The sequence below is a fragment of the Anastrepha obliqua genome, chromosome 1 (assembly GCF_027943255.1).
Source record: "Anastrepha obliqua isolate idAnaObli1 chromosome 1, idAnaObli1_1.0, whole genome shotgun sequence".
NCBI lineage: Eukaryota > Metazoa > Arthropoda > Insecta > Diptera > Tephritidae > Anastrepha > Anastrepha obliqua.
Window position 1 is genome coordinate 7,798,334 of NC_072892.1, and position 288,358 is coordinate 8,086,691.

The following is a 288,358-nucleotide window of genomic DNA, read 5'->3' on the forward strand; positions in this document are numbered from 1 at the left end:
CTGGCAACATTTCATAGGAAGCCAGATGCATGTTGCTGGCGAAATTTAACAGCTAAGAAGTTAGTACTGGCCTTGGTCATTAAGAAACTGAACTTTCAGAACTCTCTGTGCATCTAGTCTACCAGATTTTTGTAATCGCAGACTTAATAAAGAAATGAAATGAAAGGAAAAAATCTGTCCTTAGAGCTGAAACACTTAAATTGAGGCATACACTTCCCTATCATTTTATTTTTATGTTACGAGGGCGGGTCAATAAGTCCGTGACTTTTTGTATTTCTGACCTCTTTACTGAAAAAGAAATACTGCTCCTGTCAGTTGACTCCTGTCAAAATTTGAACGTGCTGCGTCAGTTAGTTTGTGTTTTACAGTTACCTTTATCAGACTGCCCAGTAATTTGAGGAGAAAATGGAAAAAACTGAATTTCGTGTGCATATTAAGCCGATTCACCCTTAGAAACCCACTGTTTCGACTGTTGTTTGGTCTCTGGTGTGTGGTGATGGATCCATGCTTCGTCCACGGTTACAAAACGGCGCAAAAACTCCTCCATATTGCGATTAAACAACGCCAAACCTTCCTGTGAAGTTGTTACACGATTGCGTTTGTGGTCGACTGTGAATTACTGGGTAGTCTGATAAAGGTAGCTGTAAAACACAAACTAACTGACGCAGCGCGTTCAAATTTTGACAGGAGTCAACTGACAAATGCCTGTTGACCGGAGCAGTATTTCTTTTTCAGTAAAGAGGTCAGAAATACAAAACGGCACGGACTTATTGACCCGTCCTCGTATTTATTCATGAAAAACTTCACCAATTTCCAGTATTTTCCATTTTTTTCTATTTTTCCAGAATTTTATGAGAATTTATGAGAATTTTTTCTATGTTGAAATATAGTATAGTTTATTGAAAGCTAAACAGAAAGTATGATAGTTCATTTTCATATAATTTTAAATATTCACTGGTAGACAAAATAGTAGTTTAAAAAATTACAAAAATTACAAACATTTAAATTGTTCTTATTTTTATCTTCTTGCTCTGGCATACCTTAAGATATTATATTATATTAATACTTTCCGTCCATTGAGAGCAGCTCAATTTTTTGTTTCGCATAACAAAACTACTTTGCATACTAAACTTTTTTTCGCATAAGTAAATATTTTGCGGATAAGTAAAAGGACTTTCAAACGACGCACGCAGATGTTGTTTTAAAATAAACCATATAAATATTTTAGGTTCCACTACTTTAATCAAAATGCGGATCTTAACAGTTATATTTGTAAAATACAAGGTAAAGTCCAAAATAAACGAGACTAGCGTCATTAAAATGTTTTTGATGACGTCATCTCTTTAATGAGTTAGTGCTTTGGAAGTTACATCCCCAGCTGACTTGGTGACATTCAGTTCAGTGGAAGCGAAGTTATTGCGTGTAAAGTGTCAGTATGTTTGTGTCATCGGTACAAAAATGAGTTTCGAACAAGACGCTAATAACAAATTCAGTTTTAAAATCGGTAAAATGTTTAGCAATACACTTGAATTGATGAAAGAAGTTTATGGGGATGATTGTCTATCTCGTGTCAGAATTCATGAGTGGTTTACACGTTTCAGAGATGGTTCGGAGGACATAAATGACAATGAACATATGGGCCGCCCAAAATCAGTTACCATCGAAAACTCCATCCAAATTGCTTGTAAATTTATCAAAAATGAACCAAAATCATTATTGAAATCATGGAATCGGAGTTGAATATCTCTAAAACATCGATTTGTCACATTTAACCTGATCATTTGGGCTTAAGTTAACTAAGGACCAAAAATTGCTCAGAATTCAATATTCGAAAGACCTCATTAAAGAGGCGAGAAAAGACTGGAACCTCCTTTACAACATTGTAGCTGGTGATGAAGCGTGGTGTTTCCTACATGAACCTGAGCGTCTGAGTGTCGAACCAAAGCGTCTGAGTGCCGAATGGAAGACCCCAGACTAGCCACCACCCAAAAAATCGCGATTCCAAGGGAATTGTCCACAAGGAGTCGTGCCAATGGGCCAAACCGTCAATGCAATTTTCTACCTTGGCGTTTGAGAAAGCTGGCGCTAATTGCATGGTAATGCGCCATCTCATCGATCCACTCTTGTGATTTATTTTTTGACTATAAATTACATTTTACCCTTCAATCACCCACCGTATTCGCCTGATATGGCTCCCTGTGGCTTCTAACTATTCGGAAAGGCTTTTACGGACACCCTGAAGGACATTCCGGTCAATGACCTGAAACACTCTTTTGAAAAACTTTTAGATCGCGCAAAACAGTGTATCGCGGCCAAAGGGGACTATTGTGAATAAATAAACTCGAAAAAAAAAATTACCCATAAAAAGGACAGTCCAGCAATTATTCACTACTGACATCAAGGCGCCACTTTTAAAAGAGCCTAATAGGCTTCAACTTATGAAAAATGGCTTTTGGATCATAAGGCCAGATTTGAGATTCAGTGCAAAATTCAGAGTATGCAGCTTTTTTTTTATTACGCAGCGTTATGTTCTGTTTCGAAAATATGAGAAAAAAGAGCTTCGAGAAAAAAATTGACTAGTAAAGCTAAAGCAGAGTTCGCTAAATCTGCCCATTTTGAAGGCATGGACTAAATTTCCTGTTTAGCAACCTTTAGCGAAGATTTGAAAAGTGTCCTAAGCTTGAATGAGAACCTGTCGAAGGCATGAAAGAAAATTTTAGTCAATTTCACAGCTCTTCTCTTCAGTACGCTAACTTTTTGATCTCCCCTCGTAAATACATTCATATGAGCCCATTGTAAGTTTACATCCATATGTATAGGGTGTTTTTTAAAGCTGCATGAGAACTATCGATGTCCATAACAATGCTTTGACAGCTAAGAACGGCAAATTGTGTTGACATTTTTGTTCAGTAAGGTTTGGCAAGTCATCATGAATCGTTTAACGTCTTCCAAATTGTGGAAATTTAATTAAAACAAAATAAATCTGTGTCCGAAGTTCATAGAGCACTGGCGGCATCATCGGTCCTTATTTCTTTCGATATGAAGAAGGGGCTGCCGTTGCGGTGAATAGCGAGCGCTATCGAGCTACGCGGAGTAATTTGTTTTTCCAAAAACTAATCAGCTAAACATTTGTTTCCAACGAAGGTTTCAAGATGGTGCAGCTTGCCCTGCAGCGCACTTAATAATCGATTTATTGCAATATTCAAACCATCATTGACACCATGTGGCTAATTTTATTGGAAAGGTAGTCAAAGACTGGACTCATCGAGTGGACCATGCACCGGATACCTTATTCAAAAAATAAATTTCATGAAATTATCTACCAGTTTATAATAAAAGAAATCATGCCAAAAATAAAGGGTTTTCCAATAGAGGTGCTATTCCCGTAAAAGAACAATGGTTAATCGTTAATCAGCAAAGAGTTGAGGTGCTTCACGATGACTCAAAAATGTTCGACTTTTACGAACCGTGTTTTCACCATTCGTTCCATTTTTATTGATGGCGTATTTTCTACTTATCAAATATCAAAAAATGCCAGCTTCAAAAGTGACATCTACCGAAACAGTGGGTTACTCAAAATAACACCTGTTCTTGGAAAACCCTTTATTTCTGTTTTACATTATCACTTTAAATACCCAAGTTCTTAAAAATACACCCGATATTTCTGAATGATATGGCACACATATAGCCTTAATATCTGTTGAACTTTCTGCATGTCCGGTAATGTTTCTTGTTTGTTTGTGTGTGTGTGTCTGCTGCAACGCTGTCATATTCAAATTGCTAATATGATTGGTGTTTACAGATTAGAAAACAAATATTTCACAAATATTGCCACTAATAATTTTATTGCATGCAACAAGCAACAAGCAACGGATCTACTTATACTACGCTGCACACGAGCACACTTGTACATACACTTGCACCAACGCAAGATGACGTGCCGCGATGTGCCTCACTACGACTGCGCGGCCTGTTGGCTAAACACAGCAGTGCAACAACTGTTCCAACAAGCGATAACCTTTTGACTTTGGCGCACATCACTTCAGCTAAAGACACCAAAGCTGCGAGCGAATTTCTGTTGCGCCAACTGACAAATTGAATGAATAAAAGAGCTGCAAGTGGTCGGACGGACGGTTGGACGTATGGACGGACGAACGCCGCACTAACGGCCAAATCTAACAAGCAAATAAACTTTAGGATTTTAGCTGGCGCAGGCGAAGGCGCAGCGCAGTTCAGCCAACTCTTGTCGGATGGCAGCGTACACTCGCCCCTTTTGCTAATAAGCAACGATGCAACACCCAACTTGTGGCAGCACACAGCGCGAAAATGTTTACGCGGGAAGCGTAGAAGAATTAGAAATCTTTTGAATTTTTCAATGTAGAAATAATAAAAAAAAAACGAACGAGTATACCAAAAGTTTTTGCGGCAACAGGTTGTTGCTTGGCTTGAGTACCCAGCTGAGCTCTCACTTCAAATGGTGCTGGTTAGCTTTAGAATGATTTTTGTTGTCTGCTGATTTTTTTTGGTACCTGAAAAATTTCAGTTTCCTCAACAAGCCTGAAATGCTGTTTGCGGCTTTTTCGCTATTTAAAGAGGTGTTGCCGCTGTGCAGGCATAACGCATGGAAAGTTATAAAAAAATACAATATTTTACACTGTAAACAGCAATAAATCCAATAGAGAATTTATTTTTTGTACGAAAATCTATATTAAAAGTGCCGCAACGAAGCTGAGCAATTCTGCATTTAAAGTGATATTGCCTATGCCATTGGCAACTATTTCGAAGGAGGAGTATTTGCCCATACCTTCATATATAAGCATACATGTCTACATATACTATACATACATACACATGTGAGCAATACAATTTAAGCAATTTCTCTTTGGCACAGCGAATTACTTTACCTTATTGTGAATTCATTCAGACTGCGACACAACCAACAGAGATCGAAACTAAGCGCGGGTGTTGGTAACAACACTAAGAAAAATGAAAAAAAAAAAAACAAATCCAATATGTTAGGCACACGTGTGTGTCCACAAAGAAATCGGAAAATGCGCAAAAAACCTGCTGTGCAAAAACAACAATGTTACTGTCCTACACTGCGATTTTAAAGCTCGACCAGCGTATAAATTTGCCTCAGGCGCCCTTCTCCCAAGTGCTATAAGCAGCTCCGCCTCGGCACGACAATTGACCATATGGCGCATCATATGCGCCAAGTAAGCCGAAATGGGCCGTGTGTGAATCTTCTCACGCACATCCGTGATGAACATGTAACATTTGTTAAGGCAACAATGCGAAATTACGGGGCAGTGGATGGAGGTTGCATGCGGATAATCGCTATGCTTATGACTACATATGGAATACAAAGTTAGCGAAATTGTTTCTGTAGCCAAAATCTACTTTGCGTACCTTAACTAATTTACACCAAAAAAGTAAATGTTTTTTTTCATTTATTTTATTTATTTACTTATATCCAAATAAGACAAAGTTTTCATAGTTTAATAAAGAAAATTGCAAAATATTATTTAAATAAAATTCAGTTTCAAAAAACTTAAAATTAAGGAAATTTTAATATTAGAGTTGAGAGAGTAGGACAGAAGTAAAGGTAATTGCACAAGTGGCAACGCTTAGGAAAAATGTATTTTTTATGCATAATTATTCTTATCTACAATCAACTGAGAGATATCGTTTGAAAGATGTGTCATGCGGACAATTCAGAAGTGAGTCAGACCCTTAATGTGGGTGTGTGTTTCGAGCTATCTTTTTGGGGTAAAAAATGGTTGGTATATCTGATAATGCCACGATAATGTAGAGCATAAAAAACAAATCCGCTCAGGTGTGCAAAAACGTGTGTGGGTCTCTCCCCCATATACACATTTTCTAATATTCTATACATCCTCCCAACGAGTGAGTCCCCCAACGACTTTTCTGTTTGACTTTTTTCTATAAATAACTTCGTTTAAAAGCTTTTTATGTTAAGGGACAGTCAGAGGCCCGAAAAAATTATGATTTTCAATAATTTTTTTTGCTATTCAATTGCTTTATTTTACAAAAATAAAAACATAGTATTAATACGTCATGTTTCGACTTGGCTCTGGCAAAATTAAAAAAAAAAATTAATAATTGTAAAAATTATCGCTGTTTGTGTGGAGCCCGTTTATCCCGAAGTCCCTTACGGTGATCATCACAATAAAGATTCATCTAAAATCAACCACGACAGTCAGTTCTAAGTAACCGGATCGACCCGGACTTACATTCGACCAAGTTGCTGCTACAACAACCACACTGAAGATTCATCTAACATGAATCGGACAAGAGAAATTAGTTTTATTAATAGATAATCTTGTGCCTGATAGAAGCTTTTTTTTAAATTAACGATATGGTGGCCTCAGGAAATATTTTCCAGATTTTCGAGAAAAAAACAGGCAATTAACTCTTTAAAAAAATCGAAATTTCCTTCGATCAGGCACGAGTTTTTTATGTTTTTCAAAAGCAGTATAAATTTTATTGAATCTACCAAGGGGTTTTTAAGTTGCAGTGATCGCCAATTCAAAAAATATAATTTTGAGAAAAATGCATTTAAAGTTTTGCCATCTACTTCAGAGCGCCCGAGTGCCCTTTGTCAATTGTTGAATAACTCGAAAAGTATTTGTCGAATTCACTTCAAATTTTCACACAACTTTTCTAAGATATTATACTTTAAGAAAATGCAAACAAAAAGTTCCTACTTTTTGAAGACTACGCCTAACCCCTTAAACTTGTGTGTAAATCAAATGAATGCAAGAAATAGCTTCAATTTTTTCGTCAAGTTTGCGTTCCGAAATTGCCGGACCTTTATAAATGATCTATTGTACTAGGTTGTTCAATAAGTTTAAGAGAGGACGTTCAATAAGTTTTGCGATTCGATAAGAGAGAACGTTACAATAACCCAAATTTAATTTGTGTTATTTTTTGTTAAGGAGTTATATACCTTGTGAGCTCGAAAAAATGGTCGATTGTCATAATTTTTTTTAAATATGATTTAGAACTTTTATTCAAATGAGGGGTAACTCTCGAAGAATACATTTTGGTGTTTTTACTTTAAAAATTGTTATTATTTATTGTTGATATCGCCCCTCCCCCGAAAAGCCGTTCTGTAGAAGAGGCCTGTGGTGATCACGGTAGCGCATGAGCAGCTCGACTGAAATCAAAAAAATTAAATGATTATTGTAGAAAAATGTTTTTTAGTGAATCTGAATGGTTTATTTACCCAAACAAATTTTTTCTAGATATGAAAACCGCTTTACACCAAAAAACGATTTTTGAGGGGTTGGAAAATTAAAAAAAAAATTAATTCCAGCGAACTATGCAAATATTTATAAAAAGTGAACCGTTCAGATTCACGAGGTTGTAATTTCAAATAATTAAAAAACAAGTTCATGCAAATCGGTCAAATAGTTTTTGATATATAATGATCCCCGCGACGGTAATTTTCAAAAAACACGACTTCGGGATAATCACGTCTAAAGTTTTGCGTTCATTTATGGATAAGGTCGCGCGCTTTCACGGTCTGTAACTTTCGTTCTAGTGCTCCGATCTTTATGATTAGTTGAATTTATATTTTTAAGATAATGTACTTTTAGAATATGCCACACAAAATTTTTCGATTTTTTAGTCCAACACAAGGTATATAACCCCTTAAGGGGTCCCGGTAGACTAGAAATTTGAAAAATCGATTTTTTATTTTTTTTTTTCGATATTTCAAAATTATAGTATCTTATGAAAATACTGTGAAATTTTCATGCGGAAATTCCCACGGCGAGGATGACGAAAAAAAAATTTAACCGAATCACTTGAAATTTTATTATGCTGTTCATAACATGCTTGGCTATCGTCGGAACTAGAATCATAATTTTATTTAAATAATTTCCTATTTCTTACACTAAAAAACTAGTGAAAAAAGATCCGGTTTTATGAACTTTTTTTCAAAAGCACGCCATTTTGTCAATTTTTAATTTTTTCGATTTGTTCTAGTTCCGACCATAATTGCACTCTTTCTGATTAAAAATCTTCTTGACTTTTGTGCTTGTGAAATCACCTATGCCGTCCGGGCCAATTTTTTTAGAGGGTCATATTCAGCGGCATTTTTATAATGATAAATATTGCTTTTAAAATAAAATAAAAAAATTTTTGTATGCTCAAAAGATGTAGTAATAAACACGAAAAGATGAAATATGGTTTTTAAATGTTTAATGGCAAAAAAATCTTGAATATAGGTGAAATTTTTGAGCTCCAGACCACCGGGCCCCCTTAAGTTGGTATACTCTTTATGTGAACGTATGTGAAGTTTCATTTTAATCTGTCAATTCATCCTTTGCTTACAGTACCTGGCCATTGAATTATGACCGATGGCATTTTTTCTGAAAACTTCAAATATCAGGTAAAATTTTAAATCTAATTTGGGATTTTCCAAATGAAAAAGGGTATTAAGGGGTGTTTAACCTGTTCTTAGATGTTTTTAAGAATTTCCGGTTAATTGGCCTGCGACGATTAGAAAAGGATCAGTTTTTTTGCTTATAAGTGAAAAGTAATGTGTGCAAATGCCAATGCGAATTAATTCGATCTTGTGTGAGGAGCATAAAAAACTAATTGAGATCGTCTGAAAAGTGAAAGAATTGAATAGTGAATATTCATATATCTAAAATATAACAACAGTTAGTACAAAATATACCTATCTTTTGAATTTATCACGTGGATTATCCTTTTTCATTTTAACCAGTTTTTTTTAGAAAATGGGCCGAAAGTCGGATTTGACATCGGGACAAAAGCAACAAATTGCAGTTCTTTTGAAAGCTATGCAAACATAGCAAGAACCCTTGGAATATCCAAGGCCTCTGTGCTAAATGTTGCCAAAAAGTGGAAAAATACCAACAACGTTTTAGCGGTAACTTCAAACAATCGCCAAAATTGTCACCAAGAACGTATCTGGAGTAAATATTTTGGAAAGAACGTTACGACGAGGCTTATACGAAAATGGACTTTTTAGCAGACGACCAGCAAAAAAGCCAAAACTGACATCGGCGTGTATGCGAAATCGGCGGAAACTTTGGGCACAACTTCACAGAGACTTCGACGCGGAATAATCCCAGAATACAACAGCTGAAGGAAAACATCGAAGATGTGTGGTATAATGAAAAAATCTTAAGACGAAGATAACACAGTGCGTAGCCAGTATCCCTCAACGAATTGCGGCCGTCTTAACAGCAAGGGGAGGAGCCACGAGATATTAGTTTAAAATACATATTTTTAATGCAAAAATGTCAAGATTCGGTCATAATTCAATGGTCAGGTACTATACAAGTCGTTTAGTATCGTCACAATGATTGAATTTTTACTTTTGGAAGGTTTAAAAGCAAAAGAATTTAAATGTGGTCCTATAAGATTTGAAGACGATCCACGTTGGGGACGTTAAAAAACAGCAACAACACCAGATCGTAGAAAAAATACAAAATTCGTATTTGGAAATTGTGGAGTTACTGAAAGAGATTTAGTAAAATCCCCAGACATCTCTTAGGGCAGTGTAAGAAAAATGTTGACTGAAGTATTGGGTTTCAGAAAGCTGTGTGCACAATGGGTGCCGCATTAGCTAGCAATGGAATAAAAAAACCTTCAAACTCGACTTTCTTAGCAACATTCAGAGCGTTTTCGAAAGGATAAAGTGGATTTTGAGCATCAATTCCACACTATGGAAAAGATTTGGGTCTATCACCATGACCCCAAATCAAAACAAGAGGCCAAAGACTGGTGTGAACCTGGTCCTCCGGCTCCGAGTTCGTGTCAGAAAGCCGCCAAGAAGGTGTTAGCATCAGTGTTTGGGAGGCGAAAGGAATTTCTTTTGGGGATTACTTGCAAAGTGGTAAAGCAATAAAGTCTGAATATTATTCTTACCCCTTTTGACCAGCTAAAGGCAAAACATCGTGAAAAAAGACCCATATTGCAAAAGAAAGAACTCTTTTTATCAGGGCAATGCACCGTGTCGCTAGAGCTTTTTGACGATTATTAAAATCTATGAATTAAAGTTCGAATTGATGGAGCATTCACCGAATTCATCAGATTTTGCTCCTACCGACATCCATATGTTTCCAGACCGCATGCGTGAAAAACGTATTTCATTGAATAATGAGGCCATAACAGCTCTGGAAGCATATTTTGCAGCCCTTCCAGATTCCCACTTCAGCGATGGAATTCACAAATTGGAATCTCGGTTACTGATGTTCAGGGAGACAATACTGAATAATTTTAATAATTTTTCAAATGTATAATATTTCTAACCAAAAAATTATGTTTTTCTTATCGAACTGCAAAACTTCTTGATCAACCTAGTAGCTCCAGCTGATGTGAATACGTGTAAAATTACAATCGAATCCAACTTCTTTGCCAGGCCAAATCGTCCAATCGGTAGAAGTATTCAACACTTTCTTCCAAAAAGTGCGTAATGAACTTAGCACTTAACGTTTTCCTCTATATTGTATGTCTTTCTGGTTAATACCTCCTAGATATAGATAAGGTCCATATTGGCTGACCATTACAGGACTCACCTTTTCTAGAAACTCAGTTCGTCCATCATAATAGCATTGCATTGGGCAAAGAGAAACTGGAAAAGGGGAAGAGGAAAGGAGTGTGCAGGCCTGAACGATTATTAGTAACTTTTGCGAGTCTATACAATGGAGTGTCATTTTTTTTTTCAATGAAATTGGCATTGGTAAGAACATTGCGCATCATTAATGTGTGTGGCAATATTATCATAGCTGGCGGTCCTTGCACGTAAACGCCGAAATTTCCTTTAGCTCATTAACACTTAAGTTAAACAAAAAATACTCAGCTCTCTGAGTTGTTTAAAGGCACTAGAACACACGCATCGGTTCTCACGATCCTGCTCGGCGATATTGCAAAATCCGATACAAAAAAGACAAAGGCTGGCGTAAATAATTTCAAGTGAGAGGCAGTGCCGCAAAACCAACAAAACAAAAACAAAAACCAACACAATCAATGCAATACAATCTGATGTGGCATTGTTTGGAGGAAAAGAGCCAGGCAGAGTAAATAGTCGATACGCATAAGGCACGCAAGTTGAAAGATCAGCATCCGCGAAGATAATCTGCTTGCGCGCAACAGTGCAGCTCAATGACTTGAAGTATCAACAGTATCGAAAAGAGGATAATCGATAAGCGCGCATTAAGGCTACGGTGTAGGAATCTATCACGATTACCCGACCAATGAAAAGACCTTGCCGCAAGTCAGCTACAAACGGTGAAGGTAGGTGCTGCAAAACCTGGCGCGCTCTGTGGCCAGATGTGTCGCTGAGCGGCGGGTCGTTTGCGGGCGCGATGTACTTTTTCAGCGCTTGATGCCAGTGTGAGTGGCCGAAATCAAAGGGTACCACTCTTTTAATTATGGGTTATTACGAGGGGCAGGATATGCGCTTGAATTGCTCGGTATCATCATTGCGTGGCGAACATGCGTGTGGAGGAATGTTTGCTGTGGGTTTGTTGGTTTTTGTGCGCCTATAAATACTTAATTTTAGCGTTACTGAGTCGTTGTTTATTTTTTTTTTTGTCATGCATTCGCTTGTGACCCCGCCACACATACGGTTGCGAGACCGGTAATTGCTAGGGCACGCACCCTGCAAATAATGTTGTATTGGCATTTTGTCTGTCTGTTGTTCTTATTGCCATTGATGTTTGTTTAACTTGCAACCATGCGAACAACGTTCTGTCTTCGATATTACTGTGATGCGGCGTTGACCTGGCGTCGCACGTCAAGTTGAGCCATTATACGCATTTGCAATCGAGTGTGATCCATCATCGATCATTTAGACTACGTGACGGTCTGTCGCCACAGACGTCGCTGCGAACTCCGTCTTGGCGAACATTGATGAAGTTATTTTTCACGCAATTACGGCAATTATGTCATCAATATTTTGGTAGGAAGATTTTGAATAAGAGCGTGACCACAGATGGAAAGACGTTTCTCCGTTTATTTTTTTTTATTTTGCTTTACTTCATTTATGTTATTTTAACGATAAGTTAAGTTATGTTACACTGCCGTATGTTTTCTTATGCTATGGTGTTTTATGTTATGTAATGTTAAGTCGTGATATGTTGTGAATCTTTCGTCATTTCTTTTTATACTATGTTATGTTTGTTACGAAATGTTATGCTAGGTCGTGCTATGTTGTGTTCAGTAACGTTATGTTCTGTTCTCTTAAGTTATGTTATGTTCTGTTAAGTAACATTATGTTGTGTTAAGTAATGTTATGTTTTGTTAAGCTAAGTTACGTTTTGTTATGTTGTGTTGTAGTATGTGCTTTTATTTTTTGCTTTTTATTTATAAAATTTATCAAACATAAATGTATTATGGTATACCAATGTACTTATATAAAAATACTGCATTAGCGATGAGGTCTGCGCCCGTATTGTCATATGTTGTGCCAGCCTATATAAGATTACTTTATGTTACTACGTTAAGTTGTTTTTTTCTATAAATATGTGATGTTGTGCTCGGTTGTGCTATTTTTTGTTGCTATTGTTTGTTATGTTACGTTTATGTTAAGTTTTATGTTCTGTTTACTCGTATTAAGTAATACTAAGTTTTATTATGTGTTATTCCAGACAATGTCATGCCATGCTATTTAATATTATGTTGTTATGCTACGTTATATTATTTTATGTTGCCATATGTTTTCTTGTGTTAAGTAATGTTATGTTTTATTATGTTATTCAAGGTAATGCCATGTCATGCTGCATTATATTATGTCGTTATGCTGCGCTATATTATGTTATGTTGCCATATGCTTACTTGCATTAAGAAATGTTAGGTTTCACTATGTTATTCCAGGTCATGTCATGCCATGTTATTTAATATTATGTTATTATGCTATGCTATATTATGTTATGCTACCATGTATTTACTTATGTTAAGTACCGTCATGTTTTATTATTTTGTTCCAGGCCATGTCACGCCATGCTATTGTTGTTATGCTACATTATATTATGTTATGTTTTGCATATGTTTTCCTGTGTCAAGTATTGTTATGTCTTATTATGTTATTCCAAGTAATGCCATGCCATGCTATATTAAATTATATTTGAATTTTGCTATAACATCGCATGTTTTGTTATATTTTTTTATGCTGTGTTATGTTATGGTATGCTTTGATATGTCTACCTATTTCATGTAACGCTCTACTATGTTGTATTAAGTTATGTTGTGTTATGCTATGCTATATTATGCCCCTTTATGTCATATAATGTTCTGTTATGTTTTTTTACGTTTCGTAATGTTTACTATCTTCTGTTCTGCCATGTTATGTCATGCTATGTTAGTCTTTTTATGGTATATTACATCCCATTATGTTGTAGTAAATCGGGTTATAAATATTATGTTATGCTATGTTCACTATGTTATATTATGCCAGTTTAAGTCATATAATGTTCTGTTATGTTATGCCTTGCTATGTTAGTATATATATTTCATATTACGTTCCACTGTGTTGGATGAAGCCGTATATGTTATGCTATGTTGCACTATGTTATATTATGCCATATAATGTTTTCTTATGTTTTACTTAAGTTTCGTTGTTATGTTGTTATGGTTTCCTCTTCTATGTTATTTTTTTTTATGTGTTGCTTTGCTTTGGTTTCTTTCATTTGTTTTTTGATTAATTTAAAATATTTAGCTGATACCTGGCATAAAGTTATACGCATCAGTAAATCCACCTATTGTGTCCATAAGTCCACCTGCATCTGCAATAGCCCTCTTCGAATTCACTTCCACTGAATTCTTTTAGAGCCATAGAGCGATACAAATAAAAGCAATCGGCCACTCCTTCATTCTATGGTCGAAGTTAGCACCCAATTGCCAATGCAATGAAAACGCCCCCTCGTTTATTATGCACCAAACTGCTTATGCGTGTATGTATAACTAAGCGGCAGTAAAAACAATAACAACAACCAGCACAACTGATCACCAGCGGTCATTTCTCACGCTCGATTTACTCCGCTTAACGACCAGTGGCTCAGAAGTCTTCAAAATGTTCAAGAAGAATGGGGTACATCAGCGTTTTCTGATTTTACCACCATTAACTTATTAATCCATTGAGTTTTTGCTTCACTTACTAAAATTTCATCACTCACCACTTGTTGACACCAACTACTATGCTGCGCATGCGCTGACATATTGCCCTGCGGTCATGCGTATGCTCAAGCCTCTACTGTATTTTATGCATATTTACGTATTTACTAATTTTTAGAAAAACAAAAACTTTGAATAGATGATTGTGAGCTTCGATTTGGTATGAATTCAATACTTTTTACATGCTTTGGAGAAGATAAAAAATAAATTTTTACTGCTAACTGTCTTAAGATAAATGAAAATTATAATACTCCTGTGCACAAATTCTCGCAGGTATAATAGTAAGATTACACAGGACACATTTCCGCGTTCGAGAATCAGGTACTGACTAGGTTAGGTAAAGGTGGTTGCCCCTCTCATAAGGGTTTAAAGGGATCTCACTTAGGCCTGGAGGGTCAACTGATACCACTCATTTGGACTCAAGCTCCCCCTCTAATTCCGAATATGGTGAAACCACTTCGTCTCTCAGACAAACGATCAAATACTACAAGTTTGGTAGTCACTCAAAGAACTAAGAGTTCAGACCGCGATATCTTGTTCTCGTAAGAGCGTTTCACTGGCAAAGGAAGTTTTCAAGGCTCCTAACCTCCTCCTCGTTAATGCAGCAGCGACAGCAGTCATTTGGAGCAAACTCCACCGGTTTCCCATGTGCTCCCTTTAGGCAGTACCGGTGATAATACCAACAACCATACTAATGGAAGGTCGCTCCAGATTGAGGAGGAGTCCAGTTCTGTGTTTATTCTTTTTTAAGTCAAACTTATCCAAGTGTCTCACAGGAGGGTTTCGTAGTCCGTCTACCTTTGTCTTGCGTCATGTACACCAACCTGATGCACAGCTTGCTTGGCGATAAAGGGATTCACACATATTGGAAGCGGAAGCTTATAAGGCGGTCCTTGGGTTGCTCAAGAGAAAGATTTTATAGAAAATTTGTGAACATTTGTATGTTAACACCCTTGTCTTTGCTCCTGTTTTTTCTCCCTGCGGCTAAGGTTGTTTTGCATTGCGGAAGGATTTTTACGTGACTGGTGCCAAGCCTAGCGCACAGCCAGATATCCTGGGTAGTTTCGCCTTCTCGCTCCTTTGGCTCGCTCTCAAACGGATGTTCGGAAGTTATCCAGAGGATACTTGGGCCAGGCGCGGAAGTTGTAAGCTGCTTGGACCATATGCAGAAGAATCGTCACTTTTCTAAAATGTTTTTGCCTCGTATAAAAGTTTTTGAATCAAAAGTTCCTAAATATGGTGATAAGAGTAATACATTTTTGAGTTTACAAAAATTAAATATATTCGGTTTCCATCTTCTCATAGTTTACGTAAAACAAAAACAATAATTTCTTTTTTTTTTTGCTTTTTTGATTGCATTAAAACGAAAACTCATTCGTCATACGCACGCGTTGCTGAACTGCGCGCCGAGGACTCTACTTCATAGTAGTCAGCAACAAGCTGACACACGTTTTGCGATGCCTCCGATAGGCTGCCTTCCTCCATACCCTCGCCCACAAAGTGATACACGAAAGCGCGTCTATTGTACAGCTTGTCGAATTTACTGACCAGCCGACACCAAGCGCTTCGTATGATCGTGTTGTTGGAAATGGCGCAGACTGCGCGCGATGTCGGCGCCAAATCACCGCCCGGCACAAAGACAGGCGGCATGGCATTCACGCCAATTTTGAAACCGGTCGGTGTCCAGTCCACAAAACGCGTAGTTCGAGACGATTTAATTTGCTGTATCGAGACATTAATGTCATTCGGCGAAACGTCACCTCGGTAGAGCAGCACACAGGCCATATACTTGCCCAGCGTTGGATTACAACGCACCATTTGATTGCCTGGATGGAAGCACGACTGCGTCAGCTGACCCACATCGCTGTTCACGTAAGGATACTTACTGACCGGCACCAGCGGCGCATATGTGAGTAGGGGATAGTGTATACGTGGATACGGCACTAGATTCGTTTGGAATTCCTCGAAGGAAACGTTGTTGGTGCCATAAAAGCGCTGCGACGCCGTAAATGCTGAAACCACCTGAAAAGAGAAAAAAATATGGCAGTGAGTTGAGCTGAAGAGGTAGGATTCCATTCACCTGTCCTATGATGCGGTTTAAATTCGTGTAGGTCGGCGCTGAAACGCCAAGTTTTGTGTCACAAATCTCATACAGGGCTTCATTATCTACAATAAACGATACATCTACATAATCCATGGAGTAGTGTGTTGCCAAGAGGGCGTTGTAGGGCTCCACAATAATGGGCGATAGCCTGGAACGTAACAAATGCTAGCTAAGATCAACTCCATATTAAAATCGTGCGCTAAATTATCTCACGAGGGTGAAGGGAATACTAAAAACTCCGCTTTCGTCGTCTTTTTGCCATACGCTTCGGCCAGATTCTCCAGTAACAGCGTGCCGAATCCGGAGCCTGTACCACCGCCTATGGCGCGAAATATTAGAAAACCACGTAGATTGTGGCACTGTTCTGCCACTCGCCGTATAGCGTCCATTGTGCGATCGATGAGATCATGACCCAAGAGGTTATAGCCGCGCGCAAAGTTGCTGCCCGCATCTTCTTTGCCGCTTATAAGAGTGTCCGGATGAAAGAGGTAACGATAGGCGCCCGTTCGTATTTCGTCTAAAAGGTTCACGTGTAGAAAGCAATTGGAGGACACGAAAGCTCGCACTATGGGGCGGATACATACCAATAACTGTTGGCTCCGTATCGACGATGATTATGCGTGGCACAACTTTCAGTGCCATGCCCGATATGCCGAAAAACGTGAGAAACGAGTCGTCGTTGGGCATCTGGCACAACGCGCCATTCGCCATGATTCCATGCTCCAGACAATACAATTCCCAACAGGCATTCGCTATTTGCACCCCGGCTTGTCCAATATGAATTTGTATAATTTCACCCTGGAGCAAAGCAAGAGCGGGTAGATGAGACTCACGATGGAGCGATCATTCTTGGATGAGACTAGAAAGCGAGTTACAGAATATTTGTCGACTTACGCGGCTTGACATTTATTGCTGTAGCCTTCATAAACTGGAATTTTGCACCGATTGACCAAATAGAAATGTGCGAAACATTCGAAAATATTTGTGTTTCAACTTAAAATTTTGCAATATTAAATATTTTAGAAAATAATTTTGTGAAGTTTATCAGTTTTTGTAGTTCCAAATATTAAAATGAAACTTTTCTGAAGTCTCTACATTTCGTATTCCTTTTTGTACACGAAAATGTTGTGTTGGAAAAGTAAAAAAAAATTACAGTCCTGTCAAGAAAAATATATGAAAATTTTATAAAACAAATTTTATCCGAAAAAAGTCAAAAAAGATTTCTGAACGTTTTAAAGACATAAAAGAAACTTTCAAATTGGAAAATTGCAGAAAAAAATGTTCAGTTATATCATAAAAAATATATGAAAATTATAAAAAAAATGTAAATCAAAAAAGTCTAAAAAGTTCTGTGAACGTTTTAAAGGCATACAAAAATGTTCAAATTGGAAAACAAAAAAATTGGGATCCAAGAACGCCCCAAACAGTTGGCACCAAGGATTATAACGCCAAAAAGTAGGCACCAAAAATATATTTCCTAAAAGCTTGTAAGATATATATAAGGAATAGCTCTCTCTCTCCTTTTCCTCTACGTCATATCTTTTTTCTCTCTCGCGGAACGAAAATGCCCAAAACGTTGCATGGCCTTGAAATTTTACTCTCCATTCTCGCTCGTCCATCGACACCTAAGAAGTTTCACTTCAAAATGTAATTCGAAAAAAGTCAAACAAATTCTTTGCCTACCGATTTATAATAGTCAAACTTAGTGAAATAGTAGAAACTTAAAGAAAAAGTGGAGTCCTTAGTTATTAGCGGGCCGCTCTTGGGTCGGTAGATCTTGTATCACCGCACTAATCGCCGAGCTACAGTACGTGCATACAAATTCGCAAGATATTTGTGACTAAGAGTCCCTTGTCAGCAGCTGTACCTAGGTTGTTAAAGCGCCAATTCTCGATATTAACGACTTTTCTGGCCAGATTTTTCGACTTTGGACGTGGTTGGTAGGTAGGTAAAATGGTTGAAGTGCACCTGGCACTCCTCAAGTAGCACTAAAGCGTCGTTTTGATACCATTATGAGACCTCCAACTGGTAGATATCTACAGCCAACCAGAACTGTTGATTTAATGGAGAAGATTGGTTGCATTTAGGTTGGCGCACTGCCCCAGGCTGTCGAAGAAAGGAGCTCCCAGTGACTTTAGTCGTCTGGCTGCCAAACTCGGACATTTGCAGAGAAAGTGTTCTACAGTATTCTTCTCCGAATGGTCCCCAAAGCTTCTGCAATGGGGGTTAAATGGTAACCCTAGCTTGTCCGCGTGTGTGCCGATCGTATAGTGACCGGTAAACAGAGCTATGTGGCCGTTCAAGTATTACTTAAGCACTATGGGGGGTGGTGGGTCTTTGTTTTGCTTATTTTGGATGACATGGGCGTAGGGGAGTCTAGATGATGATTACGTCATCGGTAGTTCTATACTTTTTTACACGAATGGCAACCCTCACATTGTCTATGCTTGAAAATTAAAACGCATTTTCGGGGATTCCCGCAAATATACACGCATACGTTTAGGCACTCGCTTCAGGGTACGTTTATAGTGAGCCAGGTTGCCGACACTGCAGTATTCTGCAGTACACGTACTGGTAGCCGTACATAATGAGCCAGGTGAATCTGGCTGTTGTGACAACAATTTTAGTTTTTATTTGGACTTTTCGTTTTTTATAATCGGGTGATATAGCCAACAATTTTAACAGGGTCCGATAATAATACAGTCTCCGAGAAACCGGTAATACGTTCAATCGATAAATCAAGCTGGCACCCAGCGAGGCTATCGAATACGGGCGATTAAATGATTTCGTTATCTGGAACAGACAGGCACCCTACACCAAACACAACAGGTCGGCCAAGGTAACCCGGTGCGCTATAAACGCGTAAATAAGATTACGTTGAAAATGACACCAGTACGTGTACTGCAGTAGATACAAGTCAGTGTCGGCAACCTGGCGCGTTATAAACGTACCCTTAGAATCTATTCGGAGAATTACCGCGCGCTGTTCACTAAATTTCTTCTGTCAGTGTATTGTTTTATTCGGATACAATGCAACTCAACATTTGTGTCACCATTGATTCCATTAGCCAAACTTTAATGTTTAAATAAGATGTCGTTTCAAATAGACAAATCCAAGTTATACCAAAAATTGTTTGAAAGTTTTAAAAAATCTCATACTATATAGTACGAAAGTACAAAATGTACAAAAGTTAGTTAACGAAGTGTGGCGAAATTATAAATTACAAGCTAAGTCCGACAAGGAACTAGATATCATTGTATCTAAGAGAATTGAAGAAGAATTGCAAGCGGCGACTAAGAATAAATCCAATCTACTACATTTTTTTCCAAGGTGAGTGACGAAATCATTTTAGGTACCTATGAGTACTAGAAATATGAGAAGTTTATGCGAATTTTGCAATTTCCCTCTGGGGGAAGTTCCCAAATAACGGGCTATGGCTTTCAATAATCTTTCAATGTAATTTTTATTGCATACTTTGTATTTATGTACCTTAATAAGAGAATCTTTAGCAGAACCAATAGAAAGTTTTTATTTTTAGGCAACGACTACCTGTAAACCTGCAGAAAAACACAAATTATACAGCCAGCTTCAAATATTAAAAAACACGAAGAAGATAAAATAAAACCCGGTAATGAATCACAACAGTAATGCGAAAATAATGAAAATGCAGATAAACAGAGAGCAAAACCTTCTCAGGAAGCTATGAAAAAAAAGATTGCTCTACTCGAAAAAAATCTGAACGCTTTGTATTTTGCCAGGGATACTATGCCAAGCCATGCTGAAATTGAGATCATTAAGTTGCGTGAGGAAATAAAAACAGCAAAACAGTCTTTAAACAGGAGGATTCAAAACGCAGTTGCCCAGAAGAAACACAGGGATGGTATGAAAAGAAAGTTAGAAGATATTTGTCATGAAAATCCAGAAATAAAAAAAGACTATCTCTGAGGCATTCAGTGGGACGTCCTAATCTTGAAAGCAATCATCCATCACTATTGAAAACAATTGCGGATGTAGCTTTATTTGGGAGTGCAGCAGATCATAGAAGACGAACGGAATCTATTCGCAGCGTAAAAACACTTGAATAACTCACACAAGAATTACGTAAAATAGGATTTGACATTAGTCGCAGTGGGACATATCTTCGTTTGATTCCGAGAAAATCTAATTCCGCGAGGGACGAAGACATGCATCGACAGTCCCTGTTAAGCTCATTCGGGCTCAAACTGATCACCACAAGAGCCACTTAGATAGCAAGTTCGCTGAAACATCAATCTATTATTTAGAGAACATAGCATCCATACTTGGACCAGATCAAGTATTTTTCATATCTCAAGATGATAAAGCTTGAGTCCCTATTGGCGTAACTGCGGCAAATAAGCAAGCACCTCTTCTAATGCACATGGAATATAGAATCAAATTACCTGACCACGATTGGGTAATCGCTGAGCGTCATAAATTAATACCATCTGTTTACGCTGGTATCAAAATCACTTCCAGTATGCTAGGACAACCGCAAGCCGTTGGATATACTGGACCAACATATATCGCTATTCGAAGTGGAAAGCATAGTTCATCTACTGCTAATATTCATGCTCAGGATTTCGAGACGCTTCTCGAACTTGAAGAGTTTCGACCATTAGCTAAAACTGACCACGGACTAGTAAAACCAGTGGTAATCATGACGGTTGATGGAGGGCCAGATGAAAATCCGCGTTATGAAAAAGTCATAGGGTTTGCTATACAACACTTTAAGCGACATGATCTCGATGCATTGTTTTTAGCTACCAATGCTCCTGGAAGAAGTGCGTACAACAGAGTAGACCGCAGAATGGCTCCTCTTAATCGGGAACTGGCTGGTTTAATATTGCCTCATGACCATTTGGGTCTCATTTGGATGAACGTGCCGTTACAATTGATGAACATTTAGAAAGATCTAATTTCCAATTTGCAGGAAATGTATTTGCTGAAGTATGGAGTTCAATGGAAATTAATGGCTATAATGTTACTGCAAAATATGTTGGGGCAGGTCAACAAGATGTTCCTGATTTTCCAGACATTAAATGGTATTCAGAACATGTGCGTGTAATTGTAATAAATCTGCTTACGTAATACTTGAACGGCCCCTATGAGTTTGGAAATTGAATGGCGAGGAGTCCAAAGAACTTTCTGAGTCCTTCGTATATCGTATTGAGGCCAAAGGGATTTCGAAATAGCATACGAAGAAATGGAGCTCCATCTTTTCTGCACTTTCCTAAGAAATAATTTGTGCATTTCCCCTTTAACAAGTGTCAAGGGGATGCCGTTGACCGGGTAGGAGGTCTCTGAGGCCAATTCAGTCCCCTTCCTGGCAAGCTCATCAGCAATTTCATTTCCCTTTGGACATGAATTTAACATATTTATATTTTAGCTAACGGCTTCAGCTACCAGGTAGCTGCCTAAAATTTAATTTCCTATCGATTTAAGGATATACACCCCTATTGCGACTGTCGACTAGCAGTAGAAACGACCTTTGCCGATCGAGTCGATAATATTTTAATTTGGTATTACCTAACCTGATCGACCAAGAATTGCACTACTGTGAATTATTCGCTGAACTGCGATTAGATGTTTAATATTTGCTTAAATTTTCGTTTTGTGTGATAAAACTAAAATATTTAAATTATTCCCTTGATGCTAATAAATAAAAATGGATAGTATGGAGCTGTGGTTTAGTGATAGTGAGGAAGAGGGAGATGCGCGTTCACGTTTACTACTTCTGTCTAGAGAAAGAAGAAAAGTACGGGATTCTTCCGATCCTCTAGAGCTGGAAGAGCAAATGTATGTATTCAGATTTTATGTTCATTAACGTTAAAAAAGAATTAAATAAAACTTGCATTTATGCAGATTTTTTTTATTTTATTTTTTTTTTTAATTGGAAGAGTAATGAATTACAATCACAATGAATTAAAAAGCATTAGCGGCTAGGCCATCAGCTTTACGTAACATAAGTATTTATATAATAATATTCGTGTATAAAACTTTTAATGTTTTCTGCGTTTACTTCGGACAGAAGTTCTTCTATTGTGTGGCTGGATATTGATTGTCTTATTGAATGTAATGCTTCACAATTTGTAAAGATGTGTTGGATAGAATATGTCCCTTCGTTGCAGAATTGACAAACGTGGTTTTGTGGGTTGTTGTTTTAAAAGAGGTTGCTGTGGGTCAGGCGTGTATGTCCAAGCCGAAAACGGGTATTAATAATGGTGTTTCGCCTTGTGGTTGTTGCTGGGAAGATTGGAGGGTTGAAGTTTGGATTAATGCATTTATAATAATGGTTTATGTTTTGCCATCGTTGTAACATTTGTTGTCGAGTTGCTTTGTTAGTTGCGTTTTTTAGGTCGCCCTTGTTAAAACTGTATATTGTGTGTAACGGCGACTTAGTGGCAAGTTTTGCTGCTGCGTCTGCTAAGGTGTTTCCACGAATTCCAATATGGCTAGGGATCCAAAACAACTTTATTTTTTCAGGGTTTGCTATTAGCGTATCTCTGATTTGACATATCAATATATCGTTGTTGTTTATATTTTTTATTGAAGTCAAAGTTTATAGTGAGTCACTGCAGATAAGCCATTTTCCTCCGTTTTTTTCTGCTATTTTACAGGCGTTATAGAAGGCAGTTGCTTCGGCTGTGAAAACGGATGCATAATATGGTAACAAGGCGGAAGATATGTGCCATTTTTATTTACGACGCTGTGCTCCCAGTGATGTAAACTGAATACTTTTGAACAATGCTAGATGAGCATACATTGCATTTTGCTTCAGAGGTACAATGTTTAGCTGGGTGACCGATCATGAAGCAGTTTTTACATTGCATAGGAGATGGGGTATATGGTTCAGCTTTTATTTTAAGCCATTCTAAGTTCACTTCTTTTGGTGAGGTATAGGTGCTGAAGGAAACGATGTGCAGAGGGGTATTGGTGAGTTTTCCTTCTATGTATTTTTTGATTTTTTTGCATTCTACTGCACCTTGCTGTTTCAAACCTTCTACGATTTCATCTTCGCTTAAATCTTTTAATACTCCGGAGTATATTACACCTTTTGAGATATTGAGCGTTAGGTGAAGAGAGTCAGATATATTGCAAATATTTTATAATTGTGTTGCTTTAACACGTTCACGCCGGCGCGTACCACCGGTGGCTCGCACAAGATTGCTTCATGAGGCGGCGTGTACCAGCGGTGGCCCGCACAAGATTGCGTCTTTAGGCAGCGCGTACCACCAATGGTACTTTATTAAACGGTACCTATGAGATGAGATGCCATAAACGACTACCCTTATGAAAAAATTTCGTTTTATGACCTGCAATCGCTTCCGATAGAGCGAAAAGACTTAAACATTGCCGTCTGTGGGCGAAGACCATGAATAACAGCGCCGGCGGGAAGGTGTTAAGGAATTTACTCGCCTGTTGTTGAGTTTTAACCAGAATAAGTAAGTCTCCTCCTTTAGTTAATGATATTTCTAAAGGTTTTTCAGTTGTTATCGATTCTAGTGCTTTACTGACTGCGAAAATTTTGTAGGCTTTAATTGATTTCTCTGTTTTGCTTTTTATTAATAAAAATTTTGGGCATGATAAGTTTTGTTGGGTTCTTGCGGGTTTGATAGATTTTAACGCTGGAAAGTCATAGTGGTTGCTTACATTGCAGGCTTTTCGTTTAGTTTTTGGTTCTTCGCCTAAGATGGCGAAGTAGTTACTTCTGTCCCTTTCGGGGTCTTCTTCCATAGTGGTTTGTCACAAATAAGTAAATTAGTTTTTAACCGGTGTTATAAAGAGAGTTTGAATTAATAATTGGTGGCACCTTCGCACGTAAAAATTACACTTGATCGAGTGTTATTTCAGATTGACACAAAATACTACACAAGCGACTGTTCTAACGTGACCGCACTGTTTTTTTGTTTTTTTTATTTAATTTTATTCAATTTCCAATATTTGAAAAAAACAAATTAGATTAATAAATCGAGAATGCTCTCTCTACGCCTACTACGAATCGAATGTATGCAGATTTTTTAAAAATTTTCGTTTACCGAAAGCTGCGTTTACGAATTTACTTACTTTGCTAGATAGCAAACTGCAGCCTGGAGTAAGAAAAACGTCGATACCAACAATTTTAAAGCTGGCAGCTACTTTAAGGTTCTGTGCTCAGGGATCATACCAACTTGGTGTGTCTACGGTATCCCTAGTTTTAACTGAAGTTTTCCAAGCGTTGGAAGAACACGTTTGTAGAGATTGCGTGACAATTCATTACACTGAAGAAGAAATACGGCAAGCAAAACCTTATTTTTTTTTTAAAAGTGGAATACCAGGCGTGATAGGTTGTATACATGGAACACATGTAAGAATTGTTGCCCCAAAAAAAGAGCTGCAACATTTGTACTACAATCGTAAGGGAATATTTTTCACTCATATTTTTGCGACAACGCCCGGAGAATCCGATATGTCAACGCGAAGTATCCAGGATTCAAATGTTTTCAACATGTCTCAGTTGAAGCAACATCCAGAAGATGAGCACCGTAGGGGCGAAGGAAAAATGTTGTTAGGTATATTATGCTTTATTACTATTAACATTTACATTTTCGTTAAATAAATATGTAAACATTTAGGTGATGCAGGATATGCTTTGAAGAATTTTTTCCGAAAATTCCTTTTGCAATGGTCCCTATTATGAGCAACATTCGATCTACGACTGTAGTCGAAAGTGCTGATCGAACGAATTTTCATTTGGTATTATGGTGCTCATTCGTTGAAGAATAGGACTATTGTGAATTTCGATCGCTCGACGCATTTACAATAGATACTTTTTTCTCAGCTGATACAGCATATCAAAATAAAAGAAAAACCGATTGTGTTGAAATTCTTTGCTAACATTATTTTTAAAAGTTAAAAAAAGTATTTTTTGTGAAAATGAGTACAACGGAGCTGTGGTGCGACGATTCATCGGACGATGAAAGATTAGTGGAACTAGCTAGAAGTAGAAAACAGTTGAGGGGCGCATCCAACCCCCTAGAAATGGCTTCCACTGAGTAAGTTTAGAATTTTCAAAATGTGTTGACGTACTTAATATTACAGAAATTTTCTTACAGATTTTTAAAGAACTTTAGATTATCTAAAGAGGCGTTTATGAACCCACTGTCCAGTACAGAAAACCAGTTGCAGCAGTGCGCCCGAGAAAAATCCAAGCGAGAAGTATCATTGAGAGAACAATTGGAGTCCTGAAAAATCGATTTAGATGTTTGTTGCAGGCAAGAGCTCTTTACTACTGTGCAGCTTTGCACAACATTTGCTTGTTTTATAATGTTCAACTTCCGGATGAAGAGTTATCCGATGAGACCCTCAACGATGATGCTGAAGATATTGAAGTGGAGTCAAATACGGGAGAAGCAGAAAACATAAGAAATGAAATTCTTAGAATATTGTAGAAAAATCTAAAAAGTATTAAATAGAAACCTTTACGCCACAGTTTCTGTTTTATTTTTGTTTTAAATTTTCTTTATTCAATTATTCGTCATTCGAAAAAAATATGTATTTCAGTTCCTCTACGTATGTCAGCCCATACCTACCAAGGAAAAATAAAAATGTATTTCTATAAACATCCCAAAAAAGAAAAACATTATTAACCTTAATCCATTTTGCTGCCGTTCTAACTGGTGGTCCCAAGAAATTCAGCTCCGTTGAAAATTCCTCCCATTTTTTTGCTGCTTGTACTTTGGTGGAAATCCCTTTTGCGAATTGTGGATTCTCTTCCATTAATGCAACTAGACTTTCTAATTGCTGTTTGGTACTCACGACTTTCGACCTACATAAAATTAACAAAATTAGTATATATTTATTATTTGGTTACTATAAAACAATAAATAATCGCAAACAACTTACATTTTAGCAAGTTTTCCCGCAATACGCTACACAATCGCAAGCAAAATTGCATTCGACTCCAAATTCGGTATACAACGAAAATTTCGACAGCGTTGCACCGCTCATAATACCAAATTGACATTCGATTTTCGATCTTCGACAACCAACGAATATCGAAGATCGAATGCAATTCATAATAGGGACCAATTCTTCGTTTTCCTGCATTAACTGCACCAGTATTCCAAGTTGCCTTTTGTTGCTTATAACTTTCGGTCTGAAATTCAGATGTAAGGAATATACAAATAAAACCATTTTCCAACAAAATTACTTACTTTTTATCCATTTTCGTTTAATCTTTCTTCGATGCTCAACGATCAAAAAATTGCAATAGAATGGATAGCGATCAAAAATCATTCACAGTCGATGGCTGAGCGAGTAATCGACATTTATAATACCATAGGCAGTCGATAATCGAACAATAATCGTTTATCTACTACTAGTCGACACTCGCAATAGGGGTTATAACCTTTTAAAAAGGATCCTCTAGCAGGACAAAAAGGGCCAGTCCCGGGTGCCAAAAAAAGGGTTAAATGCGGCGCACATTGCAATCAATGCAATTTATTCAAAAACTTGTTTTTTTATACTCGTAGGCCCAAGTGTAATTAGTTGTATTATTATTTATTTTAAGAATATTTATATGTACATACATACATTTACAATTATCGGTTATTTACGGAATGCGTTTGTATATTTTACAGTTTTCTTCCTAATTATGCGCATAAACTTCAATACATTACAATTCTCATAATGGAAAAATGTGAAATATAATTTTTTATTATTATTTATATAAATAATATAATAAGAAGTTCAATAGAGTAAGCGAAAAAATGCCACAAAAATACTTGTATATTTATATGTAAGTTTATAAGCTTAAAAATAGTTAGTTACAAGATTTGTTATGTATAAATATTTTTTCCAAGTTTTCTTACTTAGCATTAAGCGCATGCGAATTATTGGAACGCACATTTCTTTGCTATACACAGCTTATACGAAATACAGTAGATACATAATAGTACATCATAGGGATAAGTCTTTTACCGTTAGAATCTAATAAAAAATAAATTGTTTAACATTTTAAGTGACTTTAGTGCAATGAACAAATGTGTGGAGCAGTCAGTTTAATACTTGAAAATGTTACATGGACTAGTTTACATTAAGTAGTAAATAAATAATTTATTTTTTGTTCGCTTAAATTATTTTAGTGTTTCGTATTTACATATTCATAATTTTAACTTCTGTAAACAGTGCCAAATATATGAAGCACTTTATAAACGCATTAGTGGAAAGCAACAGCCGCTCTGACTATGCTAATTTTGATTGAGACAAAGCAGACTGTTGCTTTGCATTGATGCCTTCATGAAGCCACACCGTATTGCAAAATTGTTGCACTTTGCTGATTGCGCTGCATTTCAAATCGTAATACAGAGGTTAATAACACAAGTCGTTAGAGGAGTTACGCAGCTTACTTTAAAGCAGTGATTGTTCGAGCATAATTTTGTCGAAGCCCGGCGGCGGCCCGTAATGAAAGTTGTCCAAGATAATGTCTACAATGGCACCATTGCCCACTATGAGTAAAAATAAAATGATTAAGAATCTTAAATTATTAAATTAAAGAGCCATGGCTTACCAAATACAACTGGGTAGACGGTACCTTTAACATTGCGGAATGGCACTTCCAAATTTTTGCCATTAAAGTAGAAATTTAACTCTATATGATCGAATGCTATACCCACAATGTCTCCTTCATCCGGAAAATCATGATGCGGCTGCGCAATCAAGTTGCTATCTCCGTTTTCGCTACTGACATTTACATCAGTGCCCAGCAGATTGTCTTCAGGTACATCCTCTATGCCAATCAGTCCGGCAGCAGCTGCAGTGCCATTTACTAGGTTTTTGCTAACGCTAGTTGGTTCTTGGGTCGTCACGGTTACCGGCAGAAAGGTTTCGTCGTTGTGCCGCGTTGCATTATCTGAGCAGAGGCACCACGTTTCCTTGTCACAGCCGCCAAACTGTTTTGTTAAATCCGCTTGGCGCGTTGCCAAGCCGACCGACCAACTGCCTCCTTGTTGTATTTTTATTTCAAAGTATGATTTGGATTGCACAAGCGGCGCAGTGGCCAAGGCACCGCCGGAGCCGGTGATGCGCAGCTGCTTCGAGAGCAGTATGGCGTCAGGTCCTGCACACAGCAGCGCATGAAAATGGGAAGGAAGGCAAACACATTTTTAAAACTAAATATAACACAAGTTAATTTGTTAACTATTTATAAAATGCATATAAAAGTTTCCTGCTGCTGAGACGTTTACCCGCAAACGAAGAATCGAGGAATATTTCTGGTTCGCGTTGTCGATTTGCTGCCGAAGAAGCTGTTTTTCTCATATTTCCATTGAGGCAAGCGCGCAAACAACAAAACATTTTACTTCGCTATTTAATACGACGTTATTTTATTTCTAAAAACAATTAATAAACTAAACGTTTCCTTTGTTGCATATGGTGTAAAAGTGAACTGTAAAAACAAAACGTCAGAAACAGCTGTATTTGATTCCACAGATTGGTGAATGTGAAAATAAAAAAATATGGATGAAATAGACGAAAATGTAAACGAAAATGCGAAAAGGTGCCAAACTTGGCTGGAACATGCCAAAGTGTGGGACACCTGTAGCAGAGAATGTTAATGGATTCCATTAACATTTTCTGCTTTTAGACCACTTTGTCTTTCGGCAATGCAGATAACTGGGCAAAGTTTAGCTCCATTTTCTGAACATCTTTAGCGAAGTCAAGAACCTAACACAGTAGTGGCACAAAGAAATCCACAATGATGACGGCGATTTCTCTAATACACAGCATAGACAATTAGTGAAATTAGTAATTCTCTGATCATACCACGCATCTCTCCATTTGCACTCGAGGCCGTTTTCGCGCGGACTAATAATGCTGAAAACAGTGAACGACGTAAACGCAGTCCCCTGGCAGCTGTTACGATCAAGCTAATGAGAACCGCAAGTAAATGAAAAATTCCTTCCTTCCGTATAGTAGTACCGTAGATTTTATTTCACGATTGTTAAAAAAATCCCGTAATACCGACTCAGCTGATTGCTCTATCACCACACAGTGTTGCCAAGCAGTACATTTCGAAATCTTTTAAAAAATAAGCTTAGAAAAATTATAAATTTTGTTAAAATAGCTTAAAAATACTGTTGAGTAATGTTAATTATAGATAAATGAACTATTTGCATTTGTTGGTTTTTGGCTTTGGTTTATTAAACAATGAAAAATTGTAACTGATAACGCGGATGTGCGAAAAAGTGTGTAATGCCATACAGGGGAAAGGAGATAGGAGAAGAAAGAAGGAGCCTTGGGATTAGAGGATGATGACCATGCACTTACGACGACGCCGACGATGACTGATTTACATTCGTAATTAGCTGTAACAAGCTACTGATGAACTTCACCAGATACATGATATTTAAACCAGCTATATCCGCTGGCCTAGCGAGAAAATCAGAGCCCAGATGTTTAAATCTTTGCCAGAAGAGAGCAGGGCAGCTGAGAAGAAGGTGTTGACATGATTCCTCCTCGTCCTCTAGACAGCTTCTGCAGAACTGACTTGAGGCAAATCCCAAGTCTTACCACATGAACACCTAACGGACAATATCCGATAAGGATACCCACCAAACTCGAAAGCTGGGGCTTTGTTAGCCTAAGGAGTTCCCTCGAGCGTCCCGATCTACCCGTGCCCAGAAGGATCTCGCGATCTTGCACGTTTGAACACTAGTCCAGCGCTCGCTGAGTTGACTCAAGGTCCATCTTTCCAGGAGCAGACCACAGGTTCTTAAGAGAACGCCAATCCTCTCATTTCGCGACGAAACCGTTTTTAAAAATCCTTGTCTAGCCAGCTTATCAGCCCACCAACTTTCCTATATGCCGCTGTGACCGGGAACCCAAATGAGCCTGATATCGAAGCATTCGGATGCAATCGAGAGAGAAGCCAAACATTCCCCGACCAATCTAGAACGTACACTCAACGTGCCTAAGGCCCTAATTGCCGCTGTGCTAACGGAGTAAATATTTACTTCCTTAACGGTAATTACCGAAGTAAGCAACCAATCCACTGCTTCCTTAATTGCGGCTACCTCCACTTGGAAAACACTACAGTGGTCCGGAAGTCTGAATTTGAACTTGATGGGGAACTCCTTACAGAATACTCCCCCACCTTCCTTTCCGTCTAACTTCGAGCCATCCGGGAACATGTTTGCCATGCCTTGCCGCCAAATGTTACACCCCGCTCACTCAATCCTTGAGGGAATATGAGTGGAAAATGTCTGATCGGATTTAGCATGGGTTTACAATGATTCAGCACCATGGAGATGAACTCAAAATTTGTAAGAATGCTAGAACGTCCGTAGCTTAAGTCGTTTCTCGTTATTCTCTTCTTCCAATTTTCCTCTTGTCACCTCGTGGTCTCCATTCCAGGCTTTGACCATCTGTTATCCGTACGGAGCGCTAGGTGACCAGACCATCTCCATTTTGCTTTGTCAACTGTTGCGATTACATTAGTAACTTTTATTTTCTATCTCAGAGTTGCATTTGAAATTCTGTGCCTTCTATTTACGCGCAATATCGATTTTTCCAATGCTTCTTGGCCATGCGAAATTTCTGAACAGTACTCTTCGTAAGTGTAGAAGTTTCGCTGCGGAGGGTTATAATGGCTGATCGCACTGATCGTAAACCTTTTTCCATAAAGGCATAAAGGCAAATTGATTTTAAAAAAATATCCGCCATCTAAATAGTTTAAGATCTTCAGACTAACTCACTTTTAGACAACTCTTTATTTGGTGAATTAAAATTTTATTTGCTTTTCAACATCACAGCAAACTGGACAAGCAGCGACTTGCAGCGATCCTATCATATCCTGTCTTTTAGAAAGAAAGACTTTCCTCCCTGCTGTAGCAAGACGCTGACCGACTTGAAAAAGAAGGTTAGAAGGGTTTTTAACGAATGCGATCAAACTATAATAAAAACTCTAAAAATTACCGTGTAATTTTAGAGGAATTTAAAAAAATTATTAAATATGCGAAACGCAACTCCTGGAAGGGGTACTGTGAGTCCATTGAATCCGTGAAGGATTCTGCCAAGCTAAGCAAGATCTTTTCGAGAGAACACTCCTGTAGAACTCTTGTAAAAAAGGAGGATGGGGACTGGGCTGAATCTGCAGAAGAATCTTTGGCTATCTTGGGGAATAATCACTTACCGGAAAACTCTTTTACCCCACTTGACATTGTCGACACGAGTCGACAGGTTGGGCTACTCGATGTTTCACTGGAATCTATCCTCTCAGTTGACAGAAACACGTGGGCGAATCTACCCGAAGCTTGCACCTCTGTCTTCACTGTCGGCTCCAAGATGGAATCGGGAGTCGGAGCAGGGGCTTTCTTTAAATCAGCCAATTTATTTAACTCCTTTAAACTGCCGAACACTGCTAGTGTTTTTCAAGCAGAAGTCTTTGCGATCTTGCAGGCATGCAAAATGCTTAGGGAACGCGGCAACGAAGGAGATATTAATATTTTCTCCGATAGTCAAGCCGCGATTAAGGCTCTGATGACGTCATGGTGCAGAACGAAATTAGTAAACTCCTGTAAGGAGAAAATCAAATCTCTTGGGTGTGCATGTAACTTTTTTCTCATCTAGAGTCCAGGACATAGGAACATAGAGGGAAATGAAATTGCTGTGGAGCTTGCCAGGAAGGGGACTGAATTGGCTTAGAGACCTCCTACCCGGTCATCGCCATCCCCCAGACAGTTGTTAAAGGGGAAATGCACAAATTATTTCTCAGGAAAGCGCAGAAAAGATGGAGCTCCATTTCTTCGTATGCTATTACGAAAACCCTTTGGCCCCAGTACAATATATGAAAAACCCAGAAAGTCCTTTGGACTCCACGCCATTCAATTTCCAAACTCGTAGCTGTGTTTACCGGTCACGATATCGTCGGCACACACGCAGAAAAGCTTGGGTTACCATTTAACCGCCATTGCAGAAGCTGTGGGGACCTTTCACAGAAGGAGACTGTTGAGCGCCTTCTCTGTAAATGTCTTGGTTAGCTGGACGACTAAGCTAGATGACTAAGGTCACTGGACGTTCCTTTCTTCGACAGCCGGGGGCAGTGCGCCAACCTAAATCCCATCAATCTTCTCCATTATATCAACAGCTCTAGCTGGCTGTAGATATCTGCTGTTAGAGATATCATAGTGGTATCAAAACGCCGCTTTAATGCTACTTGAGGAGTGCCAGACTGGCACTTCAACCAATTCACCTACACCATAGTACATCACAGCTAAAATATATACCACCTGGTGGTTAAAAGAAAAACGAACGAAATTTACCACCAAATCCATTACAAAGAAAACACAGCATTTTTTTATTTTTTACAATTACACAAAACAATTTTAAAATTTTATTTTTATATTTTTATTCATTTACTGTTTTTTTCACTTACATTTCATGCGGCTATGTATGTATGTAATTCGTTTCACCTCATTGCCTTCCAACTCTAAACCCAACTGATTGGGACAACTGCGATCGGCTATTGAAATAACGGGAGTAAAATATCATTGAAAACACAAAAAGGCTTAGGGAGATGACTTGAATTGAATTTCATATAATTTTTAATATTTAATCGCAAATTGAAAAATTTGTGTACATTTAACCATAACTGAGCGCAATTTGGAAATTAATTTTTAGAAAAGTAGAGAAAAAGTGAAAAATCAAAAAAAAAAAAATAATACTAATAATAAAAATTAGTTTAGACGCGCGTCTGTTGGAGAATTTTGTTGGTTTTAAGCCACTTTCGCATTTCACCGCTGAACCACCGATTACTCGGCATAGCTCGCATTTTATTTTATTTTGCTTCCTACACTCTGTATGTTTAATTAAGTAAACAATTATTTTTTCATAGTTGTAATAATTTTTTTGTATTTTTTTTTGAATGCAACAATACGTTTAAACTCACAATATTACAATATTTCCGCTAAATATTTTTTTTATTTTAAATATTATTATTTCTTGCTTTTTGCTTTGCATTTTTTGTGTTTTTTTGGTTTTTTTTGTTTTGTTTCATACAGTTATATGGATTTTCAGTTTTTGTTTAGTTTTATTTAAAAGTTTTGTATGTTTTATATGTATGTATAAAGAACAAGGCTTGTCTTTTATGTATTCATCTTCAATATTTGTATGTATTTATGTATGTGTGAATGGTATTTCGATTGCAATTAAAAGTTTAATGTTCCTTTTGAGTTCTTTTTGAGTTTTTTTTTGAATACGTAAGCATTTCTCAATATGCACGTTGTTTTTGTTTTTGGTCGAAAATTCAATAGCAAGCGCAAGTAATAATTTATAAGACTTCTACATTTTTTGTATGTATGTAAATGAAAAAAAAAAATACTTATACTTCTTTGTCGATTTCACTGCACTCTTGAGCATTTTTGCTGATTGGGATCGAGTTGGAAAATGAGTTAAAATTTTTGCTTTGTTTGAATTACAGCTACAAAAATCAAATGACAAATTCTCTTATGAAAGCTTTAGAATTGTTTGTAAACTTGTTTTTTGTTTTTGTTTGTTCATATTTTTCTTTTTTGTTGTTAATAAACCTATTATTAAGATTCCTTTGAGTATTTTAATATAAATGTAGTAATGGTAATAATAATGCGTAAATTTATAAAATTCTTGGAAATAACTTTAATTGTAATGCACTGAATTTTTCATTCATTTACTAAGTATTTATGTATGTATATACATATACATATATATATATGTATGTATGTGTGTATGTATCTATGTATGTATAACATGTATTTGTCTTTGCATTTGAAAACAAATTCAAAAATGTGTGTACAATAAACGAGTTGTTGTTTTTACTTTTGTATGCTTTTTTAACTTTTTTGCTTTCTGCATTTCCTGCATTTCTTGTCTTTGCGTCTGTATTGTAATGTATGTGTGTACGTATGTACGTATGTATGCGTGTAAGTATGTCACAATGATAAATAGACATTTTCACCATTGCACAATATTTAATTAAATATCAATATATCATAGGTATGTATGTAGAATGCATAGATGCTATATTAAAACTTGTTTCCATTTTTTCCTTTTTTCCATTTTTTCCATTTACTTATATGTATGTATGTATGTATATTATATTATTTATATATGTATACTCTTCTATTTTGTTATCGGGCACGAGTTTGATATGTTTTCAAGTATATTATTACATTCCTTCACTTAAGTGTGTATGTATGTATGTATTTATGTATTGTATAACTTTACTTAGTTCATGCTGCTTGCTACGTAGTTGATCTGTATTCATTCACTTTGCAGCAGTGCCTTGAACACTTCCTCATTTCCACTTATCCTTTTCAATGGCGGCGCGTTCGCATAAATGCCTAAAAGCTAAGAATATTTCTTGTTTTTGTAATAATATTTCATTACATACTTTAATGTCGTATATTGTAATAGTTGTAATTAGTTGTAATTAATAATTCGCCTTTCATATTCAACACTTATTCGCATTGCGCTTTGTGTGTATAAGTGTGTGTGTGTGTGTGTTTGTCTCTGTCGAATTTGTCTACTTAAATTTTACATTAAAGCAAATTTACACACTTCAATGCCTATTCATTATTTACTTCAGCTTTCTTTCTATACCAAAATCGTTTAAAGCAAATATTTCTTCATCCTCTGCTTCTGGTCGTCGTTTCAATTCGCCACAAATTGAAATTGATTTTCTTTTGTTTTGTTTTTTTTCTGACGCTCATTTTGGTCCACACCTCATGAAAATTACATACATCACTATTTGTTGATATTTTTTGTATACATTTACATTTTTAAATTTTTAATTTAATAGATTTTCTGGTTACCGTTAATTTCTGTATTAATTTTATTGTATTATTGTATATATGTATGTATATTTTTCAAATAGTTTATGCAAAAATTTCACTAATTCAAAATTCGTTTCATTAAGGGTTTCTCTAGTTAGTTACATAATTATTTTTATATATATTTTTTCTTTTTGTTATAATAAAGTTTTATGCTTATTTCTTATGCTGTCAAATGAAGTGATGGGAAATGTAGAATTTGGGATTTAAGGAAAAGACAAGACAATATTCGAAAGTGCTCTTTACCTATTTAGAGGAAAGCCATGCCAAAATTTGAAGCTAAACATATGTGCTAATAAACAAATCTGCATAAATGCATGTAAATGGGACGAAACACGTGAAGAATAGCCGGCTAAAAATTTAACTGCTTCGATTTTGATTAAATTTTCAGTCATGAAATTTTTTGTTCAAAAAAAGTAAGCTATCGTTTTAAAGGTAAAACTCCAAGAAGAAAAATCAAAAATGTTGAAATATTAATTATTTGTTAAAAAATGAAAAAAAATCTTATCAGAAAGTATGAAAAAATGCCCGATTTTAATGAAACCTTAGTCATGAAATTTTTTTGTCCATAAACATTGATGTAATTTTAAAGAGAAGATCCAAGCTTTCATTGAAGTAAAATTCAAAAAAATCAAAAATATTGAAGTATGAAAAAAAAAAAAAATTTTAATCAAGTACTAAAAAATACTATTGTATAAAATCGATTTAAATGAGGTCATTTATCATTTTAAATGAAAAACTATAAGCTTTGATTTTAGCTTAATTAAGAAAATACTAAAAATGTTAAAAGATGAAAATATTTCAACAAAAGAATATATAAAAAAATTATTCACCAAAAAACTTTTGCAATAAAAAAATTTTTTACGAAAAGTGCTGAAAACTGCTATAAAATATTGCATCATTTTAATGAAAAAACTACAAGCTTTCATTTGAGCAATTAAAGAAATATTAAAAACGTTGAAATATGAATTATTGGTAAAAAATTAAAAAAAAAAAAATTTCATCAGAAAGTATGAAAAAATGCCCGATTTTAATGAAACTTTAGTCAAGAAATTCTTTTCTCTATTAAAAATTTGGTATAATTATACAGAGAAGATCCAAGCTTTCATTGAAGTAAAATAAAACAAAAATCAAAAATGTTGAAACATGAAAAAATTAAAAAAAAAAAATTTTTTTAATCAATTTTTTTTTCAAATTAATTTAATTTTTCTAATTATTCACCAAAATACTTTTGTAATAAAAAAATGTTAATGGAAAGTGCGAAAAACTTATATAAAATCTTGCATCATTTTAATGGAAAAACTACAAGCTTAAAGAAATATTAAAATCGTTGAAATTAAAAAATTTTAAAAAAATTTTAGTATGAAAAAATGTCCGATTTTAGTGAAATTTTTTGTCATGAAATTTTTTTGTCAATAAAAAATTCGATGTAATCTTAAAGAGAAGATCTAAGCTTTCATTGAAGTAGAATTACAGAAAAATCACTATTGTGGAAGTATGAAAACTAAATTTTTTTCTTTTATCGGAAAGTACGAAAAAATACCATGAAATTGATTTTTTTGAAGTAAGTATCATTTTACATGAAAAACTGCAAGCTTTAATTTTAGCTTTATTCAGAAAAAATCAAAAATTTTGAAAGTCAATACATAAAAATAAAATGTTAGAAACATTTTTACCAAAATTTTTTTTAAATTATAAATTTTTGAAAATTAAAGCGTGTTTTAATGTAAAAAAATCCTAAGCTCGATTTTAATAAAATTCTCAGTCATGAAAATTTTTTATCTTTAAAAAGTAGACATCATTTTAAAGGAAAAACTGCAAGCTTTCATTGAGATATATTAAAAGAAAAAACAAAAATTCTGAAATTTAAAAAAATTAAAAAAAAAATTCCTGAAATTAAAAATGTAGTTTTTACCGAAAAGTAGAAAGAAAAATTTTAATAAAGCAAAACAACAAAAAAAAAATTAAAAAAAATGTTAGTAAACATTTTTTTTTTAATTTAATAAAAAAATTGTTATCGGAAAGTACGAAAAAAGAATCCTACGAAAACATTTATATATTTTTTCTTTGACTAAAATTTTTTTGAAATTAAAAAACCAAAAATTGCTATCAGAAAGTACGAAAAAATAATCTTCCAAAAACATTTATATTTTGTCGCTTTGACAAAATTTTCTTCACTTACAACTCAAAGAAAAAAGCCTTGAATGCAAACCATTAAAATTTCCAACCCCTTATAACGCGGCAATCATTAAACATTTTGCTCAATTTATGCCACTGTCCAGTAAAGGACTTACGCCAAATTTCAAAAAAATCTAAGTGATGAAGTTTTTAGGCGCGTACACTTGACGTATACTGATGTGGGCATACATCAAATTGGAAATTCAAATATAATAGTATAACTCAAAATTAAGAGCAAATGACCTAACATTAAGACATTTGCAAATCACCCTGACAACACAACAACAAAATGTGTTAATTTTACTAGCATATTATGGAAATGTCATTTTCTCAGGCCATTTTCTCTTGACAGTTAGAGGAAAATCACAACACATTTTGAATGTAAAGATATTTTTATAAATAAAATAGAGAATAACAAAATACGAATGCTGTTTAGAAATTCAATATTTCAAGTTAAGGGTACTTGAAAGATTACACCATTCGTTTTGGACTAGAAGGGGGTTCGGCTAAAGTTACCACACCGGAGTTACCGGCGTTAAAACTCGGCTACTGGCCACACTGCGTCGTTCAGAGCTCAGTGCAGAAAATCCATGTATAAATGATATTTTTTAATATCGTTCAAGCCAAGACGAATATTAGAGAATGCTATTAGGAGTACTAGAATAAGATAAGAAATAAAATTGAAAAGTAATAGACAGAGCTTAATGCAGTAGAACAAAATCCTCCTCGCTAAGCAGTAAGAACAAAATCCTCAAGTTGCTTTGCAGTTGTTGTTGAGAAAGAGCAACATCGGCCGCGTCCACTAACTAAGCATGTACTAAATGATTTTTAATGAGCCGCTTCTCCTGATTGTGAACCAGTGGTTTCAGTAGCAGTACTTCTAAATGTGTAACACCGACGCACTCTGCATTCCTGCTAGAAAATTACCTCCAGTAGACGCAGATCGTGCCATTGAGGGCTCCTTAAATCCTCCTACATATTATTACCTCAGTCAATTGGAGGATGAGATTGAACATCAACTTATAAATCCGCTACTTCAAAAACATGCATCACAAAACTCTGTTCAGCTTTTTCAACAGTCGTCCTTATAATTTTTTTATGGGAGTTCGTCTGCTTTCCATTTACGCTGAAAATCTTAATCTGCAAGCAGAGTAGACCCAACCAAACTCAACTCCTTTGTGGATGCTTTTAAAGAGCAGAAATTAAGTAGGCTTAAGATTAGAAGAAATTGAGTAAACTAAACGCAAGCTTTTCAAATCGCCGGTTTCCCCTTAGAAATAAGAAAATAATCCTGCTATCTCGGCAGCATTATCACAAAAAATGGCGGATCAACAGCAGATATTCGCAATCGCATATCAAAAGGTCGTTCGGCCTTTGGTATGCTGCATAAAATCTGGAGTTTGGCGCACATATCCAGAGGTACGAAATTGCGGATTTTCGACGTCAACGTAAAATCGGTGGCTCTATGTGGATGTGGAACCTGTGCACGTGCGACTTGCAAACCTTGCAAACTTTTCTTAATCGTTGCCTACACAAAATCATGTGGATATTCTGGCCTAAAACCATAAGCAACACTGATCTATGGCCTATTACTAAACAAATACCCATCCTCTTCGAAGCACGACGTCGCAAATAGAAGTGAATCGGCGTGGAGAGGGCATCGCCCTTGCTATCTTTAACTAATTAGTTGCACCAAGTTTCTGTCGCCTCTATAAGGTTTTGTATTTTAGAAACTATGCAAAGTGAGTGTAAGGTCAATAAAATATTTCCATGTTACCGTTAAAAACTTAATTGTGCACCATTCGTAATTTGCGAGTGAATTATAAATCGAATTTGTTTATTCGCCATAGAAATTTTGATAGCATCTCATCCGTAGATAAAACTGCAATTCTTCATTGCTTCATTGCTGTCTTCTCCAATTTTTATTCAAAATTTGTGATATCTAACGATATAACGGCACTATTAGAAATACTACTCAAAAAGGGAAAGAGGGAAAAACGCAACTAAAATCAGAAAAAAAGCAAAAGAATAGCTTGACAATTGCAAATCAGTTCAATGCCGCTGAGTGCGTCAGCAATAGGTAAAAAAAAAATCCTTGTTGAATAAAAAACGGTCGTTTGAAAAGACCGTGCAAAGTCACAGATATGACACTACTGGCGCGTATCGGGGTTATGTTTAGTTAGTAGCAGGTCTTGGAAGAATGCACACCAAGTTTTAGTCAGATCGGTGCAATTCTCAATGCTCGGCATTCGTTCGAAACGGAGAAGTCGAGTAAATTGCAAAAAATGGACGTAAACGAATTTCGTGTGGTAATTAAACGCACCAACTCAAGCCTTCCAACTCGTTTCACATCCCCCCTATTCTTCAGACTTGTCTCACTCGTACTCCTCGGACTCCCATTTTTCCCACAATTTGAAGAAATGGTTAGCGGGAAAAATATTTTAATCAAACATGGAGGTGATTGCAGACACCAATTGTTATTTTTCAGACTTGGACAAATCCTACTATATGGAAGAGTTCAACCTACTAGAACAACCTTGGACGAAATGTAAAAGCCTAAAAGGAGGCTACTGTCTGTTACATAAGAGCGTGGTCACTGTTACACGTAGATAAAAAATCAGAGCGTCCTGTTTCTTTTTCTATGACATAAAAGGCACCTCAGTCCTTCATGCTTTTTGTAAAAAGTCAGCTGTCTGTCGAATTTAGTCTTCAATTGAGTGGTTTTTCGAAATGAGTGCTGTTTACACCTCTCGCTTTGAGGCAATTTTTCTATGTTCGCATGAAAAAGGACCCAAATTAACGCAAACTGCTGCTGCGAAATATATGGGAAAGTCGAAGCAGTTCGTTAGCAAGTGGATAAGTCGCTACAAAAAGGTCGGTAATGTTGATGATTTTCCTGATCGCGGAAGTGCAAGCAAAGTCTCAAAAAAAGACGAAAAAAAAGATTCTCTCATTCTACTTGAAAGATCCAACTTTGATTTTACTTGGAGCTGCTGTGAAATTGAAAGCAAAAGGTGTTGACATATCTTACTTGAAAGATCCAACTTTGATTTTACTTGGAGCTGCTGTGAAATTGAAAGCAAAAGGTGTTGACATATCTTACGGAACGATTCGCACTTGCTTGCCGATAAACTGAGATATCGCAGTACTTTGGAAAAACCAATGTTGAGTGCAAAACACGTTGAAAACGAGTGGAGCGCAAAACGGAGTTGTGACTTTAGATTGGCCATCTTAGTCATCGGATGCAAATCCCATCGAAAATGTATGGGCTCTGATGAAAATACAGCTTCGCAGACGCAAGCCATGTAATTTAGATCAACTTTCTCGACAACTTCGGAAAATTTCGAGGCCTTTCCCGGTAGAATATGCAGAAAAACTAGTGGAAAGTATGCCCCGACGGTGCCAGGCCATAATTGACAATTCAAGAGATTGGGCTTGCTACTGAAGTATTTGCATTGAGCGTTGACGACCAAATTATCAATAAATTTGCGAATTTTCGAAAAATCAATTGTTGTTATTATTTAACAGTGACCCGTTCTTATGGAACAGACTGTATGTCGTAAAATAAAAAAAAGATTGACCGCAAACAATTAAGTAGTTTGTAGTTTTGCACGCTCTTTTCAAACGACCCTCGTATGCATTTATGTAAATAATATGAATCAAAATAAAACAACCAAATAGTTTTTTTGAACGAACAAAAAATATTTATTAATACACAAAATTATTTACTTTCAGTTATTTAAGGAGCTTCATAAGTAAAAGAAATACACACACATAAATAATTAGGACTTTGACCGCCGCAATTAAAGGGAAAAACTAACCGTAAATATGTATATTGACAGCGGCGCAAGTACGTAAAAATAGCGGCTTATTAACATTGGTGTGGTAGTTTTTTCTTTTAATTTTTTGTAAGTGTAAACATAAATATTTGTAATCATAAATTTACGGCATGATAAGGCAATCAATGAGGTTCGAATTGGAAATGAAAGTATTTGGATAATTTTATGTAAATTCTTTATGCAATTTTATGTAAGTTTTACAAGCAGTTTCCAATTACTTATGTGTTTTTTTTTAATTTTAATTAATTTTAGTTAATTTTGTTTCTTTTGGTTTTTCTTTTTTTTTGAAATTTGCTTAAATTTACGATTATTACATATCTCATATTTATATTATGCATTGTATATATGTATGTATTATACTTTTAACATATTCCCTAATAATTTATTATGTTAATTATGCAGTAATGCATAAAAATACCTGCTATTTTGTTTTACATTTCTCCACCACAACGCCTCCGTTCATTATTTTATATTTTTATTTTTATTTATTTTTAATTTTTAATTTTGTTTTAGTTTTAATAATTACGCAATTGCTTCTTTGTTACTGTTTATCGCTATTTCACTGCTCGGACACACTGTGTCTGTACTCACTGCTTGCAGTTTCATGCTTTCGCTTAGGTTATGTTTTTTTTATTTATAACTAAAATTTTATTAATTTTTTTTGGTAACTGCTTTTTCACTATATACTTGTAGATTCATTTTGTTTATTCACCTTTGCGCTATATTGTTTGAATTTTCTTACATTTAAAATTTATTCGGTAAATATTGCATTTTACTCATTTCATGTATAAATAAATTAAAATAAAACATTTAAAATTCTCCTCATCGGCTATTTGTATTGATATTTTTTCATATTCATTTCCATTTCATTTTCGTTTTTCGCTATATTCTGCTACGTTTTGTTGTTGTTGTTTCAGTTTTTTGTTTTTTTTGTTTTTTTGTTTTTGCTTATTTCTTAGAGACGCATTTGCTGCTATGTAAAAGTTGTTAATTTTCGCTGATATGTATTTGTTGTTTTTGTTGTGATTTTTTAATAGTTGAATTGATTTGACTGCATAAATCGTTTGCGGATTCTGCGCCACATTTCCCATTTCCATCTAGAATTTGTTTGTTTTAGTTGTTGTTGTTGTTTTAGTATTTAATATTCCCATAATTCATATGTATATATGTATGTATGTATTTAGCAGTATTTAATTAGTAATTCACTTCTTAAATCTACAGTTTAAAACTTAATGTTTCTAAGCGTCTTAACGGCGGCGTTTTTTATGACCTGCTGACCTTTACAAAATGTAAAGTTGCAGGCTCAAAGATATGTTTGTTGTTTGTATTTTTGTAATTGCCGCACTTCGACTTTTTGTTTGGTATTTTCTTGTTTTTTTTCTTCTTCTTATATTTTTCATGCACTCCATTTTTTACCATTCTTACATCTGTCTTTTTTCGCTTCTACAGTTTTGGTTTGTCTTTTCTTTGTAATTTCGCTCAATGCTAATCATAGTCGAATGTTGGTAATATTTATTTCATATTGTATATGGTATATATGTTTATACATATACACATTATGTATATAATGCTAAATTAATAAAAGATTTGTTTAAAAATAAATATTAGCTTCTTTACTTTACTTTGCATTTGTTAATATTAAATGTTTATAAACAATAACTACAAGTTTCGAAACTACAAGACGCGCATGGAATAGTTGGTGATTCGTAGATGAAACATTCACACTGACAGAAAGTCCACAGTATAGAGCGATAACTCAACCGAACTTGAAACCAAGTAAAAATATGTAATTCTTTTAAATAATTATTGACTTAGTGGAATTTAATAAGAAATAAAGATTAGAAAAAGGTATATGAGGAGTTTATCTGTTATAAAAATTCCAAAAATTCTTAAAATTTTCGCCTAGTACTTCTTCACGCACCAGTAAAGCCAAGACAGGCGCTTACTTAGATTCCGCACTCACTCTGCCACTGCCAGCAGACGAGCAGAAATATTTCAAATTGTTTGCTTGACTTGATCGACTTCATTGAGTCTTAAGCATAGTACTAATTTCTATAAAACCCATACAAATTGCATTGCCTTGAAATATGCGTGGAATTTCGTATGCATCTCACGGCAAAGTAGTACTCAATTCACGCCGTGACAACACCGCGCAACATGCCAGCAACATGATGCCCGCAACATTTTTTCACAACTGAGTGAAGTGAATTGAAGTAGCCTAGTCTTTATTCATAAAAAGTAAGGCGTAGCACAGATTCAGCTTTCGGCGTGAAAGTTCACTCTCAAACATTTGTTTTGTGAGTTCAAGCTCTGGTTTACATTCTAAGAAAGAGCAACGAAAGAAATGTTACTCCAAAAACAAGAACAGCACGATTAAAATTTCATGTTATAATATAAACTGATTAAATATTTTCTCTAAATTATTTACTTTATAAAAAGACGATTAATAATAAACTAGTTTATAAAAAAAAATAATAATTGAATTACAACATTTTTTTTAAATATTGAAACAATTTTTGATAAAATTCTGAAATAGGTATACTAATTTTTGCTGGTAATTTTTCAAAATAGTTTTAATTGCACAGATAATTTTATTTATTTAAAGGAACGACAGGAGAAAAAATAAAATAAAATTAAAAAAAGGGAATACATTTTTTTTAAATAATTTATAAAAGAACAAGACTATCAAGAACAAAAAATTTTTTTTTTAATATTAGAACAATTTTTGAAAAAATTGGGAAATGAATTAATTTTTGCTGCGCGGTTTTTTAAAATAGTTTTAAAGCTTCTAACAACTAATTTTAATATTTAAATTAATTTAATTTTACTTTGTTTGCATATTTCTGATGTTTCGGTCTTTTATAAAAACTGTATAATTTTATATATAGGTATTTCTAAATTTTACCGACCCTTGTTGTAATATAAAAATAAGTAATAATTTTTTTCTTTACTATGTAAAAGAGTGAGATTATCAAGAAAAACAAATACAAAATAAAATAAAATTAAACAAATAATATTAAAAATTAATTTTTGTACAATACAAAAACAAGTTATCTTTTTCTTCTTATTTTCTTAAACTAATTTATAAAAGAACAAGACTATCAAGAACAAAAAATTTTTTTTTTATATAAGAACAATGTTTGATAAAACTCAGATATATATATAAATTTGTTTTTTTTTTTATAAAAGAACGAGATCAAAAAAAATTTTTAATTTTTTTTTATATTAAAAAAATATTCGATAAAATTCAGAAATATATATAAAATTACAAATTTTTTATAAAAGAACGAAATATCAGAAATATATAAATAAAGCAAAATTAAAAAAATTTAAATTAAAATAGATTTTTAGAAATATGTTGTCAGGTTTTGTTTCGTTTATTGTTTGTTATAAAATATGTTGGCTTCTTCTACTAACTTTTTTAAAAAAGTCTTTTTTACGCAAACAATATTTAATTTATGAAAGAACGGGACTGTTAGAAAAGATATTTATTTTATTAAAACAATTCTTGATAAAATTTAGAAATATATTTTTAATTTTGCTGTTAATTTTTTAGAATAGTTTTATTTACACAAATATTTTTTTTTACAAAAGAATGAGAATATCAGGAGACAAAACAAAAGTTTTTCTTTTTAATTAAAAAAACAAAATTTAGAAAATTTTAAGAAAAATAGTAATTTTAATCTTTTCAGTTTTATCTTCTTTAATTAAAACAAGGAAGTCGAAAAAATGAAATATTTTTTTATTAAAACAATTTTGGATGGAATTCAGGAATTATAAATTTTTGCTGCTAATTTTTTTAATATAGTTTTATTTACAAAAAATAAAATAAAATCAAATAAAATAAAATAAAATAAAATAAAATGAAATAAAACAAAAAATAAAATAAAATAAAATAAAATAAAATAAAATAAAATAAAATAAAATAAAATAAAATAAAATAAAATAAAATAAAATAAAATAAAATAAAATAAAATAAAATAAAGTATTTGCTTTTTTTTAATTAAAAAAAGTTTTTTTTAATTAAGAAAAAAAAAATAGATAATCAATTATTCGGTCGCTTTATCGCTCTATTACTGTTGAACAGAAATTTCGTTCATTTGATGTTCGAATGTTGAAATTATGCACTACTGCGCCGCAAACAAGAATTGCCACTGAATTGCGAATTTCCTGTCCACATCGGCTATCAAACTCGTTAATGCTTAGTAGCGAGTATTCTAGATTCAGTTACATATTTTTGACTGTCTTTTCACACCTACTAATTTACATACATTTGATATTTGCTAAAAATTTACGAACGTTAATATTATTTTTAATTGATTTTATTTAATTTACTTTTTTGTTTTTCTTCTTTAAACTGCCATTGATTTTGTTTTTGCTTTTGCTAAAATGACACACTTAACGTTAAAAAGTGTACATTTATAAATAACCATTGAATTTAAGTTTTGTTTCTTTAGCCTTTAGCATTTTAGTATGTTGTTGTTGTTTTTTGTTTTCATATTAAATTTTCTTATGTGCTATAGAAAAAATCTCGAAAATAATAATTTTTTACTTTTAAAGTTTCTCCTTTAAACTACAGCATAAATATCTAAATATATACTTGTATGTGTGTATGTGTTTATTTAAGTTTGAAAAAAAGGCGCGATTTATGATATGCATTTAGTTAATCAGTTGTCCGCTCCAGCGACTTGTAGCGCCGCCGAAAAAGAGAGACACACATAAGTTTGTTCGTAAATACCTAGTAAATTTAATTTTTGTTTTTTGTTTTTCGCTTTTGGTTTTTGTTTGACTTCATTTTTATATTTTTCACTACTCCTAAAATTAAAAGGTAAGCCTTGAAGGCTTAGTTGCTACTCTACATGCACATTTTACTCTAATCCCATTTTCGCATTTTCGCACTTCCACATGACAATCGCCGTTTGGCAGCCAGTGGCGCAGGCCACTGAAATCACCAACATCTCCAGCGCGAATTGAAAACTAAAATAGAAATATTTACTACAATTAAGCATTTGAAATACGTATTAACAAAATATTATTGGACGGAATATGCATATGCCGACTAAAATACAATCTATTCACTTGCATGTATCTATGATGCATGCGTGTATGTGTGTATGCATGTACGAGTAGGTAATTTATGTATTTATGTACTTGTATATATGTAAGTATACGCGCATTGTAATCGCAATTTGCATTTCTCGGTAATATTTATAAATTGTATTTGTATATTTCTTGCAACAAAATGCTTCTAAAAAAATTTTATTTATACACAAAATTTCAAAAAAATAAAAAAAATATTTCATTTGGTTCTTGCCAGGACCCGTGTCCGAGGAGGAGTGGTTCTTAACATTTTTCACGATTATTTATTGGTATTTGGTAGTATGTATGTGTGGATGTATGCGTACTCGTAGCTTTTTGCATTAACGTTTTTGAAATGCGAACAGATTTGGGTAGCATTTGCATACGTTAACATACTCATAGGTATGTGTGTGTGTGTATGTTCATATATAGGTAGGTAAGTTTGCAATATAACACTATACATATATATTTTATCATTTTAACCATTTGAATTTCCTTTGGTATGTCTAGTACTAAACTAAGAAATTAGTAAATTATTTAAATTATGCACTTAATTAATACACAAACACAAAGAGAAAACATTGCAAAAAATGTTAAATGTTATTTAGTTTTTGTTTTCTTTTGCTTTGTTTTGTTTTAGTAAGGACAACTTTGGTAATGAAAAACACATAAAAATTCTACATTTAAAATACTAATTGTTTTGTTTTTGTTTTTTAGTTTTAGTTTTTAACTTAAGAATGTTTCGAAAATATGCATTTACTACAATTTTGTATGCATGTACGTATATATCTGTATATTTATATATATGCAGTATGCTTGTATAACAACATTGCCTAAAATAGAGAATTTTAAAAAATTCTCATCATCCTCCATAATTTAACGCAGCGCACGCACGCACGCACCAACATTTTGCATTTGATTAACTAACAACGCGCTCACACAAAAGGCCATGTTCACAGTGGAGAGGTTTTGTGAGAAATGCGTGAGGTGTATGAAGAGAAAATATTTCAAATAAATATTAAAAAAAAAATTTGATATGGAAGAAGAAGCAGAATGAGATATGCTAAAGAAGATGATAAATTTAGAATACCGTTAAAGTACGAAAAATGTACATTTGGGCGACACCTTGCGAATTAGTCATTCAGCATGCGGCTGCACTTCGACTTCTCGAAATGCTGTGCTACAAATTTTGCGCGTCATTTAATGACAACTATTCTTCCCTGTGCCACTAACTTTAAACGCCAAATTAATTTCCGAACTCACCACAGTTACGGTAAGTAAAATACAAAATCATTTTTGACAACTCTGCCTCGCTGTGCAACCAAATTTAAACACCAAATTAACTTAGAAACTCACCACAGTTAAGGTAAGTAAAATACAAACCATTTTTGTCAACTATACTTCACTAAGCCACTAAGTTTGAACGTCCAATTAATTTAGAAATCTACCACAGTTAAGCTTCCCTTTGCCTCTAAGTCAAAACGTTCAATTTCGTTACAAACTCACCACAGTTAAGGTAAAAAATACAAACTCCAAAATAGGCCATCCCTTAATGCTACCTAAACCCACTTGGTTCATTTCAAGTCGTAAAAAACCAATAATTACCAGTACAAAAACAAAAAGCTGCGGCCTATTTGGTTAAAAAAAAAATCGCACCGAAAATTTCACCACATTTCACCATCACTTTTCTTCATCTTAACTGGCGCGATAACCGCATATGCACTGGAAAGCATTAGAATCAATTGAAAAGGCATTAGTTCTTAATTGATGAAATTACTCAGCCGATTTCTGTTAACGAAATGGGGAGAGAACAGCAACTTCCTGCACTTATAACTTCACTGAAACCTCGCGTTTCCGATTTGTGTCTTATGTGAACCAACTGGTAGTCATTTATGGTAAACCTCAAACTAAGCAGTTAATTAAACAAGCTGAGCTTAGTTAGCGGAACTGGTTGACACTACTTTAAGCCTTCAAACGCGCTTTGGCGCTAAACTTAGTTTAGAAATTCAGCACAGTTACGTTTAAGATAGTATATCATAGTCCTTTGCTTGTTTTCTTATTTCACAGCATTAAAAATCAAATTGCAAAAACCACAATTTGTTTATTATTAGAGCCAATTAGTTTGACTGCACAGCAGAATAAAGCAGCGCTAGCCGCAAGCTTGCACAGAAAATGCACCTTAGTGTGGGCAATTCACCATTGTGGACCATTGCAGACCTAAACTTTATTTTCCCCGCTTTGTTAACAAATGTTGTTGTTGTTTTAACAGCAATAGAAGCCCCGTCAGTGTAGGGTATATTACCAGTCGTCTTCGTCTGGCTCATCCAAGGGTAGGCCCAGGAAACAAGCTGTTTCGACGGGTTGGGTCCAAAGGGACCCAATGTAGGGGTCAATTCTGGATAAGTAGGAGTTTAACCTGCTACAGTATCCAGAACGTAGTTGTGCCAGTGGTACAGGTGTCTCACGGGGAAGCTGGAGCTCTTCATTTTATTTCGTATTTCATAGTTTCTCTCAAAATTTCTCAACTGTGCACGTAGCCTTATGCAACACCGATTTTCCCTTCTAGGCATATTCTCAAATTCATTTTTTTGTTCGCTACATACATTTTTAGCATGTACAGTTATATAATTTTTTGCGCTATTTATCATTTATATTTATTTATTTGTTGTAACTTACTTGTGTATGTTTCTTTACGCTACGCAAGATGATATGTTATGATATATTTTAACATTACATTTTACTCAATATCTGTTTTTTCGCTTCTATTGATTATATTTGCTATTTCTGCAATTTTTTGCGTTTTTTATAACCCAATTTTGTATGTTGATTTGCTTTGTTTTCAGTCCCGGTTACATTGTCAGCAGCACGCTAAGTTTTTCGCGCTTACACGCTCTCCCGTTTTGTTTCGTCAACTTTCTCACTTTCATTATATTTAGCCTTTCAATTTATTTTCGGCTACTCTCGATTAATTTGCAATTTCTTTTCTCGCCAACTGCCGCAATTTTATCTTATCGACATCTCATCTTCTAAACTCTCAGTGAATTGCTCTTGCCTTTCATTTTGTGTTTTGTGTTTTATTTTCTGTTGTTTTTTTCTTTTTAAACTGGGCGGAAGTTAGTTTTAATAAATCTCTAATATTTATGTTTTATAGGCCTAAGAGGAAAATCGCTTCATTTTAGTTTGGTCTGCAGACTGCTAGTTTCCAAAAAGTTATATATTTGTGTGTATGTATGTAACTCGTTACGCATGCCGGGTATAGTGGTAGAAAAGCGGTTGTTGTAAAGTATATGAATGAGTTGTTAGTTAGTTAATTTGTTAGCTCAGAGTTCAATCTTAGTTTGTATGTATGTTGAGTTTCATTGAGTTCTCTCATTTCTCTCGGTCGATCTATGCTGCCCGCTCTACCTGCACTCTACTCCAGCTCTTCTGCTGAGTTGAGTACTTTTGCAAAACATCGTACTTTTCACCTTGCATTTCATTGCATTACCGCTGCTGTTATTTTCGGCTAAGTGCACAGGCATTGCAATATTTGACTGTATCTGACCTACTGCCGGTTGGTTTTCACATCAGCCTTTTTGGGACCGCATTTAGTTATGGCTAAGGAAAAATATCTCCATATTTTTGAATTTCAATATTTTTGTGTTGTATGTTTTGCGTAAACAATTTGGAAACCTTATAATTTGTTGGTAGTTTCATTTGTTTTATGATTTATGTTTTATTTTTGTTTTTGGGATTCCTACTTTTTACTATTTTGTAATCATTTTGAAATCTGTATATCTATTTCGCATTATCAAAATTTCTACGCGTTACTGTTTAATTATGCGCACTACTCAGCTTACTCCGGATTTTTATAATTTTTTTTTTGGACAATAATAAAAATTATAACTGTACTATTTAGTTATTAGCATTTACAGTGTTTGGTTTTCGGGACTCTTCAATTAGTTTTATTTCTTTTTATTTTTATATTATTTTTTAATAATTATATATATTTGTTTTTGCTTTTTTGGTTTTTATAATTCTAGAAAGAGAGCTATGTAAAGGGCACATTCGGTTAAGCTATAAATAGTTTTTTTTCCGTTTTTGTTTATCATTCATATAATTTATATTAAAGTTTGCTTATGACAATAATTTATTAATTCGTATTATATGCTTGTTTCATGAATAAGATCATTTTTGTTTAGTATTTGTTATTATTCAGAATGAAATTAATTTATTTTTTTATTTAAAAAAATGAGTAATCGAAATGCCATCAAATAATGGGAACAGAGCAGTTTTGAGATTTTTAATGTCTAATATTATCAATTCCTTCTTATGAAATTTTATTTTTTTTCTGGAATAATGCAAGCTAAAATTTTGAAAAAAAAAGATTTTGAAAAATTTTGAAAAAATTTTTTTCTGAACTAATTTTCTGCTTAAAGCATGCAACGCTATCTGTAGGCTTCTTAAAGTGTAGCAGTAAAACTTTTCTAAACATACTAACAAAGCGCATTAAAAGTCAACGAATAATTTTACATTTCTTTTGTGTGTATGTGTGTGTGTATGCTCAATAATAGCCACTGCCTTTTTAACAATACTTTTTGTCATTTAAAGTAGAAAGATCAAGTAAAAGAAGTAAAAAATGCTGATTATTAAAGTCATGAATTTGAGTTTTTTTTTTCACGCAAATTTGAAATTGCTTTTACTGCTGCTTCTTTTATTACCAAATTGTACTAAACTGTCTGCAAACATACAGTAAAATTTTCATTATATACATTTATATACATATATGTATATAAGTATGTCTGTATGTGTGTTATTTTTATGTAAAATTTCAATTGCCTCGCGACCTATTTCCATTTAGAAATTTCATATGTATATTCACGCTCATACATACATATCTATGACTTATTTTTTGGTAAATTTTTTGTTAAAATTTTTGTTAAATTTTTTTTAGCATTTTGTATTTTTACAACTAACTTTTTCTTCCTCATTTTGCATGCCAGCTGCATGCTGCGTATGCCTATTCGCCTCACCTACTGCTCAGCCCCTGTTTGCATTTTTCGGTTTTTGCTTTTACAAACCCAAAGTTCTACATGCTTTGACGCAATTCCATGTAAATTTGTATTTATGTATGAGTGTGTGTGTATGCATAAGTGCGTATTCGAGAGTTGTCAGTTGTTATTATTGTTTTCACTGCAGCACTATTTGCGCTAACGCTCTTCATCCTTCTTCAATCATCAGCTACAGCTACAGCTCCACTCAGCTCTACACTGTCAAGTATTGCCGTTCGGGTGCACCATAAGCATGCAACTGCCTCACTAATATGCCGCACTAATATCCATAATTGCCGTACTATGCCGCAATGTGCGTGGTGGCTGGCAATACGTAGGAGTAGACGCCAGCGGCAGCTGCCGCTGCCGGTGTTGCACCCGCAATCAGTGTTGTTGGTATGTGATGTGTGGCGGCTAATGTGGCGGCAGCTGCTGCACTTGCCGCATAATGTTGCTGTTGCTGGTGGTGTTGGTGTTGTTGTTGCTGCTGTTGCTGTTGATGATGGTGGTTATGATGCGTTGGAATGGTGGCTGCCGTTGTTGTTTGCTGCTGCTGTTGTTGTTGTTGCTGATAGTGCGTTGTATAGTGTTGATGCTGCTGCGTTTGCTGCTGCTGCTGTTGTTGTTGTTGCTGTTGCTGATGTGCTGCCACTGCTGCCGCTGTTGTAACGGGTCAAGTCGGTGTTGTCATTAGAAATTGATGATGTTGCAAGTCGCGTTCGGCCTTTTTATTGAGTAAATCATGCCTTGATTCCATACCCGCTCCTCTGCAAAGTGAAATGTGTGAAGTTTTAAAGAATGCCAGCAGAATATTTAGAAATTTCTTATTTGATTTGAAATTATGGCTTAGTAAATATAATATTTTAGGCATCAAAACTTGAATTAATTACGAATAGTATGGCATAGTCAGTCGTATGTGTGTATGCAAGGTAGTGCAAAAATAATCATCCAAGTTAGTTTTTGAATAATTTTTTATGATTTTTTATTAATTATGATTTTGAGCGAGGGAAATCTTTATTTTGCCTTTATGTGCTCTGCTTCTATACTAAAGCTGCCCAGTTGAAAAGTGTCAAATATGATTGATGTACGTCACCATTTTCAAAAATTATACAATAAATCTTTCGATAGGGTGATTAATTTTACGCCACCTTGTACGTATGATGTGTAAAAAAATATACTCTAAATAAGCCTTGCTTGCATTGTGTGCTGATATTGTGAGATTTTAGGAACTATAGAGCGCTGCATATATAATACTTTGCATATAGGCATATTTTCATTAAGTATATGCGATATAATAATTAAAAAAAAAAATTTGTAATAACGGCTGAAAATAACCATTAAGCCATACTAACAATTAATATCTACATATGTGGCACACGCTATTAAAAATAAACATTGATGCTTAAAACATGCGCTTCGTAAAAAATATATAAAAATAAAATCAAAGAAACAAATTAATTATTTATCGTCTCATTGACTTTTCTTCTAATCAGACATCTCGGCCAATTGCAGTCTGCAGAAGAACGCATACGCTCAGTCCAACCCAACTCTTTCTCAAGTGTAATAAGGAAACTGGGCTTGGATGAGATGCTGTGATGAGTAGAGGACACAACAAACTATGAGGTGGAAGTGCAAACGTCAAAAAAATCTAATCTAATCAATCTTCTTATCTCTACCTTTTAACTGATATACATAGACATTTTTAAATTTTTTTAAATAATATATTATAATTTTTTAATATTGTTCATTATTTTATTTTTGCTTTAAGGGGGAACACCACTGTGAACGCGTGAAAATTAAGTAAGGATAGTTATTTGAGGATCGGACAAATTATAATTTATTTAATATATATTGAACTATACTGACACAAATTTTTATTGAAAAATATTAAAAATTATATTTGTTATTAATATTAATGCAATGACGTCATAAAAAACTGATGCACCCTAGTGGCCACGATACAGCGGTGAAAAATCATCTGAAAGCAAAAAACCAAACAAATTCGTAATCTATACATTAATGGCTATCGTCTGTGATGTTCCCTCTTAAATTGATAACTCACTTTTTGCGAAGAGATAAAATTTCATGATTGAATTTTGATTTTGAACGCAGCCTTCCTTCACGCCACAATGCAATCGATCAAACTGCAGTTGTGCGGAAAAATAAATAAATTTACAAAGCATAATTTGGTTTTAAAAACACAGAACGGAGGTGCATGGGGGTCGTAGTACATCAGTGGTACAAATAGCTCACGAATAACTCAAAACAATCTTAGGAAATATTGAAGTATAAGAAGATTCTTATAAGGGTGATTCACAAAAATTGCTGCCTAGTCTAGAATTTTCAGTACTATACTTGCATATCTGCAGTGTTTCCTACATTAAGTGGAGGTTCCAGTCAAAATCGACTAAAAAAACTTATTGTTTTGTGTTGCTTTAATTTCATCCTTAAGGTCTTAGAAATGTGTAGGCAAAAGAATATTTCCCTATCTTATTAATTTTACGAGTTATAGCGTATAGATGAGAGAGCGCATCGGCCGAAAAAAAGGTAGATTTTTTCTTTGTCAAACTTTAAACGCGTTTTTCTCGATTCCGCATCAACGACTACACCGATTTCGACGTTTGGCGGCTCAAATTAAAGATTATTCAATTTAGGGGGCCTTCAGGAAGCGTTTTTTATTGGAAGCGTATTAATTTTTTAACATTAAAATAAATAAAAAGAGACCCTTTTCAAAGGGTCCTCATTTTTTTTAAAAAGGGTTTTTAAAAACCAGAAATTCATAAGGCCCTCCAAATTTCATCTACTTTAAGATTTTTTTGGTTTTTTCGTTTTAGATCACTTGGCAGGGCAGTAGAGTAGAGTGCTAAAAAGTCGATTCATGAATTTCGAATTATTAAGAACCTCGAGATATCGATGTTGAATGTTGATCATCAACTCTTTGCGCTACAGCAGAAATATTACCAACAGAACGTCTAGTTTTTGTTCTCCCAGTCCTTTTTCTATCCTCGACAGAACCAGTTTCTTGAAACTAGTTTTCCAACCTTTGAATTGTCGACTCATTCGGACCAAAAAAAATCATAAATTTTGCGACGTGTTGTTCTTAAAGATCGGCAATTTTCATAATAAATTTCAATAATTTTAACGCGTTGTTCTATCGTGTAAAATTGTAGCTCTACTTGACAAATGTCCAAGAATTATTGACCATCGAGGAATTATTCACTACTGATATCTAGGCGTCATTTCTGAAAGACCCATAATTTTTTCCAGTTACAGATGTTTTTGGGCGAGAGTTTGTTGGACTGCAGCTACATGATCTGATTCTTCTCTTCATGTCTCTTGCAAGACAGGTGAGCCAAAATGAGAGAAACTGAAATCTAGATGAGATGGAACTTTCGCCAATTTCAGTCGAAGTCGAACCAAAACCAAAGATTTTAAAGGGTACACGTAATAAACAAGCAATGATTAAAAAAATACAGTAAATTTATTAATAAAACTCTGAAAAAGTTACATGAGTCTCAATCACACTAATTTCAAATCATATTGTAACATATTTTTAAGTTTATAAAAAAAAAAATATTGCAATTAGTTAATAATTAATAGATGGTTAATTCTATATTAATGTAAAAAATAGTTTCTCGGCTATTTCACTTTACTAGCGGCATCGTTTATAGGTATAGTACTGCCTTGCAGCACTAAACAATGGCCATTCGATGCGGAGCAAATGATATTTCAAGGTAATTAAAACACAAAAAATGTGGGTTTTAATTTTAATATTCAAAAATTTTTACAAGAACTAAAAGTGGACACAAATTTGTATCAAAAAAAGTTTATAGAACTGAAATTTATAGGTATAGAACTGCCTTGCAGCACTAAACAATGGCCATTCGATGCGGAGCAAATAATATTTCAAGGTAATTAAAACACAAAAAATGTGGGTTTTAATTTTAATATTCAAAAATTTTTACAAGAACTAAAAGTGGACACAAATTTGTATCAAAAAAAGTTTATAGAACTGAAATTTTGTGGCCTTACATGGCCGAACCGAAGTTGAAGCCGTCGTTGGGGCGCCGTCGAAGTTGGGCGTCGTTTACGGATTTCCCCCAACTTTCTATTACTAGCAGCAAATAAAGGGCGATTTTTTAGCTATTATTTTTTAAACAGTTGGTTTAAACAGCTGACGCAAGTTTCGTGTTTTGTTTCACTGCCAAACATCTTCAGTTTGGTCTATAATTTAACCATGAATCGTCTTACAAACGAACAACGCTTGCAAATCATTGAATTTTATTATAAAAATGTGTGTTCTGCTAAGAGAGTTTAAGATCGACTTTTTTATCGAAAAATTGTGTTCAGCGACGAAGCTCATTTTTGGATCAATGGGTACGTAAATAAGCAGAATTGTGGATTGTGGAGTGAAGATCAGCCAGAAAAATTGCAAGAGCTACCAATGTATCCAGAAAAGGTCACAGTTTGGTGCGGTTTATGGGCTGAAGGTATCATTGGACCGTACTTCTTCAAAGATGCTGCGAATCGTAATGTAACTGTGAATGGTGAGCGCTACTGTGAAATGATATCCAACTTTTTTTTGCCCAAAATGCAAGAGCTTGACTTGCATGACATGTGGTTTCAGCAAGACGGTGCCACATGCCACACAGCACGCGTAATAATGGACTTTTTGAGAGGCGAGTTCGGTGAACATTTTATTTCACGTTCGGGACCTGTTAATTAGCCACCCAGATCGTGCGATATAACGCTTTTAGATTATTTTTTGTGGGGCTATGTTAAAGCTCATGTCTATTCAGATAAACCTGCTTCAATTAACGCATTGGAAGACAACATTAAAGCATTTATATGTGAGATACCGGCCGAAACATTGGAAGGAGTATGCCAGAATTGGACTAAGCGGATGGACCATTTGAAGCGCAGTCGCGGTCAGCATTTCATGAAATAATCTTTAAACATTAAATTATATGGATTGAACTATCGATTTAAATAAAAATTTCATGCATTTTTCTGAATTTACGTGTGTTTTTTTGAAAAACTTTCCTATGGCTCTTAAAAAATCCCCCTTTAGTTCAATTAACGATTGCTTCTCATTGCCCTTTCTTCATGTCGTTAATAGAAATTAAGCGAAAACTCTTAAATATTCCACCAAACCAATTGCCATGAAGAAACAGCCTTCAACACAGTCTTGACAGCTGATTGCCAATTTTGCAGCTAATCTGCTAAAATCTATGCTAATATGTGGACAGGTAGAATAATTTTCTGGATGTATTGCTAATCACTGCATATATGAATTTATTTTTGTCTCGTATTTATTTCGCTTATATCGGTGCCCTCAAGTACTGCAAGCAGCTAAGGAAAACGTGGAAAAGCTAGTAAAGTGGCAAAATTCAGGCTCATGATTTCATAGTATAATCTCTGAGGGTGTGGGAGTGTAATGAGAATTCCGTATCGATATGTTGAAAAGGTATTAATATATATATTTGTGCAATATTGCTCAAGAAAGAGCGAGCTCAAGAAATTTTAGCTTGCTATAATATTTTTTATATCATCTCCATACTTTGAAACTCAAAAACACATTTTTTAAAGCATTTAACAGCAAGCAAAAATATGATGTAGCAGAGTGTATAGGCCTCTACAAACTATTCGAGCTATTCACCATTTAGTGCAAGCAACTTTTCGTTATGGTATTTGCTATGCAATATTTTATGTATATTTTTTTAAACTTTGTAATTGCATATCACTTCTTTATGTTACAACTTATCGAGTAACCTGATAGGTTTTTTGAATAATTATAATATTATATTAATCTTAAAAAATCGGTTAGCCGATTTTTCCAACGAAAATTGGTTTTTTGAGTTCCAAGTTCCATGAAGAAGTAAAAAATTGAAGAAAAAATCTTCACAGATATACTTCGAGAACCATCTGCTGTAACAATTAAAGTTTTTTATTTATGCTGATCAAAGTACTAAAAAATATACAATAATAGATTTATTGCTGTATTTAAGGAATGCCAGCACTTTGCCTTATTAGAGAAATTTAAGTTAAAAGCTTATAAAGCGCCACGTTTTATTTTTCATATGAATAGCGGAAATTTCGGAAAACGAGTCATCACTACAATGTGTAAGCACGTAATCAAAAAGGAGGGCCCCGAGCACCATCCAACGGCTCGTATTACTCAGATGTTACTATGATTGCACATATAAAAATAAGTACATACCCAGTAAGAATAATTTCAAGGGTGGCGTTAATTTTTGGTAGGCGAATGCTTTAATAATCGAAAATCTAGGTACGAAAAAAAGGGTGATCCAATAAAAAAAAAAGATTGAACTCAAGAAACTAATTGGAACAAAACAAACGCTTCACAAATTGGTTTTGGTGTTTTTGGCGGGAAAAAACGTATGAAATACTTGAATATTTTTTTTTTATGAAAATGAATTTTTTTGTATGGCTGCTTGATAAAGTTTGAAATTTACGATTTTTCGCTACTTGACATCATTCAAAAAAAATGTTTCCATAAAAAAATGGAAAATTTAAAAAAAAAATTTCAAAATGAAAGAAAAAAGTTGTTTTTTTATGGAAATTACTTTTTTTATGGGAAAATGAAAAATTTTATGCAAAACTTTGAAAATGAAAAAGAAAAATTGTTTTTATGGAAATGGATTTTTTGGTATGGAAAAATTATTTTATGACTACTTAATAAAGTTAAAAAAAATGCATCATTGAAACAAAAAAGAAAAAAAAATTATGGATAAATTAAAAATTTGATGGAAAAATTTTAAATTGAAAAAAAAAGATGTTATGAAAATGTTTTTTTAAGGAAATTAATTCTTTGATGGGCAAATGGAAAATTGTATGGAAAAATTTAAAAATGAAAAAAAAGGTTTTTATGGAAATTAATTTTTTGGTATGGAAACATTTTTTATGACTACTTAATTAATTTTCAAAAAAAAAAAATTCATCTTGCAAACAAAAAAAGAAATAACAAATTATGGATAAATAAAAAATTTTATGGAAAAATTTTTAATTGAAAAAAAAAAGATTTTATGGAAATGTTTTTTTAAGGAAATAAATTTTTTGATGGGAAAATGAAAAATTGTATGGAAAAATTTCAAAATGAAAAAAAAAAATTGTTTTTATGGAAATACATTTTTTGGTATGGAAACATTTTTTTATGACTACTTAATAAAGTTAAAAAAAAGTTCAACATTAAAAAAAAGAAAAAAACAAAACAAAATTTTGGATAAATAAAAAGTTTTATGGAAAAATTTTAAATTGAAAAAAAAAAAGATTTTATGGAAATTTTTTTTAAGGAAATTAATTTTTTTATGGGAAAATGGAAAATTTTATGGAAAAATTTGAAAACGAAAAAAAATTGTTTTTATGGAAATGATTTTTTTGGGTATGGAAACATTTTTTATGACTACTTAATAAAGTTCAAAAATATTTCAACATTCAACAAAAAAAAAAAAAATATGGATAAATAAAAAATGTTATGGAAAAATTTAAAATTGAAAAAAAAAAAAAAAAAATTTATGGAAATTAAATTATATTATGGAAACATTTTTATGGAAAATTTCTTTTTAAATATTTTTTGGTAGTACAAAAAGTTATAATATTCTAAGAATAATGCAGCTGAATAGACTCCGCAAGTAGTTCAACATAACGAAATATCGATCCCAAAGTTTGGCTGCTTAGTACCTGGCATAATTTAAACAATTGAGAAGATCGGGTAAACTTAATATGTTGATATACGTTGATACGTTGGAATGCTGAATGAAGAACTATTTCTAGTTCCTCGGGGAACTTACAGGTATTTCTGTTTTGAGACAGTTACGTATTATAAATTTTGAAATCTTCTCATTAAAATGATCAAAAAAGTTAATTATTGGCTTGAGACCTAGAACTATAATAGATTTTGTTAATCACCTATTAGTTCAAAATCGCTCAACAGATCCAGCAAAGCAACCACGTTAACTCATTGGCGCGCCAAAACTCATCGTTTGAAATGAAAATTTACGATAACCAGTCGCACCCACTCGATACCAACTGATTTCCCTATAGGGTTTGTGTACTACTTACAAATAATCACATTGCAAATACGAATGTGAGTGCATATGTACGTAGACTGTGTGTCATTTAAACTATTAAACTTGTTTATCACAAGCCGCGTTATTGCTTAGCACCCACCCGTTGCGACCCTCTTCGCAAAAAGTTTCACCTTTCGCAAATTGATTCCAACACTCAAGGGACGAGGTGACGGCCGCCAAGCCAATATGCACCAGTTTGTGCAATTTTTATGTATAATGTACAGCATTTCACTGTCTAGCGGTTTTCTACACTTTGCGCTCTTTGCTATCCACACATATACATATGCGCATTGAGTGCACACACACACACTAAAGCAAAACTATATGGCCTGCATGTTTGAGTATTTGTTTGTTTGTGGCGGTAACAACGTAATCATAACAATCGGGCGCCCCTGCTACTAAAGGGTTAACGGTAAACGTGTTGGAGGACGCGTCGCGTCGATGCAATATCAGCCAAAGAAACTGGTTGTGCTGTTGATGGGTGTTAAGCGAGGGGTGGGGCACGCGGTGCTTTTGCATTTTTCACAAACTTTTGGTACAAATTGAAAAACAAATTTATAAGGTTCGCTCATTTCTCTAGTTTGGTATTATAAAAATGTATCAAACGTAAAAAAGTGGTAAAGTGGTCGTATGGCAGCAAAATGCTCGGAAGCGGATGCGCGCTGCTTCAGCCACGTTTATCGGCGTTGGCCATTAGTGCTGCTTTTGCGTGCTTTCGTGCAAACGTACCGTTATAGATGGGGTTCTCAGTATTAAGTGCATACTTTCTGGAGTGGCGGGGAGGCACTCTGTTTTATTTTAACTCTATTTATTTAATGCCATAAAGAAATTGCGCACATTTGCGTTGTGGGTTGGTGCTGGTGGCTGCTGACGCTGTTACTACGTGCGCCTCTCTATTGCTTCTGCACAGCGAATACGAATCAGATGCAGCAGGGCACGGTTCAGTTGGAAGGCGAGCAACACATTAGCATTCCAATTACACGCGCAACACATAACCTCTGTTGTATTTGCAAAGTCATGCGCTGTAAAATTATGAGTATAATGCAATACTCATATTTGTTTTTTTTATTTTTGTTTTTTTTTGTAAATAAGCGCTATAACTATACAAATGGATTTAGAAGATTACATAATTTTTCAATTTGGGTTTCTGTACTTAAATTTGCAAACATAGATGGAGATAAAACGGAGAAAAGTTATTGGGATTACAGTTTAAGGACTTTGGTGAAAGAATTCCGAATGAATGGCCAAGATCAGGCCGTTAGCCGGCTCTTAGCGAATTTGAAAGAATCAGCTGATTGGCTGACGTCACCAAGGTCTTGGCAGCGGTTTGTTCACGAGAAACTGAGATTGTGCTGATGATATACGAAAAAAATCAACACAGCCCTTCTTCATGTTGCTTCGTTGCCGTCTGAGCAATGACTGATCGGACGAGTGTGTGGATACGTGTGAAATGAGCGGTCAGAATTCGACTGCTGAGTACTCGGGTGACATGGCAGCCGAAGTTGCTCGCACAATTTTGTTTTTCTTCATAGCAGATTGGCCAAACTATGTAATCTATCATCCTTGCTTAAAAACTACTATTTCCTGCACATGTGCTAATCAGTGCCGTTTAGTCGTCTGTCACAGATCACGGAAAAGTGTTATTATGAGCTAACTAGGCAGTGGTATATATATATATATATACAGGGTGCATACGGTATTTGTGGCATGCATATATGTGGCTATAACTTCCTAAAAACATAATTTTTCTTTTTGGTCTCTTTTAGATGAGACATGGAGGACTACAACTTAACTCAACAAATGCAGCGACATGCAGTCATCGCCGCTGTATGTGAAAATTATACCGATTATTTTCTTAAGTACGTTTGTTCATAAAGTTCGCCGTGAATTAGAAGCAGTAGGCAGCACGAGAAAGGTTTTTAATACCTTCATGCCTGCTATGGATTCTCCAGAGCTACCTGAGTGAACGTGAGCTGTTGTAAGACACTCCAGATGAGCAAGAAACAAAAACAATAACATCTGGCGTGGCTCAAGAATCTGTTTTCGGCTCCGATCTCTGGAATCTGAGCTACGACGAGATTTTGAGCATGCAAATAGGCGGCGCGTCCTTAGTGACCCAAAGAGTAGTGAAATACCGAGGTATTCAACTTGATACAGCATGCGGCAGCCCAAAGCAGCGAAGGTCATGGGAATGTTAACCAGATTATTGGCAAACATCGCAACACAGAGCAAAAGAAGGCTACTCATGGTGGCCACAAACTAAATTATTCTGTACGGCAGCGAAGTATGGGGAATTGTGTAAAACTAAGCGCAAAGCACTGTAGGCTGTGCAACGAACAGCGGCGCTCAGAGATGCCTCTGCGTACCGCACTGTCTCTGGCGCTGCAGTCCTTGTGATCAACGGGAATATACTCGTTGACCTCATGGCCGGGGAACGAAGAAACACGTCATCACTAGCGTCGTGGAACGGGGATGCCAAACCATGTTGCGATGGCAAAGTCGATGGGACACTGACCCAACTGGCAGATGGACGGCGAAACTTATTCCATCAATAGGTAAATGAGTAGAATGGAACTTAGGGAAAGTGAATTACTTCTTAACTCAGTTCCTCCTGGGGCACGGGTACTTCCGGAGATACCTAAACCGCATAGGCAAGGCAATCGATCGCAAGTTCATATACAGCGACGCGCCGAATGAAGTCGCTGAACATACGTTTTTAGCTGTGACAGATGGCTCGCGCAAAGAATTGCTCTGAGAAAGCAGATTGGCGGCATCGTGCCGAGCAACATAATCAGCAACATGCTTGAATGCGAGGTAAAAAGATACATCTAGAACGTACTACGGAATAAAAAGTAGGCCTCGACATAGTGAAAAAAGCGGTGCCGCACAGATAGAGACACAAGAAGACGAGCCTACGCATGAAAGCTGACTGCAAATACGGTGAACCCAGACGTGGGTGAATGGAATTAGTCCTTTATGGATGCTGGTCTGGGCCCTCCAGAAGTAATGCAGAAAGTAATTCTGGGAAGGGTGTCTCCCAGAAGGAGAGGACAAAGCAGTAGACGGCGGCCACTGTTAGTGCGAGGGTATTTTGAACCCTACCTCACCCACCAAACAAAAGAAAAAAAAAGGGTTTGCCGTTAATTAGAAACTTCAGACGGCGATACAGAATCTGTTGCAAAACACAAAAAACGCGAGAAGCGTTCTGACACCGCAAGCGATCATTGACGAGGAGCTTTCACCACGAAGTCCAGCGGTATTCGACGTTATGTCGGAGCAAACATGAGGAAATATAAATTTGTAAAAAATTACATGAAAATGATTGTTTCTATTATAAAGGGTTTTCCAATAACAGGTGTTACAGGTGAATGGATTGCACTATCGAGAGATGATTAACAATTCTTTATGGCCGGAATGGGGTGGTCTTGATCTGGACAACGTTTATTTTGAACAATACGGCGCTACGTGCCACACAAGCAACGAAACCATTGTTCTTTTACGGGAAAAGTTTCCGGACCGTGTTATCTCTCGAAGAGGTGGCCACCGAGATCTTGACTTTTTTCTTTGGGGCCAAGTGGAAGAGAAGGTCTACGCCAGCAGCCCAGGGTCGATTCAAGACCTCAAAGATGGAATTCGTGAAGCTATCGAGGACATAGGGCAGCCATTTCCCAATTCGGAACATGGAAAATTTCATGGAAAGGATATTGTCCAGTAAGCGTAGACGTGATGGTCATTTGCCTGATATTATTCTCCACTATTATTTATATTAAAAAATAGCATTTTTCTTTGAATATCAAAATAACACCTCTTATTAAAAAACCCTATATTTTCCAGAAATGTGTATATGTAAATGTATGTCTATTCCTCAGAAATTTATGATATGTAAATAAGTGGAGCAAGCAAATTAAGTTGGTTTTACTTATTTCAAGCGAATATTGCATTAAAATATGAAATAGTTGTTTTCTATAATCCAAGATGCTAATGAATTTCGCAAGACACATACGAGTATATATAAATATGTATATATGTATGTACGTGTATATATCAATATTAAATAAAACAAAAAATATGAGTAGATTATTTACAAACCTATATAGAGACGAGTACACAATAGGAAGTTTTTGCATGCCATAAATAAATTAAACATAAAAATAAATAAATCGATAAGAAAAATAAATATAAAAATAAATTAAAAATGTTATGTAAATGTCGAAGTGTTATCGACGACCAATACGTACGTCTCTAAAGAGATGATTTTGGTGCTGAGTTGGATGAAGTTGGTGCTGTAGTGAGTTTACAACAACAGTAGGCGGTAGTGCGGTAGAACGATTGTGCACAAGATTATTACTGTTATTGTTATTATTATTTATATTCATATTGTTATTATTTAGATTAGTGGTGCTGGTGGTGCTGGTGTTGTTCGTGCTGTTGGTGCTAGTAAAAATGGTCGCCAGCGAAGAGCCCATCGTTGACATTGCCGGCAGAGCTGTAGCTGCTGCTGCTGGATAGGCAACCGTTGCTGTAGTTGCACCATTGGCAGCCAGAAAATGTTGCGGCAACATGGCATGCTGCTGAATTACAGTGGCTGATTGCAACATTGCTTGTTGCTGTTGCTGTTGTTGTGACTGGTGTACTGTCTGTTGTTGCTGTTGCTGTTGATGTTGGTGCTGCTGCGGCTGCTGGTGCTGATGTGGATAGCCATTTAATATGATTAGCTGCGATTGCGGCTGCATTTGTTGCTGATTACTGCTGATAAGCGTCATTGCTGTGCCTGCTGGTGCAACAGCGCCTAAATTGCTTGCAGTTAACAACTGTGTGGCATTCATGACATTGGCTGCCTTCTGCATGGCCAATGCATCATTGTTGATTATATTTTTGTTGCTGAGGTTGTTGCTGTTTTTGTGCTTGCCGATGCCACTGCCAGCTGAAGTGTCGTTGATCATTTTGGTTTTAGCGAATTCGATGCGCATCGAACCACGCTCGGAGGAGAGCAAATATTTGCCCTGTAATTGTTGCATTGCTGTAGCAGCGCTAACGGTGTCTTTGAACTCAATAAACGCAACCGGGTGGCTGGCATTGCTGCTGATGTTACTGTTGTTGCTGTTGTTGTTGTTGGTGTTGTTAATATTGCCGGCTCCAGGATAGTTTGCTATTGCTGTTGCATTAGAAGTGGTAGAAGTTGTGCTTGTATTGGTGGCGTTGGTGATGGTGGAAGTAGTAGTAGTAGTAGAAGTAGTAGAAGTGAGATTGTGCGAACCTTTTGTGTGCATTCGGAGGCGACAAAAGCCAGGCATACTGTGTGTGTGCAATTTTAATTTTTTTTTCAATATTTAAGTAACAAATCAAATTCGTAAATATGTATGCATTGGTATACAGATATAACGGTAAACAATAAAATCATTGCAATTAACGCAATTACATAAATTTTTAGTATATTTTTTTGTGTTTTTTTGAAATGGGGATGTTCATATAATAAAATGGGTTATATTGTTGTTATGACTGCTATGTGGTTGCAAGTAAGTGTTAGGAAATTTTTTTGGAAACATTTTTTTTGGTCTTTTATTTACTTATACACTTACACATATACAAAATTAGTGCCTCAAATACTTCTGTTACCTTCTCTTATTGTTTTTATTTTATTGAGGTGGTAAAGTGAATTGATGCAAAAAAGCGAAAAATCGGCCACCTACCTAATCACCCACCTGGTGCTATGGGCGAAATATTGAAAAATTATTTTTCTGGCAGATGTATGCCGCAGGTATTTTCTTCACATATACACCTCTGTGCACAGTAATAGCAGCGTTACATAAGGCAAAATAGCCGTAGCCGAATGGGTTGGTGCGAATCTCGGTGAAACACCAAAATGTAGGAAATGTTTTTTCTAATAGCGGTCGTCCCTCGGCAGGCAATGGCAAACCTCCGAGTGTATTTCTGCCATGAAAAAGATCCTCATAAAAATATCTGCCGTTCGGAATCGGCTTGAAACTGTAGGTCCCTCCATTTGTGGAGCAACATCAAGACGCACACCACAAATAGGAGCAGGAGCTTTGGCCAAACACTCAAAAAGGGTGTACACGCCAATTATAAATGTATACATAAGGCAAAGTTTTGATTATTTGGTTATTTTTATAAATTTATTTTTCTTTTACTAAAAAACAAAAAAAATTTAGTATGTACGACAACAAAAACTATGCAATTAAAAGTTTTAAAAATAAAAAAGAAATTCATTAAAATTTAAAAAAATTTCATTAAAATTAAAAAAAATTTCATCAAAGTTTTCATCATCAAAATTTCACTCTTATTTAGAATCTTTAAACAAATTTCGCGTTTTCAGTTTTACAGCCCATTGAATTTTAGTATAACAGAGTATACGTCTGAAATGGCTCAAAAATAACGCTGATTTTTCAGAATTCCTTTTTACTGGCGTTCTTCTGTGCATTTTCTCCAAATAAAAAAAAAATTGAGCATTCATTATATGGAATAAAACGGTATAACTTCGTCAACAAGAAATTCTATTAAAACTCAACACGAAATTTGGGCCACTTTAAACTTTATCAATATTTGCCGGGTTGGTGCATGACTACCATTCGGGAGTACGTAAGTTCAAATCAGCGTGCATGAAACTGCAAAACGATGGAAAAAGTTTTTTCCTAGTAGTGACCGCTAGGCAGGCAATGGCAAACCTCCGAGTGTATTTCTGCCATGGAAAGATCTTCATAAAACATCTAGAAACTTTCGAAAAATGTTACCTAAAAATTTTTGAAATTTTACCGAAAATTAGTAATTTTTTTTTAACTTTTTATAATACAAAACTTTGGCCTACCTGTTTATAGTATTTTCACGGCGGCATGAGCCATTTTCTAAAAATGTTGCCTACAAATTTTGAAATTTTTACAAAAATTTGTAATTTTTTTTAATTTTTTACAATACAAAACTTTGGCCTATATGGTATTTTTATGGCGGAATGAACTATACTTTTATAAAAAAATGAAAATAATTGAATACAAAATAAGTCAAATAAATAATCAAGACTTTGCAGTATGTCGCACAGCTGTTATTGTGAACACAGTGAACTATTTTCTCAAAATATCCTCCACCAGGTGGCGCTGGGGTTGGAAAAATGTCTGGGTGATCAGAACTCATGCGGAGAAGCTTGAACTTCCATACAACCAAGATTGAAGAAGCTGGAAGCACGATCCTCTGCAGAGAAGGAGACGGGTGAGCACTTTGGGGTTGGGCTAGGTTTGAAGAAATTCTCCAGCTTAGATCCCTTTTCTCTCCACTGCTATATCAACAGCACATAATGGCTGTAGATGGTTTCTTTTTCCTAAATGTTTTGAAAGTTTGGCATCAAAACGGTACGTAAGTGCTACTTGTAGTGTACCTGTGGTACTCTTGCCATCTTACCTACCTACCTAATGGCTCTAGTTTGCTCATTTCTACTTACAGGGACTATCGTGCAGGCTCTGCATTTCACTTCTGAGTGAATTGCACTGAAAGTTTCTGATAATTCTGTTGAAATTCACCTGCAAGTGAATCACTGATCAAGTCCGTACATACTGAACCTGAAATACTTTCGCAAACCATGCACCGGTTGAGGCTTCAGTCTACATTTGATGCTAATTGCATTCCCAGTATCACATCACCACTGAATCACCGACATTTGGGTTATGCGATTTCTGTCTATTTCATAAGGGAAAATCCGTATTAAAAATAATAGGATTTGCGTCCGGTGAAGTTACAGCGTTAGACTGGTTACTTAATAGCCACACCTCGTATAAATATAATGCGTATGGATGCATGATTGGTGTGTACACACTTTGATAGGTCAAGAGCTGAACCTTGAAGGAAACCTTTGGGATGTGTGCCTTTGATGTTTTCGTACAAATGTAGGACTCTATAAATTTTCCTCGCCCCCGTAAGAGAGATAATTTTGTCAGAACCTTTTTGGTGGCAAAAATGTACTCAAGTGTTAGAGAACACCACCATTTATATATTCACTGTATAAAAAACTAAATTAGTTAGCACACAAAGTTAGGCATTTTTCAACTATGTAATGCCAACTGAAGAGCCTCCTGTCCTGTCAGTATTTTTTGGAGCCCGGAAATAAAATATCTCGAGCCGGGTATTCTCTAAATGGCATCTAAAGAATGTAGCTCTAAAGTATTTTGAATCTCATGGAGGGAGTGATTTACAATTTTTTTTCACACTTACAGTACGTAGTAAAAGTATAAATATAGAAATAAATAATCTTGTGGCTTATAAGTGGTGCATTTGAGTGAGCAATTTTGCGCAATAAATAACTAAAATTTATTTGAATGATATTTGCATCATATGAGAAATAAAATCACGTTTATAGAAAATCTGTGTCTGTGTATGTTGTTGTGGTAATTGCAAATACTTCTTGTTTTTTAATGTGCGACTTCAAGTGTTCTTAATGAGTACTGGTAAATATTATTTTCTAGTTGAATTTAGTGCGCAAGTGATGAAAAAATTTCAATAAGGAAGGCAAATTAAAATCCTCGCCTGCCCACATACACGTAAGTATGTATGTAAATATAAATGTCGCAACGTAAATAAGCATAAAAATCGTATAAAAACATTAAAAACATTTCAGAAAAAAAACATAAATATTTCCCATATCAACATTACACTCACCTGGAGAACACCTCTTTGAGTTCGTGCTCCGACACGAATTGCCCCAAATTGGCAACAAACAGTGTCGAGCATGAAGCGTTCGCAGCTAATGGTGTATTTGATGGATGCGTTGGATTATTCGAGGAACCAACTGGACTTGCCAGAGCGGGGCTCGATAAGAAATGATGGTGTGCTGTATGACCGGTTGGTGGCGGTCCCGGTGGGCCAGTGGCGGCTGCGCCCGGCGGTAGGCCAGCAGCTGCAGCAGCAGCAGCAGCAGCGGACATATGCATAGCTGTTGGATGTAGTGTAGCGGCTTGTTGATGATGTTGCGTCATTGCGGTCATTTGAGTCTGAGTGTAGGCGAGTGGAATGCAAAGGAAAAAATTGCGATTACTTAAGAAAATCGGTGATAATTATGATGAACGCCGTACGGTGGCCAGTTGGTTATACTCACTTGATGCATAGGCTGCTCGATAACTTTATCTGTATTTAGTCAGAGGTAAGAGCGTACCGGCACCTGCGGATGGAGAGCTGGGTGCACTAGTGTTGCATGCTGCAATGCAGCAGCACCGGGTAATTCAGCGGCAGCTGCCGAGTAGGCTAACGGATGATGCCATAATTCCGGTCCGCCTGGAAAGAACGGGCCACCCAAATCTAAGTGTTGTGCAGAAAGAGAGAAATTGTTTTTTGTTAGAGAACAAATTCGCTTCGGTGCAAACGAATGGAAAGCAACTAAACGAAGAATATGCAAAATAGTGGAAGAAATCAAAAAGAGAATTTATATTTTTATATTTGCAATGGATATTACAAATGTATGTATTTAGGTAATTTTTATTTATATATATTTTCATTTGAATTAATATTAAATTAATTTTTTTTTAATATTTTTTTAGAATTCATTCTATGAGGTTATTGACAACTGCGTGTACTTTCAGGAAATAAATGTTGTAAAATTAGAATACATGACAAGAGCGCATTTAGTAAAAAACACCACAATTTTTGGAGATTCCGTTCAGTGAGCCCAACCAGTTTTTTCTCGCTCAACTTTGGCATAAAAAATGATTGCTTAGTTCTGCTTAATTTTCGCAGAAAGTTTATTATTTCGTAATGTATTCATTCCTATCGAATGAAGTTGCTCCTATCTAACTTTGGTGACTTTTTAAGTACAGTGCCTTCGAAAACTTTTCTTCTTGGTTATAATGCCACAATTTTATGTTGTTTTTGTTCTTGACACCAGGAATATCAAGAAATACATAATTTGTTGTCAAAAAACAAACAACAATTTTTTTTTTATTTAATAATTTTTTTAATATTTTCCAACTTCTGCGTGATAGCTTTGACTTTTCAGATTCTCTATAAAATATAAACATATTTTTTTATCTTTCTTTAGAAATACCGATTTTATTAAATTTAGAAAAGAAAGATCTACAGCAATAATTTCTCAATGCTTTCCCTGCAAAAAGTAACCGAAATTAGGGGATCCCTTATATAAAAAATTGTTTTAAAAAATTAAAAAAAAATGTTTTTTAAATTATTGGGAGATATTTTATAGAAAATAGAAACAAAATTCAAAAAATAATTATATCTAAATTATTGGGATCTCTTATTTAAAAAATATTAACAAAAAAATTTAAAATTTATTATTTAATTTAATTTTAATTAAAAGAATAATTAAAAAGTAATTAAAACCAATTTTCAAATTATTAGGATATCAATTGTTTAAAAAGTGGTTAAAAAATTACTTTTTATTTATTAGGTGACTCGTTATTTAAAGAAAAGTTCAAAAAATTTAAAAAGTATTTTAAAATTATTTTTTAAATTATTAAGAGATATTTTATAGAACAGGTATAGTTAAAAATTTCTAAAACATTTCTAAATCCGAATATCTCAAATTTAAACAATATTTTAGAAATATTAAAAAATAGAAAATTATTATTTTACTTAATTTTAATTGAAAGAATAATTAAAAAAATAATTAAAAACTAATTAAAAAATTAAAACAATATTTTTATTAGGATATCAATTGTTTAAAAAATGGTTAAAAAAATAATTTTTGAATTATTAGGAGACCCGTTATCTAAAAAATAGTTCAAAAAATATAAAAAATGTTTTAAAATTAAAAGGAGGTCCGTTATTTTAAGAAAAGTTAAAAAAAATAAAAAAGTATATAGTTTTTAATTATTAGGATACTCCGTATTTTTTAATTATAAAGAGATCCTTCATTTAAAAAATGATTACAAAAATTCAAACAAAAAGACAAAAAACAATAATTAGGAGATTTTTTATTTAAAAACAGTTGACAAATTTAATGTTTTTGAATTTTAATATTTAAATAGTAGTTAAAAATATTTTTTAATTATTAGGAGTCCTTTGTTTAAATAGGTAAAACATATTTTTAATTAATAGGAGACACTTATTTAAAAAACCGTAAAAAAAAATTAAAAAAAGTATTTTTTATTTATTAGAAGATCTCTTATTTAAAAAATAGTTAAAAAAATTAAAAAAAAAATATTTTTATGTTTTTAGGAAATTCCTTATTTAAAAAATTGTTAAACCACTTTATTATTTTTAAATTTTTCAAAAGTGGTAATGGAAAAGCCTAATAATTAAATTAAAAAAAAAATGTAATATATTTATAATTGTCAACTATAGCTACCATTTTAGTTAGACATGACAAACAGAGAAGTTTTCAAAAAATTTTGTATAATAATATAATATTTTTTTTTTTAATTTTATTACTTTCTCGAATTTCATTGGCCGTTTAAGGATGGACAGACTTCAGATTTCAGAATGCTTTACAATCTTTTTAATGCGAAATAATCTTTTGAAAAAGTGTTTACAATTTTGAAAACTATTGAATGCACAGCTTATGAGTTCAGTGGCAATTAGTGACAGACTCTCAGATGTCTGCTGGCCAAGACGAGAGCTTTGACCGCGTTTTTTTTTTAACGTTTTCAAAATCGGCGACCACTGCAATTGAGGAGCACGCAATAAATTGAATTTTGATGAAATTTATTCAGCCTAAGCCATGAATCTTAGTTATTAAAACGAAAAATATTTTTATTAAAAAAATGCTAAATTTAATTAAAAAAAAATGTTAAAAAAATATATTAAATTAAATTTAAAAAAAGTGTTAAAATGCTAAAAAAATTATGTTAAATTTAATTTTTTAAACACATTTTTACATGTAATAAATAAAAGTTTTTTTCTTCCAGCTTTCAGAAGCCGCCATTTCTTTAATATTCAAAGTCTAAAAACCTTCCAATTAAAAAAATTAATTTGAACAAAATCGGCTTAACTTTGCCCAGATCATTTTCTTTTAATTCAGTCAACGTCAAGTTTTAGCAATTTACAAAATTATTTAAATTAGGTTTAATTTTTTAAAATGAGTTTGCTTACTTAGTTTTTACTTTTTTTTGAGTTTACTTTTTTAAAATGACTTACTTTAGAAAAGAATAATAAAAGGTGTCTATTTTTGTGACTCTGCCTACCCATTACTCCTTAAAAAAATATGTAACTAAATAAATGTACTTGGGAATCATTTCTGAAACACATTTTATGGAGTTTATTAATTTTTCGTTATTTATTAGAGAGTAATTTTTTTGATTCAAATTTATCTTTTTTGGATCACTTCAACTATTTCATGTGAGGTTTTAGGTGTTTACAGTTTTGTGATCTGAAAAAAATATATCAGCAATTAATTAATTAATAAAAAGTGGCGCAAAATTAATCATCAAGTTTTGTTTCTAAAAAACTTTTTCCTAAATTAAAGGAACGATTTTCTTCTCTTCTTCTTAATTGGCGCGATAACCGCTTACGCGATTTCACCCTAGTATAACTAAGCGCGCCAGTCGTTTCTTTCTCCTGCTAACCGGCGCCAGTTGACACCAAGGGAAGTCAAGTCCTTCTCCACTTGATCTTTCCAACGCAAAGGAGGCCTTCCTCTTCCCCTGCTACCACCAGCTGGTACCGCATCGAATACTTTCAAAGCCGGAGCGTTTGTGTCCATTCGGACAACATGACCCAGCCAACGAAGCCGCTGGATCTTTATTCGCTGCGCTATGTCTATGTCGTCGTGAAGAATGATTTTGAGTGATAAAAAAAAAATAATAATTGGCGTGTACACTTGTGTGAAGTGATTGGCCGAGCTTTTCTTTTTATTCGTGGTGTGCATTTTCATGTTGTTCCACAAATGGAGTGACCTGCAATTTTCTGCCAACTTCGGAAGGAAAATGGTTTTTGTGAGAAGCTTATTCATGGAATAAATACACTCGGATGTTGTCATTGCCTGCTGTTGCGCGGCTGTTATTAGAAAAAACATTTTCTTTCATTTTGCTGATTCATTTTGAACGATGGAAGACTTTGGTTTAACATTTACATTTAACATTTCGGACGATTATTTCGACCAAACTGTCAAACTGTCAAAGTTGAGTTGAAAAAAGGTACCATCTAGGAATTCCTTCACTGCTGATATCTTGGCGCCACTTCTGAAACACACTTTATAATTGACGTAGGCAAAAATTATAAGACCTCCGATTGGGTGATTAATTTTGCGCCACCTTGTAGATATTGAAATCAAACTGTCCCGCCATTAGGTCACTGCATTTTCAGTTCTTGTATATTATAATTTGTGTATAGATAAAAATGAGTAGCAGCGCATTATGCTGCTGGTTTCCATTGTTTCTTGTTGGGATACGTAATTATGAAAGCTCATTAAAATGCAGGTTTGTGTCTTAAGTCTTTCATTTGGTCGCACGATCTTCATGCAATGTAGAACGCATAACTCAAATGCCTGAATGTTTAAATAAGTTTTGTGTATTGTACTATTTGAATTTTTCTTTTATAAATATTGCTCAAAACGACATATAGGAAAAGTAATAACAGCAGTTAAACCAAAAATAAAAAAAAACACAACTTAAACCTTTATTTCTCAGTTAACCAGCGCTAACTACATCCTCGTGAAAATTTAAATAGAGTTGAAATGCTAATAGCGGAAAAACAGAAAAAACACTGCTACATAACAGATATTAATACAATGCACCACGAGTGCATAAATTGACGCTGTATATATTATTGCTGATGTAAATTGAAATCGCGTGTTTTGTACGATTTTTGTTTGTGTACGTGTAGATATATTTTCAGTGTACCAGCTGTGACTGTGTTGTCTTTTTTTCTGATGGTGGCAGTAGTAGTGATGGGTGTTATAGTGGTTGTGGCTGTGGTATTGTTGGTAGTGGTAGTGGTGGTGGTGGTGGTGATTTGGTAGCTTTGGTGGCGTTGGTGGCGAGCCACGACGTGAAATCAGTGCAAAAACATTTTGCTTGGGGCTTGAATATATTCATTTCAAAATAACGGGGGAACTTGTTTTCATTGTTATTAATTTTTCATTTATCATACTTAAATTTAGGTGCTCTAAAGCAGTTTTGTTGTTGGGAAAGTGTGTTAATTCCATTTGATTTTGAACGCTTTTAAAAATTAAGGGAAATTAATTAAGTGCGCTTTTGTCATAGAATTCAGTAATTAAATATGTAAATATTTATAGCTTTTCTTCTTTATACATCAACAACATACTTCGATAATATACATATATATATATATGCTCGTAACAAATATATAGAAAGAGCAAAGAATGAAAGAAAACGAAAGTAAAGCAAAATTTAAATAGCAAAATAAATTACAAAAATAAAATTGATAGCTCTACTACACGTATACATACAAAACTAAAAGCGAAAATAAAAAAGAGTTGCATGTAACATTTTATTGCTTAACATTTCTTTGCTTTTTGATTTTTTTATAATTTTCTTTTTTCATTTTTTTCATTTTTTTTTTGTTTAACATTCTTTACTTACGTCCAGTGAGTGGGTGCATCAATGCAGGATGTGAGGCTGTTGTCGCTGTATTGGGCTGTGGTTTGGGTTTGCTCACTTTCGTGTTACTCTTGGCGAATTCCAAGCGAATTGTTTGGGGCATATCGGGATCGAAGCGTACACCCTGCTGCAAATGAGCGTTACGACGGATAGTAATCGACTTTGCAATTATTTTGTATTTATATATAATTTTTTTTTTGTTTTTGAAATATATTTAAATGTTTTCAAGTTCATTGTTTAGCAAAAAGACCAATAAATTAATTACATAAAATTTTTTCCAAGTAAACTGTTTTGTTTTCATGTCTGTTTTCATGTCTGCATATACATACATGCACACACTATGTGCATGTGTGTAGATAGTTCCAAATTTTTATTTCATCACTGCATTTAATATTAAGGCAACCTCTCTCATTTGCCTGCTTGAAATTGGAATTTTTATTAACCAAATTTTTCCTTTTTCATTTACTTTAAAACGCGTCAATTCGCCAAAAATATTTCTTTATAACACTTTTCTAGCTCAAAAACTTTGGTGTGATTTAAAAAGAGTAAGTAAGTATAAAAACAATACTGCAAATTGGGTAAAAGTACTAAGAAGGCACAATCAGGGTGAAACGGGCATAAACTTACTTAGTTAGTTGTATGTAGTTGTATGTATGTATGTAGCGCTAAGATTTTGGCTGCTGTGTTTTTACGTAGACCGTTACAATTGGTTTGAAAGTATTTATGTGTGCGCAGTCGCTTGTATTTGCATTGGTTTGGTTTTTTTTTTATTTATTTCTTATTACGAAGAAGAACAGCTTAAGGCTCAAATACGTAGGTATGCAGAACTTTTTTGTATGTGGGTGTGTGTGCGTAATGTTAGACTTTTAAGACTATGACAAAATATACATAAATCATCTACAAAAAAGAATACGAATATTTTGCCACTTCTTTATTTTTGATTGTAGTTGTAGTTCCTATGGCAAGATCGTAGTTTCTAATACCGAAATAGTTCATGTTCTAAATGGTGTAAATTATTTTCAATCGAAAACTTAATCAATTTCATTACCGGTGCTTTAAAGTACAGACAATTCATTATAGATTAATAGTTTTGCAAATAAATTTCTACCTAATTTTTCCGGCAGACGACATTTAAACTCATTGCCGTATGTTCATTTAGATTAAGTAAAAAATATTGTAAATAGTTTTGTAAGATTTTTTGTGAAAAATAAAATAAAATATTTATCTATGAACTTTTTTTACTTAGGCCTTTTCATTATACAAAAAAAAACTTAATTATTACCGCAGAGTCTAGCACTGGTCAATAGTGGTAAAGTATTTAGTTCAACAAAAAAATTTCTTCGCTGCAAAAAAAAAAAAACCAAAACTATTGGATTCAGAGCCCACAACAACATTAACGTTTTGAAGTAGATAATTTCTACAAATTTCCTTCTTCGATGATTGCAAAAACTGCTGCCAACTTTTAGCTGCGGTTATGGGATGTCACCGATCACAGTGAACTTATGTCGAAGTAGACTGAAAATGCTATGCGTGTTAATTTGCATATTACTTTTAGATTCATTACAAAAGATATAATATACAAGATATATACCTATAATATGAGACTCTCAGTTATTAGACCATAGATGTCGCTAAGAGTATTTTTAAACCCTTCCAAATGTCTTGATTTTGTCGTCTGTCATCTGTCAACAATAATCAGTTCATTGTTTGTTACGTTTCATACAACAATGCATTTTAGTCGCTCTTAAAAATGTCGAATTTCGCGCCTTCAAACTACGATTTGCCGACATCGTGAAACCACTTGCGAAAAGCTACTCTCCCGGTTCAAAAGGTAGTCTTTTTTGCATCGAATCGTTACAGGTGATGAAAAATGGGTGTATTTCTCCAATCCCAAGTGTAAACGATCGTATGGTCCGCTCGACCACAAGCCAAAAACAACGGCCAAACCAAATCGCTTCGGCCGCAAGGCAATGCTGTGTGTATTCTGGGATCAGCGTGATATGATTTGGTACGAGCTATTAAAACCAGGTGAAACAGTTGACGCTACCAACGACAATTGGCCGATTTGAACAGCGCTATACACCGAAAACGCCCAGAATATGCCCATCGGCGTCACAAAGTAATTTTTTTTGAAGACAATGCACCGCCACATCGAACGAGAGCGACCCGGGAATTGGTGGAGACGTACGACGAGACGTACTTTCCGAGCAGCGCTTCAATTCTCACGAAGAAGCCAAAAATGGCTCGATGATTGGTTTGCGGCCAAAGACGGCCAATTTTTTTTGGCGCGCCATCTACAAATTGCCTGAGAGATGGAAAAAATGTATCGCTAGCGATGGCTATTATTTTTAAGATTAAATTTGTAACCATTTTTTGTTAATAAACGTTTGAAATTGAAAAAAGTCTCATTTCATAGGTATCTACCTTAATATTTTCATTTAAGACCTATTGACCGTTTGCATAGTTTTTGTTTATCAATTTTACTAGGAAATGCTGTAACAGCTGATTTAGGAGTCGTAACCTAGGGTAGTTGAATTTTTAAAGAATTTGAGTTTTTGTTGTGTGTCTTGTTGGGGTACTGAAATACCCAATTTTTGAGTACTTTATTCGATAATCTTTGTTTTTTAGATATTCACAATGCCTAATAGATCGTCAAAGCTGCAATGGTGTGTCCGGAGACTAAAAAGACTCCCCCTCATTTGGAACCGCTTTCGGATTACTTGTATTCGATAAAATGCAGAGAGACTTAAAAATGTTGGAAATCGCGAACTAATTGGGGACTTCCTAACTTTCAAAGATGGTGCTTGTTTTATTATTGTAGAAACATAAGATTGCTTGAGCGCAACCTCCCTCAGTTGGAGGTAATTTACTAGTGCTTTTTGATAGGGTGAAGGACCTGAGTCCAATTCAGAGACCATTTTTGAGACGATAGACGAACATAACAGCAATCGCATTATACTGTGGCGGCCAGCGCAATCTTTGCTTAAATAAAGTATTCTTATTGTTGTAACATCTTAAAAAATCCCCATAAATGCTTGGGGAATGCTCCCGGTAGCATAACCAATTGAACCAATTAGAACCAATTGTCGTGGGAGCGGTTAAACACAGCGTCTGCCAACAAAGTTAATTTATTGAGTTACTGAAACTCGTTTAAAACCCATTCTGTTGTGAGGTTTTCTTCAGCGTATTCAACGAGCTGCCCTCATTGTAATCTGTGGTAAACTACTCATTCGGTGGACAACACTTTTTTTCTTAAATATGAATAATAAAAGGCATGGTAAATGTATATAAGACTTTGATGCTTTAGAAACCAGTGATTTGAGACTAACTCAGCGGCAGTGAGAAGAATTTATGAAAAATGAAATTTACTGAAGGAAAATGCAAGAATCAACACAGAGCATATGCTAAAAATCATTGGCACTATTTCGGATAATAAAGTTTGTCTGGATATATGTAATACACATAAATGATTTTTTCTCTTCTACAACTGTTTTGTAACGATTTTCATATGCCCTAGTTTATAAAAGTGAAGCCGACAAAAGGCTATTTGGGTAGTACTAGCTTGAAGAAGTACTGCAACCTGAAGGATCTTTGCTATATCATTAGAATTCCCCTAATGACCAATACACACTATGTCTGCAGACTCTTTAACGACGGCTAAAAAATCACTGAAATGAAAGTATCTTCCAAATCTATATCTATGCTAACCGAATATGCGATATTCTAAAGTAAGTGTGTCAAGTGGCAGCTACAGTTAAAATAGAAAAATCGTGACCTTAACAGAAGTGTTTCAAAAAATTATTACTATTATAATATACAGTTTAATAAGTATAAGCACATCATTGGTGAGCTGGTCACATTATGAAAGCAGATGTAGCACACCCATCAAAAAAAGTCCTACTGGGTATGTGCAGAAGAAATAGAAGGAAAGGTTGATTAAAACTCCGATGACTGGATGGGGAAGATCGGGTCACTGAGCTATTTGGTATACGTTGGGAGAGAACTTAAGCGAGGGATAAATCAAACTGCAGACAAATGTTGGAGGGAGACAAGACCCGGACTGGGTTCTAACCTAACAATGATGATGATGGCCACAGTTTCTTTATAAACATTCACCAAATCTTACCATTAGCTTACTAAAATGGGCACTAACAGCTCAGGTTTTCGGCCTAAACATTCGTCGAAAACCACAAAAAAAAAAATATTTCTCTGATTCTAGAGAACTGAAGTTGTTTTGATAAGCAAGCCGATAGATAGTTCTTTTTGTTTTACTAAATGCTTCCTTAAGTTAAAAATTTAGTTTCGAGTGTCCTGAAGTTATTTGATTAAGATACTTTATAAAGCTGGCGGCTAGCGGAATGATTTGAATTACTTAGTAATGGTTTAAGTGTAGTTCCTAGACTAAGCGAAGCATCTCAAAAGGCACAAAAAAAGGTTGGCTAGTCATACATACATACATACGTACATATATACATACATACACATATACAGGGCTATCGGGAATAATAGAATACTTTAATTAAAGAAGTAAACTGTACGCGGATTGCCGACTCAACTAGAGGAGGGTAAAACTTTAGAAGGAAAAATTAAAAAAAACCGTGACTGAAACAGAAAAACTTAGCAATTATATATTTTATTATATAAAAAATTAAAAAATTAATATAGTAATTCCTTATATTATTCATTAAAATTCCGCACTTGATCGTCTTTATTCCTGATACAAATTCCCATTCTTTTCCTTACATTGTTCTCGATTATTTTCCGACCGTTAAGTTATGCCAGGTGCTAAAATTACGTTTGGAATCGATGTTTTGTTACGTTGAACTATCGCTGAGTATATTTAACTACATTAAAAGTAAAATAAACAAATAATTGGCAAGCACAATTCTGCCAGGTGTTTGGCCGAGCTCCGCTTCCTATTTGTGGTGTACATTTTGATGTTGTCCCACAAATAGAGGGACCTATAGAGTTAAGGCGACTCCGAACAGCAAATGGGTTTTGATGAGGATCTTTTTTATGGCAGAAATACACTCAGAGGGAGGATTAAAAACTTTTTATTCTATTAGAAAGAACGCAGATTCGGTCAGTCCATTCATCTACGGTGGCCAATTCAGATACCATTATTCAATTTAATTACATTATGCTTGGCGTATTTACCTTTTTGAATAACTAGAAAGGCACACAAGTTTTTAAAATAATTTTCATACTTTTTTTTTAATGATGGGAAGTAGGAAACATTGAGTAAAAAATTTCGATACTCAAAACTTCATTAAATAGCCATTTTTAATTCACTTTTTAATTTCACTTTAACTAAAAATGGAAGAAAATTGAGCCTTTGAACTAATACTTGAAGGAAGTTGGACCTATAGCAAAAATACATTTTTTTGAATAAGCCATTTTTAACCGTCAGGGTTAGGTTCAAATCTTTTTAATGATTTCTACTATATTAATTGACATTCACTTTTACTAAAAATGGAAAACAAATCGATCACTTGAACTAATATTTAGAAATGAGTTGGCCCTATACAAAAAAAAAATTAATAATCTTTTAAAATGAATATCTAAAAAATGTAATTAATCAGCCATTATCTTTGCCGAATATTGCTGAATATACTCAAATAAATTCACATTCCTTAACTCAAATCAATCCCTACCTCTACTACTACTACTATTTTTTTTTATCTTCTCTTTAATACCTTCTACAACTAGAACTTTTTTACTACCGCTGATTTTTTATCACTACTGTAGTTTAATAACAATTTTAGTTTTGCTAATTTTTGTAATCCAATCAATATAAAAATAACCTATAGTTGAATATTTAACTTAAATAATATCGAAAATAAAATGTTAGCATTTTAAGTATCTACATAGGACAGCCCTGTCCCGATAACCCTGTATATAATACGAGTATAAGTGTGTTGGAAGCTTTCTGTACATTTTTATTTGTTTTTGTTTTTCTTGCTGTTCATGCCCGCTCTTGCAACCTTCTAACTATTTGTATATCCTTGAAAAACAAGTATTGCTGCTTAGTGTTTTTGTTGATTGGTGTTGCGTGGCAGTGGCGGTGTTGGTTTCCCATTCATGCACCAGAGCTAAAAATTACTACGAGGAGGTACTAAGATTCAGATGCTTAACCAAAAGTGACGAAATGTTTGTACGTTGGTATGATAGTTAGAAAGATAAAAATGATATTAGAATAGAAGGCGTGTTGATTGCGTTTTGAAAAAAGACGAAAAAAAAACAAGTAAAAAATCACTTATGAAAACCGAAAATGTAAGGAATCAAAGCAGTACAGGTGTGAGAGTACAATTGATTTGATCTGAAATGTTTTTGTTTTTTTGTTTTAGTTTTTGTGGCATTTGCTATTGTTCTCACGCTTATTTGTTGTTGTGTTGTGTTGGTTGTTTGCGAGAAATAGTCATTTTCAATGACAGCTGAGTGTGAATTACTAAAAGATTCATATTTTCCATTTTTTGTTTGTATTTTTTATTGTTTTTGTTTTTTGGTTGTTCGATATATTCATGTGAGGCAAGCCACGGTGGTGCGTTTATACACAAGTTGCAAGGCGTGATTTTATTTGTTTATTATTTTAATGGAAAATAGGAAATTTTATGTGATGCCATTGAGAGATTTATAGGATTATAAAAAATGCGAAGCTTTATTTTACTTTAATCAACAAATGATGCAAATGAAATATTTTTTAAAATTCATGTGTGCATATTTATAATACATATGCATGTACAGGAATTTACTCACACATACATTTGCATGCATATGTATATGTTACTGTGAGCATCAAAAGTCAGTGTACGCCGCACATTGATTGGTTTTGAAAATTTATTTAGTTATTTTATTATTAAATTATTATTTTTTTGTAAAAATATCGCTCATATTACAATAAAAGCCAAGTTTTAAAGTTTGTATTCGATTTGTACGAATTCGGCAAATTTTAATCAAAATTTCAAACTTTTTACTCAGATTTTTTAGAAAAATTTCAGGTATGCAGTTTTATAGACCCTTGAATTTAGGTACATTAAAGTGCAATTTTCAAGTGGTTCAGACAATTTGATTTGTAAAATTTGTTTCGGCTACGATGCTGAGGGTTTTCTTCCAAATAAAAACCAAAAATTGGAGTAGGCATTAAAGGTAGGTTAAGAAGGGCTACCCACAAGGCGGTGTACTCTCTCCCCTACTTTGGTGCTTCGTGGTGGACTCTCTTCTTAATAATCTGCAGGAAATTGGACAGATCCAAGCCTACTCAGATGATGTGTGCGTATTAATCTCAGGACGATCACTTAGCAATAAGATATGCAATAAAACGCAGGTAGCTCCAAATAAGATTGAGTCTTCTGTCAGTGTAAGAGAACCTTTGGCAAGACATGGGGTCTAAGATCGGCGATAGTACACTGGCTGTAGTCTGGTGGAAAGCCACAATGGTTAATTCCAGAGTAAAACCCCTAAACAGGCTACAGAGAAGTGTGTGCTTGTGTATCACAGGTGCCATGAGTATGACATCTGGTGACGCTCTTAATTCCATTCTGAACTTGCTACCTCTAGATCTTCAAATTCGAAGGGAAGCAAATGAAGGCGGCGTATCTTTCTTATCTCTATTCTCTCTACTGATATCTATCCGGTTGTAGTACAAGGGTATACTGACTGAGTGCTTGGACTTGTCCAACCCCCCAAAAATCTAATCTAATCTAATCTAAGGCGTTAAATGGAGAAAATGCATAAGACCGCAACCGAAAAAAAATTCTCAAAAATTAGTGTGATCAGTGATCTACTTACATTTTATGATACGAAAATTTAATGAGTTATACAAAAACATATTTGAAATTTTCCGGAAATTCTAAGTAAAAACAAGTTTGAAATTTTGTTGAAAATTGGCTGGATTTTTACAAATTTTGTACCAAGCTCGAGACTTAGCTTTTTATGGTTTATATTGTAAAATGAACTGTATTTTTATAAATGAAAAATAGTCACAACTTGTCGATTCTGGTGTACACTTTGTTTTGACGTTGATTGTAAATAAATACACCGATACTGACAAGTTTTATTATCTACTTATTTATTTTTAATTGAAAAAAATATAGTTTATTCCATAACAGAGACCATAATAATTCAAGGCTGAAACTTAATGCAAGATTTCTAAAAATTCAAAAAAAAATCTTAATAAAAGTGCTTTTATAATAATTCCGGGAGGTGAATATTAAAAGTTCTAATTAAACTAAGTTTTCCGGCTTAAATCTTGCAGCGTTAATTTTAGGCAAACTCACTTTATATGAAAATGGCTATTTCTCAGATTTTTGTAACATATTTTTGTTTTTGTTTTGGTTTATTTAACAATATTGTGTTCATTCCAAGCCTGACAAATGCGTTTTGAACATCGATCATTCTAAAAATAACATTTAGTCTGTGCGTGTCAAATATGCAGCTCTGCCGTTTATTTATTTTTATTTTTTTTTTTCAATAAAAACTTTTGCGCTTAATATTTGCAAACAAATATTTTTGAACTTAATTTCATTGCATTGAAAATAGTGCCTTTATAGCGATAGGAGTTGCATACAAAATAGTTTACATTCGCATATTAAATCTGCTTTCTTCCTTATTATTATTTTGTTGTTGTTGGTTTGTTTCGTGTGATTTTGAATTTGGTTTTGTAATTTCAAAATTAATATTACCTGTAAATCTTGTTTAGCTGCCTCCGCGCCGGCTCTGGTATGAAATGTCACAAATCCGACGGGCTGTAAATTGGCATCGAATTAAAATCGTTAGTGTGGGATGGAGTGCTGGGTTGAGGGGTGTGTGTGTGCAATACTCATATATACGAATTACTTACCGATGCGGTTTTACCATTCTTGCTGGTCACCTTCAAAAGAGATCCTTCGTAGCCCTGTAAAGCAAAGTAAAAACAAAAACAAAAATGAATAAAAGTGACCTGAAAACTGTTTTTGGAGATATTTTGAATACTCTGACAACTACAGCTGAACAATTGATTGGTATTAAGTGATTTAGTGGTTTACTGATACGTGATTGTCGGAAGGCTTGTTCAAATAAAACACATCATTTTCCTTAAATCAAATGAAATTGCTGATTTGATTTGAGTGGCCTATCGGCGAATCTTTTAAAGACAGAGCTCGTCCTATTCACGAGGAAATACCAAATAGCCAGAGCTCAACTCCCCTAAATAGTGAGTGCTCCGATGGTGTTTTCGGACAAGGTGAAGTATTTAAGTCTATTCCTTGATAGTAAGCTTACAGGGAAGCCCAACATTGAGGAAAGAATATGGGAGGCAACAGTGGCCTCTTATGGATGCAAAGGTACTATTGGAAAAAGATGGGGTCTCTTGCCGGAAGTTGTATTTTGGCTCTATCATACAATATGTAATTGTCTGGAGCAACTCACTGGAAAGGATGGCATCGGTGAAGAATCTGGAGAGAATCCATTGGTCTGCCTTCATTGGAATCATCCTACTCTAGCGCTCAATGCAATGCTAAATGTGGTACCCCTAAACATTACCGTGCCGCAATCAGACTAAGGGGCTCACACTACAAGCTTGACCACTAATACGGACACTCAATTATCTTTAGAAACTTTGGGTTTGCGAGTATCCCTTTGACGACTGATCAATGCGGAACATTCTCCCCTCACATTCCTTTAAGGATAGAGTGGGCGAGCTGCAGTATTTGAAGACAGAGATGGCTCGAAATTGGATGGAAGGATAGGTGGAGGAGTATTCTGCAATCAGCTTCCCACCAGACACAAGTTTAGGTTACCGGACCACTGCAGCGCCTTCCAAGCAGAGGTAGCGGCAATTAAATAAGCAGCTGATTGGTTGCTCACTTGTGTAACAACTGCCATAGAGGTTAATATCTACTCCGACAGACAAGCGGCATCCAGGGCCCTGTGCGCGATTATGATGCACTCGAAACTGGTTAGGGAATGTCTGACTTGCCATTCAATTGCGTCTGAATTCTTTCATATAGGGCGCATCTGGGTACCTGGTCATAGTGACATTGCAGGAAACTGCGACGCAGATAACTTGGCTTGACAGGGGATCTGTGAGGTAGTTATCTGGCGAAACGGGAGGATTGGTAACCTCTTGACTACCTGTGGCCTGTTCCTGGAGAGGTGGGCTTAGCGTCAACTCAGCGAGCATTGGGCAAGTACACAAACTTGTACGATCCCGGAATCTTTCTGACCACGAATGGATCAGAGGCGCTTGAGGCATCTCCTGAGGTTAATAAAATCTTAGCTCTCAAATGTCGTGTATGTCATAACAGGACATTGGCCGCGAAGTATACATGCTGTGACACTTGGGATTACTTCGAGTTCTTTTTGCGTCAGTTGTGCGGAGGCTGACGTGAAATTATCTCTGCACTTTTTTCTCAACTGCACTGCTAGGGCTAACATTTAAGTACCTTGGCTCTCATGTGACGTTGTGTGTTGCTAATATAGCAAGCATTGATATTAAGAACCTAATGAATTTCATTAGTAGGAGGAAGCGGCTAGCACCATCGTAAATCAGTCATCCTTCAGCTGTCTTCACCAAATACGCAATTGTTTCACCAGCTATTCAATTTCGACTCATTCGGATTATTACTTCCACCAAAAATTCATAAATTTTGCGATGTGTTTTTCTTAAAGATCGACCATTTTCATAATAAATTTCAATAAATTTAACGCGCTGCTTTATCTTATAAAATTGTACATCTGTCTACTTGACAAATACTAAAGATGACTTAAAGAAAAATATCATTTAGGAGTGATTTACTACTGATAGCTAGGCGTCACTTCTGGGATACCGTTTATATACCTTTAACTTATATTTTATCCCCAAAATAATTAATTAGAAAATTACAACTACATTTAAAGATGCATTATTTCATTATGATATAAAGGGCGATTTTTTAAGAGCTATAGGAAAGTTTTTCAAAAAAAACACACGTAACGACGAAAAGTAAACAGAAATTTTTTTAATAGACGGATATATCCTCTTATGTTTGATACCCCTATTCATGTGATATAGTGAGCATAAATATTTAAAACTAGTTTTTGAAAGTTTCAAAAAAATACATCTACATAAAATATCAAAAAAATTCACCGATCATTATGAATGTGCGAGTTAGCGGTGAAGTTTTGAACGATGTGATATGCCATTATGTATGGCATAATGGCCTCCATGGGTAGGTAGGTAGGAAGGTAAGATGGCAAGAGTACCCCAGGTACTCTTCAAGTAGCACTTACGTGCCGTTTTGCTACCATAATATGGACCAGTACCTGTGAAAAGATTTATGGTAGAGAAAAACTGTCTACAGCCATCCAGTGCTGTTTATGTAGTGGAGGAGAGAAAAGGGATGTAAGCTGGATAATTCCTTCAAGTCATACCCAAAGGGCACGCTAAGAAATATCAAGCATCTAGCCGCCAGAGCCGGACATTTGCAGAGAAAGTGTTCCACAGTCTATTTTTCTGCAGGATTCCCACAGCTTCTGCAATACGGGTTGTACGGAATTTCGAGCTTCTCCGCATAAGTACCGATCATCCAGTGTCCAGTGAACACCGCAATGATTTTGAGAATTGAATGGCGGGGGATTCCCATCATCTTAAGTGTTTCTATCATATTGAGGCCATAGTGTTTTCGAAATAGCACACGATGAGACATACCTCCATCTGTCTTGCGCTTTTTTCAGAAAGAAATTGTGTAGTTTCCCTTTAACGACGGGCAAGGGGACACCGATGTCTGAGAAGGGGACAGCTGGGTTTTGGATTTTTTAAATAAAAAAATTTCTTCACACACGACTTGTTTTAGTAAATTAGCGGCAGCTACAGCTTCGTAGCGAAAAATTCTTGTTCATCAAAAAATAACGCAATAATTCCCCCACTTTGTACCCTATTAGATAAGCTAACATAAAAGTAGCGACTTTAGATGTTGATATACTCACCTCATAAGCTCTGAATAATAGGTAAAGTTCGCGTGGTTTAGCGTCCATTGGCAAACCGCTGACGAAGAGGGTGCGAACCTGAAAACAGACAATAAAAGTATTCAAATATTAAACATTTAAAAAATTTATTCAAATCAGTGAGCGCAAAAACTTTTGCATATGGAAATATTTATGTTGTGAAAATGTGGATACGAGACATTAACTCAAATAGCTTCGAAAGCGCAAAGCTTTGCTGAAAAATTTGGAGAGTTCACAAAAAATTCAACAAAAACAAAAACAATTAAAATGGCAGCAATTTTCTATGATAGCGTAATTAGCTCACACCTTCACGTTGGTGACACAAACACCCCGAAGCAGAGCAGGCAGATATGTTTGTATGTATGTACGTACCCTGATGAATAATGCAAACTCATAGCACTAATGCACGAAGCGTAATGCGGAGTGTGTGCTTAGAAATGCAAATGAATAAGTGCTCCTGCCCCCTCTTCAAAGTTCATGTGTGGTGTTAACAACAAAATCAACTAATACAATTTGGGGTATGGCGAAGCAACTGTAAGGTAGTAGAAATACAGAGCAGTGAAACAATTACGTATTCGTATGAGTGGAAGTGCAGGTACATATGTGCGCTAGCGAATTAACAGAAAAATCACTTGGGTCACATCAACACCGAATGAGCGCCTTCACACCCAACCGAACACACACCAACACACACTCACGCGGGCACAGGTGTAAAGACGCTGAATACACGCGCCATTACGCTCCTTTTAACGCGCATACTAAAAATTGTTGCATCAATGAAGGCGCATATGTGTGTGTGCGATATTATGAAAGCGAGTATGTGCGACATAGTAGTGTCATACATATGTATGTATGTATGCGCTGACAAGCCAAGTAAAAACCTCCAAGCATCATAAAAGCTGAATTCATTAAGCAAATTATGGGCGAATGAGATACCCAGTGGTAGTGAGGGGGGTGCGAGCAGTAAGATACGCGAGGGTAGATAGCGTTGAGTCATGTCCTTTTAAACCCGCAAGCAAACGGAGTCATACATAGTCATTTACGAAAATGAGCTCAGACATACATTTGTGTATGTATATATGCTTGTATATATAATATGTGTGTGTGTACATGTCAAGTGTGTGTGTGTGCATGTGAAACTACAACGTGCCGAAACAAAAGCTAGTAATTTTTTTTGGTAACACCTTTGTTGATAGCGATCGAGTTGACAATGGCATTGCTTTGGCTTCTGACAATAGCTGACAGACAACCACATGGCTAGAAGACAAGTGAATAAATGTTAATATATTCTTTAATGGTAATTGAGGAGAACACTCAGCGATCGGCAGCGGTTGTGCAAGGATGAGAAGAATATAAATATAATACATGTGTAATTTTTTTTTGTTGTAGCTTTTTTTGCTTAACTCAACATATTTCCTCTAGACGAATACCACAACTTAAGCTGAACATATGCGCTTACTTTCGAGCTGCCACACTAGTATATGTGCGCATATGTGTTGCATCAGGGCAGCTTTTCAACAGGCGACTGGGTGTATGTTTATGTGTTGGTATTTTGTGTGTCAGTGCGCTGGCAAATTAAAACGTGTTCTATCGGAAAATCAGCTTAGCAATTTAGCAGATGACTTGTCACAGCACTGATATGTTCATACCTATAAATACGAGTATTTCTATGTGTACACTCGGATATATATGAAGGCATACGTTTCTGCTTGTATGTATCACGATAAATATAGAATAATGCAGATGAATTGACTGCTTTAATCTGGAGACTACGCAACGAATTCACTTTAATGCCTTTATAGTCATTAAGAATTTCTATATGACCCATTTTTTACAAATCGAACACTTACCGACCGACACATTTTTTATGTCTGGCTGATATTTTTTTTATGAATTCTATATTGAAAGGTGGCCAACATAGCCGAATGAGTTGGTGCTTGACTACCATTGGGTACTGCGAAGCCGACGAGCTGTCCAGACAAGGGACCTGTCGGGTGTGTTCCCGCGAAAGGAGAGGTTCCGAATCCCCTTGGCAGTCTGCGGTCTACTCCTGGAAGGATGGGCTTTGCACCAACTCAACGAGAGCTGGGCAAGTACACGAACGTGTTAGGTCGCGAAGTCCTTCAAGCCACTATATGGAGGATGAGGTGGAATCATTTCAGCTGCCAAGCTCTCGTGGGACTAAGATTCAAGCATTTTGGTTCTCACTTCTTTTCTGCGCCTGCTGATATAGCAGGTCTTGATAACAAAAATCTGATGAACTTCATCAGCAGCATAAAGAGGTTAACACAACCGCAGACCAGTCACCTTTCATAGTCCACAAACACTCAACCCTCCCCATCCCTTTCCCTTTCGTCCTTTTTTCCTTCACCTCTTTTCCCCTCTTTCAATGGTATCATAAAGGATGAACGAAACTTCTTTCGTCCAAGTTGGTCCACTCTCTGGGTAACCATCACTATCTAACCTAACCTAACCATTGGGTAGTGCCCGGGTTCTAAACCCGTGAGCGAATGACACACTAAAATGATAAAACTTTCAGAAAGTTCTTAGAAAACCATCGGCCGTTCGGACGTGTCATAAAACTTTAGGTCACTCCATTTGTGGAACCATATCAAAACGTACGCCACAAATAGGAGAAACAGCTCGGTCAAGGTAAGGTTGTAGCTGTTGTCCACTATGGGACGCACTCAAGCTGATAGCTCATTATGATGCCGCATGGAGAACTTGTACTCAGGGTTTATGCGTGAATTATATATACTTACATAAGTATAATATCTATACTAATATTATAAAGAGGAAAACTTTGTTTGTTTGTTTGTTTGTAACGAATAGGCTCAAAAACTACTGGACCGATTTTAAAAATTCTTTCACCATTCGAAAGCTACATTATCCACGAGTAACATGGATTACATTTTATTTTGGAAAAAATAGGGTTCCGTAAGATATTTGGATTTTTCGGACACAAACTGAAAAAAATCTTATATATAAAATAAAGTCAACTTTTTGTGTGTGTTCGCTAACCGGCCGTGTCTGCACCGAATTAAACCAAACTTACACACATTGTTAAAAAGGTACTGAAGATGGTTTCCGTATAGTTTAGATACCTATTGGTGGATAGGGCTCGAGATATAGGTCAAAACGTGGACCCGGGTAACCTTCGGATGTGTATGTACAATATGGATATCAAATGAAAGCTGTTGATAAGTGCTTTAATACGGGGTAATTTTCATACCTATTGATGACTAGGGTCTGGAAATATATGCCAAAACGTGGACCCGCCGTGTCTTTGCACCGAATTAAACCAAACTTACACACATTGTTAAGGAGGTATTGAAGATGGTTTCCGTATAGTTTGGATACCTATTGGTAAATAGGGTCTCGAGATATAGGTCAAAACGTGGACCCGGGTAACCTTCGGATGTATATGTACAATATGGGTATTAAATGGAAGCTGTTGGTGAATGCTTTAGTTCAGAGTATTTCCATCCGCTCCGGGACTAGGGTCTCGAGATAGAGACCAAAACGTGTACCCGGGTAACCTTTGGTTGTGTATGTACAATATGGGTATCGAATGAAAGCTGTTGATAAGTGCTTTAATACGGGGTAATTTTCATACCTATTGATGACTAGGATCTCGAAATATATGCCAAAACGTGGACCCGCCGTGTCTTTGCACCGAATTAAACCAAACTTATGCACATTGTTAAGTAAGTATTGAAAATGGGTTTCGTAAAGTTTGGTTGTAATTCGGAGCAGTGGCAACGGGTACAGCGTTCTTTTGAGCCAGCCATAATGTCGCTTACTTTTTTAACGCTTGGGGCGGAACTGAACTGTCAAATTGACAGTGTGAGTTACAATGTGTCAATATTTCTTTCTGATCTCGATGCCATAAGGAAAAAACGTAAGTGCAACATGTAAAAATTGTTTGTGAATTTTTTTGGAGTGGATTTTGGAACAGTGAATAATTTCTTACGAAATTTGAGAATTTAATGTGAAATCCGAATGAAATTATGTGTTCGTGGAAAAAACAATTTTTTTCGTTTTTTTTTTGAAAAATATAAATGGATAATGGTTAAAAAAGCTCCAATGCTTAATAAAACATATAAATTGAAACGAAAAATTCATGGATGATCAGGAAAAAAGACGATTGTTTATTCATATGCGTTGATTTGAAATTTAAAAACAATCTTCTTTTTTCCTGATTTTCAATTTATATTTTATATTTACTCAAAAACAAATAAAAAACAAAAAATATTGTTTATGCCAAAGCGCTTGAATAAATAATAAAGAAATAAATAATATGAAAACCATATATTTTCTGTTCTAAACCATATCTATTCTATTTTAGTGTGCCCAGCGAAGGGGGCCGGGTTTGCTAGTATATAATATATACAGTCGCTTTACTGCAATGATGCCATAATTCAAGTATGCAGAAACGACTACAAGGTTTTCTTTTACGCTGCAAAAAATGTCGAAGTTTATTAAGAGTTTATCAAAATATATTAATGCTTTTACTTAGTTTGGCATAGTAAATGAAAAAATTTGAAGCTCCTTTTCTCAACATTATGGGTTTCTGAGTTATCACACTCTTGCAGTAAATGAGCAATACTCGTATATCCTGTGTTTTTGGTTGCATGAGAATTATTCATACCGGAAACTATGGTTTGACAGCTGAGAATGGCAAAATGTGTTGACATTTCTGCTGCAGTGAGTTTTGACAAGTCATCACGAATCATTTAATGCCAGAAAAATGCTTTCAAATTATAATAAAAAAAAAATATAAAAAAAAATCTTTTCCGGAAGTGACACTTGTGGCATCATCGGTCCTTATTGCTTTCGAAATGAGGAAGGAGCTGCCGTTACGACGAATAGCTAAACACCCACGACATTTGGTTCCAACAAGGCGGCGTGATTTGCCATACAGCGCGCTTGTAATGGACATATATAGCGGATATCATGAAATTATCTACCAGATTGTAATACAAAAAATTCATTGCAACAATATTTCTGTTCTGTATTATCGTTTAAAGTTCTGAAGCTCTTAAGAAACAATCCGATATATATCGAAAGGAGCACCGCTTCTGCTGGTGCTACATAAACGATGTTTTCTTTTCGGATAATAATATTAATTTATCCATTAATTAATATAAAAAATTATGTTCTTAGTAAAAAATCAGACTCGTTACGAGGTGAGAAAATCTTAACTCCTAAATATACTGTTTATTTATAAAAATAGCAGTTTGATAATAACCCAGTGTCGTAGTCGAAAAAAGACAGTAATATAATATTAAAATCATGCATGGTTCATCTGCCGTTTTGTTATTAAATGCCCAAATTTTGTACAGTGTATTAAACTATTCCTAATTTGGACTCCAGTTGAACTAAGTTAATTAAAAAAACTCCTATAAATCCACATTTCCCAATACTGCCTGTACGAGTCCATAATAAAATTGAATGGCGCATACTTTTTTAGAACTTTTTATCTCAATATTTCTTACCTGTGTATTTCAATTTGACCCTAATTGTGAAAATTCTGAAACATTTTGATTTTATAGGATCAATAGAGGGTTAAAGACTTTCACATAATTACTCTCCGTTAAATTTCAGTAGGGGTCTTCTCAGACGAAAATAGTGTACGATAGCGGACAAAAGTACACCATCAATAACAGTTGAACAAGAGTTCTACTTTCAGCTCCTTTGAGTGCATGCGGATTGTCTTGCAGTGTGTTTTTTTGAAAATTTTCAAATTAAAAATTATTAATCATGTCAAGCAGTCGGAACGTGTAAGTGTGTCTATGTACGACGTGTGACTGCCGTTTTGATTTCTTAGCAACATAAAATGTGAAATATCGCTAATTTTACACTATTTCACACCTGTTCGCATTCCTTCCTTACGTGCAACACCGCTTTAATTGATGGCATAGAAAGCAGAGTTGTGTTGCAAGAGTTGTGGCAGATCTAATTGAATTGCTTATGAATTACGAGACTTGTGCAAGGCAGCTAAAGAACATTACTACGCATAAGCCACACAATTTATGGTGTAAATGAGTGTGTGCATAAATATATGGAAGACATTTAAACTAACCTGTATGTGTTTGTATTGTATACTTATACTATAATGCATTAAAGTGCGCCAGAGGAAAAGTTGAAAAAGTCATATTAGTTTAGCAGCTAGGATTTAAATTGGAAAAATGTGTATTGCGCAAGCAACTAATATGTTTCCCATAGACGCAGAATAGGCTGATTACTTGGGATGCCATAAAAACAGAATGGAGCAAGTTTTATTAAATAAAAAAAATTCAAATACAGCCCACGGAATTATTAGAAAGGCACCACGTATTGAATAGTTCTGACTACGTAGGTAGGTAGATGAAATAGTTGAAGTGCCAGTCTGGCAATCAACATTTTGAGACCTTCAGTGGACATATATCTACAACGAACCAGAGCTGTTGATGTAATGGATAGGGTTGACGGAATTGAGTTGAAACACTGCCCCAGGAGCGAAAAAGGAGCTCTGAATCTACTTATTTACTTTTTAATATCAATTATTATTAATTTTTGTTCTTTTTGTTCTAAATATCTTAATAATCTAAGTTTTAAACTTTGCACAAAATATATAAAAATTCGAAAAACTTGCATCAAAAAGTAAAACTTGTGTTTTATAGCCCATTTAATTTTAGTAAATTTTACATTTATTCGAGATTTACATTTCGTCCTCATGGTCTTTTATGCCCTATAGGGTATACAAGTTTGAAGTAGTGAAAAGTTCTCGTTGAGTTTTGAAAATTTTTTCCCCAGATAACGAATACACGAAATTTGTTGTATGTGATATGGAGGGGCGCGTATTATTTTCTTGAGTTTTTCGCGCTCTGTTTAACAAGAAGTAACGACAATTAATTTGGCAAGGCATGCCATTTTTAAATGCAGTCCTGCTTGATATATATATCATAAACCAAAGGTTTCTATATGCAAGTAACGTTTGTGAAAATTAAAATGTAAAATGAAAATATGCACCAAAGTAAAATAAATTAAAAGCAGTCATCAGTTTGAAATTGTTCAACTTTTATTTATATAAATTAAGCCTTGTATAAATTTAGATAAATTGTACGTCAAAAGAACCATGGCACACGTACAAAGAATGGCCAGTCTTTGCATCTGCGGGGCCCTCAGAACCACACCCACAGATGCACTAAATATTATTCTTAACATTTTACCAATAGAGCAGTACGGTAAGCAAACAGCTGCCAAAGCAACTCTCAGACTAAGAGAAATCGGCCTACTCAGAACGTACCAAAGAGGGCACTCCTCAATTTTAGAACAATTCCCCAGCATTCCCAGCACAACGGATTTCTGTAGGACCAAGGACATCAATTTCGATAAATCCTTTGTCACAGTATTTCCTTCCCAAGAGGAATGGGATAACGGGCTCATTGTCAAGATAAATGACTTAAACATCTACACAGATGGCTCAAAACTAGACAACCAAGTAGGCGGAGGGGTCTACTCCGACAAACTCGGAGTATGCCAATCATTTCGCTTGCCTGATCATTGCAGTGTTTTTCAGGCGGAAGTCACTGCCATAAAAGAGGGACTTAAAGAGATAAAAACGAGAGTATTATCCGCAAATGAAGTCTTCATTTACTCGGACAGTCAAGCAGCAATAAAAGCGCTGGAATCAAAAACACACTCGTCAAAAACAGTTCTAGAGTGTTTTAAACTACTAGATGACTTATCTAAGTGCTACAAGGTGCACCTTATCTGGGTACCGGGCCACAGAAACATTGCAGGAAATTGTAAGGCGGATGAACTTGCAAGAACCGGTACAACGCTCGGTCTCGAACCGGATAAGGCGCTGATACCCATGCCCATCGCCACTTGTAAATTACTTATAGACAGGGAAACTATCAAAAAGGTAAATACAATCTGGCAAAACCTCACAACATGCGAACTAAGCAGACAGACATGGCCGAACTGGAACAGCGGTCGATCGAAGATCTTGCTACGATTCAACAGAGAATCTATAAGAAAAATGATAGGTGTTTTAACTGGTCATTGCTTAATAGGCAGCCACGCTAGAAGGTTAGGACTCCCTTACTTCGATTTCTGTAGAAGCTGTCTTAATACAGAAGAAGAGGAAACAGTCAGACACCTTTTATGTGAGTGTGAAAGCCTAGCTATGAGAAGGCTGCGCACTCTCGATACAGCATTTCTAACCGATGTAGCGGACATAGCCCATCTAAAACTAACGAAGCTCTGCTCGTTTATTAAAGCAACCGGATGGTTTGAAAAGGAACACGTAGAGTAAGGATAAGCTCCAGTGGTATCACAATGGACCTGCTGAAGGTCTAAGTGTGTCTTGCGACAACCACCCTACCTACCTATCTACCTAAGCCTTGTATTTGCTTATGTAACTCACTTTTATGTACCTTAGTGGCTTTGTGTATAAGAAAATGTGTGGCCTTCGAAGCAGCACTAAGCCACATACCAGGCCGATAGCTCTTATCGCGAGGGCCTTTTTATTTTATTATTACAATTTATACTGAATTATTAGTAAATAAATAAATAAATCAAACCAAGAGTTAACTTATCAATCTCTAACAAACTAATGGACGCTTACAGCTTTTGTTTGGTTTTTGCTCGGATGTCCTCCTCCAATTTGTCGTGTGGTTCTCCACGTTGTTGTGTGTGTATTAATCTCAGCACGATCACTTGAAGCTATATGCAATAAAACGCAGGTAGCTCTAAATAAGATTGAGTATTGGTGCGAATTGCATAGTCTTTCGGTGAATCCTACAAAAAACACCTTAGTGCTTTTCACTACGCAATATGGAAGGCGTTGAAAGGGGTAACACTGCAACTGTCTTCTGAGGTTAACTATTTAGGAGTAATCCTAGATAGTAAACTTACCTGGAAGAAGCACGCCTAGCAGAAGATCTCTCGAACACTAAAAGTCTTCTGGCAGTGTAAGAGAACTTTTGGCAAGACATGGAGTCTAAGATCGGCGATAGTACATCACCCTGATTAGACCCATTATTACATACGTCTCTGTAGTATGGTGGAAAGCTACAATGGTTAATTCCAGAGTAAAACCCCTAAACAGGCTACAGAGAAGTGTGTGCTTCGGTATCACAGGTGCCATGAGTACGACATCTGGTGATGCCCTTAATTCCATTCTGAACTTACAACCTCTAGATCTTCAAATTCGAAAGGAAGCAATAAAGGCGGCGTACAGGCTCAAGTTAAACGGAGTCTGGGGAAATGAAGTAAGCACTGGCCACTGTCAGATATACCAGCAGTTGTCGGAACAGTGCACACTGTTCTCGATGCCACTGGACAATCGGGTGCCTGTCGTTAGCTTCGGTAGAAAGTATGATATTTTGATCCCAGATAGAGATCAATGGTTAAGTTTAGATAACCTATTAACGGGATATTAGCACACTTTCTACACCGGCGGATCCAAGATCAGCGATGGAAGCGGATCTGGATGGTACTTAGACGAAGACACTAAGTACTTCCATGCCACAGGACAGATAGCCACGGTATTCCTTATGGAAGTTTATGCCATCTTGAATGTGGCGTACTGGATAATTGAGAAAAAGTGGCGGGGCAACAGTATTGGAATTTGTAGTGACAGACAAGCTGCACTGAAAGCCCTTGCTAACCCACGCTGCTCTTCGAAGTTAGTCGGTGAATGTAAGACAAAACTGAACAGTGTTGCAAAACACAACAAAGTTAGACTTATTTGGGTGCCTGGACATTGTCGTATTGCAGAGAACGAGTTAGCTGATAATAATGGCAAATGAAGGCTCTTCAAGTATGCCACTAGGCCCTGAACCCTTTCTAAGTGTCAATTTCGCATCGTTTCAACTATGGATTGAGGACTTCATGAGGTCTACCCATAGAGGACGTTGATGTGGGTTGAACTCGTGCAGAGTAGCCAAGTGCTTTCTGAAAGAACCAAACAGGAAAACAGCGACCTTTCTCCGAAAACTCAGCAGAACAAGGTGCCTTAATATTGAATGAAAAATTACCAATTACTTTCTCACTTATTTGGAGAATTTGAAATACAGACAGCGATTGAAATATAATAAAACAAACAGCTGAATAACAAATGACAAGTTTTGAATGCCGATAATTTACAACAGTGGAAAAATGGTAGTAAATAAGAATCTCGTCGGATTGGCATGTGAGCACATACTTCATTGGTTTTGAGCTGAAAATTAGCCGAAAAAAAACTTTTTTGATCTCAAACGAGTAAATCTGTATAAAGAAAAATTCGAAAAAAAAACAATTTTCAGAGCTGGGAAGTCATTATTAATTTTAGATGTTATTATTGCAACAAGGCATTATGAGCCTACGCCTACGTCATTAATAGACACGAAAATCAGCATCGAGTGCAAAATTTAGGTGAATGTGTACTTTGTGAATGAAAAACGGTAATTTATGTATTATCCAGCTCTAAATTAATTCCTTTTTCTTTTGATTCCTTGTTCATTCCTCTCGGGAGGATAGGGCCTCGACAAGACTTGTCTTGCGTTGGTTTCGTTAATCTATTTGATTCCAGAAAGGGTAGGGGATTAGTCTTCCGCTTCCTTTTACTTTCATAAAATGATCTAGCGTTTACTAAAATAGGTTTCATCACCTTAATACTTTTTTATTTATTTATTTTCTTATTTTTTTTTTTATTTCAGCACTTAATCACACACCTTTTAAAAACACCCTTTACCTGTCATTGGCATCGCTGAGCACGAGCGTTGCTCTGCTATAAAAGCACCCATAAACCGTACTTGTATGTGAGTTGAATTTTAGCAAAATAATTGTGCAAATTGCCACATCGCGTGCGAAACTGCTGCAGCCTGCCAGCGTCGCTGTATGGCATAATAAATGTAGAACATTTTAAGCAATTGAATTCTTCAGGGGAATGTAACTGCTCAGAACGAAAGCTGAACATTAATTAGGCACCTCGGTCGTAAAAATTAAATCCAATTAAAAAACCCAGGTGGCATGCAGCTGTAATAATGCAATTAAACAAAAATGCAAAATTTCGTTAAAACATTTTCTAAATATTGGAGTGAAAATTCGAATGAAGACTGCAAATATAAATGTAGTAATATTTCTTCACTCCAAATATATATTTAGTTATTTATTTATTTCCCTTTGCTTTTTGGTTACCTTTTTATCTCTAAGCGCCAAATTCGTCTCAACAGTCGCCAGTTGGCAAAATACTTTGCAATTAATCTTAAAAGTGCTTAGCCAAGGGCAGTTGTGTCGCCATATTCCAAAGAAATCGCTGGAGTTGCTTTCGCGTCAATGCTTTGGCAGTGGTTTTATTTACCAATTAGTTCTAATGCACGTTGAAAGTGGCTGAGATCTGGCAAAAGGGAAATAATTCACAAAAGGCCTGTGAGCTTTAATTTGGCGCTTAATTACTTTACCAAAAGAATTTATTTGTGCAATGGAATGTAGCGAAGAATGTAAATAAAAGGCTAGTTTTAAAATCTGAAGGCCTCAATTAGTACAAAAGTACGGGAAAATTATGGCAGAAACATTAGTAAAAATGAGCCGCGTTATTGGATGTTTCATTTATGCGCGTAACTAAGTTAATTTATTTTAAGGATCTTTAAGTAAAGAATTAATGTTTGCAACAGGCATAAAAATGTCTTTTATATGTTGTTGTAGTTATTTGAGTAGTAAAATAACTGCGTCAGCTTTTCAAAGCGGTAACGCGACGAGTGATGAAATTTGTAGGAAATGAGGCATTGAAAACAAAAACAAAAATGATTTATAACTAAAAGTAATATTATTTTAATTTTTTTTTACTTTTTTTATTGTATTAAAAAGAGCACTGATTTTCATCAAATTTATATACATTTATGTTTCTTTAGTTTTTGACGGCTTGGGGGCAACACTCATATATGCCGAAAACATAATTGTCAACGTATAAACCTTAGCGTAAACAATTCGCCAATAGAGAACGTGGCCAATCTTAAAATACTTGGTGTCATTTTTGATGATAAGTACACTTTTAAACCAGACTGTTCAACACTAAGAACTAACCATTTCACCAGGCTGAACATTATTAAATATTTGGCATCAAAGAGCCTTCGTATACATCAAAACACACTTATCACCATTGTTCGATCCCTCGTATTATCTAAAATCGATTTCTGTCTACCCATTTACGGCTGGTGTGCCAAGCAGCATATAAACCTACCTAATGCTCCTTATCATTCAGCGGTCAGGCGTAGCCTTAACGCCTTCCCAACGTCTCCTATCAAATGTGTTTTAGCTGAACCTGGTCTTCCATCTGTCACTGAAAGGTGTCAAATAACTACTCTTAAACTTATAACCAAATTTTCAAGCACTACAAATAAACTTGTTTTCAGCAAATTTCCGCCTCTCGGCATAATCGCTCTTACAAAATTTGGTCGGTCATCCGACGTTGCATCCACAACTGCAACAAACTAGGTATATCTTTACCGGCATCTTGCTCGAAAATGAGTAGCCACTGTCCCTGGAAACTCCTTCCTGCATCAATAAATGTCGACCTACAAGATCTCAGTAAAATTAACACAAATGCGGTGGTTCTTATACAACGTTTTATGGAAATAATTCATTCGCAGTCCTTAAAGGGTTGGGTAACGATTTTCACAGATGGTTCACATACTGACCATATTACAACTTTTACTGTGGTAGATAATGACGGAAGCTTAATATCCAATGATTGGCTGACTCCGAATAGCTCAATTTTTTCTGCCGAGGCATTGGCTATACTTCAAGCGTCAGAGTATGCAACAAAGAATAAGGGAAAATTCTTAATAAGTACAGACAGCTTATCAGTCTGTCTAGCGATAAAAAATATTTTTAATGATAATCAGCTCATTTGTCGAGTCAGGGATAAATTAAGGGGGGACCCTCATTTATCGGGTCAAAAAAATCGATTTTTTGGAAATAATTTTAATCTATTCTACAACTATTTAAGAATATACTTTCAAAATTTCAAGTCGATATCTGTATTTTTGAAGGAGTGACAAAATTTTTAACAGGACGCGACGGGTGGCCTGATCGCCTGTATCCAAAACTTTAAACGCGTTTTTCTCGAAACATCATTTTTCGATTTTGTGTACACAATTGAGAACGCTGTATTGAACCAATCAGGCTTTACAATAGCTCATTTTAAAGATAATTAAATTGTTTTCAATGTGACATTAAGTGTTTTTTTAAAAAAAAAGATTTTCATATTTTTTTGTAATTTTAAAGTCAATTTTTATGCATGAAAAATCACTTTTAACATAAAACTGGGTAAAAAATATCAATTTCGACATTTTTTTTTAAATCAAAATGTCACATCGAAGGTATTATCCTAAAGTTTTAAAAAAAATTTGGTTTTTTTATTTCAGAAAAAAATTCAGAGCGCTAGAATGTACACAGATAGAATGAGGTGCCATGGACGAGGTGTATATTTCCATACTTAAAATGTTTTTTTTCTTCTCCGAAAATTTTTGTAGACAGTCAAGACATTTATTAAAGTACTTTATGAATTACAAAACGTTTGAAGTTATTTTACCTGAGAAAAAAATTCCCAAAAATGATGCATTTTTCGACCGTCTAAATGAGGGTCCCTCCTTAATAAAGTATCCTAACAAAATACAGATTCTATGGATACCTAGCCACATAGGCATCCTTGGAAATGTAAAAGCTGATATAGCAGCCAAAAATACATATTCCAACCTCTCCATCACTCTCTTTCGACCCATTCTCCTCGAATGACATCCTTAAAACTATCAACCTCCATTCTTCCCACTTGAAGAAGGTTGAATGGTCTCCCTTATAGGTCCTGATTGTAAAAAATCCCTATTCCCAACTTCCCTTTCCAAACACCAGATCACAACTGTCATACGTCTGAGACTCGTTCATACTAAACTAACACACGAACATCTTCTCATCGGCTCTCCTTCCCGCACTTGTCAGTTTTGTGGAGGGCATCTCTCAATCGAACTCATCCTAGACCTCTGTCCAACACTAACCACCAAACGAACTACTGCACTTGGAACTATGGTACCATCCACTCTATCAAATAATATTACTTTTGACAATGTGATTAAAATATACAATTATATGAAATGTATTAATATATCAGACAATATTTAAATTGTACAGTTAGAAATAATTCATTTTGTAATCGTCATTAAGCACTGAAGGCCCTAGTCGCCAGTGAGCTAATTAAGTTAGGGTTATATTGTATATATCTCCTATAAATAATAATAATAATAATGGTATTTTACGGCTGCTGTTGCTGGAAACGATATATTTCTTTCATATGAAAATAAGTACTTTTTCAGAGAATGGTGCAAGTGGCGCTTGGGTAGATATATGCATGTATGAAGCATATATTCTAACTTTGCATGCAAATAATATTTTTGCTGGCTGGGTCCATTGGGCATTAGCCAAATATTTTGAGCACTTAGTCCCAGAGAGGTATATTTGCAATAAATTTATTTTATATAAATGTATGTACTGACAAACACCTAACAAACGCTAATCGCTCATTAAGGCAAATTACACAGTGTAACAAAATGAGCAATATTTTAGTCCCTGTGGTCTCATAGCATAACATTTTTCTATCTAGTTTGTTAGGTTTTTGTAATCCTAGACTTAAATTAGTAAATAAATAAAACGAAATATATATATAATTGACACTTATATCCACTTTGCGTGTTTGGCCAAGCTGCTATTCCTATTTGTGATGTGCATCTTAATGCTGTCCGCAAATGGAGGACCTACGGTTTTACGCCGCGCCTGAACGGTAGATGGTTTTCTATGCGGAGCTTTTTCATGTCAGAAATCCATTTGGAGGTTTGCCATTGCGTGTTAGAGAGCAACCATTATTAGAAAAAACGATTTCTATGAATTGGTGATTCGTGCCCGGGGTTTCATACCTGTGCACTTTCAAATGGTAGTCGCGCAGCAATCCATTCGGCTATATCGGACGCTGTAGTTTTCTGATAGTTTATGAAAAATTAGAAAAGAGGTATTTTACCAAATATTTGTATGAGCAATTTTTTCCATTTTATGTCACCTCAAAGTTGACAATTTTCATTTTTTATGGAGTTCTGATATATTATGAGAAAAATCGTGTCGGAAATCATCCAAAGGTATTTTGAATATTTAGAAGTCGTATATAAGTAAGACCATTAATTTGAGCTATGGAACTTGAATATCCGCTTGAAAGTTTTCACTTTATAAGCAAAAGTGTAAAAGTGTTGCTATTTGTATTTTTAATATTATTTTATATTAAAATTATTATTATTACTACTATGGGAAACCCAATAAAAAATCGGCAGATACAGAAATCTCATATTTTCCATCTATACTTATCCTCGTTTATACCACTTAGTGGCACATAGCAAACATTTAAACGAATAAAATTAATATTATTAAATAAAAAAAAATAAAGTCAAAAAGTGTTCTATTAGGTGGGCAACTAAGTAATTGCGGATTTTTTTAGAAAATCAAAGACAGTTTTCTCAAGGAACTAAATAACTTTATTCTGTAATGTATTGCCCATGTTGATCAATGACCTTTTGCCATCTTTCAGGCAGCATCTTAATCCCACGTTCATAAAACTTTTAGTTTTTATTAGCAAACAACTGAATCAAAAACAATTTGACATCATCATCATTACTGAAATTTTTGCCATTCAAGGAGTTTTGTAAAAATCGAAACTAAAAATAATCAGATGGTGCAAGGTTAGGACTATATGGTGGATGTGGCAAATCATCCCAACTAAGCTCCAATAATTTTTGCGAGGGGCCAAAGATGTGCGTGGCCTTGCATTGGCATGATGGAATACAAAATCTTCTTTTGATAAATATCAGCTTTTGATGTTGTTTGAGTTGGTTCACCTGGCCTGCTCCACGATCTGGTCCGCCTGATATTGTTGTAAACAATCCATTTTTCATCGCTAGTTATCAGCCGAATGGATCATTTTCTTTAGCAAATCGCAGCTGTTAATGCGTTGCATTAAATGCGCTTCTTTCATTTCGTAAGGAACCCAGGCATCGCGCTTTTGAACATAGTCAAGTTGGTTTAAGTGATTTTCAATGCATGCATGTGATACATAAAGCTTCTCTGCAATCTCACGTGTTGTACTGTGACGATCAGAATCGATTATTGCTTTGATTAGGGCGTCATCAACTTCGACTGGACGACCAGAGCGTTTTTCATCTTTGAGCAAAAACTCACCAGAACGAAATTTGGCAAACCAATTTTGACACTGCCATTCTTTTAAGGCTTCGCCCCTATAAAGAGCACATAACTTGTTATGAGCTTGCGATGCGGTTTTCCCTTTACGGAAATAAAGAAGCAAAATATGACGAAAATGTTCCTTTTGATTTTCCATTTTTCAACGAACGCCAAACGAAAACAACGCAACCGATCAAACAACTTTTTTTATTAATTGACAGCTGAATTGCCAACTATCAAATAATAAAATGTGTTTTACATTTTACTACGTCTGCAAACCTAAAAATTCAACTGAAGCCATCTATGAGTGAAATTCGCAATTACTTGGTTGCCAACCCAATATTTGTTTTCAAAATTTTGTTAGGAATAGGTACTGAATGATAAATTTTATTAATGTAGAGTGATAGTAAAAAATTCTAAGCTTCATATTTTAGTACACTATAGTCTAAAGACACGCCCTGTTTGTAAGTTTATGAAATTCATGTTAAAAATAAGTCTCAAGAACTCAAGCTGGCCGATCATCAACAACGTCGTATCTTTGCTGATTGGGTGGTTCAAATGCATGAAAATGATGCGGAATTCCATCGAAAAATCATCTTGAGTGATGAGGCCCATTTCCACCTCGGTGGCTTCGTCAACAAGCAAAATTGTCGGATCTAGGATCAGAAAATCCAAGAGTTATCGTTGAAAAGCCTCTCTATCCTCAACATGTGACTGGTCGGTGTGGTTTATGGCCCGGCGGAGTCATTGGACCTTACTTTTTCGAAAATGAAGCTGAACGGTGAATGCACTGCGCTATCGAGAGATGATTAACGATTTTTTATGGTCGGAATTGGATGGTATTGATCGGGATAACGTTTATTTTCAACAAGACGGCACTACGTGCCACACAGGCAACGAAACCATTGATCTTTTACGGGAATAATACCTATTATTGGAAAACCCTTTAGAAGAGACTAGCTGCAAAATGCAGAAGACCCTGGGTGATTCGGAGCAATCTGTGCAAAGTTATTAGTTTACATAATATCTTGAGAAGTAAATCACTCTTTTCTATGCTTGGGATGTTCACTCAAATAAAGTGGCACCTGTTGGGCACTATGCTTTTAAAGTAGGGTTGTTGTAGCGGGCCAAGTTGTCCCTGTTCTCGGCCAGATGTCTTAGATTTTATCAGCTTATATTATACTAATCCATCAACTTATACAGTCTAGTATTTCAACAACAGATAATGATTTTCTAGATTTCTGTTGAACATTTCTGTTTTTGAATGGACGCTTTTTTAGGTCTGAAATACACTCGTAAATTTTGCTATTGCCTACCTCGGGGCGACGGCTAATGCGTACAGTTGAGAAAGTTTTTCCATCAGAATATTCCTTCACGTTCACAATGGGTATCCAACCACTGACCGGCTGCCAATATAGTCAAAAATAAGCAACCTTATTTTGTAATCCAACAAAAACAAAAAAAAAATGGTTTTCTCCAAATACAGTTGTTTCCACATTCTTCCATACATAAGTATTAAGTGAATGAATATTGGTTTACATTCAGTATAGTTGCAACAATTGCAAGTAATACAATTCAATTTTCTTTACTGCAGTGTAAAACATAAAAAATACGAGCAATTTATTGCTCCTGCAACAAAAACTGTAAACATTGTTTTTTGGTTCCGCAACAAGCAAATCGAACAACAACTTCAATACGCACAAATAAGCGCAGCATTACATGTGGCATAGTGCTGCGCTTGCTTGCCTATGTATGTAGAAGCGAGAGTGCATGTGTATGCGAGTGCGATAATAATCATTTTCCTGTTCCGCTCAGAGCGTGTTTATCTGTGAAAATCTGCACTCTGTTACAAGGCAGCGTATACACACAATGCCAATGTAAACGTGGTGAAGCTGTGTGCACGCATGTTGCCTAGTGCGTTGCTCACGCTCATACTCAAGTATGCATATGTACTTATGCCCATACATATATACACAGGCGAGTCTACTAGTTTTGTCGGAAAATATCACCGAAAAGTGCTGCAAAATTAATTGCAAATCACGATGGGCGTTCATAAATAGCACTTTGGTGCTTAAGGATAGCCGAGCGCATAAATTGGCAGGCTTTGTATGCTTGGGCCACACTTGGCGTATGATGAACATTGCGGTGGGGATCAATGCATTCGAATTTCAGCGCACTTTTAGTGTCTGCTTGCAGATAATGAAACCTTTATGAAGCTGTAAATACACTCTATTATAGATGTATAACTATTGATGATACATTTTTATGTTTTGTATTTCTTAATATTTAAAATTTTAATTTCACGTGTGTCACGCTCTCAATTATGGCTTATTACTTTTTCAATAAAAAAGTGATTTAAAAACGAAAGTGAAGGCTTAATTTTCCGCCAACCTGTACAATACTTGTTATCCAGCTACATGTGACCTAAAGATTACGTTGAGGTATTAATGCACAGTTGGACTTGGCTTGGTTTTCTTATGACGAATTACGCGTTCATTCAGTTTAAAAAAATTATACAGGAATTCACTTTATCACACAGGGCCTTGCATTGGGTTATTGCCACAGGTTTTCGAGGCACAATCATATTGCTAGTAACTTTTTGCAAAGAAACTTTATAAGGAGGTCAAAAGTTGTCAAGCAGTGATTAGCCAGCTATTGGATATTATCTAACATTAGACACATAGAATTTACTTTTCACATTTCATTTTTTTTTTTAGTTAAAATTTTAGCTCATCTTCGTTTTAATGTAGAAGCCACTATAGGGCATTTAGAAGCCACAGAAGGGTCACAGTGAAGTGGCTAAAAGTTGTTACTGATTTTACACTGATTATTTTTACTGACGCAATTTTCCTTGATTACAATGTTGCGCATTTCTTTCTATATAAGAAAATTTCTAGTATTCGTTATATGGAAGAAAGTATATAAAAACGTCGACAGAGAGACATTATCAAAAATCCCCGCGAAGTTTGAGCCACCAGAATTGAATTCTAACCAAATTTTTATAAATATTTGCTGATTTTTGTTCAATTTTGTTCAAGGCTTGAGTTATATGGTTTCTATTGCAGTGTGAATTGGGTTTTTTTTTTGTTATTTTATTTATTGCATCCCAAAAAAGTAGTAATTTACATTCATTGGCGGCAGCTTAGCTGCAATTATTAATTCATACCCTTGCGATTTCTCTCATTTACAGCCCGTTGGAAAATTGGAAGTACAACAGAACTGTACAGTGTGCACTAGCATTGTTCTCTTGCCTATCGAACACTTCTCTTAAGCAGACACCACCCATAAACGGTTACTTACATATCATAAATCGTGAACAATGTTTTTAAATTTTTTTCTCTTGAGCGGGCAACCCTACCACATCAGGGAAACCCTACCACACCATAACAAATTATTAACTTTTTTTACACTTTTCTCATAAGCGGCACCTCCCAAAATTTCAAACTTGGTTTTTTTGTTATTTTCTTTTAAATTTGGTTTTGTTTTTGTCAAATTCAAAAGTTTTTAAAAATTTCATCAAATTTCTAACCAGCGTTTTTTAAAATTTTGTGAGTATGCAATTTTATAGCCTACGGAATTATGGTATAGAAAGTGCAAGTTTCAAGTTTGGGGAATTTGTTTGTCAGCCGTGCTATGCTTTAAAAAAAAAAAATCGAGCAAGAACTTTGCGCAATTTGATATGACATATAGGGGAGAACCATTGGAAAATAATCACACACAAATAATAAATTAAAAAAAAATCCCACAAATTTTTAAAATACTTTCACGAAGGCTTTTGCATTTTGCATTGCCCAGCAATACGAGTACTGAATAAAAGTATTGCAGAACTAATCAAGTCATAGAAATATCAGAGCTACTGGCAAAGCTACTGTATTCAAAAAAGTATTATATATATCTCTAAAGCACTTTGTTGCGCCTGAGATTATGACAGGCAACAATTTTACAAGTTTATTATTCTTATATTTTTTCTTTAGCCAGTTTTTTGGAGGAAACTGGAAAAAAATCTAAAGGGTTTGAAATCCTTTATTTCACGGTTTTCCTAAGACTATCATTCACATTCTCGTAAAATGCTTCAGAGTTCTGTGAAATGTTTAAATTTTTTCACCTTTAAGCCTCATCTCTTCTGTTTGATTACCTAACAAATTGAATTGGCTTTGAACATTCTCGAAAGACACACTTTTAAATTTCGTAAAAAAACAGACATAAACTCAGAGGAAAAAAGGAGGAAAAAAACCACTGCAACATAACCATAAAGCGCCTGAAAAACTGCTGCATTGTTAACAGTCAGCACAACAACAAAAGCAAATGCTAGAAAAACAGACATAAGAAATAGTTGCTGTGGCGATGCCACTTTGATGGCCAACAACCCGACAGAGACCGGATATAAGCCGTCGCAGTGTAAAATGGAAAAATAAGCTCAACAAAAGCAGAGCAATGCTCGAATAGCCGTGACGCTATACAAAGGCCATAAAGCCAGACAAAGTGACGACCAGCTAGTGGGCTAGACAAACTGATTGGCAGACCAAAGGCGCAAGAGGCGGCCAAGTGTGCCAGGGGTTTACACCAGGCCGGCCGGATGCCAAGCGTGGCTGTGGCTTTGAGAGCGGTTGTTTGAGTGCGTATGTATGTGTGATCTATGTGGTTTCCACTACGTCTACGTCTGCAACGGTGACGGCAGATGCATTAGCAGCAACAACAGATACTACCAGTGCAGAAGAAGAGGTAAAGGTAGGGGTAGAGCCAGCAGCAGAGACCGAGGCAGAGGCGGTGACTGTAGCACTGCATTTTGGTCGCTGGCAGCAAGCTGGCGATCATTCGACCGGTTGACCGGTTGATGGCTTCTGAGCTGTCCATTTAAATGGGATTTTCAGCTCACATATATGCACAGTTCTATATGTATGTATTTGTATGCACATTTATATCAGCCTAGAGACTGTTCATGCACTTAAATATGTCGAGTTTAATGGCTGTACGCAGGATATGACCATGAGCGAGCATGACTCTGTTACCACATACTTAGTTGCTGTTGTTGTTGCTGGTTTTGCTAAAGTTATTGTTGCTTTATGTTGTTGACGTTGGCAACTTCATCAACGGCTCTTTCGTTGCCAGCTATTGCGGTGGGAATAACTGGAATAGTTGTTGGAATTATTGGCCTTCTGCAACCAGTGTCAAGGATTGCCAAGCATGCGGCGGCTGGTGTTGTTTTCCTAGTGGCTGTGGTTTCTGCAATAGAAGGAATTGTTGCAAGATTGACTGCGGAAGCAGATATACGCTTATACAGTTGGAAATATATGTGCAATAGAGCAACAACAATGTAACCAAAGCATAAATATCTCATTTGCATATGCTTGTCCGCATATCTGTAATGCCGCTGATGGGCTGATGGGCTAATGCTTGCTTGTCTACCTCTCTTCATATCTTCTCTATTTCTCTATCTCTCTCTTACCGCTGTTGCTGCTATTCCATTGAGTAGTTTATTTATTTACGAGTTGTCTCATTGTCAATTGCTGGCATTGCAATTGCCCGAGCATATGTGGCAAATACTTCCGCTGTATTATTTTCTATGCAAATGACTTTTGACACACATACACATGCGCAAATGGAAACGATAACACAAATACAAATTCTGCCCATATTTCAAGCTTATAACTTTTCAACTTTCTGTTGGTATTAACTTAGCTGTAAGTGAAAAGTAGATGCAAAGCTGAAACCTCAACAGCTGCCGCAGAAAAATATGTCAAAAAACGTTTATACCCTACACAAAACTGCGGTGTTAGTGTCCTTGCGGCGAATTAGTGTTTTTGAAACCATTCGCATCTTGGGTTTATACAAACTTTGATGATTTTTAAATGGAGTAAAGTATCGGCTATCCTCCCGCTGCTCCTCTTTCGGAACTTGGCATAATATATCTACAACTCAGGTTAGGTCCGGTTAGGATAAATAGCTGCCCAAAGGAGGGCCAACTTAGACAAATAATCAAATTGGTCCATTGTGATGCCATAGCGAGGAAAACAGAGGGGGATCTACCACTTACTTATGGATAAATACTAGTTTTTTAGTCAAAATATTTAGTGAAGGCTTAAAGTAAATGCCACACATCTCTTGGAGACTCTTCTCATTTCTTAAGGAATGCTCTCCACTGATAATGAACTCTTCATGAATCCAGTTAAAAGAGGTAGTGAAGGAAACTACAGATGAAATGAGCTTGCAAGGCCGAACAAATGCACCATAATTAGGACTAGGAGTACAGCCAAGGTAGAAAAATAGGAGTAATCTTAAGAGTTACATGTCGGGAGATGGATGAGAGCTATATTGAGTTCAGGTGGTAGGGGCATATACATATACTTATAAATCTGAGAGCGGACAGCAGATGAAGAGAGCCTTGATCAACTTCACAGTCACTGGCCGGTGTATTGTATAATTAGGCGAAAATATGAAAGAAAAATTTTTTTATTAAAAAAAAATATATAAATTTAAAAAAAAATAGAAATTTAAAAAATTTATAGAAATTTGAAAAATGGCATTTTGAAAACATTTACAGAATTTTTTTTATACAATTAATTTATAAAAATAGAAAATTTCATGGCACTTGTGTTTTTTTTTTTAATATGATATCCGAGATTTATCTGCGTGGCTACGAGTTACATGGATCATTCGATTAGTCCAATTTTTGACCACTTTTTTCAATAAACCCCTGTAATAAATCTAAGTGAGCCCAATCAAGTTGAGAACGGCAATTAATCGACATTTCGCCATCTTCTTCAACACTTTGCTCTATGAACTTCGCGAAACGATTTATTTTTTTTAAAGTTCTTCCAAAAATATACCTCCCCAAAGCAAGATTAAAAGATCATTGATTTGTTTGTGACAAAGCCAAACTTATCGTTGGAAAGACACGATTCGGGAATGTTTGCGTGCAGAAGACCTCGAATTCCGGAGCGCATTGAAAACGGACTTGCATGGGCTAAGGCAAATTCAGAACGGAATTGGATAAACGTAATATTCACGGATGGATTTTCCTTTTGAGCGTTTAGTCGCATACTTCGGTCCTGGTGAACTGCTGATAATCGACAAATTCAATGAAGTGTTAAGCATCCAGTTAAGGTTCCTATTTGGGGCTGCTTCTCCGAAAAAGGATTTGGCCGTTTATTTGTTCTTATTGTTCTTACCGTTTGAATGTAGTTTGGATGGGCAAAATGTACCTAAACGCATCCTAAACGCATGTGTGGAGTAGAAACCATAAAATGAAATTGAAATGTTGGATTGGCCTTCACAGTCGCTTGATACCAACCCTATTGAAAATGTTTGTGCAATAGTTAAGCAAAACTCAAAGTAAACCAAATATGGATGGTCAAATAGTTAACAAGTAAAATTCGGTAAATTAATACAAAATATGACTTGAAGATGTAAAGCATTTATAGCTAACTAGCACACCCGGCCCGCTTCGCTGGGCACACTAAAATAGAATAGATATGGTTTAGAACAGAAAAGATATGGTTTTCATATTATTTATTTCTTTATTCTTTATTCAAGCGCTTTGGCATAAACAATATTTTTTGTTTTTCTATTTGTTTTTGAGTAAATATAAAATATAAATTGAAAATCAGGAAAAAAGAAGATTGTTTTTGAATTTCAAATCAACGCAAATGAATAACTAAGAAACAATTGTCTTTTTTCCTGATCATCCATGAATTTTTCGTTTCAATTTATATGTTTTATTAAGCATTGGAGCTTTTTTAACCATTATCCATTTATATTTTTCAAAAAAAAAACAAAAACGAAAAAAATTTTTTTTCCACGAACACATAATTTCATTTGAACATTCGAACTTCACATTAAATTCTCAAACTTCGTAAGAAATTTTCACTGTTCCAAAATCCAATCCAAAAAAATTCACAAACAATTTTTACACTTTGCACTTACGTCTTCTTATGGCATCCAAATCAAAAAGAAATATTGATACATTGTAACTCACACTGTCAATTTGACAGTTTAGTTCCGCCCCAAGCGTTACAAACGTAAACGACATTATGGCTGGTTCAAAAGAACGCTGTACCCGTTGCCAGTGTTCCGAATTACAACCAAACTTTACGAAACCCATTTTCAATACTTACTTAACAATGTGTGTAACTTAGGTTTAAGTCGGTGCAAAGACACAGCGGGTCCACGTTTTGGCATATATTTCGAGACCCTAGTCATCAATAGGTATGAAAATTACCCCGTATTAAAGCACTTATCAACAGCTTTCATTTGATAACCATATTGTACATACACAACCAAAGGTTGCCCGGGTCCACGTTTTGACCTATATCTCGAGACCCCAGTCACGGAGCGGCATGAAAAATACTCTGTACCAAAGCATTCATCAACAGCTTCAATTTGATATCCATATTGTACAAACACACTCTAGGGTCCACGTTTTGGTCTCTATCTCGAGACCCTAGTCACGGAGCGGCATGAAAAATACTCTGAACTAAAGCATTAACTAACAGCTTTCATTTGATATCCATATTGTACATACACATCCGAAAGGTACCCGGGTCCACGTTTTGACCTATATCTCGATACCCTATCTACCAATTGGTATCCAAACTATATGGAAACCATCTTCAATACCTACTTAACAATGTGTGTAAGTTTGGTTTAATTCGGTTCGAAGGCACGGTGGGTCCACGTTGTGGCATATATTTCGAGACCCCAGTCATCAATAGGTATGAAAATTACCCCGTATTAAAGCACTTATCAACAGCTTTCATTTGATAACCATATTGTACATACACAACCAAAGGTTACCGGGGTCCACGTTTTGACCTATATCTCGAGACCCCAGTCACGGAGCGGCATGAAAAGTATTTTGTACTAAAGCATTCACCAACAGCTTCAATTTGATATCCATATTGTACAAACACATTCTAGGGTCCACGTTTTGGTCTCTATCTCGAGACCCTAGTCACGGAGCGGCATGAAGAATACTCTGAACTAAAGGATTCTCCAACAGCTTCAATTTGATACCCATATTGTATATACACATCCGAAGGTTACCTGGGTCCACGTTTTGACCTACATATATCTCAAACCCTATCCACCAATAGGTACCCTATATTACTTCTATCACCTCCAAAAACATGTGTACAAAGTTTCGTAATAATCGGTTAAGTAGTTTTGGCGTGAAAGCGTAACAAACAAACTTACATTCACATTTATAATATTAGTAGGGATGGTGGTGAGTATAGATTTTATTGCATGTATTGCGTGCTATAAATATTAATATGGATTTATGCAGTTTCTTAGACTCGAATCTTTCAAATAGTTTCCAAGTTATAATGGACACGCATTTGTTAGGCAAACTGTATGCATATCAGAGAAAGGTTAAGGAGTTAGGGTCAGAATTTTCAAAGGATTGAATTTTTTTTTAAATAGGGTTGCCCATATTCGACGGACCCATCTGGCAAACAGAGACGTCAGATCGCTTAATGACATACCGCATTGGAAGCGTCAGTCCAAGCAGATTTTTACAATGGAACTGTACACGCCACGCGAGCGCTCCCAAATTGTTGAAATTTTTTAACAAAAGAAGTCAAAAGAAAAAGAAGAACAAAATCATCATGTCCGATAAGACTCATTTCTTATTGAATGGGACGGTAAACAAGCAAAATTGCCGTATTTACGCCACTGAAAATCCTCACGAAATTCAAGAGGTACTTATTTACGACGAAAAAGTCACTGTTTGGTGCGGCGTTAGTGCGAAAACGACTATTGGGCCGTTTTTTCTTCGAAAATAAAGATGTTCAAGCTGTTACCGTCAATCAGGAGCGTTATCGCGATATGATAACCACTTTTGTGATGCCAATTATTCGTCGAAAGCGTATGAGGCAGTTCTGGTTTCAACAAGACGGCGCTCCACCACACACAGCTCGCACCACAATCGATTTTTTGAAGAAATTGTTTGCTCGTCGTTTGATGTCGAAAAATGGCGATTTTGACTGGCCACCGCGTTCGCCCGATTAAACGCCACCTGACTTTTTCTTGTGGGGATATTTAAAATCAAAGGTTTATATTAATAAGCCAAAGACCATAGAAGAGCTCAAGAATAACATCCGTGAGGAAATAGCCGCTATTCCAGCCGAAATGTTAGCTAAAACTATGGAAACTGGCGGCCATTTGAGAGATATCATATTTAAAAGTGATGTCAACAAATCTACTTGAACCAAATAAAATGATTATTATCGTCAACATCAAAAAAATTGTGTTTTTCTGTGATTTAAAAAAAAACACATGAGTCCGTCGAATATGGGTAACCCAGTATTTGCTTCAAGTAAATATAATATCTTGATATATTGAAATATTGTGTGAAAATTTGAAGCGAATCTGACAAATACTTTTCGAGCTTTTCCGTAATCAATAGCAAAACTTTAAATGCGTTTTTCTCAAAACTATATTTAATTTTATATTTATTTATATTTATTATAACTTAAAAACCGCTTGGTAGATTTCAAGAAAATTTATGCTGCTTTTGAAAAACTTAAAAAGCTTGTGCCTGATCAAATGATTTTTTTCAGAAACTCGATTTTTTTATACAATTAATTGTCGGTTTTTTTCTCGAAAATCTTAAAAATATTTCCTGAGGCCGCCATATTGTTAATTTAAAAAAAACCTTCGATCAGGCACAAGATTATCAATTAATAGAACTAATTTCTCTTGTCCGATTGATTTTAAATGAATCTCCAAGCAGTTGTGATGATCACCGCAAGGGACTTCTGGAGAAACGGGTTCCACACAAACAGCGATAATTTTTACAATTATTTATTTTTTTGGCATTTTGGTAAAGTCAAGTCGAAACGTGCTATGGTTTCATTTTTGTAAAATAAAGCAAAAAAAAAAAAAATTATTGACAATCATCATTCTTTCGGGCCACTGACTACCCTTAACCCATTGAACAAAACTGGTCTCTAGTGCTGCAAAACAGGAGGCTCTGTCTTTGCACCCTGCATATAATATAGTATTTCGCAATCCATAACAGATTCCTGATACTCTAATCAGCGATATTCATAAAGGCCGAACCAAGCCTGATGCGATCTGCAAAATGTTGGGACAAGACATATTCCAGGCCTTTAAAAACACAGCATAAAAAACTTGTGTGTGGTAATCATCCTCAGTAGGCAACTTGGGTCCGCAATTGCTTGCAGCAGATTAGTTAAACTTTTTGCCTACATGGTGGTCACTCAAGCTCATTAATTTACTTGCATACGCAACTTCATTTGGCATTCAATTGCTTTATGATTGCGTACATTCTTATTTATACGAACTGAGCGCTCACATTTATTCCACGACAAATCCACACGTACATGCATAAATATGTACGCCACATTATTTACTCGTCTACAAGACCAAATGGCTTTCATATTTGACTATCTGCTTATAAATACTAGTCGGCAAGGATAGGATTGCTTTCATTTCGCATATGATGCCACATTTGTGTTTGTTTTTCTTTGCAGTGGTTTACACTAAAATTAACTTCTTCCTCATTTTTGTAACTATTTTGCATGGCTTACCACTTTACACAATTGTAGTTGTTGCACTTTGAGCTGCTGAGTTTGTTTTTGCAAAAATAAACTCTGATAACTTTGTTTCCACAAGTAAACATTTGTATTTACGCAATGGAACAGACGCATCTATTAACTTTATAACAAAAACATAAAGAGTAGCAACACAGCGCCTGCAGTTATGTTATTTTAAAATATTTATTTAACAAAATTTAAATGAAAATAATACGCAATGAGTGGCTTGTTTGTGCAGTTGATAATATTTGGGTATGTCTGCATAACGAATCACATGCGAAACTTGTCGCACATGTGGCACATGGGGTTGGCACAGAGATTTGTGTGTGCTTCATAAGACCTTCTGAAATTTGTGAGTAAAAAACTCCACAAATCTAAATAAAATTGTAATAAATTCTAGTACAATAGTTTATCAAGATGAAGCAGAAGATCTTAGGTTCGGTGAGGTTGAAGCGGTTGTCCTGTGGGACACACTCAGGCTCATAGCGCATTGTGATGCCGCTTGGGGAGCTTTTCCTATTTCTCCTAAAACCGGTGTGTGCTTTTCAAAAATTTTAGAATACCTCTTATTTCTGCGAAGCTGAGATCTTCCAATTCGTTGAAAAATTGTCTGCTTAGAATAGCAAATCTCCGTCTGGATAGAGCAGGACAGTGACACAGAAGGTGCAAGATTGTCTCTTCCTCTTCCTCATCAAGACAACTTCTACAGAAGTCATGTGCTTGCACACCCATCCTTTAGGCGTGCCTACCTATTAGACAATGTCCCGTTATGACTGAAATCTGTGTGCTAAGACTGTGCTTATTTTGGCTTAGCAAAGATTCTGTGAGTTCAGCATTGAGAGTCGGCCACAGTTGATGGGCGCTTTTGTAGGTGGCTTCATTACGCCATCTTTCGTTTGCTTTCCTTACGATTTCTTCAAGGATAAGTAGTTTACATGTTTGTAGGGGTATGCCTATGCCATTGTCTATGTACTAATCGGTCAACTTAGCGTCCAGTCTCGCTAGTTCATCGGCTTTGCATTTCCCTCAATGTCCCGATGGCCAGGAATCCATATTATCCTTAAGCGAAATGACTCAGCTATTTCATTAAGAGATGTGTAGCATTTCATTTTATTAGAAGATCTTATTTTCAAACATTTGCCAGAATTTTTTGTTGTCTTTAGTGGAAAAAAAGTGTACTTGGTACTTAAGGGTACTTCCTCAGGTGCAATGAGAAAGTGATAATGTGGTTCTGCGTATAAAATATGTTAAATAGGCAAACTGTTCGTTATGCAAAATATACGGTCTGTGGCAGAAGAAAAGAACCGGTAAAAAACCGTGAAACTTGTAACTTCAAGATATATTTCGTTCTGCTTTTTGCTGCGTAATAGTCCCACTCAAGAGCTACGAAGCCAGTGCTAACTGAGGTTAGTGTCCTTCCAAACTTTCCCGTAAACGCAACCAAACAGAAATGAGTGAGAAGTACGTGAAGCGTTTTGAGGAGGTATAGTTATTGAAACGGGCCGATATTAGCTTACACTGCGGCTGCAAAAAAGATTAAAAAATCAAAAATGGTTTTTGTTATTTGGAACCAGCGGTATAAAGTATAAAAAAATGTTGATGACTTTTCCGAGCGCCGTTTGAAGCGAGTGATGACAAAGAAGCAGGATAAAGTGATCGTCCAACTTTTTGGCACGATCAGTTCTTTCTAAAAAGGGAATAGATGTGAGTATGAACACCATCGAACGACGACTGAAGGAGGCGAACATATCCTACCGTCCCACATCATCAAAACCACTGCTCTCAGAAAAACACATTGAGAAACAACAAAACAAGAAAATGGCGTCACAGTATTGGACTGGCTTTCCAAGTACCCAGACGCCAACCCGATTGAAAATGTGTAGGGAACTATGAAAATGCATCTTGCCGCCGGAAGGCCAGTCCATGATTTAAAGCAACTCGTGCGCCATGTTCGCAAAATCTAGTCCTGTTTGTCAACTAGCTACGCAGAAAAGCTGTGGCAAATATGCGATACTGAGTCCAAATATGGTATCAAAAAAATAGTTTTAAAGCTGAGAGTATGATTTGCAAAATGTCACTAAAAATAAGAAAAATGTGAAGCTTCTACTGATTAGGTCATATGGCTCTAATTAGGTGTTTTATGTCAAGTTAGAACTTTAGCAATTGACACCTATCAAAAGAACTTTCGTTTCCTCTAAAAACTAGAAAACAATGTTAAAAAAATTTTAAGATAAAACAAGATAAATAATACGTCTTTTTTCTCTCAAATTCAGTATCCCCAATACAGATTTATTTAATGTTTGAAAAAAAAAGTATTTGTTTTAAATTTTTTTTCGTCAGACATTTATTTTTGGGTTATTTTTATATCAGTGCAGCAGTACATTTTTTAAGGATAAAAATCTATGTTTATAAAATTTTTCAACATAACTATTTTTACATACCAGGCGTGGGAGTGAAATGGTGTGTACAAATTATTTTTGATTGGAAGGGATGTATAAGGCTTAAGGTCTATTTTATCGCAAAATGGTGTAGAAAGTTTTCTTTTAGCTCTCAAAGACTTCAAATACCAAAAGTCCAAGATGCAAGACTTTCGATTTTTGCAGTATTGTTCGCGCTTGGAGTGGACGTCCGTGGCCATCGACCATGCATTCAACACTTGTTTGGTTTTAGAGAGTATTAGGAAAAAACATTTAATTATTAATCAGTATCAAAAATCTGGGCGCACATAAATCATGCTGCCACAAAACTTGCCAAAGTAAACGGCATGCCTTGGAGGTACAACTCAGAGCAAGCGAAACCTTCAATGGACACGACGAACTCGATTCTTTTAATGGATACGAAATGGGTTTGGTAAGGGTGAAATGCCGGCGAAAAACTTTACAATCTGTGCAGCGCACCTGCCGTCTCAGAGTGCTTCTTCATAGAGAATAGTATCAGAAGCAGTAGTTTTAGTTATGAGCGGCATCATCCCTATAAATCTTCTAGCACACGAGCTCAAACGGAGATGTGACGCAAAAATCTCAGAAGTTCCAGGACTGTGCTTCCCTGACACTAGAAATCAAGCGCTCACACTTTGGCGAACGAAATGGAACTCTGAACGGTACGGTAGATGGACAGCGATAATAATACCCGAGTGGGTTGAAAGAAAGCACGGTGAAGTTAACTACTACCTCACACAGTTTTTGTCGGGAGATAGAAATAATCGAGAAAATGATGATGGGCGAAGAAAAATGGAATGCCTTTCAAACTTCTTGGACGGTTACTCAATGGTGCGAAGCCATTTTTATTCGAACCTCACCGTCAAAAAAAGAAAAAAAGTATCAAGAATCGCTATGAACACCTTTCTATGTCTATATTTTGAGATGGTATAATTTTTTAGTAGAATGGGACTTGTAGCTGATGTAGCTTGCACGCCTATGGGCAACTGGGCTTGATATTTATATTTTTTGTCGTAATAAATAATAATAATAATAATATAATATTTTGAAAACGCCACTTATTAGGTTTTTAGATACGCTGATCAAGGATTTTTTGTCAACTTATTTTTAATAACTTTGTATAAGTCCTACGGTCTTACTTTTGCTACATAAATAACACTGTCCAACAATGGTTGCTAACCACGCTAATGTCATAAAAAGAAAAAGAATATCACCAGAATCAACTTTGGCAATTTCAGCACTAGACCAGAGCGACAGACTTCCTTTACGGAGTGTGAAAGTCTTACAATTTCAGGCGAAGATGCGTATAGTTTATCAAAAATATTATGCAGAAAATACTATCAAATGTAAATCTTGCTCTCACTTTTCTGTAGTACATTTTAATTAGTTTTTCCGTAGTACTTTTTTAGTCTCTACCACCTACCTAAATGCGCATTTCTCACACTCTCTTAAAATATATACAACGAAAGTTTATTAAAAAAGGCAACTAGAGGGTTAAGTTGATCCACAGAAGCTGTAAGCAGGTCATTTTACTGTGGACTATCCCTAGATGAAAAACTCGTACGGATTAAGTTGAGTCCGCATATAACTATGAGCATGACCTCCTTCATCGCATGGCATATTGGCACGTGTAGGCACATTATGTTGGCATTAAGTAAGAAAATAACTGACTCGACTAATATCTTCAATGTCTATATAGTCAAATGTCAGTCTCCATAGCCAAATGCTTAGCGCGTGACTGCCATGCAGAATTGCTCGGGCTCGAACCTCATGAAACAAATGATAGAAAATGTTTTTTTCTTAAAGCATTCGCCCCTCGGCAGGCAGTGAAAAGCTTCTTTTCTTCTGCCATAAAAAAGCTTGGTTCATCCATTTGTGGAAAAATTTCAAGACTCACACCGCAAATAAAAGGAAAAGCTCAGCTAAAATCCTCAACAAAGGTAATAATTGAGCAATATTTTATATGTTTTACTCATTAAAGTTGCTCCATTGTAAGTTTTTAATGTTTTGAAATTTTTTTATAGCCGGCCAATTCACCTCCCGCTAGAAGCTTACACTAAACTAAGTTTATGCATACCCTTCGTGGGTATTGCCTACAAAAAACGAATACGAAGAAGCACTAAAAGCCGCTCCCTCGTTGCACAAAAACTTTACGGCAATTCGGACTACAAATTTCTGTTGCAAAATAATATTTCACAGAAGAGTTCTTCATGAATTTCATTGCGCAATGCTATATTAGATATGGAAATACAAAAATACAAAAACACCAAATATTCCACTTGCAGCAGTGAACTAGCCGAATATCGAGAAACTTTCTATTTAAATTATTTGAAACAGCGCAAAATAAATTCGATGGGTACAAAAAACAAAAAAAAAAAATAATAAAATAAACAAAAGAAAAAAACTCATAGCAGTAGTACGCAAGTAAAGGAATAAATATCATAAACTTAAACTACTTAGCAGCAGCTGCAAATACAGTCACCGTGTCATAAGATCTGCCACTGCAAATACCGAATGGCAGTTGCGCGCGCGATAAGCTCTCATTGCAAAAGTTGTTGCTGCCGCTGCTTTCCTGTTGCCGGTGATAACTGCGAAAAATTGCTTGTAACAAGCAATCAGTGTTAACTATTTTACGCAGCTAAAAACTTGTTAAGCACTTGGCCAAGTCCAGTAACTTCCACTCTCACCACTTAGCACCAAGCAAAAATGGAATACTTATACCCCGAGCGGCATCAGGCATTCCTGAAACACTTCTATGTAGCACGCAAAGAGGTAGAATGTAGTTAGAGCAAGAGCACTAAGAGTAGCAACAATGCAACCCACTACTCCGCTTAATAATTAAAACTCATTAACACTTTCGCTGTGTCGAAGTTGTGTTGCAAAGATGAGAAGCGAAGAAATTCCATCCATTCTCTAAGGATCAACTTTTTGGCTTGCAAGTTTCTGGTTTGATTTTTTTTGTTTGTTTTATAAAATTAAGATGCTACATGCATAAATTTAAAGTAGACAAACAACAACAAAAAAAAAATGAATGCCAGTTAGATGAGCAAACAAATTTAAGGTGACAACCAGCAGCTGGCGATAGCAACTCTCGCATTTCTTATTCAGCGCGGCGTCATTCAGCCAAACTTATGCTTGACTTCCTACTGCTGTTGCTTCTGCTTATTTTGGCTTTCATGGCGCTGATAAATTATTAAATTATGTGACTTTTCCTATGGCAAATATCCAAGGAAGCAGCAGCTATTACGAGTGCTACAAAAATAAAGGCAAGAAGATTCCATGGAAAAATAAAAAAGGTTAAACTACATTTGTTCAGAGAATTTATAGGTACATGCATTATTTTTATAAATATTACAACCAGACAGTGTGGGTCCCTCATGTACTTACTTAGTCGTGTAACGAGATGCTACCTCAAAGGGTGCTGTTGTAATTGGATTGGGGATGTTATGGATCTGGCCAAGTTAATCAAGAAAGGCTGTGCTATCTATGCTGGTTTAATAATTTATTAAAGTGAGCGATTGTGTTGGGTTGAGTAATCTTGCGGTTACCAGAAGAAAAATAGAACTAAACGTGTGAAAAATAAATTTTAGTTACAACTAAACTTACGAAAAATAAATTTTAGTTTGAGTGCTATTCTCTGTTTCACTAAAGCGATGCATGCCGGCAAGAACTTTGAGTTTGCACAGTAGCTTGAAATAAGCTGAGAAATAGTGCGATGCTATTTCATCTCTATCCCATCGTTTTATAAAATGAGAACTAAAATTTGTGCGTACGCTAAAAACTAAAACGATTTGTACAGAGTTTGTTTTATTTTGAAGTTAATCTTTCCTGAAAGGAAATGCACTCTGGCGTTACACATGTATCTAAATTTTTTTTGCTGGCATGTTGGTTCCTTATAGTGTCACAGAGTTTGAGCTTGAGCTGTCAATTAGCTTGTTTTTGGTAGGTGTGCTCCGCAATTTTCTCTGCGGATAAAAATATCGAACAAAGAATTTGTCTTAAGTTTTGTGTTTTAAACGGGATTTCCTGTGCCGTTGACAATGTTGTAGAATGCCTATGGTGAGAGTGCTTTATAAAAAACATGGGTCTGTGAGTGGTATATGGTTTTTGCAGAGGGCCGAGAAGTCGTGGAAAATTTGCACCGGTCTGGTCGCCCATCAACACCTTCAACGGCTGAGAAAGTCAACAAAGTCAAGGAAATGGTGCTAGAAAACCATCATTTAAGTTTGAGGGTAGTGGCTCGTGACATAAGCGTGTCTCATGAATCAATTTACAACACTTTACACCATCAATTGGGCATGGGACGCATGGCTGCTCGACTTGTTCCAAGAGAGTTGAATTTCTTTCAAAAAATTCATCGGAAAAAGGTGGCTGAAGATATGCTTGAGCAAGTGAATTCGGGCCCAATGTTTATTCAGCGCATCATAACAGATAATGAGACGTGGGTATATCAGTTTGACATGCAAACCAGTCAACAGGCGGCTGAATGATGCCATCCACATGAGCCGAAACCCAAAAAACCTCGTCAAAATCGGTCAAAAGTGAAAGTCATGCTACTCGTTTTCTTGGATTATCATGGTGCTGTGTACTCGAAATTCATTCCAAATGGTTCTACGGTAAATAAAGAATATTATTTGAAAGTTATGCGACGTTTGAGAGAGAACGTGCGTAGGAAATGGCCCAATTCGTGGAATGAAAACTCATGGATCTTGCATCATGATCACGCACCGTCTCACAAGGCTCATGTTGTGAACACTTTTTTGATCAAAAACTCGAAAAATATCATTGAAAAACCACAGTATACACCGGATTTAGCCTCCAGTGACTTTTAACTTTTCCCAAAACTTAAACTGCCACTCGAGAATACACCGAAGGAGCTGAAAAAGATCTCTTCAGACGCGTTAGATGACGTTTGATGACTGAACTAATCGATGGCATAAATGTATTGCTTCGAATGGAGCCTAGTTTGAAGGTGAGAAAATAAATTTTGATGATTAAACAATTATTTTGCGTTTTATTGAACAAATCCCGGTACTTTTTTTGACAAAATGTACATCCGACTCATCCGAATTGGTGTACTGTTTCTTTGTTATAAAACCTTAAAATATTTACCAATAATCAGGATTAATGGACGGTAACTGGTGCTGAGAAATAGTGCAATTAAAAAAACCACAACGGATAATGAATGTGGTAAAATTGTGGTCAAGCGACCCAATCGATCGCCAGGCCCGCTTTCCACCGACATTCTATTTAATTTTAGTGGAACGATGTGGACTTAAATTCGGCCAACAACTGTTACTTCATCAAAATCTTCCAAATGCCATTAGAATAACAACAAAAAGATTCTTGAGTCTGGAAGAACGGCCATGACGGTTTCGCTGTGTGTCTTTGGTTGTATTAGAATGGCATCATAGACTATGAGCTGCTTTCGTCGAACTATGCACTCAACTTTAATCTCTACTGTCAAAGACTCAACCGATTAGAGCAGGAATTGACTACAAATGGCAAGTATTAGGAAGGATTTTGTACTCCATTAGTTCAACGATAGCCTACGCATATTTTTCAACAACCCGCCAGAAGCTTCGAAAGCCCGGTTGCGAGATTCTAAGGCTCCTGCCATATAGAAGAGACCTGACATCAAGCAATTGGGACTTTTTGAAGTATTTGTCAAAATGCTCTTGATGACACGAAACTGACCGAGGAGGCTTGTGATAATGAGCTGGTCAAGTTTTCTTAGTAAAAGGCCAGCGGACTTTTTCTATGGTGGAATAATAAAATTGCCTTCGAAATGGGAAAATGTTATCGAAATCCTAATTGCTACAAGATATCATAATCCGAAAAACTGAAATGTTCAGAAGAACGACTTCAAAGTTTTCAACTTAATATGAAAAACTAAGCAGAAGTAAAAACATCGAAAAATGCATGCCTCAGATAAGAAAACTGGTACACAGTATTGCCAAATATGTATGCTCCTTCTCCTGCTGGAGCTTTCGTACAAAGTATTCTCTCTGCCGCACAACTTACTCTGACAGACTTTCCTCTTTTTTGAGGAAGCTCGATAATTATACCTCTATTTTCATTTAATATCCTTTACGACCAAATCAGTTTTACATAGTTCATATAACGGTTATAAAATATGTATGTATGTAGCAGAATAAATATAGACATATATAAATCAAAATGATGGGAGGTTTCGATTTAGCCATGTCTGCCCGCCCATCCGAGGGGCGTATATTTAAATAAATTCAGCCCATGTGCAATATTACTCTACGTTCAGGTTATTTGATGTAGAAAATGAGCGAAATCGGTAACACAGGGTGATTTTTTAAGAGCTATAGTAAAGTTTTTCAAAAAAACATAAGTAAAATTCAGAAAAATACATGACATTTTCATTTAAATCGATAGTACAATCCAAATAATTTAATGTTTGAAGCAAATGTTGACCGCGACTGCGCTTCAAATGGTCCATCCGCTTAGTCCAATTCTGGCATACTCTTTCCAATGTTTCGGGCGGTATCTCACATATAAATGCCTTAATGTTGTCTTCCAATGCGTTAATTGAAGCAGGCTTGTCTGAATAGTTATGAGCTTTAACACTGCCCCACGAAAAATAATCTAAAAGCGTTATATCGCATGATCTGGGTGGCCAATTGACAGGTCCCGAACGTGAAATAAAATGTTCACCGAACTCGCCTCTCAACAAGTCCATTGATACGGGTGCTGTGTGGCATGTGGCACCGTCTTGCTTAAACCACATGTCATGCAAGTCAAGCTCTTGCATTTTGGGCAAAAAAAAGTTGGATATCATTTCACGGTAGCGCTCACCATTCACAGTTACGTTACGATTCGCAGCATCTTTGAAGAAGTACGACCCAATGATACCTCCAGCCCATAAACCGTACCAAACTGTGACCTTTTCTGGATACATTGGTAGTTCTTGCAATTCTTTTGGCTGATCTTTGCTCCAAAATCGTCAATTCTGCTTATTTACATACCCATTGATCCAAAAATGAGTTTCGTCGCTGAACACAATTTTTCGAAGAAAAAGTGGATCTCAAACTTTCTTAACAGAATATTATAATAATCTTATAATAAAATTCAATGATTTGCAGGCGTTGTTCGTTTGTAAGAACATGGTTAAATTATAAACCAAACTGAAGATGTTTGACAGTGAAACAAAACACAAAACGTGCGTCAGCTGTTTAAACCAACTCTTTAAAAAGATAATAGCTAAAGAATCACCCGGTATAACCATAATTAAAAATATCAAAAATCACGTCGTTTTAAATGAAGCAAATTTACTAAAACTTGGTGGAAATGATAACGCCATGAAAGTAAAGGCGTCGTATCTTAAATTTGTTTTAGCCATCAAAAAATTCGATCCGAGCACAACTCAGCCTACCTCAGTAGTTAAAATGTACATTCAAAACAACATCTACTTCAAGGTTTCAGTATCTCATTTTCACACTGTGTGGCTCCGTATTTCCATTTGTAAATGAGACGCTTGGATATTTAAATCTGCATTGATCTTCAAAAACTTACTGCATTGCAAAAATTTTAATTAAATTCTGCCGTAATCGCTTTGTCTTACAAGACTTTATACCCACATTCTTAATACTTCTGACTCTGCACTTTGTTTAGTGTTGTTATAATTTCTGATTTTATTATTGGCACAAACACGAATGCGCCAACGCAATTGCGACGTTTACAATGGAGACAGATGCCAATGTGGCGAGCATAAATCTTGGAAAAATCTTTTATTTTTCACCTTTTTGTTTCTCTCCAACAGCCACCGCGGTGTGGCTGTGCTTGTTATTACCAACAACAAGTTGCAACTCGCAATCATACGCTCATGAGTGGGCAGGTAGCAAAGTGAGAAAGCAACAACACACATACATACAACAACATGTAAATGTGGCAATATTAAAGGCAATTGAACTGCCAATCGGCAATGTCAGCGTGCAGCATATCTCTTTCAACAACAATAACAACAAGAACATGACAGAAAACAAGTGCAAAAACCGGCATATGCGCGAGCGGCTGCGTGCAACAAGGCGTAAAATTGCAATGTGTTTTCGTTTGCTATTCGTTTTTTCACCATTTTTTCTTCTTTTTTTTTTGCTTAATGCAGCAATGCAACATTTGTCATATCGGCGGTGTAGGTTGGACAGCAATGTGTCAGCAATATGAGCTGTGCTGCTGAGTTGTTGTTGTTCGGCGTTATAGTGGCAAGTTGAAGGTGATGATATCTGTCAAATTTGAAGCGGTTCGATAACTTGATCCAGAAAGAGCGTATAAATATTTGATTTATGTTGCATCGAAGGCTGATGGAGCATAAGCAAGTAATTTTTGTTTTTTGGCGTTTTTGGTATTTTTTCAAAAAATTTAAATTTTAAATTCTTACCTTGAATGCGTAAACTTACAAGTATGTATATTTTATCAGACAATTTGCTTAAAGAATAGAGTATTTTTCTAAGTGATTAAGAATTTAAATGCAAATAAAAAAGAGAAATATTATAGGAATGCATTTTTTTTATTATAATTTGGGATTTCATAGTCCATTCGATTAGTTAAATTTTTTATTACTTTTACCAATAAATCTGGCGGTATGGCGTGAATTACTACTCAAAAGAGGGTAATAAGATTTGGTATAGAAAAAATTGTCCGTTCAAGGGAAATTTCCAGGTAGTAGAGTTGTCCGTCTGGAGTCGTTGCACTGTATTATAAAGTGACTAGTGGGAGATGCTTAATGTACAGCAGAACAAATTGAAGCAGAAACATAGGACGGAGCTCAATGCCGAAGTACTTAATTTCGAGATCTTGCATAAGGAATGGAATTCAAAGCGAATTGGGGGAAATGTGATTCAAAGTCCTTATCTCTTCTCGTAACTAAAGGCGTCCTTTCGTCGGGATTACCTCATAGTAAATCATTGGCGTGCGGAAGTAAAATTTTTCCATGAAAAATTTCATACGCATGTGAAGCATTAAAAGCAGATTTTATTTTAATGCTGCATATTCAGTTTTTCACTTTTTCGCCAATTTAATTTTCTAAAGAGTTTTGAAGTTCCAAAGGCCTAAATCTTCAAAAAAAAAGGTTTTAAATACTTATACTTTATGTTATTACTGTGAATATCGAGCGAAAGAGGTATATTCAGTCACATAAAAATGTTGTTCGTCCTGTTTTTTTTAATTTTTCTGTTGAATTTTCCTCTAAAAATAAAATAAATGCAATGGATCCTTTCGAAGGACTCCTGTAAAAAGAGACGATGGGTAGTGAGCTCAATCTGCAGAAGAATCCTTAAATATCCTTGTAAACACTCATTTTCTGGAAAATTCTATTGCTCCATGTGGAATTGTCGCCACTAAGCGCCAGTTACGGTTACTCGATGTTTCTCCGGAGTTTATAGTGTCTGTGGAAAGCATCAGCTGGGCAATGAATAGGACTTTCTCCTTTATACCTTCTGGTGTTGACGATATTATGCCTGTTATGCTACAGAAAACAAGAACCTCGATGGTTCCTGTCCTGCAAGGAATCTATAAAGCTTCGAGGCCAAGACTCGGAGAAGGACTTCAGGCCTATAAGACTTATCTCATTAATCCTAAAGATGTATGAGAGATTGCTATCGCAATGGTATCGACTCATCCCAATCTATATTTTGATTCAAAGCCCTTGCAGTAAAATTTTTGCTTTGCTATCTTGTGGAGCAATCAAACCAAGAGAATAGAAAAGGCGAGCCGAAACTGACAATTTGTTATGCTTTGTGGCTCGTAAGCCATTAGAGGTATTATTCAAGACAAATCGGAATAAATCTTCCTCCAGTTAGCAATGAACTTCCAGTATTTTCGTGAGGCCTGTGTCATCGAAATTGAAGGTTTTTTTAGAGCTCTCACAGTGCAAAGCAGTAGTTGTTAGCAAGAGAAATGTTTTAAACTTCTCTAATACATCAACTTTTAGCCTGAAGATCTAAAAGCGCTGATTGCTCCGTTTACTTTCGTAGCTCGTACGTAGGTATTTCAACTACCTGGATGAAGTACCAGACTGGCACTCCCCAAGTAGCACTAAAGCGCTTTCTTGATATCATTGTGAGAGCTCCAACGGGCAGAGGTCCTGCGTCTATTTAACTGAATGAAAGAATTTTAGATAAAGCACTTGAACAAATGGAGCTCCATTTTATCCTTGCTTTTTTGAGAAATAAAAGTCAAGAGGATGCCGATGATCGGCTGTCCGGCGTTCCCACGGCTGTCGGTTCTACGTCACCGGAACGACCCGGACTTATATACGGCCAAGGACTGCCACTTCAGCAGCATTCCCCATATACATATGCTGCTACAACAACAACAACAACCGGCTGGCCAACTTCTGTGACCAATTCAATCGACCCCTTTCTGGCAAGCTCATCAGCAATTTCATTTCCCTCTATGTTCCCATTTCATTGAACGCAGAACAGAGAAATGTTACCTTCTCACCCTGCCCACGCTAGTTCGTACTTTTTATGCTTTTTTATTAGTTTCGCCTTAGAAAAATACTTTTCCAACATTGGATGTTTCAAGCCAGTAGTGTGCATTGAACTCGGTGCCCCGTAATTGGTAGTCACACTTGACCACGAATGCAGCCAATCAGTAAAAGGTGAATTTTAAAAGTACAGCTGATTTCAAATTCATTAAACAGCAATGCCCTGGAACATAAAACCCACACTGAATGCACTGAGTTCGTGCAGAGACTTTAAGATGCCTGCAAGTGAGCGTCTAATTATGAAAACGAAGTTGGCTTGCTGTTACCGCTCCGGCTATTATTTTAATCTTAACGATTATTTACACTCATGAATTTCTTATTAGAAATTTGCCAGAACCTACACGGATGTGTGATTTAATTTAAAACGGCAAGGATATTCTATGAGTAATTTGCTGCTCTCGAGAAGTAGATATTTTAGTTCTCAAATCGCAAACACGTAATCAAACTGTCAAACCGATTCGAACAAAGTATCATTATTTATGAATTAAATACAAATAACGGTACAGAATTCATAGTTCTCCGGAAGTTTATTAAACTTTTCCATTATCCGCCATCAATTAGGGTCATAAGCAACTTAGTGTGAGAAAAGTGGGGGTGAGGCATAGGAGGGTGCGAGCAAATCCTCGCATAGTTATTGTTCGTGCGTGTTTTCATTCAGCCAAAGGCCAATTTACCGCATACTCGCGTCAAAGTTGCAAGTGGAGTTTGAGCTAAGCAATTCTGAAAATTCCCTTTGAAATTTCATACGTTGCACAATTGGATGCTAGCACAGACGCAATTACCAACACGCATACAGTGGCACAAACTAATGAGAGATAATCAGAGAAAAGCTTATTATGCAACAAATACTTAAACTTCCGTAACAAATTCCCACCTAGATTTGAAGAAGAGAATGGAGCGAGCAAACAAACCTTTTTCCCAAATGCATTCGTGACACGTACGATGAGTATACGCCTTGACGCCTGCACATAGATAGCACGAGCCACGCACAACAACAATGGCAAAAGTCACAGTGCGCTGTGGCAATGAAAACGGCAACCATCAGAAGGCGTTTCTAGGAATACGAGCATTTGCGCTTGTATGTAAGTGTGTGCGAGTGTGTATGTTGCGTGGCATATCCCGCAACACGGTAAATTCATGAATATTAAAACATAAGCACCAGCCACCAACCGTTCGGCAGCACAAAAGCCGAACTCAGATACTCGAGCAAAGAAGCAAGTGCCAGGCTATTTCAGTTACAGCTTCAATCTCTATTAGCCGAAATATGTGCGCTGTGAACGAGGTGTTTTGAACGAATTGCATTGCATTATTGCATTGTGTGATGGCGCTCGGTTGTTGGGGCAAATGTCAACAGTAGTATTTGCCAACAGCTGTAGCGTTACCAGTTACCAGATATTCACGCGTCCAAGTTGACTAACACTTATTTGGCTCAAATATACGAATGTATTTGCTAGTCACCTTCAAAGTGAGGCACCACTCACACATAATCTCATTTTCGGCATCAATTCTATCAGCATCACAATCGCAGTGCTGCAGTACTGTTGCAACTACGAGTTCTATTGTAATTTCAGTACCGTTAAGCTGGCAGTTAGTTCGTTCGTTTCGTTGCTGACAAATTAATTAAGTCTGCGACTAAAGTTGTCTCGTTTGAATGGCGTATTGATGTCGAATGCGTGGATAGCTGCCACAAAAGCGTGTGTGTATTAGTTGCTTTTCAGAGACCCTGTTTGTTTTTTGCTTGATGCTCCAATTGTCATTAGTGCGATTGTAATTACAACAGTTATATTCTTGCTTAAATCTGACAGTGTTTTTATCACTGTTTCAAATGGGTGAACCGGTTTGGAATAACGAAATTACCAACACCACATTTTGGGGTAATAGGAAGTCCAGCAACAATTTACTGATTCAGTTTTCATCAATGTAGGTAGAGCGGATCGTTTCTGTCGGACTTTTTTTCGACATCGTTTCTAGCAGATTTAGGTTCTAAGGAAAAAGTTAAATAGATCACAGCTCTAGAGTCATTTTCGAGCGCCCTAAATTGTAATTAATATATATATATATAATTGGCGCGTACACCCTTTTTGCGTGTTTGGCCGAGCTCTTCCTCCTATAAATTGTAATTAATGTGAAGTTAAATAATAATAGTTTTGTATCTGATCCTAAGGCTATCGACCCTTCATCAGGAACTTCGTTCAACTGGACAAAAGATGAATGTCTCTAAAACCAATTCCGTGCATCTCAGCAGCACTATCTCGTACCAGTACCAGTCTCTCTATGTCGGCGGGCAGCGGTGCGAGTGCGTGCAGAAGTTTTGCTAACTTGTGAGCATTGTCGACGCTAGTGAAAGCACTGATAAAGATGTTGAGAGCATGAGCGTTAATACCACATTAGGAATATTTAATGCGTGTGTTAAAGCTGTGTTGCTGAATGGGTTTACCACTTGGAAAGTTGCAGTGGCAATCAGAAAACGTCTCCAAACTTTCACCAACCCATACTTCCAATGCGCTCCGAAAAATAAGCAACGCTGACTTGCTTCGAGTAACCAATCAGATCGAGATTGCCAGTGAAGTGCGAGGAAGAAAATGTCAATGGATTGGCCACACACTTCGCAAGGATGACGACAATGTGGCCAAACATGCGGTATGGTGGAACCCGTTCCTACAAGTGGGGCGTGCAGTTGGAAGACTTCGTATAACCTGGCAAGGATCTACCGAATTCGAAATGGCAGCTCTCGGCTTATCATGGAGCGAATTAAGGGTAACGCGATGGCGTTTGTTAGTAGTTGACTCTCTATGCTCCACTAGAAGTTAAAGGAGAACGTATATATATTTATATATATTGACTGACACTGGCGGCCGCCGTAGCCGAAGGGGTCGGTGCGTGACTGCCATTCTGAATTCACAGAGAGAACGTAGGTTCGAATCTCGGTAAAACACAAAAATCAAGAAAAAAACATTTTTCTAATAGCGGTCGCCTCTCGGCAGGCAATGGCAAACCTCCGAGTGTATTTCTGCCATGAAAAAGCTCCTCATAAAAATATCTGCCGTTCGGAGTCGGCTTGAAACTGTAGGTCCCTCCATTTGTGGAACAACATCAAGACGCACACCACAAATAGGAGGAGGAGCTCGGTCAAACACCCAAAAAGGGTGTACGCGCTAATAATATATATATGTATATATATATAGACTGACACCTGCCCCAGGTCGGGAATTGGTTGAAATCCAAATTATTTCAGTAAATATTCCGCCTTGTGAACAAATTTCAGAATATCTACAACAGCAACCTTCTTCTTGTCATTCGAACCCATCAGATCATGAAGAAAGATGTGCAGTCTTGACTTTGGCAAGGTAGCAGAGTGGCACAAGATTTGCTCTAAGATTACATCATCTACACTCTGTCTCATTCCCATTGTGCATATGTAATATATACATATAAATAATCCCCTCATGTCTACTTTACGCAGTTCCATATTGTAGGTAAAAGGCTTCTTTGTACCGACCCTGGCCTAGTGAGTTCATCAGCAATTTCAATACCTTTTCTTCCAGAGTGACCCGGAACCCTGCAAAACACAATTTTATTTGTTGCACTGGTTGGCTTGGTTGTTAAGGCATTTGTACACTAGTTTCGATTCCACAGAATGTGAAGCTGGCCATCTCTTCTATGTGTGCGTCTTCCATAAGAATTTTTGGTAAAATTTGATACCCAAAAATGCACACTCGAGCATTCCGCCAAGAAGAGAGTAGCAGTCACCAAGGTCATGGAGAAGGGGGAAATTAAATATCTATACAGATGATTCCAAGCTAAACGGTAAGGTTGGCTAGGGTATATTTTCGAAGAAATCAGGACCTGAATTATGCCTTCGACTACCAGACTACTGCAGAATCTATCAGGCAGAAGTTCTAGCCATAAAAGAAGTGGCTATCTAAATAAGCATTACGTAATAAAAATTACTATAAATATATTCTTGGAAGGCAGGTGCCCATTAAATCAATGAATGTAGCTATACTAACATCAAAGGTTATACAGGAATGCCGAGCAAACCTTAATGATATTAATATCGTCAACTTTATTCGTGTCCAGGGCACAGAGATATTGAAGGAAATTGTAAAGCCGATGGGCTAGCTAGGAAAGGTACTGCCCCTCAACTGCTCAGTGATAGAAATACCACTTGGATACCCACAGCCCCGAGCAAACTAATAATTAAGAATAACATTATCCAGAAGGCCGATAGGGCATGGGGAGATAAAGACACATGCGTAATAGCTAAGGTACTGGGGCCACAAATAAATAAGAAAAATACCAAGGAAAAAGAAGTGTTTAGCCCTTCAAGAGATGATATCAAATCTCGAAGTTTGTGGCCTGTTAAACCGGGCGCTGGCTATTTGGCAGGCATTCCTTGGGATTAGTAATTTTCTCCAATGAATATTCTAGAAGTTGTAGAGATGATGAAGGGGGGAGGCAGAGAAAGGAGAAGTTGAGCACTTCCATTGCAATTTTCCAGCGTAGGCTAATATCAAAACAGGTTTTCCAGGCAGATACTTTTTCAATTCTCTTACGGAACTATCTGGCGTGAGAGTGGACCAATCCTGCACTTCATAAGATCCAAAAAATAGTTATACGAAGAAAAGTAAGAGAAAAATGAGGTTTCCGTGTCGAATAGTGATATCACAACGGACTTGTTAGGTCTAAGTGAGTTGGTCGTACAGACCGACCTTTACCATAACCTAACCCAACATATAACCAAGATTATCAGGTTGAGGTCAGGGGACACCCTGATGAAAGACGGAAACAATTCTGACGTGCAAATCGATTACCAGAATTAAGTATAGGGAAGAAAGGCCAATCGATCCATCTAGTAGCTGGTTCCCTCCGAAGTTTCCCTCAGGATAGCTGGTGCGCTTAAAATTTATGAAAAATAATCTTATCTGGTAAAGCGAACGATTAGAGGCCTTAGGGTCGAAATGATTTCAACCTATTCTCAAACTTTAAACGAGTAAGAACCTCACCTTTCTTTATATGAAGATTAAGGTTATGATATAATGTGCCCAGTGGGCCACTTTTGGTAAGCAGAACTGGCGTTGTGGGATGAACCAAACGTAATGTTACGGTACCTAAATTAACAACTCATGCAGATACCATGAAAGGCGTTGGTTGCTTAAAACAGGACGATAGATATAAAAGCAGTAATTCGCTAAGGAGTGTGTAACAACTCCCCTGCGGAAGCAACTAGCCCTTAAAATGGATGGCGCTTAAGTTGTATACCTCTACATTACCGCTAAAGTAGATGATTTATAATACAATTTCGATTGATTTATAAATTTTGAAACTTTAGTGAGTAAAAGGGTACAATAGTGCGCTTAGAAGTGTTTGGCGTAAGCCTGCATGGAGCCGCTATTGGTACAGATCATGGTGGTACTAGCAAATAATCGATTGAGACCTGAGGCCTGAAGTGGAGAAGGGTTTCGTTTGAATAGTGGTTGGTATCGAGTTAGTGGGTCCCAAGTTTAAGGCGAAAGATGAAAATTTTCAAGTTTTTAATAAATATTAATAAAATTCATATACATATTAAAATAATTAAATAGTTGAATTATTTTGAACGAAAGGGAATACGGTTATATTGCCGTAACCTGTTCAGTATCTGTTTGTTATTAAAAATGGGCCATGTGCTCATCTTGGCAACAGAACCGACCATAAAGAAGCCATCGAGAGGTATCGGAAGAGTTTTCTTTTGTGTTTTATAGTCTTACAACCATGGACGTCTTTCCAAGAGAGATACGGTTGATGGACTAGAAGAGCATGACATTTACTGTTGTGTCGATACTTTCTCCTCGGACCTTGAAAATGTATGGTGGGGTCACGCAAACTTCTCAACAGGCCGTACCAATATACCCGCAACTGGTCTCCAAGATGATGGAATAATGTAGGAAAGGGAGGTCGGCAAATTAGAACCGTAACTTCGGGATAAAGATTGGCTTAGAAGATTGAGATAGTCGGGCTTGATTGGCAAGCAATACCATGGTTTATGTACCCGATCTGGGTAAATAGGGAATTACGATTCCTGTTCCCCGGATAATAGTTAGCTAGCCAATTGTGGACCTTTCTTCCTAAAATTTTTAAGGAATTATATCATTCGATAGATATTCTTTTTAAATAGTAAGGATTATCAATTAACAATCAATTTAGAACCGGCACAGACTTGGGGAATCCGACTGTCTAATTAAAACATGCAGGTGTTGACACAACATGATTTCTGCCAGTGCTCTGTATGTCAAAGGGAAGAAATTCAAGTAAGCGCGGTTAAACGGCGGGTGTAACTATGACTCTCTTAAGGTCTTACTTTCATTTATATTTTTACCTCAATTCTTTCTAAGCAAATTGGTTTGGGATATTTGAGTTTGTACCTCCTTGTCAATGTCACGATGGTCGTTTCTGCTGGACTTATGCCCTCCTTCACCTTGGCACACCACATTTGGATTGATATTCGGTGGCAAATTATCAATTAAGGCATACAATTTTGTATATTTATTATATTTGCCAATCTTGAGTGTCTACTATGTAAGTAATTATATTTGGGTGTACACGCATATGCTTTCACTGTACCAAGTACTCGGTCACACATACATGCAAACATATGTATATATGTATATGTCATGCAACACGAGTGTGTTGATCTAACACAAGTGTACTTAAAGGACTCGGCAAGAGGAAAGTGCTAAGCCAACAGAGGAGAAAATAACAAACTTGCGAAACTTAACAACATAAAAACAATACTGGCAACAACAAAAACACAAGTGGTGAAAAAACAATCGCAACAGCAGTAAATATAAATAACTAGTGCCAAGTGTAAAATAAGCAAAGCAAACCAAAGCAACAAGCAACAAACAACAACAATGCAAAACAATGAGACGCAGTATCAGAACTACAAAAGCAACGCGCGTTGGCTGCGAAGGTGGGCGGCACCGGAGAGGCGGCAAATGCTAGCCTAGCTGGAGAAGAATATTTAAAGTGTCCTTATCCTTGTCCCACATTTGTTTAATAATAATTTCTAAAGCAGCAGCACAAGCTAACAGCAACAACAACAATAACAGCAAACAACCCAACACACGTCTACTTACATATGTAACAGAGTGTGCAATAATAATAAAGGAAATAATACGAAATGCAGCAACAGCAATACGGCAAACTTGGAACAAATTGTGTGTGTGCATGTGGACTGACGCTGGGAGCGCGACAAAAGGAAACAGAAGTCTTTAGTTTTTGGACGAGTGCAGTGTGCTTACAGAAATTCTGTTACTCTTCTTCTTCGCCTTCCTGCTTGGTCTCATCTGGCGAACGTTGGTTGTGCGCGTTGCAGCAATGTAAAAATTAAAAATTTAAACTCATTTCCCTCTGCCGCATTGCCGCACTAGCGCCCTCTGTGTGCGCTGTCGTATGAGCGACCAACAAACAACAACAAAACGACAACAGTAGCGAGGCACTGAAGGAAGAAAGCACAGAAAACAAGTCAAATGTTTATTTAAGTTTGCCTTCCGTTTACTTGCTTGCTTTTGTTATTTACTCAGCAATTTAGCATTTGTGTTGCAAAAATGGAGACGAAAGCAAAGTACGAGCACAAATACGCTCGGTCGCCGCCAACAATGAGCAATGAACTCTGGCTGAGCAGCGAAGATAGCGAAGAAGCCGGATAGGATATGCCGTCTGTCCAGTTGCCAGTCTCATGCAGTCAGCAAAGCCGCTGGGTGACAACTCCACTAAAGTGTGCATACTTGGGTATTTTAAATTGGGATTTAGTTGGATTTGTGCCACCTGCTGTGCAGTGACTTAGTCAAGTTAAGGCCAACTTTCGTCTAAATGGCTTGGCTCTTTTCGATAATTCAATATTGATTTCGTTCGATTGAGTTGAGTGCCACTACACAGTGAATGGACGCTATTTTCTTTCAATTACTCCGAATGTGTGCGTGCCTGTGTGAGTGTCTGGTGGATTGTGCGCCCCGATGAAGGGTGTGAAGAGCAAAAATGGTCAGCTTGCAATGCAGTTACGCCTACTTGCAGGCAATCAACAGAACTCAGCTAGTTAAGGATCTGTTCAGTTAGACTTTGCTGACTTTGTTGTTAAGCCTCCACATACTCTTCTCGCCCTCCTCCTCCTCCTCCACCGCCATTCTTTCTTTTATACATACAAGTATTGCATTTTCGGCAAAATTGTTGCTCCTCACTGCTGGTCATTGTGACAGGCATTGTTAGCGCATTCTTTTGTCGTTACAATTGCTTTTGTTGTTGCTGAATTTCTGCTGCCGCGTTGTGCCCGCCTAGTTGGCAGCGTTTTGATAGCTAGTTAGCAATTTTTCGCTTCGACTTGCTAGTGTTTCTTTTGCGTCTTTTATTCTGTCACGTCTTTGTTTGGTTCTCAGCATTTCTTGTTTTTTGTTTTTGATTCCTTGCAGCAACGTTGTTACTTCGCTGCAGTTGCGAAAGTTTATATGCACGCGTACACGAGCACGTCTCACTCTCCTGCAACTTGGCTGTAATTGCGCTTGACATTTTCGTCGCCGTCGCACTGTGCCAGTGTTTTACTGCGGCGACTGTGAAACTTTTTATTTGCCCTTTTATGCGCTTGTATTTATGCTCGCACACACACATATACCCATTCTTGACGACAACATTTTTGCTTTTTGTCACTTAGCTTTATACTTGTTTGTACACATACACATGCACTTACCGTTTTGTTTATTTCTTTGCCATTGCACCAACAATAGTTATCGCTGCGGATTTTCGCTGCACCGCCAACAATCGTGCGGTAATTAGCGCTTTCCTCTTTACTTCTTTGCAATTTGTATTCTTTTAAAATAAATTTTCTCTGCTTTGTTTCCATGCCTTGAGTTCACGCGCGTGTGTGTGTGTGTTTTGGCGTATTGCTTTTGGGTGCTTTTGTTTCTATGTTCCATCGCTTATCAGATTTTGCTGCGTTGCAAGCATTTGTGTTCGCGTTTTAAGTTGATTTGTTCTACTTTTCGTGAGACTAATTTTTCATGTGAAAATTTTAATTTAATTCGCTCTTTTTCTTTGACATTGATCGATTGTTTTAGTCTTGGTGAGTGCTCATTAAAATGTAAATGTGTAATTTTGAGCAAAAGCGAAATTTCATGGCAGTTTCAAGTTGCCCAGCATGCGGCCGTTCACAGCTCATAAATAATTCATTTTGTGGTTCTATGAAAACCTAATTATTTTCGTTGGTGACCTTAATTGACAACGTTAATTTTTGAATTATTAAAACCATTAAACCAATTAAATTTTTTTGCGGCTAATCTTTGTTCTCACCGGCGTAGTATAGAAGTTATTAAATAATAAATTTATGAGCTTCAGAGTTCAAAGTTACAAATTCATGGTATCTGTTACTAGTACTTGCAATCGATCTTCAGTACCTCTTATGCCGAATACACCTACGCTGAAATATGTGCTCAATATAATTTAGTCAACAGGCTTTTTAAATTAATGAAGAACCCCGTGCTTAGCTAAAGCGTAGGTTTTGGTAGTCAAATGCATTTGTGTGTGACTACTATTTGGTTGGCCCGTGTGCGAAACACACTGCGGACATCAAGCACCAAATGGTGGAAAAAATCTTCCTAATATCGGTGGTCCACCAGCAGATAATGACAAATCTTTGAGGGTCGTAGAAAAGCTTCTCAATAACATTTTTATATGCCCCCTCGATTAAAAAGCTCCGGGAAAAACTCCCAGGTGACACTTTAAGGGAACCGATTTGAGTTATGGTTTTTTGCTAGGTTGCCACTTTTGTGTCTATTAAAACTTTGTCGCCATTTCTTGACAGCTGTAAAAGTTACGTCGCCTTGACTAAATCTGCCTTTCCACGTGTTTTCGGTTTTTAACAACTTTAAAAATGGATTTGAATTTGCAGCAACGAGTTTGTATTAAATTTTCCGTTAAAAATGGTTTTAGTGGTACGAAAATCTTAGAAATGTTTGGCACCTGTTTCAGTAATGAGACTCTAAAGAAATCCGCCGTTTACGAATGGCATGAACGCTTCAGAAGAGGTTGCAAGTCTATCAAGGATGACGAACGTAGTGGCAAGTTGTCGCCATCGAAAACTGATGAAAGCATCCATACATTGAAAGAAAAGTTGATCAATAACCGCAAATTAAGCATCAGAGAGCTGGCATATTGTTTTGGACGTTGTAGATAATGATTTGAGTTTGCGCTGTGTGACTGCAAAGTGGGTCTCAAATTACCTGAGTTTTATGCAAATAAACGGACCGCTTTGATATCGTCAAAGACATGATTTCCAAGGCTGAATCCAAACCAACATTCATCAAACATGTCATTACTAGAGCAGTACTGCTCTATGGATGCAAGACCTGGCTTCTAACCGACCATCTAACCGAAAAAATTCAAAGTTTTGTAAACAGATGCCTTCGGCGTATTATCAAGTGTGATTGCCAAACGTCATCAGCTACGAAGAGCTATACAAAAAGTGCAGCTTGTAGCCATAGAAAATTACAAAAGGGGAGTTAGCTAGTCCACACACAGCAAAAATATGCAACGGAAGTCTGTCGACAAGCTGTTGATTGGAGCCGCCAAGGAAGCCGCAAGAGGGGCCGAACCAAAGATCGCTACAAAAAAGATCGCTACAAAAAGAAGTGAATGAACGCGGAAAATTGTGGAACACACTAAAATGGATAGCCAAAAACAGCACCAGGTGGAAATGCTTTATTGAGGCCATATGCTACAATGGGAGAGATAACACCCAACAGCCATCGAATTCATTTGAAATGAGGCCCTGTGATTTTTTTCTGTTTTATCGAGTCAAAAAACCACTAAGGAGGATGCGTTGTACCAATCTACAGGAAATAATGAAAAAATTGAAGACGGTTCTGATGGCTTTATTGAAAATATACAGACTTTATAGGCTTTATATAAAGTCACACAACTCTAAATAGAGTTCCAAAAATGTTTTGATAGCTGGATCGAACTCTGGTATTAGTGCGTTGCAGTTGATGGGTAGTACTTTGAAGGGTATCACTTTTGAAGAATAAAATTGGATTTTAAGCTTTCTGAATAAATTTCGGGAACTTTTTGATCAAAGTGGAATATATACGTATATATACGTACCTTTATATACAAGTATATCGTTACCTTAGTAGAGAAAGGCCTAAGTCACATTTTTGTTACTTTATAAGAGAAGGAAAAAAGTGAATGGAAACCAGATCCAAGTAATTATTTTTATAATTTTTGAATGTATGCGAGGGCATATTTAGAGGCTATACATTAAAATGTGTTAAAAACCCAATTGAGTAAAAATATGAGTTGCTATGCATATTATGGTGCTGCGTATTTTCTCCTTATAAACAAAATTTCGTGCATTTGCGATCTGGAGAAAATCATAAGAAAAAAAATTATAAAAAATCAACGACATTTTCTGGTAACTTGAAACTTACACTTTGTTTTACTAAATTTAAAACAAACATATGCCAAAACCAAAAATCTTTCTAAAAATTCAAAAACCGTGAAATTGCGATGAAAAGTTTGTGGAATTGTTCTAATTTTTACCTAAGATTTAAGCAATTTGATTTGTATGGTTTTTGTAAGGTTAGATGGAGCTAGACCCTTACGTTTCTTTGTAGTAGACATCTTGTTATACGTCTGCGTCTTTTGCGAATCTAAGTAGACTTTGGAGCTCTATTCCTGAGAGGTATTCTAACTTCTCATATTGTAAAGCTCCTAGGGATTTTAATCTGGTTCTAGCTAATGCAGGGCAAGAACATAGAAGGTGTTCTAGCGTTTCCCTCTCTTCTAATTCATTGCAATTTCTGCAGTTATCGTTGTTTGTAATTCCCACCTTGTATGCGTGTGCCGCTAACAAATTGTGGCCTGTTAGCATACCTACGATAGTTCTGCTTTCTTTTCGAATCGGACATATTTATTTGCACTCTGTGTACACATGGTTTTCGCGATTTTGCAAGTGACTAGATTATTCCAACTGCTGTCTATCCGTGTTTTCATGTCCGCAGCGATGCCTTTGTATACCGTATTTAAAGGTTTCAGTGTGTCATTTTCTTGCTCGAATTGTCTGTAAACAGCGCTTTTGGCAATCTCATCTACAATTTCGTTTTCTGCAATGCCCTTATGCCCGGGTACCCAATAGATATGCCACCGTCTGTCTGCGGCTAATCTCTTTATGGCTTCCCTGCTTTTTAGAATATTTTTAGATGAAATTTCATATGAGTTTATTGCTTTTATCGCAGCTTGGCTTTTAATGAATAGACAATAATAATTTTAGACAAAAATAATGAACAATAAAAAAAATAAAAGTAAAAAAAACAAGAGTCAAAATTGTTTACAATGTTGATGTGCCACAAATTTGTGACAAGGTGTATTATTGTCCACACAGGCCTACGAGTAAGTTGTTGGAGTATTAATTAAGACCCATTTTATATAAGAATACGATGTATAGTCTAATAACAATCAGTAGATTTAAAATTTGTTGCGCAACAGCGAAAGGTGGTTCACGGTGCATTTTTTATTCAGATATAAATTACTTTCGCCATCAAATAGTTGACAATGTATCGAACGGCGCCATTGGTTGAAAGTTTGCTTTCAAATGAATAAAACTATGAATGCTCAATAAATCTTATACTGCCAGCGCCAAACATAGTGATAAGTTTTGCTTATTTTTTTTTTATTTGAATAATTTTTTTTATAAAGGTATAGTTCAAACTACGACAAGAAGTACATAAAGCAAAGCTTCGAACTTGGTATAAAATTTGTAAAACTTTCGCAACTTTTCATCAAAATTTCAAGCAATTAACTCAGAATTTCCAGAAAAATTTTGGGTATGCAATTTTACATATCCTGGAAATTTGTTATAATAAAATGCAACTTTCAAGTAGCTCAAGAATCGCGTTGATTTTTGATAATTTTTTCATCTGAATGTGTTTTTAGGCGTTCAAGGGAGAAAATGTACAAGACCACATCCGAAAAAACAATGTGTATACATATAGTAAAATGTAGCAGATTCCTAACAAGTCACCGGTTCACGATTTAAAAAATATTAGTTGAATTAAAGCCAACAAACTTTTAGCTAAATATTTTTTTTTGTTTTCCTTGTTCACTCCTCTCGGGAGCATAGGTGCTCGACAAGACTCAGTCTTGCGTTGGTTTCGTTATTCTATTTTGATTTCTGAAAGGGCAGGTGATTAGCCTGCCGCTACCAGTCCTAAGTAGTGGGAATGCCCACCTGTCGTTGCTTAGGGACAACGCTTTCTTACTGCTTGGAGCGCCATCTGTGTTTCACATTTTTCTGCCAGAAGGATCGCACAGATGGTTGAGAATTTCGCTAAATTTCGTGTGTCTGCGCTATTACCGCGGCCGCCCGCTTTCTTTTGCTGGCGCTACTGATGCAATGTGTAACTGTGTGTTTTCTTCGTTTTTTTGCTCGTTTTAGCAGCCACAATGCAAATAATGCGCAGACTATTGTGAGGGAGTAAGGATGGAAAGGTTAAGTTTTTTGGGCTTGAGTAATGAGATTTTTTTTGTTTTAGAAACAGGGAAAGTAGGTACATTTGTAAAGTGCGATGACCGTGCTTTACGTAGGATTCAAACACACAACGTCTGGGATGGCAGGCTAGACTTATGCTAGACTACCAAGGCCACCAAAATATTAGCCAATCTCTAAATCTTTAATTTGTGTTTTCCTTATAAAATTTTCGAATACCTGCTCGGCCATACAGATCCGAAACTGTTTCTAAATTGAACCATAAAAATGTGAAGATTATATGTGACAAACCTGAAAGGAAATAAGAGAAAAATAAATATTAACATTTAGTCTGAAGTCCTTAATACTGGGAAAAGTATGTTATTAGTAGATAAAAAAAGTAGGAATTTTCAATAAATTCGAACCTAAGTAAATTTTTTACTAATCTCAAAAAAAAATTGTTTTTCAACTTTTGGCCTCACGAGCATCTTTTCTATTACGTCTTATTCAATAGCACTTTCCACTTCAACAGCAGCGCTAGATTAAGAGCCCAAACTATTTAATGCGAATTTAAATCTAAAATAAAGCTCAACCTTCTGTCAATTTATGCGATTGCCCACCGTCGACTCGGTCAAACACTTTCGCAACATTTCAATTGGAATTAAGTTCTAAAGATGTTGAACGATTTGAATTCAAATTCTTCTCAGGTTTCCTTCCGCTTGTGCAATAGCTAAATGACTTGGAAAAGTTGCCGCTTGTCTGCAGCCGCCAACTAACCGCCAACAGCAACGGAGACTCGCAACTTTTTCAGTTGTCTTTGCGGTCAACGCATGGCGGGGCAATAGAAAAGGCGGAGGCTAATTTCATTTGCAAATTAAATTAGCTAATTGTGTGAAGTGTACTGGCCAATTCTGCATGGCTGCAGTACGCACTCCAAACTTCAGTGAAAGGAGAAGCTTTTAATTTATTTAATTGAAGGAAATTAAAGTTTGTTTAAAATTTAAAGAAAATTCTAAATAAAGTAAGTGTGTGCGAGGGCGCACAAGAGAGAGAGAGAGGAAGAGTGGAGGATATTGAATGGAGGAGAGACGATTGAGGAACTCTAACTAACTTTTTCCAAGAATTGAAGTATTTTGGAAATCTGAGGTTTTTTATCGTCTGACGAATCGCATTTCTTATTTAAAAAAAAAATGTCCTTTTTATATTTCAAGACTAAACATTTAAAATTTAATCAATAGCCAATGCTTTAAATGCTAGAACATGTTAAGTTAAATTTTGAGAAAAAACATTTTCTAATTCTGACTTCCACTATCAACGGTAAATTATTTTAGTGAAGCGGCTGGAGCTGATCAGAAAGCGGCAGAAAAAGCGGCAAGTTTGATTAGTAAAGTTTAAAACTTATTCCATATAATTCTGATCTTACAACCTCTGGCTGTTTCACGCGCTCTTTGAAAGGGGTAGAGTTGAATTCAATAGAGGACTGCTAAATGACATTGAGTCAATTTTCAACGCAGAAATTCTATATTGGAGCTTTAGATACCCGGGTATCTAGGCTGGCTGTATATTCGCTCGAATTTCTTTTATTGCTCAACTGCTCAAATGTTTGTTTGAATTTTTCGAGCTTTTAATTTAGGCTAACTTAGGCAACTAAAAAATATTAAATTTTATTTGCCAGCATTTCCTTAGCTGTCCAAAGATGTTGGCGCTGTGTATAAATAATTTATAAAACTAAAAAAAACGAGCTGACAAAAAATTCAAATAAATCAATGCACACATCGCTCAAATTATTTGGAAAAACTCGACGTATTTAAGCCCGTGGTCGAACATTTTCGATTATTGAGCATCGAACCAGTGATTGGGTGCTCGTTGCTCATACGCCCGGGGGAACAAAGTCGTGAACTTTATTCTATAACGTTCAAAATATTGGGTCTACAACAAACAGGGCAAATTTTGGACCAAAATAGCACAAATCTATATTGTTCGTAATATTTGCTCTAAATCATAGAAAAAAATCATGAACCAAAATGGCGCATATCTGGCTCAAAATACTAAATTAAAAATACAAAACTATGTTTTCATTAAATTTTTTTATTTTTGTTCAGACATTTAAGTGTGATTACGCGAGCGTTTTCATTAATAAAATCTACAAAAATACTTTCATACATAATCAACTTAAGTGTTAAGATATGTTCAGGTAAATTTGTCTGCATTTAGGCGCATTTTCCCCAAATCAAGTAGAATTACATTTTTTTATCATTCTCGGTATTCAGCCGTACTCTTATTAGTAGGAGCATTTACATTTCATTGCTCTAAGTATGTTGAACAATCAGAAGACGCACAAAGCAAAAGCTGTAACGACATCACAACAAATCAAAGAATGATGAGAAATAAAACGAAAATACAGAAGTGAAGGTAGCTACTCACTTGAACTAGAAAATGAATGAATATCTCTATCATCTATATTGCGAGCTGGTGTATGTGAACAAAAAAGAAACTATACTCATAGCCATTGAATATATGTATATATCTAAATGTATGTATGTATGTATGTATGTATGTATGTATGTATGTATGTAGAAGGAACACTTGTACTAGCTGCAAATATAAGCATCCAATCGACATGTTAATGAGACTGGTTGGCTGTTTTGGAAGTCACGAGGAACGCTTGCACATTTTCATTTGCCTTTATTCTTCTATGTTTTACTCAAAATTTCATTAAAGAGTTTCTACGCAAGAATAAAACCTTGGAATCCTTCGCTTTGTATTTTTTTTTTTTTTTGCTTTACTGAAGCGATTACTCATCTGAAAGGAGTGAATGCCTCAGGATATTTTGTGTGCGGATGTTGGGTGCGCATTCCGTTCGGGCTTGTGCTTCTATTTTTAAGAGTAAATCACACGTTTAACTGCGCCTGACAGACGGAGTGACAAATAGGTGTATAATTGAAAATTTATTTATAGTTTAGCAATCAAATATGTTGGGGCAAGAATAGACAGTCGCTGAAGAGGCGTGACAATAAAACGGTAAGAGGCATATTGCATTTAGCAATTTTAGATGTGAAAAGATGCTAAAAATAGCTGCAAGCACACTAAAATCATATGCTATTTTGAGTAACGGAATGTCCACCATCTAGAAAAGGAAATATTCCATTTTTCAAGGAAAGAAAATTGTTGAATTCTTAATTAATTTTTAACGTATCTGAAGTTATTGGTTAAAAATATTCAAACCACAGAATTTTCCGCTCACCACACAGAATTTTTCTAGTTTATATAACAAAATTAGAGCTTTGCTAAATTGGGCTGAAGCTTTGAAATGTAATCAAAAGAGGTTGGTCTAGCAGTGAACGAGAACAAGACAGAGTAAATCCAGGCAAGATACAACAAGACTTCGCGTATGGATGCGTACATCAGCATGGCGGCTATAGCTATGAAGGGGTGTAGAACTATATTTACCTTGGAGCCAGTATTGATACCAACAACAAAGTATCAGCCTGGAATATATCAGTCGAAATACCAGATAGAAATTTTTAGAAGATTTTCTAGTTTTAATTCAGATTTCTACCACCAACAGTTTATGATTTCATAAAAGCTGCTAGATAGGACGGGATAAATAGCTGTCCATGCCAGGGGCCCACTTGGTCAAATAATTGAAATTTGCCCATTGTGATACCAAATGTGAAAGAAGTAAAAAGGTGGGAAAAGGAAAAATGGGCTTTGGATTAGAGGACGACGAGCGCAACAATTACTAATTGCGTTCGTATTAACCACTTCCAGCCACTGTTGAATTTTACCAGGTGTGTGATATTTAAATTCGCTGCTGGAACTGTTCAAAATAAAAGTCTCAGGCTGACGAAGAAAGGAGCACATAGTAACTTTAATCGTCTAGCTGGCAAGACCGAGCACTTATAAAGAAAGTGCTCAATAGTCTCCTGCTCTTAAAGGCCCTCACAGCTTCCACAAGGTTCATTAAATGGTAAACTTAGCTTTTTTGCGTGTGTGCCAATCGTCCAAGGATCGGTAAACACGAGTTTGGCAATTAAAGGGCGTTGAGTTCCCAGGACTTTCCAATTCCTGCGCCTATTGCACTGAAGCCAAGTAGTTTTGGAAATAGCTTTTCTGAGAAATAAGTTGTGTAATTCTCCTTTAACAGCAGTCGGGGGATGCTGATGGCTGGGTGGGAGGCCGTCGTGGATCCCAGTTTAGATAAATGTTACCTAAGACTTTATTTCCTCCATACAGGAATTGACCAGTTTGAATCTGCAACACGATAGCGGATTGGCCATCGAAAATAATGTTAATGTCTTCCTCGCTCCCACGTTCCACAAGCATTTTGCATGCCTGCAGGATCGCAAAGACTTTTGCCTGAAAAACGCTAGCAATATTCGGCACTTTTAGGGAAAGAGTTAAGTTGGCTGATTTAGAGAAAACCCCTGCAACGACTCCAGATTCCATATTGGAGCCGTCAATGAAGACAGAAGTACTAGCATCGGTACAGGCTGTCACCTCGTTCCAGTTCTGCCTACTTGGAAAGATTGCCCTGGCACGGCCCTCAAATTCTAGTTTGTGGATAGAGAGATCTGTGTGAAGTTCAGAGAAATGCGGTGTTAACTGCCTAAAAATGCTGCCACAACCCTTGAGAAATCGCATCAAGAGGTTAACCCCATTTAACCCGATTGCACTTTGAGTAGCGATAGAAATAGCGGTATTTGGGCAGTGGTTCCCAACAAACTCCGACATTCTTGCGTTAAAATTGGCGGAACCCTTGCGTTGTACATCCAAAGAACGACTTGTGGCTTGAGTCCACATTTTTCGCCGAACATAGATTTGTGGGAGTAGAAACCTATGCTGACCTGCTTTACGCAATTTTTTATGTACGAGTAGAGCTTCCAATACAGGGTTGCCCATATTCGACGGACCCATCGGCCCATTCCAATCGACGAGGCTTGCCCGCAGGCAACAATCTTTGCGTCAATTGAATCTTATATGGGAATAAATGCAAATAAATGCGAATAATTCGTTGTAAAGTGGTCCGAGCAATGCCCAACTGCTGAGAACGGCGATTTTGGGATGTCCTTGGCGGCGTCTCAACACTGGCCTGTACAAGAGCAATATTCGTATCCGATCGCCTTGGTCGGTTTTGATTTGGCCTCTTTGGATTAGAAGGAGCATCACCACCCTTTGTACAAGCCTTTAATGGTGTTCTTAGAAGGCGCACTTTTCACATTATTTAATTTTTTATACGCACGTTGACTTCTTTTGTTGAATGTAAATTTCAACAATTTGGGAGCGCTTGCGTGGCGTGTACTGTTCCATGGTAAAAATTTGCCTTGACTGACGCTTCCAACGCGGTACATCATTAAGCGATCTGTAGTCTCTGTCAAAAGATACAGGGTTGCCAGATAGGCCCGTCGAATATGGGCAACCCAGTATAGTTTGGGGTCAAGTATCACTATAAGATGAGAAATCGTTAATGCTTTTGAAATTGGGTTTTATAAAAGCGACTTTCATGCATCACTAAGTGCATAAAGTGATTTAGTGGCGCAAAATTAATCATTCATTTTTTTTTTTGTTTTGAAGAACTTTTTTCTAAATAACAAAAATTATTTTGAGCGATGGAAATCTTTGTTTTGACCCTTACGTGCTCCATTGCTTGTCTGTCTGTTTTCTGCAGCTGTCTGTTATACAAGTGTCAAAAATGATTGACGTACGTCGCCATATGCAAAAATTGTATTACAATATATTGTAGGCTGATAGTCTATCTGCATGGAAGTGCATATGTGTGCGTAAAAATACCTAACTCTTCATTGTTATAATTGAGTTGTTATCCTGTATTCAAAATGACATTATGAATTCTACTTTAGCCAATGTTATTTGTTGTTCCACTTGAGAATTTAAGATATCTGCAATTGCGTTACTAAATGTGACATCAATTCCCATTTGAAGTTGTGTGAATCACTCGATGTGCAAGTGTGTGAGTGTGTATCCATTGTTCTATAAATTATAATATTACGGCAAGTTACTTAAAATTCTTATAAAATATTAAAAGAAATCTCAGCAGCTGCCAAAGTGACACTTTAGAGAATTGAGTTGTGGGATATTTTGATTTCGGAAAATCAACAAGCAGTTTAAATACTTTCCGTGCATTTGTAATAGACATTTATTGTACACGCAACATCCGCATGCATATTTATTACTGTCATGTAAAATCGCAAACACACATACACTAACATGCACACATACGCAATATATTTGCAAACTTATGAAATGATAATTTTTATTTCAAAACATACGCAGCAAGCGGAAGGGATTGGGATTGAGCGTAGGGTGGTGAAGCAGATGCAGACTTTTATGTCTAAGTGTGTGTGTGTGTGTTTATGCCTGCTAGGCTCACTACCGCACAACCGCTGCAGATAATGCTACTGCCAATTATAATTAATGCAATATTTATCAGTTGAGAAGGTATTTGCTATGCCTGTCAATCTCATCTGATGACAGCAGAGTCAAGCTGCGGAGATGGCAGCGATGCATTTCAACTAAATAATTTAAACAAAACTGGTTTAGCTTTGCTGCTGCCGATTTACATACGTAGCTGCTTACATAAATATAGACACACATACATATATGGCATAAATACATTCATACATACACACATACATAAATGCATACATTTGAGGAATAAGTTTTCGAAGTGCTAACAAATTTGGACAATCTGTTACATTACCTCACGCATCTATACACACATACTATCACACATACTATCACATATGCCTCGAGAGCTCATGAGCTATCACACAGAGATGAAATAAGCATAATTAGTATATATGCACGTATGCAAGTTGTTATGTATACAAGCGCAATTGTATGTGTGTGTGTGTGTGTCACATGCGCCAGGCAGTGGCTTGTGAAAATATCTGCGGTAATAATTAAATTCCATTGAGTTGATGGTTAATGCCACCACAAATGTGTGCTCTGACAAATTTGCGTTTAAATGCGTCATAATATTTACCAACAAATTTAAACAAATATGGCATCTACCTACCTACATTTCTACCTACGAGTACACATGCAAGTGCTTCAAACAGCGCTGATTGGCCTGCAGGCTATGAATATTCTATTGCATGTTGCAATAATTTGTGGCGACAATTCTATGCATTGACATCGAAATTGAGAGTTTTCCATTGTTAATTTTGGGACTAACCCCAATTCTAAAGAAATTAATTTCAATCTAAATATAAATGAAGTCAATATTTAATGAATTACTTAGTTGAATTTTGAGTGGCGTAATTGGTGCAGTTGATATTAATGTTTATTTTTCTTTAGATGCAGACATATATTTCTTTAGTTATGGAATTTTAGATTGACTCGATGTTTAACAGCCGCATTTTAATTAATTCGTCATGCCATTAATATATAATTCGGTTTTAATACATTTCTTGAGCGGCAGGTCCCTAGTTGTATGAAGTTTACATATACAGGATTGCGAGTGTGGTCAACAACTGGCCGGTGTATGCAACTAGTGCCATGAACAGCTGTTCCACTGTTGCTATAGAAGCGAGGCATAAGGAACTTAGAGCTACTACGTAGAATTACCATCTCTCAAAAATTCGCATTGTGAGTGAGGCAGAGTGTAGACGCTGTCTGGAGAATGATAAAACCACTGAGCAAATCTTGTGCCACTATGTTGCCTTGGCAAAGACAAGACTGCACATCTTTCTTCGAGATCTGATGGATTTGAATGACATGAAGAAAGCTACTGTTGTAGATATTTTGAAATTTGTGTGCAACGCGGAAGAGATTATTTGAAAAAATTTGTTTTTTTTTTGCTGTGCGTCCACCTTTTCTCAAAAGTTAGTGCAAGGGTTCGATTTTGTTCTGTTTTTAGTTAAATTATGCCAATGAATAAAAATCACCAATAAAAGTTTACCAAGCCCTGGCAGTTAAAAATGGCTGCTAGGTAAAGTTTCGAATTTACGATTTTTCACCAAAATGTTTCCTACTTCACATCCTTCAAAAGAAAAAAAAAATTCTGGATACAATTCTGCAATTTATTTTAAAAACGAATATGCATTTTAGCTAACTGAAAAGATATAGCTAAAACTAGAATGTTACTGTATGGACTCAGCAGGTAGTCCAGCATAGCGAAACATCGAACACTACTCGTCTAGTACTTGGCACGATTTAAACACTCGAAACAGGTCTGAAACTTGTTTGGGATCGAGAGACCCGTGCTTGAGTTAATCCCGTATCTGTATGCTTATTCATATATACCTGGCGCTTGCATTCCTTGTTAAATTAGAAATACAGAGCTTCTTGCCTTGCTTGCTGAGGCCCGAAATCTATTAGAAAAATTGTTTTTCATTCACTTGGTGTTACATGCCTGGAGTGGGTTTCGCAGCCAGGCCTACCATTTAACCACCAACAATTTTCAGGAAATCCAATCAAGATCAGATCGTGACATGCTGATGGCTGTGTGAAGAGATCAGATGGCTCGCGGAGTTAAATTGAAACCAACAACTTGGATTTGTATACGTTTTCTAGGAGAAGTTCCGATTTTTTTGCAAATAGTCGCTTTTCAAATCATAGGTGCGCATGCTGATATTAATTAACTTAGCCGTAAAATAATTAGCATTCTTTTAACTCGCTTGGATTTACATTGCATATAACTTTTGCAATAAAATTCGAGAAATAGCGTTAAAGCTTTTATTTTCGTGAAACTATTATTTGTTTTTTGAAATCTGAAAGTCTCGCAACATTCGCATATTTGCAATTTTATAGTCTTCAAAGCGCACAACTTCACCTGCAGTAGAGTAAACAGTTGCCACAAAGTGCAAATAATCCAGATTGTTATTTTTCCAGTGTAAATCCATACAAAGGCATTGCAAATAAAATCATTCTCATAATTGCAGTTCATCAGTGAATACAAATATAAACGAAACAAAAAAAGCACTTATCCGCCGGCGACTACATACAAATACAGCGAATCACTACATCACAAAAAACAAAAATAATAATAAAAACGATCTGCCATAAGCACTTGCACATTGCAAAAAACAAAAACAAAAAAGAAACAAAAATAGAAAGAGAAATAAACGAAAGGCCTGCGCGGAAGTGACAGTAATGAATTTGGTAATGTCAACAATGCGTCACTTTTGCGCACAGAGTGTCGTCCAACAGGAGAGATTACATATGTATGTATGTGTGCATGCACGTGCATGTAAGTGTGTTCGAGCATTTGTCAATACAAGCGAACATGGAAGTGCGAGAAAGAGCGCCGTGCGCTGTCATTCATACGCCTTGTTGGATGAGCGAATGCAAGGCTACTTGTCTGCCTGACTGATGCCTGTGTCCATTGCTTTGACAGTCTCGCTTTTTTACTGTCTGTTGGCGAATGTTGTTGGCTATTTGGCCATAGCGCAAATGACAGTGCACAGCTCCTCCTTCTCTCAGCTGCTTTCCGTGCGTTATTTGACTTTGTATTTGTTTGTTGCCATATCAGCTGGGTTTTTGCTTGTTCTTTCTTTTCAATATTGATTTTCACTTTTTCATTTTTTTTCCGTTCTTTTTTTAAATACAGATGTACACAGATTTCTGCTTTTGATGTTTGTTATTGACACGCCGCCAGTGTAGCGCTTCGCTTCCAGCATTTCGACAGTGCACTTACTTAGTACTCAGTGACGTAGAGTCTGCATGTGGCTATGCATGTGTGTGTGTAGTGTTTGAGTTCAATGCTTTTCTGCTTCTTTTGTTGTTTTTGTTCTATTGATTTTTTATTGCTTGCCTGACTCTTGACTAAAGTTGTTTTTTCCTCCCAACTGCAGCAGTTTTAACAAATTTGTTTATTTTGACTTTTAATGCTGACGATTCTTTGTAATAAAATCAAATTGGATTTTTCCATAGTTTGTTGATTTAGTATCTTGGCATTTTTGTTTTATTGCCATCACACTGTAATGTACTGCAACAACACTGTTCAACGGAGTGTTGACTTACTTGTCAATTGTGTATCGAACTGTATTTGACAATAAATACAAAGTTTCCAACAATAGTTCAGAACTCACTAGAGTTGCCTGCATTGGGGTTTTGTCGCTAGTGTAATGATTGTTTCACCTGTTATTTTTGAATGATAAATAAAGTTTAAAAGCCGAATCAATTGAAGCAATTAAATTTTTGTTTACCATCAATAGAGGGCACTTAAAAAGGGAAGGTGGTAAGGGTAATTAATTCATATGTATAGGTAGGCGTCATTTATAAGACAAGTGGATAGTGAATATTGAGTGGTCATTTTGCAGAACATCACAATGCAAGGCCTTGGTGAAGTAATTAATCTAAATAAGTGGAAGTTTCTATTTATTACACGTTGCTTGAATGTTTTTAACTCAATTTAAGGCTTTTTCATTTAAACAACAAATATTTTACAAAGTGGATAAAGGGTCTTTGAAATTCAAGTTTCTGTTTAAAACTCAAATTCAAAGCGGATTTGAATGGAAAATAGTTGCCGGTTTATTGACAAGCACTGGGTTAAGAAAATACAGTACATGGACATATTGCCAATTTTCGACAGTTTATTTGTTTCCCATTTGATTTTAACAATTTTGTAATGAAAACTTAATGCATTCTCGTACAAAAACCAATAAACTTAAGTTCCTAACTTTGTGTAAATTGAAAAAAAAAATCAAAAAAATTCCTTCAAAATGTCAAACTTTTTAATTAGAATTTTAAGAAAATTTTCAGGTATGCAATTTTATAGCTCATTCAATTCTGGTGTGTGCGCAGCTTTCAAGTGTCTCGAAAATCTGGTTGGTTTTGTAAATTTTTTTTTCTGACGAGTTGAGTGTTTTCTTCCATATACCCCATGATCAAAAAGTACCGAGAATGTGTAATTTAAACCAACCGCGCACGTGGGAACAGGCCCATATTTTTATGTTGGTAGGGCTACAGAGTCAATAAGGAATATGATTTATTCGTTTGGAAGCGTTTGAGAGATGTTGTATGTCGCAAACGGCCGGAAATGTGGGCAAACAATCCTTGGATTTTGCATGATGATAACGCGCCATCGCACAGAGTCCAAATTGTGCTGTATTATTTGACCAAACACCAAGTAAATACCATACCTATGCGACTTCTTTTTGTTTCCCAAGTTGAAGTTACCACTTCGTGGAAGGAGATTTCAATCGAGAGAGGAGATCAAAGAGAATGCGTCGAAGGAGCTGAAGGTCATCCCTTCGCGGGCCTACCAGCGGTGCATGGAGGACTGGGTTAAGCGTTGGCACATGTGTGATGCTTCAGATGGGTCATATTTTGAAGGAAATAAAATAACTGCTGAAATAAAATGCTGAAATTTAACTCTGTTTTGTTTTACTTAAACATTCCCGGTACTTTCTGATCATATGTGAAAAAATGACGAGCATTCGTTACATTGAGAATATGCCCTAGACCGCCCGCAATAAAAAGTAAAATTGGCAGAATAAACACCATTCCCGATCCAATTCAAAATTGCATTTTATTATACAAATTAAATGGGCTATAAAACTGCGTTTCTTAAATAAAAAAAAAAGAAATTAAAAAAGAAAGAAAGAAAAGTATGAAGTTTTGATGAAAATTTATTGAGTTTTTTCCTTGTCTGTTTGCAAGGGAATGAACTATGTATATTCTCATAAAAAATGATAGAAATAAAATATAAAAGAAATAAATTTTCTAAACTTGTCCTTAGTCACAGTTATTCAACACAGCGTAGGACTGTGCAAGCCACTTCATACCGAAACTCTAAAATAGGTTGAATCTATGTATGAATACAGATAAGTATAGCTTTCTACAAGGTGAAGACCAAAATTAACAAGACTGAGCTAAAATAGAAATCATTTTTGTACCGATGACATAAACATACTGACACTTTAGACGCAATAACTTCGCTTCCACTGAATCGAATGTCACCAAGCTTTTACTGGAAGTCAGCTAGGCATGTAACTTCCAACGCACTAACTAATCAAAAAGATGGCGCTATCAAAAACGTTTTTATGACGTCAGTCTTGTTTATTTTGGATTTCACCTTGTATAAATAATCACATATTCCTGCATCATAAAGATCACTTAATGGTTTCTTAATGCTAGGCGCATAAACAAAAACACATTTACGTATAAACGTTTACATATCTATAAATTATTATTTTTTTTGTTTGTTTTATTTCCTACATTAATCCTACATCTGTCATACTGACAACTAGTACATTTTTTAACAATTAGTTAAGAAAGTTATTAAATATATTTCGTCATGGCCAGTGCCACGACGAATACAGTAATTACATTTTAGGACAGCAATTACGTATTACACCGAACAATTATTTTAGCAATTTAATGGGTCAATTGGTCGGTTTCTCTTCAGACGTCGTAAAGTTCTTCTTTCAAGTTGTGAGAGCGTATTGACTTTTTGTTTTTTGTGCTAGTTTAATTCGTTAAAATATCTTGTTGACATCGCTTTCATTTCTTCATAGATTAATGGTATATTGAGCGTTGTGTTGTCCACATCATTTTTTGTGTACCTGTCGGACATTGTTATTATACGTAAGATTTTTGATTGTTGTCGCGGTATTTTGTTTATGTGCGTTGTTTTTGCAGCTCCCTACACTTGAGGTCTGTATGTCCAGATTAGTTTAATTACCGCCTTGTATACTAAAAGTTTGTTGGAAATACTGAGCTTAGAATTTCTACCTATTAGCCAATGCAATTGTCGAAATTTTTCCTTTATTTCCTTCATTTTCTTCATGATCTGTTCTTTCCAAGTTAATTTTGAGTCCAGATGGATTCCAAGATATTTTGCAGATGTTTCAATTAGTATATTTTGTTGAGCTTAATCGGCATAGCAGCAACCTCTGTTCTTGTCGTAAATACTACTTGTACAGATTTGTCCTCATTTACTTTAAACTCCATTTGACAAACCACTTCTTTACATTGTTGGTGAACATCTGTAATTTTGTTGTTGCGGTTGAGAGGTTTTTGTCAGATGACAATAAAATTGTATCGTCTGCAAATGTTGCTATAGTTGCATTAGTTTCATCTGGGAGTGGTATGTCAGAGGTAAATAAGACATATAGCAGTGGTCCTAGAACGCTGCTTTGAGGAGCTCCTGCTGTTATTGGATGATATGTGAGTATTTGTCATTGTATTTAATGTAGAAGCATCGATCAGTAAGGTAGCTCTTGATAATTAAATAATAGTCCAGTGGTAATATTGTCCTAATTTTATGTAAGAGGCCTTTGTGCCAAACTTTGTCATAAGCTTTTGCGACGTCCAAAAATACAGCAACGCAGTATCGTTTATTTTCCATGTCTGAAATTATTTTTTGGGTAACTCGATGTATTTGTTGGATAGCTGAATGTTTTTTTCGAAGCCCGAATTGATGATTTGGAATGATGTTTTTCGTGTCAAGTATTGGGGTAATTCTGTCATGTAAAAGTTTTTCTGCAATTTTAGACATAGTGGAAGTTGGCTTATAGGTAGCGCAATGATTTCTGCGACTTTCCATACTTTTAGTAAGTATTGTAAGCGAAAGATTGCATTAAACACGTTTCTAAGGAATATGTAAGCCTCAATTGGTAGCTCCATAAGTGCTTTGCCTGTCAGCATATCATATCCGGGTGCTTTTTTATGTTTAATTCGAGTTTTTTTGCATACTATCACTTCTTGTGTGCTTGTTTTTCTTACTTTTGTGATGGTATCAGTATTAACATTACTAATCGTGTCAATTTGTTTATGTTTATCGTTCGATAGGACATTTTCAAAATAATTTCCCAATGTAGCCGCTTTTTCATCATTTGTAAAAGCCCATGTGTTGTCATCTTTTCTTAGTGGGGGTTGATGCTTTATCTGGTTTTTAAGTTTTTTTGTACATTTCAACCAGGAATAATTTGTGTCATGCGTAGGAGTTGAATTTTGTAAATATTTTTCAATTTCCTTATTTTTTATGTCACATAAACAAGGCTTCAATTTTTTTGTGGCTAAGTTTAATCTCTGCTTGTCTACAGGAGATTTGGTTGTTTGCCATCTTTCTCTCAATTTTCTTTTTTCCTTGATTTGCTTCTTAATAGAAATGTCATTGGAAATGTTTTGTGCGCTATATTTTTGCTGCGGTGTGAATCTGAATCCTGCGCCAAGAACAATGTCATTAAAATGTATGATGCTACGCTCAATGTTAAGTTGTGTTTTTAAAGGTGTACTTAGAATGAGTTGTTGGAAAATGTGTTTTCGATACTCATCCCAGTCAGTCCTCTTTGTAAATATTTGGGCTGTTGTCTCTATAGGGTAAATTTTTGATGTGCAGTTAAGTATTATCGGTGTGTGGTCAGAAGATAGCTCATAACTTGATCTAAGCTTCAAATGGTTATGGTTAATATTTTTTGTTATACAGAAAGCGATTAAATCTGAAATTTTTTTAACATCCGTAGGCCAGTAAGTTGGTTCACCCGTACTTATAAACCTGCAATGTTTTTTATGAATTGCGTTTATTAAATATATACCGTTTTTATTAGTCAACCTTGAACCCCAGACAGAATGCTTTGCGTTTAAGTCTTCTCCAGCAATGAATATGTTGTCTACTATCTTAAAGTAATCATCATATTGATCCGTCTTCATCGAATGTCGTGATGGACAGTAGATAGAAGATACTGATATGGGTTCATTGTTGCCAACAATTTGTATAGACGTTGCTTGGATGTGAGGTGACACAGAGGGCAGTCGTTCAGTATGCTTTATGTTTGGTTTGATGATAATGGCTGTTCCCCCATGAGCTTTTCCGTCGGGATGATTAGTTGTATATAATTTATATCCAGGAAATGTTAAATAACTTGTGAAATGTGTTTCTGCAATTAACGCAATATCAATTTTTCTGTCAGTTAAAAACCGCTTCAGCTCTAAATATTGCCGAATTAGTCCATTTGCATTCCATGAAGGAATTTTTGTGTTATTACATTCGACCATTCGAGCTATTCATTAACATTGTATAAATAAATTATGTAGCCATGCTTATGCTTATTTAAGTTCAATCCTTTTGGCTTCGTTCGCACCAGCAACCTGCTTTGCGTCATTCTGATTTCCTCATCCCGTTGCACATCAATTGAAATGTCACTTGACTGGTGAACAGGTGTATGTAAATGTGACATTACATTCAATTAAATCAATAAATCGTTTTTTTTTGCATAAATGAAAAAATTATCAAAAGCAAAAGTAAAAAGCGCAAAGAGGCCAGAGAAGTAAAACGTAAATGAAAAATTCCCGATTTCAATTAAAAATCAGTTGACAAGAAATGCAGGTGCCCAATGTAATGATCGAATTTGCGCGATATTTTGAAATATGTTGCCAATACAACAACAATAAATATGCTGCTGCGAAAAATATTAACAGCGGTTTTTTACATGCGGTCGCCGTAGTCGAGTGGGTTGGTGCGAAAGGTTTGAAACGCCGATGATAAATTAAGTTTTTTCCTATAGCCGTCGCTTCGCGGCAGGTGGCGCAAAAATTCCGATTGCATTTTTGCCATAAAAAATCTCTTCACAATATGTTCTGCAATAAGTTTTGCGGTTCGATCACAGAGAGTGTTACTACTAGCCTAATTTTTTTTCTTATGTAGGTACACTCTTCATATGAACCTAAGGGAAATTTTATTTCAATTTGTCAATTCATTCCTTGTGCTTCCAGTGGCTTGTAATACTTAGTATCGATGTGTCACAGTATTTTCTACAAAGGGAAAATTAAAGCATCGGGAAGTTATTGAATTTTTATTTTTGAAAAGTTTAAAAGCAAAGGAAATTTATGGACGAATGTTGGTGAGAATGTGTTTGAGAACTTTTCGCCATCAATTAGCACAGTAGAAAAGTGGGTTGCTGAAATTAAAACTGGTCGTTCAAGTCTTGAAGACGATCCACGTCGAAGACGCCGAAAAACAGCAACAACCCCATATAAATGTGTTGTATTTTAATCTAGAACGAACAAAGGAATCAAAAAGTAATTTGAGAGTGGAAGCGTCTGAAAACTTTGAACTATTACGTCGTAGAAAACCTTAGATTGAGTAAGAAGTGCATACCAAAACGTTGATGGGTCCACTGGTTGAAAAATGTGATTCAGAAGTCCTATTTGGATCTTTGAATTCATGAACAGATTGAAATAAATGTTGGAACTACTATAAGATGATTGAAAAATGTTTTGAGTTTTGACAAAAATCCCATGAACACATTTCTTTATATTTGAAAGATACCAGAGTTACTGCCTGCATTAATTTCCGATTGCAACACAGGAATATCCGCAGTCTTTCTAATCGCAAAAAATAATTTCATATTACCAGTACATAAAAGAAAATTGGCAAACGAAAACCAGATACTAATATCATTAATAAATAGAACGAAGTGTAGGTGTCCTAAAATACTGCCTTGTGGAGATGCAATGAAAGCTTCCGAACACACACCCTCACTCATTACCACACATCGTCTATCGGATAAATAAGATTTCAATCGCTGCAGAAAATATAGATTTGCCACTGCCTGCCATGGTGTGACTGATATTATTTCTATATCAATAGAAAAAAGTTATTCTACCATTTTTTTCATCTCCACAGTGGCCACGAGCTCGAGTGTAGCCTAGTGATGTACACGCGCAACTGCGGCCATTTAATTTTTTTTTTACATTGCGCCTAGTTACAAAGGAAAATTTTATTAACTAACAAGCAATTTGTTTACATATATACAAGGTGTGGTTAGTACATTAAGTCTTTGGGCTTTTTGCGTCTCAGTCTTCTTCTCCAATTAGCTGGATTAACAAGAATAGAGGCCTCCGTATTAACGTGGTGTTTTAACCTTTCATCGTGGGCTTTTACTATCTTTTTTATTGTGTCTGCCACCGAGTCAATATTTAGGTCGCGTTCAAGATCGGAGCTACGGACATACCACGGAGCACCGACTGCACATTTAATAATTTTATTTTGGAGCCTTTGTACTCGTATAGATTGAATGTTACTTTGGCTAGAGCAGCCCCATAACTGTGCGCCGTAGGACCATACAGGCTGCAGAATTTGTTTGTATACAATCATTTTATTATTGGTGGATAGTGCTGATTTCTTTCCCATAAGCGAATACATATTTCTGTATTTTAATTCCATTTCTTCTTTCTTGTTCTTTACATGGGCGTACCATCTTAGCTTGGCATCTAGAGTCATGCCCAGATACTTTGCAGTACTTGAGCATGGAACCTGTCTACCATTTAAATATATTGGAACATATTTGATTTTGTTTTGGGTGAAATTTATATGCACAGACTTGCATTTGTTTAATTTAATATGCCATTTATTGATCCATTAATGTAAAAATACTTAAATACTGATGGTTCCAAGCTAAAAGATCAACTAGGCGGAGGCCTTCATTCTGAAGGAATGAATGCCAACATCTCAATCCGGTTACCGGATCACTATCAGGGAAGGCCTGCTAGCCCTAAATAAAAGTGTTATCACTACAAGAAATAGTAACATATATTCAGATAGCCTAATATTAACTTGAAGACAGCAAAATAATGTATCGACGTTTTGACAGAACTATCACAGTACTTTGTAATAAACCTGCTCTGGGTGCTAGGTCATAGACACATAGAAGGCAGCTGCAAAACATATGAACGAACGAGACCGAAGCAGATGAACTAGTGGTACCCAATATTACTGATCCAATCAGACAAAGCGAACATACTTATACCTTAAGAAACTTGCAAGATCTTTATAGACAAACACACTATCAGTGCTGCCAACAGGCTATGGTCTCAGTCCCTGATCAGTGCAACAAGCAGAACGACGTGGCGGGAATGGAACATGGGCCGCACAAACCGACTGTTGAAACTAAACAGGAGAAACATGAGAAATCTTCTCGGGGTCCATTGTCTGATTGGCAGGCACTCCATTAGATTGGGAGCACCCTATAACGACTATTGCAGAAGCTGTAACGACTTTGAGAAAGAAGATACTATAGAACAGTTTCTATGCGGGTGCTTGGCGCTGGATAGAAAAATGTTCAATATTTTAGGAAAAAGTTCCGTAAATAACTTAGCAGAAGTAGCCAATATAAAAATAACAAGCCTTGTTAAATATATTAAAGCCACAGGTTAATTCAATAAGGAGAGGGGACAGTCCTGGTGGTATCACAATGGGCCTACAGCAGACCTAGGTGTGACAACCGACAACCACTATACCTACCTTCCTACCTAATTAACTAGATATATTATGCAGCTTAATAAAGAAAAGTAGAAATGACATATGTATGTATGCAAGTAACGTAACAATAAATTGTGGTGAGTATTAAAATTGTTTATTTTTGAGGTTTCAGAATTTTTGATGAAATTTGTTTTACTGCTTCTCAGCTTGAAAATTTAAGTGGAAATTAACAACATATATGGGCTTGAAAAAAAAATAAAAAATAATAATAACAACAACAAAATATGTGAAATTAAAATTAATATTTTTCAGGCAATTGGTCACTGTCTACGTGAAATTTGTTGGCTTTTGTGTTTTAGTCCTTAATTATGCATTCCATTTAAATTCATTGCAATTGTAAATCAAATTCAAAATTTGAGTGAACTAATTATTTATTATTCTGTGTTTTGTGTTTTTTCTTTTGTATTTTGCAATGCAAATTTAATTAACTAAAAGCTTACTAATTGATAAAAATAATTCGTATACGAGTTAGGTATGCAATTCAAGTGGTGGTTTTTCCATTCTAACAACATTAAATGTATAAATACTGCACAATAACTACTAATTAAACAGCAGTAAAAAATGCAGTACTTTAATTAAATATTTATGTTTTTGATGGAACAAAAAAATAGTAATTTTTTGCATTGTATTCGGGCGTAGATTTACTTAAAATTTAGTATTATTTTTTTTTTCTGGCATCTGAAACATTTTCCAACATAATGGAGTAATGAGAGTTTAAAATATTTTCTTAGGAAAGTATAATTGCCTATATATACTTAAATATATGTAAGAAAAAATAAAAATTTGAAAAGTTGAAATATTCGAGTACATACAGGAATAAACCAACAACCGCTAATAAGCTGAGCTACCTTATTAATCCTGCTGCAGCGGAGTGATTTGTGCATGGCTATCATTAATCCGGGCCAATGCTGCTTTAAGGGTCAGAGTTTTTAAAAAACTTAATTTTTTTGTTTGCATTTTCCATCTTCTATGTTCTTTCCCTGCATTAGGTAAAAACCGAATGAAATGTTTAGGAGCTCTACAATATGAGAGGTTAGAATGTCTGAAGTTAGAGCTTGAGAGCTTTCTTAGAACTCGCAAAAGACGCAGGCTTATTACGAGATGTCTACCACAAAGAAACGTAAGGGTCAAGCTTCATCTGGTAACACTAAGGACCGATATATCTACATGATGGGTTTCAGCCAGCCAGGTCAACCTAATCTAACCTAACTTTATAGTCGTATAACAAATTTAATAAGCAGTGAAAAACTATAGACGAGTGACGCTGAACGACACGAATTACGTCACATCAATTTTGAAAGTCGAACTTCTTCTTGCCAGTCCTCTAACTTCTGTCAGTTAGATAATGAGATATTTTGGGTGGAAGGTTACCTCTGTAAGTTCTCGTCTATGCAAAACTCCTATAATTCGATTTTTTATAGCTTTATTTGTTCTTTTTTCCATGATTTAAAAAACTTATCTCGCCCAAAAATGGAATTAACTTCTGAAAATTTCAGCGCCATGATTTATCAAAATTTGGACGTGGATTATCGAGAGATGAGTGCAGTGATCAATTAACTGCGATCCTTGGTGTTGAAGCACCACATTTAGCCACTGTAAAATGCTGGTACAACAAGTCCTAACGAAGCCATGGATCCTTGCAGGATGAGTTTCGTGAAGGTCATCCACCAACGTCTGGTTCTACAGATAATCGTTGTGATGTGATAGCGCAAGATCGTCATGTGACATATCGCGAAAGGTGCAACCAGGTCAATGTTGTATTCAATATTGCATGCACATTTGATAATTAAGAAGATTTGAGCTCGTTGCATACCGCATTATTTGGCAAAAAGAACCAAAAAAGAACTCGTGCTTGTGTCGATTGGTGTAAAGAAATGTTGAAGTACAGAAGAAATGTTGATCAATTTTGAATCTGTGCATATGAGCCGGAAGCAAAGCAGCAATCGACAGTGTGGGTGCTTCTTCTTGTTCTTAATTGGCGCGATGACCGCTTACGCGATTTTGCCCGAGTTTAACAAAGCACGCCAGTCGTTTCTTTCTCGTGCTAACCGCCGCCAGTTGGACACACCAAGTGAGGCCAAGTCCTTCTCCATCTGATCTTTGCAACGCAAAGGAGACCTTCCTCTTCCTCTGCTACCACCAGGTGGTACCACACCAATTAGTATGAGCCCTTAATTCAGTAAAATTTGTGCCCAAAAGAAGCACCTCAAAGCAAAAAATTTCAGAAAGTCTAGTCACGTCGCAACTGTATCCCTAGAGAACTTAAAACAGTCAATTCTGAGTAGTATCCAATTATTTGTTTGGCAAAAGTTTTTGTAGAATTAGGCACACCAACCGCGGTTAACGAAATATCCTTCAGGTAGCTCTCACGTATTGGTTCGCACAAGAGAATTTTTGAGCAATCAAAAGATTGAATTAATGGGTCATTCGCCTCACAGCCCTGTTTTGGCAGCCAATGATTTCTTTTTATTTCGGAACATCAAAATTAAAATGTGAAATTAAAGTTTTTAAACACCTAAAGAAGTTGTTGAAGCTTTTAAACAGCTCGTTTTGGAGGAAAATATTAATAAAAAAACATAAAACCATAAAAAATGCTTAAAAATTGTTCTCAATTTGGGGTCTCGAATCAAATGCATACAAAAAATAGCAAAGCGATTTGAGAAAAATTATGAAATTGAATTACAATAAAATAATATGGGATTTAAATATTGCGATTTATAAAGAATATTTTTATTTAGTTAAGTATATTTCAAACTGTTCATATTACTTATTTTGAATGAACTAATTTTGTTTATTAAGGGAAATAACCTCAGTTTTCCAAAAAACAAATCTTCATTGCATTGTTCCGCCGGTTATAGTTTTTTTGGCTAAAAGTTCCTTTTTTGAAATTTATGGTTTTCTGAAAACAAGAAAAATATATATATTATGCTAGGCTCAAAGCCTATTGTGGACATGAATCATTAAAGTATAGAAAGTGTTTTCTAATGGCGTTCGCTCCTTCGAGTTTATTTCTGTATTTAAATATCTTCTCATAAAACTGGTGCGGTGAAATATCTAATAAAAAATTAAAAAAAAAAATACCTACTAAGGGTAGTAATAAAAAAAAATTACACGTGGTAAGTAAGTATTTAATATTTCTAGGTGAACACTTTTTTATTGAAATTAAAAACAAGACATTGTCAGCATTTTCGTTTTCCTTGCGACGCCGCTTATTGGTATAGAGCCTACATGCAGCACTGAATAATTGCGACTGCCAACATTCGATGGAGAAGCAGATGATATTTTAAACGAAAAAAAAAAATTTTTGAGTTTGATACCATTAACCGAAAAATACTACAAAAACTAGAAGTTGATACTATTTTCGAACAAACAAATTTAAAGAAATGTTTGGCAAAAGCTTGACGCTTTTATGTCCAAGGTCGAATCGACATCTAGCTGAACTTTTGTGGCCGAATATGGGTGAAGTCAAAGTGCGGTAGTTCGCTATTTAATTTACCGTCATACCTTGTTCTTATGAGAAGGCTACGAGAGGTGCCCTTGCTTGGAGAAAACCGGCGACTATTTGCTTCGAATTGCCTTCTGTGTGAAAAACTTTTATTTGGCTCATCAGGAGAGAGACCCATACCGTAGATTGTTGGTTAGAAAAAATATTAAAATGCACTACATAGGGCAAAGCTAGCATTATAGTTAAAGCGCTAAGTTTTCTCTGGCTGGTATTATACGACTTTTTTTAGAATGTAAAGGGTCTTTCAAAAGACGTTAAAAAAATAGAAAAAAATTAAACTCTTTCAGGTTTCACTATTTTCATTCAAAATACGGATCTTAACAATTATATGTAAAAAATTACACTACTTAAATGTCCACCGTCACCAGAGGTAAAGTTCACTAAATAGTCGATTCGTGATTGCCTAATTGTTGAGAATATCAAGATTTCGATGTTGGAAGGTGCTCAGCAACACTTTGCGCTACAGAAGCCAAATGCTCAACAGACCATCAAGTTTTCGGTCTGCCAGTCCTTTTTTTTATACTCAACCGAATCAGTTTGATAAAACTCTTTCGCCAACTTTTTAAGTGGGGACTATTTGGACGATTATTTCTACCAAAAAAAAAACAAATCAATCACAAATGTTTTGATATGTTCTTCCTAAAGGTGGAACATTTTCATAATAAGTTTCAATAACTTTAACGCGTTGTTCTATCACAAAAAATTGTACATTTGTCTACTTGAGAAATGACAAAGGTGACATTAAAAAAGTTATCTTCTAGGAATTATTCACCAACAACATCTTGACGTCACTTTTGTAACACCTTTTGGTTCCGTTATTAAATTATAATTACAATATTCATATATAATATAATATTTGTAACTGGTTTAGCTGAATTTAAATTTTCCTTAATTCTGCTGTCAAACAGATTCAACCATCGATTTAAGTTAAGCGGATTTCCGTAAAAAATATTTTAAAAAATTGCATGCAGCCAAGCAGTTTAAGCCCACAAGTTAAAAATCCAAACGATATCCAGCTGCCAAGTGGCGCTTCTTACAACCACATACACGTATACCCACATATGCATGCACATACATATATTTTTAGGTAAGATAAGTAAGTACGAAGACAGCTTGACAGCTTATCGCCATCTACTTACAAGATGTTGAATATCAACAAACAAAATAGAAAATTTAACCTTTTTTGCTGCTTTGCAAAACTATAAAAATAGCAAAAAGGAATCAGTGGAATTTTTTGGCAAACGCTAAATTGCGGTTACATCACGACGACAAGGAAACAAAATGTAGAAAAAGAGCGAATGTAACAAAGATAAAAAATGCTGCATCAAATAAAAAAAGCAACCGTGATCTGAAAAATTGTCGCACATAAATAAAACGATAAAAGGAACAAACTGAAAAAACATATCGGCAAAGGCAGCTGCTATCTGTCGCCTACCGCCATTGTCGTTGCTAACAAAATTCACTGTGATTCCTACGGGCTTAGAGTCTATGAAGCCAGTAAACCAGCCATCATTCGGCAGTACGTATGTATGCATATATGGGTATGTGTGTGTGTGTGTGTGCACGTAAATGGTAGCGCATCACTGTTAGGACTAAAACCAAATACTCACACATACATACATTGTCATGCTGCGTACTACAGACCAGATTTTTAGCCTTCATGCAAGTATTTGTATGTGTTGGTGCTGCTGGCTATTTATGTGTTTTTGTGTTTACGCGTCATAAGCCACTCAATGTGTGCGGTTATGACCGCAGCCCGTTCGTATTTACGGATTTAAAATTTAATGCAGTGAAAAAATGAATAAGGCAATAAGTTTTGCTGGTAGTTTGCACGGAATTATAAGCTATTCACACAAAAAGGCAAATAATACTCAAAGCCCCGGGCGTGTAGATATCCACATAAACATAAATGTGTGCATGTGTGTCTATGTGCTGCGTTTTCTTTTGTGGTCCATATTTAGTAATGTTGTGTTCTGCCTTTTTTTAATTTGCTTTGTAAAGTATGTCAATTGCGCGCCTTTGTTCAATTATTTTCTACAGAATTTCGCGCCAACAACTTCCGGAATCGCTAAAGTTTAAGGGAAAAATAAAAAATATAAAAAACAAAAAAAATGCAAAAACAAACACGTTCTATGTGTTATTTTTACTTTTTACCATTTCCGAGTTCGCCACACTCATGAAATTATGTAGCAATTTTTCCGCATGAACAACTTTATTGGAGTTTGGCCAAAACGCCAGGAAGTAGGCAAAGCGAAACGTATGTACGTTTAGTAGTAGTCCTGAAGCTTGTACGAAAGACGTGTATGAGTGTATGTGTAGCTACATAAATTGCGGAAGTAAAACGCATAATGATGATTGTGAGCAAAATAACACACAGGTCTATTTATTTCAATTTTTTTTGGGTGTACGAGGTAGTTAATTTGGTTCAACAAATTACGGGAGTTGTTAATGTACATAGTAAAAGTTTGTGAAAAGTGTGAGTGGCTACTGGTTTATTATTATTATTAGCTCTTATAGAGGTTAATTAGCTATAATTAAATTAATATTATTTCAGATGTTTTAACAGTAATGATAAGCGGACTCGTTATTGAGTAGTCACATTTTGATGCTTTCCACCCATCGTTACGACAGCGACGCCGGAATCGCCACAAGGATCTGTACTAGGGCCTCTCCTGTGGAACATTATGTACGACGGCGTTTTGCGGCTAAAGGTACACAAGAGAGCAACATTCGTTGGTATCGCGGACGATATATCAATCGTTGTAACCGCGAAAACGCTCGCAGAAATTGTAAATATCATGCAACAAGCTATAGGCGCGGCTCAGAGATGGCTAGGCGCGAACGGCTTAAAGCTAGCTACCCAGAAAACAAAAGCCCTACTCATCAGCAGCCGAAAGAGAGTTGAAAAAGTCAAGAGTAGACTTGGCGGGCAGCACTATCAAGTCAAAGCCATATGTAAAATACTTAGGCGTTTTGCTAGACCACGGAATTAGCTTCCGAGACCACTTGGAATGATGACGAACATTGGAGGACCAAGATAGCAGACAAGACAGGTCCTGGCTGGACGTACGAAGTAATAACTCCACGTACGGCTTGTGTGCTCTTAGAAGAGTAAGGGCTAAACTGGAGCACAGCCTTGGCAGCAGCATCACACCCGAGAATTTAGTGCCACTAATGTTGAAGAGCCAGGACAAATTGCACAAATTCAACACATGGCTGCTGAAATAATGTAGCAACTCGGACATAGAGAGCAATAAAGAACGTGAAGTAGCACACCTATCCAGAGATAAAAATTCAAGTAAACTGACGATACTACTATTAGAAATTAACTTTTCTATGGTAGCGAACACGGACATTGGGGGAGGGGACGTATAGATCCGACAGGGGTGGCTCTCTTCAGATATGACTTAGGTGGTAATTGGCAGATGCAGCTGGTGAAGTTTTGCAGTAACTGGCGCTGAGTGCAACGCTCATACCGCCTCCCGACGAAATACTTGACGGTAGCACCGGGGAGATCGGTACTTTGACGGTAGGAGGGTTAGTTCAGGTTAAAGTCCTACACTGACGGAGTAAGGCTTTTGATACTTCTTCCTCATAAAAAAAACCTGCGAGAGCGCGTAAGTGCTGGCGGTGGTTGGATCTTGAAAAAAGAAGTCTTCAAAAATTCTTTAGTAAATTCAATTTTCTAAAAAAGTCCGAACATTTACTCTGAAGCTATCATAATTAGAGACGTATTATTAGGGATTTTAGTCTGTGTTAACAAAATTGAGTTTTACTTAGCTAACTTGAGATAAACTTTAACACATACAATGCTTCTACGGTCACCGAAATGAAGTGAAGCAACTTACGAGTATACTACAATGGATTAAACGTAGTTTATCTATGTCGGCCCCCATCTATTCCTGACATCCAGTAGCGAGCCTCTCCCCTGTTGGCTCATTCGCCACCAACTCAGGCGTAATGCAAGGTTGCCCCCTGTCGCCGCTTCTCTTCGCCATCGTCCTAGACGACGTTATGAGCCTTGACTTCGCCGATGACATCTGCCTTCGCTCTCACAAACTTACTGACATGCAAGCGAAGGCGGACAGACTAGTCACGTTGGCACGCACTGCCGGACTGGAGCTCAACATCGCCAAGACGTAGGTTATGTGAATCAACCACAATAAAGCAAGACATATAATGGTTGATGAGTGCCCGGTGGAATATGTCGAAAGCTTCTGCTACTTCGGCTGCATTAGCACAACTCACGGCGGAATATGTAGATGAAATTCTCAACTGCAGGCTAAACAAAGCAAGAGCGCCGTTCTGGTGAATGCATACAGTATGTGTGAGTTCGCAAATCTCCAGGTCCTCTAAACTCTGAATATTCAGCTCATGTGTGAAGTCTGTACTGTTGTACGGAAGTGAGACATGGCTGGTCACGAGCACCAGCACACAGACAATCCTTCATCAACAAATGTCTCCGTATCATCAATAGCATATTCTAGCCTATCACCATCAGCAGGTGAAAATCAACGACGCGATGTGGAGATTAACGAATCAGAAACCCATCCTATGGCAAATCAAACGCAGAAAGTGGCGGTGAATAGGTCACACGTTTAGAAAACCACCAGATACCATCACAAGAATTGCTCTGGGCTGGAACCCGTTGATGAAGAGAACAGATGTCGCGGTCGGCCAAAGATTGCTTTTAGAAGGTTGAAGCTGCGCGATCTAACAGTTGGCGACATCTAATGGGACGGCGTAAAAACAAAAATATAGAATCGTGTACGATGAAAGAGTCTTGTCGATGCCGTATGCTCCCGAGCGGAGTGAGAAAATATATAAAAACAAACGTAGTCTGACCGAATTCATTACATTGACAAGTTTTGACTACTTAAGAGTTTTTAACTAATTTTAATAATTTTCTTTACGGAAAAAATAGAGCACCTATGTATAATATAAAGCTAAGTTCCAAGTTTCGCGTGATTTGAAAAAAAATAATTTTTTTTAGAAAATTTAAAAAACAAAAGCTTAAAATTCAAAAAAGAAAAAAAAAATGAAATTATTAAATAAAAACAAAATAAAATTATTAATTAAAAAAAATTTATTTCAATAAAAAAAAAAATAATTTAATTAAAAATTTAAAAATTTTTGGTGTTTTTAATTTAAATCTTTAAAAGTTAAAAACAAATTCAAAAACTTTCTTTTTAATTTTCGCCAGAATTTCATACTTATTAGTTCAAATTTTTAAGACAATTTTAAGTACGCAGCTTTATAGCCGATTGCCGAATTGCGTTGATTTCTGTCAATTATTGTTTTTTGCGGGCGGTCTTACGCCTTTTCTCCATATAACGAATGCTCGATTTTTTTCTTATATGGAAAAAGCACCCAACACCTCCAAGAAGAAAAGAATTGTCAAAAATCCCCTCGAATTGAGGACTACTTGAAACTTGCCCTTAATCGCACCTTAATCGAAACTTAATGAACTATAAAACTGCATAATCGAAATTTCTCTAAAGATTCTGATTGAATTATTTTTTTAGTTTGCGCAAAGTATGAAAATTCGATTGACATGGTTTTTCTAAGAAAATTAATTTATTTCCATAAACTCATAAAATCATAATTTCTCATTTATCAGTGGTATAAAGATGAGAGCTCTTTGTCTCTAAATCTTGTAAAATAAATTCGCCAAATATGTGAGTATGTAAGCTAATAACTTTTCACAGAAGTCTGCGATTGGCACAGAAGTTTTTGTATTTGATAACTAGGCTCTTCTAAAAGGAGTTTTCGAGATTAATTGTGTCTGTAAACCAAAGTTTGTAAAAAAAAGTTATAAAAGTAAAATTCAAATTACAGCAAATCAAAAAGGATCCAATCGATTGGAGTTCTGTTTTTCTTATATATAATAAAACTCAGAAATATTAACTATCAATCTGCAGTAATAAAATATTTGAATTATTTCCTATTGCTGTTAAAATTTGTAAAACAAGCGGAATATCTTTTAAATTGCTATTTGTATGCACGTGCGCTGTGTGCCAAATTGCTAGTTCATTACTGTGTTTCTTACTATTATTGCCTGCATATTTTGTCTTAATGAGAGAGCAGCCCAGTTGCTAGTTGTCAGACAAGGAAAGGCCTGAGAGTACTAGGCTTTGACCCTTCGAAATTATCGAAAGTGACACTGTGCTGCTATGGCTATTTTATGACAACTTAATTTTTTTCTAGTCTGTTATAAAATATATTTCAGAATAGAAAAAAATTTAATGCAATTTTGTAAATTTTTCAATTTAAAAATTTTTAAATTTACTATTTTTTCTTAACAACTAGAATTAAGTAAAGCAGCATAGCCGGTAACCTCGAATTAAACGCAGTTTGATTGACTTCCTCATATGTACTGCGTTAGATAGCTATAGCACAGGGACTGCTTGAGAAGTTTTTACTATTTATTTGTTTACTAGCTTTAACCCGCGGCCCCGCTCGCGTAGGAGTAGTTTTGAGGGATTTAGGATATGTATATAAAATAATTATAAACAATAATTTCATAAAAAATAATTTTTTATTAATAACCATAATATTTATTACAATACCCGGCATCCGTTGCTATGCCTCGTTGAATAAAATCAAAACAACCAAACAGAAAAATATCAAGCAAAATTATTTTTATTAATTTTCTATCTCAAACCGTTTTTGAACTTTACATTTTCGTCATAGTTGAACAGCTTATGCGAATTATGAAGTCTAGAGTGTGCTATAAATAGTGAGAAATAGGAAAAGCTAAGATTTTTAGATTAAATTTAAGCAAATATTCGATTATTAGTGACGAATGGGAGTGGTGGAGCGGCCTGGGGGCTGTGGGAAGGGAGTTCCATCATAAAAACATGCCTATAACCTTCATTGGGTGAAAATATAAATGTATACAAATTTTTACTTCATTGGGTGTTGTCGTTTCGTGGTGATGCGCGGACGACGTACAGGCATTCATTCACCTTTATAGTATAGATTATTCTCGTATTATCTTCTCGCACAAAAAGCAGGTAAAGCCAAATCTCAAATTTTTCATAAGCTCAAAAAAAAAGTTACAGTAAGTTACACAGTATTGCTATGGCTATTTTTTGACAACTTAATTGCTTTCTAGTTTACCATAAAATATAGCTCCGAATTTAAAAAAATTTTAATTTATTAATTTTTACATTTTTTCAATTTTTCAGTCCCCATAAGGCAGTTGCGCTATTTTGCATGGAAAGTTTGTTTTATTGTGGCGGCTGCAGCGTTTTAATTTCCTCTGTGATTTATGCTTTTGTTAGATTATGAACCACACTTTTATAATATACTAAATTAAAAACAAACAAAAAACATAAAATCATGAAAAGTCTGGGAAAATTGCAAAAGTTACACAAAAAAAAAATACCTATATAGATTTTCAGCCATCCAGGAAAGGTATTGAAATTAAGTGTAAAGTTTTTATAATATTGCAATTTCGCTTAAACAGTTACTCTCTGCTTGGACTTGCCGCACAATCACTTCCATGTTATCTTAACTTCCACTTTTAACCGTTTGCCAATCTTTTTACTTTATTTCGTTCACTGAAATTCCAACGAGAGTATCGATTTTGTTGTTTATATGTATGTATGTGTGCATTTACATATTTATTGTACTGAGTCGGAAAGTGCACTCTCACCCCGCAGGTATCTGTGTAACTCGTATTAAAAAGTCAATTGACTTAAATAAAGGCACAGGAATAAATAAGCAGAATGAAAACGTAGCTGGCAGAGCAAAGTGCTCGTAGGCAGTAAGCGAATTTTTGCAATGCTTTGCTAACTAATTCTGAAAGGAAACGAAATGAGATTCGCATAAAATATCAAGAGGCGACCCATATTTTCGTCACGTTGCATAGCGAAACATGTTAAGTGGTCTTGCAATGAAGCCTCCCGCCAAGCGTAAGGTACCGCGGATCCAACTTTCATTTCCTGCCTATTATGCAGGTTTCTGAAGTTTTGCGTTCAAGTGAAATTTTCTGCCAAAAGCGCTTGGCCTCTCTGCATATTTATATGAGCATATGTACTATATATGTATGCATGTGTGTGTTTGCATGTCCATACATATGGGCATACAATTTTATTTCATAAGCCTCTAAGTACGTGCAACTTTTTGATTTGACTGCATCTCGTTTTGCTTGGCTCTCGATTTTCTTCGCTACATTTTTGTATGTATTGTTTTTTTTTGCATTTTCATTTGCCGTCTTTTATTTTAGTTTATTTTGTTTTAGTATTTTTTTGCAAACAAAATTGCCGAATGCTATGCAATGTTCTGTAAATGGTCCAATAAACATGACACAGTGCCCGGGGCACGTACTTACAATGGTGCCGATCGGAGGAAACCTAAAGCAACCTACCCACGTACACACACATGGACAAAATTTGGCGTACACGCTTGTGCCAATGTTGTATGCGGCATCACGTACTGTTATGCTAGTATGACGTACATGCCACATGACATTACGAGCAGGCGGTACGTTGTAAGCACTAATGCCCCAGCAACAAGCAGATAGGGGACGCAGAGAGGCGATCACTTTTGGAAGACGAGCAGCTGAACGGGGAATTAAGTTGGTTAAAATTTGTGCCAAAAGCTATGGCAAACTGAAACAAAAACGAAACAAAAACCGCGGTGTACTGGGAGCGGTACGAATGATTGCGGTAATTTTAAGCCGAAGAATTTTTAATGTTAAATTATTGAATGACTTCGTAAAAAACTCAATAATGTCTGGAAATTCTGTTAAATTGGTTGAACTTAAATTGACTTTAATTGAATTTTGTTACAGCTCAGAAAAATACCATTGCGCTAAAAGTAGCGCGCTAAGTTGCAGAGGCAAATTAGTTTGTATCAGTTGAAAATTTTTTACTTTTATTTCTTATCTGTAACACGGTATTTGCAAACTGCTAAGTACTATCTGTTATATATACATAAAGGGTGGTTAAATTTCAAGGGCCGATGTTGAACGTGAACTACACCTAACCGTCAACGACACCGTTGGACTTCTTTCTTTGGGGTTATTTGAAAGAAAAGGTGTACGTCGATAAGCCAGCAACAATTCAAGAGCTAAAGGATGAGATAATTCGGCACATTAACGGCATAGAACCTCAATTATGTATCAGCGTAATCGAAAATTTGGACCATCGGATGGAGGTGTGCCGCCAAGGCCGATATTTTGTTTTATACGTAAATGAGCCATACCAATATTATCATAATAAAGAGAAATGACAATAAGTTCCTTAAAAAATTGTATTTTATTCAAAATCAACACCGGCCCTTGAAACTGAACCACCCTTTATAAACATATATAATTGGCGCGTACCCCCTTTTTTGGGTATTTGGCCGAGCTTCTGCCCTTTTTGTGGTGTGCGTTGATATTTTTATAAGGAACTTTTTCATGGCAGAAATACACTCGGAGGTTTGCCATTGTCTGCCGAGGGGCGACCGCTATTAGAAAAATGTTTTTCTTAATTTTGGTGTTTCACCGAGATTCGAACCGGCGTTCTCTCTGCGAATTCCGAAAGGTAGTCACGCACCAACCGATTCGGCTACGGCGGTCGCCTAGCCAGTACTATCTATTATCTATTAACTAGTATTTTTACCGGTTCCTATTCTTTTGGGACCTACTAAATATATGTAGCTTATATCGGTTTTCAAAAGTTCGCCTTTGTTTTTTGTTCTTCTGTTTTTGTGTATTAGCAATATTTTTTGACACTTTCTCAAACTTATATCCGGTCTGTTTACTAAATTTGATGTACACACAGAGGTTCGTTGAAGAGATATTTTACACTTAAAATTTCGCAGTTATCTATACAAATATTGCCACCAACACGTAACATATTATAAATTTAGCACAAATGGCAAAGTACCGTTTTGACGGCATCACTAAGAGGCCTGTGTGCGGTGCAGCATGAATAAATATGAGCATCCAAAAATGCTCAATAAAATAGAAACGTGCGACTCCTCAGTACGAGTAGACAACTACACTTACTTAGATCGCACACATATCCTTAGAAAATAATGTAAAGGCGACATGCATCCATTCCACTTCCTGTTGCCAAACATCGATTCATTCATATATAAAGTACAAACAGTATGGCTTGCTTGACGTATATTTGTCTACTTCAGTTTTTAAATTGGCATCAATTTTATTTCTCAAAGTGATGCTTGGACCAAATATGTCAGTAGGAGACTGCAGTAAATATTTCGAATTTCGTGTAATGAGTGCAGAGGCGAACCAAAATTTCATTTAGACACGGAAAATTTGTGTACCGAAGAAGCAGGAATATGATTTTTGAAATTCTCATAAACATAGTTGTTTCTCTCTATGATTGGCGCTGTAAATGCATAAACCTTGTTGGTCGCCTTCAGCAAGATGAGACATATGTACGTTCAACCGCTTTGTTCTATCAAACACCTGTTTATAAAGATAAGGGGCTCTGAACCTGAAGATGGCGAGAAGAGTACTCCATTGTTATTCACTCTCATGTTAGCTATGTTACTCTTGTTGAGTTTTGAAGTTTGGACTCACATCTGTGCTATTGAGGCTTCCGTCACTAACGAGAGCTGAGGCGCATTCACATTAGAAATCGATTTAGTCGCAGTCAGAACACCCTTGCAACCAAAGAAAAGTCAAGTATTCTCAGAATAATAAAAAATTAACTGGTATAACACCAATATGTAGCCAATCGACTGCATCTTCAAAGGCTTGAAGAACACTTCGGTGAAACACTTGTCGATGACTCGCCAACCAACAATTCCATCCACCAGCGCACCATCTCAAATTTACCTGAGATTCTTGATCCAGTCCAAATCTTCAATGTTAGCTTGTGAAGCTACAAGAATCCATGCGTATCTAGTAAAGGTGTGTACTGGATAAGCATGAAGACCCAAGCGTTTTGAAGTGCTCATAGCTTTAATGAAACCTTTATCTTGTGCGTCTTTACAAAATTATGGCAGATTTTACAGAATTTCGGCAAAGGTCCTCTGCTTATTTTACCTGCACTCTCTACAACTGCTAAGCGTGCATAGCATAATACTCTCCAGCGAAATGCACTAGATAGAACCCTTGTTATTGGTTTCAGAATAGTTTTATAAGAACAATAAGCACCCACGTAACTTTGGCAGTTATGATTTTGTGGTTGGAAGAGACTTCGTTTATTTAGTAACCAGCAATAATACCGATGATAAAGTCAGTCTTGAAATCCAATGGAGAATTTCTCTTGCCAACAAGTGCTACTTTGGGCTAAGTAGGCTATTAGGTAGCATACGTCTTTCGACGAACAAAATTAACATTCTACAAGGCTCTTGGAGCTTGGGCGATGACAATAAGCGATGAGGCGTCCCTTAGAGTTTTTGAGAGAAACATTCTGCGGAAGACTTTTTGACTTTTGCAGGTTGGTGACGGCGAGCGTCGTAGATGATCGGGTAAGGAATTGTATTAGTTTTACGACTTCATAGGCATGGCGAAAGGAATAAAGATCCAGCTGCTTCATTGGGGGGGGGGGGGGGGGGTCATGTTGTCGGAATGAATATAAACGCTCCAGCTGTGAAAGTATTCGATGCAGTATCAGCTGGGAATAGCAGAGCAAGAGGAAGGCTTCCTTTGCGTTGGAAAAGCAGGTGAAAAAAGGACTTGGCAGCACTTGGTGTGTCCAACTGGCGCCGGTTAGCACGAGAAAGAAACGACTGGCGCGCCTTGTTAAATTCGGCCAAACGTTCAGAGAACTAGTGTTCCTTTGCAACACCTGCACAGCGAGGTTTCAACTCTTCCGGTTAAGGAGCGCAGAAAAATGCTCACGAATCAATTTCTGCCTAAGTGCAACCAAACGAATCACCCCTGCAGACATCTGGTAGAACCTGAGCCACTTCACAGGCATGTCAGGAGGCATCTCTTCAACTGCACTGATAAGATCCAGGATAAAACACAACTACAACCACTGGACGAGACAATATATAGACAGACACTAAACGACATTCATCAGGGGACTCTTACCACCTTCCCTGACCACCGCATGCCCTTATCGGAAGCCAACCACCCCTTGTTGCAGACGAAGAGCTTCAGCTGCCTCGCGAGAATCGCGTAGTTTTGGCTCAATTACGTTCTGGATATTGTAGTAGCTTAAAGTCATATATATGTTTATATATAGATATATGTATATATCCGGCATGTGCAGGTATACCGCACTCATCTAACTCTACTCTCCCTATGGACCCAACCTGTCAAAACAGCACGCTTTCTGAGCTTACCGTTAGATGAGTTAGACGGTGAAGATCGATGACTACGCCGCACTTACAGGACCTAGTAAACTGCTACAACAACAACGACAAGAACAACAAAAACATAGACATAATTTCTTTCATTTGTTTTTCTGGTTCATTTGAGTTTCACATACTAACTTCCACCTATAATGCTTAGTTATACCCTTTTAAAATATATACATTCATCGCAAAAATGCTCAGAAGTCTCGCTATTTCCTTGGTCAAGCACACCCCTTTTACGGAAATGACACAAAATATAAAAATCTCATCTGAAAATAATTCTAACATTTTCCGGGTGAATGCAACAAATCTGCTAAATTAAATCGTTGCCATTTTCATGCTGCTTCACATGCCATTCCCATCACTTGTACACATTCTTTCGCCCCACTCTTCTCTGTTCTGCCATACACACGAATGCCTACAAATAATCGACGAAACAATCTGCACAAATTTAGCAAAAACTCGAAAATTTTCAATAAAAACTATTGCAAATGACTTTTTGTGTCAATAAAGCAAACGGAAGCAAAAGAAAAATCAAATTGAAAACACACACATACACACATATGTATGTATGCACACATGTACATATATACAAATAAGTTGCATGCTGTTGTAGGATTGTCGTTGTTGTTGGAAATGTTGCTGCTATTGGATTTGAGCCTTCGGAATGCACAATAAAATTTTGCATGAATACCAAATGATGAGGTGGCTGATGTGGGCGGACGACGGAGATGACAAAGCAGGTCGTGAGTGTGGCAGGGGCAGGCGAAGGTGGTTGCTGCGAGCGCAGATTTTATGCAGCGTTTTGGATGCAGATGAAGAAGAAGGTGGATATACAAATGCAGATGGAGACGGAGATGGAGACGAAAAGGGAGATGGAGATGTACTTGCAGATGTTGCTCAGAAGGATTTGCTGGCATCAGCAATGTTGCAGATACACACAGACGTCCATAAAAACATATGTGCTGCTATTATTGTATATCAGGCTGGCGTTTGAAGCAGCTGGCTTAAGCCTTGTTGCCAGCAGAGGCAGTCCTGTTGCAAGCACTCAGTCAGTACTGACATGCAATTGCGTTGCGCTGCCTCCTGCTTGCAAGCTACTGAAACAAATTTTATTTTTATTTTTCTTGTTTGTTGTTGCTGTTTTAGATGCTTGCTCTCTTGTGCAACACCAACAGCTGGCAATAACAATTTTATATGTAAATAAGGCAATAGTTTTTGCTGAAGCTTCATTTTTCAGTCGTAGTTTGCCAGTTCTACGCTCATGGCGTATACCGGTTGTACTTTTGTTGTAGTTGTAACTTCTTTGGTCAACTTGTTTAGTGTTTTTGTGGGGCATGTGGAAATTATGAGAAGTACATGGCACATTTCTGTCGATTGCGTCACCATTTTCTGGACTCTTTCGATTTTTGCTGGCTCTGTGGCTTGTTATTGCATGTTGTGCTATTTTCTGAGACTTTAGATGGCTTACAGTTTTCAGCTGCATGTTGTTTATCGTCATAAATTTGATTTCTTCCTGCTACTTGCGCGATTTGTTAATAATTTTCTGTGTCTTCAGCGTATTTTGTGGCATAAATAATGAAAAAATACGAGAAACCGTAATGAGGCAGCAAGCGGGATGCAATATACATTTTCACATACATACACACACACACACACACGCACATATTTGCATGTATGCGCTAATTTGCTGCTCAGTAGCACGTAGTTTAATTTTCCATTCGAATATAAATTCTGCAATTTGGCTACTAAAAAGTTTTGTTGTTCATTTTATACCAACAAATTATTAACGATTAGCACAGCGACCAGTAATACATCAGTGCCACACCGTTGCCGCTGCTGCTGCTGCTGCATATTTTGCACCTAAATCATTGTGTGCCACGTATTATAAATTCACGCAGTTGTCGTCGATTTATAAAGTTGCCTTAAAGTGTTGCCGCTATGCGCTGGGACGAATGGCAGCAACAAGGCAGCGCGTGTTGCGGTTCAATTGACAAATTGGCGACGCGCTCTGTGCGGCAATATTTGGTACAAACAATTAGCGCATCCAAGTACGCCACAAATATGCCTGCTTGGAAAATTTATATTGCTACACATGTATGTGTGTGTGCGTATGTGTGTGTTCAATGAGGTAAGCGAAAATTAATGCGCTGCTATAAATAAGCCATTGGCCTTTTAAAATTGCATTTTGCCGTCTTACCACTCGCCTTTTGCTTGCCGCTTAATTCCGTGTGTTTGCTTCTAGACAGCTGCCACCGTGCCTCACACTAGCCCTTCTGCTACCTTAGCAACACGAAGTTGGCGGCTGCCTCTGACCTCGGTTGCAGGTAAATTCAATTTCAAGTTTATTTACATAACCGCAGACGAGTGTATTACACACACACACACACACTCACATGCATCTGTTGTCATTATTTAGCCTGCCACCAATTGTGCACCCGCATACCGCGCCAGTCTGCCTGTCTGTCTGTTGCGCTTCAATGGTTCGCTGCTTCATTTGTGGCAACACAGAGCTGCTCTTTCATTTCGTTGCCGCCTGTATGATCTGGTATGTTAACATTTTTGCATGGCATTCATTTAGTTTGTACTTTTTTCTTCTTGTCAACATTCGAACCGCCAATTTCCTTATGCAACCAACCACAAACACCAACAAATGCTGCCACTGCAGCTGTGTCAATGTCTCTGCCAATGCGATGATTTTCATTTTCTAAGCGACAAAAAGAAAAAAAAATCACCACCACACACCCGCGCACACATAAGCATATAGCGGGAGATTGGAAAAGGCGTAAACCTTAGCTCTGCAGCTGAGCTGAAAAAACGTTGCAAATAAATACCAAATGCAGCAATCAAAAAGGGCGGAAAAATGATACAAAAAAACTAATAACGGGTGAAAGCGGAAGTGGAAAGGTAACTTCTAAGGGAAATCTAGCAGCGACAGACAGAAACCAGACGTGTGCACGTTTAGCAAACGAATACAGTGTTGCTGGCACTCTCTAAAAAAGTTGGTGTGCATGAGTGTGTACGAGTCAATGAAAGTGTGAGTGTGGGCACGGAAGCGAAAAACATGGCCGATGATCAAATCAAAGTGCCGATGTGCTCGCTCTGCCAGGCAGGCTAATATCATTAGGCCGGATTGATTGGTGTTGATTGAAAAATCCAATCAATATGGGCAAATACAGTTATCTGGAAATTGAGATTAAGTTGGCCAACGAGCGGCGTCGAATGAGTCATTTCTCATTTCTCAATGAGCCATGCTCAAACACACCACTTACGTGTGTGTGTATGTATGTATGTATGCGCAGCTATTTTCTAGAACTATTTTAAAATATTCAAATGTTGGCCACAAATAGATACTTCACTTATACTTTAGAACTTCACACACTTACTACGGCAATGGAGCGTTTACGAGTTAGACATTAAATGTCAATCATACGACACGTACAACCTGGGTTAATTGTTACTCATACGTCCCGTGTACACGTAATTAAGGAACCAATGATAATTAGGTGTAAAACTATCTCTTGAATTGTAGGTGTCTAGGCGTCGTTGACAATCATCAGTCATATTTGTTCATCGTGCCAGCTGACGTCGCTTAAGGTAGTATTTCTTGCCCTTAGCTATTTGTCTTCTTTATCAATGACATAAAAAACTGTTTTGCATTTGCATTTGCAAGTTTTTACTTTATTCCTTTCTTTTGTAAAAAACTCATCTGATTCACAAATGTTCTAAAAACAACTTGATAATGTACTTTCCTCGTGTACTAGTAATCAACTGTTTTTAAAATACATCGGAATGCCAGCACATTACTTTCACCAAGGTTACATAATTTACAAGTCTCTAAAATCGCTGAACTTTGTGTGAATAATATATTATAAAGCACAATTTTTATTTATTTATTTATTTTTTTTTTTTTTGTTTGAGTATACTTTGATTTATTTTCTATAAATATATATACACTTCTAACTTACTTTTATATTTTTACAGCCTAAATGTGACTTCTTTGATGTGCCAAATTGACCCACCAAAATTGATTGATTTTTAATTTTTTATCTATTTAAAAATTATTATTTTTTATATATTTTATTAATTTGTATTTTTTTTTGCAAAGCAAACAGTAGTAAGAAAAATATCACTACCAACTGAGGGATATCTTCGCAAAAAGTACTCCTTATCAGAATTTAGAAAGAGTGTATAAACAACGAGACTTCCTTGAGGCAAGACCAAAATGAAAACGTCGACCGCCCAGATTTATTTCATTTGATTTCTTGATGAAAGATTGCGCCTCCTACAGCGAACGAAATATTCATAAAATGTAATGAGTCTTTAACTTTTTGTTAACAAATAACTTTTCTCAGACATTAGGGTTCCTGTTCTTGAAGGTTTCATGATCCGCTTAACCTTTGAATGCTAATAGAAAAAGACTTAGACATACCGGACTACAATTGTGGCAGCAAGATGTTTTCTTTTGGAAATTTATGTTCAAAAATACCGGGAATGTTTAAATAAAACAAAATAGCGTCTGAAGCAAGACACATGTGCCAACGTTTAACCCAGTTCTCCATGCACCCCCCATGCGACGAAGGGATGGCAGCTCCTTTGTCGTGTTCTCCTTGATCTTCTCTATCGATTGAAATCTCCTTCAACGAAGTGGTAACTTCAACTTGGGAAACAAAAAGAAGTCGCATAGGGACATATCAGGTGAATACGGCGCTTGCACAATGTTATTTACTTGGTGTTTGGTAAAATAATCCAGCACAATTTGAGCTCGGTGCGATGGCGCGTTATCATCGTGCAAAATCCAAGCATTATTTGCCCACATTTTCGGCCGTTTGCGACATACAACAGCTCTTAAATGCTTCAAAATGGATAAATAATATTCTTTATTGACTGTGCGGCTCGATTGATGGCACTCATGATGCACTACACCTTGGCAAGCAAAGAAAACAACCAACATCACCCTTCCGGTACTTTTTGATCATAGGGTATTTCCAAGCAGTTCAATTTATTAATACGACCATTTCGCATTTTTAGATATAAAAACCAAAGGAAAAATACATTACATATTGACCAAAACTTCACCATTTTCCAGATATTTGATTGTAAATATTATCATAAAAAATGATTTTTTTTATTTGCAAGTGCCCACTTTTTTTAAATGTTAGTTCATAGCTCAGACTTCTTTTCTCTTTTTGTTAAAGAGTATGTCAATTAATAAAACTAGTTATTTTTTTATTAAAAACTAATAACAAATAAAATTTACAAACAACATATTTCTAAGTGAAATCAGCCACTTAGGCTTTCAGTCAAAATGGCACCAACCGCTGACATTTAAAAATGGCTGCTTGATAATATTTTGGATACTAAAACTTTTCACTAAGTTTTTCCCACTTCCCAAAAAGCATATTTCTGTACCAAAACTTTTTTAAAAATTATTTTAAAATTACGATGTCTTTTCAGCCATCTAAAATTGACATTTTGGTGACATTATTTCATATTATAATACGAGCAACTACTGTCTCATTTTCCACAAAGAGTGGGCGCCAAGTGTATTCGGTTTGTAAAATTTTCTAGCTTTATGCTACGAAAGATAAAAAAGCCATATAATAATTGAAGGGTAGATAGACACAACAAATGAATAAAGCAATTTTCGGAGCCAAAAATGCGGAAATATACATTTATTTCAAAATATAGGAAACAAAATTCGCTTTCGATTACTTGTTCCTCGACCCGAAAAAATACCATCTTTGACTCTAATTTTGAAACCAAATGATGATGTGTTTGACTTCAACAAATTTTATCCTGCATCAATGCTCAGAGTCTATTTGACTCTTTAGTAAATTAGTAGTTGAAAGTCCATTCCCTACGGAGGTTGCAGCATCAATACAGCAGTGAAGCAACGCATACGAGCAAACAAATGGTATAGAGATCACAGTTGGGTCAAATGAAAAGCAGCGCGCTCTATCGACGAGCCAAATAAACACTTCACAAGTTTCACATCATGACCGTCATTTTATGCCTAGCCGAAATCCCACCTATGCCAAGACAAGGTGTAGATGGTAGTGTAAGCAAGTTCTGTGTTCCTCCCAAGCATATTGCAGCATGGCTCAAATGTCGTGGTTTACAATTTTCCCCAAATTGCGGGAAATTGCTGAACAGAGTAGCAAAAAATTTATTAAAATACGTCAAACAAAAAATTATGAGTTGAAGCTAAAGCATACGCTTCCATACAATTTGGACATTTTTTTCGACTTAGCATTTTTTTGTAATTTTCTTTTTAATACGAGGGGTGCCTTTTATGTGTCGGGATTTGGCAACCCTGGTGTTGCAATCTGGCAACTGACGGCGGTATCGCAAAGTTTGACATTTTTTGGCTTTTACGTACTCAGAACGTTTTGAAATACCAGCGCTATTTGTGTTGTTTGCAGTAACTTAAAAGATTCATCTCGGTCCAAAAATGGAATTAAATCGTGAACATTTTCGTGCGATTATTTTTTACAAGTTTCGACGTGGATTAACTCAGCAACATTGCATGGATGAACTTAATTCATTTTTTGGTGATGAAGCTCCATCAAGGACCAGTGTTTATCGATGGTATGGTGAATTCAATCGTGGTTGTAGTTCACTCCAACACGAATTTAGTGAAGGTCGTCCAAAATCAGTTGTTGTTCCGAAAACCATTGATGCTGTGCGCGAACTGATATGTCAAGATCGTCATGTGACCTATCGTGAGACTGAGACAATCTTAGGCATTAGTGGGACCAGCATACATTCAATATTGCATAAACATTTGGCTGTCAAAAAAATTTGTTCGCGTTGGATCCCCACAATTTGTCAATCGCTCAAAAAAAGGCTCGTGTCGATTGGTCGAAGAAAATGTTCAAAAAATACGATCGCGGGGCTTCGAAATACGTCTATGACATCGTGACAGGTGATGAATCATGGATTTACGCGTATGAGCCCGAAAGTAAACAGCAGTCGACTGTATGGGTGTTTCAAGATGAGCCAAATCCAACAAAAGTTGTTCGCGCACGAAGCACTTACAAGCAAATGGTCGCCTGTTTTTTCGAAAAAACTGGACATGTCGCATACGTACCACTAGAACAACGCAGAACAGTAAAATCTGAGTGGTACACAACCATTTGTTTGCCAGTTGTCTTCCAAGAAATTAGGAAAACCAATCGCCAAAGACGGATCACTCTTCACCAGGACAATGCGAGCTCTCACACATCGGCTCAAACAACTGCATTTTTGAGCACCCAAAACATCGAATTAATGGGTCATCCGCCGTATAGTCCTGACTTGGCACCGAATAACTTCTTTTTATTCCCGTACGTAAAAAACAAACTGAGAGGTCAACGTTTTTCGACACCTGAAGAAGCGGTTGCGGCATTCAGAATGCATGTTTTGGAGGTACCTCATTCAGAGTGGCAAAAGTGCTTCGACAATTGGTTCAAACGCATGCAAAAGTGTATAGATCTTCATGGAGAATATTTTGAAAAACAATAAAGTTATTTTCGATGATTAAAATTTGTTTTTGTTCTCTAATCCCGACATATGAAAGGCACCCCTCGTATTGGTTGTATAAAGCCATATAAATCACATTTTCAAACCTTATAAAAAATTTGGAAAATTTCCAAAAATTATCGTCTAAATTATAAATACATAATATATGTATAATAAACTTCTTAAAATATAATATATTTTTAACTAATTTTCGGGTATGCAGTACTTTGGTTCTTATTTTTGGTACTTATTTTATTAAAATAAGTGCAAGTTTTAAGTGGCTACAAAATTGCTTGGATTTTTAATATTTTCTAATGAGCCGAACACTCTATTCCATGTAAAAATGAATTTCATGTAGAGGCAAAAGAAAAAAGAACAGAAAATTAACGTTTTTCTTTTTGATTTAATTTTTTTTTTAGCCTCTGAAAACTTGCACCGTCTTAGACCAAAATTCATTGGGCTATAAAACTACAAACTTGAAATTTTTCTAGGAAAAGAGGCTAAAAAGTTCAAAATTAGGCCAAAATTTGTTGAATTTCTTAATTTATGTGATTTGGATAAAAGAGTAAAATATATTAAAAAAATTAGTTCGAAGAACTTTGTAAGTATTAAAACATCTTATCATACACTCAGTTTTACTTACTACTGCAAATGTATCTCTGTATTAGCACATATTTAGCTTGTCTTATATTTAATTGTTTTCAATATCTTAAATTATTATCAGAAATTTTCATAAAATCAACCTCGCAATTGGATTTATTTATAATTTTTTTTTTGCTCTTTTAATGGAAAATATATTTATGCTCGCTTCATCATAATTAAACTTGAGCTTTCCGAGAAATGTGCAATTTTCATAGTATTCTGAGATATTTGAATGAAATTTGCTTTTTATTGTATACAAATGCTGTGTGTGTGTGTGTATGTGAGGGAGAGAATATCACATACATAGACTTTCCTGAAAACAAGTGGGCTACACACAACGCTTCTTTGGTTCTTAGTGTTGAGTAGAAATAAATATTTTGCACACTAAAATTTTTGCTGGTATTGAATGTTGAGAGAATTTATTTGTTGAGGATTTCCAACGCACAGGTACCAATACAGTGCTTAAAGCCTTCGGTTTCCAATTAATAGTAAGCTGCTTTGTCATACAATCACTGGAATAAAAGTGATTGCATTCAACTTTAAAATTTAAAATTTTCGTAAGCGGACTCGTTACTCGCACAAATTTAGGAAGTGTGGCCATTTACATATGTTTTTATGGCATGCAAATAATATTTTGAGTACTAAAACATCTTCGCTTTAGCAAAGTTGTTAAGAGTACGAAATCTCATTTAAAGCAATCAAATATTTAACTACAAGTCAGCAGCCTACACTCGTAGCTGAACTGATATTAGATCAACGCATTCTGAAAATTAAAGAGTATTTAAAGTATTTGGTTACGCCCTTCTGGTAGGGAGATAATTATATACGTAAAAGGATAAATTGCATGTTTTGCCTACCTCTCATTTAATTCACTCCGAGCTTAGTGCTATGCAATCGACAAGAATGAAAATATTTCCTGCTAACTGTGATTGTTACGAAAAATGATGCCAATATTTTGAGGTAAAACCATAAATCAAAGAATAGTAATCTCATCCATTCACAGGAAATTCCGTAAAGCCCAATGCGATGATAGAGCAAAACACGAGCACATGAAGAAGGGATGTAACTATGAGCATGTACTTATGTACAGTGGATCATCGATACAAGGAACTGTGTTACAACGAAAAACTCTAAACTTAACAATTTTTGTTCTTGCCAGTGTTGTGTCCCAATAACGGATAATCACATTTTTGTTTTATATGAAAGAAACATCGCGCACCATCAGCAAAAATAAAGTAAAAGAAAAATTTAAGTAAATTTTGAGTTACTTTGAACTTGTATATTAAGGCAAAATTCAATGGCCTTCAAAAGGCAGTCGCTGTAGCTGAATGGTTTGGTGCGTGACTACCGTTCGGAAAGGCGTAGGTTCAAGCTCTGTGCAAGAACGTCAAATAATAGAAAAACGTGTTTTTCTTATTGAGGTTGCCCACCGGCAGGCAATGGCAAACCTTCGAGTGTATTTCTGCCATGAAAAATCTCCTCACCAAAAAATATCTACCTTTCAGAGTCGGTTTAAAACCGTACGTCCCTCCATTTTTGAAACAACGGCAAGACGCACAGCACAAATAAGAGTAGGAGCTTGGCCAAACACCTAACAGAAGTGTACGCGAAAATCATTTCTTTATTTTATAAAATCGTATACCTCAAAACTCTCTGAAAATTCCGATTGAGAAGTTTGAAAGCTTGATGCAAATTTTTGAATTTTTTTCTCGAAATTTCCATAAAGCTTGTAGCATCGATTTATATAATTTTTGCAGGAGAATAAGCTATATTTTTCATTAAAAAAATAATTAAAATTAAATCAGATAGAAAAAAATCAAAACTTGTCAATAAGTCCCTGTTCGATAGTTATGAAATGCGTTGCATTAAAGATATTGAACATGACGAGCGGATAGAGCCCAAATTCTAGGACTCCCATGTAAAGAATTCGTAATGAATTTCAAGCAAACGCTCGAGTGACATAATTTTAGTTTTTGTTTTGATTGTCGGTGGGTGAGATAAGGTTCAAAATGCCTTCACACTTACAGCGGCTGTCGTTTACTGCGTCGAGTTTACTGCCAGCAACCAAAACAACGTCGGTATAAGAAGACTCTATACAGCGAAATGTTTACTCAATAACTTCTAGGTAGAGCGAGTTATGAAATATACAAATTTTTAAATTGTAATTATCATATTTATATACATAGAAAATAATTAACAAGTAGAGCTTTTGGCGACGAATTCATTTAATGCAACAGTCAATGCAACGAAATATTTTACCATTCTAGTTAAATTCTTATATCGAGCTTTCACTGTACATTCGCATCTCCATACGGCCGGAGAAAGATGTAAACAAACATTTGCGTACATCAGCGTTGTATTACTCGGATTTACATAGCTGAGCACACACAGGCACACACGCCTCACAGGTATACTACGCAGGCATGCAGGCAGTTATACGCTGAGTTCCCTGCAAGAAAACTTAAGCAGTCGAGAGCAACTTCTTGTCTAACAGTACCGATATTTTGGCAAATGATAAGCAGTGTTTTAGTAACTAGTTGTCTACTAGATGAAAGGAAGTAGCAAAAAAAAATATTATTTTAATTAGTGAGAATTTATAAAAACAAGAATTTATTATTCAAACGCTATAAAAATCATCTCAGGCGGTAGTCACGCTCATATGGCATGCAATAGGATGGATATGATGAATAGCTGGAAAGTGAAGTGTCGATGAGGATGGATTTGGTTCAATTGTCTGACCAGCTAAAGGGATCACTCGTTGCTATAACTACATATATTTTTGTTTCATTTTAAGGCTAATAGTTTTCACGATGCTAAGCTACTTTCCTTGTAAACAAAGTCTGCTAATACAGAGAGATTTATTTGATGTATTTTTTATTTTTATTTTTATTTTTATTTTTATTTTAAAAACCTTGCATGTACTGCAAGATTATTTTTTAACTATGCAGTTCTGGTCAGGATTTGCGTTAAATGCTTCATAATCAAAAAAATGCCGCTTAAAGTGAGCTGTTTCACTACTTTGTTCGAACGTTTAATTTTTCTCATGAAGGTCTCCCGCACTTGTAATGAGCACAGCGCTAAGAAAAAACGAAACTGTCAGGAGAAAACACAAAGGTTCCTTCCTCTTTATAGCTTAATGACGCCTAAACTCCTAAAGCCCAAAGAGCCCAAAAGGCTCTAGAAAGTATTTATTATGATCACTAAAGTAGAAAGATAACGTTCATGCTCCCACAACACTTTCCTACCGGCATGCTTGTAAATCGCTCGCATCAGACTTCGGAATTCATGACTCCACATGCATTCTGCGGATAGCAAGCTTTATTATACGAAGCGCACGGAAAGCGATGGAAATATTTTAAAGCATTAGACGTGTCTTGTTATAGAAGTGGCAAGTAGGTAAGATATACACGAGTGCATACATATATAAGCATGCAAACTATAAGTCTATACAAGACGATAAGCGCCAACAAGGATGTGTTTGTAAAAGCTGTTTTATGTGCGTTTCAGCCATTTCTATTTAGGATGTCGCTGGTTGCGCAGCTTAACTGTCACTAATGTCAAATACTGATTGTTCTCGTTTCTGTTTGTGCTACAGTTATGCGAAAACCCACAACATGCGCAAGTAACAAGTGATTGATTGATTGACTGCTTACCTGTAAGCGGCGGATACGAAATGGTAGGTGTGCAAGTGAAAGTGAAGGTGGGATGAGATAAAATGAAATGAAGTGGGATAGTGGGTAGATTTTGTTTAACAAACAAGAAAGAAAATGCTTGAGAAGTCGTGAAAGAGTGGAAAGCTTAGATTAATAACCTGTAATGGTACTCGTAGTGCCACGCTCTCGAAATTTTAGCCCTGATAGCCGATACTCGTATATGGACTACGTGAAAGGTCACGCGGAGATGCATACGAATACATACTTATATATATATATATATAAGTATATACGAACATATAAATATATATTTATATGTATATATTTGGCACCCTTTTTGGGCACTTGGCCGAGCTCCTCCTCTTTCTTACTGAGTACCGCTTGATGTTTTCGACAAATGGAGGAGCCTCAAGTTTTGTGCTGCCTCTGAACAGTTGATGGTCTTTTATGAGAAGTGAGAATCTGAACAAAGCAATAAAGGCGGAATATATATTTATTTATTTTTTAATTCATTCATCAATTAAAGTACAACTCAAATATATTACTAATACTAAAGCTCAAATATAATAAAATATACGGTAAGCAATACAGTGAAATACCTAAGGCACAATTCTAAAAGCAAATCTCCAGATTAAGATTTGACTTTCAAGTCTCTCGTGAGAGAATAAGTCTGAATGTTCACAAAATTTTTTAGAATCTTTACACATTGTGCAAGCGCTTCACTATGACTAAAATTGGTCTTGTGATAAGGTGAATGATCCAAGTAGATGAGCAGGATAATTAAAAAGTATTAGCTCCAGTAAGAAGTGGCATTTGATATGACTCGCTGCTATGTTCCGAAGAAATATTTCTTCACATTTCTAATGTTGGTAATACCAACAGAGGCATCTACTTTTATATGCAGGCAAACTGCAAGGTCAACGGAGGCAAGTAATGGCAAATCTTCGTTTCAGAACCTTCTCAAGGCTTAAAGATAAGCCCATATAGAATGGATCCCAGGGGCTGGATACAACAAGAAATGCAAATTCTTCAGCGTAGAGAGATCCTGAAACTTCTTTGAATTCCTTACTACAAACCTAGATCTGGCAATCATAAAGTCCATATGTTGAGAGAGATGTTAGTGGTCATAAGTCAAGACACAAGTCTTTCTTTTCATACATTTTTGTGAGGGTGATAATGCCCGACTTTTAATCGAAATCAATCGCAAGTTTGCGTCTACTATAGGACAAGTGCTGGCATTTACCAGAATTAAGAGGTAACACCTTCCAATCTTATTAAGTCCTCTTGAAGTCTCATGCAGTCAGCTACGCGCCTTATAAGACTGTAAGACTAGTTTTCTGCGTACATCAGACAGCGCGATGTCTAAACAAAAACGTCTGGAATATAATTAACAAAGATTAAGAACGATAATGGACCGAGATGAATACCATGAGGAACAGCTGGGATAACTTTGCTGGCATCACATTTTACATTGGTGAGATAAGATGCGAACCACTTCAGCAAGCTAGGGTGAGCACCAGTTCAATGCACTTATATATCGACACATTTATATTATTCGTTTTAATTTCTTGATATACAAAAAATATCCTCCATTCGTTATATGGAGAAAATGCGCAACACCGTCAAAAAAGAATTCTATTATTTTGATTCTATTATTTTTACTCATAAGTGTATGTTTGCAAGTTACAAAATGACTGGCCCAAGTTCTACCCAAATATTGAGGAAACTTCCATTATTCGATATGAGCAAATACAAAATATTTAAGGGACTGCGGTCTAATGAGACTTTCTTGAAATGGAATTGCCAGCATTGAAAATTGTGAATTATATCAGTTCTAAGAGGTTTTATAAGGTAAACTCGCTAGCGCTGAATCTGACTCGATATCTTTGCTATGCTCCGTCAAGAGCAGAGAAGTGGCGAATCAACCTCGTATCATATTATATAGGATTATTCGAAAAGTCGTCCTAGATACCCAAGGACATTATTACTAAAGTTGTTTGAGATAATTTGGTTACTTGGAGTAAAATTGAAAACTTAACTTTTTTCGAAAAAATCGATTTTAAATATTATTTAAAAAATTACTATTTCGTTTTTTGCCTCTTCACCCACATTCTTATTTGTTAGTTCAAGGGTTCCTTTTTTTATTATTAAGTTAGGAGTTTGTTAATTAATAAAAATCAGCAATAATTTTCGAACCAAGCGCTGAAGTTAAAAGTGGCTGGTTGATCAAGTCTGGATTTTACTACTCTTCGCTAAAAGTAACATTTTTTTTTATGGAAAAATGGAAGATTTTGTTTGGGAAAAATTGTTTTTTATAGAATAATTTGTAGAAAAATGTTTTTTTATGGGAAATTTATTTGAACAATTTTTTTATGTCACATTTGTTGTTTGCTTGAGGAGTTTTGACCAGTAATTAAAATGTTCAATAAATTATAGTATGACATCTAACTGACTTATCGGATTTTACAATAAGCAAATAGTGGAATTTTTAAATGAGTCTAAATGATTTGATTAGGCTGAGATAGAATTTGGGTTTTATCCATACACTAATTGACTAGTGAGTAGTTACCTAGGAGCCTAATTATGCAACCAACATACCGACCATTCAAGAGTGGTGCTTTAAAGGGAAACTTTTTTCATCCACTAGCAACTAGCATCAGCACTGCCAAAATCGCGTAATTGGTTATCACCCTCAACAAGAAGAAGCAGAAGCTGGCAAAGTGCTGAATCATAGGCTGATAATTAACATTACGCAGGGCTTCTGCGTGTTAAATTAACCTGCGGCTAAAGTTAAAAATACCAATATGGCGCAAAATCGAATAAAAAACGGCATAGTAGGAGGTTGGAGGGTATGAATGCAGGGGAAAGGGGCGGTTTTTTCTCTTTTCATTATTGCTCTGCTGTCAAAGCCAATCAAATGACTGGCTTGTATTTTATCGCTCATGGCTTAGTGCTGATGATGTTTAGAAAAACATCTGTGTATTAGCCCGTTTAAAATCTCTGCCTAAGCTTAATGCCCATGGCTTCACGGCATTCATTTTAGAGACCCCCCTGCTGGATGGCAATTCTAAAAGTGTACAACTACTAGAAACTGACGCTTTGGAGTAAATTGCAAGCTTCGCTGTGAAGCTGTCAAAACATAATGTGAAACAAGACACACTATAGATTTTTATTTTCATTTGCATTCTCAGTTTCATTTCTTTTTAAAACTTTGCTGGCCCAACTTCGTTAGTTGCTTATGAATTTTGTTTTCTACTGTTGACAGTGTTGTTGGCAGGCTGATGTTTTTGACATTTATATTGGGTTGCAGTTGCCACAAGAAAAAAAATTATATGATAAGAGGAAAGAAAAAAAAAGAGCAAGCAAAATCATTGGCGGCTTTTTACTTGATTTTGCTTCTTTTTTTGTGCCCACTTGCCACACTTCCTTTTCTTTGCCACTTTGTGCTTTGCTGGCTGCAGCTTTGGCACTAAGAATGTGTAAAAATTCAGCTCAGACAACTTCGGAAGCATAAAATTTGTAGAAGCGGTGTGCGCACGCTGGCTGTCGCTTGCTGGCATATGCTGCACGATACTTTAGCGACATATGTATGTGTGTGTGTGTATTGTATAATGTGCTTGTAGTAACTACTACCACCACAGTGATAACTATTTAGAGTTGGCAACACGCAAACGTGTCAAAAATAGTTATTACAACTTTTTACAATGCTTATTTAGTGCTGGCGATGCTGCACAGCCTCTGCAACTCACCTCTCTCGCTCATTCACTTTTTGCTGAGCCATTTGTAGGCACTCGCGTTGTCTTGGGACAACAGCGCAAACTTTTCTATGCTTCACCACAAAACGTTAACCACAAAACGTATGATACATAAAAGTACATATGTATGTATGTAGAAAGTTCCACAGAGTTTGTCTAGGAAAAACAACAATAACACGTATAAAAATTATCTTTGTTTAAAATATTAAAATGCTAAAGTTTATTCCATCAAAGGCTGAATGAAAGTCGGCAAGAAAAAGTAATTTATGTGCGACCATGTTCGTGATACTCTGGTTGTGGCACCATGTGTCGAATGATAAGCTTCGGGGAGGTAGACGTATCTAATGTGACCACTATTGGAAAAGTAGCAAGAGTTATTTGAAAAAGTTCAGCAAATGCTAAGAAAATATATTTTTCCGAGTTGGAAGAATCATAAACGAATACTGGAGTTTAATGCATTTTGTGCTTTGCGCAGAAGCTCATGGAAGCAACTCATGGAGGCTATGAATTCATAGAATTCCCAGTGATACAAAGAACTTTTTGAAAAGTAAATAAATTTGTGGTGCAAATCACTTTAAATGCTCGTCAAGAGGAAGAGGAAAGTAGTGTTTATTTCTTTCGTTTATAATTTTTAACCGACGGTGAAAATAAGCGGGAAAGAAGCAGAAATTCTTGAAGGTAGCATTTCTTTTGTGAGCTTAAAGTTTAATTTTGTGAATCAGAGACTCAGTGCAGGAAAAAGGTGCGTCTTCAATGATTACGGTAGCTAAAATATTCACAATAACAAAATTATGTAGAGTTACCGGGAAAGTGGTCCTTGATGCTGAAAGGCTTTATTGCTTATATATAGGTAATTTTTGATTAAGTTAGTTATATGACTAAAAACAAAAGTTTTAGTCACGTATTCTCAGAACTATTTCCTCCTTATGAAATTTCACCCTCCACTAGTTGAGCCCGCAGTCCGCTGGAACATCTGGTATGAAGAAAAATTACTTGCCATTGCTGCTGAAGTAGAAATTCCATTCGAGAAACGGAGAGCTAAGTTCTAACTTGAACTAAGCTTGAAATGCTGCATAAAACTGAAAAAATATTCTGCAGTGGTGAAGGGCTGATGAAGCGGATAATTTGCAACTTACAGGGTTGCCCTGGATTGAGTAATACTAGAATTATGTAATTGAAAAGACTCAGTCCAGCATAACGAAACATCGATTCCAAACAATACCTGTTTAGTACCTGACTTAATTTGAACAATCGAAAAAAAAAATTAAAAAAAGAAAATGATGGAAAAGGGGGAGAATTTGTATTAGATGTATCGAGAACGAACTGTAAAATAATGAAAATGTTTAAATTTTTCAGTTTTTTCGTTTGAGTCACGTATTTTTAAAACTCTCTCCTCTTTATGAAATTCTACCCCCACTAGTAGAGCCCACCATTCGCCTACAGGTGACTTCTTTTATTTATATATTATGCTTCTTGGATAGCTAAAAAGACATACTATGTAGTTTCTGAAACAATTTGCTGAAATAGTTCTCGCACAAAAAAAAATTGTAATCATGTGAAGAAGTGCAATCATAGATTCAAAATTTTATCAACCAGCTATTTCTAATTTCATAGATGATTTTTATTAATTGGCATACCCTTTAACTAAAAACAGAAAAATAATTCTACCATTCAACTAACATTTCAAAAAAGTAGGTGTACAAACACAAAAAAATATTTTTTTTAATAATTTTAAAATCGAATATATCTCGAAAACGGTTCAGTTTTGAACATCATGTCATTTACCCGTAGACCAGAAATTCTCTAAATAATAATGTGACTTTGTCGGTAGCCCGGTAAAATTAATCATCCAATTTTTTTTTTAATTACTTTTCTACTAAACAAAAAATGGAAATCTTTAGTTTGACCCTTATACACTCCATTGCTTGTCTGTTCTAAAACGGGAGCGGTCTAGTTCACCAGTGTAAAATATGATTGTCGTACGGGGCCATTTGCAAACATTATAAATATTTTGTTAAGCTGATTAATTTTGCGCCAACCTGTATAATTGGCACGTAACACATAGGCTGAAAAGTCCCGGACCTAACACATAGAAGCTACTAGTTTTATTGCACTCACCTCTTTTCCAATTAGTACTAAACCTAAAAAGTCAGCTGTTAAAATTTCAAGATATTCTATTCATTAGTTCGTGAGTTATTGGGTTAAGATTGACGCTACTTTTGTTATTTTCAAAACAATGGATCAAGAAGAATGGTGCGTATTTTAATTTTACACTGCTTCTTGATGGGTAAAAGTAGCGTTCAAGCGAAGTAATGGCTTGAAAAGTGTTATGGGGACAGCGCTCCCTGCTCCATCTGAAACAAAAATAAAACGATGGTGTGCTGCCTTCAAACGTGATCGTAGAGACACCGTAGAGAGATGATGCACAACGCAGTGGACGTCCAAATGAGGCGGCACCACCAGAAAACATCAAAAAAATCCACAAAACCGTCTTGAATGATCAAAAAGGGAAGTTGCCTGAGTTAGCTGACATCGTAAAGATATCAAAAGAACTGTTGGCTTTATATTGCATGCGCGTTTGACTATGAAAATACTTTGTTCAAAGTGGGTGCCGCCTTTGCTGACTTTCAAGTCAACGCACCGTATCACAAGTCTATCAAAACCATGGCAAAAATACATGAATTGAACTTTGAATTGATCTTACATCCACCGCATTCGCCAGATTTAGCTCCCAGCGACTACTGGCTGTTCGCAGACCTAAAAAAGAGCTCGCCGGAAAGAAATTTCGCTCCAATGAAGAGGTTATCGCTGAAACTGAGGCCTATTTTGAGGCAAAAGATAAATCGTTGTACAAAAGTGTTATTCAAATGTCAAAGCGGCACTGGAATGATTGCGTTGTTTTTCTTCTTCTGCAGTTAAGCTACTTTTGAACAAAAAATAAACGTGTTTTCTTTGTTAGGCCCGGGACTTTTCAGCCCATATGTTAAATGGTTGAATTTCCAAAAGGAATATTTAGCTTTATTGGACCACAGAGTACTACGGCAAATGCTTCTTACGTAGACCACAGTGAGTTTGATTTCGAGGCTTTAGTTGAAGGTTTCTACTATATATATTTGAGCTCTTTCGCACACTTTTTGTACCATAGAACCAGCGGATTTCGAGTCATAACGCCATGATAAGTGAGTCTTGCGAGAGCTGGATATTCGCAGATGATATGCTCGGTGTCTCAACGTTCAGTTCACAAACAAACGGCAAATGCTTGTTTCTGCTAGTGCTTCTTTCCTGAAATAATAACGCAATAACGTTTTTTTTGACATTGAAATTTGAAGGTCGAGCCAAGGAGCACTCAGGCTGAAAAGCCCATTGTATTTAAAGCTCTGGAAAGGGGTGGATAGTCAAGGAGGGAAGGAGAAAAGTATCAGAAAAAAGTATCTGAAAAAAAAAATTCTTGCTCAAAAAGTTTTTATATGACCTGACAACGCTGCTGCAGATCTACGAAGTACTTGAATTGATGTGTGACAGAAACTCTGGGTGGATGCTTTTTTATCATACTTGGAAACTGTGAACTTGACAAACTCGACCAAATGATATTTTAAGCGTTAAATTTGGCAAAGATTTTCTAGAATTAAATCTAGTTATCACAACAAACTCAAATGCCTCCACACACCGAGGAGTGAATAAAGCAGAATTTCAGATAATATAAAATAATTGGACGTAAATACTTCCCCTAAGGAAATAAATCCTAAAAATATATTAAATTTTTTTTTATTTTGTATTTAAATTGAAGTTTGAAAGGCTTATAGCTCCTATTTGAAAACATTTCATTTCTGAAGTCCTTAAATTGCACGCATCAATCCTTCATCCTTTGAACTCGACTGGAGTGTATACGAGTATACTTCAAATTGATTTAATTGTCACGTTCTGCACACAAACAGTGCACAGCACATACAATCTATTTATAGTCGTATATATTTTTTCTCTTTCATGCTGGATTTCCGATATTTCACCAGCGGCACTATCAATAAAACGTCAGTTAATCGCCAACTGCTCACAGACAAGGCAAGCAATCATGCGCTCGCAGGCAAACAAGCCATCAATATTTAAACGTTTATAATAGCGCTTCTCGCTCCCCCCAACGACTACACACCTACGTCAGACATGCACAGAGTTTCTACAATTCCTAGTACCACCACCACTACTACTTTACACGTTGTTGGGAGTATTTATGTGTTGGCGATATTGATGTTGGGAAACAATAAAAACACTCTGTCAGACGCACAACAACAACAAGAATAGATGACGTGTATTGTTCGTGGTGTTGTTGCATGGTTTAGCTACTGATTTTTTGTTGCCACTGTCATCGTGTCACTGCCATCGACATTGTTCTATAATAACAACACCAACAACAATAGCAACAAGGCAAGTATTATGCAGCATATCATATTGTCAATAGGTAGTGTTGTTGGGCCATCTGCTAGCAACACGAGCTAGTCGTGGCAATTGTGGCGAAATTGTGATGCTGTTGCGACTAGTAATGGCGCTATCTTTGTGCATGATTGTCCTGTTATCACGTTTCATGTACAGCATATTTCTTCCGGTTGTTGTTCCTCAAATGTCGTTTACCCGCACATTTTTATTTTCAGATTTTTTTTTCGTGACTTTGTTTTTTAACAAAGCGGTTGTAAATGATTACTTTTAGTTTAAAATGAGCCGGTTAATATTGGCAATATTTTTCATGCTTTTAAATTCAATTGTCTGAGAGTTGCCAATGCCAACGTAACAGGAACGGATCGTTCAAAAAGTAGTCGGCCAGGCCCATCCAAAAGTTGCTGAAGAATATTTTAGAAGTAAAGATTGGGAGATTTAGAGCTCGACAAAAAAAAATTAAGTATTTTTTTCTTCTTAATGAAAGCCTAAATTATAAAAAACCCGTCATTTAAATAAACTAAAAAGGAACACAGCCCTAGCAAATGAGGCTTACGGAAATAATTTGATATCTAGCTTTATTGTTAAATTTTCCTTGAGCTCACAAAAAAAAAAATACGTAAATTAAGCACTTGGAAGTCACTAAATAGTTTGAAAACCCCTGTCACAAAGGTTATTAAAGTTAAAAAAATGAAGCTCAGAGTAAATAATAAAATAACATAATTGGCACACCAGAAAGGATGTGGCTATTTGACTGAGCTCTTCCTCCTATTTGTCGCTGATGTTTTCTACAAATGGAGGAAGCTGCAGTTTTAAGCCGACTCTGAACGACGGATGGCTTTTTATGACTAAATTTTTCAGAAATACACTCAGAGGTCAACCATTGCCAACCAGGGGCGAGCGCTAATAGAAAAAACTTTTTGTATCATTTGGTATTGCATGCACTGAGACTCGAACCTATTGATTTACAAAGATTGTAAAAAAAAATGATGCCCAGAGGGTAAATAAAAAATATTACTTGGGCATTATGTGGCGTTTGAGGAAGCACGTGCGTCGAGAGACCCCAAATAATAAGAAAGAGATTCATTATTTACTCATTCATTCATACATTCATTCATCATCAGTTTGCACCGCAATAATGCATCATCTCATATGGCTACTTTTAGGAAGGAATTTCTGCTCAAGAGCTCAGCGAATATCATCGAGCTATGGCAATAATTACCTGTTATAACGCCAATTTATAACTAGACATGAGCCCAGGCAAGGTGATTTCTTTCATGCCTGCTCTTTAATCTCGCCCTTATACAATAATGAGGAAGTTGACATAACCATAGAAGGAACTAAAGTCTACAAATCGGTACAAATTCTGGCAAATGCAGATGATTTGGGCATTATAGCAACATCTCTTCTTGCCATTAAAGAAGCCTTCATACAAATTGATAGAGCGGCAAGAATAATGAGACTATCAATTAATGCAGACAAGAGGAAGGCAAAGGCGTCATAACCACAAGGGCAAGCAATACAGAAAGTCGGCCAAAGTTTTCAAATACGTCACTACATTTTCGAAAATTTTCAGAATTTCAGACATCTCCGTGGCAAAATCGACAATAAAAGCAATTTAACGACTGAAGTTGATCAGAGATTACTGGCCACGAACCGATGCTACTTTGCCTTGCAAAGGCAACTAAATCGTCATATTTTTGGAAGACCAGCAAAAGTAACAATTTATCGTACACTTCTTTTATCCGTATCTCTAATGAAACTTGAAACTAATGAGAAAAAACTCAACGTTTTTGAGCGTAAAATCTTACGAGAATCAGTCACGAGCTTCAAAGACTGTTTAACCACCTGAATATTGTCATGAGAATTAAGCTTAACCGTCTAGGATCTAGTCGCAATATAAGGGCAGACAAAGCATACCCACCGAAAGAAATCCTACTGGGTACGTGGAGAAGAAATAGAGGTAAAGGAAGACCAAAACTCCGATGTTTGGTTGGCCTAAATCGGAACGCTGACCTATTTGGTATACGTTGTTGGAGAGATCAAACGATGTTACAGCAATCCAAGACCCGGTTCGGGTTGTTGAGCTAACAATGATTATGACGATGATGAGCCCAGTTGTCTTCTTTCTCTTTTCAAAACTCAAATTACCGCTGCGAGGCACTCTTTTTCAGTCGAAAGAAGACAGAAAAAGATTATTTGTGGCAAGAACTGATGGTTCGATGCGGGCAATTATATATGCTTGAAGTGCGAGTATACTTCGCTCATTGAAGTATTTATTGTCATAAGTACATTCATCTAGAAAGCGACATCCTTTGAAGGCAATGCATTAAATTTGAAGGAAAAGTGAATATTTGTGAATTACTGAAAAGCTTCCGGTACTTTTATGACAGCATATGTATACTACTGTGTCCAAAAAATAAGGTGACATTTGATTTTAAACTGCGCGCTTTGAAGGATTAGGAGAATTCTTTTTTTTTTTAGGTTGGTAGTACTGTGAGTGACATCTATGTCAAATTTCATGTGAAATATTCATTTACTGTTTGAGATACGCGTCGTTTTGTGAGCTGCTAAAAGTGAGTTTCTCGTTTTTTGCAATGTCGAAATTTGTTGAGCAAAGAATTTGCATTAAATTTTGTTTGCGGAATCAATTTTCGGATACGTTGAGGATGGTGCAGAAAGCCTTTGGTGATGAGGCTATGTCTAAAAAAAATGTTTACAAGTGGTATAGTGAGTTCCAAGCCGGTCGTGAACGTGTCGAAGACGAAGAGCGTCCTGGGCGACCATCAACCTCAACTGACGAAGCTCACGTCCAACAAATCAAAGATTTGGTGTTGAAAAACCGTCGATTAACGATTAGAGACCTTGCTGATGATGTTGGCATATCGAAAGGCTCAGTCAATACCATTTTGAAGGATGTTTTGGGCCTCAAGCGCGTCAAATCTCGACTGGTACCGAAAACATTGAATTTTTTGGACTCGTAATTCGTGATCATTTCATCAAAAACTCAACCCATATCGTTCCGCAACCACCGTATTCACCTGATCTGGCACCGTGCGACTTCTGGCTGTTCAGCAGGCTCAAAAGACCGCTCCGGGGACACCGTTTTGACACGATAGAGGAGATTCAAGCCGCAACGAAGACGGAACTGAAGGCCATCCCGGAAAGTGACTACAACCAGTGTTTCGAAAATTGGAAAAAACGTTGGCATAAGTGCATTGTGTCGGGAGGGGATTACTTTGAAGGGGATGAAATTGATTTGGAAGAATAAATAAAGAATTTTCAAAATAAATACAATGTCACCTTATTTTTTGGACACAGTAGTATGCACCCGCCTGCTTATGTGCATATGTATGTATGTGATAACACATAGGTGTGCACAGCTATCCATTACAGCGGCCAACCCATTTCATTATTCACCATATAAGCAATTTGTGATGCTGCAGATGATCACTTATCATTGCGACATCGATTTGCCAACACAAAATTTGTCATTTTTGATGGATGATGAGCGTAAACGAGTATGTAGTTAAATGTTTTCAGTAATCTAGGAGACCAATACGTGAAAATTGCAGGAACATGTGTACGTTGGAGTTGGCAAATTATTTGGTTAGCACGAAATATACAGGATGACGGAAACAGTTTATCAAAATGCTTCCGAACGCAAAGTTGTTAAAAAAAATTGTAACATAACGGTTGTTTGTAAAAGTGTAATGGAATCAACCCTGTTATAGAAGTAGATATGCAAAAGTGGGCGGAAGCACGAAAGGAATCGATTTTGATATATGAAATTTCCCGTCTAAAATGAGCAACAAAATTCCGTATACCATATAAGAAAAATGAGAAATTGTGACATTTCTGCAACTATTAAAGTAAATCTGTTCAAGCTTGGCGGAATGGATGAACAAAAAATCAAATACTTTTGTTTAAGAACTATCTAAAATAAGGACCTATCTTAAAAATTGTTTAAGTATCTCATAGTCCAGTGGGGGCCAACCTACGGCTCTTAGAAGTATTATTTGTGGCTCTGGATAAATGTACCCGAGTTCTTTTTTCATTTTTGTTCTGTTACATTGTAACGAATTTATTACACTTTACACAATTTATTATCACACTAATTCTTTCGATTTCGATCGCTGGACTGCTAAGTCGACGTGGAATACTGAATTTTGAAAATATTTACCAGAATCGAGGTCTTCTGAATTAAAAAAGACCGCTTGTCGAATTATTTCAATATTCAGAACGTGGTACGTATGTGAATCTTTTAAAGTTCGTGAAATCCAAGCACCGATCAGTATTATTTAACCAGCATCTCCAAGTAATTCTTGAGAAGAGCTGACACAAATTATTCACCAAATTTTGTAGAATTAACAAGAGAAGTAAAATAAAAGTGTTTAATTTTTAATATTTAAATTCTATACTTTTATTTATATGTTTTCAATAACTATAATTCCTGTAAAAAAAATTTTAATCCGCTTTTTGCATAGCTTTTCAAGACGTATTTAAATGCGGCTCGGGAAAAATTTCTAGTTTTCAAAAAAAGTTCAATCTATCAAGGCGCTTGGTCACCCCTGTCATGAACTATCCTCAAATTCTATCAAGTTTCATTTACACATTGCGTGCGGTCACTTCTTATTATATCGGTTTAATAGTCTCCACGAAGGGTTCCAAAATTAATTGTGAGTACTCTTGCGATCAAAATAACAAGAGCCCGACGAATTACCAAGTTTTAATATTTTTTTATTTATTTATGTATTTTATATTTCTATAACACAAGGCTACAAATCTTTAGAAAAACTCACAAAAATCTAAAAAATTAAAAAAAAAAAATGTTCATACAAATTTACTACTTTTTAAACAGAATCTTTAGAAAACTTCCATAGTGCATACTTAATTAAATTCAAGTTAAATTCGAAGTGTGAAGGTCAAAAATTTCGCTGATTTTTGAAATTTTTTGTTTGCATACATTGCAGAGAACTTTTTTTCATATTAAAGCACAGGTTCGGGAGTTCTTAATATGAAAGAAAATGCTCACGCCTCAGCGAAAAAATGTCCACATATCAGCGAGAATTTTGACGTGCTTGAAACTTGCACTTTGTCATGTTATATTAATGTGGAATGGGCTATAAAATTGAATTTTTCAAGGATTCTTATTGATTAAAAAGTTCCATGCTACGATTATTGTAGAAGCCTCTAACAATAATACAGAAGAGGAGGAAACTATTAAACACCTCCTTTGTGAGTGTGAAGGATTAGCTAGAAGAGGATTTTACACGCTTGGTAGTGCATTTTTAACAGATGTGACGGATATAACGCAACTTAAACTAACGAAGCTTCAGAAGTTACAGAATAGTTTAAAAAGGGCCCCATAGTGTAAGTGGTTATTGCGCCAATTAAGAAGAAATATAAGGATAAGTTCCTGTAGTATCACAATGGATATACGACCGTTCTAAGTGTGCCATATTTGCAGCCACCAGACTTAGGTGAAATGGTTGAAGTGCCGGTCTGGCACTCCTCAAGTAGCACTAAAGCGCCGTTTTGATAGCCACCATACCTACTTACCTACTTATTGAGGAAAAGTTTAAAGTTTTTACGTATTTTAATTGAAATTTGTTAAATTTTTGTGAGTTTCGCACAAAGTTTGGAGCTTTGCTTTATACGGTGTTTGTAGAAGAATGCAATATGCAAAGTGACGCAGAATTAGTCGTCCAATATTTTTTAAACATTTTTTTTATTAAAAATTATTTTAAGTTAATAAAAAAAATATTTTTAATGGTGCAAATCTTTATTTTAACTTTTAAGCGCCCCCGTTGCTTGTCTGTTTGTATGCAGCTGTCTATCTGATTGATGTACGACGTAATTTGCAAAAATTCTAAATTTGCCGATAGAGTTATTAATTTTGCGCCACTTGATTCTATGAACACATCAAAAAAATAATAATTATTGGGAGGTTGAATTAGTTTTAAAGGTTTTTTTCGAAGATTTGGGGCTTTATTGTGAAAAAACGGTACAAAATATTTTATTCGAAGTATTGGCCATCGCTAGCTACAACTTTCGCCCATCTTTCGGGCAATTTCCGGATGCCGTTTCTCCAAAATTCTGGCCGCTGCTTGGCTATCCATGACTCAACCCATATTTTGGTAGCCTCGTACGAGGAGAACCGCTGGTCCGCCAAATCGAGACTCATATGCCGGAACAAATGATAATCGGAGGGAGCTATGTCTGGACTATACGGCGGGTGGGGTAACACTTCCCAGCCAAGCGTTCCAAGGTATTTTTTGACAGGTTGAGCAACATGCGGCCGAGCGTTGTCATGTTGCAAAATAACCTTGTCGTGCCTTTTTACCGTTTCCGGCCGTTTTTCTTTCAATGCCCGGCTTAAACGCATCAATTGCAGTCGGTAACGATCCCCCGTGATTGTTTCGCCCGGTTGGAGCAGCTCAAAATATACGACGCCGACCTGATCCCACCAAATGCAGAGCATGATTTTCTTGCCGTGAATATTCTGCTTGGCCGTCGACGTTGATGCGTGGCCGGGCAAACCCCATGATTTTTTGCGTTTTGGGTTATCGTAGTGGATCCATTTTTCGTCGCCAGTCACCACCCGATGCAAAAAACCCTTCCGATTTTGTCGCTCGATCAGCAATTCGCACGTAAAAAATCGCCGTTCGACGTCGCGCAGCTTCAACCCGTACGGGACCCAATGTCCTTGCTTTTGGATCATTCCCATCGCTTTTAGACGCTTGCAAACGGTTGATTTATCAACGCCCAATGATTCAGCAAGCTCTTCTTGGGTTTGGCACGAGTCCTCGTTTACCAATTCCCCCAATTCCGCGTCCTCGAACTTTTTGGGCTGGCCAAGACGCTCCTTGTCTTCGGTGTGAAAACCACCACTTTTGAATCGTCGAAACCAGTACTCACATGTTGAAATCGACGGAGTATGGTCTGGGTAGGCCTCCTGCAGCAATTCACGGGCTTGGGCTGTATTTTTTTTCAAATTGAAGCAGAAAAGCAAAGCTTCCCGCAAATTGCGTTTCGACGGCACGAAAGTTGACATACTCGGAGCACGAAAACACTGCGTTGTTTATACTTCAGCGAAATGACAGATACTGATAAACAAAGCCTAGGGATGAGGCTTTGTCATGAATATATATTCAGTATTGCCAACGCGATAAAGTGATAAATAGCGCCATCTGTGTGTCACCTTTAAAACTAAATAATTCAACCTCCTAATATTAAAACTTTGTAATTCGTCACTATTATTTTGATTACAAGTGTGGGTACGGCAATCTATTCGACGGTATTTTATATCGAGAAATAGTTAGATGAAGAGTTTGCAAAATAGCCCTAACCCTAGAACGACCTGCTTTTATTATAGTTACGAAAAGTTATGCAGCAATAAAATACCTTCGCGTTCTCTAATAGTAATCACACCAAGTCTTGAAAAGTCTGTGCTGCGCCTGCCATGTCAGTAGTATACTGCTTTGGTGGCTTAAGTGTAGCGTAACATTGACTCAACTATAGATATTTTATGGGTAGATGAGATTCTTGATAGCTTTGAATGAATTTGTTTGGGTTGGAAGTCGGCGCTTTTTCAGTGCGGCTGCTTTCTTATCGTCTCCCTGCTCTGGACTCACTTTAACGCCTCGAGTGCCCCTTAGGCTACCTTTTTTAACTAGTGCACTTCTCACTCAAAATGCTTTAAGCCAATAATTTTCAACATGGACAGTTGATTTTTTTAATTTTGAAATTTACGCTTTATTTTTTATAACGCTGTTTTGCAATAAAAAAATTTGTGGTCTAAGAGAGCATAAATAATTTTTTAATTTCATAGCTGTTGAAACCAGCAATTGGTACATTTTTTTCGATTTCTGTGACTCACCTTTTACTCATAAATACATTGACATGAACAGAGTTACAAACTTTTAGTAGTATTATGTGGACATACCTGGAAAGAAGAGAATATATTTTGAATATTTTCGTAATTTGTGGGAAAGGAATTAGAACAATTTTATAGACGTTTAATAATAACAAAATCTCTACGGTTGGGTGGTTAGATTTAAAATATTTTTCCATGAAATTGAGATAAATTGTATTTCTTTCCCTGTAAATTGGCCGTTCAAATTCAAGGGACTTCAATTTTCTGTTAGTTTGTGTTTTCCGCTGACAATTAGTAAAGCAAAAGGGCAAACTTTCAAGAAAGCAGGCATTGATCTGCGTACGTTGGTTGTACGTGAGTAAGAGGCTGAAATAATTGCAGTCAACGTCAAAAGAAAATGTACTCCACATATTGACGAGTTTTGACTATTTATTTATTGATTAATTTCAATAGCGATAAAAATACGATAAAAATATAGTTTCTTACTACAACAAAAACCATATAAATCCAAGTTTCAAACTTTGTATAAAATTTGTAAAAATTCGGCAAATTTTCATCAAAATTTCGAACTTTTTACTCATTATTTAAAAAAAATCAGGTACGCAGTTTCATAGATCATTGAATTTTAAAGTTAAAGTGCAAATTTTAAGCGATTCAAAAGTCGCGCTGATTTTTGACAATTTTTTCCGCTGACGGGTTGGGTGTTTTATTCCATATAAAAAATGTGGACTAGGCCTTAAATGGAGAAAATGCACAAGCCCGCGCGCAAAAAAAGACCTCAAATATCTGCCTAGAGTATTCCACTTTACTTTATCAAAACTCAGTAATCTATAAAGTTGCATACTCGAAATTTATTCAGGAATTCTGAGTAATAAGTTTGAAATTTTGATGAAAATTTGACAAATTTTGTACATAGTTTGAAAATTTGCTTAATGTGGTTTCTGCTGTAGTATGAACTGTGTTTTCAGGAAAGCATAATTAAAATTAAAAAGTAAATAATTAAATAGTCAAAACTTGTAAATTCATGATGCAAATTTTCTTTTGACGTCGAATGCATACTTGCGCTGCCGTTTATATAAAACTAAAAATATTGCGCACGGAGAAGCAGTTCAATTAAAAAAAATATATATTTTGTTTAATGTGTTTAATTTAATATGTAAGCAAAGCCGCGGCCATCAGCTATCTATTGACATTTCTCAATTTAATTGCTACTCCTTGCACGCTCTCAGGTACTACTAAAGGTCGCAAGTTTTCACATCTATTTAAATTATTCACGACAATCATATTCTCTGCCACTTCCATCTCACGCAATCTTAACACATGACTGGTTTAAGTCATAATAATTTCTGATTTTCACACCGGCAACAACACTTAAGGAGAAATCAAAAATTAACCGCTTGAAAAAAGTCGTCTTGCACTAGCGTCGTTCTGTTTCCTTTGGTATCCGGTCATTCATATTTAATGTCGCCTGCTCTTTACTGCACCCAACCGACCTGCCCTCCGCTACACTTTTCTCACTCTCGTTGCAAACAATTCAGTTTTATGCAAATTTCCGTTTTATTTGCAAATAAGAAATAAAATAAAATAAAAAATATATTAAATGACAGTAAAAAATGCAGGCTAAGAGTAATGTTAAGTTCAGCGGAGGTGCCATGAAATAAAATTAACTGCAGTCGTTTTTTAACGCATTGCAATGTATGCTGTGAAATAACCCTAATGGGAGTTAAACGGGCAATAAATAACAATATGCACGACAACAAGCGGCAAGCGGCGAGCAGCAGCAGCAGACAAACAATAATACAAAGAAAAGAAAAAAACAGCGCAACAACAACAACAATGAAGACAGTAACAGCAGAAGCTGCTATGATAGCAGCGAAGGCGACAACTATGAAAGCCAGCGGGAGAGGTGAGAGACTGCAAATGCTGGAAACATGACCAGTAACATGGCGAGCTGCACGACACAACGCAGGAAGCTGAATCAGAATGAAGACGAATTATAAAAAATGGCAGCAAAGCAAACAAATGAGAAACATTACTATGGACATTGTTGTTGTTATTGTGTTTTGTTGCTGATATGCGCGCGCCATCCCGGCGCTGGACATTTTCCAATGTTGTCCATCTTGGCAGCTGTTGCAGTGTCTGCTGATATTGCTGCTGTTGGTGCGGTCGCTAAGTGTTGCTACACGCATTGCTCGCGCGTGATTCGCATCCTGCGCTAAACGGGATGCCTCCTTGATAACTTTTTCAACTTTTTCATCCGCCAGCGCCTTCTCATGAACTCCCACTCTGAGTGGCATCTTTTCGAATCGTTGCCTCCAACTACCTTTGCGTGACGGAAGGTGAAAGCATTGCAGGCAAGTGTGCTTGTTAGTGGCGGCTTCGTTAACGCTCCTACTGCCAGTGGTGGCAACAGCTATGGCAGCGACAAAAACAACAACATCAACTGCTTCCTCAATATGTTTTCCCGAATGATTCTTTGCGTTGTGCATCAACTTTGCCACGGCTGTTACATCCGTTTCCGTTTCGAATGTGTTGTCGTGTTTATGTAGTTGGTTTTTGTTGTTGCCATCATTGGCGCTTATTTGCTGCATTTCAATGATTTATTTTGCTTGATTTTTGTGTTTTCTTTTATTTATTTCTTATTATTTTTTTGTTCTTCTTGTGCTGCCCAGGTTCGCTGCAAAAATAGCAGCTTTGCGCCGCAGCGGCTGGTGAACACAGGGCGGCGGGGGCGCATTGCAATAAGGATAACAATGTCCTCGCAGTGCGGTATGCGCTTCATTTCTTCACCAACCAGCAACCATTTTATAGAAACTCATTTCGTTGTAAAGCAAATGGAACGTTGTTTTGTTGGTTTCACATTTGCGCGCGTGCGAATTCGTTTATGTGCATGGCTGTAGGTATTTGAGGCATGCGAAAGAAGGTAACACCGTTTTTTTTTGTTTTTGTTTTTTGCGAAAGAAGGTGCAAACATCTGTAAGTATTGCCCGGTGTATGTGTAGTTGTATGCAATGCAGCGGCTGGCAAGCACATCAGCACATGCACGCATACACACATACACACGCGACTATGCAGTTCGACTGACCTACGCACACATTTTTTATGCTTGTATAAATACATAAGTATGTAGTACGTGTGTATGTATGTGTATGCGCTTTTACCCTTTAACAAGCATGCATATGTGTGTGAGTGTATGTGTGCAAGCACACATGAGAAATTATTTCGATGAGTGCCCAAAGGACTCGCCAAAGGATGCGACACGATTTTCATGCTTCGTCGAGCAGCAGCATTCCATTTTATTTATACATTTTGCTCACTGAAAAAAGTATTTTTGCTTGCTGTACCCACACACATGCACGCACACACCCATATGTTTTATTTACGTTTTCTTTTATGTGTTTGTGTGTTCATGTGTTTGTTTGTCTGTGTGTGTGTGTAGGTGTTATGGCGCTTATTACGAATGCCAGTATATCGTAATATTGTTATTGTTGCGCGTTTTTCATTCGAACGCCTTTCAGTGTATTTCACATTTTGTGCGCTGTGAAGAGAGAATTTATTGATGTCACCATTGTTGCCACTCCTGCCACTGCCACTGCCACAGCCGCACTTGCAACAGCTGTTGTCACTGATACTTCTGCCATTGTTTTTTGTTTTTGTTTGCTGCTTTTCTTTCCCACTCATTCTGATTCTTCTCGCTAGCCACCTCGGGGTCATGTGTGATGCATAAATTTTCCTTTTCCAAGCATAATGAAATTATTTGTCAGCAGCAGCATACTTTAACGTCTCGCTGTATATTCCAACTAATTTTAAATTCATGCTCAATGAGTAAGTAGCTGCGCTTGTGCTGAGCTATTTATTGCTTTTGATGCACTTATGCGAGTACATACCCACGGATGTATGGGTGTGTGGGTGTCTGGTTACTTGTGATAAATCTATCTGTTTATATGTGGCTTGTATTTTGCATTCCTACTTGCCAACGGCTTCTGATCACACGGGTAAATTAAGTGGTGTGTGGCTTTTGCATTGGCTAGTAAAGTGTTTTAAATATATTTTAAATGTTTTTGTGCGCGATGGCTCAGTTAAATGGCTTAAAGATTTCAAACGTTAAAATAATCGATTTGTTTGGCAACTATTATTTTATTAAGTAGACAGTTCGAGCTAACTAAAATAGTTAGTTTTAAATTCTAATTTCAGTTGTACCTGAAGGGTGCTTCAGATCCTTGAAAGCAGTTATTTGTGATGTGTGAGTAGAAGGAAGCTGAACGTTCAGGATAGAGTAAAGAAGGCTGCTACAACACTCCACTTCTGCAAAAGAATAGTAGGATTTAAGTGGGATCCAACCCCAAGTTAGTTCACTGGCTTTATACAGCCATTGTAAGACCAATGACAACTTACGAAGTTCCGGTCTGGTGGTCAACTCTTGAGTGGAAGACTTCGATCAAGTAGGTAAACAGTTGGATGTTGCATATATATAATTGGCTAGACTAACCAGGTTTATAAAATCTACAGTATAGTTTAAAGAGAACCATGCGGAGCAAGGAAGGGGTAGTTCTGGTGGTATCACAAAGGGCCTCTATTTGGGGCCTATGTACGTCACAAGACAGCCATTTTACCTAACCCAACTAATAAAAAGTATTTTAAAAAACACGCCTAGATGTTGCTTTAAAACAAAACCTGAAACAATTTAGATCCTTCCAGATTTCACTGTTTTTATTCACAATACGGCGCGCAACATTTATATGTGAAAAATGCAATAATTTAATGCCCATCATAAGCACGTCTACAGGTAAAATCCGCCAAGCAGTAGTCAAACAATTCAAAGTTTATGCTCGTTGACATTTCACACTAAACAAATTCTTTTGTTGTTTTTTGTTTGTTCCATTCAGTTACGAGTTACAGGCTGTTAACTAAGGAAACCAATAAAGAGAAAGCTCTGTAAATTTACCATTTTTCTTTGATAAAAATGAAAATGCAAGCCAGGTCGCTGAAATTGTGAATGATGCCGATACTGTAACAGCTAATTATGAGTAATTTTGACCGCGTCGATCCATTCAGGCATTTTTGATGTTCAAGAAATGTCGATAATGTCGATAAAATCCCAGAAATAATCGAATATGACTAGCATGTTAATGGTTGTAGCATTAAACAGCAGCTAAAGATCGACCATAAACCAGTTTTAAACCATTTGCGTAAAGCAGGAATAAAAAAGAAGCTCGACGTTTGGGTGCCACACCAATTAATACCAAAAAAATCATGATGGATCGACATCCCATCAGAGAAAACTTAGCCAAATGGAATGCAATCGACACATTTCTTAAACGGATTGTGACCTGGGGTGAGAAATGGGTCACATACGACCATATTGTGCGAAAACGATCCTGGTCAAGGCGCGATGAAGCAGCTCAAATGGTGCCTAAACCAGGACCAGAGGCCGGGAAGGTGTACATACTGTGTATTTGGTGGGAGTTGAATCATTTATTATGAGTTGCTTCCGTATGGCCAAATGCTATATTCAGATCTCTACTGTCAAAAACTATACCATTTGTAGCTTGCGATTTACCAGAAACGGCCAGAATTAGCACACAGAAGAGATGCTATCAGGACAACGCAAGGCCACACACATCTGTAGTGATGCGTTAAAATCTCCGGGGGCTTGGTTGGGAAGTTTTAATGCATCCACCACAAAGTCCGGACCTGCTCCCAAACGATTATCACCTGTTTCTCTCATTGCAAAGCTTTCTGGGTGATAATAAATTGGTATCTAGAGAAGATTGTGAAAATCGAGTACTAGAGTTTTTCGCCAATGAATATCAAGACTTCTATGAGAGACGCATTATAAAGCTGTCTTTAAAATGGCTACAAATTATATAGCAAAACTATGCATATTTGAACCAAATTGGACAATCCGAAACTTCCTTGAACTTTACGTAAAAATAATGGAATTCTTTTTCCCCAAACTAATTTATAGTTGACTACGTCAAGAGGCAGATCTTCACAAGGGTAGTTTCTGTGTCACATTTCAACCCTCTTCATCTCGTTTAAGAAAAGCTCAAAAATTCTTTTTAAATAGGATATTTGAGGATGAAAATCTTCTGCAAAAATATTTGTCATAAAATTCCATTGGAGGTTACCGAGAGCACCAAAGCCGTAAATACGAGTATTTACAAATAAATATTCAAAAATACGTATTTTTTCTTCAATACGTGAAGTGCATTTTAATGTTGAGCTTTTTCGAAGCAGAAATACAGTCGGAGACTTGCCATTACCTGCCGAGCGGGAAGGATGATATATTACCAGGTTCGACCTTGAGCTTTGGTGAAAAACGAAATTGAGCGTGTGACTTCGGCTGCCACGTCACGGGGTACTGCAACAGAATTCTGTCTCATATAGCACACTCGTCCAATAAGTCGAAGCCGAAGTCGAATAAGCCGAGTTGGTTTTTTCTTGTACATCACGAATACAATCTAAGTTTTTTCATAACTGAACCGCCGTTATAACCCCGGTTACGTCAGTCAATCAGCTGAGTCTATCAAATGTGCTAAGAGCCGATTACCGGTCTGAAATTGGCCACACGTTTTGAAATTTTTTCGCCATGGCCGAGGGGCGAGCGCTATTAGAAAAAACCGTTTCTAACATTTTCCAATAGCGGTCGCTCCTCGTCAGGCAATGGCAAACCTCCGAGTGTATTTCATGAAAAAGGTCCTTAAAAAAATATCTGCTGTTCGGAGTCGGCTTGAAATTGTAGGTCCCTCAATTTGTAAAACAACATCAAGACGCTCACCACAAAAAGGAGGAGGAGCTCACCCAAAAGGGTGTACACGTCAATTATGTTTAAATGTATATATATATATATATTCTAACATTTGGTATTTCATTTTCACAGTGGGTTTTTAATCCGCAATCTACCAAATAGTTGTCACGGACAAGCCTACTGGGCTACTGACAAACGGTTATTAATATTTCATAAATTAATCATTTTCGATGAGGAATATTGTTTGTCGATTGAGAACTTATTGCCTGTAATTTAACAAAAACCAGAAAACAAGAAAAAAAACTAAAAAACAAAAGGCACTTTTTCCCATATAAAGTATAACACAAAAGAAACTCCATTGACTTGAGGTATTATTAAAATCAATCGATTTATTTTGAGGAGAAGTAGTAGTAAATACTCAGTTCTAGTATTCACGTATGCGCATATATACACAGGACGATTGACGAGATAAAAACCGAATCGCTGAGAGAGCTCAAGGACATACTGAAGGACTCAGGATATACCAAAAAGTGCATATCAGATCTGCTTTCCTCGAGGATTGGCAAAAACGCTGGCACAAGTATGTTATGTCTGACGAAGACTACTTTGAAGGAGATAAAATGGAAATTAACGAATAAATAAATATTTTTTGCGAAAAATGAAAATTCACCTTATTTTTTTAACACTCCAACGGAACTGTCATAGTTGCTTTCCTGTCATGCTCATTAAAAATTAACCGATAACGTTGAAAGTGAATGAGTGGAGGTTTTCAAAAGATGTCATAGTATGTATGCGTGCTGCAGTGCCGATGGACCAACAACACATTAAAAATATGAGCAAAACAATGAAAAAGTGTTGGAGAGAAGCTTTTGCTTATCTATCCTTACCTGGTTACCACTCTGATAGATGGCTGGCAAGCAAGTAAATAAATTATAGAAATGGAGAGGCTGTACTTCCATACACAACACACATACATAAGTACATGGAACTTTATTTGTGGGCTATATCATTTTAGTGCCATCAGAGGGGGTCATGCAGCCTCGTAATGAATGGCACAAAATCATTTGCTGAAGCATGTTTGCAGGCGGTTTATCAATGTTGCTTATACAATGGCACAAGCAAGCGAAACGATACCAACAACGAGCGCTACAAAAGTAATAAAATAGTATCGTCAAGTTGTGCACTCGATGCCATCAACTTTTGATGACGCCAACCAAGCCAACGCAATCGTAAGCAATGCCAGGTAAATCAATGCGTCAGCTTGTTTGCAGCTGTGATGAGTAGTAAGCCGGATATTTAAATACATACATATACATTCATATATACATGCACATATACAGATATACCTTTGTACTTATATAGGTATTGGTAAGCACACGCAAAGTATTTTCACACTCTGTTCCAAAAAAAAAACTGTTGTATGAAAAGAATTTAAGGTGACATGTTTTGGAACATTTTTCAATTCGATATATGAACTGTCAGGCTGTGAAATTTAATAACAATTAGACATATACTTAATAACTTTAGTTATTGCATCATTTTGTGGTGTGCTCGAAAACGAGTTCTAAACAAAGGGCTACGATTGGCTAAGTCTATTATCGAAACGCATACAAGGTTTCAAGCGGCGTATAGCGCTAATTGATAGCACGCAGAAGTATGCGTGGCCAAGAAATTTCAATCGGATAATGAAACGACGAAACACCAGATAATAAGGTAATAAGCAATCGTTTGTAAAAATCATTGTAATATCAATAGAGATTCTCTAGTCAACTATGTATCGCATTTCGGCCGAATCTTTCGGTCTTCGTAATCTCGATTTGTTCGAAAATTTTTCTCAGACAAGACCGATAGCCTGGAGTACATATTATCAAATTTACATATAGGGTGCGCCATCTTTTATATCGGTAAATGGCCGCCTTTATTAACAATCACAAACTGCGATCTTTTTTCCGTGTTTATCCTCACCTTGTCAAGCGTTTCGGGTTTTATAGCGTTGATTTCGGCACGAATGTTTACCTTAAGCTGGTCAATGGTCTGTGGCTTGCTGGCGTAAACCTTCCTTTTCAGATAACCCCACAAAAAGAAGTGCAGAGGGGTTAAGTGAGGTGATCTTGGGGGCCGTATTCCAAGCGACGTGAATGGTCTGCCGGCAATATTCTTTTTGTCAATTGCACTTTATACGGAAACAATTTTAATTCATCCTTTAAAATGCACCGTTGTGCGGTTTCACTGACGCTGAAATACTGAGGGCGACGACGATATGACATTGTTGGCTCCTGAGCAACGCTCTACCTCACTGCTTCAACAAGTTCATTGGAAAGTCTTGGTCATTAATGAACGGTATGTTAACGAACTCCTACTGTCCCGTGCTCAAAAAAATTCGACACCAAACGACGTATTGTCAGACGGTGCCTGTTTGCCGCGATGCTTTTTCCGATATGCGGTTGGTAAACGACAAAGTTGTTCAGCGTTTACATACCGACATAAAAGATGGAGCACCCTTGAGCACACAAAATGTGCTTTTACTTTTTGCCATTAGGCCTTTTCGAAGGGATCCATTCGATGAAATAATATAAATATAAAAATAGCATCTTCCTCGTAGCCGTTCAAAGCTTATCAATCTTACCATTTTTCTTAGTGATAGAAAAATGCTGGGAATTAAATTTATTGTCAAACTGTTCATAGGATATATTTTTAGCCCATTTGTACTGTGGGAAGTTTACCTCAATGTTCCGGGTTGAGAAACAAGGTGCTTTAGGGCTCTTTTTTCAAAACCATGTAAAGCAAATTATGTCCTTAGTGAACCACTGTAGTCTCTATGCTAATACTTTAAAGCTGACTCCAGCACTTTTCACATTTCGTAATGTTTGATGATGACGGAGCTCTAATTTTTTATTCAGCCAATGCATTTTTTCTGTAGCTGAACAGTTGCAAATTATGAGGCTTAACAAGCTTCTGTATTTCTAAGTGCAGCACCGAAACAAAAATCATCCGTATATCAAGCGAACTGCACTTAATGGATCGGAAGTACCGAAAAATCAATCGAAATACGCAATAAATACGCTCATGTTGTTATTGTTTGAGTGGCTGCAGGTCCCGGACTGGGAGCCGCTTAGTTATCATTTAGCACCGTTTTAATGCCACTATCGTCTATTGGTTTGGTAGTTGAGTCTCCAAGAGCGCTATTTCCCATGGGAACTTCGTTCTTTACAGAAAGAGAAGAAGATGCCTAGTTCCTAGTCTGAAATTTTGCAAATGTGGTTGAAGAGTGGTTTGTCAACAGCTCGTAATCTTACTCTTTATAAACCCGGATATATAGAGAGTTAGTGCAGAGGAGCTTCTTTCTTTCACTTTCCAACAACTGCGGCATCTCGAAGCTGATAAGCGCTCAAATTCGCTCAATCACCCTGCGGCTATTATCTTTTCTGTATTCTTCCACATTTTTCGATGAACGTACATCATAATCATTAAATTATTAAAGTCTCTGTGACCAGCACTCAAATTCACTTTTTTAAACAGACATGGACAGCTTCTTCAATAACTGGCGAAAGCGCGCAAAATTTTATGACAAATATATTGACTTGAATAAAAAATAAATATATTATAAAATATATATTTGTTGCTGCTATTTGTAAAAAGCTCGGTTTTTCTTTGGTATAAAGGGTGTAAATGTTAGAGTTACATTGCTGCTGCCTTAGCCTATCCCCCTCTTTAATACTTCGCATAATGAAGTGCAGCATATTGGCTTTGATATGTGTTGTGGTGGTGGATCGAACCCAACAAACTTTTTTGTTTGATAGCCATAGTAGACACATTTTTAGAGGTGTGGCCAAGATCAGACCGTTAAACGCCTGAAGCAATCAGCTGATGGCTGACGTTACATGCGATTTGTTTAAGAAAAAACTGAGATTGTATTGGTGATATACGAAGAAAGTCAGCACAGCCTGCGTTTACGTTACTTCGTTGACGTTTGAACAACAACTTTCACAATTTTGTTTTTTTTTCATCGCGGCGTGTGCCCATACCTGGTAATATATCATCCTTCTTTGGTATTAACTTGAGATGCATTTGATATCAAATAACTCTCTTAAATCTCCAGCGTTAATTCTCAACATCATCTCAATTTGCGGATTATAGTGTTCTCAGCTTACGAGGCACTTTTTTCTATACGGAGATTTTCTGAGTTGTCAATTTGAAAAATTGGTCCACTTGCCCACAAAGGGATTCCTCCAACTGGTATCAAATGAAATAACCTTTATTTTTTACAATTTTAAGAAGTTTGTTACTTTATTGAAAACATTCGGTAAATTATTTTGATAAAAAATTACTTATAAAAGGTGTTGCACAATGAAATTTGTTTCTTACATTTTTCGTATATGTCTATACAAGTATTAAAGAACATTCTGTTTATTTGGTGAAATATTTATAATTTTTGTTCTGGCTTTAGAAATAATGCTAATTCAAGTTTAAAAATCTGTTATTTCTAACTTTTTTTACACTGTTCTCATAAGCGGAAAAATTCTTCAATATCTTAGATGTCCGCTTAAGAGAGAGTTTACTGTATATAGCCATTTGATTGATCATATATAGTTATCGTGATATATTTTACTCTATCGAGCAGCAAATTTCTGCAAAAAATAAATTTTAATTTAATTAATAAAGAAACGTAGAAGTCTTTCAACTAAATCCCATTCGCCGACTCCACAAACTTGCGCACCACAAAACATGACACGCGTCACACATTTTTAGTTTATTTTAAATGCAGATTTGAGGGTTATTAATATAGTTAAGCCAAATTGCATTGAAAGCGGTTTTAGAATCAGCAAGCTTTAGATTTAATTTTTTCGCTTCAGTTTAAGTGTCAGTTTAGTAAGTAAGCAGCACGCCCAGATATTTATATTCGTTAACAATCTCGATATTTTCGTCGCAAATCGTAAGAACGAATTCTGCCACTCTCTTTAATCGCGGATTGCATGATTTATGCTCCACTTAGAGACTCGACCCACTAAGTCGTCAGCATACAATAACAGTTTAATACGAAGATTAGGCACTTTAACTCCACCATGAAATCGTTTAAATCATTTAAGAGAGAACAAAGTTGGGCTTAGCAAACAACTTTGTCTTACCGCTTGATTTAAAACAGGGGGAGAAAGTTCATCATGGAGCCAAATATGATTTGAAGTGTCTTCGTATAACAGTTTTAAAATTTCGATCACATGGCTCGAGAGGCCATAAGATGCCAGCTTGTAAAAAAACATAATTCTAGGTATCGCATAAAAGGCACTTGAAAAGTCACCGAAGAATGCGAAAGTTTTCTTTTTTGCTTTGAAATTGAAATGCACAATTGGCGACCAGTTTAAATGGTTATCTATTCGAGAGTAACTCTAGCGATAATCAGCGTGGAACTCCGCAATGATTTTTTTTGAAATAAATCCAAACATTAGTGCGTGTAAACAGCAGCTCAGTTCAAATTTTGTATAGAGTCCTCTTTAATTTCCTGTGAGATCGAAATCACCATTTTTTAAAAAATAAACCATTTTAAAAAATTAACCCTTTCGGATTGAGGTGGAAATTTATTTCTTTATGTAGCTCAAATTGAAAGATTTAAGTATCTCAGATTGGAAACCTGCTGGTTCAGATCTATAAAACTCATAGCAAATCCGATTCAGGCCAGAAGCTTTATTATTTTATGTTTTCTTAAGTCTAAGGAGCATCTAAAAACGGTTCTTAAAAGGCTGGTATGCACCAGTAAAAAATAAAGTCTATTATTTTGGCAAAATAAAAGTGATTGAAAATGTGCATAAAAATCAGACAGAGTAAGAGATTTGTGTACCCTGGATGACATTTTTTTATAGAATTTGCAAGATGCCGCCAACGAGTGCTATTTTTGTTTGCGTTTATGTTTTCGTTTATTAAACAGAATTACATTAAAATGTGGTATAAGTGCTCCCAAAAAGTTTCCCATGATATCTAAAATATTCCTCACCTACAGCACAAGTTGGGGTTAAGGCTTGAGAAACTGGTTAATCTCAAACGAGAAGGAATGCTGAAGCTCAACTTGAGAACTAAGAGTTTAACACACGTGGGCGAATATTTTATCTTATGTTTGCTGGGTGCGAACACACACTAATACATTAAGAGTGCTACGCATGTTTACTCACACATATGCGCGTACGAACCAATATACTTGCACTGTCTGCATGTAATTTAAATATTGCAGGCATTCAAAGAACAACCCACATTAAAGAGAGAAGGCATGTTTTTCCGTTTTCCACCATCACCACCACCCACCCACCAGCTGCTGTAATGCCTTGAGGTGCGCTCTTAATTACTCTTTCAGCATTCAGTGTATGTAGTATGGCACTCTAATATGCAAACCATAAACAGGAAGTTGTTGCAGCTTAATTAGAAAAATATAAAAGCGCAAAGACTGTTGCGTGGCGTTGAAAGTGACTACGCACACTACACAAAGCACATCCTATGCCGGCAGTTCAATGCCGTTTTACCTGCTGTCTCTGTTGGGTGTGTGGAACAAGTAACATAGTTTGATTGAATTTCTCGCCTATGCTTTGCAGCCTGAAAGTATGCATTGAATTGAATTTAGTTCACTTTTACTTGCATTTTAATGGTGTCTGGTGTAAATATTTGTATGCAATATATGTACCATATATGTGTGTGTGTGTATCAGCAAATGTAAAGCATTATTATGCCTAACGGGAATATGTAGAAAGTGTGTGGCTTACATTTTTGTTGCATTAAAAGCGCCAATGGACATTTGCCAGTGTTTAATATTTCTGCATAACTATTTGCGGCCACACAAGGCGTACTATGAATTTAATGTTTTCATGTTTTCATCAGGAAAGTTTAATGAAAAATAACAGAAAATAAATAAACAGGTGACGTTGAATGAAATTAATAGTTTATTACATAATTCACAAGCAAAGTATACTTTTCCGCATAAATACGCCCTTAGCGGCCATGTGCTCACAACCGTTAATTCAGGCAATCAAGCACACACTCAAAATGCAAAAATAAAATAAAAATAAAAAAAAGCATTTTCATATCTCGCGCTCATTTTACCGCTGGCCAAAATATTTCAGCGACGTATAACAATAATGCAATTTTAGCCATAATCAAGCGCGAATAGCCACAATTGTGTAATCGTTGCACTACTATCCCCTCAATATTTTCAAATTTTTGGATGAAAAATTCCATAGTGCATCATTTGTATATTATTAGCATATACTCGTATTGTTTACAAATCCCTGATTGAAGTATATAAATGCCAATTTGCACGTACAAATTTTTGTCATACTCGTATCAAACGATTTAACCCTAAATCAGCGCCAATCAAACTGTTTGTTATGCTAAATAGTGGTTTGTTCGAAACACCCGCACCAAGAGCAATCAAGGATTTTCGAAAACGTGAGTGGCTTTTGCGGCGGATTAAACCAAAGCGGAAATTTCGCATGTGCACTTGTAATTATTTAATAATACAATAAATTGAGTGCTGGTTTTGTGCAGACATAACAGCTGAGCTAAAATGACTTATTTATTCTCTATAATATCCGGTGATGCAATCCGCTTCTAAAATATGACATAGATTTTTTATTTCGAATTTGTGTCTAACAATAGCCGCAGAACTGTGTGTTATGAAAAAGCGGAGCGAACATATTTTTTCGTTGCAGTAGAGCAGCTAGAAGTGGACTATGATTGTTTGCTCGAAAATTCATATTTCCAACTCGGCGGTCGGAAAGATTAGAAAGCATAACTGTCGGTTCTGGGGATTGGAGAACCTGCACGTGGTCGTCGAGAAGCCAATGCGTTCTTTGAAAGTGGCAGTTTGGCGGGAAATATTCTAGATTTGACCTTGAACTGACCTTCAATTCGAATTCGCAAGGACTCACAGACAACGAATTCGAACTGGGCAGCTCCAAAAACATATATGTCAATTGTTTTTTTAACTTTTCAGTTAATATTCTGTGTTTGACCTTAGACTAAAATAAAAAAAATGCCAAGCCGAATTTGAATGCATGCAATTTTTACTTTTCAAGTTTTTCGAATGGTGCGTTTTGATAGATATAATAAAAAAATTATGTTCGGGCGTAGACAAGATTGTCTAATTCAAAATCATTACTAGGATTTTAAGAAAAAATTATTAAAATCAGTCAATAATTGCTTTTACTAGGACTTATAAACAAAATTTGTCGAAAAATCCCCATTGTGTGGTAGAACCATTTGACGATGCTGACCGGTATAGTAGGTTTAGTGAATTAAGGTCTCATACTGACTATGTATACATATATAATTACCCTAGACATTCGATGCTTCCTCTTCGTAAAAAGCAAGTAAAACGTTTTTCAATAGATGCGTTTCAACTTTTTTCCGATAGGGAGGGCGAACGACGCAATATTTTTTATTTTTCGCTTGTCATTTGTAAACTTCATTAGTATACATTTCATTATGGAACGCTACTCACTTGAGCAACGATTGCAAATCGTGCAAATTTTTTATGAAAATAATCGTTCTGTTGCTGCTACTTTAATCCAGATTTTTTCCAAAAAATCATGTTCAGTGATGAAGCTCACTTTTGGCTCAATGGCTTTGTCAACAAGCAAAATATGCGTTACTGGGCAGAAAGCAATCCACACGTGATTCATGAGGCACCGTTGCATCCCGAAAAAATCACTGTTTGGTGCGGTTTACATGCCGGCGACGTAATTGGCCCATATTTTTTCGTTGACGAGAACGATCGCCACGTTACTGTGAATGGAAATCGATACCGCGACATGATAAACGATTATTTTTGGCCACAATTGAATGGTATGGACTTAGACGACATGTGGTTTCAACAGGACGGGGCCACAAGCCACACAGCACACGCTACAATTGATTTGTTGAAGAGTAAGTTCGATGAGCGCATTATTTCATTAGACTATTTTCTTTGGGGTTATGTGAAGACATTGCTCTACAGTAACAAGCCGGCGACGATTTGTGAGCTCAGAGCCAATATTGAACGCGAAATTGCTGGAATTTCGGCCGATTTATGCAAAAGAGTGGTCGAAAATTGGGTTCAACGATTGGACTTCGTAAAATGTGCACGCGGTGGTCATGCAAAAGAAATCGAATTTCATACTTAAATGTATATGTTCAAACTCGATAATAAAAAAAAAATTAGTTAAAAAAGTCAAACCGTTTGTGTTTTATTTAAAAAAAAGTTTAAGCGCTCTTACTGAAAAACGCTTTACTTATGCATAAGTCTACTACATATGTAAGGCACATACTTTGTTCCAGGTAGTCAAAAACGTTCTTCCAATATTTAAAATATCTACAGACTTGGATATCAACGAACATCCAGTGTGGGTTGAATGCACTACGGCTAATCGAAAAGCGGTAGAGACTGCTGATAGAACTCTAAACGATGTTCATCAAATTATCAATTTATAGGAGTGGGGGGCAAATCTTTCCTACTTTGTGGGCACTTCCAGAAGATACTAGCGGTTGTACCGCAGAGTATACGAGCGTACCTGAGATAAGCGCATGCATGAGCAGCTCAACTAAGTTGTAAAATAGAATTGTGGGTACGTCTGTCTAAGCATTTTCGCTTCTTTTATAGTATACCATTTGCCTGAGCATAACTACTATATTTCTCTTGTGCCGACAGTAAGAATATAATTATACAAGGTGGTGCAAAATTAATAGCCCTATCGTAGGATTTGTTGTAAATGCGTTCAAAATAATTTTTTTTTGTTTTAGTAAAAAGGCGAAAGTGACGCTCCTACCCCCGCCAAGTGGCGCTTTAAGTCAACTGATTTCTGTGATTAACATTCATATTAAAATTTTATCGCCATTGCTGGACATTTGTAAAAATTACGCCGTCCTGGGCAAATACTCGTATACCTCAGCACGTGTTTTCGTTTTTTTCTGTTTTTGCAACTTAAAAATGGATTTGAATTTAAAAGAACGAGTTTATTAAAGACTTAGACGAAGAAGAAGGGCAGTTTGTGTTAAATTAAAAATTAAAAATTCCGTCGAAAATGTTAAGTTTACCGTTTAAGTAGGCACTCTCTCTTAAGGAACACCGGTCTTAAGAAGACCCTTTTTTTAGTATCCTAAAAATCCTGCAAGCATTTCAAATTGTTATCTCCTCAGCCCACAACTCTCCCACCATAGGACGCGGACGCTCTTTTTCCCACTAAAGGCATTTTAGTTCCCTCATATGTGGAATCACTTGAGTAAATGCTCCTAAGAACTAACATAAATTTAGGCTCTTCCTTGGAAAGTAATATACCCTATGATCAGAAAGTACCGAGAACGTTTAATTTAAACGAGCCGCGCACATGGGAACCGATCCACATTTTTTTCTTATGATGGTAGGACTGTAAGACACACATCCGCCACTTTTTAGTGCCATCGGGCCTGGCCGGCCCGAAATGTGGGCAATCAATTCTTGGATTTTGCATGACGATAACGCGCCATCGTACCGAGCCCAAATTGTGCTGGATTATTTGCCAAACACCAAGTAAATACCGCCGGGCAAGCACCGTATTTATCTGATATGTCCCCATGCGACTTCTTTTTGTTTCCCAAGTTGAAGTTAACACTTCGTGGAAGAAGGTTTCAGTCGATAGAGGAGATCAAGGAGAATACGACAAAGGAATTGAAGGCCATCCCTTCGTCGGCCTACCAAGGGTGCATGGAAGACTGGGTTAAACGTTGGCAAATGTGTGATGCTTCAGACGAGTCATATTTCGAAGGAGATAAAATAAATTTGGCTAAACTTTAACTGAGTTTTGTTTTATTTAAGCTTTTTCGGTATTTTGAGATCATAGGGTATGTATGCCACACTAGTACTACTTGACGTCAATTATACAAATTACTGGATTGGCAAACCCTGTTCCTTTTCCCAACTCGTTTCGAGGGATGATTCAATTTAACCTCCCGATGTATCTTCTTAATTATTTTCCATAAAATTTTTTAGTATCTTTTGGCCGAGCTCGGCGTAATAAAGCTGCGGCAAGAGTCACAGTAACTTTTATAAATGACACTCCACAACAACAATGAATAAATGAAGAAGGTACCCTAGTAGCGTGAATGACCTTTATTGAGATGGCAAGCGTTTCGGTAACTGAGTTCTGGAAAATGTTGCCTTACGTAGGCTTGGTAGGCTGGTAGTGTAATAAATGTGGTTGCTGAACCAAACAGAAGTTTGATTTTTTAATTTACCCAAAAAAGGCAATGAATTCGGCATCATTTCATGAATTATTAAAATTACTTTTTAGCTGTTATTTATTGCTTGCACAAAGCGAGGAAGCTCATGAATTTTCAGTTAGTGAAAAATTGTTGCAGGAAAGCTTAATCTGGGCAAAGGGACATCACTAATGACGGCAGCGGTTGGACCGCAGAGGCTACGCAGTTATTCAAAGTAATTAATCTAGAAATTGAGATTCACGTCAAGTTCACTTCTTCTTTTAGTGAGTTAGCTATAAGAAACTTCAAGGCTTTTTCTTTATATCACAGCTGCCTCAAAGGTAAATTTGAATATGTAAATTGTTTACGAATATTCAAATAAACCTCCCAGGTATTGAAATTAAAGAAAATGCTCACTAATTTTTGAGTTTTTTTTTAATGCATTTGAACAGTTAGCGGAATAAAATTTGCTTCTTGTATTTCTCGTATTTCTTTATATTACAGGAAATTTTCTCCAGTTTTTCTAATATTTATAATTTTTAATCTCGTTTTGGAAAGACGAAAGACTTAAGATCGGTCTCTAAATATTATTAATTTTCGGAGGAACGTCGACTCGAGTCTCCGTGCATGAAACACCAAAATGAAGAAAAAACTTTTTCTAATAGCGGTCGCCCCTCGGCAGGCAATGGCAAACCTCCGAGTGTATTTCTGTTAAGAAATATATCCTCATGAAAACCATTTGTTGTTCGGAGTCGGCTTAAAACTCCAAGGTCCCTCCATTTGTGGTACAACAACAGGACGCATGCCACAAATAGGAGGAGATGCTCAGCCAAACACCCAAAAATACATTATTATCTTTTTATTATTTACTTAATTATTTTTATTTATATTTATTATTATTATTTATCTACTCTTTTTTCTAATATATTAAAATGAGCCTTAACTGAATGATAGGTGGAATAAATTCTTTATTCTTCTTTTAGTTTTTGTTGCTAATGATTTCCTTGTTGCACTTATAGCTGAATACCTTCAGAATGGTTTTGCTATTGATGTTTTCATACCGAAAACTAAGGTTACGTTGCTCTTGAATTGATTTAACTATTAAGTGCATAATCCTTTCTAGTTTTAAATAGCCCGTAAGAAAATTATTATATATGTATGGATCATAATTAAAGCAAAAAGAAAACGTATCCGCATACCAACGAATCACACATTGAAAACGAAATGCAAAGTAATACAAAGCGAATGGGAAAGTCATTAAATGTTTTGCTCCTCTTTTTACACCTTTTCCTTTCATTTTATATCCACCACTTGATGTACACCCGCACTACTCTGAACCCATTTCAACTCAAAGTAAATGGCATTGACGCGATTACTATTACCCTAAATTCATTATACAACAAATCGAAATGAAATGGTCGATCTAAACTTTTATGCAGTTTCGCCGATAAATTCAAATCAATGAACTCGAAAAAGAGGACAAACCATAGAAGCATAGACAGCATAAACTCACACACGCACACAACCTCATTTGCATTTTGAAACTCACGTTGTGACGTGTGTAAAACGTCAACGAAGCTCAACACAAAAGCGGAAAAAATGCATTAGGCAATGGACAGACTTGCGCGCGTATGTGTGCTGCTATCGCTTTAGCATACTTATAGGAGATTTTGAAAAAGGCGCCATTCAACTACTAAGTGCGCTGACTGCTATTCAATTGCAAATTGCTACCAGTGGGGTTATTAAAATTTTAATGCAATTTCCATAATACATAGCGCGCGCTAGTGTTAGCCATGTCTGTTGTGCGCACAAACACATGCACACATGCAAGTACTAGCAAACTGAGGGACGGTTGCAAAGGTAACGGTTTCCGGCGCGCCGTTACACATGGCGGCACTTCCCAGTTTGGGCACAAACAACAGGCAGCAGGAAACCGAGACAGCGAAAGAGTGGTTCGTGTTGGAAATGCGGCATGGCAGCGCAGAGCAGCAGACGGGGCAGGTATTTAAGGTGTGCTTCAGCGCAATAATACACACACCTATCACGCAAACATACACGCATATATGCATGTATATTTGAATATGTGAATCTAAAGCAGCGCATGATGTTTTGCATTAGCCTGCGTGCATGTGTGTGTGTGTGTGTGTCGAGGCTGATGGTAATGTGGCAACTAAATTGCATTTAATGGCTTTCGATTAGCTTCAGTGCGTATACGGCAAGCAACATGCGGCATGAGGCATGAGGCGAGTGCTACATATAGCCGCATAATAGTTGTTTCATGTATTACCTGCTGCTTAGCGCGGCAGCTGTGTGGTTGCATTGTTTTATTGGTGGTGTTCTATGTTTGTGCTGCAATAAATTCAAATTGCACAGACCGGATATGAGCTGAAATGTTGCCACGCGCCGATAATAAGCAAACAAAACACGCACCCTAACATGCATATGTAGGTATGATAAACACGTTAAATGTATGCTTACGCGGCATGGGGACTAGGGGTGTCCATTCCGAGATTCCGGAATCCCGAAGTTACGGGATTTTCGATTTTTTAAGTTCTGAAAACCCCTAGATTATGTACTAGTATCAAGGGATTTCGGGAGCCCGAAGTTTCGGGATTTGAGTTTTTAAATTTGTATTAATTATTTGCTACTATCGTCGGGTTCCGATATCCCCATGTTCCTGGATTTAGGTTTTTTGAAGTTTCGAGAATCCTCGGCTTCTTTGCCACTATCGCGGTGTTCCGTGATACCGAAGTTTCGAGATTTCGGCTTTTTAAGTTCCGAAAGTCCTGAGTTATTTGGCACTATCGCGAGAACCTGAAGTTTCTGGATCATTCGGCCATTATTTGCAGTTTCTTCCAAAACGTGTGAAATGGAGTCGGAAAATTCCGTTTCATTTTAATATAACAAGCAATATTTGCAAATACCTCTGTTGTAAAAAGTTGCTCTAAGTTGCTCTATGTTTTAAAGCCTGCTATGCGGCGTAAACTGTACCGGATTAAGAATTATATGAAGTTTTTTCAACCAAAAAATGTGTACGCTTTTTTATCTTATCAGTTTTTTTTCCATCGATCTTTTTTCGGCATACCTTAAATTACTTTATCAAATAAGTATGAGCTAAAATAGATGCATAAATTTAATTATTTTCTTTACTTCTGAAATTTTTTCCAGTTAATTTATTGCAAAATAATGCATATTGAAATCCCTTGGAGACTTTGTTTACGGTACTGATTTCGGTTTTCGAAATTACATAAACGAGATCCCGAAGAACCTGAGATTGTAAAACTGCAACAAAAAAAATTATATCCCTAATGCGAACTCTCCCTGCTACCAAACGCCTTTGTACTCTACCCTTTTTTGTGCATAGAAGGTATTTTGAATTCAAATTAATACACGCAATTTTAGCTGCTTTGTGCACTCGCCAAAGGAGTGGCATCCACGCTGACAACACTGCTCTATGAAGAACTTACTGCCCTTACGTGCCCCGTAGGCAACGATGCATTGCGATAATGGCGATTAACATTACTTGCCGCTAATACTAAATTTCAATTCAAGTTTTATTCAGATTGCACAAAGTTGACACACGACAACAGAGATTCGTAAAATGTTATAAAATAAAAGCAAAAATTTAACAAAATTCCCACTGAAGAATTAATAGCTATCTATCCAGAATTCGAGTGTAATTAAATATGTATGTACAGTCATCGTTTTTTGTTCGTTTGTCCGGGTATCATTAGTGTCAATCGCTCGAATCGTTCCGCTGTTCGCACATTCTTTTCTATACTTTTTTATTTTCCAGTGAAATGTCGAAATGCTTTGTTTCGTAGTGATTTCGTACAAACAACTATTTTAGTTATCTCTATAGGTACGAGAAGAGTATTTACATATGTATACACTTTAGGGGAGCTCATCTACAGGATGGCTTACGGGACGTGTGGAAATTGAGCATTCAAATTTTTTTATTATACTTCTACAGCCAAAAAATATGCGTAGTGCGTTGGAGACTTTGTTTATGGTTAAGTAGCCACAAAATCGCTCATTAAATAATGAGCCGAAACAGTGATGCCATTGAAGCCCTAAAAGCTGTGATTTCACTCCATTAGAAAATTTTTTTAGTTTTGCGAAAAATGGAGAGCGAAATAAAAAATATAACTCTCTCTTCTTCTTTACTTGTTGTTCGTAATCGAATGTAAGCAATTATACAATTTAAAAGTAATACAAATAAATAAATTTTTTTTTTTTAATACAAATTTTCAATTATTTTTGAATATAATTCGGATCCCCAGCTGCTTCCAAGAGTGGACTCCACTGCCTTTTGTGCTGGATACTATTTTGTTACATATACATTTTCATTTCATAGATATTTTATACTATTATACCTATAGATCAATTCTACCTCGAAAAACGTATATACCGCCCTATTGTTCACATTTACAACGGCACTTAAAACTTCATATATGCGTCTAAATATCAAGTAGCTGCCCACATATGCTTGACTTTCGGTTCAGTGTCGCATTGAGTGGCAATCGGAAGCGTGTAATTTAACATTTTTATCTTTCAAATTAATCGATAAGCACTTCGCAGTAATTGCTGGTAGCCAACCTACATACGCGTACATCCAATTTTTCACAACTCGCTAATTTATTTCGTTTCCTTTCTGCGAAATTTCATTATGTTACTTATTTATTTTGAATTGTCGCAGAAATGAGTCACCAATGCTGGCGAATTAATTTTATTTAACAATTCGCTTTAACTGAAAAATTGCGGAATTCTGAACAGTTCGTTGTGAAAAAAAACTTTAAATTTTCACATTGCACTTTAACTTCCAGCACTGCTTTCTGTGGCGAAATGTGTATTAACAGTAATAACAGTACTACTCCTACTTAGTTTTGGTCTTACATTTCACAGAAATGATTTTTTACAACAAGGCTATTAGTTACCGGTCAATACGCAAAAGAGAGGTAAAATAAGGAAATTATGCCATTGAGGCAATTAGAAGTAAAGAAATGGAAAAGTTAAATTAATGTTTCGAATTTCATCAAAATGAAATCTGAGTTGGTCAAATGTACATTTTAACTCTTCATATCATATTGATATAAAAATAGAAGCTCATATTTTTAATTCTGCAGTCATAGCGTAGAATGTCGTCACAACTCTTATTGAAATGTGAATTGCTGAAATACCTAAGAAAGTTCGAAAAATTTAGCATATTTCGCAATGAAATATGTTTTACTAATGAGTCAATACATTTTTTTAAATTTTATTTATTTACTACAATGCAATGAATTTCTTAATAAATACTTAATAAATATTAGTATAGTACAAAAACCTAAGTGCCCCTTCAGGTATTTTGTGTTCTCAGATGCCTAACAAATATGATTTTCGCAACTAGCTGTAGTAAAAATCCAATCTATTATTTAACGAAACTTTTTTTTGTTTTTTTTTTATTATTCTGTTTCTCATTCAGCTAGCATAACATTTTAAAAATATTCTGTCGAAATTGCAAGTCGATCGGAAAAAATTGATAAAGAGCGTATGTTGTTCCAGGTTAGGTCTCTAAATCTGCTTAACTTTAATGCATTTTTCTGAAATTTACTATTGTTGACCTTCCTGCATGCCATAACTCCCGACTTACTAGACCAAACGTTTTCAAATTTATTATTTAATTTTTAATTTATTTACATATAAAATTCTGCAAGGTACTTCTCCACGCAATTTACCAAGCGCACCTGCGTTTTTGTTTTTGAATAATTATTTTTAATAATTATTACATTTAGACTAATAAATACTAAGTACGTTGTTTTTTAGCGAAAATCGGTGCTACGAAAAATATTAAAATGGAAAAAATCTTTCTAAATATACCATGAGAAATATCTCATTTCAGATGATTTTGTGTTGAGCTATGATGTACACCCGCGACCCTGTATCCCAAACAGTAATTATGTATATATATTATTATGTCAATTAATGGTTTGCAAAATTATATAAACTCATTTTTAGACGTACGCTTTATTATCTAAAATACCTTTTATTAGCTCTTTTTTTACAATATTATTAAAGGCAATATTCGTGAAATGTTTTACGTACAGCATGTACAAAAACTAAAATATAACAGTAAAATAAACAAACAACACTACAATTCGACATATATTGCGTTATCAATTTATTCTTTGCAAAATGCAAACACAACTTGAAGTAAAACTGAAGCTAGATAACGGTACTTTTATTTTGAACGCAAATGTTTTCAATTAAGCTTAGAACTATTTGCAATATTATTCAACGCGCAAAAAAAGAAAACAGTGTTGAATTAAAGCACTCAGGAGGCAGACCACCAAAGCTTTCTAGACTCGATCATTCAAAAATTGTAAAAAAGATCAGCCAAACCCCACAAACGAGTCTGAGGCAATTGGCATCTGATATAAAAAATAATTGCGGAAAACCAGAAAGTCACGAGACTGTCCGGCAAGTTTTAAGACTGCACAAATATTCTTCGCAAATAGCCAGAAGAATGCCATTACTGTCTGCAGTTAATATAGAAAAACGGCTTAGTTTTTCCATTGCTAATTTTATCAGGGCAGTGGAATATTGGGATGCCGTAAGTTTTGTGACGAGGCAAAAATTATGCTGTGTAGCCATAGCATAGGAGAAAGCTCCGCATAGCTCTGCAACAAAAAAATATACTACCAACCGTAAAATTTGGCAAAATTTTAGTGTTTGCATGGCGTTGCGTCTCGTCCAGTGACTTGGGTGACTTGCGAATTTTTAATGATATAATGACAAAGGAGTACTACCTTCCCATTCTCAAAAACGAGTTATCAAAAAGCGCGATGAAATTTGGATTTGTCGACTCAGAAAATCCTAATAAACTAAAATACAAACTATATCAGGATAACGACTCCAAACACAAGTAGTTGCTTTGCAAGCCCTGGCTACTTTATAATTGCAGTAAAATCATTGATACGCCTGCCCAGAGTCCTGACGTAAACCCAATAGAGAATTTGTGGGCTTTTTTAAAGAAGAAAGTGAGCAAACATAGCCCATCTAATAAAACCGCTCTCATAAGTGCCATTCAGATTGAATGGCAGAAAATACCAGAGACTTACGACTTGAAAATCCTCATTCATCCCATGCGCCATCGCCTGCTATCTATAATGGAAACTGAAGGCCTTCACACTAAATATTCAAATCACAGACCTATATTTTCCTAACAAAAGTCATATAATAATTGAAAATATAAACAATTAATTGAAAATGCAGAATTAACTATTTTATGGGCTTTTATGTTTTTTTTTACTATAATGTTTTGAAGTTTTGAGTTGTATTGGCATAAATGCGTTAAACATAATTATTACAAAAATACTATGTATTCAAAATTTCGGAAATGTAATTTCAGTTGGTAAAATAAAGTAATTAAAATATATTTAAGAAGTTTTTATGATGTTGCAAACAATTAATTGACATACTGTATAAACAATTTTTTTCGCCCCCGCAGTTTCACTGTCACTCAGAAAATATTGTTCAAATGTTGCATTATTATATGGAAAGTGACTGCATAAATTCGCACTAACTTTATGCAAAAAAAAATTCGTATGAACATTGCCTCTTGCACCGAATTAACTTTACTCCTCTCCTACTCCTTAACAGTAGAGCAGTAATGTTAGGCGATTCGACTAACATAGCTTATGTGGGTATGTTTTGTAACAGAGCATTTCCATCATTTTGCTGATCGCTTTAGAACTTCGTGTCATCTCAGTTGGCGATGTTCTCATGTTACAAACAGTCACATCAGAGAATTTTAATGGACATTCTCTGGTCACATTCTCTGTTAATGTTAAAGAACCTTCTCATTTTATTTACATTTACTGGTTAGATCACTTTTGAGAGCGCTGTTGCATTGCAGTTATGAAGCTCACGTTGAGTTAATTCGACTAATAATTAGCATTCGCGTAATTATTAGCTTTTTTCAAAATAATTTTTTTTTCAAAAGTGAGGAGTTTATGTTTTTTTGGTTCTGTTGCTTCAGAATTGAAAAAGGAGCTGCCGAAAAACTTAATAAAGGATTTTATTACAAAAAAAATAACCGAATGATCAAGTCCAAAAGTGCACCAAAATTGTTGCCTGCCAAAACTACTTTTGAAACGGAAATGTATAATTTTCTTAAGAACTAACTTATTTTTAATATTTTTTTATTTCTATTATTTTTTTGTCTTGTGTTTATTGCACTTTTTAAATGTGTATTCTTTTACACCTGATCACAAGGCACATTGAACAGGCAGTAGTACATAGCAACTGATTTTATTTTATTTAACTGTCAATCCTTGCCTTAATCTCTCTTAAATAGACATTCTTTAATGAAGTGTTCCACTGATGCGATTTAGGAGCAAAAAGTGCAAGAGGCAACAGAATTCCCGCACAATAGGTGTTGATGGGTATGGCGTGTAAAAATTGTTTATTGAAGACGTGCAGTACTGCTGGAAGGTAAATGGTTTTTTCCAGGTGGGGTTTTGTTGTGTATTTATGGTTAAAATATAGCCAATCTGATATTTTATATGCAATAATGTGTTGTAGGTAAAGCTTACAAAAAAAAAGGACAATCCTGTCAAAATGTTCATTAGCACTTATCACAGCATGATCAGACATCCAGAGCAGTGCAATTTTATTCCTATATTTAATGCACAGCTCACAAATTTTTGTTAGGTTTGGTAAGGTTAGGCTGGGTTAGTCAGGTTGCCTGTCTAAGACATGATAATTGGTGGCCCGAAGACCCATTGTGATAACTGTATTCAATTGCCATCCCCTAACTAAGCTACTTAAACCACTTAGATCTTTTTAAGAAGGCAACTGTCCCTCCAGTTAATGTCATGGTTTCTTTATTTTACTTACTGCTCTCGTTTTTTTCATTTATATGTCTGCTTTGTTATTTACAAGTTAAAGCAGCTCTAACGAGAGTCTTTCAATTTAGTTTTTTATGTTGTAGGCTTAAAACTTAACTCATTATTATTGCTCTACTGCTGCTACCTGTGCGAAGTGTTTTTCTGGATCCCAAAAAAATTCTTTTTACAAATATTTAGTTTTTAAAATTTTTAAAAGTAAAATAATAAAAAGACGGTAATTGTATTGTATTTTATTATACCAAAAATATATTTAAATAAAAATATATAGAATTTTTATTAATTGTATATATAATTGGCGCGTACACCCTTTTTGGGTGTTTGGCCCTATTTGTGGTGTGCGTCTTGATGTTGTTCCACAAATGGAGGGACCTACAGTTTCAAGCCAACTCCGAATGGCAGATATTTTAATGAGAAGCTTTTTCACTGCAGAAATACACTTGCCTGCCGAGGGGCGACGGCTATTAGAAAAATGTTTTTCTTCATTTTCGTATTTCGCCGAGATTCGAACCTACGTTCTCTCTCTGAATTCCGAATGGTAGTCGCGCACCAACCCATTCGGCTACAGCGGCCGTATTGTTAATTATTCACGCCTAAAAACCAAAGAAATCAGTGCTAAATACGTGTAAAACGAAGCGACTAACAATTTGAGTTTACACATTAAAAATTTTACTCAAGGGCTAACAAAGACAGTTGCGCACAAGCAATAATGTGTGAGCAGCGGCGTTATCGTGATTCAAGAGCCAATTTTTGTTCTTTCACAAACCCGGACGTTTCGGGCGGATTTCTTCGCGCAAATTGCGCATAAGTTGCAGGTAATATTCCTTATTGACCGTTTTACCTAGTGGCAAGAACTCATGAGGCACAACGCCTCTGCAATCGAGGGAAACGGTAGGCAAAACTTTTACATTCGACCGAACTTGGCGCGCTTTTTTCGGTCTTGGTTCATGCTTCCATTGAGATGATTGAGCTGATTGAGCTTTGGTTTCCGCGTCATAACCATAAACCCACGATTCGTCACCAGTTACGACCCTCTGGAGCAAATTTGGGTCGTCGCGGACAGAGTCCAACATCTCATTAGCAATGTTCAAGCGATGCTGCTTTTGGTCCAAATTGAGCAGTTTTGGTACGAATTTTGCGGCGACGCGTCTCATGCCCAAATCATTGAAAAAAAAAAAAACGAATGGCACGAGCCAATCGATATGTCTAGGTCCTCAGCATCTTCAGCAACTTCTCTAACGGTGATTCGACGATTGGTCAATATCATTTTCTTCACTTCATCAAATTTTTCGTCTGTTGTTGAAGTGCTCGGGCGTCCGCTTTCGGCGACGCTTTTCGTCATTACTATCTTCTCGGCCTTCTGAGAACATTTTGTATCACCGATAAACGTTGCTTTGGTCCAAAGTAGCTTTTCCGTACCACACAGTCAACATTCGGAATGCATCCGCGCACTTAACTTCGTTTTTCGCACAAAATTTGATACAGGTTCTTTGATCCATCTTTTTGAATAGGTTAAAATCGAAGACGAGCCGAAACAAGTGCAAGCAAAGCAGTTGTCAACAATTAACTGGAACATTCAAAATGGCCAAACTCATCGGCATGAGTGAGAGACAAGAGTACCAACATATCGCCACAAAAAAACCGAAATTCGTATATACATAACCTGCGAAAATTCAAGATTCGCAATACTTTTTGAACACACCTTGTGTATTGGGAACAACCGCGAGTTATCGTGTGGAATATGTGGAAAGTTTTCAAAAAATGTACGGTAATTTCATCCATTCATTTCATTTCCATCTACTTCACATTGTACTTGTAACTAAACATTTGCTACATAAGCAGGCCTTGTTGATATACACATACATATTATATATGTGCCTATATAATTATCCGCTTTCTATTAATAATGTACACATAGTTGTGCATGGCACGTGATTGGCTATACAATTCTCTTAATTCGAAAATAATGCCAATAATACTTTAACAAATAAAGCAATGTCTAAATTACGATTGACCTCAATAGGAAATAAAAATAAATCCTTTTTGCCTGCAAAATAAAATACAACAATATTCTGTTCAAATAAATTTTGGAAAACCGCAGTGAAGGCCTAAGGCGCAGATGTATACAAGAACACTTACGCATACTTTCATGCATATTTATGTACATATCTACATACATTTTTATGCGTATGCGATTTTTGCGCCTGTTATATTATTGCTCGTACACAGATATGCACGCAATCGTGACCTACTTCACAAATTGTCATAAACGATGTTCAATATGCAGCCCTTAATACAATAAACTCCATAAAATCCACAAAAGTTGGGGCTTATTAAAGAGCAGCTTTGAATTTTTGGACTAATGTAAATTTCTGTGAATTGAATTACACTTTTGTGGCTCTACAGGCTTTTAGATATATAAGTGCACATATATGTAAATTTAATAAACAATAAAGCTCACGTAAAGCTACCATATGCAAGCATTTTCATGCAACAGAAAAAAAGTTATATGATTTATAATCGCTTTCGAAAATTCCGCAATCAATAAGAATGCAGTTTAAATTTATTTTTAGAGGATTACATTCAATGCATCTGTGATTTCATAACGGTATACCGCTATTTTAAATAAATTTTCGAGTTATTAATAAACCAAACACATAAGTATGTAAGTGTGTGTGTTTCATTGCATTTATTTTTAAAATTTAATTTCATTTAGGCAACATAATTTTGGTAAATACGAGTATTATAATTAGGCCGCAACGAATTTGCGCTAATGTTGCTATTGACCCATAATTATTTTAGTTAAGAGCAGTAGCCAAAACGAGGTTTTAAATGTTGTGCATAGTAGGTGAAGTAAAAAGTTCTAAACGTTTTTCGCTTCATTTCGAAATAGTTATATTTATTTATTCTATATTCAAAATATTGATATTTATGTTTTCAGAAATGGATCCGAACAGTTCATTGACTAATCTTCAATTCCCGGACAACAGATTGCGGCTCACTTGGCTGTTCAACGCGACGATTCCAATGGTTTCATAAATATTTTCGACGGCTGGGTTAGGTTGTTTATGTTACGGTGATTGCCTCTTTTGAGACCATTAGTTTGGACTTGAATGCCCCTTCTAATTCGCAATGTGGTGGAACCACTTCATCTCTCGGACAAATGATAAAATACTATGGATGGCTGCCGATACCGAGTCTGCTGGACATCGAGCGAGAAGTTAGAGCCCAGATAGGGATATCGCGTTCTGACAACAGCGCTGCAGTGGCAGAGGTTTTGTCTTTTTTTGTTTAATGTCTAATCCTTGATAAATTATGCATGTAGGTGACATTCTCAAATGAAAATAAAAAACTATTTAAGATAAATATCATGATACATTTTATATCGCGCCTACTTGAAACATAGATCAAAATTTCGTTTCTTGAGTGTATTACAGGGTCCGGCACTCGAAGTGTAACCAACTTCAGACGGCTCGCGCAGCTGATACACGGGCATCAGCCTTCTGTTAGTTGGCTAAACGACAGTTCAGAGTATTGTTTACAAGCACGCGGAAGCATTTTGCCGAGAGTAATCGCGAGAAAATAAAATCAGTAATGGATTTCAAACGTAATAGTGTGACTGCATTATATTTGGCTGGAAAATCACGACCAACGATTGATAGTGAGCTCGAGCACCTTAAGGTAAATAAAGTTTTTGTGGATTGCACCACTAACCGCTAAAATGATACTGGTAGCATCAAGAAACGTCATGAAGATGGTCTTCAAAAGACTGCAACCTCACGTGAAATGCTTCAAAAAGTGTAGAAGCGACTGAAAAGAACTGAAAATATCTGACAGTAGCATCCACCGCGTACTGAAAATTGATGTCAAAGTCAAGCCTTACAAGATCCAAAAGGCGCATAATCTCACTTCAAAGCAGCAAAAGTCAGACTTGAGAATGCGGAGGAGTTGCCGAAAGCGGAGTTGGCCGAAAGCGGTGAATTTCCGAACATTGTGTATTGTGACAAGAAAATTTTTCAAATTGAGCAATTCGTAAACTCCCAAAACGATAGGGTTTATTTGACTGAGCATTCATACGAGCATTTGAGTCATCGAATGGCCACCAGGAGGCAGCACTCGGCACAGGTTATGGTTTGGGCCGCTGCAACCGCAAATGGGCGCTCTCCAATCGATTTCATAGAGCGTGGCGTCAAGGCAAATCCGAAATATTATCAGGAAAGTATTGTGGAGGTAGCTTTGAAGTGTGGGCAGACAAACCATTTGGCGGCAGACCATGGACGACTCAATAGAGCTCGGCACCATCTCACAATGCTCGAGTGAACCAAGAATGGCTAAAAAACAATGTTCCAAACTTCATAATGTCCATACAAGGGCTCTCAAATTCACCAGACGCGGATCCGATGCATTACTCTCTTTGGGCCATTATGGAGTGGAAGGTCCGAACTAAAAGATTTCCCAGTCTGGGAGCGCTGAAAAAGCCATTGTCCGCGAGTGGGCCAAAATACCTGCAAGTCACATTCGTGCAGCGTGTGATTGTGGACCGTCTCAAGGCCATAGTCAAGGCAAAATGTGGTGATATCGAGCAAAAGTAAATTGATTATTAATTTTGTATTATTTTCATATATTTTTTTACTAAGAATTAAATAAAAGTAATTTTCCAAATTAAATTTATGGCCAATTAAAAAGGTTACACTTCGAGTTCCGGTGCCTGTATTTATCGTGTGCTATCTCAAAAATACTTTGGCTTCCTTAAGACAGAAGCAGGACGCTTAAAGTGCTGCGGATCCCCCGCCATTCAATTTCCAAACCGGTGTCTACCGGTCACTGGGTGATCGGAGCTCATGCGAAGAAGCTGAGGCTTCCGTAGAACTCCCACTGCAGAAGCTGTGCGGATCCGGAAGAGGAAGAGACAATTGAAAACTTTCTTTGCAACTGTCCGAGGTTGGCGGCTAGGCGCTTAAAGTTCCCTAGTGTGTCTTTTGGAAGTAGTCAGAGGTGGTTATTCAGCCAAGAACCCTTTTCTCTCATCCACTACATCAACAGCACTGGATGGCTGTAGGTGGTTTTTCTGCCTTTAAGTTTTGTACTTTTTGCAGGTAGTGGTCCACATTATGGTATCTAAATGACCCCCGTGGTACTCTTGCCATTTCACCTACCTAACAAAAAAGGGTATTCAATATTAAAATTGGATGATTATATCGCACCATCTGGTGCAAAGAAAGGTCCATAGGGTATTTAAGAGAAACTTGCAATATTATAAACGGAATCTGAAGTAGCAGTAAATCTGGTTGGAAAGCTCTAAGTGCAACTCTGCATAAATCCACATTAATGCCTTTTGAAATACTAACTATGAATGCGAATAACGTTGGCTTCATCGCAGACCAAATTAGAGTCATTGCATTTACGCCTTACTTTTGATGCTTGTTCTTGTTCTTCTTAATCTCATTGCGAGCACTGTACTAGCCACTAGCCAACTTCGAACTAAATAGCACCGTTTGCGTGTATCTTTCGTCCAACTATGAGAATTTACTGCTTTTGTGCTACGGATTCTTGTGTTCTGTGCTGTAGCTGCCACATTTCCATCAACCATAACCGCGTAGCGTGCAAAATAGCCGTAAGGCAACAACTACAATAATAATAACAACAACAGCAACAGTATTATGGTGAAATGTGAAATGTGGCAAAGTCGCGGTTTACTTTTGAGCCACTGGCGCTGCTGATTATTTACTGTCGACCGGCTGAGCAGGGACCATAAAGTGGTATTGCTTGCAGCATGCCACTACGGCAAGCCACTTGAATTTACATTTACTTAAGCAAAGTTAAATAATTTTGAATTTTATGCTGGTAAAGCACAATAACAGCAGCTGCAGCAGCAGGCTGTCATGCGCCATACGGTGGGAAGGGGGCAGCTGCATAAACCGCACATTATGTTAATGAGTTACTTTTCACGAGTAAATAATTAAAAACGCAATTCTCGCAGGTTCACTGAAGCTACTTTTTTATACTCAAGGATTTCTTTATATATTTACTTGATGTTTTTTTTTCTGCATTTCCTTTTTTGCTTTGCAATGGCGCATATGTTTATTTTTTTATATTTCTTTACACATTTTTTATACTAATTAAACAGCACTCGTGCCGCGTGGTCACCCAAATCTACAAGCAGCGGCGGCTACTTCACAGACTGTAGGTTAAATATTTACCTTACCTACGAGGAACGGCCTGCCTGGGCATGCGTGCGAGAGGTCATTTCTTCAGATTTAAATACATTTTTTTTCCTTTGAATAAATAACGAATTCATAAATCCGTTGGGGATTATACGTAAGTGCACTTTTAAATTCGCAAGAAAAATATTAAATCACACGCAAAGGTAGTTGAGCTGGCAACGAGTTGTCCGAACGTTGTTAATTGCAATTTGAGCGAATATTAAAAATTCCATTTTCGGAAACTGTGGGCAAGCTGAGGCGCATCGAGTAATGTACACGCAGCGCAGCGGTTGATGAGTGCAGTGCACCGCAACGCTCGCCAATTAAAACGCAAATCAAAATTAAAATCAGTACAATGTAAGATCAACATTGCGAAATGCGGCAACCAACACAACAATGGCGTCCGGCGCTAGTTGCAGCAACAGCAACAGCAACAGCTACAGCCAGAGCGGCTAAGCTAACAATCATCGTCAAATTTGTACTACAGACTAACAACAGTAACAACGGCAGCTACGGCAGTAATGCCAACTCCTGCACCACCTCGCATTTGGTTGCGGAGTTTGTGCAGTGGAGCGTAACGTGGTGCTTCCTCATGCTAATTATGACGCGTCAGTACTGCATGTAAGTCACACAGAAAAAAGACAATTTCAGAAACAACAACGACAACAAAGCATACGAATTGCGGCAAAACTAAGTAGCACATGGCAGTTGCAACAAAAACAACCATTCACCCCAACTCATTACCTGCTGCCAACGCGCATTCACATGCACAACTAGCCCAGCTACATCTGTGCCGTTGTGTATGCGTGTGTGCTCGTACATTGATTGCAATCCAAATGCGGAGGAAGCAACAATATTATTTTACCAACAATAATAATATTACAGATGGTGGCGCATCGCTGCCGCTAGCAAACGTTTCGAGGCAGCAGCAACAATTGGACAAATGAGATTTTCATATCAAATGCGAAAATCAGTAATGCCACTGCGACAAAAGTTCACACAAAAAATAAAAAAGGTGAAGAAGGAGACAAAACTTTCCGACTGGTGCGTTTACTACTGCATTTAACTGCACGGCGACCACCGTAGCCGAATGGGTTGATGCATGAGTAATATTCGGCAGCTCACAGATTTGAAACCACGCGCACGAAACTCCAAATGACAGGAAAAGTTATTATTATTATTATTTATTAGAGCAATATGAAATATAATACTAATTGATAGAGCACACTAGCTACTTAGGCCCACGGTGCTACAGGAAAAGTTATTTTCTAATAAAGGTCGCTCATCAGCAGACAATAGCAAGCCTCCGAGCGTATTTCTGCCATGAAATCTTGCCGAACGCAGCTTAATACACGGGCTGAAAAGTCCCGGGCCCAACACATAGATGGCACTAGTCTTATTGTGTTCACCTCTTTTCCAATTATTACTCACCCTAAAAAGACAGCTGTTTAATCTTCATGACATTCTATTCATTAGGTCGTGAGTTATTGGGCTAAGAGTGACGCTACTTTTGTTATTTCCAAAACAATGGATCAAGAAGATCAAGAAGAGTGATTCGTATTTTAATTTTATACTGCTTCTTAATGGGTAAAAGTAGCGTTCAAGCGAATCAATGACTTGAAAAGTATTCATCAGAAACAGCAATAAAACGATGGTTTGCTGATTTGAAACGAGGTCGTACAGACACCGATGATGCACAACGCATTGGACTTCCAAATGAGGCGTCAACACCAGAAATCATGAAAAAAATCCACAAAATCGTTTCGAATGATCAAAAAGGGAAGTTGCGTGAGTTAGCTGACATCGTAAAGATAGCAAAGGAACGTCTTGGCTTTATATTGCATGCGCATTTGGCTATGAAAAGGCTCTGCTCAAAGTGGGTGCCGAATTTGCTCACTGTTGACCAAAACAAGACAACGCACCGTATCACAAGTCTATCAAAACCATGGCAAAAATACATGACTTGAACTTTGAATTGACCTCAGCAGGTTTCTTGTAATATCAGTCACGTCACTAAAAATGTGGCTTACTAGAAGCAACCTAAACGTGCAGTCCACTTCAAACTTGGATTGGAATTAAAGAAAGGTCTCCACTGCTGTGATAAAGAGGAGTCTATGGAAAACTTAATCACCAACTGTGAGGCATTAGGCCACAGGAGACACAGAATCCTGCGCTCGTACCTACTAAAGGAGGAAAATCTAAAATTGCTCGCTCCTAAGGAGCCGGTTCGATTCCTCGGTATACTAAATAATTATAATTAAGTGATTAGGAGGGCACAATAGATCAATCTGGTGGCAGTGCATAAAGGCTTTAGCCTAACCCGAACAACCATTACCATTACTATAAAGCTGCTACTTTCTAAGTTATAACTAAGTTTATGGAACTTAATTGTCACACCTCGTATTCCCTGGATCGCACGCTCAGAATAACATAAAATTGAAAATGGTTTCAGGACTTGAGGTTAGTATATTTGAGCTGAATTTCATAAAATTTTAATTTGTGGGAATAGTTAGCAATGCCACAATTTTTCAAATAGATCTCTGCAGCCTCACGTATTAACATTTAAACTAAATGTGAATTGCCTTACTGCGCTTAACGCCTTGATATCCGATATAACGAACTTGCTGAGCTCATTACAAATATATGCTCAGGTAATGCAAGAGGGATCTCTTTATCGAAATGTGCCTTTATTTGGTAAACTCTTAGTGATTAACCAAACCAAGCGTAGAACAGAACGTCAGCAGCTGAGAAGATAATGGGTTGAACCGTCGCTGTATAGAATGTGAGACCAAAATTCTTGCAATAAAGTAATTCTAATTGTATTTGTTCACAAAATTTGAGGCCGCCAAGGGATTTGGCTTACTATAATTTGTCCTAATGGACCTCTTTATGCGATATTTAAGGAGAAGTACAAGTACCACGTGTGCTGAGATATTTGCCAAAACTGAGCTTTATTTTGAAAACCTCATGGACCAGATATGAGTTCGTGTATATTTAATATATATAAAAAACAATATAAAACCAACAGCGTCTGCTAGTGTGCTCTGATTTGCTTTTGTGCTTGCTCCACGTAGTTGCACAGCACCATTGGTACTCAAATGCCCACACGCACACATACACACCTGTGTTCACACACGGTACTCCACCAAGCTGAAGCAACCTGCAACCAAGCTGTCGGCATGGTAAAAGAATGGCTGCATAAGAACGGTCTAACTCTTGCGGATCATAAGACGGAAGCAGAGCTCATTAGTAGCAGGAAGAAGGTGGAGTCGAATGGTGGGCGAAAATACTATAGGATCGAAGCCGTTCATTAAATACCTCGGCGTTATAATCGACCATGGGCTGAACTTCAGAGATCAGCTATCATACGCGAGCAGCAAAGCGGCAGCGGCAGTAACAGCACTGACGCGCATAATGATGAACACTAGAGACCCTAGGCAAAACTGCAGGAGACTACTTAATACCGTGGTCTCATCGATCTTGCTGTATGCAGCTCCAGCATGGGCGGAAGCAACTAATTGCAGCTCATATGTGAGTTGTATGAAATCAGTGTATCGAGTGAGTGCCCTCAGAGTGTGCTACGCGTGTCGAACGGTATCAGAAGACGTCATTATGGTTATTGCAGGACTACTCCCAATAAACTTAATGGCAAAAGAGTACGCTGAAGTTTACAAAAACAAAGCTACTTCAGAACGGCAGACAATACACAAGGAAGCAAGAGAGCGTAGCTTGCGTTCATGGCAGGAAAAATGGAGTTCGTCCCTGAACGTACGCTGGACGTACCGTCTGATTCCCTTAATATCCAAGTGAGTTTACCGTAATCATGGGCAGTTAGACTATTATCTGAGCCAAATACTGACGGGACATGGGTGTTTTAAGTCCTATCTATATAGGTTTAAGCACGATGATGACCCATACTGTTCTCATTGTGCACCAGCTGTAGAAGACGCAGAACATGTTTTGTTTGTCTGTCCGCGATTTGTGTTCGAAAGGGAGGAATTAAGCACTAGGGTGGGGAAGCCAATTTTGGCTGATAACCTAGTGGATATTATGTTAGAAAACAAAAACAAAAAAAAACTCCTGTGTTCATAATATCTAGTAGCAGAGCGTATTATTAAAAAATGTTGGTTATTATTAGTTTTTTTTTTGCTGTTTGTGTAACTATAACAAAAACGGTTTAATTTAAAATTTCGAACTTTGCACAAAATGTTAAAAAATTCATCAAATTTTCATCAAAATATCAAACTTTTTAATTAGAGTTCTTAGAAAAATTCTGGGTATCCATTGAATTTTGATAGAACAAAGTGCAAGTTTTAAGTGGTTCTAAAATCACGTTCATTTATTACAATTTTTTGTTTGCTGGCAACCTTGTGCCTTTTCTTCATATAAGAAAAACCTCTGGCTTTCGAGCGCTACTATGTTGTGAACGCAGGTGTCCATATTCATCAGTTTTTGGCGTGGGTAACAATGCGCATCATAATTACACGCCCTCCTCATACACAACACCGGGCAACCACACAAATTTCTAATTGTGTAAATGAATCAAATCAAGTTCAAATCCCCACATACAGAATACCTGTAGAACTACCTCGTAGTACTGATCACATGTGAGTTCGTGCATGTTTTTTGTATATTTTTCAACTGCAATTATTTCTGCGCTTGGCTAGTCAAGTGTGCATGCGCAACTGTGCGGAGAAATATGAAAAATGGGCAGGTGGTATCTGGAGAACGTCGCCATTGCAATTTCCTGTCACAAACTAATGGCTTCAACTTGTGCCGCACAAATGTTTGGCAAAGTTAAAAAGCATATTTGAGCTTCTGTAATATGTTTCTTGAATTCTGCTTTGTCATTTGTGGTGATTCATTTCCTCTCAGGAAAACTGTTGACATGTGAATTTATCTTTTATGCTCGACGTCAGCAAAAAAAGACTAACTTTATTTGTTGGTTGTGAAATGTTGGCATTTATTCTCTGATTATTTGCTTTTTTATATCAGAATTAATCGTTTCTTGAACTTTGGCTAGAATTAACATTGCAATAAACTCTAAGCAACTAAACTAAGTACTTGTTAGGTTTTGTTTAGTTCAAGTATTTTATTTTCATTTATTTTTTACTTATTTTCGAAATTTTACATTTATTCTGAAATAAAAATGCAATGGAATTGAAAATACATTACGATCCATTTGCATTCGTTGGCCATCATCCTGTCGGATAATACGATTGCCGTATCATGCAATTTTTTTCGAACCATTTCTGATACGTTCACGTATGTGACGATTCGATACCATTCGAAACTTTAATCTGATGCGACGTCATGAATCAGCAGACTAAAATCATGGTTTTGTAAAATGATTTCCGCCGCTCAGTGCCTACATAATTCATAATGAAATCGAGCCATGAGGGTGGAAGAAGCAACTGAGCACAAAACTTAAGAATTTTATGCGTGAATTTGTGTCAGGACGTCTGAAATCTCGTTCACTGCTTTCCTAGCTTCTAAATTTTACGATCTTAAATAAATTTCTGAGCGATCCAAAACCATCACCAACAAAAGATGTTCTACAACTATTAAAAAATTCCGACGCGGCGAGAAAGATGTTACAAGGATATCACAGGGCAGTACAAAAAACACAATTTATTTGAGGCATTTATAAAAAAGCAATCATATACAAATATTTAAAGTAAAAACAAAAAAATTAATTAAAAAACTCAAGCAATTTTTTTTATATCACGTGTTTTGATTTCTTCTTACAAAATATGCAAAACTTCTATATGTCCCTATTTACCGAAATTGCACGGATTAATTATGAGAAGATCCAGCGGCTTCGTTGACTGGGCCATGTCGTCTCAAGGATATAATCGCTTTGGCTCTCAAAGTATTTGATTCAGTACCAGCTGGTGGTAGCACACGAGGAGAAAGAGGCCTCTTCTGCGTTGGAAAAATCAAATGGATAAGGACTTGGCTTCACTTGGTTTTGCCAATTGGCTAGTACGAGAAAGAAACGACTGACGCGCTTTGCTAAGCGCGGCCAAAATTGCTTGAGCGGTTATCGGTTATCGCGTCAATCAAGAAGAAAAAAAAAGAATTTCTGGGAATATTGTGAAAAATGCTTGTTCTTGTCTACTTTTTCATATTCAATCGGCAATCCTGCGACTGCAGCTGTTGCAGAAGAAATTCCTGCTCAAGCGCAAAATCTTCACTTTGTGCTGCTTCAATTAAATTACAATACATATATAGTTTATGAAACTAGTTTGTAAGCAGCAGCTCATAAAATGGTTTTTGATACATTTCACGCTCACAACGCCTGAAAGTATGTAACACACATACTAAGTGGGTACTTAAGAGAAAATTTTGAAAACTAAATATTTGCGCGTCGCGCCGTTTCCTTTCAGAAATCCCCACTGCTTTCATTCAATGTTATTTTAAGTCCCGTCAAAGGCAGGGTTTTATTGTTTTTCACTTTTGATGTGACAGTCTTCGCATATTTCTCCGCTACATCGCTTACACTTATTGCCCACGTGAAGCAATCTCTTTTGCAACAATCTCGCTTTTTTATATTTGCTACTCTTCTGGATTGTCGCTTGACTGATGGCTGTCACATTTCAAATGTAACAATTTCAGAATGACATAGACGCTTTTAGCTAAGGAATAAAAATGGAAATAATGCGAAAATCTTTTCTCAATAAATTTTTTATACAAAGTTTGAAACTTACACTGTCTGCTTTGCTGCTTATGACTTTTTTAGTTTACATTTTATACCTGAAAATTTCGCCATCTCACACCAATCTCTATTTCCTTTTGTAAGCTAGCAGAATTTGGAAGCAGTCACAGTGAGTGCATTAAGTGCACAAACTTCTGTCACATATAACGTAGATCTATCATATTATATATACATTTCTTCTAATTTGGGTTTATGCCACTTTTTCAATAGAAAGTATGAAAGTGGGAAGCATCGATACACTCTTCAGTACCAGTGCTTATTAACCCAATACAGGATCGAATGTAACAGCAAAACGGTGATTCCAGCGGTTTTGTGATGGTATTATGAGCAAAGAACTTGGGATACGCTCTGGTAGACCCATCTTCTAAAATCTCGATAAAAACTTGGAAAATTTCGCGTCCGAGTAGTATATGAGTACTCCTTCCATTACTCAGGATCTGAAGATTATAGAAAAAGGCGTATGAGGCCATTCGCATAAGGTTAGTATCAAGAAGAACCTCGATGTATGAGTGGCATACACTTCAACGCTGAGGAACCATTATATCGAATGAAGGACTACAATTCTTCAATGAAACATTACGGAGTTAATCCATTCTTAAAGCAAATGGTAGCTGCCGAAGCAAAATTTGTTATCAACGAGGAAAGTAGGCGAAAAAATCATAGCCAAATTGAATGGTGTTTACGGTGCCGTTACTGTTACAGCTAATTACGTGCAATTTTGGTTTCGTCGACTTCGTTTAAGCATTTTTTATGTTAAAGAAAATGTCGATTATGTCACAGAAATAATCGAAGTTGACCGACATATTAGTAATCATACCATCGACCAGGACTTAAAGATCGACCATAAAGCGGAAATAATTGATTTTTTTCCAAACCCATATTATCAAAAAATTAAAAATAATATTTAGTTTTGTGTTATGTAGAGGGAATAGAGGGAAATTAGCCATTATGTGTTTGCACTTTCATCGGGCCAAACCCTCAATTTGGACCTTTGCTATCAACCAAACTGAATCACTCCATCGACCCAAAAGGGTTCTAGTGAGAACACAGTTAAGGGAAAAAATTAAAAAAAACCTAGCGTGATTTTTAGAAACCGTAACCTTACACTCTGTTGTACTAGATCTAAGCTGTTGTACTAGATCTAAGCTATAACATAGAACATAAAGCTGTATACATACAAATTTGAAAAATATACTGATTAATAGGCTGAAAATTTTCATGGTAATTTTTAAAAATTGGTTAAATTCATGTCATTTTTGAACAAAGTTTGGAATTTGGATTTATACGTTTTTGGTTAAACACGGAACTATAGTTTTCACCCCATTTGTGGAATAACATAAAGGCGCATGCCACAGGTATAAGGATTACCTCTGACAAGCAACCAAAAAGGCTGTAAGCGCCAACTATACATAAATACATATTTTTAGAAAAAAATTTAAGCAAAAACTTTCAATTGATGCGACTTTATTGTGCTTGTACTTTATATGTACTTGTGGCACATACATATGTATATAAGGTGGCGCAAAATTAATCATCTTATCGGAAAATGTATAATTCTTAGAAACGGCGTGGTAAATCAATTATATTTTATTTGTGACCTAGACAGCTACAGTATACAAACAGATAAGCAGTGAAGCGCGTAAAGGTCGAAATAGAGATTTTCGACACACAAAATATTTTTTTTTTTTGAATGATTAAATTTGCGCCAACCTGTACGTGTACGATACGAATCGAAGTGAGCTATAATTCAATATAATATGATGAATATTTTTTTAAATATATTTAAATTTTTCCAAAAATCCAAAATTAAAATTCTTACACATTTTCCCATTTTTAATGTGTTTATTATTTTATTTTAATTAAAAAAAAATGTTTTTTAATGTACTTATTGAAAAATTCAAAATAAAAATATTAGAACATTTTTTAAGGAATTTATTATTTTTATTTTATTTTTTCAAAAATTTAAAATAAAGAGATTTGGGAATTTTTCCCCTTCTTTAATGTGTTATAATTTATTTTTTTTTTTCAAAAACTCAAAATTAAAATATTTGGACATTTTTCCATTTCGAATGTATTTAGTATTTTTATTTCATTTTATTTTTGCAAAATTTTATTTTTTCAAAAATTCATATTAAAAATATTTGGACATTTCTTATTGTATTTACTATTTTCACGACACTTGTTTCTTAAATTCAAAATAAAATTATTTAGATATTTTTTTCCATTTTTTAATGAACTGTTTTTTTTTATTTTCAGTTTTTTCAAAAGTAAAATAAAAATTATTGGACACTTTTTTGTGTATTTTTTATTTTATTTTTTCAAAAGTTCAAAACAAAAATATTTCCACATTTTTCCATTTTTAATAAATTTATTATTTTTATTTTATTTTTGCAAAAATTCAAAACAAAAATATTAGAACACTTTTTTCCATTTTTTAATGCATTTAATATTTTTATTTAATTTTTTGTTACAAAGATTTTAAATAAAAAGACTTCAGAGTTTATTTTCATTTTTTAATGTGTTATAATTTTTTTTTTTTTTCAAAAATTCAAAATTAAAATATTTGGACATTTCTTCTATTTTTTAATTTATTTATTACTTTTATTTTGTTATTTTATTTTTTATGAAAAGAGACCATCAGTTATTATTTATAAATGTATTTTCATTATGTTGTTGTAAATAGGTATTTTGTGCGAAAAATATATTAAAAATGTATTATCTTACTTTTTTTTTCCAATTTAAATAATTAAAATACTTAAAAAATAAATTCTGCACACTAAAACAATACCTATGCACGAACGAATGAAATTCTATTAAGTAAAAACACTTTGTTCTCAATTTCGTCTTACTAATAAGAAAATATAAAATATGGAAACCACGTGGCTCATTTTACGAGCTTCTAACTATGCATATGAGTGTTTCCTCAACTTACTACCTTCGTGCAATTTTGCATGCAATGGTGGAGAACAGCATTTCCCCTTTGCTAGAACTACACTGGAATGGAAATACTCACTCACATTCACTCTCACACATCCTGCACTAAGCCAGAAATTTGTTCCATCTCCAAATGTCCACTACTTTGTGCTTGTCCGTGCGCCATGTCGGGTGTGCGAAACAAATTTTAGCACATCTAATATGTACTGTTATACCGCTCTGCTAACTGCTGTTGCAAATGCAGGATAGTGGCAAAAAATATCTGCAAAACAAATGCTGAGTGCTTTTTCAGAGTTTTTCCATCTTTGGCGAATCGAGCACGCTCTGGAAAAGGGAAGCTCGTACCGACAGAAAAGCGAAGAGCTACAATATTATTAAAGAAAGACCTTTACCATTTTCACAGCTTTCTTGTGGCATATCTCACCTTTTCTTATTGACTGGCAGGTGTGTGAGTCAGCTACCTGCATAAATACGTAAATAAGCGTATGACTGTGTGCATGCAGTCAGTTGTTGATGTAGTTGTTGGGCGTGTGTTTTCTTGTATCGGAATGAGTATTCCTTCCTACTTTATTCCTGCTGCTTCTGCTCCCTTTTTTGTGTTTCAGGTAAATCTTATAAAAAATTCATTACTTGCTCATGGTTAAACTAAAATATTTGGTGCAAATAATTTTTCCCTCTCTCTCTTTCTTTTTTTCTTGCTATCGCCCTAATACATTTGTCCTTTTTTAATCTTTTTACTTTCTTTATTTCAGTTTTTTTTCTGTTTTATTTGCGCATCATTTGGGGTGTTTAGCATTTAACACCAGCTGCGGTTACTAAAGTGTTCTTGAGTAGGGGATCATTACAAAAAATATCTGTAGCAAAAGTGTGTGAAAGTAGAGTGCAAAAATTTCCGTTGTTAAATAAATAATGCAGCTACTGCGTGGTTTTGGGTTAAGTGTAACTTGAATATTTTATCTTAAATGTAAAATGGAAATTGAAATTTTTTGGTTTCACTTTTTTTTCGTTTTTTGTTTTTTCTTGTGTTTGTGACAACGAAATGTGAGACAATTATTTTCTGGCAAACGACGAAGGACGACGAGATACCTACTACGTATCTGTAAAAAAAGCCGGAACTAAAATATTTTTATTATCACGACACCTATAATGTGATTGCTGATTATAAAAAAGAAATGAAAATGAAATGTTTTTAAAATAATGCCATTATAAATGCATGACGTGGGTATTGCAAAATAATGATTTTCATACTAACTTTCCTCTATTCTGTTTCTTTGGGAATGTCACTTTCGCTAAAGACCCTGTGTTTCTAGTAGGTGCCTCTTTTTTATTAGTGTTTTGTTTTGAAAGTATTCACAGCGTGAGGGCTCCTCTTTTAGAAAGTGTTAAGTAGAAAACAAAATATGTATAAAAAATAAATAAAAGAAAATTAAATAATTGGCGCGTACACTTCTGTTAGGTGTTTGGCCTAGCTCGTCCTCCTATTTGCGGCGTGTGTTTTGATGTTGTTTCACAAGTGGAGGGACCTACAGGCTCTCTAGCTTTTTCATGCCAGAAATACACTTGCTTTTTCTTGCTGAGGGGCGATCGTTATTAGAGTTTTAATTTGTGAAAATTTAAAATTTCGCAAAATCATGAATATTTTTGGTTATTAAAACCATCCAACAGATTCCAAAACTCAGCACTTTATTTCGGTTAACTCAACTCTATTTGATATTGTACTGAATCGGCAGTTAAGTGGCAATGCCAATCGGTGGTGAAATTATTTAGCAAATCCTTTGGCTGGAATGAAACGTATTTTCAAATTAAGCTGCTTAGAAATTTTTTTTATTAGTGATATCTCAGGAAATGTCCCAAGTTCTATTGGCAGATTATTACAAGGCATAAATACTAGAGCTCTCAATTTTGTTCGCCCATTTCCGAACAACCCAGGTGTTTGAGCAACGAGCACCTGTATACCTGTTCGATACTCATTACTCGAAACTTTTTGAGTGAGTCTTAAACCCTATCGAGTTTTTCCAGACATTCCAGCGCTACTTGATTTGATTATACTGACTTTTTTATCAGTACTTTTTATTTTTCAAATTATTTATACACATTTCGAACACCGTTCCGCTACTTAAGTTGTTCAAAAGCTTGAAAATTAAAAAAAAAAAACATTTGACAAGTTGAGCAATGAATAAAATACGAGTGAGTATAGAGGTTTTCGCATTCTCGTTGCCCGGGAGTCTAGAGCTCTAATATACACTACTGTAAAATATTACTCTCATATTACGCAATCCACACAAATTTAAGTCATTTTAGTGCACTCCGCTGACAAATAAGCAATATGGTCGCACTCAGAGTGATTCAGATTAGGACGGGACTGATTCATCAAATGCCAATGCGCAGGCAACCAAAAAACAAAAACAAGAATGCTGTTGATGCCTAGCCGTATGGAGCGATATTCAGGGATTATTAAAAAAGCATTTAGATGGCGCAGGGGACTTAAAATTTCAACAGGATGTGGCAAAATATCAACTTGCTCGAGGCACTAGAGATTTATTTAACGAAAAGTGCTGCTCAAGAAAAGTGCGGCCTTAAAATAGATTTATATTAAGAGGTTACATACGTCCGGAAATTTCAAAAAATTGATTTTTTTACTGATTATTGTTCTTTATAGTTTTAGGCGTATTTCTATTGAAGTCTATTGTAAAAATTCCTCATGGATACAAAGTTATGGTAGAAAATTTAACTGTCCCATGAGAGTTTGATGCGCTCCGGTAGCTGTCGTTCGTTTAAAGAGAAAAAAATAAACAACAACAATTGTTTACTGATCAGGAAGGCATACAATATGAAGCTGGAATGGGAGATTAGAAGTAAGTTAACAAAATAAATTAAAAAATGCATTTTAAGTTCCTGCTTTAAATGCGCGCAACCTCGATCGAAATGCACTTGAAACTTTAAACTCGTTTTTTCTCGAAACTACTTTCTCCGGCACGGTCTGCTTGATAACTCATACAATTGTTAATATTTTTTGATGCGGTTTTTTTTTAATATTCGAAATTGTTTTCTCTGTAGTCTGTCGGGTTGGATTTTTTATATGTTTTTTAAAACAAATTTATAAACATAATTAAAGTGTGACATTTCCGACGTTAAATGCTTACTTTTTTTTAAATGCCGTAAATTGCAAAATTTTTTGAAATTCAAAAATCCGGTTCTGCTACAATTTTATTTTACAAGATTTTTTTTACTTTTTACAGATCCATCAAGATTTCAAGGAGAAATGATGCGGACCGTGGAGCAACTTTGTTTTCATTGTCCTTTGGTTCATGTGATTTTTTATATACTAATTTTTGTAAAGAGAAATTTAAAATAAATTTTTTTATAAAACTTAAGTACAAATAAACAATGTATAAAGTTTTTGTATACGTATTTCTATTGTTATCCCTTTTGAAAACAGTTTTTCTTTTAGCGCATTTTTGGCGCTGCTGGGCGTGTGTAACCCCTCAATAATATCGTACGATTATCCAGATTTCCAGTATTCCGCCCTAAGCTCTGACTAGGAGCAATAATATGTGTCTTATAGTAGTTCTTTAGTTCTTCTTAAAGAAGGATTCTCGGATTATCGGTTTCCTTTTTTTTTAAAGAATTTTTAATCCAATCATATAACCCTACCATCCATGGTAACTGTGTATGCACAACTTAAGATCCTGAAACATTCTAATTTCTCTTATATTTCTTTAATTATAAAGTCTACTTCTTATAAGCCCACAATTTCTAAAAAATGCAACTCTTATTAAAGAGAGCTACGGGCATAGTAGTGACTTGTCGCTTTTCAAATCCTATGGAAGCCTCTTCTGTCTAAATAGCCCAAGCATTGGATTTTCAATCGGGCTATCCCATCTTTGAACTGTTAAGTAACAGATCTTAGCCGGCAAGCAAGTCACAATTGAAGCATTAAAACACAAAACCACTCAAGATCGCCAATTTTTTGATAGTCACTGATAACAATCTGAGGGTCATTGTTTGGTGGCGGAATGATTCCAACTCTGGATGAAAGATCAATATATGGTATAGTAAAACCTCAAAATCGTTTTGCACTCTTTGGTCAAATTTCTTTGCCTTGACCATTTTAAATTTGCTTTGTCTAAGTATTTTTAGAATAAATGAAAAAAGAGTTCAAATACATTTCAGAGAGAAATATCTTGTAGTGAAATTTTCCGAGGAATAATTTTGTAGAACATTTGAATTCATTAGCTCTCTGACGAAAGTACCCTTTGGGCCCCTTTTTTAGATGGTCCGAATCATATATCAGCTCTAATGCAAAGGAAGCAGTTATAGGTAAAAATAGGCATTACAAATTAGATAAATCCTCATTAATTTCATGAACCAAAACATTTAACCAGGCCAACATTTTTGAATTTATTTTTTAATCTAAAAATATTCTTGTGATTTTAAGTTAAACGGTTGAACTGGGCTTTCACTCACCATTCACCTTAATTAGCAAATATATTATAGCTCGTATTTATCAAGCAAAGTAGTAGACATACCTGAAAAAAGAGAGAAAAAATATTTGTTAAATATTTTGACACCGATTAGGGTTCTGAAGGTTATGAAGTTATTCTAATAGCAAGCTATATATTTTTAGATAATAATTGGTATTACTTTTTTCTATGTAATAAAATATTTTCGAAAATTATATTCCATTTTAATTCAAAAGTTTCACATTTTGTGTCACAGGTAATAATTTTAATCTATTAAAAAGGCATATCCGCTTCTTTGGTAAAAATAAAACACGTCAATGGGGTTGGTAGCCGATCAAAACCTCTCATCTTTATTTTACTTATAAAATGGTCGATGCATACGCAATCGAACGACATCTAAGGTCCAGTTATGTAGCTTAAAGTAAGCGCACATATCCCATCAACTATGATCGTCTTACAAACTATTAATTTCAACTTTAAGGCTTGGTTTCATGTACAATTTTCTTTATCTACGTGCGACTATCTCTAGCCTATCCTGCTGTAAGTGACTAAATTACTAAATGATGCTATATGTGTGACGTACGCTGAGACATATCCTGTGCTTGCCCGTATGAATGTGTAGTACACCTCCTTAAATTATAGGAAAAATCGTCAAATGATATTGCATATTTATGTATGAACGTTTGCCGCACGTCCCAGGCATAGGCGTGTGCAGATGTGTGTATAAAAATATTAAATGGAGCCAAGGAAGAAACTTGTTTGAGTCAGTAAATGTGGGTACAAATTTATTTATTTATTATACAGATAAACACATGTCGGAAGTAGAGCCTTACACTGAAAGATTATTCTTTGAGCATGTACAGTGGTCAAAATAATTCAGGTAGGTATATAAATTGTTTTACAGATACCATTGGAAATAACTTTTACTAGTAGCCTAGACAGACGGTGGCGTTGATTGGAATTACCGGCGTAGTTAATTCTGATAAAAATTGTAATGTAACAGACGGTTGTTACAGCTGATTTTCTTATTTTTTTTTTTTTTTTTTTGAAGTGAAACTTCTTAAGCGTCGATGGACAAGCGAAAATGGAGAGTAAAATTTCAGGGTCATGCAACGTTTTGGGCATTTTCGTTCCGCGAGAGAGAAAAAAAATATAACTTAGAGGAAAAGGAGAGAGAGAGCTATACCTTATATATATCTTAGATACACTTTAGGCTATTTTTCCTGAGTTTTTCCTTGTGGTTGCTAATTTCTAGTGAGAAATAACACTGCCTATTTTTTGGCGCTTGTTTGCTGGTGCAAACTTGTAGGAAATATATTTTAGGTGCCTAGAGTTTGGCGTTATATTTCCTTGGTGCCTACTTTTTGGGGCGTTTTTTGGTTCCAATGTTTTTGGCTTTTTTTTGCCTACTTTTTGGCGCTTATTTCCGCTTCCTGGCTAGTGCTTGTGCGTACTTTAAAGTGCTATCCATTCCGGCGTCGGATTTATTGGTATTGCCTTGCGGCAAATTGTGCCGTTGCTGCTGTCCTGGAATCGCTGCGTTTGTGCGGGTAATAAATGTTCGGAGTAGTGCGCGTTGTTGCCACGGTTTGTGTCCGGCGTTTACCAACACCGGTCAACCCTTCTCCGTTTTTTGTAAATTTTGTCTATTTGTAGGTATGCTCTGCAAATGTTGTGAATTTATTTAGATATGTATTCTTTCTCTCTCTCTCTTTCTCATTCTCTCTCGGGCCTCCCCTCTTTCTTTGTCTGCCTTGAAAGTTTCACTTCGTTATGTGTAGTACGCTACACGCACTTTTTTGTTTTAGTTTCGTTTCTTTTCAGCCCTAACTTTCCATACTACAGTCTGATATCCACCCGAAAAACATACCTTTATTTCAAAATTCCGCCATTTTGTTATTTTTCAAAAAATATTCCCATTGTAGCACTTGCCAGAAAAACAAGCCTACAGAATAACAATGAGTTCAACTTTTTCGTTTCAGATGTCCTGAATAGCCAAAATCCTGTTGACAAGCCACCTATTTTTGTTTTAAGACGCCTACTTTGGTGCCACACTACTACTAGAAATATGTCAAACAAAAAAATTGTTTTTGTATACTATTTGATGTCGATAATAAGATACTATAAAATCAAAACGATCGCATTTTATTTTCTTAAAAAAAATTCCTAAAATATATCTATAAATTTAGTAGAATTTGACCAGACTACTACCTTAATTCCTGAGAGAATTCCGAATTTCGAATTAAGTCACTAATCCCTATTAATGCCACCGTCTGTCTAGGCTATAACACTGTCATATATCAGTGTCTAAGAGTCTAGAACAACAGGCAGTAGTGCCATTCACGAGCACTACGAATGGTTCGGGTTCCCTTAACAATAAGATTTTTATGAGACAGAGCTTGTGAATATCTTACATGGTGATGGTATGACGCTAGTATGCGCGCGCAAATCAATGTGATCTTTAATATTACAGCTTTGCAACTTGTTTCATTTTAATTGTAATATTATTTGGTGTAAGATAAAAGGATGGTTCCATGTGTAGAAGTCCACGCAAGTGGGGAAAGTTACTGATCGCCATTCACTTGGGAATGGCCAGGACGATTCTTCTGCATATGGTTCAAGCAGCTCACAACGGCCGGGATTAGCCCACGTATCCTCTGGGTAGCTTCCGAACACCCGTTCGGGAGTGAGCTAAAGTGAGAAGGCGAAACACTCCAGGATAGCTGGTTGTGCGTTGGGTTTGGGACCCGCCACTTAAAAATCCCCCCCAATGAAAACTTTAAAAAAGCCTCGGATGAGACCTCCCTATACTGATGACGACCCCTGCAAACGAACTAAGGAATACGATTTGAGGGCATGCACCTGGAATGTCCGGTCCCTTAATGGGGAAGGTGCCTCTGCCCGGCTGGTTGATGTCCTCGTGAGAGTAAAGGCTGACATCACTGCCATCCAAGAGATGCGATGGACGGGGCAAGGAAAGAAAACCATAGGACCTTGCGACGTCTACTACAGCTGCCATGTAAAGGAGCGCAAATTCGGTGTCGGATATGTTGTGGGAGAGAGACTTCGTCGCCAAGTACTGTCGTTCACTCCGGTGGACGAGCGTCTCGCAACAATCCGCATCAAAGCCAGATTTTTCAACATATCGCTAATTTGCGCCCACGCCCCGACGGAAGAGAAGGACGATGCGACCAAAGATTCCTTCTATGAGCGCCTGGAACGTTCCTATGAGCGCTGCCCCCGCCACGACATAAAAATCGTGCTTGGCGACTTCAACGCCAGGGTGGGCAAGGAGGGAATTTTTGGTCCAACAGTCGGAAAATTCAGCCTGCACAACGAAACATCCGGTAACGGACAGAGGCTGATCGACTTCGCCGGGGCCCGAAACATGGTAGTCTGCAGCACCAGATTCCAGCATAAGAAGATTCACCAAGCCACCTGCCTGTCTCCTGATCGAAAAACACGAAACCAGATCGATCATGTTGTGATAGATGGAAGACACGCTTCTAGTGTATTAGATGTACGTACGATCCGAGGACCCAACATTGACTCGGATCACTACCTTGTTGCAGCCAAACTGCGCATACGCCTCTGTGCAGCAAAAAACGTGCATCTACCTACGCAAAGAATGTTCGGCATCGAAAAGCTGCAATCACAACAGACAGCCAGAAGATTCGCCACTCGACTCTCACTCCTGCTCTCAGAGAGTACTGCCCAACAAACCGGCATCCACGAACAATGGAGCAACATTTCTCGTTCTCTACGTACCGCCGCCGAAGAAGAAATCGGATTCCGGCGAGCCCGAAAAAACAACTGGTACGACGAGGAATGTCATGCTGCCGCAGAAAGAAAGGATGCCGCCTATAGAGCCACGCTGCGATCGGGCGCAACGCGAGCCATGTGGGATCGCTACAGAGAGCTGAAAAAGGAAGAGAGACGTATTATCCGAAAGAAGAAACGAGAGGCCGAAATACGTGAGTGCCAAGAGCTTGAGATGCTGGCCAACAGGAACAACGCCCGAAAATTCTACCAGAAAGTTCGGCGGCTTACAGAAGGTTTCAAGACCGGGGCGTTTTCCTGTAAGAACAAAAGACGGCGAACTGGTGACTGACGTACAGAGCAATCTTAGATTATGGAGGGAACACTTCTCGAACCTATTAAACAGTGACAGCTGCGCATGTCACCGAGAAAGTGAAGATCCCGATACCCCAATCGTTGACGACGGAATTGTCGTTCCGCTACCCGATCATGACGAGGTGAGAATAGCGATAACGCGGCTAAAGAACAACAAAGCCGCGGGCGCCGACGGACTGCCGGCTGAGCTATTCAAACATGGCGGCGAGGAGCTGGTAAGGTGCATGCATCAGCTCCTATGCAAAATATGGTCGGATGAAAGCATGCCTGCCGATTGGAATTTAAGTGTGCTCTGCCCAATCCATAAGAAGGGCGACCCTGCAATTTGTGGCAATTACCGCGGGATTAGTCTTCTAAATATCGCCTATAAGGTTCTAGCGAGCGTATTGTGTGAAAAGCTGAAGCCCACCGTCAAGCAACTGATTGGACCTTATCAGTGTGGCTTCAGACCTGGAAAGTCTACCATCGACCAACTATTCAAAATACGCCAAATCTTGGAAAAGACCCATGAAAGGAGAATCGACACACACCACCTTTTCGTCGACTTCAAAGCTGCATTCAACAGTACGGAAAGAAGTTACCTGTATGCCGCGATGTCTGAATTTGGTATCCCCGCAAAACTAATACGGCTATGTAAGATGACGTTGCTCAACACCAGCAGCGCCGTCAGAATTGGGAAGGACCTCTCCGAGCCGTTTGATACCAAACGAGGTTTCAGACAGGGTGACTCGCTGTCGTGTGACTTCTTTAACCTGATGTTGGAGAGCATCGTACGAGCCGCAGAACTTAATCGCTCGGGCACAATTTTTTATAGGAGCGTACAATTGCTGGCGTATGCCGATGATATTGACATCATCGGCCTTAACAACCGCGCTGTTAGTTCTGCCTTCTCCAAACTGGATAAAGAGGCAAAGCGAATGGGTCTGGTGGTGAACGAGGACAAACCGAAGTACCTCCTGTCTTCAAACAAACAGTCGGCACACTCGCGTATCGGCACCCACGTCACTGTAGACAGTTATAACTTCGAGGTTGTAAAAGACTACGTCTATTTAGGAACCAGCATTAACACCGATAACAATGTCAGCCTTGAAATCCAACGTAGAATCTCTCTTGCCAACAAGTGCTACTTTGGACTAAGTAGGCAATTGAGTAGTAAAGTCCTCTCTCGACGAACAAAACTAACACTCTACAAGACCCTCATCATGCCCGTCCTAACGTATGGCGCAGAAGCTTGGACGATGACAACATCCGATGAAGCGACGCTTGGAGTGTTCGAGAGAAAGATTCTGCGTAAGATTTTTGGACCTTTGCACGTTGGCAACGGCGAATATCGCAGACGATGGAACGATGAGCTGTATGAGCTTTACGACGACATAGACATAGCGCAGCGAATAAAGATCCAGCGGTTTCGTTGGCTGAGTCATGTCGTCCGAATGGATACAAACGCTCCGGCTTTGAAAGTATTCGATGCGGTACCAGCTGGTGGTAGCAGAGGAAGAGGGCGGCCTCCACTGCGTTGGAAAGATCAGGTGGAGAAGGACTTGGCTTCACTTGGTGTGTCCAACTGGCGCCGGTTAGCACGAGAAAGAAACGACTGGCGCGCTTTGTTAAACTCGGCCAAAATCGCGTAAGCGGTTATAGCGCCAATTAAGAAGAAGAAGTAAGATAAAAATCTGAAAAACTCTGTATCTTATCAGCTACCCAATAATTTTTCTTTTCTATCATAAATTTCGTACAGTGCATAACTCACACATGCACAGATGTTTGCTAATACGCTTTATGGCATTCACTTAAGAAAATAATGACAAACACATTTGGCAAGTGATTTCAGCAAAATGTACATTAATGGCAGGAATTGAATGTCACGAATTTAATAAAAGAGAAACACATCAAAAGAACAAAAAGAAGCATGACAAATAATCTCTGTGGTCTGAATAATAACATAAGCGCCGACGTATGCACTCGAAATCCTGAAACTATTTTATTGTAATTGACGTGAATAAATTATTACAACAAATATCTTTGAGTGCAAATAACGCAAAATGTTTTAGAAGTACAGAAACCGCAATAGGGGTATCTCTCAAACCAGCAGTCCGGCAGTAAGCAAATGTTACTAACAGCAGTTTGTACAGCAGCATCTGTTAAATTAACATTCGGAGTCTTACAGTCGCACGAAGTTTCAAATCAGGAACTTTTCAGCAATACGGAGCACAGTTACGGTAATATAAGGAATAAATTGAAGTCTACTCTTACGCTTATGGATAATATTCATTCATGTGAATGTATGTATGTACGGAATATTCCATCACTGCTGCTGAAGCGAGTTTGATCTAGAACTAAAATTTTACGATTCGACCACAGCCTACGCCCATACACTAAGTAGAAGATTAAAAAAAAATGTTTGTCTTACAATCACTAAGGATTTAAATGGTTCTGAATTTAAAGTCCTTAGTAAGTGAGCTGAGAATCATTTAAGGAGCAGATTTTTCATAACAAATCGGACCGACCGCCATTAGAAAAAACTTTTTTTTTCATTTTGCTGTTTCATGCATGGACATTCGAACCTATTCACTTCAGAATTGTAAAGGGTTTTCAAAACAGAGGTGTTATTTTGATATTCATTGTGTTCATTCATATTGTTAAATTTCTACTATTAGAAAATATTGAAAAATTTAGTTCTTAAGTGTAATAATTGTATTATGCCTAAATTATAATAAACGAATTAAATTCTTTCTGCCTTGTTTAAAGTTTTTGTGAAAGGCTGTAGAGGGGCAGGCAAATTTTATAATTGAATATTATTTACTTATTATATTGTTTGAATAGTTGGAAGCGCGAAAAAGTGAGAATTTGCTATAACAAATCTGAAGGAAAAGCAGCAGTTTCTAGGGCAAACGTATTCTGGCATACCTAATGCTTTTGTCCTTAGCGTCCCTGAATTCAAAGCAGCAGCAAATCTTTTTAAAATTCTCATCTGACTGTATTTCATAGGCAGGATGGGCATGCAAACACATGACTTTTGCAGAAGCTGTCTAGATGAGGAGGAGGAAGAGACGATCTCGGACCACCTATGCCATTGTCCTGCTCTGTCCAGAAGATCTCAGCACTAGGGAAATTAGCGATCTTCTAAAATATTTGAGAAGTACAATCAGAAAAAATATTTTTTTAAATCCGCCATTTTGAATTTGTCAACTTTGCTCATAAATGTGAATTTCCCACATTAAGGGGGAACACCACTGTGTCAAAAAAAAATAGATTTTTTTGTTTTTGCATTTTCTTAAAGTAGATGTATAAATATAAAAATATGTAAAAAAAAGTTTGAAAATTGACGAAGTTATACCTAATACAATAAGTGCAGGTAGTATGGCAAATGACAACTTCAAACGCGTTTTTCTCTAAACGACTTTTCTGAACACGGTGGCCTCGATTTCTCGAAGACTTGAGAACCGATTTGAATTTTTTTTTTAATTTTTGTACATGTATTGGCTACAGTCGGCGGCCGCCGTAGCCGAATGGGTTGGTGCGTGATTACCATTCGGAATTCACAGAGAGGTCATTGATTCGAATCTCGGTGAAAACACCAAAATTAAGAAAAACATTTTTCTAATAGCGGTCGCCCCTCGACAGGCAATGGCAAACCTCCGAGTGTATTTCTGCCATGAAAAAGCTCGTCATAAATATATCTGCCGTTCGGAGTCGGCTTGAAACTGTAGGTCCCTCTTTGTGGAACAACATCAAGACGCACGCCACAAATAGGAGGAGGAGCTCTGCCAAACACCCAAAAAGGGTGTACGCGCCAATTATATATATATATATTGGCTACAGTCGTGCATAGCCGATTTTAAAAATTCCATAATTTAATATTTTTTCAAGCCCTTCGAAAACAAAAAAAAGAGGAAAAGCACAAACTCATTTTTCAAACTTGCACCATTTAAAAAAAAAACAAAATTATAAAAAAACCGCCACGTACGACGATAGCCATTGATGTATGTATATATTAAGAATGTTTTTGGGTTTTTGCTTTCAGGGGATTTTTCACCGCTGTATCGTGGCTACCAGGGTGCATCAGTTTTTTATGACGTCCTTGCATTAATATTAATAACAATTGCAATTTCTAATATTTTTTAATAAAAATTTGTGTCAGTATAGTAGAATATATGTTAAATAAATTATAATTTGTCCGATCCTCAAATAATCTTCCCTACTTATAATAAACAAAATCCTGAAAATCACTTAATTTTCACGCGTTCACAGTAGTGTTCCCTCTTAAGCAATAGTAGGAAATATTTCACATTTTGATTTAAATTTTTTTAATGCCCCCCAAATATTTAGCTTCCGTACATTTATTTTCTCAGCTAAAGGCCATTTGAACACTAAAACAATAAAATTAATGGTTGCTGTTATTTAATACTCGATATTTGCATCTCAAATGGAAATTATCTACAGCAACTCTTGGCTTTGCCTGGTCGATTTTCTCATATTTTTAAGGTTTACGGGTACGTCCAATAACACTGGTTTACAGCCAAAATGCACCAGAGACGCCGTTATGAAATTCCTATGTAAAATCACCGTCTGATTCCGAAAATCAAGGTTATTTTTTATTCTATGGTAACGTTTTCGAGATATTTACGAATTACCGTTATTTCAAAAAAAAAAAGTTCGGCCCACTTAATCATATATATCTCGAAAACGAATTGAGGGATTCCAAAACCGTTTTAAGCTTTTAAAAGGTAATAAAATTTGCTATAAACTGTGTGTAAAACACTTTTTGCTAGGCCCTGCAGATTCAAAGATAACGAACTATCATAACGGATTTTTTAAATTTTTTTTGTAAAAATATAAAAAAAATTGTACTTTGAGAGAAAGGATCTTTAAAACTTTTTATTTTTTCGAATATTTTTTGTTTTCACTCTAAGCTCTGTTTTATTACAAAAAAAATAAACTTTGATTCAACAAAATCGATGAACTAATACAAAAGTTACAAATATTCAAGTAAATATATCCATTTAATACTTAAGTACCCTACTGGTAATATGTGTTAGTATTCGCATGTCAGTTAGTCACAGGTAGATTTTGGAAGGGTTATTAGACACAAAAAATTGTTAGTGTTGTTATCTCAAACACAGATACATTTCAAGCAACTTCATATGATTTAAGGCAGGTAGTGTTTTCTATGTATAACTAGGGAACCTTTTTGTATAGGTAGGCTTGCATTTTTAGCTGATTTATACTTACATAGGTAGTTATAAATAATAGTACATGTGCCTCGTTCCTTCATAATTTCTGCAAGGATCGCCGGATACTGTTCACTTTATAATTACAGTTTATAATCCGTCATTTACTTAAAAATATAATATGAATAAAAGGGCGCGAGAGTTTGAGTGTAAAAATGATCCAGATATGTTCTGTTTCATCTGCGGGGAATTTATCGTTAAAAGGATGCGACGTGTGGTTTCAAATCCTTTGAAATTTGCATACCATAAGTGTTATGGAATTGAGCCTAGAAACAATGAAAAACCATGGCCACCGAATACTGTGTGCACCACATGTCGAGTCGAATTGATATTTTCGGAAATCGGAACCAAAAGGTACATCGTAAAAATTAGGAGTTTTCTGTCTTTTAATGCATATCTGACTAATTTCTTAAACTATCTATTTAGGCGACATATGAAAATTATTACACCAATGAAGTGGAGGGAATCAACTTGCCATTCAACGGACTGCTATATTTGTACTACAAAAGTATTTGGGGTTGGAAAGTCAAGAAAAGTAACCTATGCGAGTGCCATTACCAGAACTAAATTCAACGGAAGCTACATTGCCAGAATCAAATTTAACTTTAGTTCCGGCTCCAGTTTCATTGTCAACAGCAGTATCTGATTACGCGGCATCATGTTGTACTGGATTGCAAACGGAAAAAGAAAGAAGCCCTTTGTCACAAACACAACTCAATGATTGGATAAGGGATTTGGAATTGTCAAAAGAAAAGGCCGACCTACACGCCTCTCGTATGCAACAATTTAAATTTGTTTCATCCGATGTTAAAGTAACATATTATAGGACTCGTCACGAACAATTTTCCCAGTACTATACGAAGAAGGACAGTGTTTGTTGTTGCAAAAACATTGCTGGTCTATTTAAACAGTTTGGTGAACCATATGATTCAAAAGAGTGACGATTGTTCATAGACGGCAATAAATTAAGTTTAAAGGCCGTATTATTGCATATTGGCAACCAAAAGCCATCTATCCCGATCGCGCATGCAGTAAATACGAAGGAAACATATGAGACAATGCAAAAATTGCTTAAATTAATTAAATACGAAGAACATGATTGGAAAATATGTGCCGATCAAAAAGTCGTTGGAATGCTATGTGGTCTACAATCTGGATACACAAAATACTGCTGCTTTCTATGCAAATGGGATAGCCGAGCACGTCAAGACCACTACATCATAAAGGATTGGCCAGAACGAATCGCGTTTCAAGTTGTTGTGGATAACATAAAATACTCACCACTTATAAAGAAGGAAAAAATAATTCTACCTCCGCTCCACATCAAGCTCGGCCTTATCAGAAACTTTGTCGAGGCTTTGGACAAAGAAGACGAAGCTTTTCATTATTTGAAAACAATCTTTCCACAGATTTCAGAAGCAAAAATAAAGGAAGGGATTTTTGTGGGGCCGCAAATAAGGAAAATAATGGCCAATACCCATTTCAAAGAACTATTGTCACCAGTGGCGGCAGCGGCGTGGGACTCTTTTGAAAAGGTCGTTACTTCTTTTTTAGGCAAACACAAAAGTCCTAACTTCGAGCTGATAGTGAACGATTTAATCAAAAACTATGCCGAAATGGGTAAATAAAAAACACCATTTTCTCAGTTAACTTTAAAACTAAACAAAACATTTTAAAGCAAATTTTTAAATTTATATGAGAATATATAGCCCTTAATCTGAATTTATTGCCCTGCTTCGAACAAACAAGAACGACCAAAATTTGTTCTGAATTGGAAGATTAATCCAGCCTAAGAAAATTATATGCTAATGTGTCACTTATGTATTTATCTAATTCCCTTTTTAATTTTCTTTCAGGAGTAAATATGTCTTTAAAAATTCATTTTCTGCACTCCCATTTAAATTTTTTCCCGCAAAATCTTGGCGACGAAAGTGACAAGCATGGCGAAAGGTTTCACCAGCAAATGAAAATGATTGGAAGTCGGTATCAAGGATTCTGGGATGTCGCTAGGATGGGACTATTGTTGGTTTCTCATAAGAGAAACCGATCCTTATATAAATAAACGTCAAAACAAGACACATAACTTTTTCAATTATAAAATAAGATCATAGAGTTAAGACAGAATCATATGTACATATGCTATTATTTGTAGGGTACTTAAGTTTTACTATATGGATATATTTACTTGAATGCTTGTAACTTTTGTATTAGTTCATCGATTTTGTTGAATCAAAGTTTATTTTTTTTGTAATAAAACAGAGCTTAGAGTTAAAACAAAAAATATACGAAAAAATAAAAAGTTTTAAAGATCCTTTCTCTCAAAGTACAAATTTTTTTATATTTTTACAAAAAAAATTTAAAAAATCCGTTATGATAGTTCGTTATCTTTGAATTTGCAGGGCCTAGCAAAATGTGTTTTACACACCGTTTATAGCAAATTTTATTACCTTTTAAAAGCTTTGAACGGTTTTGGAATCCCTCAATTCGTTTTCGAGATATATATGATTAAGTGGGCCGAACTTTTTGTTTTTTTGAAATAACGGTAATTCGTAAATATCTCGAAAACGTTACCATAGAATAAAAAATAACCTTGATTTTCGGAATCAGACGGTGATTTTACATAGGAATTTCATAACGGCGTCTCTGGTGCAGAAAAAAAGTTGAAATTTGTGATCCAGTGTAATTAACCAAAGCAACTTAATTATAATAAAACTAACATTTGTTTCAATACAAAAGCACAAAAGCCATCAACTTTCATATTCACTTCATTATTATGCTTAATGAGCCACGTCCTCTGCTTCAACTGAACAACAATAAAGTACGTTTGGACGTGTCTTTAATGTCAAGTAAGCCGGCTTCTAAGCATATTCCAAGTATGTGCCACTCCAGTCTCATTATTATGACTAGCCGAGAAGCAGATTAACGTGATAAAGTCTATTAAAATGTCAGATTTATTCTAAACAAGTTAAAATTACCCAAGTAGCAAGGGCATGAACTTTGCATAATTGTAAATAATCATTTATGCACATGGATGGGTGAATTTGTAGGTTTGCACGCCAGCGGCAAACAACCCTTCAAGCCGGTTGCTGTCATAACTATCATAAAAAAGTATGAGCAAGGAGTGCGTCGCACAAACAAAGTTAATGGCAAACAACAGAGTCACGAAATTTGATGGATTTCCTTCCTCCATCACGCTACTATCTCAATTTTTAATCTGCAGAAAAGGGCGTGAAGCGTGTTGCCACGAGTGGTGGTGGTTTGACCGGCTACACGGAAGAAAGAAAACTTATGTTTATGCATGCCTGCATATGCGTTACCGCTCGGGCCACATTAGATGCAAAGGATAACGTGATGTGAAACATTGTAAAATATAATCTTAAAGGCGCGCAAACTTATGGCTATTATAAGCTCAATGCCTAGAGTGAACTTCACGTAATACATTTTGCTCATGCCCAACGGGGCGTATGAGTATCAGATGTCGACAGCGCGCGCCAATTGTGGATGGAAAACAGGAAGAAGAACGAGAGGTGGGTATAGAAGCACGTACATAAGTGCGCATAAGTCGCTATTTCACTAACACGACGGCGGTTCAGTGGGAGTGTGTGTGTCTGTGCGTGGGAGTGTGTGACTGGCATGAGTAAGGACATTTGTCTGTGCTGCCACCAATAAATTTTCCAGCGGCACGCAACGCAAGCCAGACACAAATGGATAGAAGCAATTGCGCCTACCGCCGTTTTTTATTTTTGTAGTCGCTATATCATGTGTCGTGTTTTTCTTATATATTATATATACCTAATTTTTTGTTCTTTTAACCTTTGAAGAAGTTCGTGGTGTCGAGAAGTTGTAAATGCGTAGCTGGTATAAAATATGTGTGTGCGTCGAAGGCTTACCCCCTACAGCTACTTGAGTGCCCGCCTACAGGCATCGCACATGCATACATATGTGCACCTAAGTTGGATGGTGTGTTTGCTGGCAGTTTGTTCGTGTAATGGCAAAGTGGCATGATTTGCTAGCTGCAATAGCACTAATGATGTAACCACATTTTGTAGCAATTTATATTTACACACACACTCGACATGTGGCAGCTGAAAAAGCAGCAACAAACACACACATGACTTATATAAATGCGAGCACATACACATACATACATTTATATTACAATATAGCAAAATTTGCCAAAGCAACATAAGCCACAGCACGATTGGGTTTTTGAAACGAAATTAGTTGCTAGGGGAATGTGTGTGTATGCATGCATGTGGCTTAAGTTAAATATGTAGCATAGGTAAGTTTGATTCTTAGACACCGCACAACTAGGTTTGCTTAGATTTAATGAGTACTTTCAACTTGTTCTTCACTGGATTTGTGGATTCTTAATAATGCGGTGTTTTATGCCACAGAGGGCATGCAAATAACGGCAAATGCACATTTTGTGGCGACAGTAAATACCTTATACGGAAGTTCACAAGTACGCTCATGCATAGGCACATGCATATATAAATAGACTTAAGCAGAAGGGTACATCTTTGATAAACTAAAATAAAGTCACGCCGGGTGAACTCCAGACTGTAGCGCTCTGCATCACATTTGTGCAACATCAACACCTTTTGGGCTGACTTAAGTGTGGCAAAATAGATAGAAGCTACAAATAGGGTAGTTGACATTAGTAAGAATTTAGTTGATGAGCGAAGTAAATTAAAAATTGATGAAGTCAAACCAACTACTTCTATAGAAATGCATGAGAGGGTGGAGAAGGCTGCTTAATAAGCGTTTGATATACGTAGTATCACCCTTTTAGTACTTATAAATGGGCACAGAATTAAGGGATCAAGACATTTTTTTTATATAAAGGGCCTTTCAAAAGTGACGGCTGGATGTCAGTAGTGAATAATTCCTAGGCGGCGCCTTTTTTATGTAATTTTTCACGGTTGTCAAGCAGGCACCTGCATAATTCTACATGATAGAACATCGGTAAAATTAGTAAATCTTGTTATGAAAATATTCCGTCTTTAACCAGTTAACTGTGATTGACGAGTATACTCGTCATGGAGAAGTGGCAAAATTTTGTGTATTGACGAGTATACTCGTCATGCGTATAAATTAGTGACCATTGGCTATTTAAATTACAATTTTTGAGAAAAACAACACATATTCTCAAATTTCAAGATGTTTAGGATATTTTGAGGCTATGCCGGAATAAAGCAAACAAATAGAAAATATAAACAGTTTGAGATGATGGCATGCTTCCCCGTATGCACTGGTTGAAAAAGTTCACCAGTTCGCATAATGAATTTATTTATGTGCGATGATAACGTTTTTTAGATGTTAACCTAAAAGGGGCAAAGGCAAAAGTCAAAAAGTGGATTTATAAACTAGAAAGCTACTCGTGAGTGTTAGTGCATATCTTACCAAGTGTCGGCGGTTCTTATCAAATAAGCACAGTGCAACGTAAGAATTTCAAGTGCGTAAATAGTATAAAGTTGTCCAGAAGTTCTGTAAATTACTATTTTTTATTTTTAGTTCATTTGTCCCCAATTTTATAAAATGAACCCATCTTTTTCATCCAATATCTTACCAGCGCAACTTACTCTGTGATTGACGAATATACTCGTCATAGCTCAATTCTGGCGACACAAAACTGTGCGCACTTTTAAATGGGAGCGCCACAGTTAACTGGTTAAGAAAACTATAAAAAAATTCGTAGTTTTTCGGTGGAATCAATCATCCAATGATTCGATAATTCAAAGATTCAAAGAAACTGGTTCTCTCGAGCATAGAAAAAGGACTGGCAGACCGAAAGCTAAACGTTCTATTGAAAATAGTGCTGCTGTAACACAAAGTGTTGCGGAACCAGCTTCAACATCGATATCTCGGCATTCTCATTTACAATAATGAGGTATTCATGAATTAATTGCTTGGTGAATTTTACCTATAGAAGTGCTGTCGATGGGCATTTAAAAAATGCTATTTTTCAAATACTTATAAATATTAAATAATGCAACCTGAAGGAATTTAAGTTTTTGTATGTTTTATTTTTTATTTTACTTTATTTAATTTTATTTAATTTTATTTTATATTATTTTATTTTATTTTATTTTATTTTATTTTATTTTATTTTATTTTATTTTATTTTATTTTATTTTATTTTATTTTATTTTATTTTATTTTATTTTATTTTATTTTATTTTATTTTATTTTATTTTATTTTATTTTATTTTATTTTATTTTATTTTATTTTATTTTATTTTATTTTATTTTATTTTATTTTATTTTATTTTATTTTATTTTATTTTATTTTATTTTATTTTATTTTATTTTATTTTATTTTATTTTATTTTATTTTATTTTATTTTATTTTATTTTATTTTATTTTATTTTATTTTATTTTATTTTATTTTATTTTATTTTATTTTATTTTATTTTATTTTATTTTATTTTATTTTATTTTATTTTATTTTATTTTATTTTATTTTATTTTATTTTATTTTATTTTATTTTATTTTATTTTATTTTATTTTATTTTATTTTATTTTATTTTATTTTATTTTATTTTATTTTATTTTATTTTATTTTATTTTATTTTATTTTATTTTATTTTATTTTATTTTATTTTATTTTATTTTATTTTATTTTATTTTATTTTATTTTATTTTATTTTATTTTATTTTATTTTATTTTATTTTATTTTATTTTATTTTATTTTATTTTATTTTATTTTATTGTTTTTTGAGCTTAATCCATCTCGGCTATTGCCGGAGATAACACATTCCGTATACAATTTTCAAGGGATTGTGCTCTGGTGGAGCGTAGTCCAAGTTCTACGCCTATGCGATTACTATTGCTTAAATATTTAAAAATCTATGAACTATTGCACATGTGCCCAGTATGGTCGACTTCTGCATGTCTTCTAAGAGGTGCTAGCAGTCATACTTCTTCAAGTTTTTTATTAAATGCTTAGGCACTAATCCAGCGGACAATATAATTATTGGAATTATATTCACTTCCCTCGCTTTGTACATCCGTTTCAGTTCTATGGCCAAAGCTGCATACTTCGATACTTTGAATATACTGTCAACATACTGTTATACCTCTCGGAAGAATATTCCCAGTATTTTCGACTCTACAGAAGTTTTAGCAGATAGAGTCAGACTCGTCATGCGGTGGCATTAATGGTCGCATTATCCACTCTCAAAACCTCAATTATCTCAAAACTACTTTTTTCGGCCTGGTGTTGTCAACAAAAAAAAACATATTCAACCGCATCGTCTGAAATTTTAATACGTCGCTCACAACATCAATGGCTATCGCCTGTTCTAGAATCATTTTATTATTTCAGTTATTTCGTATTTTTTTGATTAAAAAACTGAAAAAAAAATCCGAATTTAGAGTGTTAAATTCAAAACCGCGCCATTTTATCATTTTTTTTTTATTCTATATTAGTACGGGACATAGCTCATAGTCATACTGATTAATAATTTTTTTTTTTTTTTTTTAAATTATTAAAATTTTCAAAAATTTTAAGATTTTAAAAAAAAAAAATTTTTTGTCATTTTTGTTTGTAAAAGAAGTTGAATAAGAAACCTAAAAAATTGAAATATCCTTTTTAATTTTTTTATTGTAAAATAAATTCCTAAAATTCCCCTACATTTTCGAGCTCTAGACCACCGGGACCCCTTAATGAGTATTGCATATTTAAGACGCGGTTAACTTACATTTATTAAGGGGGGAAGCTGGTCTAGAGCGCAAAAAATGGGCATATTTTATGAATTTATTTTGACTCAACAAAGGAATCAATCGAAAATCTGTGAAATAGGTTTAATAATATAGCTTTCATGGTACAAATACAAAATTTTTCGTCTGAATTAATTTCAAAATGGCCGCTGTCCAGCAGTCCTCCTAAGGCGCCTTTTTTTCTAGTGGGTCCATTGCCGAAGACGTAAACTCCTTAATTTTTGTCCTGGATCAAAAAATAAAATTTTTTTAGTTTCTATATAACAACAGAAAGAGACGTACGTAGGATTTTTTCAATATTTTGTTTTTTCGCGAAATGGTGCACGTTTGAACAAAAAGTTACAATTTTCACTATAAAGAACGACATAAAATTGTTGATTAAAAAAAAACTATGTAATATAAATAAAAAATCCTACGTACGTCTCCGGAGAAAGGTATTTCGAATGTGTTGTCAAAATTTCGTAAGAATCGGTAAAGATTTGTTCGAGTTATGTCTTCGGCCAGTTGAAAAGAAGCGATTTCGAGAAAAACGCGTTTAAAGTTGTAAGTATTGTAAAATCATACCTGCGAGGCACTGCCGTCGAATGAAAAATTTGGGCATTTAGACATTTTTGCTGGCATCCCTCATTTGGTATATTATTTCTAAGACCCTAAAGCACCTTTTAAGACAAAAAAAAATTTTTCGATTTTTTCAAAATTCTAGACCAGCTTCCCCCCTTAATCAATGCCGGAACTCACTCCCTTGGGGCTCTGGCTGGCATGAAACTTTTAGTGACATAAACACGGGCATGCAGGAGAAGCTCGGAAAGTTGTAGGAGTAAGGAAAGAATACGCACTGCTTAGTGAGAAAGAAAAAAACACAGAAAATAATTTTCGATAAAGCCAGCATTAATTAAAATGGCGCTAAAATTTTGTAACGTTACTGTGAGCAACGTAGCTAGAGTTGATTCAATGAAGGTTTTTTCTCCTCAAAGTGCAGTCGAAAGCAAAGTGGAAATGTGGTATTTCGTATGAAAGGTAATCGAATATACTTTTTAAAGAAATTATACTTAAGAGGTTAGGCTTGTCAGAGTCCCGAAAATGCTATACTTTCAATCATTTTTTTTTTGCTAGTCAATTGATTTATTTTACAAAAATAAAAACATAACATTATATACTTTGAACATAAGCAAACTATTAAGGAAGTTATTTCCAAATACAAAATAATCAAATCAACAAAAAAAAAAAAACCATAGCATTAATATAATACAACATGTTTCGACTTGACTTTAGCAGAACAAGAGAAATTAGTTTTATTAATAGATAATCTTGTGCCTAATCAAAGTTTTGTTTTTTCAAAACTAACAATATGGCGGCCTCAGGAAATATTTTTCAGATTTTCGAGTAAAAACCGACAATTAATGGCTTAAAAAAATCGAAATTCTTGAAAAAAAATCCTTCGATCAGGCACTGGTTTTTAATTTTTCTCAAAAGCAGTATAAATTTTATTAAAACCCACCAAGCGGTTTTTAAGTTACAGTGATCATCAGTTTTCAAAAACATAGTTTTGAGTAAAATGTATTTAAAGTCTTGTTATCGAGCTCCGGAGCGCACGAGCCCACTTTGTTAGTTCTTGAATAATTCGAAAAGTATTTGTCGGATTCACTTCAAATTTTCACACAATATTTTTAAGAATTATACTTTAATAAAATGCAAAAAAATCTAATTTTTTGAAATTGTGACTACCCCTAACCCCTTAAATTGTGTTATGGTAATTGAACAAATTTCCAAAACTAAAGAAAATATTTTATGTAACTCTTTCATATTTTTGCATGCAAATTAATTTCTCTCAAACTTACAGAAAAAATTAAGAATATTTAAGGGTATTTAAAGTACTTTAATTACCTCTTCGTTTGTTTTTAAAAGATGAATCAGTCTTCGCGACACTGTGGTTTTTAAAATGCCTGAAATTGACGTTTGATCTTAAAGAAGGAGGAGATCATTTTTGGTTTTCACAAACAAGTTTGAGCACCGCTGTTATCAGTTTTGGATTTTTTTAAAGCGTAAGCGTCTGATTGTATTAGGGAAAACGAAATCCATTATTTTCTCGGTAGATGGCTCGTAAAGTACCGAACAGCCAATTTAAGGTTTTCGCTCCTTGTCAAGGTGACATTTCACACTAAAAAAATTATTTTGCTGTTTTATGTTTGTTTCATTCAGTTGTGAGTCAGTCAGGGTAGGGCTGTTATAGTCAGGGTGTTAACAATGGAAGTCAACAAAGAGATAATTCGGTACATTTTATAGTTTTTCTTTGATAAAGGCGAAAGAGCAAGCCCGCCCGCTTAATTGTGAATGGTGTTTATGGTGCCGATACTGTAACAGTAAATTACGTGGAATTTTGGTTGCGTCGATTCCGTTCAGTTATTTTTTAGAGAAATAAACGAAATTGACCGAGATGTAAGATCGACCACAGAGCAGTTTTAAGCCATTTGCTAATATAATATTTCTAATATAATATTTTCGGTCTGGTTAAAAATCATAGTGTACGCAATGAATAAAGCAAGTAGTATAAAAAAAAATATATATAATATATATGTATGGCATCCTACAAAAACAAATGTGAGAGTTAAGGGACAGAAAGAGAAAAAGATTTTATGGGAAGCATTTAACATATAACGATAATTACGATGGCCCTTCTACATCCTAAAATAGCCACCCTCTATTAACACACGTTTTAATGGCATTTGTGTACGTATGCTAGCGCATTCATATAATTATATTCATATGCTTGTTGACTTGTGTAATCACGGCTTCGCAGATTAAATAATTTCTCTATTAAATTGACAATCCTTCGTACCACCACCGTACGTTCCCTACAATCCCAGCTTGCGCATGAGCGCATTATATTTATATGAAGCTTTTCGGCATGACCGCACTAACCAGCCGGCGCATATTAAACCAGGCACAAACAACGAGCAGAAAATTTGTTTATAGGCAGGCCATTTAATTTTTCTGGCTTTTCAACGATTTTCTCTGGGCTTTTTGCTGATTTAATGTTGGCGGCACTCGTTAAACCTTAATTAACAACCTGAAAGTAATTGCACGCATATTCATATAAATACATACGTGTATGTGTACAACTTTGTATGGATAATACTTTTTGTGTAAATATACACGCTGGGAAACACACTAGTTTCAAATTGGTATACTTTTAACTAGTTTAAAAGAAGCATTTCTACGCTGTTTAAAAGAAACATTTTCTATACAATAAACTGCACGCCTTTTTTTTTAATAATTCAAAAGTAGATTTGTCTGTTTTGATAAATTGTAATTAGGTTTAGCATTTGTATATTCCTTTTGAAGTTTTAATAGAAAAGTTAGCACAAATATTGAAAAGCTCACATGCGCTCGCACAAAATCGAAATGCAGATTATAAAAAATATGAGGGAATTAGGTGAACAAAGCGCATAATAAGAGACAGATCGGAGCCAGTTGAGAGAGCTCTTGAGACTTAGGTTGAAAATCATAAACTAAATAAACACAAATAAAATAAATTAAAGTAAGTCACGAAACCTAAAGCTCCGATATTGATGCGCACCTTAACTGGGTACTGATCGATACATTTTTTTTTTGGTATGACTTAATATGACATAAGCTCATATTGTATTAAGTCCAAAAATGTTCGACGGAGCAGGGAGGCCACAAAAAGGCTAGGCGCAAACAGAAAGCTGCACAAATGCATTATGGGGAACGAAATAGTAGATGGGATAGCAAAAAGTGCTGTTAGACTACAATTTGAACAAGAGAACGACATACCAAAACCGCTAAATACAATATACTATGAAATGGACGACTACATGAAAAGGCGAGTGGGAGCTATCTGACCACATGCAAAACAGCAAAAGTTATGCGTAAAACTAATGACAAAAAACTGACTCAATTCGTACTTACGCTCTCGCGAAAGGACTGCAGATGGGTATGCTTATAGGTATGCCAACAGGTCATAATCTATTGGCTCCACATGCGTACAAGATAGAGATTGCTAATACGGATAAAGGCAGGAAATGCTCAGAGGATGTTGAGGAAAATTTAGAACACTTTCTGTGCGTTCGTCCGACATTATTAAAAACGCGTTTAAAATGCCTGGGAGCCCCGTTGTTTGAAGGTCTGGAGGACGTCCCAAAGCGGATCTCCCAGCTGTGATTAGATTCGCCAAAAGCGCTGACATCCTACATGATGTCTATTTTCGGTATTCATAGAGGTCGGTCTCCATCTGGTATCACTAGCGACCAAAAGGTCCATGCGTGGCTTATTGCCAACCAGGCTAACCTAACCTAACCTAATATGACATAAATTCTTTTATACGGTCACTGTTTGGAGAGCGACACGAACTCTGCACTTCAGCCAAAACTTCTTGCTTACTACACTGAAGAATATGAGTATGCCTGGGAGTCTTTCATTAGAACCTGAACCCAATCTAAACTAACCTACAGTAATTAAATTATGCAATAATTAAAGAATTAAAGAATACAGCCCTCGAAAAAAGCTTTTTTTACCAGTTTTCACTACTTTTCTTATGTTAATACTGTTTTTTTTTGTTGTTTTTGGTTTTTTTTTTAAATATTATCTAAAACAAAGTTTCAAACTTTGTGCAAGATTTTTAAAAATTCGATAAAATTTCATCAATTCTTACTTCGAACTTTTTAATCGGAGTTTTAGTAATAAATTTGAGAAGCCCGGTTTTATAGCCCATTAAATTTGTTTAATAGAGTTCAAGTGGAAGAAGTCCTAGGCTGGGACCCGCAAGGCAGTCGAAGATGTTATAGCCCATCTATCACGTGGAAGCGACTAGAGAAAGCATACCACTTGGCGACAAATGAATTCTTAGCTTTAAATAAATATAATTTTAACTTGTTTATTGGGGCCCTTTTTTCACCTATGAACTACGGGAAAATATATAATACAGGCCCCGCCATCTATCGTTACGGATTTGAACTAGGTATTATTTGAAGAATGGTAACACTTAGCTGTCATCTGATTTGACAGAAAATTAGTTTTGTTCTTCCGCTGAACGAAAATGGTTGTGTCCGAGAAATTGAAGAGGAGGATATTGGTAGCATTTGGTTCCAACAAGATGGCGCTACTTGCCACACAGCGAATGCTACGATCAATCTTTTGCGCACTGTCTTCGAAGATCACATTATCAGCCGAAATTCTGATATCGTTTGGCCGCCTCGGAGCTACGATTTGACGCCGTTGGATTATTTTCTTTGGGGTGCCGTCAAACACCAGTGTTATGCCAGCAAACCAGCAACAATTGATGCACTGAAGACCAACATACGCTATGTCATAGCTGAAATACAGCCGCATACAATCGAAAATGTGTTGAAAAATTGGACCGATTGTATGGGATGGTGCATGGCTAGCCGAGGCAGCCATATGAATGAAGTTGTGTTTCATCATTAACCGGAAGGATTGTACTTCAAAATAAAAGAAACAGTTTGGAAAAATATTGAGTACTTTCTTTTTTATAGCATTTTTAATTCCGTAAAGTTATATGGCGGACCCTTTAGATATTAGCATTTCGACTGACTCCATTTGCGCCTTTTCAAATAAACCAGAATTTGCTATCCCATTGGGCCAAAAAATACGGAAATTTTTCAGGCAGCGATTTAAAAAAACTTAGAGGCTCAAAGTGATATATTTAGTCACTTTGCATGTGCAGCAACCGTAAAGAAAAACCGATATCACTTTCGGTTTGAAAACCTTAACCTAACCATAAGTAAGCATGCCAAAGGGATTTGACATCTTCCTCCGTACCAACAAAAGCTGCAGATAAATAAAGGTAAATTGCTCAAAACTTTCCACTGGAGCACTCTAAGTATTTTCAGTTGCTTTTGACTTGTGATTAGTGTTTTTCTTTTGCACAGTTAATGTTTAAGCCTGCAGTGATTGCAACTTTCTCTATTGACTCAACCATTATGTTCAATTCCGGTATTTTGTGTGCAAACGTCGTCAGCAAAATCGAGTTATTGAAGAGAGCTACGCATATCCCATCTTAAGCCGTTGTTAGCAGCAACGAAGCGGAAGTAGGATCACCTCTAAGACATTCCCAATGGCAAGCATTGGGACGTTCTTGATACAGAAGTGTGGTAAGAGTGAAGGCCCCTCGTTAGTATAAAAAAGTGAATAACTAGCAAGCATTAGTGGGAGGAAAACAATATCACCATTTCTAATGCCAAACACAAAAGGCAGAGCGAGAATAGACCTTCTGCTTGAGAGAAGTTTGAGATCAGACAATTTTAAGAAACTAAGATAACTTGGTTGCCGCCGTAACCGAATGGGATGCAGCGTGACTAGCATTCGAAAGAAGTACGTTCAAATCTCCATGAAATAGCAAAATAAAGAAAGAGCTTTTTCTCATAGCGGTTGCCACTAGGCAGGCAATGGCAAACCTCCGAGTGTTTTTCCGCCATGGAAAAGCTCCTCATAAAAAATATCTGTCGTTCGGAGTCGGCATAAAACTGTAGGCCCCTCCATTTGTAAAACAACATTAAGACGCACGCCACAAATAGAAGGAGGAGCTCGGCCAAATACCCAAAAAATGTGTAAGCGCCAATGATATATATGTATGCAAGAAAAATTTTAGACCTTGGATCACTCTTGGATTCTCTCGATTCTTTTTTCAATGACAAATTTGTGTTGAGGGCTCCATATACAGGTCGCATATTCAGACTTGCGGCGAAAGAAAGATGTGAAACGGCCCACTAAATGTACACTATATATGAAATATAATCCAATATAATTACATCAGAGTAGTAAGGCAACAAGCTACTAGTGACTATAGGTTTAGTAGATTGGTAGTTAAGTTTTCTTCGGGCCTCACTGGCAACGATATTTGCAACAATATCACTGGTCGAAGCGAGTTGAAAAGTAAATACTCAGTACATATTCTCGTTCCCAAAAAAATAAATACCTACAATTACTTTTGTAATTTAAATAAGAATTTCAATAAGAGATCCAGTGCAGAGTGTAAAGAGGAGGTATGACTTTGCCAAATTAAATTTATGCTTATTATTATCGGACTAGGGCGACAATAAAACCCAGCTTGGAATATCGGAGTTTCCCGGGCTGGTGGACTATGCACTCTTGCCTACACTTGCCATTACGAACTTTGATCAAACTTTTGCCATGTGAATTAGGCTTGGATACACTTTATAGATACTAAGTAGACAAGAACATACGGCGTATTATGCTTTCGGTTGTTCTGCGTTGAGAATCCCGTCCTATAACGGTGATTTGAGGAGTTCGAAGAAGGTACCTCTTTTTTCATACTTTTTATTTAAATATTTTTTTATTTATTTCTTTTAATATTTATTTTCTATTTTTTTTTTGTATTTCTTGATTTATTTATTTATTATATTTATATCTATATTTACTTCTTTTTTTATTTATTAACAAACGAGACCAAATTTACTTTTACAAAATAAAACAATTTAAGTTTAACAATTTTGTGTAGCTAATCCAGCTCAGGGCACGACGCGTTTATCTAACACGAGGGTGTGCACCACTCTTGTGCTTGCAAGCTCGGCAAGGCTCATTAGACGTTAATCCTTAGTAGCGGCATTTAACCAACATAAACCAAGTCGAATAACCGACAGTATTAACCTGTCTTATATATTTGTATGCATACTCACACGCGGATGCATATGTATGTGTTTGTTAAATTGTGCTTGTTTGTATATAAAGACACCAATATAACCAGAGCGCATTGCTTTCCAGCAAATAAATGTGGCGCCGCCTTGGCTGAGTGAGCTTGTGTGCGACTACAAATTGGCTGGTGTCGGTTTCGATGTCTACTATGGATATGAAAACGAGGAAAACTTAGTCGTTCCTAAAGCAGGCAATGTGAAGCCTCACTTCTGCCTTGAAAAATCAGCCGCCATTTGGAAAGCTGCATAGAGTTTGCATCCGCACACCCACACAAAATAGCTTAGAAGTTCGGCCAAGTACCTGTTACACCATTTTTATATACCAACATATGCATGCACATATACATACTAGAAAAGGAGAAACCATAATTTTTAAGTTTTATGGTCTAGTGACAAATTATTTAAAATTTCCATTAGCACCCAGGGGCACTACGACATTTATAGCATGTCTTTTATCCTCCTCCAACTGCAATCGCATAGACACATGCATACTTGTATATATACTACATACATACATATATACAGACGTGCTTCATGTATCTGCATACATATATATGCTTATATTTAGCGGTTGGGAAGTGAATGATAAAAAATGGTGCTTTCTTTACTTTTGTGGCATGTGGCGCAAAAGGTCATATTTGCCCTTTCCTTTGGCTACTCGGTTGTTTGTTTATTTGTGCGGCAGGAAATGAGAAAACATCACTTTTCGGTGTACACGCGTGCATGTGCACGAGTTGGTTTAACGGCGGCTATACTATGTCGAGTGACTGGCACTACGTGGCGTATGAGTGACAGCATGTTTTTTTTTAAGCTACTGCGCTTGCCGTGTATCCTTTTTTAAGAATAAAAGTGCCATTGTATGCACGATATTTCGTGCATATTTTCATTTTATTCAGTTTTCGTATCATATACAAATTTTTCATATTTTTAACATTTTCTCTTTTTCTCCAAATAAATGTCAAGCCAATTTTAATATTGGCTGGAGTGAGGGTGTGCGCAGTGGCCAAAAGGGTTCTAGGAAAAGCGTTTTGACATGCATAATTTATTATTGTTTCAGTAGCGTTTGCGTGTGCGAGTAAGGAAGGTGATTGACGGAGGAGAGAATGTCGCATAGTTGGTAAAAGAGGCAAGAAAGCTCGACAGCCAGTTGGAAAAAAAAAATAAAAATAAAAAAGAAAATTAAAAAATTACAAAAGAAACACAAATGAAAATACTTATTTCTATAAAAATACATGCTGAGGTACACAATGTCGATGTACCGCTGCCCTTTATTTTTTATTACTCCCATTTGTGTTTATGTATGTTGTTGCATGTTAGTTAGTGCAATCGCCTGAATAGGTGCGCATTCGTGCTAGTGCCACTCACGCTCCGAAAATTGTGACCACTACCGCGTCAGCAAGCAATCAATTTAGTCACTCGTTTGCCAGTTAGAATGCCTCATACAAACACAAGCTTACATACACACCCGCCCACCCTTTTAACACTTGCCAAATTGCTCTACCTCTACAAAGCAAATATTTTCCTGGTGATTTTCGTTAGTTGCTTTTGAAAGTTCATTTCATATGCATGAAAAATATTTGGCAGCTCGGGCATTTTACTAAAAGTTTTTGAATTTTTATTTTATCCCATTGTACTTGTAGAGGATTCCGATTCTTTATTTAGTTCTTCATTCGAGTTTTAGTCAAATTAAATTAAAGCAATTTTTATCTGTCATAAGTGCATATTTCATATTTGTAAGCCATATATATCTATGATTTCTGCATATACCTTATAAATATACCTCATACGCATACATATCCGTCCCTTTTTATTCCTGATGTTTCTATTTCTATACTTTAATTCCCGCATTATCAGCAAAAATATATTTGGTACGCACGACTGGCATTTTTGCCACAAAGATAAAACGAAGGCTGATTGCGCTCATCGACTGCTTGCAAAAGGGCGAGCTTAGATATGCCTTTTATCAGGCCCTAATTTTTTGCTTTTATATGTGTACACATACAAATATATTTGTTGGAGAGAAGCTGGTTTATTTTCCGTCAGCAAGAATATCCTTTGACTATTTTCTATTTTTCGCTGAAATCTGGCGCATAATGGAGAGCATACACCTGAAGCTTTTTGTGTTTATGGTACTGGTAGGTGGCGTTGAAGTCGAAATACAATATTTTTCGAGTCTACATAGCTCGATTTAGTGCATACTTGAAATATATAGCACGCGCTATAATTATTGCAGCTCATTTTTTTAATGTTCCATATTTTTGTATACAAGTTTTTACCAGTTTGACTATTTTTTTTTTTAATTTTCAATACCTTTGTATACAAGTATTGACCAGTTTACAATATATTCAGTTTTCAATTTTTTTTATTTTTTTAATTTTTTTTATGTTTTTAATTTTTATTATTTTTGTATAAAAATTTTTGACCAGTTTCAACTATTTGTAGTAGTTTTTTTTAGTTTTGATTATTTTTATAAAAAAATTTGAGCAGTTTAGACTAGTTTTCGCTTTTTTTTATTTTAATATTGTTGTATAAAAGTTTTAACCCGTTTTCACTATATTCGGCTTCTTTGCTTTAATTTTCATTATTTTTGTATAAAAGTTTTGAGTAGTTTTGACTATTTTTCGTTGTTTTTATCGAATTTTCATTATTTTTCTATAAAAGTTTTCACTATTTTTGGTCTTTTTTCTAAATGTGCATTATTTTCGTATCAAAGCTTTGGCCAAATTCTACTATTTTTCGTTTTTTTTTTTTTAATTTGCATTATTTTTCTATAAAATTCTTTACCAGTTTTTACAATTTTGTGTTTGTTTTTGTTTTGAATTTTCATCTATCTATATATATAAAATTCAAATTATGTATGTATCTATAGATCGACTTGCGTCATAAACGCATAAACCGATCGTAACCAAATTTGAAACACGAACTGGATACCTTACCGGGATGGTCATGGGCTAAAAAATATTTTGATATATACAGTCCGTATTTCTGGAAGTATTTACGTTAGACTACTGAAATTTGGTAAGGGGTTATATGACATTAATCCCTACCCCATCCAGAAAAACTGCGTATAACGAAAGAGGGGGCGTGGCACCTCCCATAAAAATGCAATTTTTCATTGTCCATATCTCCGGAAGTATTTGAGCTAGACAACTGAAATTTGGTAAGAGATTATATAAGGTTAATACCTAACACCTTCATGAAAACTGGTGATAGCTAGAAATGGGGCGTGACACCTCCTATACAAATGGGATTTTTCATACTGCATATCACTGGACGCATTTATGGTAGAATACCAAAAATTGGTAAAAAGTTTAATGAAGTTAGTATTTAGTACTCCTAGAAAAAATATGATCTTAGAGATAAATGGGGGTTAGACCATTTGATATAGAAACGAATTTATATTATCAATGATAGAGGTATTGCTGAATTGAATGTATTCTCTTATTGGTAAAGCTTTATCGGTAAGTAAACAGTCCAGCATTCTAAGCGAAATATCAATTTTATTCAAAAAAAATGCTTTAATAACTACGCCATGCCTAGATAATAATGCCGGGTTTGCTACATAAATATTACACTCAAAGCTATATGATTACGTATGTAAGCTAAAATAGTTTTATTTTGAAATTAAATATTAAATAATCCAAATTAATAAAATACCAAACAACACATATCAAATTGAAGTGCAAGTTTAACTAGCGGAAAATATTGACAGTGTACACCACAAGTTATAAAATCGTCGTTTAATCGCCATCACTGTAAATATGTAAACAAAAAACAGCTGATGCATTCTATTGTAATATCTATATTCGCAAAAAGCTTTTAGAAGTGCAATCTTATAATTTAAAATTACTAAAATAGTAATAAGCAATTCACCACTTATAATTAAGTTCACTTTCAAAAGTTTAAAAAGGTGGTAAGAGTGATTATTTATGTGAAGAAATTATGGTTCTAAAAATATTTTAAGTGTGATTTATATATTTGGTGATACAAATAATCTATCGAATGGCAAAAGTGGGATTTTAATGATTTCGCGTGTTTCATGTGCGTTTTTCTAAAAGTTGGACCCTTATTGGTTGTTTTCAGCAGTTTTTCAGTTCGGCTCAGGGACAATCATTAGCTGTAGCAGGAGTCAATCTAACCAACTCATGTTTTACCCATGGCCAATTATATGTAGCCTGCTCCAGAGTTGGCGCACCGAAAAACCTTTTTATTTATACTCAAAATAATATAACAAAAAATGTCGTATATCCGATCGTTTTAAATAATACTTAAACTGACTTAAAAAGTTAAAGTTGTTTTATTTACATTACATACTTTTTGATAGAAATGTGGGGTGAAACCCACGGGTATAAGCTAGTTTTTCTATAAAAGTGTTGACCATTTTTAGCTATTTTTTTTATTTTTATTGTTTTTGTATAAAACTTTTGAGTAGTTTTTACTTTTCTTAATTTTCATTTTTTTTATAAAAGTTTTGACCAGTTTTAATAGGTATATTTTTTTTTCTTAATTTTTTATAATAGTTAAAAAAGATTTGACTATTTTTGAATTCTTTTTTTATATTTCGTTGTTTAAAAGTAAAGCTCACAGGTTAACGAAAACCAAAAATTTAATGGGCAATAAAACAACGTACCCAATTTTTGTTTTCTATTATATATTCTGATTAAAACGTTAATTTGTTATTTAAATTTATTTCTAATTAAAATTTAGTAATATTTGTCGAGTTTTTAATATGAAAAAGTATCTGAAATGAACAAATAAATTAATAGTCAAACCTGGTCAGAAGGTTCAGCTGCTCTAGATTTTTCACGGGCTGTATCTCAGTTGTATACGAGGAAATATTGACAAGCTGCATAGATATATTCGGTGCTGATATATGTACAAGGTGGCGCAAATTTAATCATTCAATTTTGTTTTTGAATAACTTTTCTACTAAATAAAAGAATATACTTTCGTTTGGTGGAACTCTCTAATATTGACCTTTACGCGCTCCATTTCTTTGGTGTTTGTTTACTGCAGCTGGCTAATTCACAAGTGTCAAATATGATTGGCCTACGGCATCAGTTACAAAACTTATAAATCTTCCATTAGAGTGATTCATTTTAGGCCACCTTGCATCCAAACAAACCCTACTTACCGCACGATTTGGGTAATATTCAACATTTGAGTCAGACAAGTGAGACTAAATACTTTGCCTTAAAATGAATACGCTGGACATAACTCAAAATTTTGCATCTTACATCACATAAATAAAAATTGCCTTTTCTTAAAGTTGCACTGCAATACAAGCGTGGTATTAGCTGGTATAACATAAATTTAGAACTTTATCAATAAATTGAGTGCAAATTCCCTTAGAAAGCCCCATAAGCGAAACCAATAGAGTGGCTGCACCATAAAATGCGGCTCAAAACCGCGCGATATAAATAGCAAAACAGCTAAATTCTGCACGAATGCATATCAAATATATGAAGCACGTGAATATTAATGCTGTTTATACGTAAAATAAAATAAGCCAACTCCAAAGCGTACAACGAAAATCCACAAGTAATCGCAAGCATACAAAGACATATTTTTATAAAAATTTAAGCACATTTAAGGCGACACCCAGCAGGGTCGCTGGTGTTAATACACATTTTACGTCCTTACAAAGAAAGCTTGGTGAAATATACACTAAAAAATACACATTACTGGAATGAAGAAGACAAATATAACCACTTTTTCAGGACTTACAAGGCGTATTTAAGGAGTGTAAGTATACTTGTATGTGTGTGTGTGTTTACGCACACATGTGACGCACAGAAACTTTAGTTGTCTAATGCCAGCAGCTTCTCCACGCTTTTCTTCTGCTGTTATTTCAATTCACGCCCACCCATCTTGTTAGGGACATTTGAGGGTATTCCTGCGTAAATTGTAGCCATAAAAATTACGTCACTTCAAACGTGTGCGCGATGCTATGAAAATAAATTTAATGCTGCGGGGTATTTTTTTTATTTTCTGCCATTTCCTCGTCATGCTTTGCCATTCCTCACCACGCTAATGCAAGTGTGTTGCACTTCAGCAGAGGAATTTATCCTTAGCCGAGAAGAGTAAAACTATTTCAACATTTTGTGAATTGAAGTGTGATGCTCAGCTGAAGTTTTTGTAAACCAAAAATATTTTCATGAAGTATTACTTTAATGTATTGGGCTTAGAGCGTTCTTCTGCCAAAAAAAAAAAAAATAATAAATTATTAAATGCCAGTATCAATAAATTAACCACAAATCTGTGGGAGCCACTGGACTGCCTGCTGAGATATTCAAGAAGCCTATAGGTTATTTGTTATTATTTTTTTTAATACCGAGCGCGTGCCTGTCGATTGTAATTTGTAAATTTGCGCGGAGAAGATGGGCCATCTGGCAACCTGCGCCAATATCGTAAAAATCGACTCAATTTTGCAAGTGAGTGTAAAATCATAGCAAGCGTCTTAACTATCGTTGACTAAAATACTTAAGCTATAAAATAACTAAACCCCATTCAGGATGGTTCCATTTGTAGGAGTCCACACGAGTGGGGACTCCCATACACTTGGTAGTGGCCAGCACGATTCTTCTACAAATTGTCCCAGCAGCTCTCATCTTTCGGACTTAGCCCAAGTATGCTTCCACATATCCGTACGAGAGCGAGTCAAAGTGAAAAGACGAAGCAACCTCGAAGGATACCCCGTTGTATGCTGGGTTTCGTAACCGCCACATAAAAATACCCCAAGCAAATACTTAAAGTAATCAGTAGCGTATCAAACTTTGAACTTTTTCCTCAAGCTGTCGAGTGTGTACTGGTTTTTTCCCTTCAAAAAGGAGGTTCGCAATGCCGCCTTTGAATGGCAAATTGTTTCTATGGGCAGACTATTTCAGGCCAGAGTTTGTGAAAAGTGAAAAAGTTTTCGCGCAAGCAAAAAATTCGAAACAATAAATTGCGCAAATTTTCTCTTCTTATTATTCGCAGTGACAATGCACAACAAAAGAAATTTAGCACAACAATGCAGCGCGTTTAATTTGCGAAAGCAATGCAGTACTCCCACCACCAACAACAATGCCGAACAAGACAACAATATGCATAGATTAGCTGTAAGTAGTTTTGTATGTACAAGCGCACAAGTGAGCTGATCTTTGCTTAGAGTGAGTTATCCTGTGTGCATATTTTCCACGGCATTGCAGCAACAAAACCATTTTGCTCGGCACAAACAGCAACAACTCCCTCGAAAAAACAAAAGCACACAGTTTTATTGTTGATTAACAACAACAATAGCAAACACAAGACACTTTAGACAGAGGCAACGAACGGTGCACCGATGTGATTGTGAGGGCGGCGTGACAAGTGGAAAAAGAGCCAGCCTGTAGATGTCGAGTATGCCAGCGACTAGACTAGACAATGAAATACGAGCATCTGTTGCAAATTGCTTGTGATGAGCAATGAGCAACATCACAAATTAGCGGCAACAGAAACACACAGCCGCACACACACAGGCTTACATGACGGCGACAGTGCGGACAGCTACGATGACAGAGAACCAACACAGGCGCTGAATGGAGGAGGGGCAGTGAAGAGTGTTGAGTGGCGAATGGTGAGTGGTGAGTGGTGAACGGAGCCGCGTGTTGTGCGTTTGTGGGCGGAAAATAAATGAATAGTTAAGCTGGCAATGGGTAAACGCGTAGCTTAAACCACTCATCGGCACAAGTGGCGCAGCAAAAGATGTGAGAGAAGAAACGATATGTAAGCAGCAAAAGCACAAAAAAGCGAAAGCGAACAAAAAAAAAAATATATATAAAAACAAAACAGGCCAACAGTAAAATTAGAGCAAAAGTGTGGGACCTAAAGAATTGCTATCAATTAAGCGCAACAATTGTCGCGGCGGCAACGCAATTTCCATGGGCAAACGCACACAATAGACGATAATTATGGACAAGCATACACACTGCCATGTATATATGTATGTGTGAACAAGCATTTGTATGCGCGCAGATGATTATTTAATTGCAAACGCATAAAAGGAAGAAATTTTTCAAATTCTTTACATAAATGCCAAGTGACAGTCACATCAGCGTGCCATTGTGGTTGTTGCTGCTGCCGATGTTAGTTTCATATTTGTTTTTGCGCTCAATCTTTGCGCATTTATTGCATTCCCCATTGATAGCTGCTTCATTGTTCATTTTTATCGTTGCTGCTGTGCTTTTATTGTTACTGGCCTCTTCAAACAAACTTTCATACATACACATACACATACACATATATACGTATGTATGTGTAAATGTGTTGATGTTGGCTGGTTGGCGCAACTAGCAGCTGGACTTGGCACTCACAGCAACTCTTTGCGACTCTTTCCGACTGCTTCAACACTTGAGCACATTTGCCTTTCATCCTCCTCGCTCACCTCTCCGCATTTTCCATTGTGCCATTACCATTCACACACTTCGCCATTCCATCACTTCATTGCACTTTGCGAAGTCGTTAGACTTTTGTTTTTACTGCTGAACTAATTATGGCAATTAAATAAATGTACTTGACACATGTCGTTGATGACATTATCGCTGTTGTTGTTGTGGTGAACAGCAAGTACATGAACACACGCGGACATGCATTCGCACATATTTGATCGCCCTCATAGTGGTCTCATTGCTTGCTCAGTTGTTCTTTTCAGTTCAGCACTGAAGTGATATTGGGAATGGGAGCTCGCTCGTATGTTGGCGTCGGCTGGCTCATTGGCACTTAATCGCCCGCGCCCGTGCCCGAATGCCTCTTTTCCGTCTCCCCATAACGGCGGCTGTGACATAATACTTCGCATACAACAATTTTCGACATGTTTCTATACACACACACACAGTTATATTTCGTATGTGTGTGTAATTATATTTATTGCTATCACATACTAATTCCAGCTCTTGGCTGGCGGGTTACTCAAACGGCATTTCTTGTGCTAAATTCAATTATCTTGCTTGTGAACTTATACTTATTTTTAGTCAGCATACTTGAATCGCTTTGAAAATTCCCTCCGCATTGCTTTGTGAAAGTTAAAACATGCCAAGAATTCGATAAGAATGCTGAACGGCGTATTACTCGCAACTCGAGACGGATGTATGTAAGAAGTGTGCATTTATGTGCATAGATACTCGTAAATATGTGCGAATGTGGGTTAGAGAGTCAAAGCTGGATCTTGACATTGAAACGAGAGTAAAAGTGGAACTAAGGAGGGCATATTGTAAACTTTCATCGATATGATATAAGAATGTGGAATAGAATAGTTCTTTATTTATATTTACATTCACAATATTTGCTTACAAACTAGAAAAAATATAATTTTAAAACAAATCAATAAAGAATATAGCGCAATGATTTTAAAGATCATCCACCGGAATATGCGATATATCTATACAGTATCACGTAAATTGTTTTATAATTAATTCTCTGTACTTTAAAGCGCCAGTTGCTGGAAATAAGTTTCCGTCCTCGTAAAAGAGGTGTCGCTGCTGATACTAAAGTGTGGTCAAATTCTAAGGGCCGATGTTGAATGTGAACCACACCTAAGCATTAAGTTTTCTTCTCCATTTTATTTAACATATTATTTTGTTCCATACGTAATTGAACCATACCAGTATTATCATAATAAAGAGAAATGACAATACTTTCGTAAAAAAATTGTATTTTGTTCAAAATCAATACCGGCCCTTGAAACTTAGCCACCCTTTATATCGACCGGATGCAATCGAAAGCAAAGCGCATGTGCTCTGTTCAATCCTACATTCAGCTCTATCTTAGATTTGATGAGAGCGCTGGGTTTGGATGGGGTAATGTGATGAGTAGAAAGCTCAAAAGATGGTGAAGTCGAAGAGCAAACCTTATTTTCATTTATTCATTCATTCATTATGCAACTACTTAATTGAAATACTGTGCTGAGGTTATAACGTTGATCACTTAATTGCCAGGCGATATACTAAAAGTCTCAAGGTGAAAATGCATCAAGTGACAGTTCCACGATCTAGTATTTGCGCACATTTAATTGATATAGATGTAGATATTTGCCCTGATATGCCATTAGTAGCCCTAGTTGCACGTTTAATAATGAGTGCTCTCTGAAGTCCGCCAATAGTCTGGTTAAAGCAAGATCCTCTGCTGGTAATTTTCACAAAAGTTTACATTTGATGTGATTTGAAATCATTCGCCTTACTTTTCTTCTCTTAGCAAGTGTTGAAGAGTAAAGTGAAATTAATTCTTTTTAAATAATAAGAAATATGAGTGGACTTGAAAATGTATCGGGTGTTCTTTAGCTGCATGGGAACTAAAGATATCGATAACTATGATTTGACAGTTCACATTCACAAATTTTGTTAGCATTTCTGTTCGTTAAGGTTTTCCAAGTCATTATAATTCGTTTAGTGCCACAATAACGCTTCGAAGCTGTGGAAATTTACTTTGAAAAAAAAAAAAAAAAAATTCTGTTCGCGAAGTTCATAGAGCACTGGTGGCATCGTCGGGCCTTATTTCTATCGAAATGAGGAAGGAGCTGCCCTTACGTTGAATGGCGAGCGTTATTGAGTCCTACTGAATTTTTGTTTCCAAAAGTTAATCCGCTAAGCATCGACGACATTTGGATCCAACTAGACGGCCATACAGCGCGCTTAACAATCGAGTCATTACAATATTCAAGCCACCGTCAACGCCTTACGACTAGATTTGTTGAAAAAATTAGTCAATAATTGGAGGGATCGAATGGACCATATAATTCGCAGCCAAGGCTGATGTATGCCGGGCATTACATTCAAAAAATTAATGCCATGAAATTAGCTACCAAATTATAATAAAAAAATCATTTCCACAATATTTCTGTTTTTTCCTCTCATTTTAAGTTCTCAAGCTCTTCTAACTAAAATAATATGACTTTTGTAAATTTCTTATAATTTTAAGTTTTCCTTTTGCATTTAAGTTCATTTTACGCAAAATTATTTAAATCTTCAATTATAATTCTCAAAAAGCGCAACACATTCAGACGCTCAATAATATGTTTGTTTATTGAAACCAAATACATACATACACACACGCACATGGGCACATATTTATGTCTACTGAATGAGTTTAGTTTTCGGCTCGTTTAATATTTTCACCGAATAAATGCATTATTTGCTTAAAAAGTGCTTTAATGAATTTTCCGCCCGTTGCTATATTTTTCCAAGTAATTTGTTCATATGTTAATTTATTAATATTTGCCACATTAAGTGCATTACTAATTCCGCATATGCTTAATGACGCTGATTAAAAGCTATGCATGTTCACATACAGTGAACTCCGCCTAACTGTAGTCAAAATAATTGCGAAATTCCGCTTACGTGAAGTGGATGTTAGAAAGAACGTAACCAGAACTGTGATTAGAGGAGGTGGGGGTTTACAGTTCACTAATAAATGTATTAAAATTTCATATTTCTGGTATTTAGCCATTATGGGTTAGATTCAGGTTTTTTTACTTGACAGCTTTTTGTAGCCAAAAATTTAGAAAATAAAATTTGGGAAAGTTCGAAATCTTTGTGTGCTTTTTTTTTGTCGAGTATCCTGAAAGGATCGCGTGGGTTTTCTCGCAGGTCACTATGCGCGAGGAAAACATGCTGTGAGACTTGGAACTACCTTAAGTCCCTTTTGCGATGGATGTATGGAGGATGAGGTGGAATCATCTCAGCACTCAGTCATCTTGGCTTTTATTTCTTTGCTGCGCCTGCTGATATAGCTGGCGTTGACATTAAAAATCTGTTGAATTTCATCAGCAGCACAAAGCGGTTGACGCAAACGCAGCACAGTCATCGTTCGGGATCCACACACTCTAAACCCACCCTCCTAACCATCCCAGCACCACCTCTCCCCGCCCCCTCCCCGCATCCCATCGGTCTTGCTCTGTCACCTCACTTCCTTCATAATGGTACCACAAAGGACGAAACCTATTTTCCTCGTCCAAGTGTGCTCATTTCTTGGGCAACCATACCGACCTAATCAAACCTATCCTGAAAGGTCGTTTCGCCGAGCTCGCCCTCCTATTTGTGTTGTCCAATGAATCGATTGTTAAGCCGCTGTATGGCAAGTTGCACCATCTTGGAACCTTCGTTGGAACCAAATGCCTTAGATGTTTTGCTGATTAATTTTTTTGGTACTAAAACTCAGTTAGCATAGCTCGACAGTGCTCGCCTTTCACCGTGACGGCAGCTCCTTCCTCATTACGAAATAATCAAGTCTACAATTTGGAAGCTTTCTTATATATATATATATATATAATTGGCGCGTACATCCGTTTTGGGTGTTTGGCCGAGCTCCTCCTCCTATTTGTGGTGTGCGTCTTGATGTTGTTCCACAAATGGAGGGACCTACAGTTTCAAGCCGACTCCGAACGGCAGATATTTTTATAAGGCCAACCCATTCGGCTACGGCGGCCGCCTAGAATACAGAAACATTTTAGGCCTTTGAGGCGAATATCGTTCGGACAAGCCGAGTGATAGAGCCAAAAACTGTCAGCAGTGTTTTTGAGATATTTATAAAAAGTCCGAACAAGAGCGAATTCTCCAGCGAATACCCAGTGAATTAAAGATTCTGAAACTTGTTTGACAAATTTCATTTTCTTGTCTTTTACTGCGAATTTCTTACCAAATCTTACCATCGCAAGCTGTGCCATTTTTTTGGGTTCCATAACTAAAAAAATCAGGATAACTGAATTCAATATTTAGATTTGCTATTTGAGCAAGAAAAGTTTAGCTTAATATTTATAGTACCAACATACTACCCTGTAAAATAGCCAACAGAACATTCCTTAAATATAGAAAAAATAAAAAAAAAACAATCGATTATTTTAATAAAATTTGTGCACACAAGCTGGCCTCGACTGACTTTCGAGCAAATTTGCATATGCATTTCTTATTAAGATACGTGAAAATACTACATTTATCCATAGTAAAGAGCGTCCTGCTAAAAGCCTGCAGATAAATGTAACCAATTGGCCAAAATATAAGCGACTAGTAACTGCGTTGCTAAGAGGAGCCGACTGTGCGTACGCAATTATTTTAATTAAATGCGAGTGAAACGTGCTTAAACAACGTCAGCAAAGGAAAATTTAAGTGCTTTCGATTAATGCAATTTATGCATTTGATAGAGTCAGATTTTCGTATATTTATTTAAGCATTCAATTGTTTACTGAAACGAAAATGATTAAGCTCATACGCACACAAATGCGTAAATCGGCTGCATAGCCAAGTGTAAGCAATATTTGTGCACACATCTACATACACTCGTATGTGTGTATGTATGCATATGCAAGTACATAGATTAAAAAGGATAATAAATCAAAATATCATCATATAAGTGCACAAAATTTATTACTTCAAATTTGCGTGTATCAAAGTACCGAAATCATTATAATGCCAACCCGTGGCATGAACGTCGTTTCGGGATAGAATTTTTGCATATTTCCCCTAAAACTAAGTAAATTGAAGTTTAGTAGAAAATTAAGTTTTCTAAATTGTCCGTATTATGATGGCAAAGTGTCGGAAATTCGCTGAATTATTAAGAAAAATAATAATTTTATAGGAAAACCAATACTTATATTAAGAGATTTTTTAAGATTTTATTTACCTAATCATGTCAGATTTCAAGCCAAATGAGACCGGAAATGCAGGCGACTTCTATATTTTCCTAAAAGAGAAGTTGTATCGGTGTCTTTACACAGCAATCGCAGAGGCAGGGCGCACTTTTTCTAAAATGCTAGAGAAGCAGCAGGAAGGACGAAAAGTAAGAAACAAGTTCTCAGGGTCTCTGTTGCTGTCGAGCGCAGTGCAGAAGTAAGATTGGACTACTTTCTTTTACACTCCAAATTAGGTTGTGCAAATTGATTCAAGGCATAAGTTTACATACGATTCCACCCCAGTCGATTCTATGTAACGAAACGACTCGCATTTATTACCGGCCAAGGACTGACTCCTCAGCAGCATTCCCCGTGTGTCTATGGGAAATGTTTATGCGGCTACGGGAACTGTCACAGTCAGGAAAGGGAGGCTAGTAAGCCAAATTGTGAAATCGCACCGGTGGCAGCAATTGCTAGCTACTCTAACATAAGCAAGATTGCCAGCTCATGTCCCCTTATGAGCTTCAGTGGCATTCTGCTTATGCTGGAGTAGATCGCAATGGCTGCTATCGAAGCTCATAAGGGGACATGTAAAGTTTGACGTGTTCATTGCAGAAAGATGTGTCACAGTTGCTTGAAAAAAATGTGTTCCGCTAGTTTTTACTTCATATACTTAGTTGGGGCAAGCAATATTAACTTGTGCTTCTACTTTTTATTAGAAGGAAAAGTAAAAATTTTAAGTATTAAGTGTAGACAAAATACCGTTGATTTTTGCGAATTGTTTTGATTAAGGTACTAGGCTTTTTCATCCATATACAAAAAAATCGAGTAAGTACTCTGTATAGGAGAAAAGTCGTGACACCTCTACAAAAAAAAAAT

At 36.1% G+C, this 288,358-nt stretch overlaps 3 protein-coding genes across 4 annotated transcripts; all 3 read right to left on the reverse strand.

Annotated features, from left to right (window-relative positions):
- Window positions 1-15,428: 15,428 nt before the first annotated feature.
- Window positions 15,429-17,356, reverse strand: LOC129235370 (tubulin alpha-1D chain). 2 transcript variants are annotated; one of them, XM_054869181.1, is made up of 6 exons: window positions 17,171-17,356; window positions 16,861-17,074; window positions 16,490-16,793; window positions 16,253-16,424; window positions 16,059-16,194; window positions 15,429-15,998 (listed from the first exon to the last, which is right to left on the reverse strand). In XM_054869181.1, the coding sequence occupies exons 1-6, from the start codon at window positions 17,180-17,182 to the stop codon at window positions 15,544-15,546; spliced, it is 1,293 nt and encodes a 430-aa protein (XP_054725156.1). In that variant the 5' UTR covers window positions 17,183-17,356; the 3' UTR covers window positions 15,429-15,543. The 2 variants fall into 2 exon arrangements, with proteins under 2 accessions (XP_054725156.1, XP_054725155.1); XM_054869180.1 differs by having other exon boundaries at window positions 15,429-16,194; window positions 17,171-17,355.
- A 9,461-nt stretch (window positions 17,357-26,817) lies between these two features.
- On the reverse strand, window positions 26,818-28,698 carry LOC129247686 (SPRY domain-containing protein 7). The gene is made up of 4 exons (XM_054886929.1): window positions 28,522-28,698; window positions 27,846-28,394; window positions 27,685-27,783; window positions 26,818-27,620 (listed from the first exon to the last, which is right to left on the reverse strand). Exons 1-3 carry the CDS (start codon window positions 28,628-28,630, stop codon window positions 27,686-27,688), a joined length of 756 nt encoding a protein of 251 aa, XP_054742904.1. The 5' UTR covers window positions 28,631-28,698; the 3' UTR covers window positions 26,818-27,620; window position 27,685.
- Window positions 28,699-51,942: 23,244 nt separating this feature from the next.
- Window positions 51,943-204,521, reverse strand: LOC129235948 (uncharacterized). Its single transcript, XM_054870044.1, is given in 9 exon segments — window positions 51,943-52,032; window positions 63,594-64,650; window positions 68,014-68,345; window positions 68,450-68,649; window positions 73,845-73,986; window positions 82,544-82,606; window positions 82,702-82,755; window positions 85,806-85,883; window positions 203,967-204,521. Coding segments are annotated over 9 exon segments (2,508 nt in total). The 3' UTR covers window positions 51,943-52,005.
- Window positions 204,522-288,358: the final 83,837 nt, after the last annotated feature.

What these genes read in the sequence shown, in the direction of transcription:
- LOC129235370 (XM_054869180.1), bottom strand. An exon ending in TTAGTATTCCCTTCACCCTC is followed by an intron (nt 16,425 to 16,489) that starts GTGAGATAATTT and finishes GTTACGTTCCAG; the next exon opens with GCTATCGCCCATTATTGTGG. An exon ending in TAAACCGCATCATAGGACAG is followed by an intron (nt 16,195 to 16,252) that starts GTGAATGGAATC and finishes TTCTCTTTTCAG; the next exon opens with GTGGTTTCAGCATTTACGGC.
- LOC129247686 (XM_054886929.1), bottom strand. Translation starts at nt 28,630, where the DNA reads ATGTTTTGTTGTTTGCGCGCTTGCCTCAATGGAAATATGAGAAAAACA. An exon ending in CCTCGATTCTTCGTTTGCGG is followed by an intron (nt 28,395 to 28,521) that starts GTAAACGTCTCA and finishes TGCTGTGTGCAG; the next exon opens with GACCTGACGCCATACTGCTC. An exon ending in CGTCTACCCAGTTGTATTTG is followed by an intron (nt 27,784 to 27,845) that starts GTAAGCCATGGC and finishes TTTTACTCATAG; the next exon opens with TGGGCAATGGTGCCATTGTA.